We start from the raw sequence: 244,016 nt of genomic DNA on the forward strand, positions 1-244,016 counted from the left end.
ACCATAACAAACATACTAAAAACCACTGAACTCTACACTTTATACCCTTTACAAGGGTGAACTTTATGTTATATGAATTATATATCTCAATTCAAAATAATTCAAGTCACTTATGACTAGCGTCACCTGACTTTTCAAAACTTTTCAGTTTCTTCACCTGTGAAATGTGGACCTCGGAATAAAGATTATTCTAAATAAACAGTTCCAGCTAGTCTTTCTGGAGAATCCTTTAGGAAGGCTTATGATCAGGAACGGACAGGTCAGCCGTTCCTGGTCAGCCTTCCTCCACTCTGAGCCCATCTGGAATCATGGGTCCAGGCGTGTTGTAGATACAGTATTAGATGTTTTGTGGATAGGGAAATATTGCTTTGTGGATAAGGAAATCAACAAAGCCTTGTTGAGGACAGACTTTCTCAAGGTCACAGAATGAATCAGTGGCATTGCTGGGTCTACAGTCCTGTTTTCTTCTTTCTAGTAGTACATGTTCTTTTTTAGACTAGATTACACAGAAAAATCTTTCCTGACCCTACAGGTAGCCCCTCCTCCTAGTAAAAGAAGCTTCAGATTTCCTTCTGCTGATATTCTGAAATCAGGCCCATTTAGCAAGCATGCTAGGAGGTCACCTGCTGCGAATATCTGCTTATCTGTTCCTACCCAATAATTAGAACTGAAGTCTTTCAAAAGGCTTGGTTTCTTCATTCGGGCATATTGAAAAATGAGGTAAAAGTAGATTTCTTGTGGAACAGTGGCTTATATTCCCACCAGAACTAAGCCTGGTGGGTATATTATGGGAAAGCACATGGGCTGAGCTTTTGTGATTTTGAAAATAGATGAAGTTTTACTCCTATTCTCAAAGAGCTTGAGTTTGAGGAGAGTGCAGATGTGCAGAAGTAATACAGCCTAGAATAAAGAAACTCCCATCAGGATGGAAGGAAACCAATAGTTTGGGGATTCCAAATAGGAAAAGAGTCTAGTTGGGACATCAAAGTATCCATGGAGGGAATGGCATTGGGACTGGGTAGAAGGGACAGGCAGAGGGCACATAAAGAACAGAGGTGCAAAACCCAGAAAAAAAAGACAAACACTAGGGTTGAGCTTAGAGTCCTTGTAGAGAAATTGTGAAAAGCAAAGCAGAAACAGTATTGGGGCCACCTTCTGGAGATCTGTTAATGCCAGGATTAAGAAAAGTTGCTTACTTACTGAGGGGAGGAGGTGGTGTAAGAACGGTCTGATATACCCTGGTAGAGCCTTGGAGAGCAAAATTAGCATTATTTATCCAAACCCTTACAGAGCTATAAGCTCTTTGGGCCTGGGATCTCACTGCTAGGTATTTTTACTTAAAAATATAAGGATGTTCATTACAGCATTATTTACAATACTAGAAAATTATACAAACAACCTAAATATCTAACTGTAGAGCCATGGCTCTCAACAGAGATGATTTTGATCCCAGGGGACATTTAGAAATGTCTGGATTCATTTTTGGTTGTTACAACTTGAAGGAGAATTCTACTGGTGCCTAGTAGGTGGAGCCCAGGGGTGCCGCTAAATAAACATCCTACAATATATAAGACAGCCTCCACAACAAAGAATTACTGGCCCATATGTTGATAGTGCCAAGGTTGACAATATGTATGTATTTATATATACATAGACTTATAGATTTATATATAAATCTTTAAAATATATGTGAAATCTTATAAATAATATATATCTTAATATTTTCCTAGAGTGTATATGTGTGTGTATGTGTGTGTGTGTGTGTGTGTGTATTCCACATATTTAAAAATATCCAAAAAATATTGGCAATGATAGTATCTGGGATTACGTTTGATTTCAACTTTTTCCTTTGTGTCTTCTTGTATTTTCTAAGTTGTACTCAAGAATATATAAGAGTTTTGATTTTGTATTAGGGTTCTCTAGAGAATTGACTCATATGGTTATGGTCCCACAGTCTGCTGTTTGCAAACTGGAGAACCAGGAAAGCCATTGGTATAATTCAGTCTGAGTCCAAAGGCTGAGAACCAGGGGACCAACAGTGTAAGTCCTGGTCTGAATCTGAGGACCAAGGATGCCCATATCGAAGGGCAGGAGGAGGTGGATGTCCTAGTTCAGACAGAGGGCAAATTCATCCTTCATCCACCTTTTTGTTCTCTTCAGGCCCTCTGCGGATTCGATGATGCCAGCTGCACTGGTCTACCAATTCAAATGTCAATCTCTTCTAAAAACACCCTCATAGACACATCCAGAAGTAATGTTTTACCAGCTCTCTGGGTATCCTTTAGCCCCATCAAGTTGGCATATGAAATTAACCATCACAGACTTACAATTAAAACACTTTTTTACTGAGCATCAAGAATGTGGGGCAGCATCACAAGGCCTAGGGAATCAGCCCTGGCAGGTCCCGCCCTCATGGAAGTCACAGCAGAGATGTGAAGACAAACAAAAGACGAAGAAACAAAAAACAAACAAGATAATTTCTAACAGTAATAAATGCAATCGAAGAAATAAATAGGATGATGTGACGGGCAGGACCTGGGGAGGGCACATACTTGGGATAAGACAACGAGGCATGATTAGCGTGAGCTGACACCTTGAGGTCGAGAAGGAGGTGGTGTGCAGAGAGCTGGGAAAGAGCATTCCAGATAGAGGACTCACGTTATTTATGGTGAGGACGTTTGGAGAAATTCCGGTCGCTGCATGGCCCGCCAGACCAAGGGGCCACCTGTGTATACAGTGCGGAATGGACGCAATACCCCGAGAATTTATCACACGCTACAATAAAGGAAGTAATCTGCTTTCCATTAAAGTTCATTTGCAAAGTTCAAAGTGCCAGCAACAGTCTATTAGCCTGCATTCCACAGTGTTTACAACACAGAGACACCAGGTTCTCGCACCCACGTTCATGGAAATGAAAGCACATTTTCATCTCAGAAGGAGAATGTTCTCTTTCTCCCCAGGTGTCCTGGATGGAGGATACTTCAGTGAAGAGTCAGGTGTTTCAAGATTCAAAAAGAGCTGATAGCATCTAGACTGTTGTGTACATTTCTGACTGACAGTCCAAAAAGGTACGGATTGTAGCCAGAAAAACCACATTAAAGTGCCAAGAGAGGGGCACCTGGGTGGCTCAATTGGCTGAGCGTTGGCCCTCAGCTCAGATCATGATCTCACAGTTCGTGGGTTTGAGCCCCTCATCGGGCTCTGTGCTGACAGCTCAGCCTGGAGCCTGCTTCGGATTCTGTGTCTCCCTCTCTCTCTGTCCCTCCCCCACTCTCTCTCTCTCTGTCTCTCTTTCTCTCTCTCAAAACTAAGTAAGCATTAGAAAAATTAAAAATAAATAAAAATAAATAAAATTAAAGAATCGTTGAAGTCTAAGCCTGGGAAAGTGCAGCTTCTTAAATCGGGAGACCCGTAAGTGCCAGACTCACGATGTACACAGGGAAGCAGGCTGAATGGTGAGCATGTGCAGTGAGGCCATCCTGGGGAGGACCTGGGAACCAGGGCACAGAAGGGTGGGGTGAGGGGTCGGGGGATGGGAGCTGGGTGGGCAGTCCCTCTCAGCTCTAGCCATCCCTGCCAGGGAGGAAAGTGGGCACAGAGTTGCTGACTCTTCTGATTCTCCAAGAGAAGCTAAATAAATCTCCTAAACAGCAAATGCAGACTTCTGTGTCGAACGTTGCAGAAAAACACCCTACAGGGCAGAGAAAACACACCTACAGGAGCAGGTGTGCTGCCTGTGTGTAGGTGAAAACACACCTAGAGCAGGTGTCCCTGTGCTGTCTGTTGGCAGCCTCTGCTTCGGGGTTGTTTTTAGTTTTGCCCACCTCCTGCTCTGTTTAGAAATCCCTTCTCCGCTCGTAGGCCAAGGTGAAAAGGAAACTCTCACCTTCTCCCATCTGGGGCCTGGCAGCATCTGGAACACTGATCCTCATAATCCTTGTTCTCGGGAAATATTAATGATTTAATCTCCCGAGCTCCCTCCCTCCCTCACCTCTGCAGCCATACCAGCTGAAATACACGGGCCAGACCCACAGAAGCCCAGGTTGGAACAAAACGCTTCCTGACTCAGTTTTGCCACGGACCATCAAACCGCCCTGGGAAGGCCAGCTTCAGCCCTTCCACGCAAGCAGCCAGAGGGATTCCAGCCATGGGTGAGGTGACAGCAGAGGAGGTGGAGAAGTTCCTGGACTCGAATGTCAGCTTTGCCAAGCAGTACTACAACCTCCGCTACCGGGCCAAGGTCATCTCGGACATGCTGGGGGCCAAGGAGGCCGCGGTGGACTTCAGCAATTACCACTCGCTGAACAGCGTGGAGGAGAGTGAAATCATCTTTGACCTCCTGCGGGACTTCCAGGAGAATCTGCAGACCGAGAAATGCATCTTCAACGTCATGAAGAAGCTGTGCTTCCTTCTGCAGGCAGACCGCATGAGCCTGTTCATGTACAGGGTCCGAAACGGCATCGGGGAGCTGGCCACGCGGCTCTTCAATGTTCACAAGGATGCTGTCCTTGACGAATGCCTCGTGGTGCCCGACTCGGAGATCGTGTTCCCCCTGGATATGGGTGTGGTTGGTCACGTCGCACACTCTAAAAAGCTCACCAACGTCCTCAACACAGAAGAGGTACCCTCTTCCCACAAGAAGGAGGGCGGGGAGGCATTATTCCATGGAGTCCCGGTGGGTACAAGCGGGGCGGGGAGCTGCTGGCCATCCAGACTGGGCTGGTGATGGTTTGGCACTTCTCTTTATTTATCGGCTTATAACATTTTATTTTGGGGGGGAAAAAATCCAAACCTAACAGAAGAGTCTAAATACAGTACAAACAACTATCTACCTTTCATCCAAATGCATCAGTTGGTCATGCCTTGCCTCATTTGCTTTATCTCCATTTTTTTCGGACCCCTATGGGAGTCGACAGCTTGTACTGTATTTCCAGACATGCTGTGTATTTCCAGAACAGGGACGTTTCTCACATATGCACACCACGGTAACGAGATCCAGGAAATGTAAGCTTGATGCAATACCATCGTCTAATCAACAGTCCGTATTCAATTTTTGCCAGTTGCCTCAATTACACCCAAATAGCGCCAGCTCTTTAGTCCCCTCAAATCTGAAACAGTTTTTCAGACTGTGTTGGTTTCCATGACGCGGATGTTTTTGAAACATACAGGCCAAATACTTTGCAGAGATGTCCCTCCACTTGGGCCGATCTGTGTCTTCCTGATTAGAATCAGGTCGTGTGTTCCCATCAGGAGTAACATAGAGGGGACGTCGTGGTTATCTTTGCGCATTCCATCAGGGGACATTTGGTGGCAGCCTGCCTCGTTACTGGAAATGTTAACGGTACTGCTTGGTTAAGCCCTTGGCTCTCGTTTCATCTTTTTAAAAAATTTTAAGTTTATGCATTTATTTTGAGAGAGACAGAGACAGCACGAGTGGGGGAGGGGCAGAGAGAGAGAGAGAGAGAGAGAGAGAGGGAGAGAGAGAATCCCAAGCAGCCTCTGCGCTGTCAGGGCAGAGCCTGACCTGCGGCTCAAACTCATGAAACCGAGAGACCGTGACCTGAGCCGAAACCAAGAGTCGGATGCTTAACCCCCCTGAGCTGCCCAGGTGCCCCTTGGCTCTCACTTGTGAGTCCAGCCTTCTGTGAGATTCTACTGGCAGCTCTGATGTAGGCCTCTTTGATCACCGGGGACAGAGCACTTCACGCAGATCTCCCCATGGCCCTCTGCCCCAGGGCCAACTCCTACTTATCCTTTAGATCTCAGCCTAAAGGTCACTTCTTCATGGAGGCCCTCCCGTATCTCTCTGTTACAGGCTCCTTCCCCAAACCATTTTTCATAATAAGCCTGGGGGCCAGGGACCATGCCTGCCTTAATCTCCACTTTATCCCAGCAAATGTCTGGCACAAAGCAGATGCTCAGCAAATACTTGGCATAAAAGATTCACCATCAAGTAATTATGCTTAATTCCTTTAACACCTACCTTGCCCAAAACAATGTTTGCCCCGTGGGAGCAGGGCCCAAGTGGGTCTCACGTATTGCAGCACTGACCCGACCAGGAGCCTGTGTTCAATCATTTCTAAGATGCAGCCTGGACATTATGTGATTTTGCTCGCCTGACTTCTGGTCTTAGTTCAGATTAAGGGTCATAAGGTTAAAAGGGGACAGAGGGGGTCTCACAGATGATGTCATCTGACTGTCTCATTTAACGGATGAGGAGCCTAGAGCCATGAGAGCTTGAGAAGGGGCTTGTCCAAAGTCACCAAGGAGTTAGGGCAGAGCCAGGCCCTCCCATCCACAAATGCAGGAATTCAAACGGGTCATCTTGTTTTTAATGTTTATGTATTTATTTTGAGAGAAAGAGATAGATCAAGCGGGGGGGGGGGGGGGTGCAGAGAGAGAAGGAAAGAGTAAGAATCTCAAGCAGGCTCCACACTGTCAGCGCAGAGCCCGATGGAGGGCTTGACTTCACAAACTGTGAGATCATGACCTGAGCCCAAATCAAAAGTCAGATGTTCAACTAACTGAGCCACCCAGGCGCCCCAGGTCATCTTTTTTGACGTGGGTTCATTGACAAGATAAGAAGCACAGACTTTGGCCTCTGGGGCGATAGTTTTCTTGGAAATACACTGGGCTGGATCTCCCATGGGGTTCGTCTTTCCCTTGTTTCCCCTTGGACGTCCAAGGGTGGGGGTCGTGTTTCTGCCTCCAGGGGACTTTCAGCTGGACTGGGGACTGTTCTCCCTTCAACTCTCTCTAGACTTTCATTGTAGCCAACATAGATTGCCACGGTCTTCAGACGTAACTGATTATCCCTGTTTCACAGATGGTGGAACCAAAACCCAGAAAGGATGGGGCACCTGGGTGGCTGAGTCACTTAAGCATCTGACTCTTGCTCTCAGCTCAGGTCTTGATCTCAGGGTCATGAGTTGGGCTCTGGGTTGGGTGTGAAGCCTACTTAAAAACAAAAATCAAAACAAAGCAAAACATAACAACAACAACAATAACAAAAACACCCCAGAATGGTTAGTAAGTTGCTCAGAGCCACTCCGATAGAAAGTGGCAGAGCGGGTATTTGAATTCAGGCACTCTGGCCTTGTGCCCACACTCTTCACTGCTCAGCTATTCTCTTCTTCTTCCTTATCTACAAAATGAGGGCACTGGACTAGATGCTATTCACCACTGGTCATTTCAAATCGTATAGCAGAGAATAAAGAGGTTAAACTTTGAGGTCAGATCTGGATGTGAGTCATGACTCTGTGACTTTTTAAGAATCGTGCTTTGGCGTATTTTTGAGACTATCTGGGCTCACTTCCTAATTCATAAAATGGGACAGGAATACCGACTGCACAGTGTTGTCGTAGGATTAAAGGAGAGAATTATTTCTCATCTAGCAAGGTTCTTAGCACATTGTTATGGCTCCTACTGGCCGATCCTGCTCCTTATTGTTATTGTTATTATTTTGTTGTTGTTAAGGCTCTATTCTAAGGGAGGGATGCTGTACCAGGTCTGTGTGGGAGTTGGATAAGAAGGTCCTTCCGGAGCTTTCAGTTTAGATTCTGTTGGTGGGAAAAACAGAAGAGAGGCGCTAAGAGGTTCTGTAGATCCTGGTGTTAAGTGACTGAGGATTTAGGCAGATGCTCTGATGCTAACATATCCTTGTTGAAGAGTTGGCTGAGCCTCTGTGCTAAGGGATGGCCTGCTATTCCGCCCCCCCCCCCCCCCACTTTAAGCCCAAAGTTCACTATGCGAGTAATGCCTGCATTCCCCTGGGGCAAGCCTGGGGCAGTCTCCCTGGCTGGTGACTCAGCACCCTCAAAAAACTTGGGAAATGGCTACAATCAGTGGAGTTTTGAAATGTGAAACCATGAATGGAGAAGTTTCCCAGGGTTGTAATAAAATTCCCACGTCCTAGCAAATTCCTGCTCATACCCTGGGATATCCTCAGGAAGACTTGCCGTTAGGATTGCCAGATAAAATATAGGATTCCCAGTAAAATTTGAATTTAAAAATATTTTTTTTATTTTTTAAGTTGATTTTTTTATTTTGAATGAGAGAGAGAGAGATCATGTGAGCGTGCATGAGTGGGGATGGACAGAGAGAGAGGGAGAGAAAGAATCCCAAGCAAACTCTTGGCTGTCAGCACAGAGCCCGACTTGGGGCTCAAACTCACAAACCATGAGATCGTGACCTGAGCCAGAATCAAGAGTGGGATGCTTAGCCAACTGAGCCACCCAGGTGCCCCAAAATTTGAATTTTAGGTAAACAAAGAATAATATCTTAGTGTAAGTATGTACCATGCAATATTTAGGACATACTTATACTTTAAAAAGTATTTACTTGAAATTCAAATTTAACTAGGCATCTTGTATTTATTTGCTAAATCTGGCAACCTTACTAGCCCTTCAGTATTTGTGCGTGTTTTATTCTTTACCTTTTCTCCTTAGGAAAGCCCACAAGGCCTGCCTGTTCCTGTCTGGCTTATAAACCACTGGCCCCAGCACGTAGTCAGTGCCTGGGACAGAGTGGGTACTCATTACAGATTATTGCATGAATTAATAAATGATGACTCTTCCCAGTTGGCTATGATATTGTGATTTATAAAAAGAGATACTTACTTAGTCTTTGTCCTGGTTCCATACACAGAACTCTTAAGACTCTTATAATTCCTGAGTGATAGGAGCATCTGATACAGAGCTTCTAAATTCCTTGGAATTTCCTGACTGGTAGATGGTCTTTTGTTCTAACGAGATGACTCTTGGTGGGCTCCTGGATGGAGGCCAATCACCAGAAAGATCAAGCTATGATTAGCAACTTGGAACTTTCAGCTCCACCTCCCCATTCTCTGATGAGGGGAGAAGGTCTGGAAATGGAGCTAATCATCAGTCATGCAGATGTGACAAAGCCTCCATAAAAATCCCCCAAAGTACAGGGCTCAGAGAGTTTCTGGGTTGGTGAACACACGCATGTGCTGGGAGGGTGGTGCACCTCAACTCTAGGGGACAGAAGCGCCTGCTGTCAGGAAGGGTGCTTCATCTGACAGTATGTCTGTATCTTTTATTATATCCTTCATTATATCATAAACCTGTACATGTAAGTATTTCCCTGAGTTCTGTGAGCCATTCCAGCAAATTCCCAAACCCGAGGAGGGTGTCTTGGGACCCTGCTTTATAGCCAGTCAGAAGTATAAGTGACAAACTGGGACTTGTAATTGGCATCTGAAGCAGGGACAGTCCTGTGGGACTAAAGCCCTGTGGGGTCTGACACTGACTCCAGGAAGATTGAATTGAATTGTTGGACAGTCAGCTGGTGTCAGAGAACTGGTCAGATACACCTAGGTATCTGGTGTAAGAGTAGTGTAAGCATGGTACTAGTGTGAGAGGAAAGGAGAGTTTTTCCAAGACATGACAATTCCTATTTCTAAAGACTGCACCTGAGAGCACTGCCATTTCCAGAGACTCTCACAGCTGCCGTCCTTCCCTGCGTGTGAGACCCGGAACCCAGCATGCCACACCGGAAGGAAGCCTCGAGGAGGACCTGGTCCAACACTCCGATTTTACCAAAGGGCAAACTGAGGCTCAGAGTATCTTCAACTACTGATAATGTACTGATTGGCCCCTGAAGCCTCAGAGAACAAGTCCCTCCCTTCCATTCACCCATCCTGTGGGGACATCCTTCTCATTATGGTTTGAATTGTGGGTTCGTGTTTTACATATGCTCCCACTATACTGTGAGGACCTAATGAGGACAATCTCATCTTTCTTATTGGTCTTGGCATATCCAACACCTCTCCCAGAGCCTGTTCTCAGTAAATATGAGTAAATGAATGAATGCGCGAATCAGTCGATCGGTGTATCAATATATAGATCAATGAATGAATGGAGTGGCTGTGCCACTTACCAGCAAGGGAGTTTTCTGCAAAGCAGGGAAGGTTTGGGGGCACCTGGGTGGCTCAGCTGGTTAAGTGTCTGGCTCTTGATTTCAGCTCAGGTCATGGTCTCACTGTCATGAGATTGAGTCCTATGGCATTGAGCTCTGCATGGAGCCTGCTTAAGATTCTCTCTGGCGCACACGCACGTGCGCCGTGCTCAAAAACCAAAACAAAAACAAGGAAGGTGACAGATCTATGTGACAGGGCTGATGTGAGAGTTAATGAGATAATAGATGTTAAGTTGTCTGGCTCCTGGCTGAGGACATCATTATTGCTCAATAAACAGTAGATCTCACCATGGAATTGGCACTGTGAATGTTTGAAAAGAGGAACTGGGGTTTCCAAGAATGAGGGGTGTGCTCCCTGCTTGCAATGCATTTCACCCACCTGGTTCCTCTGAGGCTTCAGCTCTCAGCTTCACCTCCCTCGTTCACAGGGAGAAGCCTCCCTCGTTCACTGCTATAACCCGAGAGTCTAGAACAGGGCCTGGCATAAAGCACTCCATGAATGCTAACTGAATGAGTGAATGACTTTGGGCTTTCCCTAAGCTGGGCATCTGATTCCCGGGCTTTAGAGTAAACAGTTTGAGGGACATCTAGGTGGCTCAGTGGGTCAAGTGCCTGACTTTGGCTCAGGTCATGATCTCACCACTCGTGAGTTCGAGCCCTGCATCAGGCTCTGTGCTGACAGCTCAGAGACTGGAGCCTGCTTTGGATTCTGTGTCTCCCTGTTTCTCTACCCCTCCCCCGCTCGTGCTCTGTCTCTATATCTCTGTCTCTGTCTCTCTGTCAAAAATAAATAAACATTACACACATACACACACATACAGACACACACACACACACACACACACACACACACACACACAAAAGAACAGCTTGAGCTAAAAGTCTTCTAAGGCCCTCTCTGCTTCTGATAATCTGAGGTTCTGTGACACAGTTGTGTAGAACACTTCACATGCTGAATATATAAGGATGGCAATGATTGTGCGAACACCATCGGTTGGCAGCTGTATAATTCGGGAGAGAGTTCTGGGTCTCTCAATGGAAAAGAAAGTTCTGGTAGATTTAGTAAACATCTGTGTCAGATGCAGGTAAGACTCACGTATCGTTTTCCCTGATAGAAGTGAATATTGCAAGGCTGAACTGACTTCCTGAAATGAATCTGAGCATGCCCCACCAAGACCTGTGTTTAGAGATTTATCAGTGTCCTTAGAGAATGACATGGAAAACCCTTCATGGCTAATGCCTCTTTAGAGATTTTGCTTAATCCTCTGATGCTAATTCAAGTAGAGCCCTACAGCCTTCTCTTAATTCCTGTACCCTTTACCTGGTTTGAGACACCTTCATCGACAACAATGCCGTTGCCTGTTTGTCTAATCCCACTCCAACCGGGAGAAATCCACAGATGCACAGCATCACACTCTGAATTTCTCAGTCGTGGGAAAGTTTCTGCACACTCAATTCTAGAAAAGGGGTGGGAATCCGTTCTATGAAATACACTTCCTTCCTCAGAACAGCATGAACTGCATATCTGGGCTGGCTTGTGTCCCAAGCAACGCCTATGGTTGGAAAAACTCACAGTGCTACCAAGAAAGAGAAAGGTGGATTCTCTTGGATTTAAGATGACAGTTCAGGCTCTGTCTCCTCTTTCTGACCACATAGACCACACTGAACTGTGCTGGCCTCCCAAGCTGCTTTAGGGGTGGGGGCCTGGGGGTGTGTACTCCTTTGCACTCCCATAGCTTTGAGCCAAACCCTGTGTCATGTATTACTGTTATTGATTTGTCTGTGAGCCGGCCTGAGCCTTGGTCTCACTTGTGTCCCCAGCGCTCAGCATAAGGCCTGACACACCATGGGGCTTCCATTAAGACCTATGGAATGTGGATATCCATTGGACTCACTGTGTGGTGCTAGAACCGAATTGCTCAAAAAGCTAGAAGTACCAAATTCTTTTTGTTCAATGACCAGGACCCAGATCTAACCTTACCGAGGCTTCTCCTAAAGACAGCAAAGCTGAGGGCAAGGTTCCTTCTTGAGTCTCAGTTTCCCTTTGTGTAGAATGGGCCACTAGCGGTCCTCACCTCACAGGATTAAAGCGAGTTGAGGCAGATAAAGCATGTGATACCCGTTAGCAATTGTGGTTGTTAGACTCACTAAAGTCTTTTCCTCACTCAAGTTTCTATTTTGGGCTTACTTGCCATCACCTCAAGAGAGCCTTCTCTAACCCTCCCTCCCCAGGTGAAGTCAGTCCCCTCATCCTCGGGCCCTTGCAGGGCTTTGCTCACACCTCCCCCACAGCCCTTGGTAAGTTGTATCTCAGACTTTCTCCTACTCGATTTTGGAGGCCTCCAGGGCAGAAATCACCACTGATTGCTTTGCCCTTGCTGAAGGGGCATAGATGGAAATGTCTTCATTTTCTTGTCAACAAAATCATAGAGGCCCCCCCTCCTCCCACTCCCTACCACGGGCATATGGGGCTCTGGCCTGTTTTACTGTCTTTGTTCTTCCTCTGCCCACCCTTGCCTGTGTCTGCCTTCCTTCAGGATGAGCATTTCTGTGACTTCGTGGACATCCTCACAGAATACCAGACCAAGAACATCTTGGCTTCCCCCATAATGAATGGGAAGGACGTGGTGGCCGTACTCATGGCTGTGAATAAACTGAATGAGCCCCATTTCACCAAGAGAGATGAAGAGGTAAAAACGCTTTAGAAATTGCTGGGGTGGCCATGCGAGCGCATTCTTACAGCTTGTGAAGTCCCCTGAACCTTGCTATTTGGCCCAGACTTGGTTTTCTCATCTGTAAGACAAGGGGATTAGGCTGATGCCCTCTGAGGGAGACAGGACAGGGGTAATGGTTAGGATGTCGGGCCCTGGAGCCTGGGGTACAGGGGTAATTGTCCTGGCTCTGCTAATATTTAGCTGACTCAGTCAAGTTACTTAATTTCTTTACATCTCAGCTTTCTTATCTGTAAAATGGGCCTAATTTTATAGTATCCATCTCTCGGGGTACTTGTGATGAGCAGATAAGATAACATATACCTAAAATGACTTATCACAGGAACTGCAAACTCAATAAATAGTAGCAATTTTCCATTAATCCATCAACACTGACATTCTACATTCTATGAGCTTTACACTCTTACAATGCAACATTTCATGGGTCAGCATTCCATGATCCATCTACTCAAATGGCCTCTGATGCTTTTGAAATATTCAAATATTTGCTGATGGTAGAGGGGGCCAGAGGAGGGCTTTCTTCTCATCTAGTTCCCCTCACGCTGTTTGATTCCCAGATTCTTCTCAAGTACCTCAATTTTGCAAATATAATCATGAAGGTGTACCACCTGAGTTACCTGCACAACTGTGAGACTCGGCGTGGCCAGGTAAGGGGCGTGGCCAGGTAAGGGGTGTGGCTTAAGGGAATGGCCTGGACGCGTCCTTTTACTGAAGCATTGATGTGGTCAGACTAGAAAGGCAGTGGCAATAAAATTGCCTGGGAACCATCATAGTCTCTGCCCAGCATCCCTAGTGTTGATGAGGTGGCCGATGTTTGTAAAGCTGTATATGCACAATTTTCAAGTCAGGCAACTTAGATTTGAATCCTTGTTAAACCATTTACTAGCTCTAAGACCCTGAGTAAATCACTTACCCTGTCTGAGCTTTAGTCCCCCTCTTTGAAAAATGGGGGCAATATTGATTGGTTCCACCCTCAAAAGATTGTTGTCAATAGTAAATGAGAAAATGCATGTGGAACATTTGTGTTCAATCCATGTTTGTTATTATCATTCTTACTAACGATCTCCGAAATAAAAGAAATGGAAAGAGTTGGACCCATTATAAGCTGGTCAGTTACTTCATCTCTCGGAACCTCAGTTTCTCCATCTGTAAAAGGAGGATAATTGTCCTGTCTCTGTCTCTGGGTTATTGTGAGCTGCTGCTTTGTGACTCAAAAAGTTTGACAATGTTTTCCTGTTTTGTTAAGATACTGCTGTGGTCTGGGAGCAAAGTCTTTGAAGAGCTTACGGATATCGAGCGGCAGTTCCACAAAGCCCTGTACACAGTCCGAGCCTTCCTCAACTGCGACAGATATTCTGTGGGGCTCTTAGACATGACCAAGCAGAAGGTGAGAAGGCTTCAGAACAGACATTTCCAAGAACAGGATCAATATACAGTGGGGCCCAGACTTGTGTCTCACATTCAGTTCACAGGGGAGAGGCAGGGAAGATGTGGATGGTTGTGAACAGGCTTTCATAGGTCTTTTGTGTTTTTTTTTTTATTTTTTTTTGATGTTTATTTATATGAGAGAGAGAGAGAGAGAGAGAGCAAGTGGGGGAGGGGCCGAGAGAGACCAAGACAGAATCTGAAGCAGGATACAGGCTCTGAGCTGTCAGCACAGAGACCAACGTGGGGCTCGAACCCATGAGCCACGAGATTGTGACCTGAGCTGAAGTCGGAAGCTTAACTGACTGAGCCACCCAGGTGCCCCTCACAGGTCTTTTATAGTGAAGAGTGGAGTACCAACCTTTAAAGTGGAAAAGTCAATCTAGGGCACAGGTGAGTGAAAACAACCTGGTCTTCCCTGGTCAGTTGGAAAAGAAAGCATGTGTGAGAAGGCTTGATGAGGAGGTAAAGGTGAGTGATAAAGAAGCTCTATGTAGGGTAAAAGCCAGAAAGAAGAAAGTTGCCAACTTCAGGAGTTCTCAGAGAATTCACACAAAGGTGGGTATAAACCTTCCCCATGGTTTATCAAGTGTATGGCCCACCTGAGCAGTTGAAGTGAAGGAAGTTACTGGGATCTGGTCCCTGGGAATGCTCTGGGGGCAGATCTGCAGAGACTAAGGAGGCAGAGGCTAAGAAAGCAGAACACAATATGGCTCCTACAATATTTTTCAGCGAGGTTTTTCCCAAACCAACTCCCCCGTTTTTCTTTCTCTACCTGTCGCCGCTTCCTGCAGCTAATCACTTTCTGCCTTGGAATAGAGTTCCAGCGTTATCTAGATTTGTGATTTCTTATCCCAAAGAGCCAAGGCCCAGGTTTCCTGTCGGTTTCATTTTGTAGGGCCTTGTGCTGAGTGGTGCGCTGATCTCTGCAGACCCTTCAAATAGTTGGTTTGATGATGAAATACACTGCAGAATCTGCGGTTGGATAAGACCTTAAGTCTAGTCCAGGGGCTCCCAGGCTTGAATCAGAATCTTCTGAGGAACTGTTTAATAAACACTAGGCCACATTTCCTGATACTCTTGCTTTTTTTTACTTAATATTTTCTGAACATCTTTCCATGTCAGTACATGTGGAATCTTGTTAATAAGGCTTTATGTTGAAGTATAACATACACACAGAGACAAGCACTAATTACAGGCAGTAGATCAATGAACATCCCTATGTAACCACCACCAAAATAAAGACATAGAACATTACTAAACCCTCAGAATCCCCTTGCTTATCCCTTTCCATTAATTTCCATACCCTCCTCCCTGAGGGTGACCACTACGGGACCTTTAATGCCACGTTAGTTTTGCCTACTCTTGAAGTTCCCATAAACAGAATCATACACTGGTAGGCATGTGGTATGATCTCATTTGGTCTTAAACATGAACTCTAATGACTGATGAGATTAGAGACTTTTCTTGTTTTTTGACCATGTGTATATCTTTAATAGAAGTGCCTATTCAAGTCTCTTTCCCATTTTTAAGAATTCTATTGTCTCTTTTAATCTTAGGATCTGTAGGTGTTCTTTACACATTCTAGATATGGGTTCTCTGTGGAATATACTCATTGCAAATATCTTTCCCCACTCTGTACTTTCATTTTCTTAATAGTATGTTTCAACTAATGAAAATTCTGAATTACAATGTAGTTTCATTTATCAATTTTTTTTAATGGTTATGATTTTTGTTCTTAAGAAACTTTTGCTGGCCCCAAGTTAATAAAGATATTCAGCTATGTTAACTCTCAAATTTTATTGTTTTAACTTTCACACACAGCTCTATAATCTACCTGGAAATTTTTTAATGTGCAGTGTGAGGTAGGGTCAATATTAACTTTTTCCATGTGGATATCCAATGGACCCAGCGCCATTTACTGAAAAGACCACTCGTTTTTCACTGTCCTATTGAAAATACCATCTTTCCCTAACATACCTCTATCATCTATCAAGTGTCCATATATATTGGATGCTTGAGTTTGAGATTTTGTTCAAGAAGGACTTCCCCAACCTTAATATTATAAAGATAATCTGAGATAATCTGATGTGCTTTGATTAATATATTTTAATCATTCATTCATTTTGAAATTATGAATGTGTCGGTATGAGGTAGGGATAACTTTTATCTCTCACTCCTTCCCCAGTTATAATCTATCCTTTCTCCACTGTTTTAAAATGCAGCCATTCTGATATGCTATTTTATCATATACCAGATTTCCATATACTCATGGATTTAGTATTCTGATTTTTGCTTTTAAAATAGTTTTGTATGTGGGGCGCCTGGGTGGCTCAGTCGGTAAACATCTGACCTCAGCTCAGGTCATGATCTCGTGGTTCGTGAGTTTGAGTCTCGTGTTGGGCTCTGTGCTGACAGCTCAGAGCCTGGAGCCTGCTTCGGATTCTGTGTCTCCCTCTCTCTTTGCTCCTTCCCCACTTGTGCTCTGTCTCTGTCTCTCAAAAATAAATAAATGTTAATAAATTTAAAAAAATTTAAAATAGTTCTGTATGTGATTCTGATGCACGTCAGCTATCTACTGATTTTAGGGAACTTCTGATTCTAGTACAAACATCCATTTAACTTTCACATACTCCTGAACCAAATATTTTGCCAATTATTGCCAAGTCCAGCAACAAGCCCTTTGATACACCTTCAGGAAGTAGCAAATGAATGAATTCATACAAATGAATGGTTCTTTCTTAATAAGAATTTCTGAGTCGTTGATTTCAAAAGGTGCCCAGTTCACACCTTAAAGGATCTGAACCCAGATATAGGCTGCTGTGTGTGGCTGTGTTCTGTTTCTTCTGAGCTCCCTCTCAAAAGGGAAAATGACACCTAAGCAAGAATATTCTTTTTTTTTTTTAAAGTTTATTTATTTATTTGAGGGAGAGAGACTGAGAGCAGGCGAGGGGCAGAGAGAGAGAGAGAGAGAGAGAGAGAGAGAAAGAGAGAGAGAGAAAGGGAATCCCCAGTAGGCTCCATGTGACAGATTGGAGCCTGATGTGGGGCTCAAAACTAATGTGAGATCATAACCTGACCTGAAATCAAGAGTTGGATGCTTAACCCCAGGCACGAATATTCTAACTTAGTCATCCCCAAAAGATGGAACAATCTAGCAATTAGAAATGGGCTGGTCTGCCTACAATCATTCAAATGACCTGCCTCACCCCCCCTTCTACCTCATCCCCCCCCAGGTAACTAAGCTCTTATCTGAGCTATTGACATTATGAAGAAGTCAATAAAGCCACTGAATTGTACATTTTACCTGGGTGAATTATATGGCATGTGAATCATATGTCAATAAAGCTGTTGAAAAATAAAAGAAAGAAGAAAGAGAAGAGAGAGAGAGAGATAAAGAGGGAGAAAGGCAAGCATAAATATGCCCCACTTTCCGCCCACCCCCTCGTTGATAGCTGCTGCTTCTCTGGGACAATCTTCAAAGCCACTCAGTGTTTGACACAGACAGTGTCAGCTCAATGCACTTGACTTTCTTCTGGGCTCTTCTAACATTTGTGTTCTTTCTCCATTCCAATGGATTCATTTTGGTCTTGCCCTGTCTACCTTACTATAGTTACTTGAGTACTTGATTGACCCCTCCAAGAGACAGCAAGTTCCCCCAGGGCATGAACTCTGTCTTATTCATCTCTGTGTATCTGGCAGCAAACACGTTATGGGGCTCAGGTAGACTCCCTATTGTATTTTCACCCAGAATTGAATGTCTTCCTGGTGTGTAGTCTAGACAAAGAGCCCAACTGGGCAGAAGCTTGAGGACACGGAGTTTGAATTTCATGTGGACTCTCTTCTGCTTGTCCTCTGCATGATAAACCACCAAGTTCAAACAAGAAAGAGCCAAGAGCAGAAGGGCTTAGCATCCTACCCACGATGACCTAGTGCTAATGGATCACTGTCCCTAGATGGCAATAGATGAATGAACAGAGAGGGCAATGAAGCATGGAGGCCTCCTCTGCGAGGCCCTGGCTCAGCCCCAGCCCAAGCTGTGTGGCTCCCTGTGCCTCAGGAAAGCCAGTAGACAAGTGGCAGAGAAGAACTCGCGCGGTGTCCCAGTTAGTTTCTTCTTCTGAGGCTGTGTGCCCATGCAGTGCCTTAGCTGGTCATTTCTCTCTTCCTTGACTGTATCTTTGCCGGTTGTCTTATGGGTCCTTTCTTGACGGATCCCTGATATGGGTCTCTTTGTGTATTAATGGCACCATTATTTTTTGGGAAAAAAAATTTTTTTTCCTGATTCCAAAAGCAACACATTTTATGACAGAAAAATTGCTAAATACAGTCTCACTACAATCACCCAGAGAAAACCAGTTGTTAGTGTTTTGTTGTGAATCCTTTGAGGGCATTTTCTATGTTTAGTTAAACATTGGGGTTATATGATCTCTATTTTTTGTCCCCTCACATATTTCACTCATCAGTGCAGCAAGGACACTTTTTTAATCAACATAAATATATATATGTATATGTATATATATATGCGTGTATATATATGTATATGTATGTGTACACACACACACACACACACACACACACACACACATACATTTGTAGCATTATTGTTAATAGATGTTCCATGATTCATTTAATAAGTCCCCTCTTATTAGACACTTAGGTTGTTTCCTAACTTTTCATTACTATAAATGAGGCTGCAGAGGACATTGTTTTAGCTAAACCTTCAGTCACATGCTTAGCATGTCTTTAAGATCAATTTCATAGACCTGGAGACCCCAGTTTCCCTCTCATGTCCCACTCCCACAACATGGGGAGTATAAGGGTGTTCCAACTCAGCTCCTATTTTTTGCTTAATGATTAGACAACCCTAGTTCATCAATATCTTGAAGCACAGACATGACTGACATCCCCTAACGCTAATGAATTTTGCACCCCTTCCAAGCTTAGGTTTCAGTGAGCTCTTCCCACCTTCTGAACTTCAACGATAGATGACTCACAGAGGTGGGTCCTCTTTTCTCAATCTCCTTTCCTTGACCTATTTTCAAGACGTGTAATTATTGTCTTTCTCATCCCTAGGAATTTTTTGACGTGTGGCCAGTCCTGATGGGTGAGGCTCCACCCTATTCTGGTCCCAGGACTCCGGATGGAAGGGTAAGTCTCTCTCTGGACTGTTTAGTATGATCTAACATTTAATGAAATGCAAATTTAAGGCACTGTAGAACCTGCTGACATTTCTTTATCACTTAGATATCTATCTTCTCTGGGTTGGGTCGTTTCCCCTTGAAGTTATGATAATTGTTCATAATTGCCACCACATCTTGTAACTTGCAAGGTATTTTTAATATCTTGCTGGAGTTCCATAGTAACCTGGTGGGATTGGCTAAGGAAGAATTAATATTCTCATTCCACAGATAAGGAAAGAGCTCCAGAAAGATCGAGCAACTTGCTTAAATATTCACCTAGCAAAAGTTTAGACTTGAAGACAATTTGAGCTGGAAATAACCTTAATATCTAATTGAGATTATACAAATTGGTAGCTGGCAGGTCATTTCCATCCAATAGATAAACCTGTTTGGCTGCGTACATTTAAAATTTTTCTTCTTACTTAAAAAGTTTTGATAGTTTAACATCTAAAAAAAATCAAGATATTTCCCATAAATACATAGATTCTCAGCTTCTTTTAAAAAAGTGGAAGATTAGCCAAAACTGGACCCACAGTCCCACATGGGTAAATTTTATTTTTTGAGATTTTATTTTTAAGTAATCTATATACCCAACATGGGGCTTGAACTCACAACCCTGAGATCAAGAATTGCATGGTCTGCCACTGAGCCAGCCAGGTCCCCCTCACAGGGTAAGTCTGATGGGAGCTGAGGGGCAGCTGTCTCCTTGGAACATGGCCAGAGCTCTCTAGTTTGCCAAAGTCCTCGCCATTCCCCTGGTGTACCCCTGCTCCCCAGTCCGCACTCATTTATGTTTCTATCAGGCCTCTCCAGGCACTTGAGTTTGTGAGCTCTGCTTGCATATCATTGCTTTCTTTCTTTTTTTTTTTTTTTTGACTTTTTAAAAAAAATTTAACTTAAATCCAAGTTCGTTAACATATAGTGTAATGATGGTTTCAGGAGTAGAATTAAATAATTCCTCACTTACATATAGCACCCTGTGCTCATCCCAACAAGTGTCCTCCTTAATTCTCATCACCCATTTGGCCCATCCCTCCACCCAACACCCCCCAGCAACCCTGCTTGTTCTCGGTACTTAAGAGTCTCTTATGGTTTGTCTTCCTCTCTCTTTTTATCTTATTTTTGCTTCCCTTCCCCTATGTTCATTTGTTTTGTTTCTTAAATTCCACATGTGAGTAAAGTCATATGGTATTTGCCTTTCTCTGACTTATGTTGCTTAGCATAATACACTCTAGTTCCATCCACGTTGTTGCAAATGGCAAGATTTCATTCTTGTTGATCACCGAGTAATATTCCATTGTATGTAAATACACACACACACACACACACACACACACACACACACACATATATATATGTATATATATATATACCACATCTTCTTTATCCATTCACCTGTTGATGGACATTTGGGCTCTTTCCATAATTTGGCATAAACAGAGAGAAGCTGATATGATGTATGTGGGGAGGACGAGATGAGGCAGGGCAACCAGATTTGTCACTCACACAGCCTGCAGAACCTATAGAAGGACAGGATGACCTTAGCTGAGGCCACATGGGATAAGTAAGCAGCAGAGTCAGGCCCTGAATTGAGTTTTAGTCTCATGCTCGTCCCACAGGATCTTTTAGCCTGTCTGAAATGGTGTATCAGTTTCTGTTAGGAGGCCTGATCCCACCCAGCCAACACTAATCCTACCCCAAATTAAAATGTGCGTGTACGCACGCACCCACGTGTGTGTGTGTGTGTGTGTGTGTGCACGTGTGTGAATGATAGACTTTATTTAGTTTTCATTCAAACTCCAGGAATTTGAAATTAACACCCTTGCCTATGAGCTTCCCGAACACACCAGAAAAGAGTGCCCCCTGGACATCTACATCATCTGCCCTGCTTCATCCAAAATAACCTTTCAACCTGCTGTTGTTCTGTGTCAAACTCCTCTTCCACCCACACAATGGCATGATTTCATTTGGGAAGACTGAGTCTTCAAGCATTACATCATGTGCTGCTGTCAGAAAATAACTCGGGGACCGTTTTCTTTTTAAGCTCAGCTCTTCGTGTTGGCACGGTTGACATGTCACCCCTGAGCTTTATCTCCAAGTCACCTGAGCTGGATTTGTATCTTCTGGAAATTTAGAAGTGGAGGAACTGGAATAGTGATCACCCTAGCTTTCAGACACCACCAACTTCCGTCAATTCTTCAGTCACTTGATCAACTTCTTGATCAATTCAAGAAGTTTTGGTTTCACTGAAGTGACCAGCACACTTATGGCTAAGACTTTCCTTTCCCAAAACCCTCCTACATCTCAGGTAGCAGGGGCTCAGTCCTTGTAAGAGTACAAGGTATTAGGTTGTGATGGAAAAGGTCAGAAGGCAAAGAACTACGGTTTTGGTTGGTTGGTAACCTGTAGGGTGAACTCGGTCAAAAAATCCTGTGGGTCCTCGATTTTCCCATCTATGAGGTACTGTCACTAAACTCATCTCCATAGTCAGTTCCAGGTCTAGGACACAGCTAGTGAGGGGACACACATAGGCCTGAACTGGGGCACAGAAACAACATGATAAGACTGGCCCAAAGTAAATCTTCTAGAAAGATTGGGCTTGGAAAGAACAAGCCTGAGTTCAGACCCCTGTTCCACCAGATAGTTGCGTGGCCTTGGGCAACCTCTCTAAGCCTCACCTTCCTCATCTGTAATGCCTGGATAATCCAAATGGCCGGCAGGACCATGGTGGCTAAAGCAAATCAAACACTGACATACACTAGGCATCCAATCATCATGGCTACCTGTGTTGAATCTTATTATCTGCAGGGTACTTTACCTGGAGTATGTTATTTACTCTTCTCAACAAGTTTATAAAGGAAGTATCATTATCCCCATTTCATGGTTGAAGAGATTGAAGTCAGGAAGGGTCACTTCATTTGCCTGAATTCAAACTCAGGGTGCTTTTCTTCCTGGTAACTCATTACAGCCATGCTTTTTAGCATTCCCTCTCACCTCGTAACGCCCTCACACTTTCTCTGCCACATTCACCTGAGAAATACAACTGTTGTCTGGACTTTGACCAATTAGCCTCCCCAAGTCACGGGTCTAAAGATCGCCAACAGCAGCTACACCTCACTTCATCTCCTTTTAAAAGTAAAATGTTGTACATGTGTGTGTTTTCGTTATTAAAAACATATACAGGCTAGTTAGACTTCACGGAAAAAAACAAAAAAAAATAGCACTCATTTAAAAACTGGTATATTTCCACGGAGGATAATTTTGCTATGGCTGTATTTGTGGCTCTCTCAAAGACCCTTGTGTTAAAGCCTTCGCTGCTCAGGTGGTAGGTAACAAAAGAGCTCATTGACGGCTCAGTTTTGACTTTCCAACGGCTGGTGAATTCTTAACATGAATATGTTGCTTGAAGGCAACTCAGCTGAGCTCCAGTGCGTGAAAACAGCTCTATTTACCTAAAGCACACTGATCTTTTTGTTGCTTTCTGTGAAAGCAAATTGATTCTTCCGTGGGCTTTAGAAAAAAAGTCCATTTCTACCCTTTCTGAAGGAGCCTTGTGGAGATCCATGGATAGGACAGCCTGGGCGGCCCAGGGAGCCCACAGCTTGCCTCTGTGAGCAGGAAGCAGCCCACACCCGAGAACAGATGGCTTCAAACAAAGACCTGAGGAAGGTTGAGAAGGTCATAGAAGTTGACTTCCTTTTCCTCACAGGGGGACATTTAGCTACACCAAAGTCTCAGTAGATAAGGCGGCCATCTTTGCTTTCAGGAACTGCCTCCAGGGTACAACTTCACTTTAAAAAATATCCTTAGCACAATTTGTTTGCACTTATTGAAAAAGTAATACATGAGGGGCGCCTGGGCGGCTCAGTCGGTTCAGTCTCTGACTTGATTTCAGCTCAGGTCATGATCTCATGGTTCACGAGTTCAAGCCCCGCATCAGCTCTCCACTGACAGCATGAAGCCTGCTTGGGATTCTGTCTCTCTCCCTCTGTCTCTGCCCCCTCCCTGCTCTTACTCAATCTCTCAAAATACATAAGTAAACTTAAAAAAAAAAAAAAAAAGTAACACATGAGCTGATGAAAAGCTCACACATTACAAAAGGATATGCCACAGAAATCTAGCCTCCCCCGAGCTGGCCAGTGTGAGCAGTCTGTCCTTCCAGGAATGTCTACGGACACCCAGATACTCCTCGAATTCTACCACCAGCACCATCCTCAACAAATGGGATGATTCTGTTTTGTGCCTTCGTTTCTCAGCTTGGGATCTTCCCCTGTCAGCACAGATACAGCTACACTGTTCTGGAGACAGGCGACATATCTGCTGGAGGCAGGCACTCAATTTGGTTAGCCAGTCTCCTGATGATGACATTATGTTGTGTCCAGACTTTGGAAAGCAGTCTGGCTGAGGCCCCCGGATGGGGCAAACGATGTTTTGACCCCCATTTAGAAGTGTAACTGTAGGATTCATTCCCACACGTGGAATTGCTGGTTCAAAGAAGACGTGCACTGTAATCTACGAGGGATATGGCTACCCACCCAACAACAATCTTAGAAGCACAGTTGGGAAGAACTTTGGCGATCATCTAGTGTCAGTTTTAAAATGGTCTGAATGTCTTTAGACCCTCTCCACTTCCACAGTGGTTGCCGTGGCCAGGGAGTAATGGGGGAGAGGTACAGGAAAGGCCATGAGAGAGAACAAAGACAGATGCAGGATCTCCGGGTGCCCAGCTCTGCTTCCATCAGGGCAAATGGAAGAAGCACACACCGTCAGTTTTCCAGCTGGGGAAACTGAGCCCCCAAGAGAGCACACAGTAGACCCAAGACCAGAACGTGGCTCTTTTTGGGAGCCGCTGATCGGCATGAGCAGAGCCTCTCCCTCTGGAGCCTGAAGAAGATCAAGATCACCTGTCAACCAAATGGACATTCAGACACCCTTGACTGGATCAGGAATTTCTCTTTGTGGAGGTTCTGAGTCAGGAGACCAAGATAGGGCTTAGGTGTCTCCATTGAAATCTCTAGAGCAGGCACTGCAGGCAAGGAACACTTGTTGTTACTATTGTTGTTGTTTTAATTTCCAACCCATTTTGGATTGATACTTTTCAAAATGTGATAATGTATAACTAGAAAAAAATTTTTTTAAGACATATAAAATGTAAATCCCCTCCCCCTTTTCATTCGTGTCAACAGCCCTAACTTCACTCAGTCAAACTGCCATAAAAGTTTCTAAACACTCTCAATTTCTGTTTTTATCTCAGCATGGAAGGGTACCAAATAGTTTGCAGACAGTCCCAGTCCAGGGGCTATACTGTGAATAGCCCTGCCCTGGGTAAGAGTGATGCAGAGAGTAAAACACTGTTTTAGGTTAACATAAGGTTAAGTGGCATCACAGAAAGGGTCCTGAGCATAGGAGTCAAGGCTTAGCTTCTGGTCCTGGCTCACTGTCTACTATAAGTAAGTCCCTTCCTCTCTCTGGGTCTCAGTTTTCCCATTTGTAGAATGGTTTCTAACCTGCTCATCACAGGTGGGTGTTGAGAGGATCTAATAAGGTGATGGAATTTTCCCTGGAGAGCTAAGGGAAAGGAGCCATGTGCCAATATCCCATTACATGTTAGGAAGTCATGTGACTGAACACACCTACTTTAGAGAATGGGAGTTCTCATGGTGCAAGGAGGTGTGAGGGATGGAAGAGGTGGAAAGTGAGTTGGGGGGCACGAAGCAAGATTGGGAAGACAGGTCTGGAAGAGCTGACACAGCAAAGAGAGCAGCTGAGTGATGGGTGTGAAGGAGAAAAGGGGGCCGTGACTGTGGAGCTGAGCCCTGCAGGGATGGCTGAGTTGAGACAGGAGTCTCCTTCCCACCTCCTTCTCTCCCTGGACTCCAGAAAGCAGTCTTTCACTCTTTGTCCTTGTACTTAACCCCCAGCTCCCTTTGGAACCGCTTCCTATCCCTCTTTCCCAGATCCCAGCCCCTGCCTGGCCACCCTGAACTGGTTCCAAGGTTAAGCATGCTGAATCATGAGTCAGCTGAGGACAGTGAGCTCAGGGGCAGCTGGGCTACGCCCTTAGAGGGCCAGGCTGGTGTTTCTAGAAAACCACAGGGCATATGGTTGAAAACAAGCCTTGTCTCATGGACACACTCAAGCTGAAGTTTTGTCTCTGGCTGTCAAGTTATATATTTCTTTATCTCTTTTGCCTAGGAAATCAACTTTTACAAGGTCATTGACTACATCCTGCATGGCAAAGAAGACATCAAAGTAATCCCGTAAGTTTCTTCAAAACATATAGAATTGTAGGCACATTATCAATATCTATAGATACTCATTCCAAGACCAACACTAAAGCAAACCCAAGAAGGCCACGCACTTGGTTAGAGACAGGTAGAACAGTAAGGAGACGGTGTGGAAGAGTGGAAAGACCACACAGGTTGGGAAAAAAGGCTGGATTTTGAATCAGCTTCTGGTAGTTCCAGTCCCAGGCGTCAGTTCTCCATCTACAGAATGCGACCGTGGGATCTGATCAGAGATTTCCAGTGGTTTTCTGTGGAGGCACATCTGGGGCCCATACAGGAGGGTGAGGCAAAGGCAAGAAGCTGGTAAGGAAAGCAACTCAGTCCCCAAGGAAAGTTTATTCTCTATTGTCCTCTCTTGCCTGGCCTTGGAGGATAATGGATAATGAGAAGGAAAGAACTCCCAGAGGGCAATGCCTCCACCTCCCTGTAAGTGGTAAGGACTCAAAGGCCGTTTTAAGATTCTAACAGTCAAGAACCTTAAAAAGGTAAAAGCTTGTACTTTTTTGGTCAGTAGTTCACTACCAAAACTTAGCTGCCTTGTTATCCATTTGAGTCCTCTCTGTGTGCTAAGAGGCACGACCCACAGTTCTGTCTTGAAACCGGCTCACTTTCTCACTGAATGGCAGACATCTTCGGTCAAAATCAGACCCTGTGGGATTTACCGTAGATCACCTTAACCCTTAAACAAGTGGGTGCAAAAGGTCACAATGGAGTCCATCCTGGTCGCTAGGTTGAATTATAATAATCCTGTCACTCAGATAACCCAGTTCTTGGGTTTACCTTTGACTGGTTGGGGATGAGACACTGCTTCAAGGTCTTGAGTTTCTGGGTTTTCTCTGCTCATTCCTGTTTGCGTAAAAACTGATTGTTTCCTAAGCTTATCCCTTTCTTTTGCTGTTGTTGTCTCAACCTTATCAAATGCGTACTCTTTTTTTTTAAGTTTATTTATTTATTTTGAGAGAGGCAGAGATAGCATAAATGGCAGAGAGAGAAGGAGTCAGAGAACCCCAAGCAGGTTCCGCACTGTGAAAGAACTGTCAGCGTGGAGTCCCACACATGGCTTGAATTCATGAGACCATGAGATCATGACCCGAGCCGAAACCAAGAGTTGGATGCTTAACTGACTGAGCCACCCAGGTGCCCCTCAAATGCATACTCTTCAACCACTCTGTATTCTGACTCCTTTTCTAGAGGTATAAGTTTATTAAACTCATTATCTGTGTTATAAGTTACCACAGGTCATAGTCTTCCCCCCGTGTTGTACCAGTGTTCATCAAGCATCATATCCTTCTAGCTTTTGAAAACATTCACTTTGCTACCTTCCACCCAGTACCTAAGCTAAGTCACATATTTTAGGCTCTTTGTTATGGCAGCACCCTGTTTCTGATAACAATTTTTGTATCAAGATAGGCCAGGCTATGTTATGGTAACAAAACCTTAAGACCTTAGTTGTATAAACAGTAAAAATTTGTTTATCATCCCACTACATGTAAATTGAGGTTGGTGGGTGTGAGGTTGGTTGGTGGAGTATCATGCATGGATTGTAGTCGGGCAGGGACCACAGCTGATAGAGCAGCCACCATTTTGAACCTTGGGAGGTTGACTAACTTGCCAGAAGGAAGCTGGAACAGGACAAAACAGATACTAACTCTTAAACATCCCTTTGGAAGTGGCCCCCTTCACTTCTTTTCACATTTCATTGGCCAAAGCTAGCGTATGGCTGCACCTAACTTCAAGCAGACAGAGAATGCAACCCTCTTGTGTGCCCAGGAGTGAGAGCCAGAATACTTGCAAATATCCTGACTACCAAAGTATGTGCCATCTAAACTAAGAGAGGGGAAAACTGAATAGTAAGTGAATGGCTAATCAAACCAAAAGAAGACAAAGTAAGGTTTAGAAAGAACATAGAACAGGTGGAAAAAAAGTAAAAAGTTCACATTAAGATAATATTTAAATCAAAATATACCAATAATTACTTTAAATATGAGTCAGTTAAATGTCCCAGTTGAATGACAAAGATTGCCAACCTGGATAAGAGAGAAATCTATATTTCATTGGTTCCAAGATGTATAGTTTTCTACTTTTTGACATTTCTGAAACAGAATCAATGACACTGTATAATTGCTATCAGCCGGATGGCAGTCATGATGTAGTTGTTATTGACTGTCTATGCATGAACTTGGCCATGACCATTCATATTGCTGGGACTTCAGCTGAGTTATGTGCACTGTTGGTTTTACCCATATTGAATTTAATTGCCATATAAAGTAACTAAAAGAGAGTATATACTATAACACAGCACTGAAACAAAAAGTTGTTTTGAATGGCACAAAAAGATAAGAAAAGGTGTGGAATATAAAAATCTGTTTCTAAATTCTAAAAGAGGGGCGCCTGGGTGGCTCAGTCAGTTAAGCATCCAACTTTGTCTCAGGTCATGATCTCACAGTTCATGAGTTCGAGCCCCACATCGGGCTGTCTACTGTCAGCCCAGAGCCCACTTCAGATCCTCTGTCCCCCTCGCTCTCTGCCCCTCCCCCTACTCAACTAGAAGCTAGAAGGCCAAAGGCCCTGTGTAGTCCAGAGGTGGCACAGGAGGAGCAGGTTTGAGAGGGGGCTGGAGGGGCAGACAGAAGCTGTCTATCACAACAATGAAATGTGAAAAGAAGTGAAGGGGGCCACTTCCAAAGGGATGTTTAAGAGTTAGTATCTTGTCTTTTCTCTCTCTCTCTCTTTCTCTCAAAAATAAATAAACACTAAAAATAAATAAATTAATGAATTCTAAAAGAGGTCTGTTGATATTAATAAAGTAATAATTACAAGTTCAAACTGCATTATGTTTCAGATTAAGTGGCAGCATTTTACCTTTCTCAGTTTCCATGTAAGAAATGGTCTGTCAAGGAACGTTTGGCTTTCTAGATATGAAGAAATACTATATATCCTGTTTATAAGAGATCTACCTAAAAGATAAGAATACTGAGAGGTTGACAGTAAAAGAATGAAAAAAATATATACCATGCAAATGCTAATAGAAAAAGCTGATATAACTCTATTAATATCAGGTAAAATTAGACATTATGACAAAGAGCATAAGTAGAGATATAGGTAGTCACTTCTTAATGATAAAGGGGTTAATTCATCTGGTTATTACAGGAAGATATTATAATTCTTAATTTGTATACACTTAATAACACAGCCTCAAAAAAAAAAAAAAAGCAAAGCTGACAGAAATATAAGAATGTATAGACAAATCCATGTTTGCTAATTGATAGGAGGATCAGACTAAAACAGATATAGAATATTCAAATAACATAATTAAACTTAATCTAATGGATCTGTCTATCTATCTATCTATCTATCTATCTATCTATCTATAGATAGAGAGAGAGAGAGAGAGAGAACAAACATGGCACCCCATCCCCCAAATTATAGGATACTTATTCTTTTCAAGCATACATGTGACATTTACAATAACTGGTGATATAATGGGCCACAAAGTAAACTTCATGTATTTCAAAAGATTGAAATAATATATGGAATGTCCCCTGGTCACAATAAAGATATTCTAGAATCCAATAACAAAAAGCTAATTAGAATAATCTTCATATGCAACTAGGGAAGCTAGAAATACCCTTCTGAAAAGAAGGAATCACTTGCAAATAACTCATGGGTAAAAGAATAAATCAGTGGAAATTAGTATAACTTCTGAACTGAAAAACAACAAAGACGCTACACACCAAAACCTATGTGATGCAATGAAATCATGCTTAAAGGAAAATTTACAGCTTTAAGTATACATGTTAGAAAAGAACAAAAGCTGAAAAAGTAATGAATTATGTAGCCACCTGTATAGGTCAGCGTCCCAACAAATAGTAGGTGTCACGTTCAAATTAGGATAATTCCAAGGAGGGCTTATTTACAAAGGGGCAATTACAGGGGTGCGGGTGCAATGAAGAAAACCACAAGAGAATGTACTAGTAGTGATGTTTTTACAAGCACTCCTGGCCCCATAAAGAGTTTTCTAGAACTTGGACAAAGAAGGGGTCCTGTAGAACAGACCACCTTGAGAGAAGCATTGCCCTTTAGTCAAGGAACAGAGCAAGCCCAAAGCAACCTTGCCAGTGGGGGCCCAGGGAAATAAATAATCTGACCTCACTGTTCTATCTTCCTCTAGTCTTTGGTCAGGTCTCCCCACTGGGCCAAACTCAACTAGAAGCTAGAAGGCCAAAGGCCCTATGTAGTCCAGAGGTGGCACAGGAGGAGCAGGTTTGAGAGGGGGCTGGAGGGGCAGACAGAAGCCGTCTATCAAAACATCTCAAGAAATTAACAACAAACCCAAAGAATAAAGATAAGCCCAGAAATTAATAAAATATAAAAAGATAAATAATGAACAAATGCCAAAAGTTGGTTCCTTGAACAGATTCATGTGACTGACAAATTTCTGGCAAGACTGAACAAGAAAAATAGAGAGAACATCAAATGAGTTGTGTCAGAAATTAAACTGAGAATAACCACAGTAACACAAACATTAAAAAGACAAGAGGATAATTTGCCAAAAATACTTTAAATTTTGGGGCGCCTGGGTGGCGCAGTCGGTTAAGCGTCCGACTTCAGCCAGGTCACGATCTCGCGGTCTGTGAGTTCGAGCCCCGCGTCAGGCTCTGGGCTGATGGCTCGGAGCCTGGAGCCTGTTTCCGATTCTGTGTCTCCCTCTCTCTCTGCCCCTCCCCCGTTCATGCTCTGTCTCTCTCTGTCCCAAAAATAAAAATAAAAAACGTTGAAAAAAATTAATTAAAAAAATACTTTAAATTTAGATGAGACAGGCAAATCCCTGGAAAAGGAAAACCTACTAAATGCAAATCAAGAAGAAATAGAAAGCCATAATAGTCTTAGAGCAGTAAAATAAATCAAAACCTTCCCACAAAGACACTCCAGGCTCAGATGCCTTCAGGGGTGAGTTCTACAAAATATTTAAGGAAGAAATAATGCAATCCTCATGCAAATCATCCAGAAGAATAGAAAAAGAAGTGGGTGATATAAGCTTGACAACAAAACCCAGCAAGGGCTATGTAAAAAAGGAATATTCAGATTAAGCTCACTTGTGGACATAGATGCAAATATCCTAAACGAATTTTAGCAACCAAGGAATGAATAAGCCACAGGGATAAAAGGTACAGCATGGGGAATATAGTTAATGGTATTGCAATAGTGCTGTAGACAGATGATACACTTGTGGTAAGTGGGGTATAACGTATAAAGTTGTCAAACCACTCTGCTGTATGCCTGAAACTAATGGAATCTTGTGTGTTGGCTACACTTCGATAAAAAAATAATTACTTTTTAAAATTTTAAGCAAATAATAACTACAAGGGATTCTATATCATGACCCAATTGGGTTTAACCCAGGAAGGCAGGGTTGGTTTTTAACATTCGAAACATCCATCAATACAGGTGGCTACCTTAAGAGAAACATGATATAATTATCTCCATAGAGAACTTTCTTGGCTTTCTAAAGAGAATTAAAACAAATTTTTTTTAAGTTTTATTTATTTATTTTGAGAGAAAGGGAGAGAGAGCATGTGTGTGTGTGAGCAGGGGAGGGGCAGAGACAGAGGAAGAGAGAGAATCCCAAGCAGGCTCCACACTGTCAGCGCAGATCCCAACGCGGGGCTCTATCTCACGAACCATGATATCATGACCTGAGCTGAAACCAAGAGTTGGGCACTCAACCAACTGAGCCCCCCAGCCGCCCCCCACCCTCACCCTGCAAAGAGAATTTTTTTTTAATGTTTGAAAATACTAAGTATCAACAGAGACATGGAAGAAAGGAAAAGTCTAATAAACTGCTGTATCCTCTAGAGTATACTCTGTTGTACTAGAAACAACCACTTCTGAAAAGTTTGGCTTTATCTAGCAAACTTGAAGACATGCACATCTTATAACTCAGTATTTCTATCTCCTAGGTACACAACATACAGAACCGAGAGCAGATATACATCAGACTGTTCATACATCATTGTTCACATTAACCCTAAGCGGAGGGAAAGTGCCATCCGTCATTGAATGGATACTTGGTGCTATCGTTTTACAAGAAAAAAACTGTAGTCAGTAAAACAAATGGATTACAGCGACATGAAAAAGAGACCAAATGAAATAATAGACCCCGTAGGATTCCAGCCACATGAAACTGAAAAACAGGCAGAATTAAACTAGAGGTTACTAGAAAGCATACTTAGGTAGTAAAACTCTACAGAAAAGCAAGAGTGTAACTAATCATGTCAGAACAATGGTTACCTTTGGAGTCAGGGAGAGGGCTGCCATTGGCAGGGACAGGTCAGGGACTTCCAAGGTGCTGACAAGGTTGTTCTTGACCTGGGTGTGGTTTTATGGATGTTCACTTCAGAATGATTCATGAAGATTTTAATGTGTTTCTCCATGTTTGTATTTTTTTCTCACAACAAACAAGCATAATCTTACAATAAATAAAAGATAATAATACTGGGGCCCCTGGGTGGCTCGGTCGGTTGAGCATCCGACTTCCCCTCAGGTCGTGATCTCACGGTTCTTGAGTTTGACCCCACGTTGGGCTCTGTGCTGACAGCTTGGAGCCTGGAACCTGCTTCAGATCCTGTGTCTCCCTCTCTCTCTGCCCCACCCCTGCTTACACTCTGTCTCTCAAAAATGAATAAATGTTAAAAAAAGTTTTTAAAAAGATAATAATATCAAAAATAGTAATATTATTGTGAGGGATAAATCAATATGTAAAGCACCCAGCTTAGTGCTTGGTACATGGTAGGAGTTCACCATAGATGTGTTTCCTCTCTCTCTCTCTCTCTCTCTCTCTCTCTCTCTCTCTCTCTCTCTCTCTCGATGGTATTAAGCTACCTCTCTCTGTATAAGTATTAATGGAAACGATGGGCTTCTTTTTGCTCAGCAGTCAATAACAATATGCTGAATGAATCTTGTCCTTTTTCTTGGATCGTCAAACTCAGCATGCACTTATAAAATGTTGTATTCATCAGGCTTTTTTCCATGTCTAAATTTGAATAGTAAGATGCTTAGATAAGATTTGGGGGTCATTGAGGCGTAGTGAATGTAAGCAGGGACTGGGACCCCCCAAGAGAGTAGAGGGGGGACAAGACCCAGATTCAAGGGTTTAGTCCAACTGTCCCTATATCAAAAGTTACCAGTTGTCTTTGGCCTTTACAGGAACCCACCTCCTGATCATTGGGCTTTAGTAAGCGGTCTCCCCACTTATGTTGCCCAGAATGGCCTGGTAAGTAATGCACCTTTGAAGGGGGAGGGTCTTGAATCATTGGAAGTGTAAAAGGATTTCAGATCGAGAGAGTAGGAAACACGGCGGGAAGTGAGTCTCTAAAAGCCTGAGTCTCATTCCTCAGTTCGCTTGACCCTTGGTGCACATCACCCCATATTTGAGCCCGGTCACCCCTCTTTAGCCTTCCCCAGGCACACGCTACACAACGCTGCTCCTGTAGCGAGAAGTTTACTTGTTGAACATTTTCAATGTACCAGGCACTGCAATTGGCTCTGGGGATGGAAAGACAGATGCACCAGATACAGTTTCTGTTCTGAAGCTCGTAATCAACTGGGGAGATATTTTAAACAGATTCTTCTACTCCAGTGTGATAAGGGCACAATAGAGATATACCAGAAGCACAGGGTAGGGGGCGTCTAAACCAGCCTTTTCTTCCTAGAGTGTCGGTCTGAGTTGAGTTTTAAAATAAATAGGTCTTAGGCAGATAAGAGCAGGAAAGGGGATTCAGGTGGAGGCAGCGACGTGAGCAAACACGGGCCTGGAGGTTTGAACAGCAAGGTGTATGCAGTTGAGTGTGGCTGGAGTATTAGGTTTGAGATAGGAAGGCTTCAACAGATGAGCCTCGTGAGGGAAAGAAGCGCCAGACAGCAGTGGCCTTGGATGCCAGGTCACGGGATGGGACTTCAACCTATAGGCACTGAGTTTTTAAGCAAGAGATTGACACGGTCAATTTCCATTTTAAAAAGATAACTCTGAGAGCTCCATGGAAGAGAGATCTGAAGATATTAAGAGGCAGAGCAAAAAGCACATCCTTACAAGCAAGAGAAGACGGGCATCTCAAGAAAGGCACAGGCAGCGAGGAGTGCTCTCGTTAGCAGCAACAGCCAGTGAGGGCCTACGAGCCGCGCAGTAAATAAATTTGCTCATTCAATACGCACGCAGGTCTGACAGAGACAAGATGAAGAGAGGGAGACCAGGGCCCAGATCTAATATCAGGAGGGTAAAGTTGGCAGGACTTCGTGATCATGGGCAGAGAGGGAGAGAGAGAGAAGGGTCAGGGCTAATCTCAGGCTTCTGGACTGGATAAGCAGTGCTGACCAGAGGGTTGGATGCGAGGTGATAAGGTCAGTTTCAGACAAGATGACACGGAGACGTTTTTAGGCAGCAAATGTCCAGTGGGCAGCTGAAGAGATGACTCTGAAGCTGTGGAGAGGGAGGAGAGTTGGAGACAGGGGACTTGAAAGACATCAGGACCAGATGGTTCTGGAAACCATGTGTGTGGATGAAGTCACCAGGGAGAGTGAGAGGGACCTGGGGCGGGATGCTGTTGGGTGCCAGCATTTAAAGACTAAAGAGGAGCATGTGAAGGCTAGAAGGAGGGTTCGGAGGTATCTGGAGACCCAGACGGGAGTAGGTGTCATGGAAACCGAGGAAGTAAAGCGATTCAACAAGGAGAGAGACGGCCAAGCAGCAAAAGCGATCTAGTGAGATAAGAACTGAAAACCCTATCGAGTTTGGCAATTAGGTCACTGGCGGCCCTGATGAGAGCGGGTTTGGTGGTGAGGCAGAGGTGGAAGCTGGCATGGGGTCTGCGGAGGGGTGGATGGATGATAAGCAGGTAGAGAATCACAAAAGAAAAGAAGAGAAAAAAGCCTGGGTGGGTTGCTACTGGGACCGTGTTTGGGTGAAGAGAGATTTCACGTTCAAGGATGGGAGAGACTCAAGCAAGCTCATGGCTGAGGGAAGGAGCCCTCAGAGAGGTCAGGGGTCAGGGGAGAACAATGGCAACTGATGGAAATGGTCCAAAGAGAGGCCAGAGGGATGCGGCAATAGGTAAGCAGCTCTTGAACAGGAGCAGAGACAGACAGCTCACCCTCTGAGACCACATGATGGTCATGGCCAATGGGACAGGCAGGGTCACTTCAAATCCTTTGGGTGCCTTTTTGAGAACTTGGAAAACGCATGCCTTCTCAGTGGGTGCAAAGAGAAAGACTAGGGGCGTCTCTCTGCAAGTCAAGAACAAGCTGGAGTTTAACTCCCAGGCAGCCCTTCAGTGGTGGGCTTTTGTGCAGTGTGCACACCATGCAACTGTACACAGTTGCCCCAAGGGCAGGGCTCTGGAGGGGTGAGGTACGTCCCATCCATATGGTAGGGTTAACTAGTTCAATTTTCAGGAGACGAATGTGGCAATATAAAACCAGAGCTACAACACTTTTATTTCTCATTCTACTTTGGGGTTTATGACCCCAGAAAAAAACTCTTTCCTTAACAAAACAAACAATACCAAACCCAAATGTAACGGACTGAAAGATGCTTAGAGTAGCATTACTTATATTAATAGTAACAAAAACGGGATACCACCCAAACATTCAGCAAAAGGGGGACAAGCAAATGAGCTACTCTGCAGCTGTTAACAATGACAAATTGTAGCCTTAATTTCTTTCAAAGCTTAGAAATGACTGAGGAAGCAAATGGCAAGAACTAATGTTGGTCCAGGTAGCTTTTCTGTCCAATAACCTCAGTTAATCATTCAAAGCCATCTTGAACATGTGTACCTAATGAAAAGAATGTGAACGCCTTGGGCAAGGACATAGCATTTCTGAAAGCAGGGCTTCACTAGGTATTGCTATCGCGACTAATCACAGCTCTATTATTCCTCCTCGTGGCTTTTAGATTTGCAACATCATGAATGCGCCTGCGGAGGACTTTTTCGAATTCCAGGCAAGTCATTTTTTGTTTGATCTCTTAGTCATATGATGTTTTTCCCCCCAAGAGGAGTAGAATACATTAAAATCCGTCTATTTATTGGGAGGCAGTCTCGATAAAGTGAAAATGTGGATGGAAAAAAGTCATGTGCCCATGGAAGTGGGGAGAGAGCTAGTTTGGTAAATTCCAAGGTCCCGTTTGGTTTTAATGTTCACACCCTTTGCTTTCTGGCCTCAGGACCTTTGTTTATGGTGTTCCCCTACCCCCCAACTATCGTGTCCTGCCCAAATCCTCTCTGCCCTTCAATACAACCTCAAACGCTATGAAACTCCCATGGAGTTTTATTCTGTTTCTTCTGTTTCATTTCTGTCTCCTTGGGCTTTTCACGGAACGTTGTTTAACACTCCATTTGATTTTGCCCGTCTTTTCTACGAATGTTTATGAAGGGCACCCTCTGTGCCAGGAATTGACACAGTGCTACACTGGCTGCCATAGTGGACCAGGCAGACATGGTCATTATCTCAAGAGGGCTCATGATTATATGGGGAGAAAGGCCATGGAGTGCTGGTCACAGGACAGAGGGACAGAGGAAGGGATCTCTCTGGAGACCTGACTTAATCTGGAATTAATCAAGGAATAATAATTGAGAAATTATGTTTGGGCAGCAAAGAAAGGGGAGAAGACTGCAGGAGGGAGAGGGCTTGTTGGAAGGACCTACAGTAGACCAATGGATTTGAGTCAGAGGCAGATCAGAAAGTGCCAAGAGGGGGTGCCTGGGTGGCTCAGTCGGTTGAGTGTCCGACTTCGGCTCAGGTCACGATCTCGCGGTCCGTGAGTTCGAGCCCCGCGTCAGGCTCTGGGCTGATGGCTCAGAGCCTGGAGCCTGCTTCCGATTCTGTGTCTCCCTCTCTCTCTGCCCCTCCCCCGTTCATGCTCTGTCTCTCTCTGTCTCAAAAATAAATAAATGTTAAAAAAAAAAATTAAAAAAAAAAAAAAAAAAAAAAAAAAAGAAAGTGCCAAGAGGAGATTCTAGAGAAGTAGACTAAGGCCAGATGACACATGGCCTGGAAAACCATGCCGGGGAGTTCTCTCCTACTATATTTCCCTTCCTTATCTTTTATTACCCTTCCTTGATTTCAGATTAACTCTCCTCAGCAAAATATCAGCTTCCTTTGGCCAATGGTTGGGCCTTATCTTTCTTGATATTTCCAGCTCCTGTAAATATTTGTTGAGGTTAGCACACTCGATATAAGAAAAACAAATCATTAGCAATCAGGAACTAACTAAGAAGAAAATAAAAATGTCTCTTAGAAAAATTCATGAATTATTTTTTTACTCCTTGAAGAGCATGTTGAAAGAGCTTCGTGAGACTATCCTTCCAAAGCTAAAGTTGCACATCTTGGTTTAGGGTTTTGACTGTGACCATGGGACAAGCCCAAACTGTTGTCACGTGTTGCTAACCTGATGATATCCGTACAGAACTTGGTCTCTACTCAATTAATTGCACGTACCCACATGAAAAAATAAAATCTGATCTCAACTTTAGATTCTAGTCTTCTTCCTCCAACTCATTCTCTACAAAGTAGTTTGAGTAGTTTTGGAAACATGGGTTGCATCAAGTACCTTCTCTGCTTAAGAAATTTTAATGTTTTCTCATTTCACTTTCAATAATAAGCTGTCTCCTTATCATGGCCTTCAGAAGGAAGAACTTCCCCAAAGGTTAAGTAGAGAGCCGGGGGTGGGGGGGGGTGGGGGGGGGGGAGGCAGACCTAGAACTCATGTTTCCTGACCAATAGCCCCTTGCTCTTTGGGCCGTAATCTGCACCCCTCGGGAGTCATTTTTTCACCAGGTGCTGACTTCCAGCGTTACTGAAATCATCACCACTTTCGTTGTTGTCGTGGTCATTGTCCTCGTCATCATCTCACCACCTTAAGAATCTTGGAACTTTCTGGGGCCCCTGGGTGGCTCAGTCAGTTAAGCGTCCGACTTCGGCTCAGGCCATGATTTTGCGGATCATGAGTTCGAGCCCTGCGTGGGGCTCTGTGCTGACAGCTCAGAGCCTGGAACCTGCTTTGGGTTCTGTGTGTCTCTCTCTCTTTGCTCCTTGCCTCCTTGTGCTCTGTCTCTGTCTCTGTCTCTCTCTCTCAAAAATAAATAAACATTAAAATAAAAAAAGAATCTTGGAACTTTCAAACTAGAAGACTCTCCAAGTATAGGAAGCCTTCCTTGATTTCCTTCCCTTCTCTGGTTCCCCCAGTATCATAACAAACTCCCCACGTGTAGTGCAGTTGCCCCTTGACCTTCTAGATTACAAGCAACCTGAGGACAACCTTTGTGCCTTATTCGCCTTGTTTTATTTTCAGCTTCTAGGTCAGTTTCTTGCACGTTATAAAATGTCTGATATTTTATGAATTGGCAGAAAAAGAGTCTAGAAATTACCTCGTCCAGTCATCCTCTTGTTATAAATGATGAAAATGAGGCTCTGACAGATGGAAAATGACTCACAAAGGGCACCTTGAGATTAAGCAAGAAATTTCACCTCCGTTTTCTCGTATGTTCCGCGAGGCACATATTCTTGCTACCGTCCCCATCTACAGATGAGGAAACTGAGACCCACCGAGATAAAATGACATGCCAAGAGTAACAGAAAGTCACGTCAAGAGTCAAGAGTCAAGAGCTAAACAAACAAACAAAACCTTTAATTGTGGCGTTGTTAAGCACATTCCGGCACTTGGTGGCTTGAGAGAAAGAGAGAGAGAGAGAGAGAGAGAGACTGTATCTGCGAATAATCAGAAGCAGGTGAAACACTCTAGACAACTTTAATCTGTTGCCAAAATAGACAGGTGAAAAACAAAGCACCGAGAGGAGCCAAAGGTTTTGTTTACACAGCTACAATCTGATTCGATAAGCTTGTTGCCCACCTACCCGCAGAGTCCCTAGCTGTTTTGCAGTTTTCATTTTGTACGTATTACATGGAAAGCACAGGCACTTTTTAAATATACCTAAATAGCCTGTGCGGCAGAAAGTCTGAAAGTTGTGATGCCCAGAGTCACGTGAACTACATTGCCTGTTTAAACACATCTGAACCCCTTTGATTATCTTTAGTTTCCTCTCTTTTGCACATGTTGTTGATAATGAGCAGACCGAATTATTGTTCCCTTGTCCTTTTCTGACTGCTACTTCTTTTTCTTTAAGTTTATTTATTTATTTTGAGAGAGACAGAGACGGCGCTAGTGAGGGAGGGGCAGAGAGAGAGGGAGACAGAGAATCCCAAGCGGGCTCCACACCGTCAGCACAGAGCCCGATGCGGGGCTCGAACTCACGAAACCGTGAGACCGTGACCTGAGCTGAAACCAAGAGCCCGACGCTTAACCGACTGAACCACCGGGCGCCCCTCTGACCGCCATTTCTAGGCCCAGTTCTGTCCAGACTTCTGAATGAAAGGTCCTCCCGAGCAACAAATGTGTAACCCACTCTGGCTTCTCTTGCAGAAAGAGCCTCTGGATGAGTCCGGATGGATGATCAAGAATGTCCTTTCTATGCCAATTGTGAACAAGAAGGAAGAGATTGTTGGGGTGGCCACGTTTTACAATCGCAAAGATGGGAAACCCTTTGATGAGATGGATGAGACCCTCATGGAGGTATGGTTTGCAGGAGGCCTTTGCTGTGGGGTTTCCGAGGTGGCTTGTTGCAAGCGTGCTGGGGGACCCTCACCCCTTGTAGCCGCTCCCCCGACTCTGCCTCAACGTCTGCTTTCTTCGCCCTCACTTCCGCGTTGCCCGTGTCGTCAGAGAAATCCACACTCCCCTTAAAACCACTTTGAATTAACAAACTTCACCTTTCAGCGTTTTTAGGATCACAGTCAAAATGAGAATACCTCCTGCCCCCACACAGGCCCAACACGTTCCCCTTGTGCGAAGGTATTAGGTGCTTGATGTGTGTTGGTGCTTTATTAGAAAGCGCGTTCTTGTCCATCGTTTTCTCTTACCCTCACAACATCTCTTTGAGGAGGGCAGCGCCCAGCTTATCGAACCCACCTCACGGCCGAGGAAATGGAACCTTCAAGCCTTGGCCTCAACTGCAGAGGCAGGATCAGGCCTGGGTGTTCTGCCTCTGACTCTGCTTTTTCCTTCCTTGCAGTCTTTGGCTCAGTTCCTGGGCTGGTCCGTCTTAAATCCCGACACCTATGAGTCAATGAACAAACTTGAAAACAGGAAGGACATTTTCCAGGACATGGTAAAATACCACGTGAAGTGTGACAACGAAGAGATCCAGACAATCCTGGTGGGTAAAGCTCTTCTATTGTTTCTGCTCTAGCAGCCACCGCATCCTGGAGATGTGGCCAGAGCAATACTAAAGCTCCATGAAGCCAGAGACAGGTAGGCTTGCCTTCCACAGGGATGCCCCTGGCCCCTCACGTCGGATGGATGGATGGATCCATGCATATCAGAAAGTCACACAAAATGGCTGCCCTGCGTGGCTTGGGGACAGCTGTCCCTCACGCATCACCTCAGTCGTAGGGCCAGATCTTGGCTTCACAGCTCTAGAAATTCCATTTTTCACTGTGCTGAGGGCTGATTTGGTAGGAGAGATAGAGTCGCCCAACCACAGCCTCTACTCTGAGAGGAATCTCTATCTGACAGCCCAGTGGACGATGGTCAGTTTCTCAGAGACTCCCTCTAGGGGGTTGACTCATGTAGAAACCCAATCAGATCACAGAGGAGTCGGGTGAGCAAAGAAGTATGACAGAAGGAGTTGGAGGTTAGCAGGCACTCCTCACATAGTTTAACCACGTTGCAGTTTATGAGGCAATTTTACACTTATAATATTATTTGACGCTCACAATGGCCCACTAAGGTGGGCAGGGTAAGGGTTTCTATCCCCACTGTAGATATGAAGAAACTGAGGCCCCCAAGGGGGAAGTAACTTGTCCCCTAATCACCCAGGGGACATTAAATAGGTCTCACTCATTAAATAGGTCTCACTCAACCTTTGTCCGAATAATGAGCAAATTCTCTACCACTCTTATGAATGGACTGCCTTGTCAGGTAGTGAGCACCCTGTCAAGAGAGGCATCCAAGTAGAGGCTGGATGTGAATTTACCAGGGATGCTATAGAGGAGAGTCCTGCCTGGGGTAGGAAATTGGATGAGGCGCTTTCAAAGATACGTGGGAATTAGTGATTCATCATTACTGGGATTTTGTTCTCAAAAAGACCACGATCTTAGAAGTAAACTGAGTTAGCCAAATGGCATTGGATAGGATGCCCAGCTAAGCTCCCAAGACCTTGCTTATAGACCTCACCAGTTGAAACAAGACAGGCCAATGTTTTCAGAAGTGATTTCTTAAGCTGGGAACCTATCACAACATCTTTGATAATTTCATCTCAATAACTGATACATTCAAAGGAGAAAACATCTAGTGTGGATGAATTGACTCACAATTCGCTTGTCTCAGTTCATGACTTCAGCCAAGTGATGGGTATGTGGGCACTACGCAAGCATAGCTTCAGTGAACCAGTTAATCAGAAACAAGCAACTGGGTCCAGGTCCCCACCCCCGCCACCCCCACCCCCACCCCCACCCGGCCTCCTCTGGCACGTGCATGGCGCAACAGGCCCAGGGAAGGAAGAAATTTGCCTTGAGTCACGCAGCCAGAAGAAAAGCCAGAACCATGAACAAGACCTTCTGACTCCAAGTCAGTAATAATAACGACAAGAATATCAGCAACCACATCATTTAATTCTAGTGCTTACGATGTGCCTAGTAGCACTGCACCAAATGACTTACATGCATGATTTAGTTTAGTTGCATGCTTTGTGTATGAATTGGAGGAAAGGGAATGGAAATGGAAAGCGGAGGGATATGGAGACCCCAGATATAGCAACTGATTTTTTTTTCTCTCTCTATTTTGGGCCCCGGCAGAAAACCAGAGAGGTGTACGGGAAGGAGCCATGGGAATGTGAGGAAGAGGAACTCGCTGAGATCCTGGTGAGCAGGGCAGGGCAGCGCTGGCCCTCGCGTGTGACTCTTGCAGGGTGCGCCCTGAGCATGCGCGTGGTGGGGGGCTGTCTCTGCAAAGCAGGACCCTTGTCACTCTGCTCTGATCCTCCCGGCAGACGCAGGATGGGGACGGGGCTGGGTGGGGGAGAGACCCAGGAACGCTTCATGTGCTCCGACCACTTGCCTCTGTTCCTTACCCAGCAAGGAGAGCTGCCAGATGCGGAGAAATATGAAATTAATAAATTCCACTTCAGCGACTTGCCCCTGACAGAGCTGGAGCTAGTGAAATGTGGGATACAGATGTACTATGAGCTCAAAGTGGTAGATAAATTTCACATTCCTCAGGAGGTAAGGTCGAAATAAACCTCTCTGATTTCCTTTTTTCTTTTCTTGCTTGCTTTTTTTTTTTCTTTAACTCAATCTGTAAAGCCTCAAAAACAGTGCGCCCTCAGCTTGTAGGATTTAAAGCATTAGTCATGTTGCACAGATGAGTCATGTATCAGAAAAGAGACCTACAGTTCCTCTGAACTGTGGTGTTTTGGGGGCATTGCTTCTTGAGGTGGGTTGTAAGGCAGTGAATTCTGAGGCTGTGAATCAATGGCTACTTATAATCAAACAAAGGTGGGAAAGGCGGGTCAAACCAGTTCAAACAGAACTCTTCCCCTGCAGGATTCCTTTCAGTGTGCTGGGAATCTAGGTGGTTGGGGGAGGGACAGTGAAGGTGGGGCTGGGGTGTGTTCCCTGCAGAATTTCCCGGATTTGTTTGATTAAAACAGTGGTTCTCAAAGTGCTGCCCCAAACCGCATCGGCACCACCTGAGAATGTATCAGCGCCAATTCTCTCTCTCTCTCTTTTTTTTTAATGTTTATTTATTAATGAGAGAGAGAGAGAGCACAAGCAGGGGAGGAGCAGAGAGGGAGAGAGGGAGGGAGACACAGAATCCGAAGCAGGCTCCAGGCTGAGCTGTCAGCACAGAGCCCAACACGGGGCTTGAACTCACGAACCGTGAGATGGTGACCTGAGCAGAAGTTGGAAGCTTAACCGTACTGAGCCATCCAGGGGCCCCAGTAGCACAAATTCTTACACACATACGCACACACACACTATCTCCCAGTTCTAATGAACCAGAAATTGTGTGTTTTAACAAGCCTTCTGGGTGATTCTGATGGGCACTCAAGTTGGAGACCTACTGATTTAGAGACTCCTTTTGTTTTCCTCTCGGGTAAAGCTCCTGACAGCATCTCCCAGGACAGTAGCTCTCCCGGGGCACAGTGTGGGAAACATTGATGAAGGTTAACTAGTGGAGTAAGTGGAGTGACTTACATCTACCTGGTTTCATAACGACATCCATTTTCCTAGGATTTAGCAGCTTGCAAAGTGCTCTCATGGCAGGACTGCAGCTATTGCTGGCCCGCTCCTGTCCAGTGTGGGGGCTGGAGGACCTCCCTCAGGAGGCGGGAACCCAGAACTCACTGCTGGAGGACCTTCCTCAGGAGGCGGGGCCCCAGACCTCACTTCTTGGGCCCTCCCTCAGGAGGTGGGACCCCAGGCCTCACTGCTGGGGAGACTCCCTCAGGAGGCGGGGCTCCAGACCTCACTCTTGCGCGTGTGTTCGCAGGCGCTGGTGCGATTCATGTACTCGCTGAGTAAGGGCTACCGCAGGATCACCTACCACAACTGGCGGCACGGCTTCAACGTGGGGCAGACCATGTTCTCCTTGCTGGTGGTACGGAGGCGGTGGGATGGCAGCAGGATGGTGGCAGCTGGGGCTCCCGTCACACCAGACGACATCTGCACCTCCGCCCAGTGGCCGCAGCATTGCTCTTGATTTGTTGCTTTTTAAAACTGATGCAAAAAGAGTACATGCTTAGCATCTATGAATTCCGAGCACAGAGAATCGTGTAAAATAAAAAGCGAAGGAAAGCTGCAGGCTAACCCCAACCCCAGTCCAGTTATTTAGAGAGAACCATGGCACAACTCCTTCCGCGTTTTCTTCTAGAAGCATCGAGATGTATTTTTACACAGACACACACACTCACACGCACACACGATTTATTTTATTTACAGCCAATTGAATAATAATATCCTTTAAAATGCTTTTTTCATTTGAAAAAATATAAGCATATCAATCCCATTCTTCGTATGTTTAATGTGCTATTGCGGTAAAATATACATGACAGGAGACTTACCATTTAAACAACTTTTACGTGTACAGATCAGTCAGTGGTATTAACCACGTTCCCAGTGTTGTGCAAACATCACCACAATCCACCTCTAGAATTTTTCATCTTCCCAAACAGAAACTCTGTCCCCATGAAACCACCACTCCCTGTTCCCCACTCCCTGCCCCTGGTGACCTCTTTTCTCCTTTCTGTCTCTATGAATTTGACTACCCTAAGTACCTCAGGTAAGTAATCTCGTACAGTATTAGGCTTTTTGTGTCTGACTTCTTTCACCCAGCATAATGTTTTCGAGGCTTCTCCACGATAGAATTTTATGGCCGCATAGTATCCTATATTGTTCAGATATACCATAATTTCTGTGCCCAGCCCCCTGTTGTTAGACACAGGGGTGGTCTTTGATCATTCACGGTTACAGACACTGCCCCAGCGTCCTTGGATGGACGTGCCTATGTGTACCTGTGTCAGCCGTTTTGGCTCAGACGGTTCAGAGATATTTCATGTAAAAGTGTGTCCCATTCAGATTGTGATGCAAATCTCTGCCCTTGTCCAGCCCCACTCATCCGCATTTCTTCTCTCATGGCTGGAACGGTCAGGCCAGAGTAAGCACTGGGGCCTGGAGGCAGGGATTCTGGCCAGGCCACCACAGAAGGTGACAGTGATACCACAGAGACTTGATTTATTTCTTAAAGTCACAGAGTCAGCATCACGTCTCGTGAGCTCTTCCCCACCCTTTAGTCTAACACCCAGCATAAACAAGAAGTATGTGAGGGAGGATTCTCCTGGGCTGTGCTTAAACTATAGACCGGTTTGGATGGTTTACTTTGCCAGTCCGGGCATGTTCAAAAACTGTCTGGATCCTAAAACCTGACAGTTGTGATTTCTCAACAACCATCTAGTCCAATGCCCTCCTCCTACAGTGTGCAGATTGGGATACTGAGGACCAGGGGGAGATGGGACCATGTAAGGTCATTCAGGAGTAAGGTGACCAGCCATCTTCATTTGCCTGGGACTGTTCCAGTTAGAGCATGGAAAGTCCCACATCCCAGAAAAACCCCCAGTCCCAGCCAAACATCTGGTCGTGCTGTTGTGCCAGGGGGAGAGTCAAGGTTACGCCTGTGTTTCTAAGCACCAGGCCCTGGCCCTCACACCTGCTCTGCTCCCCACCCCTGCAAGAAAGGAGTAAGTGGCACCCTCTGATTACTCTTCCAGACGGGAAAGCTGAAGCGGTACTTCACGGACCTAGAGGCTTTGGCCATGGTCACCGCTGCCTTCTGCCATGACATTGACCACAGAGGCACCAACAACCTCTACCAGATGAAGTGAGTTGGCCCTTACTGCCCGCCCCCTCTACCTCCCACTCCTGGGATTCATTACCCAGATCTGAAAGGCTCTCAGACAGACTGACTCACTGGCTAAGGGGGAGTCCCACAGTTCACAGCTTCCTTCTTCCTCCTGCCGTTCTTCCTCCTGCGTAAACTCCTGTGATAGACAGAATAATGACCCCTAAATATGTCCATGCCCCAATGCCTGGATCCTGGGACTATGTTGCCTTGTATTCAAAAGGGACTTCACAGGAGTGATTAAAGATCTTAAAATATAGGGGTTATCCTGGATTATCCCAGTGGGCCCCATGTAGTTAGAAAAGTCCTTATAAGAGGGAGACAGAAGGTCAGAGATAGAGAGGATGCTTCTCCTCAGAGAGGAGAAGGATGGGCCACAGCCAAGCAATATAGGTGGCCTCTACAAGCTAGGAGGCAAGGGGAACAGATTGTCCCCTACAGACTCCAGAAGGAAAGTAGCTCTGTGGATGCATCTTACTCTGAACTCCAGAGCTGTAAGATAGTAGATCCTTATTGTTTGAAGCCAATAAATTTATAGTAATTTGTTATAGTGGTAATATATTAAACTCCCTCCCTCTCCTCCTTCCCCAGCTGCTGAACTCATTCAAGCCCAAATGTTACGAATATGAACTGATGCTGGTTCATTCATTCACTTTGTATTTTGTAATGCTCCTAGTGTGAGTGTGGTAGGCCCTAGGAGGTAGGCAAAGGAGGTACCATGGCAGCAAAACAGACCTAGCCCCTGTCCTCATTGAGCTTACACTCCAGACAGCCTCTGAAACGTGGTCCTTGAACCACGGCCTTGGCGGACCTTCACGACCACCGTGTAGGCTGGGTAGAGCAGGGACTAGTGTTATGCTCATATTATGGATGAGGAAACAGAGGATCGGCCCGGGGCCCACAGCCTATAAATCATAAATAGACGCTAGAACAGTCCAATCTGAGGCTAGAGATTGTGTGTACATTTTACCTTGCGGGAAGCTAAGTACTGAGCTCAGTGCTTGCACTTAGTAAGCACTCAACAAATATTTAATGAATAAAACATGCATAAACACATTGCTTGTGGGAATTCAATGGCTTCCCCTAAGACTCCGAGTATCACGTCTAGGACTTGGTGACCTTTAAAGTACGGCCCAGTGCCAATGTCATGGATGATTACAGGGAATCCATAAATCCCTGAAACTGCATGGGGTATTCTGTATGTTTGTGCTTTGGGGGCACACACTATTCAACAGACCGTAACTGAAAGAGGCTCGGAATCAGTTGTGGAGAAAACTAAAGCCTGAGACTTAGGAGACCTGATGCGGTCTCGCTGTGTGACCAGCTCTTTCTCATTTCTGGCCTTCAGCCTCTCTGCCTGCAGAATTAGGAGGGGATGGGACTGGATGATGTGCTCAACCTCCTTCTTGGCCCTTCCGTGCTGATTCTGTGTGTGTGTGTCTCTCTCTCTCTTTCTCTCCCATTCAGATCCCAGAATCCACTGGCCAAGCTCCATGGGTCCTCCATCTTGGAAAGACACCACTTGGAGTTTGGCAAAACGTTGCTGAGAGATGAGGTAGGATGGGTGGGGGCCCTCTGCGTTGGCTGCCGTGAGCCCCCATTTCACAAGAAGCCTCCGTGTGGCCAAGCAGCACTCTTCCCATTGGCCTGGGCTGCCTCTCCAAACAGCTGGGGTCATCATCAGTAGTTGCGTGGCTGGCCCGCCAGCATCACATCTCTTCTATGATTTTCTCTTTAGAGCCTGAATATCTTTCAAAACCTCAATCGCAGGCAGCACGAGCATGCAATCCACATGATGGACATTGCAATCATCGCCACAGACCTTGCCCTGTATTTCAAGTTGGTATTTCTTTCCTTTTTAAGAACAAGAATAACAATAACAATGAACGTGATAATAACAAACACCGTAGTTCTAACTCATTTAACATGTACTGTGTGCCGGGCGCAACACTTGTGCTATGGAACATTAACTCTGAGTACATCCCCGGGAGTTCGGTGTTATGACCCCCATTGTATCCACGGGACACTGAAATCTAGGGAAAGAGATTTGCTGAGTGAGATCAGGCAACAAATTGGTGACAGGGTCTGGGTTAGAACCTAGGTGTTGATTCTCAGGCCTTGGTTCGTTAAACCTTTTGTTGTTGTTGTTGTTGTTAATTACGTTGCTTTAATAAGCCTCTGTCTGAAACAGCCAGTGTTAGAAGCCGGGGTGTTGCCTTATTCTGAGATGAGCTCCTTCAACAAACCGGTCTATTTTGCAGGAAGAGGACAATGTTCCAAAAGATCGTGGATCAGTCTAAGACATATGAAACTGAACAGGAGTGGACACAGTACATGATGCTGGAGCAGACCCGGAAGGAAATTGTTATGTGAGTTAAGATGGGGCTTAAACCCTGGTTTTCTTTTCTTTCTTTCTTTTTTTTTAAATGTTCATTTTTGAGAGAGAGAGAGAGCAAAAGTGCACACATGTGCACATGGGATGGGGGGAGGAGCAGAGAGAGAGCGAGACAGAGGATCTGAAACAGCGCAGACCCCTAGGTGCGGCTGGAACTAACTAACCAACCATGAGGTCATGACCCGAGCTGAAGTTGGACCCTTAACCAACTGAGCCAACCAGGCACCCCAAACCCTGATTTTCTGAAGTCCAGGGTCCTAAAGTGGGATGCTGCACTGACAGGGCAAGGCCTGGGGTCAAGAGAGCCCTGGCACACTTCCATTTAGGAGACCTCCAACCCAGGAAAAAACTGAAGCTTTGCCAAGACAGAATTGCAGATATTATGGTGCGTGTTTAATTTTTGCACTAAAATACAAACCAATGTATTTTATTAACAATATTTTGTATTTTATAACAAAATATTATTGTTTTATTTCTCTGTATAGAAAAAGCATCACATTTGAAGTATTTCTATCATAAGAGTCAGAATTTTGGTAGTAAGGTGATATTAACTTTAAAGGTTTTGATAAAACACCAAGCATTATACCAATGATGATTTGAGTGATATCTATGTGTCAATAAAAATATGTAGGCTTAGGGTCACCTGGGTGGCTCAGTCAGTTGAGTGTCGACTTCAGCTCCGATCGCGATCTCACGGTTTGTGAGTTCGAGCCCCGCGTCGGGCTTTGTGCTGACAGCTCAGAGCCTGAAGCCTGCTTTGGGTTCTGTGTCTCCTCCTCTCTCTGCCCCTCCCATGCTCATGCTCTGTCTCTCTCTGTCTCTCAGTAATAAATAAACGTTAAAATCTTTTTTAATATGCTGACAATTTTTTTTTGCATTCCTTTATATATGGCAATGTCCTGCAATATAACTCTGCTATTCACACATCAGGTACATGATTTATGTCAGATTTATAGTGCCTGGTTGGCATGAAGTCTGGTAATGGGACTCACATTTAAGTTTTCTAATGAATGCCTTCTTTCAATTCCCTCCGTGTGCCTCTGTGAGTCACCTCAAATGATGTTGGGGTGAGAAGTGTAAATTTGAAGCCTCTTGTGATGATGTGGCCCAAGCCAAATGATCCCCTGGCTCCCGTGTGATGAGTCCTAGGTGTCGATGGTCAGGGAACACAAGGCTTGACCAGTTCGCAAGGAAGTATCAGGCTTTATCCCCAGATGCCCCTGTGGAGATGAGGCTTGATTAAATCACAAATGTTGCAAGACGCTAAAACAGAGAAGAGGGGGCTGCTGGGACAGGCTCAGGGAGGAGGGGCAAATCGCAAGTTGTCCTTCCCTCAGCCTTGCAGCTGTCCAACCAGGCAGATCCGTTGATCTTGGGGATCTGTGTGACCTGTTCCCAGTGACCAAGGGGGCACCCTCAGGCTATGGTTGCTCCCAGGAGCTGCCCGACTGGACATTTCAAAGTGGCGCCGCAGAAAAATTGAACAAATGGAAAGAACACCCTGTTCTCGGTTAGGGGCACTTAATATTAAATGTGGTCTATTCTCCCTAATTAATTATTCACTTAGGGCGATTCCAAGGAAAATACATCTACTTTATTTGGGGGATCATTAGGAAGCAATTTCAAAATTCTTATTGAAAAATAAGTATGTAAGAATGACCAAAAAATTCTGAAACAGAAGAGTAATGATAGGAACCAGAAGGACTAAAGGCAGTTCAGTCCTAGGCATTAGTAAGACAGGTCCACGGGGCAGATTCTGAAGACCATGCCTGTGTTAGAAGTGATCTTTTACCAGTGAAGAAAGGGACAAGTTCATAAATGACGTTGGGACCGTAAGGCAGTCTGATGGGTTTTTTCCTCCCTTTCTTGGTGAAATGGACACCCAGACTGAGTGTCCTACCGAGTTCACTCAATTCTGACACTGTCTGTATGGAGGTAGCGTTAGAGCCCACAGGTTAAGGGCCAGTCCCACAAAGACTGCCCCCATCTGACACCAACTGCAGGTCAAGGTTGCTACCTCTGCTCTGACCACCTGGCTATAAATCGGAGGTTCCCATGACCCCCTCCTTGGGTTCTATTAATTTGCTAGAGCAGCCCACAGGACTCGGAGAAACATTTGCTAATATCTGTCAGTTGATGATAAAGGATATTATAAAGGATACAGAAAAACAGCCAAAGAGATACACGGAGCGAGGTCCAGAAAGGTCACTAACCCAGGAGCTTCTGTCTCTATGGAACTGAGGTGCTCCACCAACCTGGAGGCTCAGAAAATTGCATTGTCCAAGTTTTATAGAGTCAGTCTATCGTTCCCTTACCCCCACCCTTTCACAGAGGTTGATGGGTGGGGCTGAAAGTTCCAGGCCTCCATTTGCTTGGATTTGCTAGTGTCCAGTCCCACCTGAGCCTGTCTAGGGACCCCACACTAAATCATGGTCATTAACCTAAACCCACAGTGGGCTCTCTATAAAGGACACTCCTGTCACTTGGGAAATTCCAAGAGTTTGGGAAGCTTTGTTCCAGGAACCAGAAACAAAGACCAATGCAATTTTGTATTATACCACAGGTGATCACAAGCCTGGATCGCTATCTCACTCCCATAGCAAAATAAGTTCCAGATGAATCAAGGATTGTAAAATAATGAGAAAACAAACCCAAAAAATGAGCGGGGGGGAAGCATGGTAGAATTAAAAGGAACAATTTCAGAGTGAGCTTTCCAAAGTGTGACGTGAAAGTCAGAAGTCATAAATAGATTGATAAATTCAACTACATAAAAATGAGGGGTTTCTGCACAACACACGCAAGAATGCACAGCCGATGTCAGAATGCAAGCGGTGAGCTGGGGAAATACATCTGACGAAACTGCTGACAGAAGAAGAGTTCATTTCCTTAGGAAACACAGTGTTCATACGATTCAAGAAAAAGACTAATCCATTAGAAAAGTGGGCACAAGGCTCGCTTTCCCGAGACATTTCCCAGCAAAGGAATTAACAGAGGGAAATAAACATGAAAAGGTGATGACCTTACTCCTAATCAGAGACATGCAAAATAAAACCACAGCGACCTATAATTTTTCACCCTTCCTACTGGCAAAGAATGAAAACGTCTGCTAGCACACCGTGCTGGACCCAGTGAGAGGCACCGGGCAGTCCGATTCCCTGGTGGGAGCGTAAACAGAGGCAGCCTCTGTGGAGGGCACTTCCTGTCAATGTGTAAATGCTCAGCCTCTGGCCCAGCAAGTCCACGTGCAGGGTTGCACCCTCCAGACAGTCTCCCACACGTGTGCCAGCCGTGTGTGCCTTTGTACACAGCTCCTCACTGCAGCACTATTTTTAATCATGGAGAAGACTGGAAACAAATAACCACTGATGGGGGAACGGGTTAACCACGTGACAGTACTTTTATACAAATGGGATGTCATACAGACGTTACCAAGAATGATAGGGAGGGTTTCCAAGACCCAATATTTAATTTTGTTTTAAAGGGGGTGGTGGGGTGCCTGGGTGGCTCAGTCGGTTAAGTGTCTGACTTCAGCTCAGGTCATGATCTCACGGTTTGTGAGTTCGAGCCCCAAGTCGGGCTCTCTGCTGTCAACGCAGAGCCTGCTTCAGATCCTCTGTCCCCCTCTCGCTGCCCGTCCCCCTTTCTCTCAAAAATAAATAAACATTAAAAATTATAATAATAATATTTTCAGAAGGGGGTGGTACCTGGGTGGCTCAGTCGGTTAACTCTTGATTTCAGCTCAGGGCATGATCCCAGGGTCATGGGATGGAGTTCCTTGTTGGGCTTCACGCTGGGTATGGATCCTGCTTAAGATTCTCTCTCTCTCTCTCTCTCTCTCTCTCTCTCTCTCTCTCTCTCTCTCTCCCTGTCTCCCCCTCAGCCCATCTCCCCAACTCATCCTCTCCCTCTCTCCCTTCAAAACAAAAAAAAAAGGCCAGAGACAGGACTTCACTGATTGCAAAAGCCAAGGTAGTTTTAATTGGAAGTCTTCAAACTGAGGTACATGAACCACTCCTACCCTCACTCCCAGCCCAAAGCCTTCCAAGAATTACAGGGGCTCTGATGGCCTCAAGGGAGTCAGCACTCTCTTTCTTAATATTATCTTCCTAAGAAAGCCCCGGAGGTGAAACACTGTCAGTTCTCTTACTCTTCTCCCTCTTTACAAAATAAAGTCATGCGTATTCGGGTTGGAAAAGCAAATCAGATTCTTTCTAACAAAAACAAGTCTGATCTGCTTGCTTTAGTGGACAGTAACTGACAGGCATTTCCAATTATGTTATGTGGCAAACATTTCCTTAAGTTCAATGAGTCAAATCTGCAGCTTCTAAGTTTTGAGGAGAACAGTTAAGACCTGTTATAGGATGGGGGGCACTTGGGTGGCTCAGTCAGTTAAGCATCCGACTTCAGCTCAGGATATGATCTCATGGTTTGTGGGTTCAAGCCCTGCATTGGGCTCCGTGCTGATCGCTCAGAGCCTGGAGCCTGCTTCAGATTCTGTGTGTGTCTCTCTCTCTGTCCTTCCCCATTTGTACTCTGTCTCTCTCTCAAAAATAAACATTAAAGGGGCACCTGAGTGGCTCAGTCGGTTAAGCGTCCGACTCCGGCTCAGGTCATAATCTCGCGGTTTGTCAGTTTGAGCCCCGCATCCGGCTCTGTGCTGGCAGCTCAGAGCCTGGAGCCTGCTCTGGGTTCTCTCTCTATGCCCTCCCTTGCTCATGCTCTGTCTCTCTGTCTGTCTCTCTCAAAAATAAATAAACATTAAAAATTAAAAAAAAAACATTTAAAAAGTTTAAAAAAACTTGTTATAGGATAAAAGCACTTTATAAAAAATATAACACTGGAAGATATATTTGTTTGTTTATTTTTTTTAAGTTTATTGATTTTTGAAGGGGAGAGAGACAGAACATGAGCGAGGGAAGAGCAGAGAGAGAGGGAGACACAGAATCCGAAGCAGGCTCTAGGCTTGGAGCCATCAGCACAGAGCCCGACGCAGGGCTTGAACTCACGAACCGCGAGATCATGACCTGAGCCAAAGTCAGACGTTTAACTGACTCAGCCACCCAGGTGCCCCTGGAAGATACATTTAAATTAATAATGTTTTAATTGACCTCACCCATTCTGAGTATCTTGGCTTAACCAGAATGCCTCAGAGAAAGTGCCAGCGGTGTGATTAATAGTCATAACGAGGAGCCTTTGTGAAATCTTAATGGCATGCTTCCCAGAAATTGACGAAGTGAATGATTCTAAGGTTTGCTTCAAACAAAACTGAAGGAGAACCGAATTGAATTGTCAGCTGATAGATCATTCAGAATAATGATCACAGTATACTTTTTTTCACAGTTGATCTGAAAGAATTGGGTGACATCACTGTAACAAAACTTCCAGTCCCACGGCTTCTGATTACTTGCGTCTATAAAAATTAAAAAAATTGGCATAAAACACATGCTAAGTCCTATCTTAGTCTGGCAATAAGAAACATTCATTAACTGATGTTCCAAAAATAGCCCCATCCCGTCTCATTAAGAGATGAATTCCCAAAAAAATTTACTTCGAGCATTTAATAATTATTTCTAAGGCCAGGTAATATGTTTTGTTGTATTGATTAGTTGTGTAATACAATAGATTTTAAAAAGGTTTTAATACTTGAAGGCCTATGGTCAAAGAAAATATCTCCAGTGATATCATTCCAATTAATGGGCACATTTGGTTGCAGATTAAGTATGAAATGGTGGTCCGTGAAAGACTTCGTGTATTTACATGCTTGAGAGTCTTTCATTGGTATGCATATATACACATATACATGCAGACACATATATACTTGCATATACACACGTACATATACACACATGCATAAAATATTAGGATAAAATCTGTGAGTGCAGTCAAGGGGAAATACAAGCTTATGGTGAAAAGGAAAGATGTAAAACCCCAGACTCTTAAAGAAAAGCTTGTTCGTGTATTTTTAAAAAAATTTTTTTAATGTTTTATTATTTATTTTTGAGAGAGAGGGGGGGCAGAGAGAGAGAGAGACACACAGGATCTGAAGCAGCTCCAGGCTCTGAGCGGTCAGCACAGAGCCTGACACAGGGCTCTAACTCATGAACTAAGAGATCACGATCTGAGCTAAAGTCAGATGCTTAACTGACTGAGCCACCCAGGTGTGCCATTGTTTGTGTATTTTTAAGTGGATCATGGGCTGATGGTTGATACGAAACTACGAGGCCCTTTAGATTCCTCTGTATTTAAAGAATGATGTAACAATTTCATTCTAAAATGCCAATATTTACAATGTGCTGCAAATTAGACCCTTTGCAAATATTTAAGCTCATGATGAAATAGTCATCAACTTAAAAACGCATAAGAAAGTAAGCAGTTTCCAAAATCCTTCAGGTAGGCACCGAGTAGAATGTTTGAAGACTTGTAAAGCAGGGTTTCTCAACCTTACGGTTAGTTATGAACACTATTGACGTCTGAAGACAACTCTGTGTCGCAAAGAGCTGTGCATTGTGGGATGTTTAACAGCATCCCTGATCTCTCTCTACTAGATGCCCATGGCAACCTCCTCTTTAGCTGCGATACACAAAAATATCTCCGAACATTGCCAAATAACCCCTAGGGACAAAAATAGTCCCTGACCAAAAGCCACAGCTCTGAAGCAGACTTGGGGTCCATACATGACATATAATTAGAGCTTCATACCTGGGTAGAGTGTGGCTGTTACACGAAGGGCTTCGGCACCAGGGTTCAAGTCTCAGCTCTCTCACTCATTGCTTAGTGTGACTTTGCAGAGGTAACTTCGCCTCTCTGTGGCTCAGTTTCCTCATCTGCTCAAAGAGCGTGAAGGACCCTACCTCATAACCCTCGCTTATGGATTATCATGGGGGCTGAGCTGGGGCATGGAGTGCTGTGCTGTTCTGCTCACAGCATGCAGTGGTGTTGGGAGCTTACTGTGGTTTGATAAGATGTATGTACTTGTCTTTGTACCCAGTTCCCCGACACAGAGCTCTAAAATCCTTGGAATTCTCCGAGTGGTAAGAGCGATAGGAGCGTCTTTTGTTCTAATGAGGTGACTCTGGGTGGGATCTGGAGGGCTTCAAGATGGGGGCTGATCACCAGAAAGACCAAGCCATGAATAGAAGCTTGGAACTTTCAGCCCCACCCCCAGTCTCTGGGGAGAACAGAGAGACTGGAGATTGAGTTAGTTACCGATGGCCAGTGCTTATAGGATAAAAACCTCCGCAGAAACCTCTGGACAAAAGAACGCAAAGAGCTACAGGGTTGCTGAACACATGGAGGTGCTGGGAGGGTGACAAGTCTGAAGAGGGTGTGGAAACTTTGCATGCGCCCCACCCCCACCCCATACCTTCTCCCAGGCCTCTTTTCCATTGGCTATACCGGAAGTGTATCCTTCATCATGAACTGGTAAATATAAGAGTTTCCCTGAATTTTGTGAGCTGTCCCAGCAAATTTTTGAATCTGAAGGCGGTGTTTGTGGGAGCCCCCGACTTTGTACCCTCGTTGGACAGAAGCGTGCGAGGTAACTTGGGGATGTGATACTTGTGACTGACTTCTGAAGTGAGGGCAGTCTTGTGGGGACTGAGCCCTTAACCGCCTGGAGTCTGACAGTTCACGTCAGGATTGAACTGTGGGACACGAAGTTGGTGTCAGAATTGTTTGTGGTGAGGAAAAAACTCAATGCTCCCCCCACCCCCAAGTGCCTTGATTACCTTGGAGGGCTCCTATGCTCCCGCCCCCTCTAGTCTGAGGTCCACACCTAACCCCTTGACACATCCTAAACCAACTGACTTCCTCCAGCTGCACAACTAGTTCTGAGGCCACCCTACTTGGGTAGGTTTACTTTGGGCCGAGGTGTTAAAGTGACTCCAGACTGAGGGCACGACCGCCCGTTCTTCATGAAAGTCTTTCCCTCTCCCCCGAATTTCCGGTTTCACTCCTCGCAGCCTGACCAAACCATGAGTTGGGAGGGCTTCGGGGTCCTCTCTAGTGCTGGGGTGTGAGAGCTGCCCGCCTGTTTTCATTCCCCTCGTGAGCTAAAGGGCCTCGTACGTGTTTAAATATGTGGGGGGAACGAATCAAAAGAAGAAGACTATTTCCTGACAGATAAAAAGTGTAAGGAGTTCAAATTTCAGAAACCATAAATAACACTTGCTTTTTCCACAGAGGGCCACATAATGACTTCGGTGGGTCCTAGGCACTGTTGCCTCCGTGGCTTTTTCCACCATTAAAATAAGTTTTTAAGGGGCGCCTGGGTAGCTCCGTTGGTTAAGTGTCCAACTTTAACTCAGGTCGTGATCTCATGGTCCAGGAGTTTGAGCCCCAGGTTGGGCTCTGTGCTGACAGCGCAGAGCCTGGAGCCTGCTTCAGATTCTGTCTCCCTTTCTCTGCCCCTCCCCCAAAAAATAAACGTTTAAAAAATTTTAAATAAGTTTTTAAAAAATGATATTTTAGGACTGTGTTGGTATAAAGACACATAATGCAGGTTGAATTCACTCTTACATATTCAGCATTATTGTATTTATTTTTTTTTTTCTTCTGGCTTTAAGAGAAATGAAAACTCTGGGCACCTGGGTGGCTCAGTCGGTTGGGGGGGTCCTACTTCGGCTCAGGTCATGATCCCCTGGTTCATGAGTTCGGGCCCCGTGTCAGGCTCTGTCCTGACAGCTCAGAGCCTGAAGCCTGTTTCAGATTCTGCGTCTCCCTCTCTCTGCCCCTCCCCCGCTCCTGTCTGTCTGTCGGTCTCTCTCTCTCTCTCTCAAAAAATAAGTAAACATTAAAAAAAAATTTTTTTAAGTAAAAGGAATTAAAATTCAAACATTTTCATGGGCCCCTAAAGTATCCTGGGCCCTAGGCACTCTGCCTTTACTTACCTATGGCCGCATTTGCATCACTATGCCAGAGCTGAGTAGTTGAAATAGAGCCCACGTGGTCTGCAAAACGGAAATCATTTACAAGCCGGCTCTCCGGCTAGTGTTTTACAGATGAGAGAGTGAGGACCTGGGAGACTGCGTGACTTACCTCGTGTCCCACGAGCGTTACTGGAGGGTCGAGGGCTGGAGCCTGCCACCTCCCCCTCTCCTGCACACCCACAGCTTTCCCAGGCTTCCTTAGGGGCTCCCCCGCAGGCCACGCCCTCCAGGCCAGGTGCAATTCCAGGAGTGTCTGAACACCTGGGCAGGGTGGGCTGGGATGCTTTCCAGGGCAGGGGCAGCCAGGGTCAGGGACAAGTGCCACTGGGCCGCACAGCAGAGCCGAAGGGACATTTTTGCCTGGAGGATGGACCCGGTGAGCAGGAGCTCGGCTTCTTTCCATCACCCCGCCCCACACACCTGCGCAACCCCAAACAAAACGGTTAATGTGATCAAGCTGATGCTAATGAAGATGAGGCCAATGTGTGCACTTGACAGAATCATCTTATGTGATGGCCACAGTCCCCCCAGGGTGAATATATGCCCTTGAACCGTGTGAAATCGCTGCCTTTTGATCGTGTTTGACCCACAAAGTCAGAATTTCATGGTCCCATCTAATACGATTTATCTCCCTTTACACGGGAACAGACAGACGCTCAAAGACATTAAGTCGAGAAGAGCTGAGATCGAGTTGCTCTGATTCCACAGCCCCACGTGGCTTTTTATAGACCGCTCTCCCGCCAACTCGACGCCCCCCTCCTCCTGAGGCCTGTCGCTTACCCAGAGGCTGAGGCCCACGTGTCTCCATACACAAAGCCTTCGTGACTTACTTGTGCTCTCTTCTCTGCGTGGTAGCCTCGCTGTCTTTTGCTCTCCCCCATCCTGACACCTCCCTCTTCCGGACTTTGCATGTCTCATCTATCCCCACCCCCTGTCCAGTTTACTTCTTAAATGCCTTATCTGGACACTTCCTTTTATTGCCACCTCTGTTTCTGGCCCTGGTCCTGTAGGCTTTCCTGGCTGGGCTCCCTGCCATGTCCCCGTCCCCTCCACACTAATGCCACAGCAATCCCTGTAAAATGCAAATCTGATTGCTTCACCCTTCTGTTCAAACTCTTTAGCGGCTTTTCCTGTTGCTGTAGGCATGAAGAGGGTCCCTCGCCAAGGCCCAGGATCTGCGGTCCCACCCTTGCTGTCTCTTGGGCCTCATCTTACCCTCTTTCCTGCTGCTTCTTTCCTCCCACCTTCTAGCTCTTTGAATGTGCCCGGCTTCCTTCCACCAGGGCCTTTGCACTGGCTGCTCTCTCCACCTGGAATGTGTTTCCGCACCTGCTTCTTTGCCAGATTCGCGGCTACGCTGCCTACAGACATCGGCTCTCCGGTCACTTCCTTGAGGAAGCCCTCCCTGCCTTTTCAGACCTATTCTCCTAGAATAGAATTCCTTTCTTTCAGAGCACCTGTTTGTTTACACGTTTACATTCGTTTGTGTGGCGAATGTGTGACTCCCCAACTTGTCTGTAAGGTCTCTGAGAGCAGGGACCCTGTGAACCAGCCCCCGCCTAGCCCCTGCATACCAGTACAGGGTGGATAGATGGAGGCTTCCTACCTTCTGGGGAGCAGGGAACTACCTCCTGCAGGACACCCTGCCCTGTGGCGATCTCGCATACTCTCCACCACATCGCTGCTCGCTGTTCCCTCTCTTAGAGAACTCCTATGCACCCCTCAGGGCCCCGCTCCACCATCTTGCATGCCCCCTGAGCTAGGCCAGTTGCACTCACCTTTGGATATTTTTTTTTTCCTCTTCCACCTTGTACTTCTTTCTGCCATCTCACTTAGCATATTGTGATGACAGTTTTTTACTATCTTTTCTCTGAGTGACTGTGAGCTCTCTGCCAGCCTCTCTGGATGCCCAAAACCTAGCGCGGCACCTTGGCCCCACAGCACCTAAGGAGGTGGTGCTGAAGTGAATACAATGCCTTGTCTTTAGGGCACGAGGCTTTGGATTTGCTTCTCTGGTGCTCAGGTGGCCTCAGTCACCCCCCCCCCGCCCCTGCTCCCCCATTCCCAGGCACACAGTCTCTGTCTGTAAAACACTTAGGTTATGTTTCCCCAACTGTGGGAATGATATTCACATGATCTCTCCAGCCAGGGACAATAAACATCCCGTGCTCTCGGGACACCTAACCTCTGACGGGTAACAAGGAGCCAGTGACTCTCGTATGCGTGGCCGAACGTGCATTTGCTTGGCTTATTTGATGATAACACGTCTACAACACTTGATATTAAGCATAGGGTGCATATTTTGAAGCTATTCCAAAGTATAAAGGGGTTTCAAAGGAATGTATGCATTTCTGAAAGCTTAATTACTTAACGAGTTCCACGACTTTTGGAGGGTTTGCTTAATGAGACGTAATTAAACCTGTTAATATTTCATGAACGGCTCTTTATTGAGGTATAGCCGACACGCGCTGTTGCATTGGTGTCCGATGTACAACATAGCGATTTGACAGGTCTATAGCCTCTGCCCTGCTCCCTGCAATTATAGTCCCTGCCATCTGTCACCATACAGCACTGTTACAATACCATTGACCGTACTCCCTATGCTGCCCTTCATCCCCAGAGCTTACTCCATAACTGGAAGCCTGTATCTCCCACTCCCCTACACCCATTTTTGCCCATTCCGTCAGCCCCCCTCCTCTGGCAAGCATCAGATTGTTCCTTGAGTAATTCTGAAGGCTTCCCAGACCAGCTTCTGTAAAATATGCCAGATATAGCTGGTTACTTGTAAAATCGTCCAAATAGCAAGGGCGCCAGCCTTCTCCCCTCTCCCGCACCCCTGCCCACCGAGTCTCACCAGATCAGGCTGACCCTGCCAAGGTGGCTTTCCCAGCCAGCAGGCACGGCTGCAGACCAGGCCCACCTGCCCGAATCACTGCGGCAGATCCCCCCTCCTTCCTTCCCAACCTTTCCTTTCTGTTCCACCCTCCAGGTATTGCCAACCTGCCTGCCTACAGCACGGCTCTGAAGAGGCCACGGCTGGGCCCTCAGCCTTCAATAGCTCTCCATTGCTTATCGGCTACCGCTTACACTTCCCAGCTTGGAATGTAATGTCCACCCCACATGGCCCTGGATGCCCATCCCGGACGTTCATGCCACTCCGCCCCCATTCTCCGGGACACTTTCGCAAATTCCCTCCGTCTTCCAATGCTTTGTCCGTGTCCCTCCTTGTCTGTCTTATATTGTGCCTACCTAGATTATAATATTTGTCTTAACCTTCTTCCTATTCTTGTGAAACTCTTTTAGGAGTTTATCTTTCTTCTTCTTTTTCTAAATGTTTATTTATTTTTGAGAGAGAGTCAGATGGGGAGACGCAGAATCCGAAGCAGTCTCCAGGCTCTGAGCCGTCAGCACAGAGCCCGACGCGGGGCTTGAACGCACAAACCGCGAGGTCATAACCTGAGCTGAAGTCGGACGCTTAACCGACTGAGTCACCCAGGAGTCCCAAAGAGTTTAATTTTCAATCCTTTCCTTCTCTAATCCTTCCCTCTACTTCTTAAGACAAGGCTTCCTTGAAATGACTGATGTGGCACTTGGCATGCCGGGCGTTTTTAATGGGGGTGATCATCACCCCACCGAGGGCAAAAAGTGGTTCTTGGTGGAAGAGCAAAAAAACCTCAGATATTACAGTGATCTGTGACCCTCCAAACAGATATACAGTGTGTCCATGGTATTAACATTTCCTGCTGGAGGGAATACAGAAAAAATGTCTGAAAAGGCTCTCTGATGTGAACGGTGGAGAATGACCAGAAAAAGGTTGAGAAACGTCGGTCTCTCCTAAACAGGAGAGACAGAACTCCGAAGAGGTGCTGAGATCTAAATGAAATGGATGTTTTCAAAGGCCAAGAACTGTCTGTGTCACATCATAAAAACCCCATATACGTTCATGATAATCGCCAGTATCTATCGTGCACATGCCAGGTCCAGGCACTCTGCCAAGATTTACACACATGTTCTCAGGTGAGATCTCATGATCTCATTTAACCTTGCCCCCGTTTCATGTACCATTATTATTACAGATAAGGAAACTGAGGCTTAGAGAGGTTGGTTTAATTGCCCCATGCCAAACTCTTGGTAATTGACAGAGGCAGGATTTTAACCTCCGTCTGACTTCAAAGCCTGCCCTCCAGATGCCTCGCAGAAGTGAGCCCCTCACTCCTGGTGAGCCCTGGGAGCACTCTCCCGCACAGAGGGAGGAGAGACTGTTAAAATTAACCAGCGCTTGCAGCCTTTTTTTTTTTTTTTAATTTTTTTTTTTTAAGGTTTATTCATTTTTCAGAGACAGGGAGGGACACAGCCTCAGGGTGAGCGGGAAGGGGTAGAGAGGGAGACACAGAATCCGAAGCAGGTTCCAGGCTCTCAGCTGTCGGCACAGAGCCCGACGCAGGGCTCGAACTCACAGACCGCGAGATCGTGACCTGAGCCGAAGTCGGACGCCCAGCCGACTGAGCCACCCAGGTGCCCCGCTCTTCCAGCCTTCAATAGCTCTGGGCTGATGGATGGTGTCCTTGTGTCCAGGGCCATGATGATGACCGCCTGCGATCTCTCAGCCATCACCAAGCCTTGGGAGGTACAGAGTAAGGTATGGAGCCCTCCTGACCTGAGAGGAGGGGAGTCCCGGCATCACGACAGCAGCCGGTGCAGCTTGGACTCCAGCTCCAGAGGCGGCCCTGCTTTGTCTCCTCCTCCTCTGCCAGGACATGGAAGCCACTTTAGTGCCCTCTCCAGTGATGACAACAAAGGGGGTGGCGAGGCAGGGGTGGGGTTGAAGCGTTTGCTGAGCTGGAAATGGCCCCCAGGAGGGGTGGGAGCAGGGGCAGGAGGATGGGGGCTGCGGCTTGACTTTTTGGGGGGGTTGTCTGTTGCAGGTAGCTCTGCTGGTTGCTGCCGAATTCTGGGAACAAGGTGACCTGGAGCGCACAGTGCTGCAGCAGAACCCCATCGTGAGTAGGGGATGGGGCGTCAGCCTGATGTGGGGTGTGTGTGATCTCACCCTGACACACAGACGGGCCCCCTGACACAGACATGTGTGATCTTACCATAGAGATGATCTTTTCCTAATACACTGGTCGTCCAGGCATGGTCCCCAGGCCACCATCAAACCTCATTGCTAGGGAACATGTCAGAGATGCCAATTCCCGGCCCCCATCCTAGACCTACCGCAGCAGGAACTCTGGATGTGGGCTCAGCAGATGTGTGCCCTCCTAACCGACAAGCCCTCCTGAAGTCTGAGAACCCTGCTCTAATGTACTGGCTCACTCAGCCAGGTAGAGATTGACAAGTGAACCCCAAAACAGAGTTCCTTTCATTTCTCACAGTCCAGGGGACCACCTCCCCAGGCCCTGTTCTAACAGTCCAGAGCGTACAAGGGGAGGACCTGGTCAAGCTGAGCACCCATCCACGTTGAGAGCAGGTGTGGCAGGGACAGCCGGTGGGCTCCCCACCTGAGATGGGCGCCCCCCCCCATGAGAGGTTAGCCAAGTGAGGGCGGGGCTAGGAAGTAGAGGCGGGGTAGGAGGGAGAGACATTCTGGGGACAGAGCCGTTGATGGAGATGGGGGCGGGGGAAGCCTGTGGCAGAGCAGAGGGCACGCTGGGGCACCCACGTGAGGCTTGGACAGGGACTGAGGGGGAGTACAGGCAGTGAGGGTTGTGCAAGCCTCAGGGCGGGCAGGCAGGGAGCGTCCCAACCTGAGTAGCAGGGGGCCACCGGTTTGGATCTCTCTTTTTTCTTTCCCAGGTTTTCACATGTGGAGAGACCAGTGAAAGAACCCTAGAGACCCCACCAGCCAGGTTCAACTGCTAGTGAGAGTCAGCCATTCTCGTTTTATCTATGCCCCCAGCTCGGGCATTTTCTTATCTTTTGGCTGAAGTATTTTAAAGTAAATTCCAGATGTTATCACTTCTCCCCTAAATACTTCAGTTTGCCTCTCTGAGAGATAAGAAACTCACACACAGTATGCAAGCACATACACACACACACACACACACACACACACACACACACAGACACTACCATTATTACGCTCACAAAATTAGTAATAATTCTTTAAGGTCATCCAATCCTCAACCTCTGTTTATTTTCCCTGATCAAGTGAAAATAGTAATTAGGTTGATTTGTTCAAATCAGGATCCAGTCAAGGGACCACATTCCCTCCGGTTGTTATGTCTCTCGAATCTCTTTCAATACATAGCAATTTTCTCCTCTTTTTTTTTTTTTTTAAATATATACGTGGCATGTATTTATTTGTTGAAGACCGTGGGTCTTCTGTTGTGTAGTTGCCCACATTCTGGATTTGGTTGATTGCACCCTCATGGTGTTATTTAATATGTTCCTTTATCCCCATATTTCTTGCAAACTGCTAGTCAGATCTGGAAACTTGATGAGTTCAGGTTTAGTTGGGTGTTTTGTTTTGTTTTGCTTTGTTTTGTTGTGAATAAGAATGCTTCATAGGTAGGGGCGCCTGGGTGGCTCAGTTGGTTAAGCAGCTGACTTCAGCTCAGGTCATGATCTCACAGTTTGTGAGTTCGAGCCCCGCATCAGGCTCTGTGCTGGGAGCTCAGAGCCTGGAGCCTGTTTCAGATTCTGTGTCTCCCTCTCTCTGTTCCTCCCCCACTCACACTCTGTCTCTTTCTCAAAAATAAAGATTAAAAAATTAAAAAAAAAAAAAGAGAATGCTTCTTAGGTAGAGTAGGTCCTGGCATCATGCCAAGAGGAGCCGGGTACAGTTAACTCTTTCTCCTCCATGACAGCCCATGATGGACAGAAACAAGGCGGATGAACTCCCCAAGCTTCAGGTCGGCTTCATTGACTTTGTCTGCACCTTTGTCTACAAGGTAGGTCCTTTGCTTTCTCAGGCTCAGCAAGGTGTCCTTGATAAACCCAGGATTCCCAACAACATCAGGAATAATAAACCCTGGCAGGTGGGTGACCAGCGCGTGATAGTTTACAAAGAGCTTCTCATCTGCAATGGCATTTGGTCCTCAGGACGGTCCAACGGGGGTCTTGAGTGGTAATGTACCCAGGCCAGAGTCAGGAAAGGGGGGAGGCCATGGGATGCACGCCCTCCTAACTTCCCTGGTTGGTGGAAATGTGACAGGTCAAAGTAGCCCAATTGTCAAAAGACAATCTGGAATTTCTTTGAGCCGATGCTCACGGGTAAAGTCCTCCTCCTGGAAACCCACTGCTCCCAACTCTGTGTTATTTGTGCCACCACCCACCGCCCATTAGTCATTTTTATTTCGGCCATGTTACACATGAGGAGGCAGAGGTCAGAGATGAGAAATGACAGGGCCAGCATCACTGGAGGCGGCCTCGAGCCGGGACTAGAGCCGGATGCCTGACCCTGGTTTAGGGCTCTTTCTGCTGCACTAGGGAGAAGGGCACATGCTCTCAGAGCAGACAGGGGCCACTCTGTCATAACATGGCTAATTGGGGTGCTCCGAGCAACAAGGTAGAGTCGCCGTGCTCCCCACTATCATCAGCAATATTATTAAACCGGGTAGGTGAGGCTGAGTGCCCTCCGTGTGCTATCCCAGCCCTGCGAGGATGGCTGAGGCAGAGCTCTGTAGGTCACCACCCCGCGGTCACACAGTTTGTGGCAGAACTGGATCCAAACCCGGCAGCTCTGAGCACAGCCGACTCTGGCCGGAACTCCACGGTGGACCCTGGATTTGCTGTTCTCACCTTGAGCAAATCTACTCCATCAACCTGCACTTTGATTTCCTCACCTGAAAATCCCAGAGGGATGCATCCCGTTTTCCCACCTCCCAGGAGTATCTGGGGATCAATGGAGATAAAGCACTCCATAAACTGCAATGTATTGTGCTCAAGGCATTATTTGTATTCTTGGAGCTAAGAGACTTTCAGAATCCCTTTCGCAAATCCCAATTTCATTCAGCAAATGTTTTCTGGTGTCTTTATCCCCCAGACACTGTCTTTTCACCCCAGTGAACAAGGCGCCGCTGTCCCTGCCCTCTCCAAGTTCACGTCCCCTGGGGGAGACGGGCAAAGGGAGTCATTACAATGAAATGAAATGTGGAAGAGAGGCTTCTGGAGCTTCTAACAGGGGACTCTACTTACCCAGAGGGTTCAAAATGGTGAAGAGGAGAGGGCAGCAGATCTGGAGGGGTCCGGAAGCCAGGTGAAGGACATGGGGACTGCCACAGGAGGGTTTTAAGCAGGAGAGGGATGGACGGGCTCTTGCACTGCAGCCCTCCCCCCACCAGTATCAGCATCCCACCGCCCCAGGCAGCTCATTCCCATGCTGGGCATTCTCAGCCGAGCCTCCCCCTCGGCTGGACCCTGGGCCATGCCCCGCCCCCAATGCCAGAGGCTCTCTCTTTTCCAGGAATTCTCCCGTTTCCATGAGGAGATCACTCCCATGCTGGATGGGATCACCAACAACCGCAAGGAGTGGAAGGCGCTCGCGGATGAGTACGATGCCAAGATGAAGGCGTTGGAGGAGGAGAAGCAGAAGCAGCAGGCAGGCACGCAAGGTTTGTGGACAGGGGAGACGAGGAGCCCTGTCCCCACCCACTAAACACTCACAGCCTGGTCGCAGGGCCCCATACGTGTGGGCCCGTCCAGGCGTCCCCACCTCCTCTGATCGCTCTCATTCTGCATTTTGGGGCGCTGAGGCTTGCTGACATGAAGTACCATGGCCAAATCATACAGTTAGTAAGCGGCAGAGCCTAGTTCCCAAGACTGAACCTTCTACCAAGGATTTCCGGCTGCCCCCCAACCAGTGTAGGACAGATTCCAATTCCAGGGCTGTGGACATAGAGCCCTACCCAGGGGCAAGGGAGAAAACCTTTGAAGGAATTTTAGGGGCCCTATTTCTGACTGTCTGATGTTTGAGTAGTGTCTATACCAGCACGAGCCCTTTCTTGCACACACGGTGATGGAGGGCTCACTACCATGCATAACATCCTCATTCCGTATCAGTGTTAGAAAGCTCTTCCTTGAACCACAATTCTCCTTGTGGAAGCCTCCACCTGGCGGCCGCAGCCCTGCCTTCCAGAATCAAGTGGGATGTTTGCTCCAGCCCTTCCCAACTGAGAGCACATTCTCCCTCCCTCCAGTCATTTCTTTTACTGATTGTGTGGGTCCAGTTCCCTCGTGGGACATGACACGTAGTCCTGGCCCCCCTCTGACTTCCCTCCTCTGCACACCTGCCCCTCTGCCCACCTTGGTAACGCGGACACTGTCACGGCTCCAGTTCTGCTCGGGGCATCGTGGGGTGATTCCAACCTGGTGGCTGCAAATGTGGGGCTACCATTTACGTTTTGCAAGCCGTGCTGTCTGCACGGCCCCAGTGTCCTATACGTGACAGTCATCATAGATTTGTACGGTTATTACAATTTTCCAGAAATGGCAGTAAAGTGTCCGGAGGACGAGGCATCTTTTTCTCATTTGCAAATTATCTTTTGGGCTAGCGGCAGCTCTGTGCAAACTCGAAGCCTGCAGATGTCTTTTGTTTGGCCTGCATTCTGTTCGCGTGAATTTGCTGTCCGCGTTTTAAAACTGGGATATTTCCGATTTTGAACATCCAAATCTCCAACATTTCTTTAAGAAAAAAAAAAAAAAATATATATATATATATATATCAGTATTTGGCCACACCAGTCTGCTTTTCTGCAGGACAACGATTAGCTGGAGCTGAGTGGCAAATGCCCCCTTTAGACAGGATAGGGGATCGCTCTGGTTTGCCACCGCCTCGACACCACCCACTGCTGTCTCCCAGACAGCGTGCCGAGTGTTGGTGGGTCATTTATCATCACCATAGTGGTTCCCTTTTTCTTAGTGTAGAGAAACGGCCTTGGTTCCTCGGATTCTCCTGACACTTGGCTCGCCTTCTGCATGTGTGGTTGGTTACCTGTTGGCCTCCGAAAGCCCCCGAGTTTGCAACTCTTGGTCTAAACCAGGGCGAAAGGGAAGCGCGCGCCTCCTCTCACCAGGTGTATTCTCTTTCTTGTCCGCAGCGGCGGCGGGAAATCAGCCCGGGGGCAACCCCAGTCCAGCAGGGGGCGCACCAGCATCCAAGTCCTGCTGCATCCAGTAGCCCGGCCCGGCATCAGCTGACCAGAATGGTCCCACCCTCGTGGAAAGAGATTCCCCCAAGCCGGCAGAAACCCAAAAACCTTCTTGAGAAGTAAAAGAGTCCTAGGACTTGAAAGCGGAACGAGAATTTAGCTTACATCCTATCTAGTGGTTTTTCTTTCCATCATTTTTTTTTTTTCAGTTTTGAGTACTTTTCTCTTGCGAGAAAACCAATCATCCATCCTTTTCCATTTCTTTCGCATTTTTTCCCTTAGCTGAAGTCATTTTTCTTTTCAGCTTGATGGTGTTTTGTTTTTAAGTTTATTCATTTAAGTAATCTCTACACCCCATGTGGGACTCGAACTCACAACCCCGAGATCAAGGGTCTTCTGCTCTTCAGACTGCGCCAGCCAGGGGCCCCTTACCTTACCTGAAGTATTTACCAGCACATTTCAGACGTATCATTTCGCTCCTCTGTTACACATCTTTAAAAACATCTGGGCGTTTTCTAATATAACCCCATCATTATCACATGCAGCGAATGAACACCTCATATCAAGGGGTGGTCGATGCTGTGATGAGCTGTGCAGACCCTTTCCTGAAGAGTAAAGGACGTGCGGTCCCCACAGCTGTCCCTCGAAGATTCCCACAGCTGCAGGGAGATCCTTGACCCAAGGTCACGGCCTTCCCCAGATGGCCTACGCCCATGACAGACCTATGCCAGGTGTTAAGGCCTGGCCGTGTTGGCCCAACCCAGGACAACTCCACAGGGCCATTCCAGTTCCAGGACTCTCGGTGGGGTCACCACGGCCGTCGCCGGGGCTCCGTCACAGCTCGGCTTCTCCCTCTACCCATCCCCACTCCCTTCCCTGCCCCAGGTGTTGGTCCCGTGGGCACCCCTTAATAAACATCCTGCAAAGACCACTGCGGAGGCTGCTTTCTGGGGAACCCAACTGACCACACCCATCCTTCATTGCCTCTGCCCTGCTGTCGCACAAACGTCTTTATTAGCTGATTTGTCCAAACAAGTTTCACACGTTTAAGTTTTTTTTTTTTTTAAGTTTATTTATTTTGAGAGAGAGAGAGAGAGTGCAAGCAGGGTAGGGGCTGAGAGAGAGAGGGAGAAAGAGAATCCCAAGCAGGCTCCACGCTGTCAGCACAGAGCCCGATGCGGGGCTCAAACTCATGAACCGTGCGATCGTGGCCCGAGCTGAAATCAAGAGTGGGACACTTAACTGACTAAGCCACCCAGGTGCCCCACAAGTTTCACACTTTTCAAGTTTAGATGTCACTAGACAGGTGGGTCCTGAATCCTCATCTTTTAACTCTCAAGCTAGATGTTCTGCTTTCCAGAAGTTGACCCTCTCAGAGCAGCGGTCTTTAAAGAGACATGTCCCTAGGCAGGCCACATGTAGTGGTTAAGTGGCAGGGCAAAGAGGAGAGGTGTCACCCTGGAAGTACACACGCTGCTGCCGGTCCTGGCTTTATTCCTTGGGCAGGTTCCCTCCGTTCTTCTCAGCCTCAGCCCTCCCCGTCTGCCAACTGAGGGTCACAGTCCTCGCCACGCCTCTCACAGGGCTCTGGTTAGCACCAAGGGAACCACATATAAGGACTGCACCTTATGTTGAATTAAGTGCCTCCTGTGATGTCCTGGGTACTGTTCACGGTCCAATTTCATCCTCCCAACGCTACAGGGTAGAGACAATCACTAGCCCCATTTATCACAGGATGAAGACACTCAGAGAGGTTAAGAAACCTGCCCAAAGACGACCAGCTGGTACGAGATGGAGGTAAGACCCAAAGCCAGACAGCTGTCACCACCCTCCTGGCTTGTAACCCATTTTCCCTGCACCATCCTGCTTCTGACCATCAGCTCCTTTAAAACATAAGGGACCTGAGTTCACCTAGGCAATTCATCTTGCCTCATACTCAGGGAAACCAGGGGCCAAAGAGGTGGCTTGTCGAAGTTTGCACAACACAGACGTGGCAGAGTTGCGTCTCAAACGTAGGTCTCGAGCCTCTAAATCTTCCGGGCTATTTCTGGCACCACTGAATGCATCCTTGAGGGCATTATTTCCGTGACTCTGTGGCTTGGGGGCCTCCCTAGCTGTGTGTGCAGTCATCAGGCCATGGATAGGATCCACTCACGTGTCCATTCAGGAACTCCTGACTAATAGGGTTGGGCACCCTGCCATGAATAGAGAAGCAGCCCTGCTTTCCTGGATTTTACCATCCAGCAAGGGGGCGGCGACAGCTTCTGAGCGATCACGCACACGGAAAACCTCTCTAAAGACTAACTCAAGTCACAGAAGCCTGCTGCTAAGGGGAAACATCCCCATTCATTTGAATGGGAAATAATTGCGATGTGTTCCTTTCCGACTGCAGAAATCCAAACCGTTTCCAGATGGAGAAAATAAATCACCTCAAAACGAGAGCGAGTTTATGCAGGAAACAAACAACTTGAAACCAGTTTGCACATAACATAGAATGGAATGGCTGATTGTACTTGGTCTTGGGTACGTGTGATTTTCTTCACCAACGTCTCAACCCTTTGGGGGCACATCAATATCCACGGGTATCTTGCACTTAAACTGCACTTAAAACATAAAGTTAAGGGGCGCCTGGGTGGCTCAGTCGGTTAAGCGTCCGACTTCGGCTCAGGTCATGATCTCGCGGCTCGTGGGTTCGAGCCCCGTGTCGGGCTCTGTGCTGACAGCTCGGAGCCTGGAGCCTGCTTCCATTCTGTGTCTCCCTCTCTCTGCCCCTCCCCTCACTCGTGCTGTCTCCCTCTCCCTCAAAAATAACTAAACATTAAAAAATTATTAAAAAAGAATAAATAAAGGTAAAGCAGTTTTTGGGCAAAATAAAAGCAACCCCGAGAAAGCATGAAACGGAGGACATCCAAGACAGAGGGTCTTAGAAGATGCCGTTTCTTCACCGCCCTTGCTGGAAGTGAGCAAAGGAAAACATTTCAAACTCACCCAAATGAAGCACACAATTCGAGTCTGTTCTTCATATCCTCTGACCAGAAACTTTGTTTTAAACCAGAAACCGTACTGTTGTCGTCTGTCGGTGAGGGTTTTTGCTTGAAAACGTAATGTCAAAGTATCTCCTTCAGCATGTGTCATTAGTGAGCTTGTGTGGAAATGTTGATGCAGCCAGACAAGGAGGTCCTTGTTCAGAAAGCGGGAGAGCATTCTAAAAGTCCTGGCAAAAAGCTGGTCCTGGAATGACTGTTGTGGGAGACTGAGTCTGAATGGTTCATAAGAGCCAATAGCTGAATGGTTCAATGAAATGTGCTGTGAAGGAAGGAAACGTGAACCCAGAGAGTTTTGGGGGGCTTGGGGGGCACACCTGACCCCGGTCCTCTCTGAGAAAGCGACCCTGGAACTAGAATCCTTTTCCCATTTAGTGGCCAGGGTGTCCCTCAACGAGCACGCAAATAAAGACACATCTCACTGGGGCTGTGGGTGGTGTTTTCTTTTTAATCTCCATAGTGTATTTGTTCAGTTTATTTATAAGCAGATCACTTCACTATTTACAGTACATGAGCATAGAGATTCTACAGTTTTTGTGATGTAAACAATAACTCCATAGTAGGAGTCTGAGAAAAGAAGCCAGTTCTGAAGTATTTACAGACGTTAAAATAGAACTTTATACTCACGAAAGAATAATACATAGAGCAATTTGGTTAAATTATCTATGAAACTATAGAATCTGACAATGTACAAATACAGGAAAACAGTTTCTCATTTAGAAGGTGAGACAGATAAATCACACCGGAAATAAAATAGGGACCATGACAACCACAATAATTAAAAGCAAAGAAGGTTTCTTCCTTGCCTCTTACAGATAAAGTATTTATATAAATAAGGACACAACCCAACGAAATGGAAAAAATATATAAAAATCCTCTACCAATTAAAAAAAATAGCAAAACTAAAAACTCGATTCTCAATCATTAGCAGTGTCCTTTAAAAAATTAAAATTTAGCTTTCTATTATAAATAACAAAGCAGATGTGTCCCTCTGTGTAGGTGAAATTCTTGCACCTTTCTCAAGAAATGCATCAATGTAATTCCACACATACACACACACACAGGCGTGCACACGTGCAGACAGACAGACACGCACACACACACACACACACACAAATACACACCTATACGCACACACACAGCCTTGCGCTCACGCACCCCAGGCTGTAGTTACCTTGTTGAGCTTCCTAATAAATAATGCCCCCTACAGTAGTACCCCTGGGGATGCCCAAACCTGACAAGTTTAGCCATTCCCTGGTTTAACCCTGTCACAGAGCCGGGGAAAGCCCTGGCTCCCTATTGCTCAGAATTCTCTAGGCTGCATGGTCACACCAAGAGAAAAGGATTTGAGTCCAAGATTTGGAAATGCTGGAAGGGACCATAGGGACCACCTCGCCCAGTCGATTAAGGCTAGCTACAGACACAGTCTTTTAGAAACCTGGGGTCGGGGAGAGGGATCTTGAGTTGATTTCAACATTAGCAGCTGCCTCTGGAGGAAGCCGACGCTCAAAGCCAATGCTAATACCGTGGAACGAGGGGGTGGGTGTGAATTTCCAGAGCAGACGGCACCAAGCCAGACTTCTGGATGGTCATGGCCTCCAGAAACCATCCGGAAATCCAAGCGGTCCACCTCCCTGTCCCACTGACCACCGTGACCACACTCCCCTGGAGATTTCCAACCTGTTTCCATTGGAATCAGAACACCCCTCAAGAAACAAAGTTGGGGAGAGTTTATGACTTTTTATTCCTAACACAAAAACACTCGACAAGAGTTTGAAATACAAAACACAAACACAAACAAACAAACAAACAAAAAAACCTGTTTGGCTATTCAGTGGACCGTATCCAAGGCCATGGCCAGCCCCCTCCCCCCCCCCGCCCCGCCCCCCCAGTCTCCTCACACGCAACCTCTTTGCTTGTCCCGAGGGTACAGGGCGGGCCACCCAGCAGAGGTTCGCTTAACAAGGTCAGCAGCTGGGATGCCAGTATTGCAGTTACAGCAAACCCCTCCCGGGCACCCGGACACAGGGTCCACTCCTGTCTCCTTTGCCCACAGGATAACTAGTGTGCTTCTCGGTCTGTGCCAGAGTCTGCTAAGCGGTTGCTTCTGCAGTCTTCTGACTGGCGTAACACTGGGCTCTAAACACATAGACAGTTCACTCAGGCCATTACACAGAATTCCCAAAGTTGGTGTTGCACAGCAAGGGGGCCGAAAGGATTTATTTGCCTTCCATCTGGGAAGCTGGTGGGTACAGTCTTTGGCCACTAGAGGGCGACCAGACGTCGATAAGGCAAAGTGCTGAGGTGGAAGCCGACCAATCCCTTCAAAAGTCACCCATAAAGCAAGGCTGGCAAAGGGGAAGAAGAGGCTCTTTGAGGCTCCCTTGCAGGCTCCTTTGACAAAACACGCAGCACAGAGCGGGTTCTAGCTACATAAACACGTCTTTCGTGGCGTTGCTCTGCCCGGGGACTGACCACCTACAAAACCGTATTTTCCGCACCCCCCCGGGTGGGGCAGTCGGACCGCCCTGCTGCTTCCAGTTGTGCAAGGCATTCTGACGAAACAGAATATCTGAAAATCCGTCCCCCGAGGTCTCAAAGCCTCAGCCACCACTGCTGTATCACTAGAGAAACAAAAAGCAGAAGCTGCCCTAAACACATGCAGTGTGATCGATGCCTCCTGTCGCCCCGTATGTTTTACAATCATTTGAAGGAAACGTGTGAAAAGTGCCTAAGTTAAGCTCTTTTGAAAAAACAAGTGTATTGCTAGTATTGTCTGAGAGCAAGAGAGAAACAGCCAAGTGGTCACAACATTCGGATTAAAAGCTGTTCCGCGGGGACGATGACAACGAGGCTGATGGGGAGATGTGACATCGCCACCCAGCCAAGTCGGGGTTGAACTTCTCACCATCCCCACGAGAAACTATGGCTTAGATCTGTCCTGGGGAGCTGGCCTCCTCATACAAGGTAACTCAGCCAGGACCATGTGGGTTCGAGTCTGCTGCTGGTTGGTTACCTGGCAGAGAACTCGCACCCTGAACACGAGCTGGGCGCGGCCAGAGAATGGGATCCGGTTCACGGGTGAGTGATGGGTTCCTGACGCTCCCGGCTGGTAACCTGAGCCTAGCGGGTTCGAAAGGGACTTGAGTGCTCATTCCATCCAATAGTCTCATCCGTTAGATGAGGGAACAGAGGCCCCGGATCACACAGCAAGTAAGAAACATCAGGTTTCTCACTGAGATGGCTTATAGTTGAATGACTTGCTCTGTAAACCCATTTGATGTCAGCTGGGCTGTTTCAACTTTTTATACATATATAAAAATAGGTACCAAGATCTAAACTCACCATTCCCCATCTCTAGGGCCTCCAACAAAAGGGCCAGCAAAGGGCTGCCCTTTCCTGCTGCTATTTAGGAAGGCATCTCTCCCCTCCCTCATACCAGCCCCACTCCCGACCCCATCCCAATCCCTAGGAGAGTACCTCGCTCAAGCCAAAGGAGACCCATCTTTGCCAGCGTAGAAACATGGAGCCACGCTGAAGGGTTGTGGTTTTCTCAAAGTGCTTTTATTGGTTCAATGCAAAGTCAGCCTCTGCCTACTTCCTGGACGTCCTGCAGCCGGCTCCCAGGGGTCTCCCCACACCCAGCGTCTGTTTTGGGCCACGGGCACTCCTGTGGGCTTCCCAGCTCCCGAGCTCTCCCTCCATTTACCCTGTACTTCCGGACTCAGCAAACAGCCCCGGAGCCCTGTCTGCCCCGCGGGCAAACACCCCGGGGACTTGACTTGGGGACCGGCTTAAACATATTGCACATAAGCACTAGCTGCTTTCCTTCCGCCCCGGTGGGAAGGGGTGAGGGGGTCCCTCTTCTTTGGCCAACAAAACCATGAGGTTCACTTTATTTGCTACCGCACACGCGATTTCTTCCCTTAGATCTGAGGGTAGCTGCTAGATCTCAATGCTAAGAAAAACACTGCCATTTTGACGTGAGTCAGATCAACCAATCCTCCAGGGCTGATTCCGCTTCACAGCCGGGACGGCCCATCTCTCAAGCTTCAGGCTCAGCTGTGATTTCAACTGAACCCAAGGCTTGGGATGAGGTTCTCACCCGTCCATGCAGAAGGACCGTGTGTCAACGCCCTCCCTGCCGCCCCCAGCCGTCACTTGCACGGTGGCCTCGGCACGCATGTTGCACATGCCTAGAAGACACTGCTCTCAACACATCAACAAGCAGAGGCTTGATGCAACAAGTGACCTCTTACTGCATCTTTTCCTACGTCAGGACTTGGGCGCTGAGTGTTTGCAGCTCAGAGCTCTCCTCCCTTCCTCCTCCTGCCCCCAGAGCCCCGGAAGCCCTGCCTCTCCCCTGAGCACAGTCACCACGCAGCACTGCAAGACCTCACGGCGGATGCAGCCCCCTAACTCGTGCTCTTGGACCCGTTTCCTGGCTTGGGAGCAAGGTGTGAGGGGCTACGGGGGGTGGGGGCCTTCTCTGCACTCCATCCACTCATATTCTTTACCTCTTTGATGCATTTTCCTTCGGTCACCAGAACCCCCAAGCGTGAGGATTCTGATTCAGCCTTGTACCGACTGAGGAAGGAGATGGAAGAATTCCACTTAGCGGTTGGATCGGACATTTTTGCAAACACCAGCACAGCACAGGGACGGACAGTACAACCTGCCCGGCGTGGGCAGCTGTCGACACGGTCTACAGTAAGCTTTTATGGCAATCACATGTAAACATCATCCAGAGCAAATACGAGGACAGAGCTACGATGAGATGGTTGCCAAAAGCAGCTGCTCCCTCTGGATTACTCCTTAATGTGGTGGGCAAGAGACCAAGGTTGCCTAGTTTTCCTGGAGGAACCCCGGAGTCTCCTTGGTTAATAATACACAGCACCGAATGAGTCGTCCAGATAGAGGTTATCTGCGGGGTTGGTCATTTTTAGAAGAACTTGCAGCCTTTTGTGGACGGGATGGCAAGCAGAAACCCTGCGGGATGCTCTCGGCAGACATCCTCTCCCGCCAGCGGCCAGCCCTGACTTTAGGCACATTACCTCCCAACGCCGTGCGCAGATCTCTGCTCAGGCTCTGCTCAAGGGCCAGTATCTAAGTAACCTCAAGGGTCCTGTGTTAACCTGACTGGGAAGGGCAGCCTCGGCTGACCCAGAAGAGAGGAGAGAGAGAGACTGGTCTTGTATGTAGGAGCGGCTTAGGCAACCTCTAGGCCAACTCTTCCTGGTGCAGAAGGGTGGGGGAGGGACTCTGTGACTTAGCAAGGTCACAAAGCAAGTTCTTGGTGGAGCCAGGCCTCAACCCAGCTCTCCAGACTCTGAATCTAGAGTTCCTTCCTATAGGCTTCCACAGGATAACACCTTAGTATACTCCTTGGTGCAAATCAGGACGCAGTGGGGGCAGCAGACAGATTTAAATTCTATTCTATTGCGTTCCATAACCATTTATTATGTGCCTACTGTATGCTAGGCAGTGAATAGCTATTAAAGGAATTTACAATGTTCAGGTCTGTGCTGTGGATAGTCCCTTTCTTGGTTCATCCTCACAAACCCCGCCTCCCTCAAACATTTCATGTCCGCTATTCCATTCGCTCCCCCCACTCAAGTGGGGGTCATGTGTCACGGTATTATTGCGAGTCCTGTGCCAACGAATGGCCTTAGGGGAATTTTCTCTCACAGATCAGGACACGATAGGGATGGGCTGACGTGAAACCCAGCCACCATTTGGTTCTGTATAATGGGAACCTTTCGAAGATCAGACCAGGTTAAACTCTGATCCATTAGTAAATGGCTGCCCAGAGCACTGTGTTGAGGATTCTAATAGTTAGTATGACCAAGCTCAAAGAACATGAGTGCTGTGGTCGATTAGTTATGTCTGCCACTGGCCAAGGAGGTGGGAGTAGTGGTATATGTGCCATATATGTATTTGCCATCCCAAGCTAGATACCACCTTCACAGAAGCTAAGACTCTCAGAGCCGGCAGGAACCTTGGAGATCAACTTGCCTACTTCCCCTCAGTCCATTTCAGAGAAAAGAATGTGGGGGCCCAGAGCGGTCAAGTGACTTGATCCCCAGGAGCTCAAATTCCCTATTCTTTCTAAAGCCTGTTTCCTCCGGTCTTCTCTGTGGGCTGGGAGTATTCTCACCTCCCAGGACAAGCTCACTTTCCCAGTATACCTACTAAAGTACTTGATAATCTTAAAAAAAAAAAAAAATCAACTACCAATTCTCAAAGTTCTAAAGCCTGGCAGTAGCAAAAGATTAAATTAGCTTGTTTAGTTTAATGAGTCAATTTCAAACACTGTTAAAGCAAGCAGGACTTTTTCTCTTTCCTTTTCTTTTCTTTTTAAGACAGAAACTTCCCAAGGGACCCTGATATATGAACGAGATTAAACTGGAGCCACTCTGTCTGAGGCAGAAGCAATGAGCTCACACCCAGCCTGGCCACGCTTTCCCAAGGCACCTGCACAACATCCAAGCTGGACATGGCTTGACATCACTCATGAACATCAAGTTTACGGTAAAGCCCAATCAGAATGTTGTCTGGATGGCAAAGGACCTTGGAGATGGTCTTATCCACGCTCGGTCCTCACATGCTCTCCTGCTACCCCTGCCCCATCCACCGAAGCGACTTTCCAGGTGAGGGAAAGGGAAAGACAAGCCGGTCGGAGTGGGATGGGTTGGTGGCTGGCCCCAGCAAGGACGGCTGATTTTGGATCACCCTGCCTGTGCCATCCCAGGCGTGTCACTGAAGCTCTCATGGCATGTCCACAGAGCCCTCTGGATCCAGATGCAGGTCCAAGTCTAAACCTGCCTAATCCTGGCAAGGCAGTTGGTGACTTAACCCTCAAAGTGAGCCCGGAGACTTGTAGTCTGTGGCCCAATGTCACTCAACTCACCTCTACCAGTCCCTGTAACTTTGTATCTTTACCCCACTACTGCAGGAGCATGGGACCAGGAATCAGGAGGCCTGGGCTGGCGCACCGCTCTGCCCTCCCACTGGCCGTGGGGCCTCAGGCCCGTCATCTCACCTCTTGGGGCACTGCCCGCCTCACCTGGAAAAACAAGAACAGTGCAGCTCACCCCTGCCTTCCTCACGAGGTCCGCCAGGATCCGAGTGCGCCAGGCCAGGCGCAAGCTCCGGGCACGAGCTGGCACCAGATGAGGGTTCTGACTCTAACTGGACCCACCCTTGCTCAGTGAGACACCGAGGGCAGAGCATGGCAGAGAAGTCCCAGAAACCTCTCCCCTCTGCTCCTCGTTGAGGCTGCAGGCCGCACTTCCCTGGGGATCAGCCTCCCGGCCACCCGGCGCCTCTCGAGCATTCTGGCAGAGGGAGCGGAGCAGCTCAGTGGCAAACACCTCGCGACAGTGCATAGTTAAAAAATCAAGGAAGCGATACGATAATCCCAGGCACAGTACATCTGAGCCATAAATACGTTATTTGAAGGATATACTTTTTTTTTCTTCAATTAAAAATGTGTTTATAATCCTGATTCTATTCACGAGTAACAATTTCATCATCACATACTACGGACAAGAAATGTTATGGTGGACACGGCTGCACGTCTACGAGGGAAGTCGGTCAGGAAGGAAGGGGGAGATGGGTGACTGACCCAGCACTTGGAGGCGCACCCGGGGCCACCCGCCGGAAGCGAGGACACTAAGTGGCAGTGGGACATCAACACCATGGAAACTCACAGACAGAAGCAGCTTTGTTCAATGTAAACATTGATTTTTTTTTTTTTTTAAAAGGACAGCAGTCTCAAGTGTCTCTCTCACGTGTGTTCTCTCACGCGCTCGCTCTCTCGCCTTCTCATATACTTAATTTCTTTGAAAACGTAAACATATTGGAAGGGCCTTGTCTGAGGTATTGAGGTATTCCTCGAAGGTTAAGGCTGTTATCAATGCAGGCTCTGCTGGGCCTCCTTCAGTAAGCTGTCAAAATCCATGGCTTCGTACTTGTTTTTCACGGATGCAGGAAGGGTCTCTTCTGAATTGGAATCTGGGCAGGGGGTGGAGGAGTCAAGGAGAGGGGAAGGCAGTGAGCCACTCAGAAAGGCCAGGCGATCAGAAAATCTGCCACTGGGGTCAGCTCCATGGGGTGCATGTGGCCCCAGGCCTCCAAGAACACCAGACAGCAAGAATCACCTTTGCCATTCTACCGTGACACCTCTGCCCTGTCGTCAGTGTCTCTCGGCCTCGGCTGCCCTGTTTCTAGAATGCGGTGGCCTGAACCAGAGCACCCTAGAGCTCCTTTCTAGCTCTGATATCCCATTAATCTATTTCCCTAAGAGCTTCCTGCTGGTTAGTAAACCGCTGCGGAGGTCACGGAAGGTGGCCACCAGAGCTAGGATGCCCTCATTGTAGAGACACGGAAGCAGGTCCCCATGGGTGGCCGTGCAGCCAGGTGGAGCACTGCCCGGCCTGGAATCCTCCTCGGTTTACTCACACTCAGCCCCGTACTACGGAGCCCGTGTCAGACTCTCCTCTACAGATAATTCTCTCCTAAATTGTACTTCTTTGTCCTTCTTCACCAACTCCTCTCCAAATGTGAGAGCACGGTGACAATATTATTTCGTTGTGGCCCATTAATGGACAAGGCTGCCTGCTGCCTGTTGGGGTCACCATGGAATGCCCCTCAAGGTGGCAGTGCAGCCACTGGCCCTGTGAGGTCAAAGAGACAGCAACCATCGTTCTACCAGCCGGCTGTGAACACAAGACTAGACCTTCCAAGTGGCCACAGGAGGCTTGAATCTGGTACCAGTCTTGGGAGAGGACAAGATGGACCAGAGACCAGAAGAAAAGCAAGATGGCGGCCTCCAGGCGAAGTGGCTGCAAAGTTACCCAACCGGCACATTAGAGCTTTGGTGTGGGAACTGGGTCCAGAGGGGCTTTGGGTCTGGGTTTCACTAAAGGAGGTCACTGCCCCTCGTGCCTTGGGTCTCACTGGAAGGTGGCGGAGCCTTGTGTACTTACCATAGTCAGTGTGTCTGGGCCAGCAAAAGTGCTGGAGCCCTCCGTAGCTCAGCTGGAAGGAGGGCTCGTTGCGTTTCCGCAGGGCAGCGCCATTCCTCAGAGACAGGGCAGCGTGCTCAGAACACCGGTAGGTGATGAAGCCATACTTCTCGCCTCTGTGGGGAGAGGTCAGGGGGAGCATGTTACTGGGCCAGCTTGATTCATACCCTCAGACCACCCATTACCAGAGGCAGAGCAGAAAGCCACACTGATTCAGTAACCATGGCCGCTTGCCCCCCGCCCACCCCAATACGGATGAGGGCAGTCGCTAGGCTGACCTCTACTGTGTGAGAACAGTAAGAGCAGGTGATTCCCAGAACGTCTGCCGGGCGCCTCACTCTTCAGATCACCCTGCCAGTGGCCACTGGCATTTTCTCCCCGCTCAGGGATGAGGAAAACAGGCTCTTCGGAGTTCAGAATTTGCCCCAAGGCAATGGCAGGCAGGGCATTTAAACTCAGGCCTCCCACCATGAAAGCTGATGTACTTCTCTTGGACCTGTGGCACCTAGGCCCCCACCCTTCCCTCCTGCCTCCTTCAAAGCCAGCCTCAGCTACCAGCACCTTGGCTGCTGCTGACTTAGCCTCCCCCTTCCCCAGTACAGCTGGCATTCTGTACACATCATCCTTTATGGTGAACACCTCTCTGCTTGCTCAGCAACTGAGCCACGTGTTCAGCCGCGCTCAGGACACCAGGGGATGTCACACGATGGTGGCCCTCCCTGGCCACAGTGATGCATTCAAGGATGAGCCTGTCGCCCAAACCAGAGCCTCAAAGAGTGCATCCCAGCTCTTGGCCCCAACTGTGAGGGAGACTCCTGCTGCCCCTGGTAGGAGGTACGTAAGCTTAGGCATGGAGGCGGCCATTTTGCCACCCGAGGGAAGCCTGCTTGAGAAGGGTGCTGAGGCGAAGGGGGGCCTGAGGTCGGTCCTTTCCCCAGCTCCTCAGCTCCACAAACAGCAAGAAAAAGAATCCTGACCGATCTGTCCCTCTGCTGCGTGCACTCCTCAGGGCAGAGACAATGTGGACTTCTGCTACGGCCCACGACAGGCTTACCGACACTAGGCGCCTAGTAAGTACTCAGCTGGCTCACATTTCCTGACACCTCTCTGAACCAGGCCAAAGTTGGACCCCTTCTGCCTCTTTCAACGTCCAAGCCGGCTTGCTTTATTTTTGCACGTTCTCTTTGTTTGACGTCCTGAAGACTGCACAGAACTTAAAACCATCCTATTTGTGTAACGACTTTCTCTTTTTAAGTTGTGGTAAAAACACAGAACACACAAAGTACCCTTTTTATGGTTTTTAAGTGTACAATTCAGTAGTGTTAAGTGTATTCACGCTGCTGTGAACGGATCTCCACTTTCTCCGCTTGCTGTTCCCAGGAATCTGACCACTGCCGACACCTCACAGAAGTGGAACCCATATAGCATTTGTCCCCTCGTGGCTGCTTATTCCACGTAGCCTAATGAGGTTATCCATGATTGTCAAGGTTCATCCGTGCTTGCAGCATGCGACAGACTGCCTTTTTTTTTCTTTTAATGTTTAAAATACTTATTTTTGAGACGGAGAGAGACAGAGCATGAGCGGGGGAGGGGCAGACAGAGACAGAGAGATTGGGAGACACAGAATCCAAAGGGGGCTCCAGGCTCCGGCTGTCAGCACAGAGCCCGACACGGGGCTCGAACTCACGGAGTGTGAGATCACGACCTGAGCTGAAGTTGGACGCTTAACTGATGGAGCCACTCGGGCGCCCAAGATTTCCTTCCTTTCTAAAGCTGAATAATATTCCTTTGTTTGCATGTACTACATGTTGTTTCCCCATTTATGAGCCAATGGGCATGGGGGTGGTTCCCCCTTCTTGGTTATTGTGAAAAATGCTCCTATAAACAGGGGCGTGCGAATATCTCTTTGAGATCTCTTGTTTTCAGTTCTCTTAAGTATATACCCACGGGTGGGATTGCTGGATTGGATGGTAATTCTATATTTAACTTTTTGAAGAACCTCCCTACCATTTTCCATTGTGGCTGCACCATTTTACCTTCCCACCAACAGTGCACCGGGTTCCGATTTCTCCACATCCTTGCCAACACTTGTTATTTTCTGGAGCCACCTTAATGGATGTGACGTGTGTAATGATCCCTACGTAGAAACAAGTTTCTCATTGAAGTTTTTAAAACGATTATTAAATTTGAATTTAAAAACCTTCAAAGCTCAGTTGGCAGATACGATGGGAGATACTTTAGAGTTATTTCAAAACTGACAAAGTTTTGACATCTAAGTCGTGCGTTTACGTGCAACCTATGCTTCCTGCATGCGGGTTCCCTGACAGATGAACACTGCTTCCCCAGGTGAGTGAGGAGAAACAGATTCCCAGCAGAATAAAGGGTCTGAACTGGCTGCTCTGGAGGAACAGAGGGGCATGAGTGGCACGGGTCCTTGCAGGGCAGTGTGGTTCCTGTGTAAGTGTCCCTTTAAGCCCTGGGGGCTGTTTGCTGCCCTATATCAGAGTGGAGACCTAAAGCAGCTATGAGAGCTGCAGATTTGACTCTGCTACTAACTAGCTACTCAGTTAATCTGTCTGAGCTGCCTGGGAAGGGAAAACAATAGAAAGAATGAGTGCATATGTCACAGGCAGGTTAGAACGTTTAAGAGAAGGCACAGGATTTGCCTGGCAGTTAGCAAACCATCAGTGGGAGTTTACTGCTTATTATTTGGCCACACAGTTGTTACTGGACCTTCTCTGGGACCTGGCTCTCCAGGTCCAGGCTGCGGATCTCATCAGATTTGTTCTGCGAATCTTCTCCGGCATCTTTTGTGTGGCCGGCCCTGGACGGGGACCTCTGCCCTTCCCTACTCCCCTCTCCTGCACTAGCTTGACCGGACTCACCTGTTGTTTCTCGTCAGCACCTGGCACTCCACAATCTCACCGAACACTTCGAAGCGCTTCTTCAGCTCTCGGGAGCTCATGTCACTGGAGAGATTGCGAACATATACCACACGGCCTTCACCCTGCTCAAGGAGGGAAACACACAGAAACCCAGTCATTTCCTGGCTTCCTGGGACCCGCTTGATGGGGGGCTTCTATGGAGTCCTAGGCCTCAGCCCACGATGTCCGGCTGAGTGGGTAACACTAACTGGGGCCGGAATCAGAGAAAGGACAATGACGACCCCTCTCCGGAAGACCTGCCTTGTTGGAGGAGGGGACTGCTAAGTGTCAGATGGGGAAGTGGCTTTAAAGGGAGCAAATGCTCACTTGAAGGAAATGAGCAGAGAATGGACAGAGGCAGGAGGGGGGAGTTTATCATCATTAATCTAACTGCTTACTCATAACTGCTTACTCATATTTGTGTTTGGAGTCTGGGATTTTTTCTGGGTAGTGGGGAGGGGATAGGAAGGCAAGCTGCTGGGGCATCTAGATGGCTCAGCCGGTTAAGCGTCCGACTTTGGCTCAGGTCGTGAACTCGAGGGTCTTGGGTTTGAGCCCCATGCTGGGCTCTGTGCTGACAGTGTGGAGTCTGAGCTCTCTCTCTCTCTCTCTCTCTCTCTCTCTCTCTCTCTGCCCCTCCCCCCCACTTGCACTCTGTCTCTCAAAAATAAAGAAACATTAAAAAAAAAAATAAGAAGAAAAAAAGAAAGGCAAACTGCCGAGGATGGGAATGGGCAGGCATGGGAAACCAGGTCGTTGTGGGGGTCACAGTGAGCTGGGAGGAAGGCAGTGGGACCAGGACACAGGTCTTGGGGTCACCGCTATCCTCAGTTTTGCCAGGGCAGTGCATAGACACTGTGACTAAGGGGTCACTTCAGGTGAGCCGGGTGCCATGCTGCGGGCCCCTAAAAGAGCCCAGCAGAGGGAGGGGTGGGGAGCAACCCAGGATGGAATGTGCCCTCCCCTCCAATCTGTGATTGGATCCAGTGAATGCCATCGCTGCTCTGACCCACTGGAGAAACTCCGGCTGCATCCTGGAAACCTGTGCTTTCGTGGGTGAAAGTGACAGGTTCTGGTTTGGACAGGCTTTCTCCGGGAACAGGTTAAAGCCATCTGGAACCACCCCACTCTCCTCTCCCAGCTGGCAGGGAGGAAAGCAAGGCCCAGGGGCCACAGCAGGCCTCTGCTGTCAACCATGGGAACTGGGTTCTGCTCAGTGTAGGCATCCCTTCCCCCAGCCTCCTTGCAGCTCCTTACACTGGTAAGTTCTTTCCTGCCTCTGCCCCATGGTTCTCCTGAAACTACGTGGTGGCTCCTTTCATCTGTCAGGGTCTAGCTCCTTGCAGATGTCCTTCCTAGACTGCCAAGTAAACACATCCTCCCCACTAGTCAAAACACGACTGTTTGTTTCAGAGAGTTTAGCCTCATGTGATTAATTCCACCGCGCCTCTCCCAATCTCTGATTACAGTGTTTATTCCTTGCTTACGAGTCTGTTGCCTTTCTCTCCCTTCTGCCCCAACCACGGGAATGAGGACCTTGTCTGTCTTGCTCATGCCAGGCACGGCCCCACTGCTGAATGGTCACACGTGGAATCCAAGGTGATGCTCCAGGCACAGCCTGTGGTTATAAGTACCAGCCTGCAGGCAGCTGGGTACCTCTGGGGTATACACACCTCATGTGTCCTCCCTGCTTCTGCCCGGAAGTGCCAGTTATGCAGGAAAGCAATCAAGTGCAAGCCTGTTTGTCTTTCTGAGCATCTGTCTTACCTTCTCTTCCCTTCTTTCTAGTGACATGGAGGGGCTGGCTCCGGCTCCCCACTGCAGATTCCTGATGAATTTTCTCTAGGTGCTTTGCAGTGGGTTCACCAGGCATAGCCTGGGCCCATAAACTAACTCTGGGGGAAGATCAGGGGGGTCAGTAAGAAGCAAGAAGCAGGCTTCTCCTGGTCCCTCAGACCAGATCAAGCTGGGGGACGCTTAGGAAGGACAAGGCCCAACTCCTTTGTGTATGGATGAGTAAACTGAGGCTCAGGGAAGCTGGGAGACCTGCCCAAGGTCACACAGAGGGTGGTACCAGGGCTGGTTTGTGGCCTGGCTGGCCCTGCTCTGCTCCCCGCCCCCCACCCCCAACCGCAGCCTGCCCTCTCGGCCCTGCTAAGCCTCTGACGTTCAGCCCTAAAATCACCACCCACTACATGCCTCACTGCTAGTCCCTCGGCCACACTTTGCACGATGCCACCTCTGATGCCCTTTGGTGACCCTGGTGCTTCTTTAAGTGAGAGAAACGTGACTATCTTCTGCAGGCCACAGCTGGCCTCAAAAAGCTTCGGGTCTATGAAGTCCCTGCACATCCTGATGCCCCTGCTCTTCCCCATTCACTCCGGGCTCTGGGGCCCCAGATCACTTACAATGGCCTTTTCCCGCCGCTTCCTGGCATGCCGGACACTTGGCGTTCCGTCTGAACATGGCCCTCTGCTCTCACATCTGTCAGTGAACAAGCAAACCAGAGGCACTCACTCTCAGGAGGGACCACGGCAGGGTGGGCGGGTGGAATTGCTCCCGGAAGCGAGGCACACTTCTTTAGAACTCGCTCGTGAGGGCAGAAGGAGCCCAGCACGCCCCGTCCCCGGCCCCGTCCCCAGCAGTGGCAGCCTGGGGCTGGGCATGGCTCTGAACAATGTGACCAGTGCCTCTGGCCAGCCTCTGGGACGAGATCACTGGGAACCACCGTGTCGCGAAATCCCAACCCGTCTGAACCTCGCCTTTTTATGCCATTAAGGGTGGAAAGGCCCTCTCACTTCATCACTGTCTGGGACCTGATGGGGGGAAAACAACCTTTGAGGTCTTACGCTTCCCCATTTTCCAGATGAAAACCCTGAGGCTCAGGTTCAATATGGGTTTGCCTAAGGCTGGAACGTGGGGAAGCCAGAGCCAGAAGGAGGTCTGCTGATCCTGGACCCACTGCTGTCTAGTGGCTGGAGCCCAGGCACAAGGCAACCCGGCCCTCACAGCCCCCACGTCCAGTCTGGCTACCAGGCTCAGCAGCCCGCATGCGCCGCCCGGGGCAGACCCCTGGGTGCCACACGCCTGCGTCTTCCCGCCTGTCTGCACAACGCCTCCTCCCCCAGAGAGCCAGGCTGCTGGACTGGAAGGAGCACAGCATGGGAGGCAGGGGGGAGTCCGGGCTCTGCACATACTGTCTGCGTCCTTGGGAAATACAGCACACAGGATAAGAACACAGACTCTCCGGTCAGACAGCCTGTGTTCATTCGCATCCCGGCTCTGCCACCTCCTGCTGGGTGACCTTGGGCTAGTTACTCACCTCCCCTTAGCCTGAGTTCTTCAACTGCAAACAGGGAGAACTGACTGTACTGCCATCTTGGCCATTTGTGAGGATCAAATCAGAAAATGCTCGGCTCAAGACCTGCTCAATAATTACTTGCTATGGTTTTCTATTGAACCTCTTTGAGCCTCAGCTTCCTCATCTATGAAATGGGGGTAAGAAGCAGATGCACCCTCCAAGAGCATCTGCGAAGCTAAACAGGGTAATAGAAGGGGGTATGACTTGCAAACTTTAAAGTGCAACAAATCGCAGTGTCATCATCCATTGGTAACACATTGGCAGTTCGCCCACCTGAACTGTTGAGAGTGACCGAAAGGTACTGTGGGGTTTGTGTTGTGACACCAGCTCAGAGCCGGGATCGGAAGCACAGGTTTAAGAAATGTGAGCCTGGCGGGGGTGGCGCCTGGGTGGCTCAGCTGGTGGAACGTCCGACTTCAGCTCAGGTCATGATCTCATGGTTTATGAGTTCGAGCCCCGCATTGGGCTCTATGCTGACAGCTCAGAGCCTGGAGCCTGCTTTGGATTCTGTCTCCTTCTCTCTCTGCCCCTCCCCACATGTACTCTGTTTCTCTGTCTCTCAAAAATAAACAGATGTTAAAAAAAAAACTTAAAAAAAAAAGTGAGCCCGGAGAAGGCTGATGACTCCTTTACCAGGCTTGCCAGGCACCAAGCTCTGCCAGCTGAGCAAAAACCGAGTCAACCAATTAATTTTCTCCAGTGAGCAGAAAAAGCCAGCCCTGAACTTGGCCCAAAAGCAAGAAGAGGAAAAGGCGAATCCATGGGAGTTTCTAGAGAGGCTCACAGCTCTTTGCAGGCAAGTTCACGAATACAGGCCCTGCCCTGACACCCCTGAGCCGGTCAGGAGGGAAAGGAGGCCAGGAAGCCCCAGCTCCAGCCTTGGAGGATGTGTTTCAAAAAGAAGAGAAACTTTCGTAGCTTCTGAGCTACTAAATGTTGCAGAGGAAACTGCCTAATGTGGACACCTAGTCACTTAAGTCCCCGTGACCCTTGGGAAAAGGAGAATGGAGCCAGAGAGAGGTCTGACCAATCATCCTGGCTTATTACAGAGAAGGGCTTTTAGAGAAATCTCTAGGGAAACTCATTTTGATTAACAGGTAGTTCAGGGCTTCTTAACATTAGTGTCAGGGGAGTCTACAACCCCCCTCAAACTGAATGCCCAGTTACAGGTCTACATACATTTTAAAGGGAAGAGAAGCGTTTGCTTTAATCAGATTTTCAGGCAGTTAAGAGCTACTGGTGTAGATATATAAATACAAAGCAGAGTTTTTCTACGAGAAGATATTTTTCTATTACCTGAATTCTAGTTCTCAGAGTATGGCACTCTGGTGACATCATCACCCGGGAACTAGTTAGAACTGCGGATTCTCTCCCCGCCCCCCCCCCCTCCTCCATGTACAGATTGAGACACCAGGCGGGTGGGGTCCATGCAGCTGCAAGGTAACAAGCACGCCAGGTGGCTGCTGCATGGCTCTAGACCCAAGTGCACCATCTAGTGGTCACTCGGGTGCATGGCAGGCAGAGGATTTGGGACATGCCCTGACCCGGCTTAGGCCTCCCCAGGTCAGGTCAGGTCCTGCTGTGATCAGGGAGAGAAGCAACCTGACTCCACCAAAATGCGCCAAACTTCCATTCTTTCTGCCCAGCTCCCCACTGACTTTTGGACCAGCTCCTTCTTTCAGACCAGTTCACTGAGCCAAGATGGTCTGAGCAAACAGGCTCATGATGCATCATCCCCATGCGAAGGTAGAGCGGCTCCCGGGGGATCAGCTGACTGGCTGGAAGTCCTGGCACAGCTCAGCAGGACCAAGAGATGGGAATAACCTTATTGCTGCTTTAAATCCGGGTCTTATTTTTAGAACGAAGATTAGAGTTCTGCTAATCTGCCTTTGACATGCAAAGGTCACATAGACATTAAATTGGGTCCAACGCAGGAAATGGATGAATAAGGGACAAGTTCATTTAGACATAAAGCCACAAGCAGCCAGGAAGTGGGTATTCTTCCTCTCCCAGGGCCAAGAGACTTGGGTCACTCTTGACTGCCACACAGCAGGCTTTGCCTGCCTCCAGGACTTGCCCCACAACTCTCCCAGGGAGACCACCTCCAGGGCCTCTGACCAGGACACAGGCCACACGGAGAGACTCAGCTCCAGTTTCAGGGCTCCTCCCTCCCTTGGCACCCTGGGGACCGGGGTTGTCAGCTGCCCGCTGTCCCTCTTGAGGCCACCCATCCATACCTGAAGGTCCTTCGGACGGCTGGTGACCGGGAGCGGCAGGAGGAAGAACAGGAACTAGAACGACTGCGGGAACAAAGCTGCCGGCCGGCCTTGCTGGGGGGGCTCTGGTAGGGGCAGTGGTCAGAGCAAGGGGGGCTGACCCCCGAGTCCTCTTCTTCATCGTCCTCCTCCTCCTCCTCCTCCTCCTCAAGGAGGAAGCTGCTCTCACCACTGCTGCTGCTGCTGTCCTCAAAGACAGTGTCGTATTCAGGACTCTTACAGGAGGCCAGGTCTTCGTCCTCCAGGGCGCTCTCCAAGAGCCCAAAGTGCTTGGTGAGGCTGGCGCGGATCTCGTGGTCTCGCAGTAGCACACTGTCCTTAGCGGGGGCGCTGGCATCACGGCTTCTGTCTTCCTCCCTGTTGGAGGCCTGCACCTCGGCCTGGAGGGCCCCTTGCTGAGGCCAGTCCTCAAGGTGGACCCCAGACGGCTCCCAGGACCTCAGCACCTTCCTCTGCAGGGCGCCTTCTGGCTTCAGCACCTGGCAGTAATCGTGGTCTCCGAAGGAACAGGAGAAGGGGCGCTTCTGACCAGTCTGGGAGGCTGGCTGGGCTGTGGCATGCCGCAGGTGGGACAGGAGCTCGCTCCGCTCTGGGTGCTTCTTTGGCAGCTTGTGGGCAGCCCCCGCGGCGGCCTCGAGCTGGAGGCCCTCCAAGCTGGGAAGGCTGGGAGCTCTGTCTTTGCCTGGGCTGTGTTTGATGTCTGGCTTGAAGGGGTCCTCCTCTGTGGGCTTGTACGGAGGTGTGGTGGGCGGGGTGAGTCCTAGCCAAGCAAGAGGAGAACCGTGTGAGGTGGAAACGGGTCACTCCTCCAAGGGATAGAGGGTCTGGTTTGGGATGGCAGATAAGCAGTGTATGTACCACCACATTCCCAACCCAATGAATGGCAGGCATCACTAATCGAACACTGCACTGGTGGCTGAGCCTGAACGTGGCCTGGGACTCAAGCAGCCCAAGGTTAGTTCTTGAGCTGGCATGTGATAAAATCCACTTGCCATCCCTCTGTAGCCCGGCAATGGTAGCCAAAGCCTCCCGGTCATTCGAGATATCTCCTCCTGCTTTTCATCCAATCATTCGACCAGCTCTCCCTACTGTTTTGATGTCTCCCCAGGGAGCTTAAAGGCAGGCACCGCAGGTCAAACCTCCCACCTGGATTGGACCCCCACGGTGCCATTAGTGCTCCTGCATCTAACCTTGGCCTCCATCCTCCCCAGTGCAGAGGGAACTTGCTAAATTCCCGAGATCTCTTCCCGTCTGGGGCTCCTGAAGCCTGCAGGATCAAGCTCAAACTCTCAGCCTGGCATCCCTCTCAGCCTTCTGTGATTGCTCCTTCCGGCCCCTCCTCCACTTCCGCGATGTGGTGATGCCAGGCGCACCTCTCCTCAGGAGCACCTAAGGCTTTCACCCTGGGTGCCTTTTGCTCCTGCAGATTCGGTTGCCAGGGATCTACTTCTCGCTGCCTCCTCTCTCCAGCCTCTGCCTATCCTGTGAGCCCAGCTCACAAGCCCCCTGCTCTGGATGCCTTGCAGATCTTTCCAGGCCACACTCCCGCCCTGCCCCATCTCGCCCCTTCCTCCATGCTCCGGCACTCTCGTACATACTCTGAACTAACGCGTCTGCAACAGCACCCGTCATGGTGGGAGCCTGTCTCCCACATAACGCTGTGGGCTCCTTCGGGGGAAGACGTGTGTCTCTCCCTTAGCTCATGTGCGGCTTGCTGCAGCTGACCGGCTGACTCTCCCCCTTATAGCACCCTCATTAGGTATCCCAAGACCCTGTGCAGCCCGAGCAGCGGTGGCAGGGAGGGCTCAGTGGGGCACCCCCCACAACTGCCCGAGGGGCTGTTCAGGGTGGGGGACTCGTTGCCGGAAGTCATACCAGCTCCCCCGAGGGCACCCTACCAGCTGAGCCCCTGGCTCACCTGCCGTGCCACAGAGCTCCACCGTCAAGGTCTGCTCAAAGCTCTTCTTGCCAAAAGGAGGGTCACTGGTGGGGGCGGGGAGGACAGAAAGGAAAGAGGCCAGTCAGCAGAAGGCTCCACTTCTCCCAGCATGCAAGGAGGGCAAGGGGACACCATGACAGATCCCGGCTCTACTGCCCACAGAGGTGGGTGCTGGGGAGTTTTCTGGGAGACCCCCATCCTGGCTTAGAGGAGTTCACAGCAGCCTATCGCTCTTGGAGGACACACAGAAGTTATCTGCTGGAGGGTGGAGACAGGACAAGCATCAGCACCCTCCTTATTTTACAGACCTGAGACCCCGAGTGAGGAGGAGACTTGCCCAATGCCACGGAGCATTATCACCTTTCCCCCGTGAAGAAAGTAATTCCTTCCCTGGTTCTGAAGAGGGCAGCTTAAGAAATGGCCTGAACCCTTAATTCCTTACGTTCCTGGGCCTGCAGAGACCTCCCTTCTAAGGGAGCCCAGCTACCAAGGGCTCCGCACGGCAATGAGGGCAGGGGAATGGGGGGCAGGGGCAGGCTCACAGGCTGATGAACCACCCAACCCCCACCACCATACACACACCCAACAGGACACAGACTCATGAAATAATAAACCACTGATTTCCAAAAATCTACCTTTGTGACAAGGCCAGCATGAGGCACCTGGGAGAGTCTGAAAAGAAGATGAAAAAGAAGAAAATAAGATTCCCCAACACGTCATCACTACCAGATGTTTCCCTCTGGAGGAGACCCCGAACTTCCACTGGTACCAGGCAGAGCTCCCTTCAAGCATGTGACCCAAAATCCTCTGTAATTTTTAGGGAAGGGCAGGAACAACTCAAAGTCACCGTCATTCGCAGGGTCTCAGCAACATTAACACCTGGCAGACTACTCAAGGTTTGGGAAAGAGCAGGTAGGTACAAGAGCGACCCCTTCTGGCCAAACAGTATAGTACAGCAGGGCGGGGAGCCCCAGGGAAGGCCAGGGGCTCAGGGCTGGTCCACAGATGGATGTAGGACTGGAGGGCTGAATGGACGGCTCAAACTCTGTGCCTCAGTTTCTGTGTGTGCAATGGAGATTATGACAGTACCTGCCACACAGGCCCCCTGTGAGGAGTCACTGGGGATAAGCTGTGTCAAGTTTGAGACCAGTGCCTGGCACAACAAATACACAATAGATACCTGTTATTACCAGCTCTACCATTGTTACCATTTAAAATTCAACGTCATTAGGGGCACCTGGGTGGCTCAGCCGGTTGAGCGTCCGGCTTCGGCTGAGGTCATGATCTCACGGTTTGTGGGTTCGAGCCCCGCGTTGGGCTCTGCACTGACAGCACAAAGCCTGGAGCCTGCTTCGGATTCTATGTCTCTCCCCGCCGCACCCCCCCCCCCGCCCCACTTCTCTCTCTGCTCCTCCCCTGCTTGTGCTCTCACTGTCTCTCTCTCTCTCTCTCTCTCAAAAATAAATAAATACACTTAAAAAAAAATAAAATAAAATTCAACGTCATTATGGAGCTAGATTTATAGACTCACTCCTTTCGTCACACCATCACCCAGGACGTCTTCTTTAGAGCACTTAGCACCATTTGTAATTATCTTCCTTTTTTATTTACTTTGTGATTGCCTGTCTGCCCCACTGAAACAAAAGCCCCATGAGGGCAGGCATCTCGCTCCGTGTTCATTAAGTGGTGCCTGGCCCATGCGTGATGAAAAACTCAGAGATGTGTGGGTGATTTCTGAAGATCCGCCCAACTAGCCCATTGCACAGAAAGGGAAGTCGACAGCCGGAGAGGGGAAGGGACTTGCCCAACACAGGGCTCCTGGCTCCCAGCGCAGTGGGGTATGCCACACCCCATCCCTGCCCCCTCTCTTACAGACCACCGACTCCGACTACCTCTGGAAGGGAGCCGTGGGCAGCTGGGGTCCTCATCCGTGTCCCCACACCCACTCTCACAGGGGCTCTCCAGAGCCGGCATCTGGGGTCCCCGTGGGAGCTGCTGGTCTTGACCACTGTCCTCATCCGTGGGGCTGCCCAGCGCCCCTTCCATGTTGTAGGCCTCGGGAGCCAGGTGCAGTGAGGACAGAGCTCCTTGGGGCTCTGCAGGGACCAGAGACTCATCGGAGAATGTCAGCCAGGGGCCCAGCTCCGGGTTCAGTCTCCTGGAACGCCGCACGGGGCACACGGAACTCTCCGGCTTCCTCCCCAGCTTGGTCCACGGCAGGCCTCTGCCCGGCCTTTTCCGGCCCCATTCCTCCTCCTCCTCTTCCTCCTCTTTTTCTTCCTCCTCCTCCTCGTCCTCGTCCTCTTCCTCGTCCTCTTCCTCCTGCTGCTGCTGCAGCCTGGCCGACCGGCCGGCGCGTCCTTTCACCTCCAGCCGCAGCGGGCGCAGGCTGGGTCTGGGCCCTGTGCTCCTGGGAGAAGCTGTGATCCTCACCTCCTCCACGGGGGATGGGTGGCCAGGGGACGCCTGGCTGTCTTTGGGGGGCCTGGGCCTTGGCCGGGGCGTGAGGGAGGCATAGACAGGTGTGGCCAGGCGGTAGGGCTTGCTGACGTCACAGAGGACATCTTGAGCCAGAAGTTCCCTCAGGATGGAGAACTCAGCCCAGGAGGCTTTGGAAGGGTGCTGGGACCGAGGCTGGGGCTTGACCTGCTTGGAGGGGCTGCTGCAGGGCTGGGGGGCTGGCTCTGGGGCCTGTGGGGGCAGCTTCCTCTGGGGGAGGCAGTAGGTGTGCATGTAGCGAATGAGCTGCACCACGGCGTGCATGTCTTCCCGGGAAACCTGGGTGCCGGGACGCGCCCTGCCCGGTGCCGGGGAGTCCTGGGGCAAGGCTGGAGCCGGCTGGGGGCTCGGGCAGTCCTCACCGGGTTCCTCATCCTCCTTGGCTGGGAGCTGGGGGCTCAGAGCGGCTGGCGGCTGCAAGCCCCTGTCTGGGGAGCGGGCTTTAGTCTGGGGGCAGGACGGCACCGAAGTGAGGTGCCTATGCAGTTCCGTACAACTCCGGCTCTGAGACTGCACCGTGGGGACCTTCTTGTCTTGGGTGCCATCCATCTAGAGACAGAGAGAGGCCAGAGTGAAGAGGGAGGCCCGCACTGCCCCCCTCCACTCTGCCCCCCTCCTGCAGCCACTGGCCAGGCCCAGCGCGGCACCTGGCAATGCTCAGGTGATAAGGAACAAAGGAGCGACCAGCCTCCTAAGAGGCCTCCCATCCATAGATTTCGCCCTCGTGGGTTCACTGACAAAGCCCTCCTCTGACCACCCGCTCCCCTGAGCTATACCCTTCGGTAATGGCACCTGGGCCTGGGAACCGGGATTCACTGTAAATGAGGGTGCCAGAGATCTCTCTGGGATAATGGGAATGTTCTAAAACTGAGCTGTGGTCATGGATGGGGCGCCTGGATGGCTCAGTCGGTTAAGTGTCCAACTCTTGGTTTCAGCTCAGGTCATGATCTCATGGTTTATGAGTTCGAGCCCCACATCGGACTCTGTGCTGACAGCGTGGAGCCTGCTTGACGTTCTCTCTCTCCCTCTCTCAAAAAAATCAATCAATCCACCAACTTTGAACTGTGGTCATGGCTGCGCAACTCTGCAGATTTACTGAAAATAATCAAATTATACTTTAAAAATAGGTGCCTTTTATGATATTTAAGTGACACCTCCATAAAGCCGTTAAAAAAAAAAATCCTGATTCTGCCCGAGGGCATGGGATTGTGTTCAAGAGCCCCCTGCAGGAGGGTCCAGGGACCAGAGGGGAAGGACGGAGTGTAGGCTTTGAGCAACAGGAATGCTAGGAGATCACCTATGAAATCGCTCTTTGAAAGTCTTGGAAGATGGAATCCAAGGAGGAAAAGGGATCTGCTTCACTCCTTGGTGTTTGCGACAGAGCTTTCGACTCTCAAAGGGCTTCCCCCAGAAGAAAGGCAAACACCTTCTTGTGGTCTCCACAACCTGCAAGGATCTCATGTTTCTGTGTATCACCCGTTAGAATCAGCCCGCTGAAAGCAGGCCACACCTTCCCAGTCCCCGCTCTAACCCAATGTATAACACAGTGCCTGAAACATTGAGGTGTATGAGAAAGTCCAGGGCTTTTTCCAGAACCCCAAACTGGAAAGTGCCCAGCACACCAGCTACAAGGGCTCTGTGAGGCACAAGGAGGAAAACCCCAAGTCGACTGAACTTGACACCCCCTGATATAGAGCTGAAGGTTATACCCCTCAAAGCCCACCTGGGGGCCTCGGGAGATTTGGGGGCAGAAATACCTTAACACAAGGCCGCTGACTCTTGGACCTGAGGCCTGCCTGGCGCCAGGTGGTCCCTTCCTTCTGGGTATCGGAGCTTGAGGACGGGTGGGACGTGGCGAGGAGGAGTTTCTGCAGCTGCAGGAAAAGCAGAGAGAGGAGCGGAGCTGGGGGTGAGCTCTGCGGGGGGACACGGAGAAGCATATCTTGGGGAGAAGCCTGAGCCCAGAGCTAGCTTCTTGGGACTGAGCACGCCCTGAGCCTGGGTCATCACAGGACCACGGGAAGAGGGTATTTAATGACCGAGAATATGTTCCCAATGTACTAAGCACAGAAAGCAGACTAACAACAAAGACCCACACAAGTATCCCAACGAGACGTAAATCCTTCTCAGAGTTACTAACTCAAGAGGAAGGTCTGTGACTTTGAGAAATCCAAACAGATCTTGGGTAATAATGTCCTCCCATTCTACTGTTAAAATATGACGTGTATACTTCATTGGGACGCTCCACATACACCTGTAGCACTCACACGCATGCACGCACACAATCTGGAAAGTCAGGCGCCACAGTGATTCTTTGGTTCGGGATTCCAGCCGATTTCCCTTTTTGTTCTTTTTGCTTCCCCATACTGCTTTGGTAAAAATTAATTTCTTAAATTAAAAAATTATACTTGTGAATGGTGAAAAAAATATATATACCACAAATTCTATGGGGTAGACAACTGGAAACAGGAAGACCTCCTGCCCGAGGTTCTCCTTCTTCCTTCTCAGAGGCAACTGATATTAACCAACTTCTTGTGACCCCATCACGAGGCGGAATTTAATCACACAAGAATATATGTACGTCCCAACTCCCAACACACCTGCTTATTTTTTTCACAAGTGGAAGCATGCTGGACTTAAGCTGGTCTGGCTTCTCTAATTTTTCTGTAAAAATTGCTGAGACTCTTACACTTCTGCACCCAGAGGGCAGGTGCACAGCGTATCCCAGCAGGAGAGCAGGGAGCTCAGCACACCTGCAAGTTCCACCAGGGATCCTATCGCAGCGAGACTGAGAACAAGTCGGGAAGCATGATGGGTTTTCACTATGGCACTGTTTCCTTGAGGGATATGGCCGCCCGCAGCCCCTACCCCGGCCAGGTCACCCCAGCAAGGAGTGCCAAAGTCTCAGGCACCAGAGAAAAGGCCATTCCACACTCCACCAGGAGCTGGAGGGTTCCCACCACTCTACCTAGACCCCAAACCACGCAGGTCTGTGATTATCTGACATGGACAGGAAAAGATTCTTGGGCTGGTGGGAAGGGGCCTGGTTCTGGCCCAGCTCAGCCCCGCTCACTATGAGACCTCAGTGAGTGAGTCCTTTCCCTCCCTAGGCCTTGGTTTCTCCATTGGCATAATGGGGGAAAACTACACTAAATGACTGGTTATTAACCTTTTTTGACTCAGGAGCCCCTCTAAGAATACAACCGAAGCTGCTGACCTCAGAAAACTGCAGGGACATGTAGAGGTTCATGGGTCCCGGTCAGTCCATTGGTGGACTCTTTGGGATCCATGGCTCCAGGTTAACAACTGGGCATCTAGATAACTTCTCAGGGCCTTTCTGAACTCTGTCGGTATGCTGGAGTCTAGACGGTGAGTCTGTTTCCTGTGTGCCTAGCACAGTGCCTGAAACAGAGGTGCTCAGTAAACCTGTGTGGAATGAAGGCAGTCTGAGGTGTGGGAGGGGAAACTACCTGTGGCCAGCAGGGGCCGCTCTCTGCCTCCCTGGGGTTTGATCCCTCTCCAGAGCCCTCTGCACTGAGACTTCCTCTCGTTAGTACTAACGGGTCAAGCCAGAACTATTACTTAGATAGTATTTATTGAGCAACTTCTAAGTACCAGGCAGTGTTCTAAGTGCTTTACATGCATTATCTGCAGTACTCCTCCTATCAGCCTTTGAGATAAGCACTATTATTTGACCCCACCTATGGACCAGGAAGCTGAGTCAGAGAGATTAGGTGTCTAAAGGACAGGAAAGCATTAACTAACCGGTGGGGCTGGGATTCAAACCCAGTCTGATTTCAGTCTGACAGGAAGCAGGACCCCTATCAGCAGAAGCCACAACGTGGGACTGAACATAGTCTTATGCCCAGCATACAGCAGGTGCTTACTAAATGTTTCACACTGCTTTGGGGGAACTTGAAGACAGTGGGAAAGGAGGAAAGGGGTCCTGGACCAGGGGTCTGAATACCAACTTGCTGTGTGACCATGGGAGAATCCCCTCCCTGCTCTGGGCCTCAGTTTCCCCATAGTTGTACTTGACGGTCACTACGGGCCTTTCTACTCAAACTCTCGACGACCTAAGACCCTCCCCAGCTCAACAGGCTCTGATTTTCCAGCTGAGTCTTGTCAGGCCCAGGAACCTCAGCGCCAAGGTGAGGAGCCCAAGATAGGTGAGCATAGCTGGGCTTCACACACCCCATGAAATCTCAGCCTGAGTTAGGGACAACTGCTTTCAGTAACTTGTGAGGTCTGGACTCCTTCGAGAAGGTGATAAAAGCTGAGACCTTCTCCCCGGAAAACTGCAATTTCATGCGCACATTCCCACATTCCACGTATACTCACACAGACGGCATTTAACTTTTGCTGGCGGGGGGAGAGGGGGACGTCAACCGGTCCAAACTGTATGGAGGGCCATCTGGAAATATCTGTCTAAACTGAAAAATCAGGTATCTGTAGACCCAGAGATTCCACTTCTAGAAATTCATCCACTTGGACGTGGCAAAGGCCTGTACCGGGGCACTGACCGAAGCAGTATTAACAGTAAGAGCTGGAACTATGTCAGTTTCCACCAACTTGGGGACGAGTAAGCGGTGGCACATCCTCACAAAAGAACATCAGGTAGCTAACAAAAAGTATGGAGCAGAGCCACCTGTGCTCATCTGAGTTTTCAAGACACCCAGTTCACCGAGAAAAGGTGCAGAGCAGCATATAACGTAGGCTCCCTTTTGTAGTAAAAAAAAAAAAAAAAAAAAAAAAAAAAAAAAAGGTGGAAGAGGAAAGTCACCAAACGGATAGGTAACCATGGTTACCTCCAGGAAAGGAGAAACGCAGTTGTGAGATGGGTAAGGAGGTTTTGCTTTTAACTCTCCACATCTCCTGCTTGAATTTTTACTGTGTATGCAGGTATAACCTTAAGGAAAACGTTTTCACACGTAATTTCAAGAGCTGACTAATCACGAAGGCCAATCCATAAAATGCCAAAGGACCTACGGGGTGCAAGTGGAGCCTCCATGGTTAGGCCAGCCGTACAGGTGGGAAAGGTGAGGCCCTGTCTAGGCTGCCCGCTGTGCACCCCTGTTGTCCGTGATGCACGGACACCCCTGCCGGATCAGGAGATGGTTCCCCTGCACCCACCACCCCTGCAACCACACGCCATATCCCAGGCCACTGCCATCACTTCAGTTAGAAGCAGGTTCTCACCAGTGAGAGCTCGTCCACCTCAGGCGCTGGGGCCTGGGGCCTCTCCAGGGAGGGGCTGGGACTGGGGGGTGCAGATGAGGGGGCAGGCGAAGCCGAAGTACAGGATGGTGCGTCTCCACCGTCCAGGGCCGGGAAGGCGGCCAGACCCACGTCATCTTCGGGATGTCGTCCAGGGTCTTGGTGAGCGCTGCCAGGAGAGCTTCATTCTCGCTGTCGATTATCTGAAGTGAGGAGCACGGGTGGAGCAGAGAGGGACACAGTTAGCCAATGCCTTGGGCTCCGCACACGCAGCACCGTCACCCCCCTGCCAATCTCCTCCCATCCTTCCCCAGTCATCAGATGGCTCAGCGTTGCTGGGATAGCAGATGCCGAAGAAATATGTTATCAACTCCAGGAATCACAGAAGTTTGCGAGCAGGCAGCAGGTGATGCTGGAAGGAGCCTTGCCCTGGGAGCCCCGCTCCTAACTCTGCTGCTCATCAGTGTGCAACCTTGGGCACAGGGCTGTCCACCTGAGACACCTGGCCCCTTTACCAAGGACAGCAGCTCTACACCACAGCCTCCCGTATCCAACTCCTGGGATGCAGCCCCCAGCCCCTGAAGCTGATCTCTCTGCCTCTGAGAACAGCATCCACCACAGCGTCCCAGCCCCTCTGACTCTGGGGTCCAGGCAGGCAGTGTATACGCTGGAACCTTCAGGGTTGGCCATGACAATGACAACCACAGCAATAAGAAAACCACTACGATTGCCCAGAGGGTTTCCAGGCCTTGCTCACCGCTCAAGAGCGGTCAGGAGCTTGGGCTCTGGAGGTGGGGTTGAATCCCAGATCCCACACTTACCAGCTGTGGGTGCTTAGGCAAGAGCGAGGAACAGAAAGGCTTCGTGAACATTGCCTCAGGTAAACCTTATAATAACCTCTACCAGGGGAGTGCTACTCTAATCTCCATTTTGCAATTGGGGAAACTGAGGATCGTGGAGGTTGAACAAGGTGTCCAGGGTCACATAGCAGATCGGGACAGAGGCAGGACTTCCACCATGACATACATGAGCCAAGACTCTTGTTTTTCTGATGTCTAAGATCTGTAATGACACGGGTCAGCATGGATGCTCCCAGACCACCTGCAGACACCAGCCCAGCGGCCCCCATGCCCAGAGGCCCTGGCGTGTGGCCATCACACTGCTTCTAGGTGAGCGAGGCACCTCGCTCGTTTAGTAAACCCTGGTTGCTGGGCCTGTTCTGGCAGGAGGCACATTCTGTCACATGATGCCCCCGCCAGCACTCATTCCCATCCCAGGTCAGGCTGTTTATCCTTTCTTCAGGAAGTGCATCTGAAATATGCATCTCGTGACGGCCCTTTGGCTGCACTAAATCTGTTCCAGCCCTTGCAACTGGAGCAGCAGCTGAGTAACTCGAAGGGGGGACATGGGGAAAGAGAGAACAAGCGCATTTGTAATTTTTGGAACAGAGCTAAAATAAAAGAAAGGTCAAAAGGAGGTTTTCGTTGGGCCTGACCCAGGCCCTGGGGAGTGTGTGTGGGGGTGGGGGAAATGACACACAAGGGCAGATCCAGGCCCGTGGACTCTGGCTCGAGAATGTGATGGGGCTCACGACTGCTCCCCACGCCCCCCACCCGCTGCCACCACCCTCAGGCCAGAGCCCCCCCGTATTCCCAGAGTGATCTGTCTAGCCCAGCAGGGAGTTCAGACCTTGCAACTGGGGACCCAATGACCACTCTTGGGGCTGACCACCTGGGGCTCTGCCACCATAGGGTGATTGTGGCCAAACAGCTTCTCTCTTCTAAGCCTTGCTGTTTTTCCTGCAAAATGGGAAGACATGATTCCTGCCCCCACCCCCACCCTAACTGTCTGCTTAGGAAGGCCGTGCTGGGAAGCAGTGCTAGAAATGCTCCCTAGGGCGCTCCCAAGCCTAGCTCAGCGCCTGGGGCAGGTGGCTCCCAGGCAGATCTACGGAGGAGGAGAAGAATGACTGCACCAAACAATGACTTCTGGCCACAGGGCGAGACTCAGATCTTCGTCTCAAAGGAGAGATTCTAAGAAGGAAGTTATTCAGAAATGATGTCATCGGCACTGGATGGAGCGAGAGTTCCCTTTCTCACAGGGACAACGGCCAAATGTCCAGAGATACTATGAACTATCACAAATATCAGAGCTGGATCCCTCAGGGCTCCTGTAGTGATGACCAGAAATGTTAAACATGTGGCCCACATGCCCCGCCTCCCCCCATATCACTAACTAATTGTGGCCTTCGTTCCTTCCACACCAAAATCTTTCTTAACACGGCCCTCTAGGCAATGACTACCATTCCCCATTTCCTCCTGAGGAAACCTATTTGCCATTCATTTTGAGGGGGCAGGCGGGGAATGAAAGTCCAGGAAACAGACTTGTCAAGGTCACACAGCAAGTCAGAGCAGGGGCGGGGTGGGGGGGGGGGGTGGTCAAGGACTCACTATGTGCCAGGCACCGCGCAAAAATGAATACAACATGGCAAAGACCTCAAGAAGCACCCAACAGGCTGGACGAAATCAAAATGAGTGACAAAAGGCCTCCTCCCTCTCCTCAGCCCTTCCTGGGCCGCTCCAGCTCGGGGAAAGGCCGTTCTGCCCGCAGCATCCGTCAGTGCTAAGGGTAATACATCACCGGGGGCCGTGCCACCCTCTCCTCTTCCCGGGCCCATTGGCCAGGCTCTCCCCACTCCGCTTGGAAGTAGAGTGCAAATTAATGGAGAGTTAATCAGCGGAGGAAAGGATATTAATAGACTCAGCCCCACCCCAGCCTTCCTGAGCAGCTCTCAAGCTAGAGGAAAAGGAGTCTTCAAGAAATCTGAGGGGAAAGTGCTTCACTTTGAAGGCCCAGGAGGGCCTGGAAGGAATGACACAGAACAGGATTTCTGTCACAAGGGCCACAGGACACTCAAAAATCCCCCCCCCCCCCCCCCCCCCCCCCCGTCCAGGGGGCTCGACTAGGGTGCAGAAAACCCAGGGTATCAGTTTTTCCGCCTTTTTGTCCAGCAGTAGGCCCATATATTTCACCAGACCCTAAAAGGACCTGGTGACCCTCTCCCCAGCAGATGAAGAATTACTGATGGAATCCACATCCCTTCTTTATTCCTTGCATGGGGAAACCAAGGCCCAGCCTCAGGGCCCAAGATCACGCAGCAAACTGATAAAACAACCAAATGCTTGCTTCCTCCAAAATTAATTAGTGATGGTTATGGCCCTGGCCCTAGGACTCTGGGAACACAGAAAAATGGAAGACACCATCTCTGCCCCCCCCCACCCCACCCCCTGCCGTTAACACTGTTACAGTGGCTTGTCCTCCACACTCCTAGTCTATTTCCATGGAAATGGCGCCATTTGACTGGAGGGAACACAACTCTGACACAGGAGCAGGGCTCTAGGATTCCCACTGGTCAAATGAGAAAACTGAGCTTGTGGCCGATGGAGAACCCACGATGCCAGCTTGAGGTTTTTGGAATGGGCCACGCCCGGCCCTTGGCAGGAAAGAAAGTATCACAATCGGTTCCTTCATTCAACACACGTGATCGAGTCCTTACAATGCACGAGGGCCCCAGAGACTAATCAGATGCTGTTTGTCCTCAAGGAGCTCAGAGTCTAAAGGACACATGGAGACATAAGCATACATGTGCCCGCACAGGCACACACAAGATGGGAGCCCAGGAGAGGAAGTAACTCACCGAGGGGGCGACATGAGAGCTGGCATTGAAGGAATTACTCATCTGATCGGCATTTATTAAGCCCTGAGAAAGTGCCAGGCTCTGTGCAGCGTGCTAGAAATGCACGGTGCCATCATGGCCCCCACGGTCATGGGATTTATGACGTGTGTGTGGCAGGGGGGTCAGGTGCTGATCACAGAATCACACCCATAGGGACGCATCGGTGGGCAGTGGGTGGAACTGGCCTGGGACTGGGAGAGCGGGCGGGGTGTGCAGACCATGACAGGGAGAGGGGCTGGGTGGGCAGAATTTGGCCAGAGCCCTATCTGTCTGTGAGGGTTTTCTGGCTTCCGTGCTGGGCTAGGAGCCCTGGGGCCACATCAGGCTCACTTGCATCCAAGACCATTTCATGCACACAGAGAGGCTTTTCCTGACCAGCCAGTCTTCAGATCCTTTTCTCACACCTGGCTCATTCCTTTCATGCCCATGTCACAATGACCACAGTTTCTGTGTTAACTGATCTGGGGTCAGTTTTCTCTCTACACTGTACACAGCACAGTGCCTGATGCACAGAAGGAGTTTCCATTTCTAGAAAGAAAGCTACAACACATCGGAAGTCTATGAGATGGTGCTCGTGACATGCCAGCATGGCATTTGACACCCAGCACATTATTGTTGTTATTATTATTATATTGCCAGACAGGCATGGGGAGCTAGAGCCTCTCCCCCAAGTCTTTATAGGGGAGCATATTTCAAGGAAAGAATAATAAATCTGGATGTCCCCATCACTCCAACGTGGTCAATTTTATTAATTATGTATGTACGTATGTATTTTGAGAGAAAGAGAGAGAGAGAGAGAGAGAGAGAGAGCACGAACAGGGGAGGCATGGAGAAAGAGGAAGACAGAGAATCCCAAGCAGGTTCCACACTGTCAGTGCAGAGCCCGATGCGGGGCTCAAACTCTTGAACCGCGAGATCATGCCCTGAGCCAAAACCAAGAGTCGATAATTAACCGACTGAGCCACCCAGGCGCCCCAACAACACAGTCAATCTTATTTCACATATTACCCTCCAGGCCACACACCCACACACGCAAATGCATGCAGAACTCGTTTTATTTTGATGCAAATCCCAGACATCATTATTATTCCATATGAGAGGACTTCTTAAAGGAAATGTCACCCATCATGTGGCCCCGAGACTGGACACAGAGCACACAAGGAGAGAGGCATTGAAATGCACAGCAATTCTCAGCACTGCCTCTTTTTTTTTTTTTTTTAACTTTTTAAATTTATTTTTGAGAGACAGAGAGAGAGAGATAGAGCATGAATAGGGAAGGGACACAGAGAGAGACAGACAGACACACAGAACTTGAAGCAGGCTCTAGGCTCTGAGCTGTCAGCACAGAGCCCAAGGCGGGGCTTGAACCATGAACTGTGAGATCATGACCGGAGCTGAAGTCGGATGGATGCTCAATAGACTGAGCCACCCAGGCGCCCTGCCTCTTTTTTTTAAAGAAGTCTCTAGGCTCCAATTGGAAAATGAAGATAACTGTACCTGGTCTAAGAGTTGTTAGGAGAATTAAATGAGTTAACACACAACAGGGGCAGTCCTGCCTCAGAGCAGTTGTTCAATACATGTGAGTCACCTCCATTATGGCATCTCCGTGGTTATCAAGCCCTGGCTCAGGAGGCAGGCAGACTGGGTTTACATGTAGCTTAGCTTCTGACTAGGTAAATCGCCCTAGGCATGTGACTTAACTTCCCCAAGCCTCAGTTTCCTCATCTATAAAATGGGTTCAGAATCACACCTGCCTCACAGGGTAGGGATGAGAATTCAGTGAGATACTACAGGAAAGGGAGGTCTTGAAACCACCCAGGCCCACAGAGCGGCTCATTTCTGACTGGGTGGCACAGCAAGAGCGGCTCTTCCCAGCCCTCACCGTCCAGAGGCGATAACAGGCTCGGCAAGGGGATGAGAACTGCCCAAGATCAAGGGCAGATCCAGGACGAGAGGCAGGGTCCCAAGAGCTTTGGTGGGAGATGAGACTTCTTTGCACGAGCAAGTGCAAAAGAAGGTGGTGCAGGGCAGAGCCAGGCCTTCAGGAGTAGAGGGAGTCACCGCGACGCTCGGAGAACGTACCTGGAAAAGCTCTGAGTCGTCGGGGCTGTACTGGCTGGGTTCAGTCTCGGAGCTCTCCGGGCACCACTGCAGCTCTCCGAAGCAGGTGGCTGAGTCAAAGTCGCTGGCGTCCAGCTGGGAGAGGTCAAGCTCGGGAAAGTCAGCGCAGAGTTGCTCCTCCCCGGACCCCCCACCCTGAGGAGACAGGAAGGAAGGAAGCGAGTCAGAGCTGGATCCAAGCACAGACCCTCTTGCTCATGGTGCTGCCAGCCTGGGCCTCGGGCAGCCCTTGGCCAAGGCCTGATTTTGCCATGAGACCAAGAAATGTGAAGGTAGGCCCCGACACTCCTGCAGCTGTTGAAAGTACCAGGAACCAAGCCAGGCCCTGGCAATACAAATCCTGCCCGCTGCTCTCTCCCCTCCTCCTTTGCACTCCTACACATCCCTCAACGCCTCTTTCCCATAGCACCTCCTTCCTCTTACCAAAACCGTTGTGTGCAAAACTTCATTAGAAGCTGCAAACAGAGACTCATTTGCATTACTGTCCCCAGCTGAAAGGGGTTTCTGGGATGCGATATTAATAATGAAACAAAAAACAGCAGTAATAATGGCTGGCATTATTGAGTGATTACAATATTCTGGAGAAATACTCAGCCACAGTCTCAGGGATTTTACAGGTGGATGTGTGTCATGTCTAAGATGTGGAAGACTGCTCATCCGTGCACAACAGGGAAACAAAACTACCATCACCTGTAGCATGGAACTGTTGAAAAGAACGAGGCAGACCTACGCGCTCTCCAAGACACGTTAAATAGAAATGAAAACTAAATCATAGAAACTAAAAATCTAAAACTAAAACTAAATCATGAAAACTAAATCATAGAGTATAGCGGGTCGAATATTAGCCCATAAAGAGAAAAATCGAACGACGCAATTCTTTCCGTACAATAGTGCATATGCAAATATACCGGAAAAGGTCTCCAAGGCTAAAAGCCACCTGACAGTGGTGGGTGGGGTAGAACGGAGGCAGGGAGGACTGTGGCGACAGCACTGACTGAACCAGCGTTTCTCAACGTGTGGTCCCAGGACCGGCAGTGTCGACACCACCTGGGACCATGTTAGAAATAATGCAGATTCTCAGGCCTAACCCCAGACTCACTGAATCAGAAGGTGAGGGCTTTCTCACCTGGCTCCCACATTTAACAACTACCAGTTATAGGACAGAGAGACGGCCCAAGCTGGGAGGTGGACAGAAAGAGCACAGCACAGGCCTTGGGGTCCGGCAGACCCGAGTCATAATCCCCACTCACCAGCTGTGAAACCTGGGGCAAGTTCTCTTTTTCCCTCTGAAACTCAACTGCCTTACCTATAGAATGGGACACCTCCTGCCTCATACAGTTAAGGTGAAGTAAGGTGATATTATGGCCTGGCTCAGGAGGGGCTCAATAAATGGTAGCTAACAGTAATAATAGCAAGTAAGAATAATAATATGGGGCGCCTGGGTGGCTCAGTCGGTTAAGCGTTCGACTTCGGCTCAGGTCATGATCTCGCGGTTCGTGAGTTCACGCCCCGCATCGGGCTCTGTGCTGACAGCTCAGAGCCTGGAGCCTGCTTCAGATTCTGTGTCTCCCTCTCTCTGGCCCTTCCCCTCTCGAGCTCTGTCTCTCTCTCTCTCTCTCAAAAATAAATAAACACTAAAAAAATAATAAATAGAAAGGAAGGAAGGAAGGAAGGGAGGGAGGGAGGAAGGAACAGGGGCGCTGAGTGGCTTAGTCAGTTAAGTGTCTGACTTCGGCTCAGGTCATGATCTCGTGGCTCGTGGGTTCGAACCCCGCATCGGGCTCTGTGCTGACAGCTCGGAGCCTGCAACCTGCTTCGGATTCTGTGTCTCCCTCTCTCTCTGCCCCTCCCCACTCTCGCTCTTTCTCTCAAAAATGAATAAACATTTAAAAAATCTTTTTAATTTAAAAAAAAGAAAAAGAAATAATAATAATAATAATAATGACAACAGTGTCTCATGGTGGGCAGAGAGGGTGGAGCTGCCTTAGAGAACAAAAAAACGCCTATGTGACACTTAAAAGAAATAGGTTTTGCACAGGCCTTTTCCTTAATTGTTCCCACTTACTAAGCCTCATAAATTATGAACAAATGTATATTATTAGCTCAACTTGACACAGGAAAAAGGCTTTTATCCGAATTTGGGTCAAATGTCTTAATTGGCGTTTTGCAAGAAGCCTGTATCCACAGGCAGCACCAGGGCCAGGTTCTCTCAAGTGGCTGGTCCCCTGCTCAGACTAGGGACCATGGTGCCCTGCGAGCCTCTGTCTCCAGGGACATTCCCCCCCCCCCCCCCCCCCCCCCGCCCGGATCATTCCAGGCCCCGCCCAACACCCTACTACTTCTGGTCATCACGCTCAGCTGCCCTGGCCGCAGGGAACACTCAGGCGGACTCTCAGCCTCCTCTGGCAGCTTCCTTCTCCTCTGTGTCCCGTCAGACTGTGCGGATGCAGCAGCCTTGCCTGTTCTAGATAGATGATCCGTTTGTTTCCAGTCCCTGGCTACCGCGAACACGGTTCTGCAATATGTGTGCACAAGCCTTTGCGCGGACGTACATTTTTAGTTCCCCTGGGCAAACATTTCGGAGTGGAATTGCTGGGTCATAAATGGATGTGACTTGATAAAACGACAAAATTGTTCTCCCAAATTGCCGTGCCACAGTACATGCTTATCAGCTGTGCTGAAAGCGCCGACTGTTCCACACCCTCCCCGGCACTGGGTGTTGTCACAGTCATTTTAATTTTAGCCACGCTAGTGAGTGCGTTCCCACATTTATTAAATGCTACTATGAGCCAGGCGCCGGGACGTGGAGGCCTCAGTTGATTCCTTCACAAGTTGACATCTTCGCGGGGAAGAAAACACATGCATATTTGATTATAGGTTGGGTTAGTGCCACGAAGGAAACAGGCCAGGTGCGCTGACGGAGGATAAGGGAGGGAGGTGAAGTCTCTGTTAGTGGGGGGGTCAGGAAAGGCTTCCTGGGAGAGCCGACATCCGAGTTGAGACTTGGAGAAGTCAGGCGGTGGAAGACGTGGGGAAGAACGTTCCAGGCGGAGGGGCAGCAAGGCAAAGACCCAAGTGCGGGCCAGGCCTAGAGCACCAGGCACCGACCAAAGGTTGGTGAGGCGGCAGCTTGGGGAGTGACGGGGGGGATGGGGGAAGATGCCTTCAGAGAAGCAGGTGGAGGCCGGATCAGGTGGGGATTGGAAGGGATTTGGGTTTTACTCCAAGCGTGATGGGGGTGGGGCCAGCAGGGAAGCAGGCGGATGTGGCATCCAGGACAGGGGCAGGTGGCGGGGCTGGGAGGTACCACTCAGGCAGGCAGGGCGGGCACACCGAGGGCCTGTGGAATGGGAGGGAGGGCCAAAGCAGAGACACGTGAGTGCTGAACGTGCTGAACGGCTAGTGTCTCACTGCCCCTGGGGTCTCATTGGCCAGCAAAGCCCTCAGTGATGAGCTCCCTTGGGGAGTTCTCTCTATGTCCCGAATCCCTCTCATCCCTGTAACTCAGAGAAGCCACATCTGTAGGACTTGCTTCTTGAGGCCTAGAAACCCAGACTGGCGAGGAACCAGCCGCCCTGAGAGGCTGTCCAGGACAGTCACCGTGGACAATCTGGGAGTCAGAGGCCCCTTCAAGAACCAGACGAAAGCTATGGACAGCTTTTAGGTTACCCATTAAATATGTCTGAGCAACGCGTGTGCGTGCAAGAAATTCATACTTCTAGGCCTTCACGAACGCAGCGTAAGGACTCCTGGCCGGCTGGCCTCCCTCCTTCACTTTGCAGATATGGAAACTGAGGCCCAAAGAGGATAGTAGATTTCCTCAGGGTCATCCAGGGAGTGTCCTTCCCATCAAAACCATGCCACCTCCTTTACAAAACACCCATAAAATGGCAGCGACTGCTGCACTTATCGATTAGCTACAGCAGCTCGGCATACCCTAAGTATACCCAGGACATAAAAATAAAGAAACCTCAGCTTCGCGGCCTTGGCAATTAGGGCGGAGGCCACTCTCTAGCTAAAAACCATTAAGCTCTGCGTTAATAGTGATTTCTCTGGCCCTCTCCGTATTTGGAGAGGCTTGGAAGGGGTGCCTTGGGTGACCCAGTTCTCTTGGAAAGGTCTGACTTGAGGCCTCCTTGTTCCTTACCAGCCATCTTCTGCGGGCCCCACTAGCAGAGCTGGGAGGTCACAGCACAGGACTGACTACAGCCACTGCTATTACTGAGCGCTTACCAAACGCCGAGGGCTGCACTAAGTACCTTATGCACATCCTCTCATCAGATTCCTAAAATAACCCTCCAGGGCAGATGTCATTGTCCCGTTACTAATCAGGAAACTCAGAGAGGGAGTCACTCTCATAGTTGCCCAGGGCTGCTGTAACCAAGCGCCACAGGCTGGGTGGCTTCATTTTTTTTTTTTTTAAGTTTATTTATTCCTTTTTGAGAGAGCCAGAGCAAGCAGGGGAGGGGCAGAGACAGGGGGGTGGGGGAGAAAGAGAGAATCCCAAGCAGGCTCAGTGCCGTCAGCACAGAGTCCAATCTCACAAACCATGACCCAAGCAGAAACCAAGAGTGGGACGCTTAACTGACTGAGCCACCCAGGTGTCCTTGGCTGGGTGGCTTAACCAACAGAAATGTTTTCTCTTTCAGCTCTGGAGGCTGGAAGGCTGAGCTCAAGGTGTTGGCAGGGGCGGCCCCTTCTGAGGCCACTCTTGTTGGCTTGTGAATGACCTTCTCCCCGTATGTCTTCCAACCGCTCCCTCCCTCTGTGGGTGCCTGTCTCTGTGTCCACATTTCCCCTTTTGATAAGGACACCAGCCATGTTGGATTAGGGTCCATGCTAATGACCTCACTTGAACTAGATGACCTCTGTAAAGACCCTATCTCCAAATCAGGTCACATTCTTGAGGCACTAGAGGGTTAGGATTCAAACATCATCTTTTGGAAGACACAACTCAACCCACAGTACCCAGGGTCCCAGAAAGGTGAGGCTGAGATTCCAAGCCAAGTCTCTTTGTTCCCTGCAAAGCCTGTGTTTTTTTTACTTCTGAAAGTGAGAAGGAACATTCAAGACCATTTATTCCCATTTACAGATAGGAAGGTGGAGCTTCAGACAAGATCTGAGAAAGATCCAAGTCATGTGGCAGGTTCACGGCTGCACAGGAACAGGGGTGGGGCCACACACAGGACATCTCGCGCATATGGCCCCCTCTGGTCTCCACTATTGGTCCGTTCACACCCCTGCCGCGGGGCGGGATGCCCCTCTGGTCGCTGAGCCCTCTGTACCCATTCCCTCAGCAGCATCACACCCCTGATCTGAAAAGGCCGTGGCTGCCCTAAGCCAGGGAGATAAATGGCCCTAGCAGTGGATTAATGGTGTTTTGTACAGATTCACATAAGTGGCTTCATTGGAAGCCTGTGTATCTTGTTGGAAATCGATTCCCTGCTTAAGAAAGAATGCATCTTCAGGAAAAATTGGTGACTCCACTTTCCTGACTACAATCAGCAAATCGTCAAGCTTCGTCCCTGGCCCAGAGCACATTCTCCGAGTTACTGAGCAGAAGGAAGCAGGAAGGGGGAAAGAGGGAGGCAGCAGTGACAGAGCTCGGGTTCTGGGTCTGTCCACATTCACTATGTATCCTTTACCATGTGTGCACTTCGCTATGTCACCTCCCCTCTCAGTTCCCACTGCCCCTCCTATTAAACAGAACATCAAACAGACAGACTTTATGACCCCTCTTGCTCAATCAAGCATTTGATGCAATTCTGTACTAATCTAGTCTCTGAAATCCACATAGGCTTTCAGGAACTATCTAGGTTAAAACTCGGCATTTAACTAATAAATAAACGAATTAATGAATTTACCGAAGGGGACACAAAGGCGGAGCGAGAAATACTGTCTTGAAATGGAAAGAGGCTTAGACAAAGGTCGGGGGCCCTGGCTTTGCTATTAATGCTAATCCTTTGAGGTCAGGACATAACTTTGGCCACTTCAGTTTCTCTTGAAGAAATGGGGATAATAAAAAGCATCCTACCTCACAGGGTTCTTACAAAGATAAAGTAACATAGGTTGGGAGCCTAGCATGCATCAGACACCCCATGAATGGTAGTCAGAGATACAGCACCTACAGTTGACTTTCAAGTGACATTCACAGCTACGCTCTCACTGACACCTTCCCAAATGCAGCAGTGGTCAGTGGTCAGCATCTCCACTTAACTGATGGAAAAATAGGGGCTCTCAGAGGATCAATGCTTGAACTTGTCTTCTTACCCATCCCCTCAGTCCTTAAACCTACTGGTTAAACCGAATGGCTCTTCCAACCCTGGGTTCCTTCCACCTCCACGAGCTCCTGGATCCCAGTGTTCTCATCACTCATGGTTTCTGCCGGAGGAACACCCTTGCTCTGACAGCCAGACTACACTGGCTGTCTCCAGGCCTGTCTGGGATGGTGGGGAGCAGAGCCTCTACCCAGGCCTGACAGACCTGTTGACCACCATCTTGGATGCTCTAAGTACAAGATAGTACTTAGGCCGGCACCCTACTACCAGCTCAGAGCCTCCTCCACTGATGATAAGTTGTCTTTGATGGTCTGAGGCAAGTTTTCTCTTTTATTTTATTTTTTTTTTAATTTTTTTTTTAACATTTATTTATTTTTGAGACAGAGAGAGACAGAGCATGAACGGGGAAGGGGCAGAGAGAGAGGGAGACACAGAATCGGAAGCAGGCTCCAGGCTCTGAGCCATCAGCCCAGAGCCCGACGCGGGGCTCGAACTCACGGACCGCGAGATCGTGACCTGAGCCGAAGTCGGACGCTCAACCGACTGAGCCACCCAGGAGCCCCAAGGTTTCTCTTTTAAATTGCAATCGGGAATGCCCAGCCCAGCCATGAGAGCTGCTATGGTGGCAGGTACCTGGCAGTGAGGTCACCTTTCCTGCCTTCCTAACCATGGTGGACACCACTAACTGAACACAACTATATTTCCTGCTGAGCCCCACGCCTACTCAGAATGGAGCCTTAGTAGCCACTACTCATGAATCAGAACTGGCCTGGTCTAGATCTAGAACTCTGGGCCCACCCTCGCCTTCCACGAAGGAAGTAAGGTTGGTATTCATAAAGTTCCTGCAAAGCCATTTCATCGCACACGTTTTCTTCCCCTCCCACCTCTGATTTGGCTGGCCTCCCACCCACCCCCCCTTCTTAATGGTGGCGGCCTACTGATTTTTCTTGGGGAAGCCGCCCCTCCCTGCCACCCAGACAGTCCAGGTAAGCACGGTCTAGCTAATTAAAATGCTTCGTCCAGTGACCACCACAACTGCTTCAATGGGTTCAGAGGTGGATCAGAGTGAACACCCAAGAATTTGCCGGCTCATTTAGACAGAGGGGCTTAGCTGATTAAATTTAATTCTGGAGCGACTGGCAGCCATCTTTGCCACCACCTGGGAAGAGAGCCTGCCTGAAAAGGAAGCCGGTGTAAGGAATGCAGACCAAGAAGCAGAAGAGAGACAGAGAGTCCTGATAAAATAATTTGAACACTTGGATCCAGCTGTGCCTGAAGCCAGTCTATTCTCTGTACTCTGCAGTTATATGAGTGAGTAAGTTCCTTTTCAGATTACATGCCAGCTGGAGTTTCTGTCACCTATCAATGAAAAAGTTATGACTAATTCATCTCTCTTACATTAAAAAAAAAAAAAAAATCTAATCTTCCCACTGTCTTCCAAATTAGTACAAAACTCCTAAGGAGACTTCTAGGAGAACAGTAAGACGAGTAATTGATCTTAGTCCACACAGAAATCCTTACAGCATCCTCTGAAATAAGACACGGGAGCCACAGACACAAAGCTAAGCTCCACTAAGAGTAAGTTGAAAATGGAAGGGTTCTGGGCCCAGCCTAAAAGGACAAACACCCTGAGAGTAGATAAACCAGGCCATTGAAAGGCTCTCTGACAAAAACACTCAAGGCCTTTTCCACGTGGAAGCATCTGGCCCCAGGCCTGCCAAGCACAACTCAGGGATGTTCAGCCCTTTTCACTGGCACCCAAGTTCTGGCCATACAGCTGCCCGCTTAAGGTTTAATGTAAAGGCGACCCAATGGAAGGTCATCAGGTCTGGTGAGAGTGAGTTCTCCAGCCCAGAGAGCAAAATGGGTTCTAGAATTCCAAACTGGGCTATATGCCAAGCCACACCCAGCTAACCAGGAAGGGTGACCAGATACCAGTGACTGGATGGAGCTCTTCTCACCAGCCAGCCAGGTTCATTAACACTGTCAATCTCCTCCCGTAACATCAGTGTTCACTGATGCCCACGGTGCCCCAGAGCCGCGGGGAGGACCCCCTAGGGCATCCACACTTCAACTCCCGCTGGCTGGGTTGCCTGTGTACCTGCGGTCAGCTCTGCTTCTTCTCAAACCTGTTTGTTACTAGAAATTCTTGATCCAACTGAATGAATCCCCAATCTGGAAACAGGAGCCCTGGTACAGTGGGTGTGGCCTATACAGGAGATGAGCTGGGAGAGCCCTAAGTGGGTTCAGCTGGTACCCAAACAGCTCTATAGCAAAAGACTGGAAATAATGTACATGTCATGTGGCTTCATTATTACGTTTTATGATTTTGTGCTCTTACTGACTGACTTTTTCCTAAGAATTCCCCTCTCCAGACCCCACCCCACCCCGCTACTATTCCCACTCTCATCAGATAAGATGCCTATTGTACATGGATTGCAGCCTGCCCAGCACTGGAAATAAATACCTACGATGGACTACAAACAGCACAGAAACCAGGGGCTTGGGTGCTGGAAGATTCTGTAGAGAGACTTCTTTTGCAGATAAGGAAACTGAAGCAGTAAGTCTCCTGGGGTGGGTGTTATCTTACTCAGTCATCTCCTTCCCCCTCCCCGTTGCCTTCAAGCGGCCCCTTATCAAACAGAGATCTGCAAAGTCTCTTGGAGCTATGCCCAGGTGAAGCTACCTGGGGCGGAGTGGCTCCTGAATGCCCTGGCAGGTGGCTGTGCAGAGCCCAGATGCCCCTCCCTTGGCAGCAAGGCTGTAGAAGGTGCCATCAGCTGTGTCCCAGCCCCATCGCACCCCTACTGGCACATCAGGCCTGCCTTTCAGAAGGCCCAGGCTGCCCCAGGCCAGGAGAGTGGTGGACGTTGCGTGATTTATTTTAAAACAGTAAAAGGTTGGACTATATTCTGCCACTTGAGCGAGTGAGGGAGCGAGTGAAGGTGTTTTGGGGACAGTGCGATCTGCACATTGCGTCTGCCTGCAATTGCAGTCAATTTCACGCACTTGAGTTCAAGGGCTCTTGAATTCAAAGGAGAGTGGCAGGAAAAGTGCTTGGCAAACTGCAAAGCATGTGCAGGTATCTGTTGATTTGTTGAGGCAGAGCTGGCCCCGGCTCGTCACTTACCAGTTGCAGGGCGTCACCCAGCCTCTTGGCATCTCCTGAGACCAGACTCCCCTGTGGAACTGTTGTGTGGCTTTGAGTTTCCAGCCTGGGGCCTCTCTGTGCTGGCACTCCCTTCGCCCGGACCGCCTCCTCTCTCTTGCATCTTCGAATGGTTGGTTGCTTCTTACGATCCCCGCAGCAGATTAAATGTCCCTCCCAGATGGGCCTTCCTGAGCACTGTATCCTACAGACAGCCCCGTCTCCCTCTTACGGTAACACCACTCTGCGGCAATGCCCTCAATTAGCACTCTATTCCTTGATATTTCCATTCCCCCCACCACCCCCGGTATTTTTAAAACTTGTGGTAAAATATACATAACATAAAATTTGCCATTTTGGCCACATTGAAGCAGACAGTTCAGAGGCATGAAGAAGATTCACCCTGTTGTGCAGCCACCGGCCACCAGCCCCTCCAGAGCCCGACCCCGTTTTTCCCGTATCCACCTACACGTTGGCGCCTCCCCCAACTGTCTCCCTGGTGCCGAGCGCAATACTCGGCACATAGTAGGTGCTCAATAAACAAAACGAGCTAAAGGTGGACGTGCCTTGTAAACTGTGCATGACAGTATGAAGAAAGCAGCATGAACATGTTTTTCCATACAGCCCCGAGACGAGGCCAAAATGCCTGGGAGCCTCAGTTACCAGATAATGATTTCGAGTTTTATCCAACACAGTGGGGGCAAACCCGCCAAGAACTCCTTTTCTTGCCTGGTTCCAGGCCCCTTTGCGAGGTCAAGAATGAAGATATCCGATCACACAAGCCACCTGACACGAGCACTCACCATTTCAACACATCAGCTGTACCCAGAGCAACATTTTATCAGTCGCTGAAGGGCAAGCACAAAAATAGACTGTGGAGAGCAAATGCCACCCTCGGCGGCGGTTGAAAGGCTCTGGCATACGGTGACCCGAGGCCTGGGGACCCGGGAGGTAGGTCCTCTGTCACAGTAGCACACAGAAATTGGAAGGTGGAATCAGAGCCAGGGTTAGGATGAGGTGAGGGAGGCACCCAGCCCCCACCCCCCGCTTTGGGCACCAAAAAACTCAGTAATCAAAACAGACTGTCTCTAGTGCAACACTCTGAAAAAAATCAAAATTAATGCAAAAACCCCATGATGAGCAAAATATCAAAATTCTAAATAAAGAGAGGCCAGTGGTACTGGTTTTTCCTTTTGCTTCAGGCATCTATATGGCTCTGTATGGCACTCTTACTGTTCCTGCCTTTATTTAAAGATTTGGTATTTTGTTCTGCATGGATATTTAGGCGTCCAGTTTTATTATTTTTAAACACTGCCTGAAAATATGATTAGCAGGGGTGCCATGGGTGGCTCAGTTGGTTAAGCGTCCAACTCTTAACCTCAGCTCAGGTCTTGACCTTGATCTCAGGGTCACGACTTCAGGTCCCACACTGGGCTCCATGCTGAACCTGAAGCCTACTTTAAAAGAAAAAAAGAGAGAAAGAAAGACAAGGGGGAAAAAAAACCGCAAAACCCTATGAATTGTCTTGATTACTGACTTTTTTGGCATCTCCTTTAATTTTGTACCTGAACCATGTGTCTCCTTTGCCTCCCCTAATGCCAGCCTGGATGAGATGCTGAGTTACTCTATGTGCAGATGGCTCAAATGAGATCAGTCACGTCCAAGATCACGTCACTCCGGGCCTCTGTTTGCACATCTCTACAAAGGGACCCGTAACCCTCTGGTTGCTGTGGAATTATCCCAGACCAGCCCAGTGTGCTATTTTAGACGGAAAAATGCTTGGGAAAACTCTGAGGTGCTGTCTGCATTATGAGGAACTGTTATTAAATTTTTACCAAAGGTAGTGAGTGGTCCGACTGAGTGGGAGGCAGCACTCAGTTCAGCAAAACACTTGCCCTATTTAGAATGAAGGAGGGAAGTTTGCTAAATGAATAGATTTTGCTTAAGAAGAGACAGAAATAAGGGGCGCCTGAGTGGCTCAGTCAGTTAAGCGTCCGACTTCGGCTCAGGTCATGATCTCAAAGTTTGTGGGTTCAAGCCCCACATCCGGCTCTCTGCTGACAGCTTAAAGCCTGGAGCCTGCTTCAGATTCTGTGTCTCCCTCTCTCTCTGCCCCTCCCCTGCTCTCTCTCACTCTCTCTCTCTCTCTCTCAAAAGTAAATAAACATTAAAAAAAAAAAAGAGAGAGAAAGAGATGAGAGCAGGTTCATGGTTCTCCCTGCGACCAAGCCATCCCCTCCCATCTTGATCCCATTCCTGAATGGGAAGAAAGGCAGAGGGTTGCAGCTCGCCCTGGCAAATGTGCCCACCCGATGTGGCTGAAAGGGGTGGCCGCTGACATTCTCATCAAGTCGTGGCAATCCTAAACTGGCTGCCGCTTTCCTTCCTCGGCACATTTTGTGAGGTTTCCTCAAAATCTGAATTTCCTCAGGAGATTGGGGGGGGGGGGGGGCGCGGTGGCTAGCAGGTGCCAGCTGGGAGATGGATGAAAAAGCACCTGGCTTTGGTCATATGACAAAGAAAGTTCTGGAAGTGGATAGCAGTGACGTTTGTGTGACATCGTGAATGTGCCGAATGCCACCGAATTGTACACTTAAAAAATGTTTAATTTTAGGTTATGTATATTTTACCACAATAAAATAAAAACAAACATAAAAAAGTCCCAGAGACCTAAAAAAAAAAAAAAAAAGTAGCCAGCACACTCCGTCTGGAGGTATTCTCTGGGGTCCTACAGTGTCCGTGTTCTTTGGTTCTATTTATGTGTCTCTTCCCCCAGCTGCCAGGAGAGACAGGGAGCTGGGCCAGGGCTCGGCTGAGAAGCCCTTTTGCCTGTTAGCACCGTTATAAATAACCCAGAAGGAGGCAGCAAAGGGGTCCTGGCAGGGGAGTGAAGGTCAGGCAGCCCCTTTGTGGCATTTGAGGAAATGTCACGCTCCACAGGCCAGCAAGGTGCCAGCTCACATCTCCAGCCTGGCGCTGCCCAGCGCTGACTGCGACCTTGCCCTCATGCCAGGGACCCGACGGGGCAGCGCTCCCCCCAGGAAGGGCAGCGCCCAGGGGGCTGCTGGCGGTTCTGAGCAGAGACAGGGCTGCTGGGTGGGTGGAGGGGTGCTGGGTAACTGAGGATCACCCCCCCGCCCCCGGCCTAGCGGGGAGAAGCCGAAGTCAGGTCCCCAGGAACCCAGGCCAGGGCTCGGCCACCGGCACACCATCCCCAGCCCCTCGGCCGACACACACACCGACCCACTGAGGGAGAGACGACTCAGCAACGCTCAACCCACAACTGCCCCTGCTGGGGCTGCTGTGCAGCCTGGGAGCCGGGAGGGGCCTCACAGCCCATCTGGTCCTGTGGTTCCCACGCTGGGCTCCCTGGGGAACCCCCTGCATCATCTCTCCCACAGCCCACCAGGGCCCTGGGCTCTGCAGTGGGAGAGATTATGAGCGGGTTCATTCACTGGTTTCTCCATTTTTATTAACGAAAAACCACGCAGTGGCAACCCATCATACTCCTGTGGAACCTAAGTGAATTCAACATTATGAGCTGGGCCAACACAATTACACGGAAAGCCAAACTTGTGTTTCTTTCTTACATATCAGAAATAGGGTGACATTATATTTTGCACATGAATCCTCGATTTCCCCATACCTTAATCTTCACACACGCTGTTTCATGGGTAATCGAAGGGCTTGAGGAGGGTCGTTTGAATCCTCAGACTAAAAAGCCACTCCCCGGGGAGGCGGTATCCCCCGCTCAGAGCGCCTGAGTGGCACATGAGTCCGGGTACCCCCCACCCTGCAGATGGAAAGGTAACGCTCAGGGAGGTGACATGACTTTGCTAAGCAGGATGTGAATCCAGACCTAGCTCCCAAGTACTTGGCTGCCGCACCCTCACCCCCCTCCTTAGGTGACTACTGCCGTCAATAGCACTACGGGCGGTTGGGGGGCTCATTCCCTCGCTCTGTGCAAGTTTATCTACTAGACTTTAAAATAATGGGGAGGGGAAAATGTTCTCAGAGCCCTGCTAGCACCTTTGAGATTCTTTATGTGTTCAGGAGGCCCAGGTCACAAGCTGCTGGTGTAGACCAACAGACGAGGGAGCCAAGGCTCCCTCCGGGAGGGCACGGGCACTGCCACCATCACCAGGGAGCAGGAGGCAGAGCTGAGACTAGGGTTAGTCACTCACTCTCCTACTTGAAAGCCTTCCCTGACTCCTCCCTGCCCCTGACAAACCCCCAATGTCCTCACGTGGCTATGAGGCCCAGTGTGGCCCGGAATGCCTTCTCCCCCCCCCTCTCGGCTTGGGCTCTCCACCTGGGACACCTCCCTGGGTCCCTGGCCACTCTGCCAGCATTCAGTCTCAGTGAGAGAGGCCCTTCCCAACACGGAACTCACCTGGTCACAGTGAACCATACATACCCCCACCTGCTATCCGCATCACAAAGCCAGGGACTGTCTGTCCCCCCTCCAGAATGCACACCGCACAAGGGCAAGTGGCTGGGCTTTCCTAGAACCGTGGCTGGCACAGAGTCGGTACTCACCAAACCTCTGTGGGATAGGTGGGGTAGCCGGGGATGCGGGTACAGCCCCCACTTCCCAGGACGGTTCTGGCATCTCTGCTTCACATTACTGTGATCCCTGCAAAGTCTCCCTCACGCTCACCTCCCCTCCCCCACCAGCCTTTCCTGGGGTTGGGGAGGGGGTGATTTCCTTCCATATCCGTTTATTCCCTTAAGGAAACTCCTGCCTTTCCTTTTCCAGTGGGTCAGATGATGAGAAACCCAGACCCACGGGCTCCCAGATAAAGCTGGTGGGAAACAGATTCTCTCTGGCCCCAGCAGGCCCTCCCTGGTCATGGGGTCAGTGAGGGCCAGAGGAGAAGGGAGGCCAAGAAGGCCGGCTTAGCAGACCCCCTCTCACTCACGCCTGAGGCCTGGGCTCCTTCCAGCCACGGGTGGACCTGCCTTCCGTAGAAGTGTGTTCCCTGCGAACATCACGTGGATCCGTGTCCAACAAATCCCCCTTCTCATGTGCCCCACGAGGTGGTACTGCCCCAGGCTTCTGGGGCAGGGCAGGGCGTCATTAGTAAGCACTAACAGTGGAGTAACGGACGCCTACACTGTGAAAGGGAAACCATCCGACAGTGCTTGGTTATCACCGAAGCCTGATGGGAACGAGGCAGGAAGTGGGGAGTTCTCAGATACAGAACGGTGAGATTTCTCGGGGAGCGGGGTTCCCACCGTGCCTGCATATAAGTGCCATCTGAACCTGCGAGGTTTCCCTCGCCCCATTAGAATCGGAGGTCTTCGGGCTCATAGGAATCCTTTATGCTGTGACCTAGACGTTCTCCCATTTGATCCTCATAAGACAAAGGTTACGCCATTTTCCCGTCGAGGAAGTTAAAGTTCAGAGAGGGGAAATAACTTGCCTAGAGTCATACAGAGAATTAAAGAGAGGAGCGGGACTAGAAACCCCAAGACCGCGGACTCCTGGTCAAAGCAATAATGGAGAACGCTGACCAGGAGTCCCAACCCTGACTTCTCCGCGCTATTGGCACGGACTCTTGAATGAGTCCCTCCATTTCTCGGAGCCTCAGTTTCCCCATATGCCAACACTGGCCAGCACTGGAGACCACGGTCAGTCAAGTGGGGCTCTGGGACGTGCAGGGTCGGCCCAAGACATCCTGGGCATGGCGGGAAAGCCTCAGATGCCCCGTCAGCAACTAACAAGGGGGAAAGACGGCGCATACAGAGCGGTGAGCACGGAGGCAGAGCTCGTGGCGGTGCGTGTCTGCACCGGCGTCACGGGAGGGCGTGGGGAAGATCTGCAAGCTCCTGGCTGCACCCTTCCAAGTGTGGTCCGCGGGCCAGTAGCATCGGCTTCATCTGGAGCTTATTAAATTCTGCAGACTCTCGTGCTGAATCCCCAGACCTCCTGATTCAGAATCTGCACTTAAACAAGATCCCCAGATGATTCATAAGCACATTAAAGCTTGGGAAGCAAAAATGTTTAAATGAGGAGTCGGGTTGGAGCATGTGATCTCGGGTTCAACACCTAAATCCTTCGAGCCCCAGCATCCCCATCTGTGGCGTACAGATAATGACGTGCTCACAGGACGTCCTCACAGGACGGCTGCGAGGGTTACGTAACGTCACGCATGCCAGCAGCCTTGCCCGGTGCCCGGCAGGTAACAGCTGCCCAAACTGCTAGCTTCTTCCCTTCCTGGAAGGCCTCCCTTTCCATTCCAAGTCCTGCCTGCACATCTGGGAAGCGAAGAAAAGACCCCCATGGGGCAGCAACAGATGGGGACAGGGTGGGAGCAGAGGGAGAGGAGGAGAGAAGAGGAAATAAGAAGCAAACTAAAAACAAGCAGCAGAGACCGTCCGAATCCCCAGGAGGCAGGCGACATGTGAAACCCAGAGATGCAGCCAGCAGCCGTTTCAGCTCACGTCCTGCACCGGGGCTATCAAGGACTGCCAGAAGCCACCAGGCCGGGAGGGAGAGAGGAGAGGAGCAAGAGCCACACACCGTGTCCCCTCGGGCCAACACGTGACAATGCCTTTCCAGGCTGGCTCTGAACCGGTTCTGTGGCCAGGGCAGACATGACACCACCCCAAGGGTCACTGGAGCAACCAGACAGAAGCCAGGGGCTCCGGCTGAGCCCTGAGAAGGGTCAGACTTGACTGGAGGACACGGTTCCAGGGACTGTGCTTGACAGTGGGGGGCTGAGCTATGTGATCTTAGCCGAGTGATTTAACCCCTCTGGGCCTCAGTCAAACAGAGGATAATAATAGCCCTACCGACCACCTTAGGGTTCTTAAGAGGACGGAAGGAGAAGGGCTTTGCGTAGCGTCTGGTGCAGAGTTAAGTGCTCAAAAGACAACGGCCATTAGTGAGACTACACCGAAAGGTCCAGAAGGAACTGCTGGTGCTTCCTCACCACCCCCACCCCCATCACTGAGTTAACCCTTCACTGACCCTGGTGCGCACCGCCATCAACTCACACAGGCTCCTGCTTCCCCTCCAGTCCCCCTCCGAGCTTCTGGACACGAGCCGCCACAGCCATCCCGTCAAGATGCAGATCTGACCCCACCGGGCCCTGTTTAATGCCCAGCCTGCTCCTGCTTGCTCCCAGATGGCGACCAAAATCCTTCCTGAGGCCTGGAAGGTCCCGTGTGATCTGGGTCCCGCCTACCTGCCCCGTATCGTGTCACCGTATTAACCCACCCCTACCTCCACTTTTGGCCCCATTGGCCTCCTTTTCACCTCTGGCGCTTGCCAGGGTCTCTCCCTGCACAGGGTCTATGCACGGGCTGTTCTCTCTGCCTGGAACATCATCCCCACGCTTAGCCCTGCTCTGCCTGCGTATCTCTCCCCGCTAGCCTACTTCCCAGGGGAAGCTCTCCTTGAGCCCCACGGAGCACGTGAGGAGCCCCACCGCACCCTCTCGCAGCCTTCTAGAGGTCCTGAGCCTTCCAGGGCTCATCACAGTTACTAACTAAACACTTTTTTGAATGGGCATTTTATTAACACTCACTGCTATATCCCCGGCCCCAGGCACATAGTAAGTGCTTAATAAACACCGGGGTCGCGAATGAATAACCCCATTCTCGAGCAACCACCTCACCCACCCCCTCATGCCCCAGGCCTTCGCTTTCCACACACATGGAACAAGCCCCAGTGCTGCCTGATCCTCAACCTACATCCATGACCCGCTGGCCCGGCGCCAGAGATCCAAACGTTTCTAGATCTGATTTTCTTGAAAGCAGCTTTGGGACGTGGCCAGGGGAGGCGTGCACCGCCAGCCTCGGCAGTAAACGCTGATGAAGCTGTCTGGACCAGCTGAGCTGAGATCAGGAAATGCCAAGATTTAAAAGCATCCGGAACCCATTTATTTATTGTTGTTCTTGCACTTCCAGGCTATTTTAAGCTTCAGATCGATCTGCTGGCCCTCCTCTCTCCAAACGCCGCTTCAGAAACACCCAACATGCACCTGGCCCTACCTGGCAAGGCTCGGCTGCCCCTGCCCCATATGATACACCACGGCAACAGCCACAAAAACGGGTGGCTGTTCTTGTTTACCAGGTGCCTCTGGGACCGGTAAGTGCTTTCACCGAAAGTCCCCAACACTCCCAAAAAGGAAGGATTACTAGCTCCATTTGAAAGACAGAGAAATTGAAACTCAGAGAGGTGAAGAAACCTGCCTGGGGTCACACAGCTATAAAGTGCTAGAACTGGGATTCAACCCCAGATCTGCTGAATCCAAAAGTCAGGCTCAGCTCCTAGCCACTTGGCTATACTGCCCACCTCATGCCCCCACCAAAGCTCGTCGTACACACTGGGAGTTTTCTCATCCAGCCACCTGCAAGGACCGTACCACCAGTCGAAGCCCCCTGCCCCCACGGGCACTGCCACGAAGGTAGCCACGGTGGGTTGCTAAGTGAAAGGGGGAAGTTGACATTCTATGATCCTGTCTGTGCTTTTAATAAAAGATGCAGCATGGATGGAAAGTAGACACACAGGTCACATATTCAGAGATCCTCACTAGGAGGACAGAAGAAAATATTTAAGAGTTTGGAAACAGGAACAAGGAGTTGGTTGGGGATGGGGGAGGTCACAGAATATTTACTTTCTATTTAGGTCCTTCCTTACTCTTCGAGGATTTTATTTCTATTCGGTCACATACACGCCTCAACCCCTCCTCCAAAGTCCAATTCATATGCCACCCTGGCTGTGGAGCCTGCCCTGACTGTCCCCACTTGTCCCTCCTCTCAATCTCCACCATCTGCTGCCTCTATCTCTCAGGCACATAGGCCACTGAGCCTGTGTCCTCCAGTGCATACAGATATGAGAGCTCCCAGGCAGGCAGGAGCCCCAGGGCCTGGGTCAGGGTCTCCCCACACTGAGGCCAAGCCTCGGCTAAGGTAGGGGCATGGAGAGCCTCGATGAATGAGTAACTGTTTCATTTTCTATCTATCTTGGTCCATGGCCTCCTGAAGCCAAGGAAGTTGGAAACTCTAAAATGGAGCTTGGAGGCAGGCAGGGAAGGAGGAAAGCAGAGAATCGGGAGGGTAAATTCAGCTCCTGGAATCCTGCCCAGTGCTCATCCCTGGGAAATGACTCAAGCACTGCTTATGCCAGCAGACGGTCCATTTGGGCCCTGAGGTCACCAAATCTCGTCATGGTCCTGCTTATTAAATATAGAGGAGCATGAAATAAAGCCACCACGACTGGTGTCGGGGCTCTGAGGAAGGGACAGAGAGACAAAGACGGGAGGCAAGGAGTCTGTCCCCTGTCAACCAGTCCTGACTGCTCACCCAGGAAGCTCTGGGCTGTAAATGAGACTGGACCCAGATCGGACTTGGCTCCTGGCCTTGGTGGGAGCTCAGGGACGGTCCCATCTCACCTTACAGGCAGCGAGGGGGTCCCTGCCTTCCTCAGTACCCAGCCCCTGCTTGAGGACCTCTGCAAAGGTCACACTTGATAGACATGTCATTGGTACTGTCCAACCACCAAGTAAAGAGAGGTAGATACACTGGCCACCCCATTTTACAGATGAGGAAACTAAGTCCTAGGGATGGTAAGTAATATGTTGGAGATCATGCAGCAAAGTTAGTGATATTGGAACTGGACCAAGGCTGCAGCACGGGGAAGAGCCAGAACTAGAACTCCACTGGCTGGAGCTCTGTGACTACAGGAAGCCACCCATTGGCCCAAGGCCTCAGTTTTCTCATTTGTTTAGTGAGCTGCCTGCTCACAGGGCAGCATGAGAATCTACTGAGCTGGGGCCATGCTTCTCTGTCTCTGATCACATACCTACGGGGGCCACAGTGGTCGGCAGAGAAATACAAACACACAAGCCCTCTCCCCACTCCCCAATATCTGGCACAATGGAAAATTAAATCATTTCACTTGGTAAGAAAAACTTTCTTCTATTATAAAAAACAAGGGTACGCTGGGACTGTAACGCAAAAGCCATATTAATCTTTCCAGATAAAATATGAATGGTTTTTGTGCCGCAGATTCTGTTTAAATCAGTCATAGGTCCAACTGACGGGGCCACTTTGGAAGTAGCAATGGAAACTGTTAACAACACTGACTTTGGAATCAGAAAGATCTGCATTAATTTGAGCTCACTCACTCAACCAGCTGTGTGACCCTGGCCTAGATACTCACCCTCCCTGAGACTTAGCTTCTTTATCTATAAAACGAAAACGATAAGATCATGCTTTTAAAGCAGAAATCAATCTCTTTTGAGTGACTGGGTCCCACTGGTGAAGCTTACAAGCTTCTCAGAATGTTTACAAAATGTTTACAAATAAAATTAAGTAAAATGTTTCAAAGCGCATAAAATAAAACAGCATTATAAAGGAAACCAATGATATCAAAATACACTTACAAAATATTAGGAAGAATAAATTTGTGTTACAGTAACATCACATGCTTCCTCACTGCAATGTTAAAAAATAAGATCTCGGCGCAAGTATAATAATTACCCATAATTTCAAAGGAGCGATGAACATAAATATTCCCAGATAACTGAAATAACTGTAATGTGATATGAAAACAGCTGTGATTCCATTGGTGACAAAGTCACAGCCACCACTAATATTTTCACGGTTTGTCATCTATGTTCATAATGAATGGAAATTCTAAATTTCACTCAGAGGTTAGCAAAACATTCACTTAGAGCTTAGAGATCATTTTTGTTCTCTATCCAAGTTCACAGAGCCCCTAAATTCTAACCCCTGGGGCTGGAGAACGTGAAGGTTAAGAAGCTCAGTCATAAAACATTTCACACAGTGCCTGGCTGGTACAAGCCGTCCCAGGTTCTGTCCCCACACAGAACAGGGCCCACCTGCGTGCCGTGGGGAGTCCTCGGGGAGTGGCTGGAACAGCCCTGAGCCCATGAGGGGCCCCGGGCGGGATGTGGGTCACGCAGGGCTGTTGAGTGAGTAAGGGAGGTCCTTAAAGCTAAATCCACAAGCTTAGGGCTGGAAGAGGGTTAAGCCCCAGTTACACACGCACTGGGGCTGTCTCAGCTCAAAACATGCCATGTCCTTCCTTCCCTGCATTAGCTGTGTCCTCGGCTACTCCGGCAAAGGAGCCCTTTCAAATCTTGTAGCCTTGACAGCTCCACTGGGTTGGTTTATTGGCACCTCAACCTTATGTTCAAATGGAGCTCTAGTTCCACTCGAGCCAGTTTCTCCTTCGAGTCCTCCTCCTGCCAGTGAGAGGCAAAACCCTCACCCAGCGGCTCAGAAGCGACGCTCGGAACACCTCTCTTTCCCTCCCTCTCAGTCCATCAGCTGGTCCTGTCCACTCTCTCTCCATCTCCGCTCTCACCCTACTAGCCCATGCTGCCATCGTCCCTTGCCTGGATCCCTACAAGGCTGCCTAGCACGTCTCCCGGTTCCATACTTGCCCATCCCACTCCACGTTGGTCTCTCCCACCGTAGCCAAAAATCATCTTTAAAAAATGTACATCGGATCATGCTGCCCCACTCCCTCCCTACTCAAAACTCTCCAAAGACTCTCCTCTTGTACTTAGGATGAAGTCCAAACATCCATGGCTGATAAGGTCCTCACCTACCTTGCCAGCATCCTCTCTGGCCACCTTCTGACTCAATCGCCATGCCCCCCACATCTTGGCATTCTTTTATATATTAGAACTCAAAAGTTCGTCACTGCCCCAGGGCCTTTGCACAAGCCATTTTTGCATGGCTGGCTCCTTCTTGACACTTTGACCAAATGTCACCTCTTCAAAGAGGCCTTCGCTGACCATTCACTCTAAAGTGGCTACCCTTCCCCACTTCAGCACCCTGTCCGTTACGTGGCTCTGTCTTATCTTCCTCATGATCCACCTCACTGTCTGAAAAGATCTTGTCCGTTCTGGCCGTGTGTTTGTTATCTGTCCACCCTCACTAGAATGGAAGCTCCTGACTGCTGGAAACTAGTCCGGCTTGTTTCCCACTAGATCTTGGTGCATAGTAGGCACTCTTTAGATTTTACTGAGTGAGCTTCTTTTGCATAGAAAATGGGCTGAGCTCATACACTTTCTGCCATTTAATCCTCACAGCTGCTATTATTTCTATTTTACAGGAGGAAGCTGAGGAGGCCCAGTGAGGTTCCCTAGCTGGCTGAGGGCCACGGACTCCAAAGCCAGGTTCTTAATCATTGTATTCTACTGCTCCAAAAAAAATTACTCCCTCCCTCTCCCCCATCCCCTCCAAATATCTCCAAACAGAAGACAAGAGAACGAGGATTCTGCAGAAAAATGCAGAGGGGTGGGGCTGAAGGGATGCTATCCCAGGCCTCACGATGCCGATGGCGATGGCGTAACCTCGTCCTGCTCAGAAGCCATGCCGGGCCTGGGGCCGCTCCGCCCAGGGGAGCTGGCTGGCAGGGACGTGGCTCCCACACGCACATATGCCTGGAACACCCTGGAAACTCCCCACAGCTCCTTTCTCCTCAACTCCCTTTTCCGGGCCTCTAAGCTCTCGGTCAGGTTTCCAGGGCTGTGAAGTGTCCTCTGCTTGGAAATTCCCCAGTCAACAGTGGGAGAGTGGGACACGTGCCTGAGAGGCTGGAAATCTGGAATTAGAACCACACAGAACCCCACGTAGGAAAAGGCCTTGACGGCCATTTAGTCCCATCCCCTCCTATGCTTTAACCAAACACTAGCTACAGGTACTTCGTGGGGGAGGTTCCCTTTTTATCCCCATTTTACAGATGAGAAAAGTTGAGGCCCAGAGAGGTCTGCTGACTTCCCCTGGAGGCACCCAGCTAAGTTAAGTCCTCCAGCTGGGATGGGAACCCAGAAACCTGACCCCCGAAGCCACAACATCTCACCTCTACACTAGAATAAGAACAAAGCCCTTTTTGTTTCAGAGCCTCTCCACGGGAGGCACAGGGGCCAGAGTTACAGAACAACAGAATGAAAAGAATCCTTGGACAGAACTGGCCCTGAACCTCCTATTTTCCGCGGGAGGAAACTGAGGCTCAGAGAGGGAAAGTCTGACCCTCAGCCGGCACGGCGTCCAGCTGCCTCTGGTGAACCCCTCATGGCCCTGGACACAAGGCAGGGTGCACCGGTGGCACGCGTCCAGGGGCACCGACCCCACAAAGGACCCGCTTCAGGACGGCAGCCCCCAGAGCCTGCATTCCAATCTGGTTACAGCAGGAAGGGCAGGTGCTTGCAGACAATGCTCAGTCCGCAGCGGGCGGGAGGCAGCTGCTGGGCAGCGGCTGGCCTTAAACAGAACTCCCTGTTTCCATTTTAGCCCTGTTGCCATGGGGTGGGCCCGGCTGGGACGACAGCCTCCTTATATAGGGCAACGCAGGAATCCTGGCCCGGCTTCTCCAAACGCTAAGGCAATGGCCCCAGAGGAGACAAAACAAGCAACTGCCCTTTAGAGGCAAACACATCTCTTTGCCGTGTTGCTGCTTAGAGAATTGTGCCCGTGTGTACGCATGCACACGCACGTGCCATTCAAGTGCTCTGGCCTGGATCTGAGACAGAGAGCCGCCACGATATGCTCCTGAGCAAAATGACTCTTTTCCCTTCGTTGAAGCACCAATATAGGCACACCACCACCATGAAGCCAGTCTGCATGGAAGTCCTTTTCCAAGAAACTTCATACTTCCTGGTCCTGCTCTGACAGAGGCTGAATTTTAACCCCTTCCTTCATAGCTCGAACCATCAGATGCTGGCAAGCATTTTCTGTAAAAGGCCAGATAGTAAATATTTCAGACTTTGGAGCCATAAAGTCAACTGCTCAGCTCGGCGGTTGGAATGTAAAAACAGCCACAGATGACGCATAAACTAATAGACGAGGCTGGGTGCCAATAAAACTTTATTGACAAGAACAGAGCTGATTGGTTTGGCCTTCGGGGCCTTAGTTGGCTCACCCCGGATCCATCACCTCCACCACTGCCCCCTCAAAGGGGCCATTTGCTCTGATGCGCGGCAGTCCCTCCCCTTGGGGTGCGGTGTCTCCAGAGCTGCGTGCCTCTGCCCTCCACAGCCATCACCTCTGGGCAGTAGGGTGTTGGCCTCGCCATCTTCCTAAAGTGGGCCTGCTGTCCTCACCAAGTTCCACTCCTCTCCGCTTAGGTACCGTGTCTCATCTGCAGCGAACTGGTCAACCGGGGGTCTCCAAGCTGAAGGCTAGCTCTAAAACCAGAAGGAGTTTGGGAACAACGGTGCCTGGCCTCTGTCATGATGGTTTTGGCTACCACTGGCTCTGAGTGAGAGATTCCAGAAGGCAGAGGCTGCTAGACGAGATACGTCTGAGGTCAGGAGGAAACCAGGGTGTGACCTGACCTCCCCACAAACATGTGAGGCATGGGTTTCAAATTAGGCAGTGCAAGGGCATTCTCTTACACAGGGGTTCGCTCACACTGCTTTTAACAGCACACTGGGATTTTGGGAAGACAGAGGATGCTCTGATGAACCAAGTTCCTTCTGCATTTCCCCTGGAAGTTGTGATATGCCCAATTCTCCCTTCTGACAGGAAAACATCTTCTATGAGTCAGGGGCTCCTCCTGCCCACGAAGAGCTTCCTCACTGCCTCCGCCCAGTTCTCTGGAAGGCAAAGGGGAAAGGGCAGGCAGTAGCCGCAATCCCCACAGGCTGTTTGCAGGGCACCCACCAGACCAGCAACCAACAACCGTGACGGGCCCACCCACCACCAAACCCAGTGACCCGACTCTGCGATGGCCCTGACTGGATAAAGTAGCTGCGGATGTCTGGTCCCAAGGCTGTGGTCAATGTCATCGCACACCTCTGAAGGTGTTCCAGGAGAAGACGCACAGACTTCTTCCGTGGGGCCCCAAGGGCAGATGCAAGACACCAACGGGTGGAAGTCCCATTTTTTTTCCCCACACAAAGAAGAATGTTCTAATGAAGGTGGTGATTTTCCTCCAGGCTGTGATTCGCACAGAGGCTGGCAGGGTGCACTGCAAAGGGGACTCGCGCACCCAGGAGCGCCCGCGGCTTTGGTGAATCAATAGGACTATGTGCCCAGCCTGTGTCCTCTGCTGCTGATGGCCCTCATCAGCATGTCCTTCAGGCTTCGCAACAATCCTCAAGGTAGAAATTCATACCATCCCACTCTGCAGATGGGAACACTCAGGCTCAGAAAGGCTGTAACAGAGAAGCAAGAGCAACGCAGCCAGCCAGGAGCAGAGCCCGGCTCCCAGGGGCCAGGCTCTCCATACAGTCGCATTCCTGAAATGACACTTGGAATCCGAGTCCCATCCCAAAAGTGGAGTGAATGCCTTTCGGGAGGGTGTCTTGGCCTTTCTTTGACCCCTCCCACCTCTGGGGAGCTGCTGTGAGGAGTGGGGGACCCCACATCTTAAAGAAGAGGCCCCAAGGAGGAAGGCTTCTCCCCGTCTCTTCCCTGAAGGATCTGGCTCGCAAAAGGACTCTCCACGCGGGGCCTATCTGCTCATTGCCATTTTACAGCCTCCTGCCCTGCCCCTCCCCACCCCCTGTGCCAAGCACCCTGAATGGTCCCACCTCCGCACCTTTGTACACAGCGTTCCCCCACTCCACCCTGCTCCCAGCCTTCCCGGCTAGGCGACTTTGTTCTCTGCACCACGTCTTCAGGATGCTGCTTTTCCAAGTCTCGCCTGAGAATGCCCTCTGCCCTACTTACACTCCTACAGCCCTAGCATCACGTCCCCATGGGGAGCCTTCGAACCCAAGGCCAGGGGATACAGGGTGTGCCCGAGGGTCCCCTGGGGGCCCGCAAGTGCTCCTTCAACCCATGTTTGTTGAACGAAACTCTTATCGATATATCCTTTTATATCTAAACAGAAAAACCACAAGCACCTAGACCTAGGCGCAGGGTACAGTAATCTGTGGAAGGCTGTGAAAAGGGGGAGGGGGCTGCCGGCTGCCAGTCCGATCAGAGCAGCTCAGCTCGTCTCCACTCACTGAACCAGTGGGTAAGATCCTGCCCACAGAGGGGAGAAGAGGAGCCTTCCAGCAAAGGACTGCCTTCCAGCTCTGATATTGTCGAATCACCCCCCACCCCTCACCCCCTTCTGCAGCAACTGACTTCTGCTAGGTAAGACAAACCTCTCCAGGCATTGAAATCACAGAGTCACCAAAGGAGGCTCTGAGCTTGGCTGGCTCACCAGCCCCAACCCGGAGCAGGCACGCTCAGGAGCTCCTTGCACACCTCCAGAGATGAGGAGCTCGAGCACAAGCAGAGACTCGTCTCTAGAAACTCTTAAGCAGGAGCCCTGGGCATCTTGCAGGGTCTTTTGGCTGCCCGACAGGCGGAGGCTCTCTCAGAGGAGAGCCTAGGAAATATCTAAGAGAATCAAAGAATATCCTTAAGAAGAGACACGGTATTTCCAAGGTTTCGTTCACTTAGCCGCTGCTGCAGAATCTCCTGGGGAAGCCTGTAAAAATGCAACTTCTTGGGCCCCACCCCAAAGGCCCTGAATCCATCTTTGGATTCTCCATCCTGGAGACCCAGGAATGTACATTTTAAACAAGCCCCCAAGCGATGATGCAACCACTAAGTCCACTGTCCAGAATACTGCCCCAGACCAGGAATCTATACATTTCACTCATTTCCCCATAGGTTGCCGGGTCCCATTTCACAGGTGGGCTTACTGAAGCCCATTCCCAATGGCAAAGTACCCAGAGTAAATGACAGGAAAGCAAACCATCAAGGAGCATTGTCATTTATCCCTTTGCTTATTTCATCAGGTCCCAAAACAAGGGCACTTGTATACTCTCAGATGCCTCACCCTAGTATCAGAATCTCTTCTGATTGTGCTCCTTTTATTAGACTTGTTTAAGCCTCAAAGGCCCCCAGGAAGTGCAGGCTGCAGCCTAGCTCACTCTGGATTTGGCTGGTTTGGGGCTGCGGCAGCAAGGACCAGGGAAGCAGCATCTGTCTGCGGCGGGAGAGCCGGTGAGAGCAGAGGCACACTCCAGAGGGGTTAGCGAGCCCCAGGTCTGGGGGCTTAGGGTAGAGGGTGCTAGCTTCCTTCTATCTGCTCAGAGCTGTCCAGGGCATCATCATAAATGAGGCTGCAGGAAGTCCTTGGTCCTGAGAAGAGCAGCCCCCCTCCCTACCATTTCAGGCCCCTTTAACCTCTGCACCCACACTCCCACCCCCATCCCCATGACCCACACTGCATATTTAATATGCTACCAGGTACCTCTCTTACACGATCCTCTTTAGTGCCTGCAATAATCCCACACAGCAGGTATGATTATCATCTCCACTTACAGATGAGAAAACCAAGGCTCAGAGAGGTTAGCTAACTTGCCCAAGGTCACCCAGCTGGGAAACAGTAGAGCCAGGAGGTAAATCCAGGCAGTTTGACTGGGGATTAAGGGCTCACCCTTAGGTTTACACTGCTTTCCCTTCCTTACTGCCTATGAGGTCTTGGAAAAGTGTCATCGACGCCTGAAAGGTTGACACACAGACCAGAGCAGACCAGTTTCACCTCCATGGGTGTTAATGAGGGAGTGGATTAGTGGGACATTTCCTGAGCAAGAAAGGAATTAGAGGTACTGCTTCAGGTAATCCCTTTCAGGTGCAGCACACTTTACAGTTTACCGTGAGAAGCACCATAATGAAGGGATTCAGTGCAGGCCACAGCCCCAGGCTGCCCTGCTGTGTGGACATGTGACTTAATGTCTGAGCCTAAGTGCTGTCCTCTTTAAAATGAGGATAACAGTAACTACCTCATGGCTTGTTTTGAGGACTGAATGCGGCTAAAGTAAAGCACTTAGAACAGTGCTTGGAACATAAAGTGGCACTTAATGCTTGCTGTTATAATCGTATGATGAAATGACTTCCCATTTATCACCTCAACTGATCCTCCTAACAGTCCTGCTTGGTTCACAGGACTGGACCATTTGTCCCATTTGCAGATGAGAAAAGGCAAAGGCAGGGAAAACGGCTGACACACAGTCAAAGGCTAGGTCTCTGAATTAACTCTCAAGTCACTTCCCAGGCAGGCCCCCATTTGCATCTGTTTCTCCTTTGAGCCCCGATGTTGCTCTCATTGGTTCTGTTGCTTCATGTCTGAAATGAGAGAGCTAAAAAAAAATCCCCCGGGAATGGCTCCCATGACAAACTTCACCACTTCAGTGCCTTTGCCCGTGGCAGACACTGCTAATCAATCACAGGCCTCCCTCCTGCTGAGCCGGAGCACAGCTTCGGACTCTCCAACACCGCACTCTTGGCAGTCATTACCAATCGATCACAGATGGGGGATAATCAAACCCAACCCTTCCATCGCATGGAATCTTCTATCCAAACTTGGGTCCTTTCCAAACCCAGTTATGATTGGGAGACAGGGGTGCCCACAGCTATCACATCACTACACATGTCAACCTCCCCGCAGATCCCTCTCAGAGACTGTAGTGTCCCGGTGGGTAGAATGTGGTCACAGCAGCATCCATCTTTCCCCACATCCAAGAAACTGCTCAACACAGATGTCCTGCTGAGAGTCGATCCCAGAGCCTCACCTTTGACTGGCAGTCATGTCAGCTAGTGGGGAAGCATTCCACATCAGCAGGTCTCCCCTGTGTGGCAAAGGATGCCGGTGAAAGGTGTGGTAGATAATTAGTTATTATCACATTTTAAAATCCCAATGTGGAGGACGATTGGTTTTTAATGTAAAGAGGAACTGTTCAATGAGCACAAGGAGTTTTTTATCCCTCTGCCATCTCTCTGGAGAACAATACCCTTCCCATTTGAGGCCTCATAGGTCAGTGATGCTGAACCCACATACACACTCTTGTTCCAGAAGTGGGCCCATGACCTAGTGCTGGGCAAAAAGAGGCCCTCGTTTCCCAGCCATCATAACTGGCTCAGAGCTGACCCTGTGCCCCCAATCCAGACAACATGAGTCAGCCCCACAATGTTGGCTGATGTTATTGGAAAAGAAATGCTCTTCTCCTATTGTGGTTACTATGCTGATCCATGAGAAGCCTGGTGGCCATTTTCCCCATTGACTGGGAAGAACCTGTATGAAACTGGTATCCCACAAAGTCGACTTGAGAGATAGAGCACCTAGAGCCAACTGAACCTGAACCCCACATTTTCATTTACATGACAAAATAAATTCCTTTATTAGGGGGTGACTTTGAGTCAGGTCTCCATTGCTTATAATCAAACAATCCTGAGTACCCTGGATATGCAGAGGGCAGAAAGCCTGGGTTCTCTAACATGCAGGTTGGGTAGGATAAAAAAAAAGCTTGACAGGCACCTGTGTGGCTCAGTTGGTTGAGCATCCAACTTCGGCTCAGTTCATGATCTCGCGGTTAGTGAGTTCGAGCCCCACGTCGGGCTCGCTGCTGTCCGCACAGAGCCTGCTTGGGATCCTCTGTCTTCCTCTCTGCCCCTCCCCCACTCTCTCTCTCTCTCTCTCAAAAATAAACATTAAAAAAAAAAAGTTTGAGAACCACTGAGCTTAACGCTATGGTTTTCCCTAGTGATTTTTTTCTCTACTCTAAGCACCTAATAAAACTGACAAGGCTTGAGCCAAGGGGGCTAATGCTGTGCTTCTGAGGTCTGGGAAAAGACTCGGCTTTTACTGGCAGGAGAATACTTTTATTCATTGGTTTGCTCATTCATCCCTTCATTCATGTTGCTGACATTCACTGCTGTTTGACGGTCTCCATTCCAACCCTCTGAATCCTCCTTCACCTTTTCTACTACGGAAGACATTCCTCCCTGAATGTCCAGGACCTCCAGGTCCAGTTTCTGTAGTCTACAGCAGGCATGCAGCCGGGATTGGGCACAAGGCCACCCTGTGACAGGGTGTCTGGGAAGGCGTCTGCACGGATACCTGCCTCTGGGTCTTGGCCCCTGCCCCTGGGCCATCTTTCCATTAAGAATGGGTGTGGTGGGGGGGGGGGGGGTGCCCTGGGTGGCTCAGTCGGTTGAGCATCCGACTTCAGCTCAGGTCATGATCTCGTGGTTGGTGAGTTCAAGCCCTGCAGGGGCTCGCTGCCGTCCGCACAGGGCCCGTTTCAGAGCCTCTGTCCCCCTCTCTCTCTCTGCCCCTCCCCTGCTAATGCTCTATCTCACTCTCTCAAAAATAAATATTTTTTTAAACATGGGTGTCAGGGGCACCTGGGTGGCTCAGTCAGTTAAGCGTGTGATTTTTTATCTTGGCTCAGGTCATGATCTATGGTTCGTGCGATCAAGTCCCTCATTGGAGCTGACAGCACGGAGCCTGCTTGGGATTTTCTCTCTCCCTCTCTCTCTGCCCCTCTCCTGTTTGCCCTTGCTCTCTCCCCCCCAAATAAATAAATAAACATTAAAAAAAAAAAAAAAAAAAAAGAATGGGTGTCATGCTCAGCCTTCGGTTTGCCTTCACTGAGCCAAGGTTGGCCCAGACCCGTGGGCAGATAATCTCGTAGCTGTGGGCAAAGGGTTAGGGAATGATCCTGTTCTCTGGCCTCTTTTAGTGCCAACCTGGGTTGGGGTGGCACCAGGTCCCAAGAGTCACAACACTAACCTCCACAGACATGCCTGGACCGTTCGTAAAGAAACCAAAAAGTCTTTTTGCCCTGTGTATGGAGAAGGTAGACTGGGATGTCAGGAGAGGCAGAGTAAAAGGCCAGACCAAACGCCCGGCAACCTCTCTACAAGTACTCAGCACTAAAAGATAAGGGGGGAAATGAATTTTTCTTAAAGAGTCATTTGAACTGCCACGTTCCTTTGTCAGATTGTAAACTTTTTTTAAAAAGGAAGGGGCCCCCACTTACTGTGTGCTTGCTGAGTATCGGGCACTGCCATTTGAGACAACAGAAATGATGATCTCCGTCCCCTTCACAGATGAAGAAACCAAGGTGCAGAGAGGCCCAAGATCACTGGCCAACCAGGGATAAAAGCCAAGATTTGAACCTGGGCCTGTCCGGCTGCAATGCCCATGACACTAGCCTCTGCCTTTTTCCTGTCCTACCAGTAGAAGTAAAAGGGCCCTTAGATGAGAATGAGGAGATCTGGTCCGACCCTTGGTTGTACAGACACGAGACGGAGGCCTCAGAGGAAGAGGCTTGTGTGGGACCCAGGCTTCCTGCTGCCCTGGGTGGGGTTTCTCTCCAGACCTCCCGAGCCTGGATATCAGTATGGAGAACTCCCTGTTGCCCTGAGAGTATATAAACACTTTCCTTTTCCCCGAACAGTTATTTCAGTGCTAACTTGCACCATGCATCTGGGGATATAGCAGTGATAGAAAGGCAGGGTCCCCGCCATCTAGTTAGACGGGGAGCTCCCAGACCTGTGCCCAGGAGATTTGGAACACAAAGACAGTTGGCTGGAGTGAGGGTTCGGGGAGACCAGGAAGGATGAGAAGGAAGTACTCAGGGCTCTAATGGACTTCTAACCACTGTGTTAAGGGTGGCCTTTGTCCTGAGATCATGGGGCTCCACTGAGGGGGATTTCTGCAGGACAGTGACAAGTCGGATTTGCATTCTGGCTGCCACGTGAAGATAGGGACAAAATGGCAGCAGGAGGTCCAATGAGTGGCTGCCCCACAGGCCAATGTGACATAGTGGCCTCTGGGCAGAAGGAAGTAAAATGAAGAGGAGAAAATGTTGGACATATTGTGATCTCTGTTCTGGTGAACAGACTGGGCGATAGCCGGGCTGTGGGGAGTAAGGAAGGAGGAAAAGTTAAGGAGGGCTCCCTGGTTCAGGGCTGGAGGCAGGGAGTGAAACGTGAAAGGAGCTTCACTTGGGACATGCTGAGTTTGGGGTACTTGAGAACAGGGGAGCAGTGCAGCCAGCGTCAGGCAGGCAAGTCGGGGGGTCTCTCGCACCTTCCTCGTCCAGGCTAGGCCGGCACCTGAGTGCGCGTATACACAGGTGCATGCGGGTGGTGGGTAGGAATACGGCTATTACCATACTCCCGTTTGTGGAAAGCTACAGAACGGATCCACAGGCTCTCTTATCAGGCCCTTCTAGCATCCTGGTGAGTTCTCCCCATTTCACAGATGAGGAGCCTACAAGCCCCCAAAATTGGATGAGTTCTCCGAAGTCATGACTCCAGCCCACGCTTTGCCTCCCAGGCCCCACGCAGTCATTGTCAAGGTCACTGGCCCTCTTTACCCTGACATGCCACCCTCTGTATGAAAAGCCCTGCACAGCCTTAACTGAGTTTCCAACAGGGCAAAAGGGGAGCAGATGTGCTGATCGGTCAGGACAAGTCCCCTAATCCTGCTTGCTCGTGGCTGTGCATCTCAGTGGAAATTAACTAATTGGTCTCCGAGGTGCTGAGTGTTGCAGGAGGGGAAAAGATGTGTCCTGAGGATGAGAAAGGCCTGGGCAGGCCAAGGTGCTCGCTCACGCTCGCTCTCTCTCCCTCCCACTCTCTTTCTCTCGTTCCAGTGTGACACTGACGCCGGCACCCAGGAGTTCGAGTACCCATTCTGGGACCTTTGCCCTCAGCACCCTGACTTTCTGTCAACCCCGCAAAGCTCAGAACCACTGGCCAGGACAGCCCTCCCAGCCGCCTTCACACAAGCCCTTTCTTCCCTTTTGCTCTGCCACACTCTCTACCTCTATCCCAGCCGGCACTTGGCAGCCCCCCAGAGGCCTGCTGGGAGTCAGGAGGGAATGCTGAGCATCTGGCCAGAGCCCAGGCCAGCCTTGTGGGTTCACATTAGGGCACCTGCTAATGTGCAGGACCCTGGGGCCAGCTGCCCTGTGACTGGCTGGCAAAGCCAAGCATCAGGCCACCCCAGCACCCAGAACCGCGTGACCCCAAATCCCAGCTATAAATAGATGAGAACCTGTCAGCCCCCCTGCCCCTGCCCAGCCTCCCCTCCCTCTTGGCCAAGAATGAAAGGGCGCCTTGAAATGATGCCGAGGCCCGGATACCCAGCTCGGCTGCTCTGGACCTCAACCTGCTGCTGACCTCAGGGAAAATACTCCATCCTCTGGAAATCCAGGGATCTGTCAAGTCCAAGCCCCACTCAGCCCACATCCTGCTTCTATCCCCGGTAACTACCCTGGTGTACTTACTGTTTCCAGCCCCCAGATTTCTGAGTCATTTGGATCACACTTTAATATGCTGCCACCAACAAGGCATTCATTAGGAACCCACTGCTTGAGGAGAGGGGTGCGTGTGTGCATGTGTGTGTGTCAGAGATGCTGGTCTTTGCAGAAATGGTTTTTTCAGAGCTTCTTAAGAGCTTGCAGGATCTCAGACGAATGCTCGCTCCTTTCCTCACACAAAGGGAAGGGGCTTTACCCGAGGCCACAGAGTGAAAGGGTGGCGATCAGTGACCAGACACCCAGCCCAGTGCTCACTCACCACAGCCCTAAGCTATCGCAAGCCCTACTCCCAACCCACCGCCACCCGGAGTCCCTGCTTACGCCATACCAATGGCCCAGAATGCCCTTGCTGCTTCTCTCTTCTTCTCTTACTCTCCCCGCTCCTGGACTTAGCCCACCACCACCTCCACCAAGAAGCCATCCCAGCCTAATTTAATTTAGCTCCCAGCTGTCCCAAGCCCTACTCCCTGCCAGCACAGCCACTCCCCGTCATGCATTTACTGAGTCGCTTGCTTGCACGGACCACGAATGGCATTAATAATTTCCCTTTATTTAGGGGTAGCAAATAGAGTTTCTCTTATAGGCCAAATCCTAACAGTTAATAGTCATCATGTGTTTGAGGATTTTAAGCCATATCCGAAGTCAGCAGGATGAATACGGTGCTTGATGGGTGATGTCTGTCTCGGCCAGTGCCCATGGCAACATTCACGCCAGGTTGTATTAGCCCTGCTTCAGGGTTTACTCTTCCCTCTGTTGCCCCCAAAGACTAGATTCCTAAAGGCAGAAACTCAACTATATAGACCCGTCAGTTCGAGCTGTGGGAAGAGGGGTTCCTTCCTCCCAGCCCGCCACCCAAACATCAGCAGACATGGGTGCCAAGCAGACAATGCAGAGAAAACGATAATCATCTCTTGCTCAAATTTGGGGTTGCCCCACACAAAGGACTCCGCAGCCGTGGCCTCGACTGATCTCGACGACAAGCCCGAGAGAGACACAGGTATTCTCTCTCCTGTCACGTGAGTCAACTGAGGCACACAGAGGCTGAGTGACTATCCCGGCGGCCCGCGACAGGAGTTGGCAGGCTCGGACCTGAACTCGCCTCACGGAATGGCATCCACGCAGAACTGGCAGGGATCATCCAGTACGGTCCCCCAGAGGACAAAGACCAGCCAGCCTGCCAGGTGACCGTCCCACCTGCCCTCTCCTATCTCCCATGACAGGAAACACCCTATCATCCAAGGCAGGCCAGCTCATTCCATCTGGGGGCAGTTCTGGACATACGGGAAGGTCCTCCAGAGCCTGAGTGGGAACCTCCCCTTGCGACCTCCGCTCGCCAGCGCCATCCTCTCCAACGTCAAGTATTTGCAGGCAAATCTCACGCCCTCCCTGGAATCTGGTTTCCTCTGGGTTGCACGCTGCTACAGCCTCTACCATTTGGAAGAATACATGGCTTAAAGGCATCTGGCTTTTTGTTCCTCCTTCCCTGAGAGCATATTTGTTTGCCTGTTGTGGTGACAGAACCATCTCCTCCTTAGTTCTACACCTCCGACTTCTATTAAGGCATCTGAGTGTTCTGGGGCGCCTGGGTGGCTCAGTCGGTTAAGCGTCCGACTTCAGCTCAGGTCGTGATCCCATGGTCCGTGAGTTCCAGCCCCACATCGGGCTCTGTGCCGACAGCTCGGAGCCTGGAGCCTGCTTCAGATTCTGTGTCTCCCTCTCTCTCTGCCTCTCCCCCGCTCATGCTCTGTCTCTCTCTCTCCCTTCCTCAAAAAATAAACATTAAAAGAAAAATTTAAAAAGATATCTGAATGTTCAGAATTATCCATCAGTTTTTGAGATTCATCATGCTTCATCCTTCACTCTCCCCTCCCCACAAAACCCTCCTGCCAATGTCCTGTAAAACTAGGATAAATCAGAATTGCAAGCTGTCAGAGCAAGAAGGGGCTTAGAAACTCGTAGTTTAAGCTTCTCATGGTGCAGAGTAGGGAGAAGGGTCCTCTTCAGCTTTAGTGGCAAGATGATAGAGAGCCAGACCGGAACCCAGATCCCGTACTCCCAGCGCTGGACTCTGCCCACCGAACATTAGGTAATGTTTGACTTGAAATCCTGCACCCAATTCAAGGTCAGGCGAGCCAACCTGGGTCATACTGAGGACTGTTGACAGGTCAGGATGAGAATCTGAACCCTGCAGGCCTGGGGCCAGGCCTTGGGCCACACTTGGCTCCGGCTGCCGTCCACTCAGGGTTCATCACCGTATCAGAAGCCATGCTTGGGGCTTCGCCCTCCTGGGTGTTGTGGGCTGACAATGGCTCTGCTCCCCCACTCCTGCCCACCCCCAAACTCTGCAGCAGACGCGGCCTTTCAACCTGGAGGCCCAGGCACTCATTGCCGGTCCCTCCCCCTCCACCCCACCCAGGACACAAGGCCCTTCACCCACATCTCCTCTCAGCCTGGGGACAGGGAAACAGTCACTCCCTTGCTGCCAGCCAGAGGGTGTTAGTAAATGCCAACGGAAACAGGAGAACTCCAACGTGGAGGGACTCTGTCAACACTCTATCAAACATCACAGAGCAACAAAGCACCAGGGCACAGCAACACGGGGGCGGGGGTGGGGGTGGGGGGGAGACAGTGCCTGCCCTGACCTCACCACCTGGCATACTCCACTCGTGTCGCCCTCCCCTGCAGGTCTGTGCCCTCACCCCACCAGCCTCCAATCAGGGCCCGTCCAGGCTCTTTCCAATGTTCTTTCTTGCCAGAGGTCTCAAAAGTCGATGCTGGCACAAGCCTTTCCTGACGGCCCCGTCTCCCATTATTTCCTCTTCTGCACCCCTCAGCAGCCGCTCGCTTGCCCCCATTCTGTCTCCTGATTTGCTTCCTCATTTCTGTGCCTCTAGAGAGCTCATGAATGCAGCAGCCTGTCCGTCTTTCCATCACTGTACCCTCCGTTTCTGGTATACAGCAGATGGTCGATAAAAACCTGAAGGCAGGAGTGTCGTGTGGTGCCCGAGGCGGTCCTGCCACACTCTGGGGGGGGAGGGCTACCAACATTTGACCTTGAGGGCAGAAGAGGCAGCCCCTCCCCCAGACGCAGGAGTGCCTGTTTCTGAGCGCTTATGAGGCACCAGAATTTGCTTTTGTCTAAAAGATGGGGAGACTCGAGGTCAGAGAGGCTTACTGATCCGCCCATGGTGGGTGGCCAAGGTGCAGCGGAGGTGGGACTCAAAACTCAGGACTCTCCCGCAGCTGCGCTCCGATTCAGAGCCTGGCTGTGATCAGATCATAATGGGGCTTCGGTGTCGTGAGGAGGAGCCTGAAACTATCTAGTAGTCAACAGAAATCTAGGGAAGACCCTTCTGAGGAGGGGCTGAGGAGGGCCCTTCAATCTGTGACATTCAAAAACCAGGTCTTGTTGGGACCTAGTCTAGGGCACCTGCTCCCTAAGACTGGTCTGCCAGAAAACTCACTGTCAAACACAAGACATCAGACACAGGTCATCTCTCCCCTGTGTGATGGTTCTAGAACCTTCTGGATAATTGCCTCCCATGGACTCCTAGAAAATGGTGGAGGGGAGGTTCTGAGATCACACAGTCCCACTTCCTTTTTTTCAAATAAGGAAACTGAGGCCATAAGCGCCAGATTTTGTCTGAGATTAGCCAGCCACAGCCAGACAGTTACAGATCCAGGATGTCTGGTCTCCTGTGTTGGCGGGAGAGCCTGGGCGGAAGGGGGTGGGAAGAGCTGGGACTTGCAGGGGAGGGGTAAGCTTCACTCTGTGAGGTCCCACAAAGCTAAGCCTGTAGCTCATTTATCCTAAGGAAGCCCCGGGACAGCCAGAGCCGCCCAAAGATGGTTCCAGGCGGCCTTGGAGGTAGTGAGGGCTCTGAGACTGGGCGTGTGCAAACACAGCCTGCGTGGTGGGGTGGCAGGGGGATGCAAGCACCAGATGGTGGGTGGTCTCCAGGAGATAGATAGCCTTGAAAATCCCCTTGACCCAGAGAGCCCGCAGCCCTGCTCAGAGCCTCCTTCCGCTGCCGTCGGGGTTCTCTCTGGCCACTGGAGGTCCAGGTGGAGTCGAGAAGCCTCACAAACCTCCTCACCTCCTGCCCAGTTGTAGGCTGGGGGTAAGAGAGAGACGAAATCTTCTTGCCAGGGACACAGGCCCCCTCACTGCCCTCGGTCCGGGGGAAGCCTCCCGCATGCCCTCCCCAAGAACACAAGGTATGTGCCGAGAACCAGCTGATGCTGGTCCGTACGCGTGAGCAGCCGGCCACTCTGCGTGTGTTGTCAGAAGAGAGCTTTCAATCCCTACTTCCAAGTGTTGCCTGCTTGGGAAGCTAGAGCTTGGGAGGGGGTGGGGCTGTACAGCCTCATGGGGAGAGAGGACCAAAGAAGGCAAAAAGTTGGGATGGAGGGGCGGGGGGTGGGGGGGGGGGCGCCACAGGCAGTTTCCTGAGGAGACCCAGGCTGTAAAAGGAGTGAAGAGGCCTCCGTGATCCATAAGGGACGAGGCAGCCACTTAACTCTTCCCTCCCAGCGTGGGAGGGTAGCGTGGGATGGCAGTGGAATTTCCCAACACATTCCTGGGCACAGAGCCCAGTGTGCCCCCTCCCACTCCTGGCTGTTAGCACAACTCAGGCCAGGCCTTACCACTGAGCATGGCCTGGCAATGGCCCAGGGGATGGGGGGCTTTGGGAGGTAAGTGGAAAGAGATGTGGGGTGGTGGGGGGGGCAAGCTCTGGAGACAGAGGGAGCAGCCTTGGATCCTGGCTGTGCCAACCTGGGCAGCCTTGGCACACATTTGGGGACTTCTCTCAGAAGACGAGTTTCCACATCTGTAAAGTGGGCAGAGTGTGTATGTGTGCGTGTGTGTTTGAGATGACTGGGAACATTTCTCCAAAGCCCTGGCACACAGCATAATGCTCGATAAACAGTAGCTGAGACCCAGCACACACAGCGACAATGACAGAAATGGACGCAGACGGAGTCCTAGCCCTGACCCTGCTGCTTAATTAAGCCCAGTCACACCACCTTTCTGAGCCGCAGGCCCCACACCCGCAAATGAGATTAACAGCCTCCCTCTTGCAAACAAAAAAGCGCAAGGCACAGGAAACGGTTGTTCCTGTGGTGGAAGGGCCGGGGCAGGGGGTGGGGTTAGGAGTCGGGGCCAGGAGCCAGTCAGGAGTACGAGGGTGCGTGCCCTCGAGTACACGCAGAGCACCTCACCCCATCTGCTGCTAGAGGGAAAGGGTTACCGGGCTATTTCTATCCTCGTCTGAGAACCACACAGTCTTGTTCAAACTTGTCCGAAGGCTTAGGGCTCGCAAGTGGCTGAGCATAGATACAAACGCAGGTCCAAAGGCTGAGGCCACAGTCCCTCTGGGTGGACCATTCCCCGGGCCACCTGGTGAACTCACCGCACCCTAGGAGGAAGCATCCACCTCGTGCATGATCTCCAGGCCCCCTGGTCTCGGGATGCCAACCGTGGGCAGTACCACTGCTACGGGGCATTTGCGAGCTCCAAGTTGGTACAATGATTTGGGTGCCTGAGATGCTAACTGTCCCGACTGCACGGGCAGTCCTACATGCGGTGAAAAGCTGTCCAGACTAAAAGGATTTTGGCACCCCTTTCAGGACACACTGAACATAGGCCAATTTTACAGTGCAGACGGGGCAACTAAGGCCCACAGAGAGGCAGGAATTTGGTCGCACAGTAAGGTCGCACAGTAAGGTATCAATGGGAAGGAAGCTATAGTCAACTCCTCTTGCTCCCAGCCTAGTGCCCCTTCATGACCTTTATCCCTATGCTCTGTTGTCTTTCCTATGACACCTGTCAGAGAAGTGTAGGAGTGGAAAAGAAAGCTCGTAACCAAGACGGAGGTAACGCGATGCGGTCATGCCTGGGCAGGGAAGAAAAGGAACGATGGAGAGCACGTGGTACAGTCAGCATGCTCTCAGTGCTCACCACTAGGGGGCAATGTTGGCCTCAGACAGCTTGGTTGTGTTGGAAGCCAGTTAAGGGGAGGTCAGGGAGGAGAAGGGAGGATTCTATCCATTAACTGATCTCTATCTCACTTGATTTACTTTCCTTACGGACCATCCAGCACCTAGCACCACAACTCCCTTCCGTGCCAACTGTGGAGAGAGGCACAGGGCAGGGGGAAAGGGGAAAGGGGAGAAGAGAGTCAAAAGACAGACGCGGAACCGAAAGCCAGAGACCCAGAGCCCTGAGTACTTCCTGGCTCCCATCCTAGGACACAGAGAGAAGTAGGTATCATTAGCTGAAGCCTTCAATACAAGACATGCCCAGCTGCAGACTCAGCATCCCTTTCTAGATCGCTCAGAAAATGTTGGTCTCGAGTGCCAGCTCCAATGGATTGGGAAGTCTGCCCGAAGCCCTGTTTTGGCAAAGGAATCTGTCCAGGTTCAGAGGACAGAGTATGGTGATTGATTAGTTCTGTCTGCCATGGGCGCTGTAAGGGGAGTTTCCGCTTGTGTGACATCTCAGACATGATTTTCTCCCTTCCAGGAAGCCTGTACATGCCTCACTATACTGTACCCTCCAAGCAACCCAGGCAGTGGGCAGCGCAAGAATGATGACCTCCTTCGAAGAGAAGGAACTGAAGGCCAAGGAAACCGTCTAAGGTTACAGAGAGTTGGCGGATGACAGGTTTGCTGCTATGTCCCTGCCCCTGCCCCTACCCCCACAGTTATGGCTATTGCAATAAAACCCCGAGGAGGGGTGAGAGTTCACCCACGTGAGGCTGTCCAGAGGCCTCCATGGCAGGGAGCTGCCCCTACACACCCTTACACACCCCTCACACACCCATCACTGTGCATGAACACGCCCACCAAATGAGGAAAGGGAGGCCAGTCCAGGTGAAGTTGTGTAACCAGCCCCATTGCTGGTGCCTACCCCACCGCGGCCAGCACAAGCCACAACTCGCCCTGCTCTCTGGCTGGGGGACATGTTGTTCAGTTGGGCCGTGGTCCCAAGTCTCACATGAGCTGAGGTGGAGGGACCACCACAAAAGGCCATGCTGGGCAGTGAGGAGCACTGGATGTACAGTCCAGAGTTTTGGACTGAGGTTTCAGCTCTGCCAATCACCCACTTTGGGGCCTCGGCCAAGTCTCCACTTCCCACGCTGGGCCTCAGTTTCCTTTCTGTTCAATGTGGATTCATGGCCTCCAAACGCCAGTCTGTGGGCTAGCTATGTCAGAGCTACCCACGCACGAGGACTCCAGAACCCATAGACCAATCCCAGTCCCGGACCAAGCGAAAACCTGGGATGGGGCCTGGTATCATCCATCCTGTGAACCAGTTCCCCAGAGGACTCTGGGGGTTCTATGGATAGAACCCAACCCCTGGGCACAAGGCCCTCAGCTCTCAAACCTGCCACCTCATCCCTTGAGCGGGTCCTGGAGGACTGTGGCCATTTTCTGAGCAAGCCAACGGGGCCTAGCTGCAAAGGACAGTATGGGGCTCAGTGCAGGGCAGAGGCAGAGGGGAGATCGGGCGAGGCTCAGACCCTGCCCAGCAGGCAGGTCACACCTGGGGCAGCCACTCAGTCATGCGTATCCCTGAACACCTGACTCCCTGAAAGGCCTGGGTTATATGCGATGCAGCCTGCATGCCCAATGAACCAATGTGAAAGCTGGGAGTCTGAGAGATCGTCCCAAGCCCCACTTTAATACTCAGCTGTGATCCCTGTGGTCAAGTAGTTCGTCATGGGACCAGACCCCGGCAGGACGACAGCAGCAGTGAATCTTTATTGAGCCCTTACTCCGTGCCACACCCACTGCTGAGTGCCTTACCTGTATCACCCCAGTTACACTTTGTAAGGATATAAAGCTATGTTATATTTTTAGCCCCATTTTGTGGGTGGGGAAATTGGGGCTCATTGCACACAGTTAGTTAGCGGCAACCCTCCTGTGCCCTCTCAACAGAGCGGGGCAGGGGGCTTCGCCAGGCTCCCTGCCTCACGGCTGCTACGAGGTACCAAGCCCTCGACTTCCTAATGGGGCTCAGATGTCGTTATCATCCTGGCCTCTCCACGAAGGGCATCAGGGCAGAGCTGAACTCAGGACAAAGGCCTCATTTGCTCTCCTAACTGGTGCTAAAATGGCCAAAACAGGGGCGCCTGGGTGGCTCAGTCGGTTGAGCGTCCGACTTCAGCTCAGGTCACGATCTCGCGGTCCGTGAGTTCGAGCCCCATGTCGGGCTCTGGGCTGATGGCTCAGAGCCTGGAGCCTGCCTCCGATTCTGTGTCTCCCTCTCTCTCTCTGCCCCTACCCCGTTCATGCTCTGTCTCTCTCTGTCTCAAAAATAAATAAATGTTAAAAAAAAAAAAAATTTAATTATAAAATGGCCAAAACAGGCAGGGCTCCGGCTGGGACCCTGAGGCACACCAGCAGATACCTCCTTTCTGAGGGACTGGCCATGCAGGCTGCCGTGGGGCCCCACGCAGGGCGGGGTGGGATCCTGGGGACAGAGCACGGACATCCTGGAGAAATACCAGGAATGTGCAGGAGGGCCTGGCACCCTGGGCCCTGACCACAGTCACCCAGTCCCAGAGAGTCACCATCGAGCCCAGGCAATCAGGTCTCCTGCAGAAGTTCACACTCACCTCCTCCCTGAAAGGCCGATCCCCGCTGCTCTACCTGCTTCCACCTTCGGTCTCCAGCGAGGCTAAAAGCCACCCTGCCTGGGCCACCTCAGGGGCCCTCCTGGCTTTTGAGTGCCCCCCCCCCTGCCCACCACATCTGCTAGCTTCGTAGCACTCTCTCAGTGTGCAGCCACGTACTGATTTGGATCCTTGATTAATGTCTGTCTTCCCCCAACCTCATCCCTTTCCACAAAGACGGGATGCTATTGTGTTCACTTGCCCACTGCTGGCAAATGCTGGGTACCCAATAAATGCTTGCTTAAGCAAGTAGAAAATCCAGTGGGGAGGCAACATGCAAAGTTGGGAGTAAGTGGTCCCAACAGCAACGCCCGGTGGAAGCCCAAATGGGCAGAGATCACTCAGGGTTGGGGAGAGAAAGTCAATCAGGGAGGTTTCCTGGAAGAGGAGTTAGGCTTTGAAGAGTGAGCAGGAGTTCAACAGTCATTCAAGAGAGTGGAACCTCACAGGGCTGGGGTGGGGGGTGGGGGCTTCCTTTCAAAGGGAGGGGACCAGGAGGGGTCAGGCTGGAGGAGAGCAGCCTGGCAGGGACAGTAGAAGCTGTCTCGCCCTATCCTGGCCCATGAGCCAGACAAGGAGCCACAGCCGGCTTCCCTCTGTGGGGGCGGGAGGCATCGGCTGAGAAAAACCAACTGCCAGGTTCAGTCATGAGCCACACTCCCCAAAACACCAGCCAGAGACACTGACAGGATGTTAGGGGGGCACTGGGGGCATCAGGCTTGGGGGGCATGGCTGTGCTTCCTCTGGGCTGTTTTGATTAATCAAAGGCAGGTAGGTCTCACCTGACTGCTGAAGCCCTCACCTTAGCAACCTCTGTCCCCCAACCCTGTCAAAGCCCGTGTGGCCGCCCCAAACACCAAGAAGTCACAGACTGAAAGCACCAGCCCAGCCGGCACTGGTAACCAAAAACAGCAAGCACCACAGCCCGGGAGAAAACACCATCCTCCAACAGCACCACAGCCGGCGCACAACGCCTTTCGCAGGGTCACAAGCACTGTGCCACCAATTCCCACCCTCCACCCCCGCCCCGTGCACCACCTCCACCGCTCAGTTCTAGAAAACACAACAAAGGTCACGGCAACACCATGCAGCCCCCACAGCCACGTCCGTGTTACCAAACGTCGCGACGTCATTAGCACAAACCCCAACAGCCAGCATGACACAGACCCGCCACACCCTAACCTACCATCCACGGGGTCCAACAATGTCTCTGCCAAACTCCCTCCTAGAACATCATCACCATCAGCCCAGCACGCTCACAGCAAAGGCCTTCACCACCAAAGCTGCTCTGACCCAACACCAAACGTTGCTCCTGGGTCTGCTTATCTAAAGGTCACGTGGTAGGTCAGAGCAGACCCTCGAAGGGCTCTCCACCCCCAATACAGCGTGGGGCTGTGGTACGCCCAACCTGCTTCTGGACTCCGCTGGTTCCTCTCACTGTATGATGTGCACCCTGACCACACTCCGCAGCCACAGATCAGAAGCCACGTGGGAGTCCGGCTGCCCGCCCAACTCTCCTCTTGGCCCTTCTGGGACCTACCGTCTCCCCTCCTCCCCACCCCGACCCCAATTCTCAGTCACATTCTCCAGATCAGTCACCCTGGCTGAACTCACAGGGAGTTGCTAGTAGACCAGAAGGGTGAGAGTTTTTCAAAGCTCCCAAGGGCTCTGACACTGAATGCCAACCCCCTGAGAATCCCTACAGTACAGCTGACACCAGCACTTGGGGGAAAGAAATGCCCCTGCAACCCTCTATGCCTTTGGGGCTCTATCTAGCCCTCACTGACCTTGGTGTGGCGAGGGGAGAGGCAACGTGAGGTCTGGCAGCGACAGCACCGGTCACCGGGAAAGAGACCTTAGGGGTGACCTCTAAGGTCCTGCTGCACAGACGTTCCCCAGGACCTGTTGCAAGGCCAAATCTCCTGCAAAAAAGCTGGCAGGACAATGCCTATGGCCCTGGGGTTTTAGGGCCACACTATTAGAATGGATTCATTTGCAGGGCACCTGGGGTGGCTCAGTTGGTTAAGTGTCCAACTTCCACTCAGGTCATGATCTCACAGCCCGTGAGTTCGGGCCCCACGTGGGGCCCTGTGCTGACAGCTCAGAGCCTGGAGCCTGCTTCGCATTCTGTGTCTCCCTCTCTCTCTGCCCCTCTGTGAGTCGCTCTCTCTCTCTCTCTCTCTCAAAAAAACAAATAAACATTTTTAAAAACGTAAAAAAAGAAAAAAGAATGGATTCATTTGCCAGGGCTGCCAGAACAAAAGACTGGGAGGTTTAAACAGCAGAAATGTATTTTCTCACAGTTCTGGGAGCTAGAAGTCCAAGACCAAAGACCAAAGTGCCAGCAGGGTTGGTTCTGGTGAGGATTCTCAGCTCATAGACAGTTGTCTTCTTGCCGTGTCTTCACGTGGCCTCTCCTCCGGGGTCTCACTTAACCTTACTTAACCTTACCTCATTAAGGGTCCTGTCCCCAGGTACAGTCACACTGGGGTTTAGGGCATCAATACAATAATGGGCAGGGTTTTGGGGCGGGGGGGTCGGGACGGAATTAAGTCCACAAGAGGGAGAAAGGCTCAGTATAGCACCCTCAGGTTAGGAATCTGGCAGGCCTGGGTTGGAAACCTTCACCTCTCTGAGTCTGTTTGCTGTCTGCAAATCTGGGATGATGCACCCAAATCACAAGATCGTTTGAGGATTAAAATGAAATGTAAAGCAGATGAAAGCCGGAGCCAGCTTGGAGAGGTATTCAGTGGCATCACAGTGGTGGCGTGAAATTGGCCACAGTAGGGAAATTTACATCACACAACCTGGCAAATCCTAAAATTCCGGGCTCCTCAGACGACCCCGCAGCCGGTTGTTACCCATTTACCAGCAAAACCCATGAGAAGTAAGGTAGGGTAAGGCTTTTTTTTTTTTTTTTTTTAACGTTTATTTATTTTTGAGACAGAGAGAGACAGAATATGAACGGGGGAGGGTCAGAGAAAGAGAGGGAGACACAGAATCCGAAACAGGCTCCAGGCCCTGAGCTGTCAGCACAGAGCCTGACGCAGGGCTTGAACTCACGGACCACGAGATCATGACCTGAGCCGAAGTCGGACGCTTAACCCACTGAGCCACCCAGGCGCCCCATGGGTAAGGCTTTTTAATTGGTGCCGCCAGGGGCGCCTGGTGGCTCAGTTGGTTGAACGTCTGACTTCGGCTCAGGTCGTGATCTCAGGGTTCGTGGGTTCGGGCCCCGTGTCGGGCTCTGTGCTGACAGCTCAGGGCCTGGAGCCTGCTTCGGATTCTGTGTCTCCCTCTCTCTCTGTCCCTTCCCCACTCGTGTTCTCCCTCTCTTGCTCTCTCTCCCTCGCTCTCTCAAAAATAAATAAACGTTAAAAATAATAATAATAATAATTGGTGCTACCAGATAGGCAAATAGAACAAGGAAAAAGAAATACAGTTTGCTATATCTTTCTACATAAAATTGGCAGAGGAAAAGAAAACACTTCTACTAAAATTTCTGTAGCACACAGTACAACATGATATGTGGTACCCATTACTCCATGCCTTCCCCACCCCCAAAATCTGACCTCACAGGTCTGAGACCACACTCAGCTAGATCCCGCCTCCGTGCCTTTGCCCACAACCCTGCCCCCTGAATAGCTCTTTAGACCTGGTCAATCAGGGCCCTCGCTCTGGGTTTTGCATCTTAGAGGGCATTGCTTTGGCCCTCCCCCAGACCCCAAATGCCTAAATGGCGCTGAGCCTGTTCCCAGACCCTGTGCAGACCTCCCCCTGCCGCCCCCACTCAGGTCCATCATCCACAGGACAACAGCACAGCACACACAGGGTACACGTACTCTACTCCTAGGCTCAAGGGGTGACTGAGCAGCTGTCGGCTGCAGGGAAAAAGGCAGAAGGAGCTTGGACACTCAGCTGGGGGCACCTGCGTGTGTGTGCATGAGACCCCACACTATGCAGGCTGGGAATTTCCATTTGTACTCTTGTCTTAGCCTCAATAAACCAGCCATTCCATTTCTTCGAGGTTCTAGAACATGCGATTTGGCAGTGGTGATGATTTTCCAAAGCCCAAGGTCCTCAACTCTTCCAGAGTGGCCCCCACCAACTTAAGCCATAGCCGGCCTTACCCTATAATAATTTTGGGTCATGTTTAATCACGTAAGTCCTTATGACTGCTCTGGTATTGCTCAAGGTATCTCATACCATTCCAATAAACCCTTGTATTTCCATAATATTTCCTGATTTTTAGCTTAACGCAACCCTTGGAGGAAAAAGAAGGTGCTACTATTCCCAGTTAACAGATGGAGAAACTGAGACTCAGAGATGGTAAGTTACTTGCTAAGGGCACAGAGCTACTGACTGCCTATGTCTCCTCCTAACTGAATGATCAACTTTTTTTTGAGGGCAGAGATAAGGTCATATTTCTCTGTACTTTGAGGGGTACTACTGGACAACAGAAATATGGCTCCTGGAAGGTAAAAAAATTCGGTGCGTTTTCACTTGAGTCATAAGAAAATTGAACAGAATCTGACGGCCAGAGTAGGCACCTCCAGGACCTCAGCATTTCTGCCTGTTAGGAATCCAGACTCTGCAAGAGAAAGGGGGTCCTGCAACCCAGAGGGAAGGAGGGGGGGTGCATCTGAGGGGCAGTGCTGAGCTAACACATGGCTGAGGGGGCTCCAGAGATCATGGAGTTCATCCCTACAGCAAGCGACGTCCCCCAAAGATGCCTACATCCTGATCCCCCAAATCCATGAATGTGTCACCTTACAAGGCAAAAGCGTTTTTACAGATAGGATTAAGCTAAGATCTTGAGATGGGAGATTATCCTGGATTATCCGGTGGGCCCAATGTAATCACAGGGTCTTTATAAGAGGGAGGCAGGAGGGTCAGAGCCACAGAAGTAGGAGCGATGATATAAGTAGAGGTTAGAGCAATGCGACCACAAGCCAAGGAGTGTGGGCAGCCTTTAGCAGCTCGAAAAGGCAAGGACATGGATTCTGTCCTAGAGCCTCCAGGAAGGAATATGGGCCAGCCAACAGCTAGATTTTAGCCCAGTGAGACCTGTTCTGGACTTCTGACCTCCAGAACTAAAAGACAATAAATTTGTATTGCTTTAAGCCATTATGTTAGTGTGAAATGGTTATAGCGGCAATAGAAAAGCTAATACAGCCCCCAATCAATGTGTAAGTAAAGAAACTAAAGCCCAAAGAAGAAGGAAGTGGCCAGGGGTCCCTCCACTGTGGGCAAAGACCCAAGGAGGGGAAAAGCAAATTCCTCCACCCTCGATGCGCTTCCTGTCCCAGGGAGAACCCACCTCTCCTGCTCTTTATCATTTAGCCACCTTGATTACCATTTGTAAGGGGGAAATGCAAGATGTTACATAGAAGAATATGGACAAATGCTAGAAAGTTCCAGGGAGAAGTTCAGCTCAACAAAAGGAACAGCTAAGCTGTCAGATGTCCAAACGCAATGGGATACCCCGCAGTGGGAATGAAATGTTCTGTCTCAGGAGGTGCACCGATAAGTGGGTACAGCATTTTCTGGGGATGCTGAGAGAAGCTTCCTTACTTCGGGAGGAATGTGAAACCAAAGGATCTCCATAAATTGATGATTTGAGAGGGTTCTAGATTTCTAGACTTTTTACATTGAAAACAAGGCTCTAGATTCCCTCTGAAGTTGTAAAACCTGACTCTCCCCTTCAATAAAGTCTTAGACCCCACACCATCTCTCCACACATCCTCAGTTTTCTGGTGTCCCATGAGCTCAGAGAGAAAAGCAGGAAGAAGGAAAAGCAGGGCTTCCCTTGGGAGCCCTGAATAAACTATCATTTCTAAACAATTATTTTATTATCAGGGAATCTTTCCAGCTGGCCTCACCCAGACACATCTCCTGAAGCAGGGGAAAAGGCTGGAGGTACAGGATTGCATCTGCGGGCTTTTGAAGCTCTCTGCACAAACACCCCCTCAGGTCCCAGCCCCGCTTCCATGAACTTTACACCCCAGCCCACACCCTTCCCTGCCAGCCAAGCCAGCGTGGGAAATGGGCAGAGGCGTCCAACTGTACAGAAAGAAGCCTGTTGTTTCCTAGCGTGGGGCAGACTTCCTCCCCTGGCCCAGGAGGATATCCTCGCCGGGGCCCAGGGAGTTGCTAGGACAGCCCTCTGCCCGCTCAATGCAGGGACCGGTCCTCATCTCCACACCAGTCATGCCAGGCCTGCACCGTCAGCCAAATGGACTTGGAAAGAAACACAGTGGTTTTGTTTCCTCCTTACGCTCCAGCCACCTCCCTGCTGATGGTGGGTAGGTTCACACTCATGTTCTCAAAGTGCAAGCAGAAAACCTGCTTCTCTCTCAGAGCCACTCAGAGAACATCCACCTTCCCAAAGAGAGAGGCCAGCCACCTGATTTGGGGGGAGGGAGCAAGGGGAGGAACAGATAATTCCATCATCTTATACTTGCCTTCAGTGGGATCCAGTGAAATGATGGGTGCTCTGTAATCAGGACTATAGGGTGTAAACTCGGGTTCTGGGGTGACATACTGTTTCTTTAGGTCAGCTGCAGGCAGAAACCAAGAACGTAACCCACTAACCTCTCTAGGGTCCAGGAACAGAGCAGATATTTGGCCTGGCCTTGGTTGAGAGACGGTAAGAAGGCTAAGATCACACACAGGCTTCGAAATCAGACTGCCTGGTTCAAATTCCTCTGATACATGGGCTGGCTATGTACTGTCATCAAGCAAGTGACTCAGTTACTTGTGAGCCTCAGTTTCCCCCCTTTGAAATATGGTACTACTAATATTGATCTTGCTATGCAGAATGGACTAGGAAGGATAGTAGTCCTTTGCTATGCAAAGTATGCAAAGTGCTAATTAAGTTGCCTGGCCTATTGGGGCGCCTGGGTGGCTCAGTTAATTAAGTATCTGACTTCAGCTCAGGACATCGTCTCACGGTTTGTGGGATCGAGCCCTGCATAGGGCTCTGTGCTGACAGCGTAGAGCCTAGAGCCTGCTTCAGATTCTGTGTCTCCCTCTCTCTCTGCCCCTCCTCTGCTCACACCTTGTCTCTGTCTCTCAAAAATAAATAAATGTTAAAAAAGAAAAAGCTACAAAAAATAAAAATAAAAATAAATTGCCTGGCCTATTAAGACAGAGCTTAATGAAAAATAAATTGCCTGGCCTATTAAGACAGAGCTTAATGAGTGGTACCTTTAAGCATATAGATCAGTGGATCATTACATCTCTGCCAGGTCTATTATTCTGTAGTTAACCTGGTAAAGACACCTCAGTCCATCCTTCTTGATTACCCTGTAACCATATGGATTTAGATTTTCCAGCTGGTCTCCTTCTTTCAGCCAAGCCCTTTCAAGCCAAAACCAAAATATGGTAGTAATAATAATAATAATTGTAATAAATACTTTATTAAACTAAAAAAACCCCTGAACCTGCAATTTGGATAAGCGGCCACTAGGTGGCAGAACTCTGAATGGCAAGGTCTATTATAAAGTCCAAACTTTGCCTAAAGATTCAGAGGTAAAGTTCTGCTCATGTAGCACAGGCTAGTAATCATGAAATTTCTTCATGCATTCATTAAAAAATATCTTTATTAAAATAAGAGCCTTAAATAAATTCAGCAATTTATTGGCAGGTCCTGCCAGGTGCTTAATCTCATTTAATCCTAAAAAACAATCCTGCAGAAGCTGACATATTACGGCCACTTTTGGAAATCAGGAACTAAAGGCTCAGAGAGTCTCAGTGACCTGCCCAAGGCCACACAGCCTATTATGTCTTAAAGGAAGGATTTCAGGTAAGAATGAGCACCTCTCCCCTTTCTGCCCTGAGGGTTCGCCCTCAACTCTGGGTGGCTCCAGTCCCACATGGCCCCGGGCAGGCAGCTCTGGTCTTCATTTTACCATTTACGAGACAAGATGCCAGTGGACTATCTCAGTGCCTTCCAGAAGGGAAGTGACACAGGCCAGGCTGATTTGACGCCTCCAGTGTGTCTTCCCTAGTCCAAAGGAGGTCTTCTGTTATTTAATAAATAGAGGTGAAGAAGAGGGCTCTTCCCTCCTTTTGGCCCATAGGATTAGTTTGCCTTAAAAAGAAATTTCTGAATTACCTTGGGGCATGCCCTTAATACTTCGCTACCTCTTTTCATTTTTGTTTGTTTTTGAGAGAGAGAGAGAGGCGGAAGGGGCAAAGGGAGAGGGAGAATTTTAAGCAGGCTCCAAGCAGAGCCCAACTCGGGCCTTGATCCCAAGACCAAGAGACCATCACGAGATCATGACCTGAGCTGAAATCAAGGGTCAGATGCTCAACCGACTGAGCCACCCAGACACCCCTTCCCTACCTCCTGAATCAAGATTTGACTTGGTTTCCTTCTATCAGATCCCTAGAGGGAAACTCCCTTGCCTGCATTTTGGTTATCAATGACTGTGATTCCAGTGTTAGGCACTTTCCACCTGCTTCTTCTCATGTCTCTCTCCCCCAGCACCCCATCAAGTTGCCATTCTGGTGGGAGGGGAGATAATAAAGCAGTATACACAGAAGTGAGTCAGACATCATCCTGAAGCAGTGAAGAAAATAAGCAGGGTGATGCAGCTGAATCAAGGGTGCGTAGGGATGGCCCGGGAAGGTCTCTCTGCGGGGGCGTTAGAGCCAAGGAAATTGAAATCAAATTGCCTGGCCTATTAAGAAAGAGCTTAATGAGTGGTACCTTGAAGTATATAGATCAGTGGATCATTAAGTCTGCCAGGTCTGCTATTGTGTAGTTAACCTGCTGAAGATACCTTAGCCCATGCTTCTTGGTTACCCTGTAACCATATGGATTTTGATTTTCCAGCTGGTCTCCTTCTTTCAGCCAACCCCTTTCAAGCCAAAACCAAAATATGATGATAAAAAATAATAATAATTTTTTTTAACGTGTATTTATTTTTGAGACAGAGAGAGACAGAGCATGAACAGGGGAGGAGCAGAGAGGGAGACACAGAATCCGAAACAGGCTCCAGGCTCTGAGCTGTCAGCACAGAGCCCGACGCGGGGCTCGAACTCACGGGCCGAGAGATCATGACCCGAGCCGAAGTCGGACGCTTAACCGACCAAGCCACCCAGGCGCCCCAATAATAATAATTTTTTAATAAGAAAAAAAAACCTGAACCAAGCGGACCTCATCGGGCTGAGCAGCTCCACCTTCTCATGCTATTTCTACAGCGGCGGCCTGAGGTGCCTCGGCCGCCAAGCGGACAGCCTGCGCCCTCCATGCCCAGACAGTGTAGACCTAACTGGCCCATCGTTGGACAGGCCGCCCAAGCAGCTCCTCCAGCCACCATATCTCACAGATCAGCAGGGGGGTTCTTCCCAGTCACAGAGCTAGGAGCAACCCAGACGACCGCAACCCCGTGTTTTGGTTGGAGCCCATTGTGCCCCATCAGGCTGGAAGGGGCCCAAGCTCAGGTCCTGGAGAAAAGCCTCTAAACAGCTCCAACCTCCCTGGTCCCTCCTTCTCTGCACCATTCTTGGGAAGCACCCCACCCAGAAGGGGAGGAGGGGGCATGAGTGCTTACATTCTAGCCTCTGTCCCGAGGGGAGCCCATCCTCAGGGCTCAGGGCTCAGCCTGGGTCAAATCTGTCAGTCATTAGTGCACTGGGGCCTAGAGCGTCATGTTCCCATGCCGGCCGCCTTAGTTTCACCTTATCTTTGTGCCTCTCTACTATTTCTTACCCAGTATCTGTCTTTCAATCTGTTCATTTTCTCCTTAGAGTTATCCTTAGGTATACATACTAGCTGTATTTTCTCAAATGTGCACTTAAGTACTTAGCTATTAAAATGAAGTAACTTCAGAGTGCCTGGGTGGCTCAGTCGGTTAAGCATCCGATTTCGGCTCAGGTCATGATCCCACGGTTCGTGGGTTCAAGCCCCACGTCGGGCTCTCTGCTGTCAGCGGGAAGCCTGCTTTGGATCCTCTGTCCCACTCTCTCTGCCCCTCCCCACCCCCCTCTCTCTCAAAAATAAACATGAAAAAAATTGTTTTTTTAAATGAAATAACTTGATTCATGCCCCCCCCCCCCCCCCAATTCACCAAGCAGACCACACTTGGGAGACTCCTGAGTTCACTCATTCACAGGCACTGACCTTATCCCAGCCTCCCGCTCTTGCTGGCCTGGGTTCCTCCCCTGGAAAATTCTGAACAGTAGCATCTGAGGTCTTTCCAACCCAACGCCTGGTCTCCCTGGGTCTGGCACCTTCACCGGCCAAGGATCACGTCATCCTTGTACTGGGGCCAGTCTTGATCCCACCACGAAGTCACAGGTTCCCTACGTTTAGCCAGCATCCACCAGCCCACCACAGCCTCCATGTTTGACCCAGTCTCCCCTACCCCCATCCCTCAGGGTCCTCCCCCCTCGCTCATCTCCCCCCAACCCTGCTTCTCTATGTGCACAAGCCTCACAGCCCTGCCTCTGGCCGAGCCCCCCAGCACTCCACTCACGGTCCCCACTCTCCTGGTCCCAGTGCCACCTGCTACCCCAGCCCCCTCCTCCTGCCTACCAATAAGTGGAAGTATGGGGGTGCTTCTCTGCACTTCAGGGTCCCTGTCTGTACAATGAGGGTGGAAAGACGCAAATAAATTCTTATTTCAGGCCCGTATGTGGCATTCAGTGTCCATGGAACCACATGCAAACCTTTTCGTGTTTTGACTTTCTTATGTAAAGAATGAAGGGGGCTCTGGCCAAAAACTGGTCAAAGCCCCAGGAGTAGATGGTCTCTGAAAGCCTTCCAGCTCTCACTCACCTCCTCGGAATCCTCGCATTTGGGACCCAGGGCGCAACTGGCCTCAGTGAGAGACTTAAAGCCCCCTCATCTCTCCCTGAACCCCAACCTTCATGACCAACATCTCCTGCAACAAGAAAAGAAAGAGAATCACATCGAGGGTTCGATGCCTTCTACTCAACTTAAGAGCCAAAGGGAGTTATTTTTAATAGGAGAAAGAAGGTAAACTTCAAGAGTCACCCCAGGACCCCGGGGCCACAGCGAGCTCTCAACCCCATGGTGGCTCCCCCGGGAACCCAGAATAGGAATGGCAGGACCAGGGCCAAGGGCCAGAGGGAGGGAGGCTGCAAGGCCAGGGAAAGGGAGAGGGAGGACCAGAGGGAGGATCGGGAGGGACACAGGACGCTTGGGGGAGAGTCCACAGGGAGCCAGAGGACAAAAGAAACAGATTCGGCTCAGCACCCACGCAGCCGCTAAAACGTCCAAGCCCTGCCTGGGAGGATGTTGGATAAGACGTCCTCTAAAATCTCTTCCATTCCTTGGGTCGCCTGGGCGGCCCAGCCGGTTAAGCATCCAACTTCAGCTCAGGTCATGATCTCATAGTTCGTGAGTTCAATCCCCACAACGGGCTCGCTGCCGTCATCCCAGAGCCTGCTTCACATTCTCTGTCTCCCTCTCTCCATGCCCTGTGCATGCACTCTCTCTCTCTCTCTCTCAAAAATAAATAAACATTTAAAAAAAAAAAAAATCTCTTCCATTCCTGAGAGCCTTGGATTCTTCCTCAGGACAAAAGCGAAGACTGGGGCCTGGGAAGGCAGGGGAGACGGCTAGAGAGAGGCCTCCGTGGGTGAGTCCGGCCAGGATCAGAAGGGAGGCATGCACAGGCCACCACTGGGGTCTCCTGACCTAAGTCATCCCACTGCCCCCTGCTTGTCACTGCCCCTGCTTTTTGCACCCGCCCCCTCACATAAGTCCTCACAGGAACTTCACAGGAGGACGAGGGTCTAGCCAGACAACAGGGTGGGGGGCAGGCTGAGCTAAGGAGGGAACCGCAGGGTAGAGGAGGCGGAAATCCAAGTTGTGAGAGCAAAAACAAGCACTCATCGGGGCAGGCGCTGTGCTCTGTTCTCGAAGCACAGAGTATCTCTGGCCCTCACAGTGCCCTGATGAGGGTGGTGGATGAGGAGACAGGACAGTGGGGACGCGCAGCCCGTCAAGTTCATGAGCCACGGAAGCAGGATTGGGCCCCAGGCAGTCCCACCCAGGCCCACAAGACCAGAACGGTGCCGTGGAGTGTGAGGAGGGGCCGGACGCACAGCCAGCTTCAGTCCCTGAACTAATTCACGCAGACGCCCCGTGCTGCTTTAATAACTAGAGCAGCAGGAAGCATGCTCAACTCCAGAAGCTTTCCTGCTTCTCCCTACCCGCCCCCCAGTTCAGGGCATGAGCCTTTCCTTTCACCTTTACTTCAAGGATGGTCAGGCTCTCCTGGAATGCTCAGTGTGCACTGTGGGACCAGGTCAAATGGAATCCTGTTAGACCTCAGGGCAAATTCCAGAAATGACTCCACTCCTCCTCATCTCAAGGGGCAGTCGGGCAGAGCAGGCCTCAGTCCCTCTCTTATTTGTGTGGCAGGTACATGAGATCATTAGCAGGGCACTATCTATCCCATCTGCATAGTATCGGGGCTCCACTTACATTTCACAACACAGTGTACAAGCAGTGTGGGTCCCAAGCGTGTCCCAGATTCCACACAGCTGCTGCCACTGCCGTGAGGGACAATGGCAACAAAGCCGGTGACGATGACCACAGGCTGCTGCAGACACATTGGGTCCACTTATCATTTCATTCTTGCGCCTTTTTGAAAACAGGGTAGGAGGCTCAGAAAAGCCAAGCAATTTGCCTAAGGTCACACAGCATGTTAATCGGCAGAATCTTCAGACCCAGCTACCACTGGTTACCATTCAATGCCAAAGTCCTACCCTTGCTGCTAGGGCACTGCTGTTGGGGTGCCCCAAGCTCAAGCTCCACCTCCAGCAATTCTTCTCAGGGACTGCAGCCCAGAACCTTCTGCCATCTATACAGTGGTCTTTCCCTCACGGGGCTCATTAGCCTCCACCCGCCGACAGTTTACTCTTTGCTGGTCAGTGTGGTCTGCTTGCTCACAGCTCTGGGCATGGAGCTGAGCACAGGGCCTGGCGTGCCATATGCTGAAGGAATTGACCAGTGGACATCCCTACTGGGTCCTTGACCACCGCAGTGTCTCCTGCATGACGCATATGCATCAGTTCAGCAAGGACCGCACCCCTTCTTTGTCCCCACCACAGCTCCTTGCAGGTCGGAGGAGTGTCATCCCCCTGGGCTAAGGAGTCTCAAATGGACGACGTGGTAGGAAAAGCCCTGGGTTCAAGTCCCAGCTCTGCCACTAACATACTGTCTGACTGAGATGGCTCAGTGTCTCTGAGCCTCAGTATGCAGGGCAGGGGTGGGTGGCCCTGGGTTTGGGGGAGGCTCTCGGAGGCCAGGCCCTTCACCAATTCGCAAGGAGCAGCCTAGCCGCCGTCCCACACTGCTGCTGGAAGCATGCCTGGTGGAGGATGTGGGTTATTCCTAACCAAATGCACTTCCTCCAGTTTGTGAGGACAAGGGGAGGTACAGGAGTTCCATCCTTACGCTGGACTTCCTTTTCCATGCTGCTCACGTTCAACTCTGCTCAGCAGCCGCCTAAGGCCGGTGACTTTCACTGTCCTGGCCACCAAGCCCTCCTCCCTCCTCACCTGCTTCCCCAGTGGCGGCTGTGGCATACTCCAGGCACCAGGACCCGCACTCCAGCAGGGAGAGACAGTTGTTTCTCCCTTTTACAAAGAAAGAAAAAGGCAAACGGGACTCAGTGAGTCTCCTGAGGTTGTGAGTAAAACCGAACCGGCTAAGACAGAAGAAACCACAAAACAGAATCTCAAGCCACATTACCTCCATGAGAAACATTACCTGCCGGCACCAAAACAGTCAGTTAAAAAACTTAAGGCCATGGAAAACGCCTTCTATAAACCTTAATAAAGATTAATAAGTCCTTAATAAAAATATATTAGCCAATATAACGCCATGAAAAAGTCACGGACAATAAGATCTGATTTTTTTTTTTAAAGGAAAAACGTACAGGGGAAGAAAGAAAAAAAGGCATGTTCATGGTGGTCGCTTCTAGAGAGTGAAATTAGGTGTGGTTTCTATTTCCTTTTGAGGCGTGTGTCCATTTCTTCAATTTTCAATCTTCAAATTTTCTTCAATAAAGATGTAATTCGTTCATAATAAAAAATCTTACACAAACTTTTGTGTTACACTTAAAAAACAAAACAGGAGAGGCGTCTGGGTGGCTCAGTCAGTTAAGCATCCGACTTTGGCTCAGGTCATGGTCTCACAGTTTGTGGGTTCGAGCCCCACATCGGGCTCTGTGCTTACAGTGCGGAGCCTACTTCGGATTCAGTCTCTCCGCTCCTCCCCAACTTGTGCACACTCTCTCTCAAGATAAATACACTTTTAAAAAATTTTTAAAAACTTAGAACAAAAATAAAAAACAAAGCAGTTACCCCCTACATGAACCAAAGGAATTGTGAATGTGTAAAATTAATGGCCCGTTCTTTAATTAATTACATCTGCTTTAAAGTAAAAATTGGAGGGGCACCTGGGTGGCTCAGTCGGTTAAGCGGCCGACTTTGGCTCAGGTCATGATCTCACGGTCCGTGGGTTCAAGCCCCGCGTCGGGCTCTGTGCTGACAGCTCAGAGCTTGGAGCCTGTTTCAGATTCTGTGTCTCCCTCTCTCTGACCCTCCCCCATTCATGCTCTGTCTCTCTCTGTCTCAAAAATAAATAAGAGTTAAAAAAAAAAATTTTTTTTTAAATAAAAAAATAAAGTAAAAATTGGAAGTAAAATGCAAAAACTGTATAGTTCTTAAATATCTGTTGAATTTTTTTAAAAGCAGGATATAAGTTCACAGTAGAAACACAAAATGCCATTGAACCTGGAAAGAAAAGGTGCAAGAACATACATGGGCAGAATAGGCCTGAGGTCAGCTTTGAATCCCATGGCAGTAAGCTCCCAGATAGGACCCCTGCTCCCAAAAGGCAGCACCGGGCCTGGCACGTGACCACACAGGAGATCTCACATGGATCAGATCCCTCAAGCAGGTCCCGCTACTTGTGTTTTGAGGTGTATTTCACAACGGTAACTGACATGCAGCTTCAGTGACAAGTAGAATCATAACGGTGATGATGTACGCAATGCACAGGTCTGTTTCCTTCTCATCCCCGCAGACTCTAAGCTCTAAGACAACGGGGACAGACTGTCCTGTTGAGTCTGTGCTCCTAGTACCCAATGCAGAACAGGGACTATGGCTCCATAATGAACAAATGAATATATGACTGAATAGGTGAATGAACGAATGGATGAATGAACGGATGAGTAAGTGAATTCTGACCTAGAATAAGGGGCGAATTATCTGGCCAGACAGAGTCCACCCTGCAGAGATACAGGAGTTGGCCGAGTGACCTTCAGCCTTACCACGAGCTCTACCCTCACAGGGCCAACAGTGGCTGCCGATGACCACAGACAGTACACGCATGGGATGGAGGGATGAGGGTCCTGGTATAAGGGGGCAAGAAGAAGAGGTCCCTACCACCCAGGCTATTGCTACGAAGAGATTAATCCAGGACAGAAAATACCCCAAGCTGCCCACCTGGCCTTTTTTTAGAACATAAACCCCCGGGGCACCAGGACTCCCTCCCAGAGCAGTGGTGTCCCTGGGAGTCCAGGGCCTCCACATTATTCCCTGTCACTTCAGCTCTGTTACCAGTGGCTCCAGCCAGCCCAGCCCCCAGAAAAGCCTTGCTGGTTTCTCTGCATCGTGACCCTGCCCTGGGCCCAGATATTCCAATTCTAAGAACCTCCCTCTTATGAAGCAACCCAATTAGCTCCCTGACCTCAGTTCTCTGCAACTCCCTGCGCAGCCGGGCGTTAAATCGCAGATCCAGGAGTGGAAATTGACTTTGCCGATGGTGGCTGTGGGCGCTGACACCATTAGGTGGCGAGCCGGCGAGGGAGCCCTCATCTGTTAGGAGGGCACTGCCAGAGCTGCTCTGAATCCAGGAAGGCCTCCATTCTGCCACTTCCGAAGGCCTTGTGGACCCTACTCATTCCAAACTAGTGCGGAAGCTCCAGCGACAGCCTAAAATGCATTTACTCACTCACCTCCCCCAGCCGGACACAGCGATCCCCTCAGGCGAGGCCAGCTCTGATTTAAAATGAGCTCATCATCTGCTCTGAAAAGATGCTCATATATGCCAGACCTCTTGATATAGACGACCCCTGCCCCCCGCCCCCCGGATCCTGTCCACACAGTCAGACGAGTGTTCTGTGAGCGACAAACCCTGCCACACAAGACCTTTGCCCTTGCTGCCCCTAACTGCCTACAACACCTTTTTTCCAGAAACCTGCTTTCTTTATGATTTCTCTGTCATCCCACAGGGGCTTCCAGACCACCCTTTCTCATGGAGCTCACGGACCCCCCATCACATGTCCTTGTCTTATGGATTCTCTTCTCAGGGCTTATCCTCAGCTGAAGTCACCTTGTTTTCTGCCGCCCTGTGCCCAGCTCCCTGTGGGCAGGACTGGGCTCGTAGCTGTGTCCCCAGGCCCAAGCACACAAGAAATGAACTTAAACATAGGTTGGATGAGAGGGAAACATCCCACGGCCAAACAATGAATGAAGCAATAAGACCCAGGCTGAGGGGTCAGGAAGCCAGGTCCAGTCTTGGTGGGATATCAAACAAGCCACTGGACCACAAGGCTACAGCCGCTCAGTCCTTGTGGGGGGGAACGAGGGTGGCAGACTGAGTCAAGTTCCCTAAGGTTATGGAAAAGGAGCATCTCACAGGAAGTAAGTCATGTGCAGAGTCTATAGGGGCAGGGAAAACCCCCAGGTCCCCTCGGAGTTGTGTGTCCTAGAGCTTCTAGATAGAGGCCAGGCAGAATCTAGTGACAGTGACCAGACTGTGCAGCTGTTACTATGACCAAGAACAACAATGAGCATAAGCAAGAATCTAGGACATAAACTCCCCCAGGCCAGGACCCTGCTTCTTTTCTGCTACACCCCCAACATCTGGGCTAGCACTGGCACATACAGGCACTTGAGTAAGTTGTGTTTTTTTTCATAACTTGTTTTTTACAAATGCCTCCTACGTGGTAAGTACTTGGTATTCAAAGTCCACCGATTCTCCAAATCACAAAGCTTTGTGGCTAGGACTCCCATGATGACCTCAGAGATGTGAAGTAAGAGGTCCTACCAACAAGGCAGGGCAGAACAAGGCCTTGACCCCAGGGTGTCAGGCGCCAGAGCCCGGCTCCCTGCTTACCCGGCCGCCACGCCTCCTGCAAAGCCAAACAACGATAATGACACCATTTACCAAGTCCCATCATGTGCCAGACGGGCAGGGCGCTACCACTGTGGTCGCAGTAATCCCTTCCAGCAGCCCTCTGCCCTCCACAGAGAAGGTAACTACGGCCCAAAAGGGTAACATCACCTGGTGCAGAGGCTGCAGCTAACAGCTGGCAGAAGTGGGGTCCGATCTAGAGATTTCTCAGTTCTGAAGTACAGCCTCCTGGGGTTCAGCCACACTGCACTCCCATGGAAGGGAGAGGCTGTCACGGAAGCTGGGATAATTTACTATAAAAATCAGAATGCTCTCGAAGAAACGACACGTTGCCCATGGCTCCTGCTACAGCGAGACAACTCAGGACCCCACTCCTAGTCAGGCCTGCCTCTGACTTAGGACTCTGGCAGGTTCATTCTCTCTGGGCCTCAGTTTCCCCACATGTTTAACCAGGTGACGAGCCTCTGGAGCTCTAGGAATCCCAACTCTATCGCTCCCTTGAACCTTAGTAAATATTAATGCAGTATTATGTTTTTACAGCTTTCCACAGTTTATAAAACACTTTTACATTGATGATCTCACCCATCCAATAACCCACCTGTGGAACGAACATCCTGACTTACAGAGTGGGAAACAGTGACTCAGTTTAGGTGACTCAGCCAAGGTCACACAGCGGGTAGGTAACAGGACTAGGATCTGGATCCCGGCCCTACCTAGTCCAGTAGGCTTTTTCCTCCAACTGGGCTGCCTGCTGGAGGAAGGTTGGGGCCCCAGAAGACGCCAGGGTATTGGAAGGGAAAGTAAGGAAAAACAAGCATACCCCCGAAAAAATCAGTAAGAAAAGAATTAACAACACAATAGGCAGTTCTTTGGAGACGAAACACAAGCAACCCTTAACCAGGAAGGAAAGTCTGCAAATTAAAACTCCAAAGAAACACCAGAGTAACAGAGATCAAAAAAATTTAATACCACGCCGTGTTGGTGAAGGTGTTGAGGAAGCAAGCGGTTCTCGTGCATTTCTGTGGAAATGTAAAACTGATCAAATGTCATCAAAGGGACTGTGGCAGTCGCCATCAACACTGTAAACGCATACACCCTTTCACTGGACAACTGCTCTGGGAGGTATTTTTCCTACACCTCTGCCACACACGTACAAAATGACACAAGATGTCCACTGCCTGGTTTATCTCTGGAAGAACATGTTGGAAGTTGGTGGTGGGGGGGGCGCCTGGGTGGCTCAGTAGTTGAGCGTCCAACTTCGGCTCCGACTTGTGAGTTCGAGCCCCGCGTCGGGCTCTGTGCTGACAGCTCAGAGCCCGGAGCCTGCTTCAGATTCTGTGTCTCCCTCTCTCTCTGCCCCTCCCCGGCTCGTGCTCTGTCTCTCTCTCGCTTGCTCTCTCGCTCTCAAAAATAAACATGAAAAAAACCTTTTTTTTAATAATAAAATAAAAAATTTTAACAATATAAAAATATAAAAAAGAAACATACACTTAGATAGATACGACATACATTGTGTGGACTAAGAGCCAAACTTCAGGAGTGGTCAAAGCCTGAAGTACAATGGCCCACGGTCATGTGAAATACTTGGAGGTGGTCAGATATTGTCCAAACGTGGTACTGCCTGAGTGAAAACACTAGCAGCTGCTGTGGGGGCCTTGTATCTGTTTATGACCCTACAATTTGCAATTAGCTTTGAAACCCACGATATGTGCGTTTTCACAGCAGAGCAGGGACTATTCCCATTTATGAAAGGCTGAAAGAGGTCACATGGTGAGTGACAGGTTACACCAGGACTGGAGCTGAGGTTCTCTCCCTGTCAAGGTCACGGGCAGAAATCAGCTCACAAATGCCAGCGGGGAGGCAGGGAAAGTGTGCCCAAGCAGGGCAACTTTTGGCTGGAGGTGGGACCTACAGTGTTATTTTAAAGAAAAAAAAAAAAAAGCACTGCTTTTGACTGGTTATTTCTGGGTGCTGGATTATTTTCTGTTTTTTGTTTGGCCCATTTGTATTCTCTCAAATTTCAATAAATTAATATCTGCCACTTATTCATAACAAGCAAATATATTTATATAAAAAAACAAAATGGATAATCTGCTACTTCGTTGAAAGGCACTGAAACATCCCAAACTGTTAAAGAATGGTTGTTTCTTTTTTTTTTTTTTTAATGTTTATTTATTTTGAAAGACAGAGGGTGAGAGCAAGGGAGGAGCAGAGAGAGAGAATCCCAAGCAGGTTCTGTGCTGTCAGCACGGAGCCCTATGTGGGGCCCGAATCAGAAAGTGTGAGATCGTGACCTGAGCCGAAATCAAGAGTCGGACGCTCAACCGACTGAGCCACTCAGATGCCCCAAGAATGGTTGGTTCTTAAGGGTAAGAGACTATATAGGATGGGTGGGTGTGGGGGGGGGGGGGGTAACCTCACTTTTTTTTGACTTATTAGTTCCAAACATTGGAAATTTTTAAACTACTATTTAAAAACTATTTAAACTATTTAATAGTTTAAATATTTAAAATATTTAAAAAATATTTAAACTACTATTTAAAAACACTTTCTAGTAAAAAAAAAAAAAATTAATTCATGTTCATTTTAAATACCTAAGTATATATATTGCATATGTGGAACCAACAACTAAAATCTAAAATGAAAGAAAGAATTCAAGGCAGTAAGTCATCTCTCGAAAACATTCTGGGGTTAATGGCAAATTATAGAGCAATTAAACAAACATCTGAGTTATAGTAATGTAAAACTGTTGTTTTAAAAATCTCATCATTTTTAGCTTCCTCTATTACCCGAAAGAACTGCTTTGAAATTAACTCGCTCCGTGAGGCTCAGAACAGACTTCCCCTGGATGCAGGCAGATCCCATCTCCCAGGCTGAAGCGGGGCCAGGCTGCCTGCGCGGGCACCCACCACGTACACATGGACCTGCTTGTCAGGCGTAGTCGCCTAATCCATGCGGCTGCAAAATCCAGCAGCTGGCAAGGGCTGGAGGGGGTTGGGTAGCTCCGGTGTTGAATTGCCTATTGGCCACATGGTATGGTAAGTGTGGTCACTCTTTTTCCACTTGATGTGAGCTTTCCTTAAATAATTGCAGACCTCGTGGTTGCACCCGGCAGGAGCTCTGCGTGAAAGGCACCAGGGCCCCGAGGATGGCCATCTGAGCCTCAGAGAGCACCCACGGCCGAGTCTGCAGACTCCCACAGTATCTCAGAGCTCACTGACACCTTCCCTCCCCTACTGAAGTATTTCTTCGCTGAAACAGCGAGGGCTGAAAGACAGTCTTAAAGATTACAAAATGATTCAAGATGGATAACACAGCACTGTAGAAAAAAAAGGAAGAAATCAATTTTAGGTATAATCCGCAGAGGATTTTGAATAATTTGCTCCTTTAAAAAAAAAAAAAAAAAACCTGGCCCGAAGTTCCTAAATTGCGCCCAATCTTTCCACCCCCATGAGTGACTTATCCCAATGTTCCGTGATTCACTGGGGAGGTTGGAAATCGGGGATTCTCTTGCCTAGAGTTCCTCCTCTGCCTTCTCCTCCTTCCAAACCCACTCACTGCAGGCACATGATCCCACGACAAATTTCTTCCAACTTGGAGTTCAAAGAGAAGTCAGCACCTGTCACCGGGAAAGGGGACACAACCTGGAAAGTAAGAACCTGCGACGGGCTTTGCTCACTGGATGGAGGGAAATGATGTCGCCCAACTGAGATGTGAGAGTTATCTGGCTCCCTCCAGCTCCAGTAACTTACCTCCCTTTCCCTCCAGCACCTGGCGGTTCCGCCCCAAGCAGACAGCCCCCACAGTGGAATAATAATGAGTCACCAATGGCAGAGATGAGAGAGTTGGGGAAAGCCAGAGCCCAGAGAGAAGGCCAGACTTGTCCAAGATCACACAGCAAAGAGGGACAAGGGACAGGCAGGACCGGAACCCAGATCTTCTTCCCAGGCTCCCAAGGATAATGCTGCCACCACCATGGGACTCGGTCCTCAGCGCAGCTACAAACTTCTCTAAACAACTCTCTTCCCTAACTCTAACTCAGAGGGATCAATGGAAATTACACTTTTCAGGGGGAGTTGCAATTCTTGCAAAATCACACAATGGAAGGATGTCGCAACCTCAAGAAGACTGGGGATCACTGCTCCAAGGAGAATTCGAAATGATCCTGGGAACTCAGTCTAAGACAAGGCAGTGACAGGAATGACTGAGAGGCCCTTTCCAAGGCTACCCCATCTTGACCAGGTGGGTCTTGTGCCCCTCTCCAGGTCCACTTTGCACTTGGGGGCAAGGGGTGGGGGGGGGAGCGTAAGTCTCACATTCCTACCAAGTTCCCGCAACAGTGACCTTATTGGGCAAGACATTTCAACACGCCTGGCCTCAGGTTCTTCATCTGTAAAATGGAAATGAAAATCCTCCTGAGGACGTGAATTATGGATGTGGAATGCGCTGAGAATCTCACAGAAATGTGCTAAAAGGGTAACAGTGGTGGCAAGAGGAATAACAATAGTTAGACCACGGCAACACCTATCATTATCATCACTGCATTTACTCTGTAAAGCTACCAACCTTTCCCCTGTCCAGCAAGGACCTGGTGGGGGGACGGGGCCTGCTGCTTTATTGGGCAAAGGCCTTCAGTCTGGAGTGCAGGTGAGAAGCTGTGCCCCAGCCTTGTGTCTCCATGTCTAGGGCCTGCACAGACCACAGGGTGATGACACTCACCCACCCTGCCTGTGAGGCCCGGGAAAAACCTAGTCACCCTCCCTAAGACCTCCCCACTCCCCTGAGCAGCCTCCAGCTAGCTTTCCAGGCTGGAAATCTCAGCGCTCCTCTTTGTATCTCTTCCAGATACTCAGATCATCCTCTACGTCCTTCACCCTCACGGGAATCCTGGGAGCAGCGCAAACCCTCCATCCTGGGGCGGGAGCTCCCGTCTCCCCTGAGTCACTCACGGCTCGTTCACCAGCCACAGGACGAACAGGGCCTTGTGACAGGCTGGTCTCTCCCTGCGATGCCCTTCCCCACCATGTCAGCCAGCTCCAGCTCACCTCTCCACACGCCGTCTGCTACACAGACTGTCTGGACACTCCCTCTGCACCGGCCACTTTCCATGGCCATCTGCAGATGGGTTCTTCCTGGGCCAAGGAGCAGGGCTTGTGCAAATCTGCAATCCTCGCTTCCCACACCCAGGGAGTGACTGCTGCGTGGACAGAAAAAGGAAGAGGCACCAAATGCTAACCTACAGTCTGTAATTCATGGGGTCTTCCAAGTCTCCTCCATCAATGTGTCATCAAAGCAAGCGGTCACTGATTGTAACTATTGCTAATAACAACACCCAGGCACAGCACTCTCTTCAAACATTATTATCTTCTCGTTTCAACCGCCCACTGAAATACTGATTATTATCCCATTTCAGGTAAGGAAACTGAGACCCAGGCAGACTAACTAACACGCTCTAAGTCACTCAGCTGCTAAAGATCCTAGACTCAGACTCTGGCCGAAAGCTCTAGTCTTAACTAACCTCTATCCAAGCCTGCCTTGTGCTGGCCCTCGAAATCCAGACCTCAGGCTAACGACTACCACTGGAGCCAGCTGACAGCTCTCCTTCCCTCGCTGTTCCACAATTGGATCACTGAAAACTTACCGCAAGGTCACCTGACCAAAGGAGACCTTTCTCCTCATTCTGGAGTGGAATTTAAATCTCTCTCCTCCCCCTCACGCTTTTCACTTCATCCTTGAGCCCATCCTGCTCTCCCCAGGACTTGATCCACTAATCTGGGCCAACTGTGGCTCGAGGGAGAGGAATCTTGGGCAAAATATCACCACTGTCCTCTAGGCCCACCTGCTACAGTGTCCAGCTTACAGACCACCCCACCCCCACCCCCAGAGGTGGGAGACCGCCACCTTCCTGCTGGTGGCTGGGCTGCAAAGTACAAAGCAGGCGGCCACATCCTCGGCCACTAGGACAAAGAGCAAGTGCTGGAGAAGTTGAAGGCCCAGGGTGCTGCTGAGCACGACACGGGGCCGTACCCATGCAACAAGGAAGGGCTGTTGCCCAACCCTGGGGAGAAGGTGGCGTGAGGTCCCCGGGACACTGGGGTATGATTCCTGGGGGACAGGTCCCTGGTCACACCTGCCTGCTGGGCCCCAGATGGGGGGCTGGTCAGTAAAGAAGCCATATCCTCCCGGTCCACCACTCACCCTCTGAGCCTCGAGTCCCTCACCTGAAGAATGGGGCTTTATCTCCGGGGGCTGCCAGGAGAATTAAGCGAGCTCACCCCAGTGGCCAGTACAGATTAAGGGCTCAAAGCAAATTCATTCATTCATTCATTCATTCAAGAAACATTCAGGGGCGCCTGGGTGGCTCGGTCAGTTAAGCATCTGACTTCGACTCAGATCACGATCTCACAGTTGAGTTCGAGCCCCGTGTCGGGCTCTGTGCTGACAGCTCAGAGCCTGGAGCCTGCTTCGGATTCTGTGTCTCCCTGTTTCTTTGCTCCTCCCCTGCTCACACTCTGTCTCTGTCTCTCAAAACTGAATAAATGTTAAAGAAGAAAAGGAAGGAAGGAAGGAAGGAAGGAAGGAAGGAAGGAAGGAAGGAAGATTCAGTGAAGGCCAATCATGTGCTGGGCCCTGGGCTAGGTGCTAGGGATACAGTGGAAACCACTCAGGCAATATACAGGCCTTGTGGAGCCTTTCATTCCCACAGGGGCAACAGGCAACCAACGAGGTACAAATTCAGAAACATGAGCGTATTTGGGAATGGTATGTGCCTTAAAGAAAAGAGAATATGGTGCTGGGATAGAAAGGGGTCAGAGCAGGAAGGTCAGGGAAAGCCTTCATGAGGACATGTCTCAGCAGATCTGGAGGAGGAAAGGGAACAGCAAACCATGATGCCTGGGAAGAGCATTTCTGAAAGAGGGAACAGCACGTGCAAAGGCCTCACTACACTAACTTGAAGACTATTTTCGTGATCACTTGAGCCACACCCCGTCCACTCCATAGAAGCGGCACATACAGCTGGGAGGACAGTGAGCTGGGCATCCAGAGAACAGGGTTCTAATCCCCTTGCTTCCCCTAAACCACCATATGGCTTGGGACCATGACCAACAAACACCCTTTGATCTGTAAGGGTCCCGATAAATCCAACGATCCCTGATCTGAGGATCTGTAAATGGCTTGCATTCCCTCAAGCTCCTTCCTTTTCCCCTCTTCCAATCCACCCACCTCTTGAAGTAATCCTGATTTCCCCCAACCCTCCCGAGTGGCCCCGTAAGTGAGGAGGCGACTGAGGATCAAGGAAGACAGATATAGAGACGAAGGCAATAGCTGACAACTGATCTGCTGCACTCTCTCGGTTCCATTTCCCCATCTGTAAAATGGGAATAGTATCCCCCCGCCCCTGCCTACAACACAGAATTGATGTGAAGATCGAGTGGAAATGCCACATAAGGAAGCTACCCTGCTTTATACAGAAGGGGCTTCTATCTGCTTCTGGGTCTTTTGTATCCTAAGTGCTACCCTGTGTTCTGGACTAAGGCAGAAAGGACAGAGAGGGGAGGGAATGACAGAGTTAATGCCAGATACTCTACGAACAGTATCTGATTGTTCAAGACGAAAGCAGGGTGCCATGAGAGGGAGCCTTCTAAAAACACAGAAGCTTAAGGGCCGGCTCTCAAAGATTCTCATTCACTGAGTATGGGATAGCCCCAGACGTGTAATTATTATTGTTTTAATTACACAGTTGATTCCGATATGCACTCATGGTTGAGAACCACTGATTAGTTCTACCAACCCTGGAAGGTAGGACATATTAGTATTCCCATCTGGGAGCTGGGTAACTAGAGCACAGAGCAGCTGTCTAACTCCTTGGATCACACAGCTAAGATCTGAACCAGACAGTTTGCTCTCATTAATCATGAGGCTACACATTTTTTTTTTTTTTTTTTTAGGTTTTATTTTTAAGTAATCTCTATGCCCAACGTGGGTGAACTCACAACCCCGAGATCAAGAGTCGCATGCTCCAGAGACTGAGCCAGCCAGGTGCCCCAGGGCTACACAATTTCTTGAGGCCAGTCATACAGACTCCTACCGCATCTATACATACATACTCCTGTGCAGCCCTAAAAATACAAAAACCAACACCTCACATTCACAGTTAAACTGTTAAAGTTAACTGCATTAACTTTCAGAGAAACTTCTATGGCAGGACCGACTCCTTACTCACTTGGCATTATTGGGGAATAACGTGTGTTCACATAAGGCAAGTTTGTAGGTAACTTTGGAACTTTTCCTGCTTTTGATCGACTTCCTGTTTTAGGTGGTTAATGCCAAATTGTACTTCACTCTTCCTTGCTTCCTCGAACAGAGAACACTGGACAGAATATACCTCTCCTTGGGAAAATTTCTGTCTCTATGGCCCATTAACCTTGTAACTTCTGTAAGGTGTATTCCGGAACGAGAGGCCTCCTTGCCCCCTTACCAAACAGAAACATGTCCACGTGTTTCTACCTCTGATAGAACCGCGTCCCCACCCCCAACCTGTCCCATGCCTGCACACACACACACTAACTGAACTGGCTTACTGCTACTGAAGTCATGAGGTGTGAACAGGACTTCCAGGCTTGTAAGAATGGTGTGTAAACTAAGAGTGAGTTGGTCCTGAGCAGGAAGGGCGGGGCGGGGGGGGTGTGATACTATGCAGAACAGAGTCTTGAGTGGATTCTGTGCAAGGCAAGATTGACACCACGTGGAGTTAATTGTCTCAGGCTACAGAGTGTGGTCACTGGACCCTGAGGGCTCCCTCTCTCCTTTTCCTGCCTGAATTTCCCCCCTTTCTTCCTCCAGAGTGGAGGCCAGTCTGCCCCATTCCTCCGGAATAAGCACACGGGCAATGGCCAGAAGGCCCAAAGGAAGGTGCTGGTTTTGATTTCTTTGGAAGGTGTGGAAATATTAGACCAGACACCTCCCTGCAACCACAGAGACTCCTGAAGCCCTGAGCCCCTCCACAGTGGGGCCAGAGCAATGCCCTGTAACAGACTGGATTCCAGCAGTGGTTTAATGTTCTACAAAGACATGTCCACTACAGATGTGTTCTGATAGCGGGGTTCTGGAGGCTCCAAAAAATGTTTGTCCTTGATTCCTTTGTGTGCAAGTCCTATCTTGGAGACAAGGGCAGCAGGCCCCTTGTGAAGACAGGTACAACTCCCCCAGTCCCCTCGCCCACACACCCCAACATAGTTCCAAGCAGAGAAGGGGCCTCTGGGGCCAAGCAAATGGGTTGGTGAATTTCCTGAAAGCTCAAATAGCATTTGTTCAGACAGTCAGTCAACAAACATCTATTGAGGGCCTACATTGTACCTGCATCTGGTAAGGCACTGGGGGATCTGATGGTGAACCAGCTTGATGAGGTCCCTTTCCTTAGGGATCTCCGGTCCTGAGTGGGTAGAGGAGAGAACAGTGAAGAATAAACACATAAACAAAGGTTATCACAAGCTGGGACCAGAGTTTTGCATTTAACAAGGCTCTAGGGAAAGCCAGGGGTGGGGACAAACCTTGCACACAGTGGGCCCTGAATAAATGGATGTCTACTCTTCATACAAATCCTCCCCCAAAGCAACTCCCCTTCCGCACCCCTGTCTCAGCACCCCTGTCTCACTGAGGCCCCTGCACTCTGGGCCTTCTCTCTCACATCCCACTCACTTCCACTTAGCACCCGCCCCCCCCTTTGCTGAAGCCAAGTGCAGATGCCTCCTTCCTGTAGCCCATCACCCACACTGGAGTCCTTTCTCTGTGCTCAGCCAGATTACCCACACTGCGGTGGTTAAGACCAAGTGCTCTGAAGCCAGGCAGACCCAGGTTCAAGTCCCAGCCTCTCCACTATCTGCCTGAAGGATGCGGGGCAAGCCACTGAACTTGCAACCTCTGCTTTCTGGTCTGTCATAGCACCAGACTCACCAGATGGTTGAGGATTAAACAAGATAATGCACCCGAAAGTCCCAGCCTAGAACCTGGCATGAATCAAGTGGTCATTAAGCGTTAGCTGTTTCTACGATTACTGTTATTAATAACAATATTAATGAAAACCTTTGCTGGAGCACCTGGCTGGCTCAGCCAGTAGAGCATGCGACTCTTGATCTCAGGGTCATGTGTTCAAGCCCCACTCTGGGCATGGAGCCTACTAAAAAGAAAAACAACAACAACAGAAAACCTTTGCTGACTCCTCCCTGCATGCCAAGTGCAAAGTCCTGGATGGTCAAAGCTCTCCCCTTTAGCCAGCTTCCCCGTTTTATTTTGGGGTGACTGGAGGGCAGGGATAAGCTCAGCAGGGTGGTAGAGTACACAGTGGGGCAGGGCACATGAGAGGTCTGTAATAGACGGGGGGATCACAGAGCAGAAAGGGCCCACTTGCAAGAGGGAGAATTAGATGCGGTGGAACTCACGCTGGGCCTTGAAGGATGCAGCCAGAGGTGGGGAGAGGAGACAGACGCCTCATGCTAGGAGTCCTAGCGGCTGCCTGGCACAGGAAGGAATGGCACCAACACCACAAACTCTGTGGAGTCAGCCTCAGCCTACTCAACTGTAAAATGGGGAGACCGATGGGCACTCCTTCATGGGGTTCCTCAGAGATTAATGTGACTGTGAATAATTTACATGACTAACTTGGCATAGGACCTGACCGAGGAACCTGAGGCCAGACTGCGAACCCCGGACACCAGGTCCATGTTAAGATTATTATATTGTTCTGTTTCTGCAGCACCAGATCCAGCATGGCATAGTCTCATACTAGTTGAGGAACAAATTGATAGAAGGGTAGGCAGGCATTTGAGGCCTTGAATGCCATCACCAGGAGCTCACTTCTGCAGGCTGTGCAGGGTGGACCCGCAGATGTTTTGAACAGTGGCTGCTGTAGCCTCCGGGATCACGAGCAGTGCGGAGGCCGGGTCATCCATGGTGTCAAGGAGCCAAGACAGGGCCCTCCTCCCCAGCGTCCTGGGTACCACGCTTCCCGCGAGGAGGCTGAGACCAGAAATAAAGGCTCCAACAGCCACGTTGCCAAGGCTGTTTGCCATGGCAACCTCAGGGAGCCACTCGTGGGCCGGCTGCCGCAACTGCTCAGGGCTTGGTTTCTAACGTCTCCTCGCTCTCCCTCTGCTAAATGGCTGTGTTCTGCCAGGCAAGCAAGGGAGAAAACACGGCTGCAGGGCTGCTGGGGAACATCCCTCTCAGCCAAGCAGGGCTCGCCCGGCTGAGTTCCCAGACAGTGGGTCCCAGACAGCCGAGCGTCTGCTATCCAGAGCCAGCCCTGCCCATGTAGACAGGAGCTAGGGGTCCTGTCCTGCCTCTGCTAGGTGACCCGAAGCCAGTCCCTGGTCAGCTCCCAGCCTGTTTCCTCACTTCGAGGTAAGGGCACTGAGTAAGATGGTCTGTAAGGCACTCCAGCTCCCCGAAAGCTGTTTTCCACTGGTGTGTTTATACATCCTTGTCATTGTCATCATCCTAGTGGCAACTGTTTGCTGAGTGCTTACTCTATGTCAGGCAATGCTGCGAGCGTCATCCATTCTCTGCTGTAGCTATCGAAAGAAAACACCACGATTCTCCCCAATAGTGTACGTGAGGCCTTGAATGCCATATCCAGGAGCTTGCTTCTACAACTGGGGCCAGAAAGGTTAAGACACTTGCTCAAGTGTCTAGTCACACAGCTAGTAAGTGGTAGGCCCCTGATTTTAAACCCTTGGCAGCGAAACTCCAAAGCCGAGAGCTCTTAACCACTACCTGGTTCTTCTCTCTTCAAGTAGCATCTAACTGGATTCAGTTTTCTAAAAGTCAATATTGCGGTCCTTGCTAAGGTTGGGTGGGATTCCTCTTCAGCTCCCTCGGAAGCAGAGGGGGAAGGAAAACATAATACTCTGGAAGAGAAACCTCAGGGCCTCAATGGGATCAAGGCCCCAGAGCTCAGTGGGACGGCAAAAGGCGGGGTCTACACTGGATTTGTCTGTTTTATTACTAACAATGGCTCCTACTCACTGAATATTCCTAAGCATTTTACAGGCATCATGTCAACTAGTCCTAAAACCCTCCAAACTATGTGCTACTATCCGTCCCACTTCCCAGGTGAAACACCTGAGGCACAAAGAAGCCTGTGCCAAGGTCACAGGGCTCCCAGAATCAGAGCCCAACCCTAGGGCTCAAGGTCTCTCAGCCACTTAAACAAGTAATCGGGGCAAATGTTTGTTTTCTTACCTAAAAAAGGGAGCTGTAATGACAGGTCTTTGGGGATAATTAATCAATGACTTTACCCTCCCATTTGTAAAAGTCTCTCTGGTCTCCTACCTTACTCCTGGGCAGCAAATCTGTCTCTGCCCTAAAGAGTAGTCAGGGTGGGGGGGAAAATTTAAAAAGAAAGAAAGGGCAGGGTGGGGAGCCCAGGAGTCTAGCTGCCATCAGGGGCCTATAGACCCTGTGCCCAGCCCAGCTGTATGCTTCAGATCAGACCCTCCCTCAGCCCTGTGAACCCAGGCTTCTGACCCCCCATCGCCACCCCCTGACTCACTCACTGGGTAATCGTTATGAAAGCACCTAATGAAGAAACCCAGGGTTAACTGCTAGGGGCATGGGGGGGGGGGGCCTTTGGGGTTTAGGAGCTGTAAGAGTAGGAAACAAATGCAGCCTGTCCAGGGGTGGCAGTGGAATGCACCCCAGGATCCCACAGCCACCACAAAGCCCAGCCACCTGGGCAACAGTGTCTCTCTGAGGACTATCCACCTGTCTGTCCCCCAGAGCCAAGACACCCCCTCCCCAAGTCCTGATACTGGAAAAGAATAGGTCTGAGAGTCAGGGACCTGGACCTCTTCCAGCTAAGTGGCTTCTTCTGTGCCTCGCTCCGTATTCCTCTTCTGGAAAAGGCAGGGAAAGAGTGGATGCTCTCCAATGACCCTCCCAAGCATGGCAGGACAGGACGGGGCTCAGGGGTCAATGTTCAAATCCCAGGCTAGACCCTCACGAGCTGCAAGCCCCTAAGTGACTAACCCAATCCCTGTGCACTTACAAAATGGGGACAACAGAGCCCATGTCACCGTTACTGGGAGAAACCATGTGATAGTACTCAAAAGTCTCTTTTCACAAATACACACTGAAACAGTCACGGACGACAGGATGTGGTGTGTGCATGGATGAACAAGAATGGCCATGGGTCCAAAATGGCAGAATGAGGCTGATGGGAACATGGGGATTCACCATACCATTCCGTGGCCGGCCCCTTCTGTATGTGTTGGACATTTTCCAGAGTAAAATGTTTAAAACACAAACTTCTCTTCAGAGAACCTGACACCTAATCACATAAAACATTCTTCTGCTCAAAAAAAAAAAAAAATAAATAAAATCATCTACGTAACAGGTAACCGGAAAGCTAGCTCAGGATAAAAATACTATTTCTTGCCCTCCCAGATCTGTCAACCTAGCGGTAGGGACAAAAACACGCAGAGGGACAGTAGGGACACCAGAGGGACAGTAGGTAGCACCGTCCATGTGAGTGGTAGACTTAAGAGGCTTCCCCTGGAGGACAGGTGTGGGGGTGGGAGGAGCCTGAAGTGCAGGTGGGCTAGGAATACATTTAAACGGTGGGGTGGAGTGATTTCCTAAATGAGTAAACTTAATGTGACCTACATTAGGAAAAAAAACATACCCACGATTTGGTGCTTATTATACGGCACGCATCGCGTTAGGTGCTTTCAATCCGTTTGCATTTGATTTTCATTGACTTCTTGCCACAACTTTATAAGGCAAGTACTATTTATTGTTATCTTTATACGGGAGGGAACAGGAGTGCAGGGAGGTTATGGGACCCACCAGGGGTCTCACAGCCAGCAACCGGCCAAGGCCAACCCACGTAGGATGAGTGAGTGCAGTGGACACACCAGGGATGAGCAGCTGTGCCTGGAGAGCGGGGAGAAGGTGGCACCAAAACAATGGCATCGGAGCTGGATCTGGAAGGATGAGTATGGAAATGGGAGAAACAGTGGCAGAGGAGATAGACTACACTTCCAGGAAGAAGATTCATGACATACCCTGGGGGAGGAGGGAGGGGACACCCATACCGAAAGGGAAAGTAGACAAAGCAGGATAATGTCAGGGGCCTGGCTCTCCAAGTTCAAGTCCTTGGAGGCCCTTGAATATTTAAACTTGGGGCTTTAGTGTAAAAGTCCTGGAAGCCACGTGGGGGGGGGGGGGGGGGGGGGGAATGTGTGAGCGAGGGAATGGCATCAGACGTGCATTCTAGCAACTGCAGGAATCCCATAGTCATGAAAAGACAAGACCCAGAACGGAAGAGGGGGAGAGGAACAGAAAGGGCAATCCAATCCAATCCAATCGATTCTACATCAACCGAGAGTCCACAGGACCCATGCGAGGCACTGGAGTACCTTGGAGAAGAAATAGCAAATGGGCCTGCTCATTCTCTTCCAAATGACTTTATCTGGGTCTCCTTCACCCTCACATAAGAATTATGTTTCCCTCTTTTGCATAAAAAAAGGACTGCATGAAGGGGAGTTTGCTTACACTTAATCCTGCCCTTCCAAAGTGCTTCAAAAAGAATTCGAAGTGTTCTGAGCTGCAGGCTGCAACTCATTTTATATACATTATATTATTTGACTCTCACCCCTGGGAGTTAGGGACTACGATCCCCACTTCAGAGATTGAGAAACTGAGGCCTAGAGAAGCAGAGGGCCTGATGAGTTGTCTTCCCTCTCTCTCTCTCTCTCTCTCTCTCTCTCTGCAACGTGCCTTCATTCGCTCGAGGTGCTAGAAACACACTGCACAGAAGTCGTCCCTGCCTCTCCCTGCCTCGGGAGCTTGGAGTCACATGGTCTGGGAACCTCGCCTCTGATCCTGGCTCTTCTACTCACTCCAAGATAGCGTAGGTAGATTATCTTCAGCAAGCCAGCCAGTTCTCTGCAACTAAAATCCTCATCTGTAAAATGGTAATATAATGGCACCTACCCTTTGTAGACTCTCCCTGAGGACAAAACACAACAATGCAAAAACAATGCTTGGCAGAGTGCACGGCATCTAAAGGATGCTCTGACAGATGTCGTTGAGGATGATGAAGGAGGAGTTAGCTGTTAGCACTGCAGTGCTCATGTTATGACCTCACTTCTAAGCCCAAGTCCCCATTTGCAAGGCTGCTTCTGACTCAAGCCAGTATTCCTTCTATTATTCCAGAGAGAGAGAGAGAGAGAGAGAGGGAAAAGGGTGACTCATACCCTGGCAATGGTGAAGCTTCTGGCTGGCCTGCAGCAGCTGGGGAGAGGAGAGTCCCAAGGTGAAGGGGAAATATGAGCCCCCCAGGGCCCAGTTGCTGGGCCATTGCCTTTCCTGGCTTTCACAGGCATCCTGATCATTAGTACCAGCCACGGAGCCCCAGTGAAAGTGGAGCCCTGCCCTCAGGTAAACAAAGCCAGCACACATGTCCCCTTCTGGGCTCAGGTGAAGAAGTTACTCTCCCTGTTCCCACACAGGTGAGGGGTGGGCAAAGGCACCCAGCCAAGGCTGCACTCCAACCTTCCCCTCTAGATGCCTGCAATGTTGACTTGGAAAAGAAGTTAGCCCTGGCATGGGGGGCCATGGAAGCTGGGGGGCTATGGAAGCTGCAACACTGCATACCCAACAGGTGAACACTAGGAGTTCAAGCCACTTTCCCAAATCTCCATGTGACGGGGCCCCTTCTCAGTACTCAGGTCCAATTTTAGAACACTGAGGGGATAGGACACCAATTGAGAAATGGGCCAAATCATAAACATGACATTTTACAGAACAGAACCAAAAATCATCATATGGGGGGGCAGGGGGGAAGCATTACAAGTGATCAAAGAAATGCACGTTAAAACAAAAGGTTAAAAGAATTTATTGATGAACAGACTGGCAAAAATGTAAACCAATTAAAATACCAAGTTTTCTGGCTACAGGGAACCAGGCATTCCCACACAATGCTGGTAAGTGTGTAAATTACCACAATCCTTCTAGAAGGCAATCCAGAAATGTGTTTCCCAAACGCCTGCATAGTTCCTTTGACAGAGTAATTTCACTTCTAGGAATTTAAATGAAGGAAAGAAGACATATGCAAAGATATTCATTTCAGCATGGCTTACAAGAACAACAAAAATTGTAAACAACTTAAATGACTAACAATAAAGGACTCATTAAATACATTTTGGTTCAACCCTCAATGAAATACTATATAACCATTCAGATAGTATGATATTAAGTAGAATATTTATTGATGTGGAAAGACAATCACAGCATATTGTTTGGAGGAGAAAAAAAAAGCATATTACAACAGCATGATTCCAAGTTACAATTAGTATATAATGAGTGACTCCATTTTTGTGCAAAAGACATAATCGATAGGAGTGACTCCATTTTTGTGCAAAAGATATAATCGATAGGAATCAGTTGGAAAGAAAGGTCTGGAAATATATATAAAAATTAACAGGGGTTACCTTTGGGTAAGATTACCTATTTTCAATTTCCTCTTCATGCTTGCCAGTATTTTCTAACAATTCTATAATTGAATATTTTTAAGTGGTAAGAGATTAGACCACATGATTTGTAAAGCTCTGACATTTTGGGCATCTATCTATGATTGATGTCCCAAGTGACTTCAAACAACCCATATTTAGTGTGAGCTTACTGTGTGGCCTTTAGAGCCTAAGTCATGGCCTATAGCTGTAGCTTTCTGCATTCCTTTCTACCCATACTGACTGCCCAGCTGTCTCAGGGACCGCCTAGGAGCTTCCCCTGTAATTCACGTGCCTAGCCAAGAGCCAAGCAAAGGAATTCAGCACGGTGGCAGGTGCCACGGGGCCACAAAGAGATGAAAGGCACAACTCTAGTTCCAGAATCTTACTGGGCCACAGGACTCACACACAAAATGCTTGGTTGTATCACATAGACTAAGAAAACCAAAAGAGACACAAAGCAGAGCAAGCCAGGAAAGGAAGGCCTGCTCGAGAGGGCCATGCAGGAACAGTGGGTGAGGGCACTGGAGGCAAGGGGCACAGGCTGGGCAAAGGTGAAGCCAACCCAAAGTCCTCTGGGATACGTGCCCCAAACCTTTCCAAGAGACTTTCACAATCCTCGGTCTGCAGAATTTCTGAACTTTGGCCCGAATGGGTAAAAGTTAAGTCTCCTAAACACAAGTCCTCCCTCTCTCTAACTCTGGATTAGCCACCAAAGACAAGTCTTTTGGATAAAGACAATAAATTAGCTTTTTATTCGCTTTCCCCACCCCTTGGGGGGGGGGGGGGGTCGGGAATGGAGGGAGGGACAGGGAGGGTCTGGAAGAGGAGAGGGAGTTGCAGGAACAACCAGACATCTCACATGCAAGCAGAGCTCACCCCCACCACCTCGACCTCCTCTTCTCTTGCCTGCAACACCAGCCCCATTTGACAGATGGAGGAAAGGAGGCTCAGAGAGTTCAAATGGCTCGCTCTGGGGTCACCCAGCCAGAGAGTGGGGAAGGCGACTCCACTCAGGCCTTCTGACTCCAAGTCCAGTGCTATTTCGAGGTAACACACAGGACCTGGAGTCAGGAGCCCTGGGTGGCTCTGTCACCCGCTGGCTGCGTGGTCCTGTACAAGCCGCTCACCCCTCGCAGCCTCTAACCCCAACTGTAAAATGAGGAGGCACGCGATGGCCCGCCCAGGTCCTCTTCCGGCTGGGCTCTATGAACCTTCTAGGGGTGGCTGCAAAGCTCCCCTATCAATTACATTTCCCAAGTTGGGCCGGCAAAGATCACCAGAGGAGCCTCTGCCTGTCACGTGGTTAAATAAAAAAAGCAAACGTCCCAGATTAACTTTCACTGCACTGCTTCTGCTGACACCCGATTACCCAATTTTCTAGTTTCCTTGGGTGAAATATCCCTGCAGGGTAGGCCCACTGCAAGACTAAAGGGCAAATAATGAATCACTGGTGAGCCAAAGAACACTAAAGATGGAGTTAAAACCAGGGTCCAGAACGGACGGTTTTTGCTCTGGGTCACCGAACGAGTCTCCTGCTATTTCAGGCTTCCTTCACCCGAGTCTCAGTCGCGAGGTTTGGAGGCACCCCCAGACAAGTGCAAGAGATGAGGACAGAACTTTCCCGGGGGCAGCTCTGTCCCGCCCGCACCCAGTCCTCCTAGGCCCAGGCTGTCGGCTGGGGCTGGGGAGGGGGGCGGCAGTAACGGGGCGGCGGTGGTGCTGGGGCTGGGATCTGCCTTCCGAGTAGACGTGGGCGCGGGGCGGGCGACGGCGCCCGGTGACCGCCGCGGGAGCTCCACTGCAGTTTCGTCAGAGGTAAAGGTACGCGCCCGGCGCGCGCGGCGTGTGCACACAAACACACACACCCGCGCGCGCAGACCGCTCATCACACACACTACCCACCCCACCCCCGGCCCTAAGACTGCGCGATCACACGCCACCACCCCCTCGGCCCCAGCCCCGAAACCACCCCAGCACGCCCGCCACCGACCACGAGGCCCCGCGGCTCCCTGACGCATGGATGTCTGCAGCGGGCGAGGGTCGGCCTTCTCCCGCGCGCGGCGGGCTTCCTCTCCGCGACACCCCGCCACGCCGCGCCGTCCCAGCCGCCAGCCGGGAGTCGCCGCCCGGAGCTGAACGTCTCGGCTGCTGCGCGTCCCCTCCAAGTCGAGTCTCACGGCTAGGAGTCAGCTTGCAAGCCTCTCCCCGCCCACCCGGTCCCATGACAGCTGCTGCCGCCCAAAGACAGGCAGATTATAACAAGAAGCAAAGTTTCCCTCTCTCTCCTCCCACCGCCCGCCCCCCCTCCGCCTTCCCCCTCCCTTCCAGTGTTATGCAAAACGAGCCGGCACCGGCGCTCCGACTCCAGGTACCAAACCAGCCCTCGCGAGCCGCGCCCGGTTCCGCCCGGCGGCCCCCTCTCCGCGCCCAGCCGTGCGCCCGCATCCGGGGTCTCATTCTCGCCTCCGCCGCATCCCCAGCCTCCCCGCTACCCGCAGCCGGGCGCCGGGAGAAAAAGCCATAACTATGGGGCCAAACTTTATGCTTGCAACAGGCATGGGGTGGGGAAAACCAAGGAAGGGGTGGGGGGCGCGTACGCCTAGTGCAGGCATTTTCGGTGGCGGCTCGTCCCAGCAGCAGCACCCCCCCCCCCGCTCCCCGTCTCCAAGTCACCAGCTCTCTCGCCTCCCCCCGCCCCGGCACACCAGAGCACCCTCTCCTGTCACGCGCGTGTCGCCGGTGGGGCTCCCAGGCGCAGCCAGAGCCCGGGACGCCGCCTCGCCTTCCCTTCCCCCAGCATCGCCGGGCGCGCACCGGGGCCGCGCGCCGCAGGGGGGACCCAGGCGCCCCCAGACAGCCTTTCCACCCCCATCCTGCCGTGCTTTTCCCCCCGGGGGATCGGCCGGTAGCGAAACCAGGAAGGTGCTATCTCCGGCCGCATGTCCACGTGCCCCGCAGACCCCCTAAGCCCTTAGCCGGCAACCGGCAGGAAACTCTGCGCTGCAGGCGCCGATGGGGAGCCGCGGGGGGCCAGCAGCAGCACTCCGGGCACCCGAGACCGGAGGACCAGGGCACTCGGGGGACCCGGGCAGGCGCCTGAGCCGGGGCCACAAGTCCACGTGAAAGTACGGCAGCAAGTGCCGGCAGTCTGAGGGCGCGCCTCCAGCACCCAGGGCCAGCCTGAGGGTCCCCCACACCTTGGCGCGGCTCCACCTCCCCAAGGAAACGCGGTAACCCCCACTTCTGCCGGCGCGGGGGGGCAGACTCCAAGCACCCGAGGCCAGACCCTCCCCAGCGGCCGTAGCTCCCCCCACGCTCCGGCTTGCGCGGGGGGAGCCCCCAGCTCCCTACCTCCGAAACAGAGATCCTCTCGGGGTGCAAGGAAAGGGGGGCTCCGCAGCCGGGAACCCCCGATGCACCCACCGTCGCCTCCCGGCCTCCGCGGCTGCGACGGCAGCCCCCGCAGCTCAGCACCCCTGGCCCCCGGCCCGCGGCCCCTGCTGGCCGTACCTGCGTGTCGGCGAGATAGTTGAGGAAGAAGGAGGAGAGCTCTTCGTCCAGCAGCGCGCCGCAGTCGTTCCCCGCCATCTTCCAGCCGCGGCTGCAGCGTGCGGCGGAGTCAGCGCCGAGCCGGCCGGGGGGAGGGAGCGAGCGAGCAAGCGAGGGAGGCGGGAGGAGGGAGCGAGGCCGGCGGGAGGCGGAGGGCGGAGCTCAGGGCCCGGCTGCCGCAGGGCCGCTGGCTGCGGGGGCGGGGCCGCGCGGTGCCCGCGCGAGCCGGGGGTCGCGCCCCCACTTTCCTGCGCCACGTCTGGCGCCGGGGTCCTCGCTCGCAGCCCCCGGCCCGGAGGAAAGCGCCCGCAGCCCGGTGACGATGCCCCAGCCAGCGGCCCGGTGCCTGCGCAGCAATGCGGGCAGCCCCCCGCTCCTGCCAGAGCGAATCACGTTGCGTTAGCGCTGGGCGGGTCCTTTGAGACAACCTGCTTCTGCACAGCTGGGGAAACTGAGGCCCGAGAAGGCAGAGGACTTGGTCTGAAGTCACTGTGCATTTCAATAGCAGGAAGACACAGTACATAAGCTCAGGTCCGACTGCCCCAGAGGTTTGAGGTTTTCTGCCTGAGCTGCAACACCAGAGAGGGAGGAAAACCATAGGTCAAAGGTGGAGAAATCAGGGAAGGCTCCTCAAAGGAGGTGGCCTTTTTTTTTTTTTCTTTTCCTTGAAAAATGCATTGACTCATATTCTGTTAAGTTTGACCATCTCCCTCCGGTCTGTCTTCACTCCCCTACCCCTGAATAAACTTCCATGACTTCTCTTACCATGCATGGCTCACATGCCCGCTTCCCCAGGCCCCCTGGCCTCCCAGTTCCTTTGATGAACCCTCTCAATACCCGCACCCACACACAGTGCCTTCCACTGACCAGCAGCCATCTACCTAGTAACCACATCTTCAGCGGCTGGGTCCCCACTGCCCTTCACACTGTCAACCCCTTCTTTCTCCCGCCACCCCCACCGCCATGGGCCCCCTTAGCTCTACAGGCCTTTCCTTTAGGGGCATCTGGGTGACTCAGTTGGTTAAGCATCCAATTCTTAATTCAGCTCAGGTCATGATCCCACAGTTCTTGAGTTCCAGCCCCACATGGAGCTCTGCCCTGACAGCATGGAGCCTGCTCGGGATTCTCCCTCCCCCCCCCCCCACACACCGTGCCTTTCTCTCTCTCTCTCTCTCTCTCTCTCAAAATAAATAAATAAACTTAAAAAAATAAAAATAAAACACTGGCCATAGCTGCCATTTTACATTTGTTTCAGTGAAGATTTGGTCTTCACGTCTCTCCTTACTAGACCCTAAGACCCATGAAGGCAGGGACTAAATCTGCTTTCCCATTTGCTATATCTCCAGGGCCTGGCACACAGTAGGTGCTTAATAAATAATGTGTTAACTATAGAACCCAGAGGATTTTGATACCCCCCACACCCCCACCACCCGTTGAATAGATAAGGAAACTGCCCGGAGCCGATGGTGCCAGAACCAGAACTCAGGCCTCCTGTCTGTAACCTTGGACTCTCATCATCATGCCCTGCTGTTTGCCAGGCAGCACATGAGGGCACCACCTGGATAAAGGCCTAAGGAGGGAAGATTTAGGCCTGTTTCATTGGGCACGCCTGCCTCCTGCTCTCCTCCCCCACTGGCACTCAGGAGGGCTGCCCCACCCTGCCCACCCTGCCCACCCTGCGTGGGCTCCCTCCCAGCCAGAGGAGGAAACAGGGAGAGTTCTCAGTACACCTGCTCAGACTTGAACACCAGAGCAAGAGCTTCCTTCTTCTCCAGTCTGAGGTTCCCAGAACCGCAGGGCGTGATTTCACTCTTTGGGCTTTAGGCCAGCGCGCTTTTAAGGAATAAAGAATCCCAACAGAGAGCCTCCATCTAGCCTTGGAGCACTAGTCTGGGATTCAGGAGTCCTGGGTCCTGGTCCAGTCCTGCTACATCTTGTCTCAGTATTGGGCAACTCAGGAGATCAAGAGCATGGGCAACCCCCCCCCCCGCCCACCACCACCGCAGTCAGACTGTCTGGTTCTGAACCCCTGCCAATCATCTAGTGTCAGGCCTTGGTTTCCTCATCTACACCAGTGGAAATCATAGAATTACTTACTTCATAGGGATGTTATGATGAGTGAAGAGGTAAAATATGTAAAGTGCTTGGCACGGTGCCTGACCTCATGGGGAAAAACACTAAACTCTGGTCCTCTGTTTCCTCATCTGTAAAAATGGGGAGAAAATACACGTCCCTTGAAGGAATGGGCCGGTGTTACTTTCCTTTCTTCCAGCACTCACAGGCTGCTGGCTGCCTTGGACTCCTGTAGATCCGGATTTGAATCCTGTGCTCGCTAGCTGTGTGCCCTTGGTCATTTACTCAACCTCTCTGAGCCACAGTTTCCTCCCCATAGGGTTCTTGTGAGGGTTGTACAAATCAGTGCACGTAAAAGAAATTGCTGGGCCCTGCACCTGGCAGATAGCTGGGCTCGTCCTCCCTCATCGTCATCACCGTCACCAAGGTCAGCGTCATTGGCACCAAGGACTTTGCTGCTGCTGCCCACAGACCCCAGTCAGAACCCTGCAGGACAAGTTTCCAGAGATGTCCCTACCAGATCCAGCATGGCCTGTGACTGGCGTTGAGCCCCTTGCAGCTGAGAGGCCAGACTTGGGGAGTCCCCAAGGCCAGCCATCTCCAGGCTTTGGCCTTACACAACCACAGTACCAGACAGGGCCTCCCAGGGAAGGCCTCAACAGTGCTCGAAACTCTGGTGTCCTTAAACTCTGGTGTCGACAGAAGAGCCACAAACTGAGCAGCTTCAAGGACTTTCTCACCAATCACTATGTCCTCAGAACAGGCTTCTGGCTGGCAAACAACTCAGGTGATAAGACTCCCCACCTGAGATATGTAGCTTTCTTTTCAAAAGCACATTTCAAAATGCCTCCATCACAAGCCACCTACAGAGCTCAGCCTCCTCACCCTCTCTGGTCCATGGAAAAACTCAAAGATCTACGTTGAGAACAGAAGCCCTCAAGAAACCTAAGGTGCTAGGTGATCTTGTGCAATTTGCTTGCCCTCCGTCAGGCTGTTTCCCTGCCTTTAAAACAAAAGAGCTGTGCTCACTTGGGCAGCACGTATACTAAAATTGGAACGACACAGAGAAGATTAGCATGGCCCCTGCACAAAGATAAAACAAAGGAGCTAAACTAAACGACCCTTTCCTGAACCCTGCAGCTCCAATATGATAGCCGTTTATAGGTTACTGGCTAAAACTTCGCTTTTCCATACCACACATGGGCCAGGTACCTGAATGTGTATCATCTCAGGTTGTTTTCAACAACCCTGAGTAGTCGGCATTATGATATCCACGTAATGACTGAGGAAACTAAAGCTTAAGAGGGGTTAAAGTGATTAGCCCAAGACAAAGCAGTTAGAGACGCAGCTGAGATTCGAACCCAGGTCTGTGTCTGGTCCAAGCCACAGACCCTTGAAAGGAATTGAGAAAAACCTCACACCAGCTAACCACTCCCAAGAAGCTGGAACGGTGGCACATTTCTTGTTTTATGACTTCCAAGTGAAGGGCAATAATAATGCCAAACTTGGACTTCATGTGGCTCGCTCCTATCTGCTCTGCCTTTTTATTGGCCTCGCCTCTCCTGAGATTAGTGAAAGTTTGCTTTGCACATAAACCCAGCAAAGCCCAGACTCCTCCAGGTTCCACAGAAATGGCGACAGCAATATGAACCTTTTTCACTTGATTATAGTCACCACTGACAAATGCTCAAAATTAAAAACAACAGCATTTTCTCCCTTCTGATCCTAGGAGCATACTTTATTCAGACGCTTATAACTGTGGCTCTCAAACTCTGGAGGGCACGACGGCCACCTGGGCTCTGCTACCAGGATTACAATCGGGTAGCTCTGCAGTGGGCCCAGGAATCTGCATTTAAGAGGCTCCCCTAGATGACGCTTCCTACGAGAAACTACCCATCGTTCAGCCAATATTTAATGAGCACCTACTACGTGCCAGCCGCTGCGCTAGGTGCCATGGATAAATCAGAGAACACGGTGGCTGACGACCGGGCTGTATTCTATTCACGGATCAGGGCATGGTGAACTTTCTTTGAGGGAGGGAGAGTGCTAGGACCTGGGTCTTTAGAGTCACTTGGGTTTCCTGCCGGCCACCCACAACTCGGATTCTGTGACCCATGCCAGGGAGTCAGAAACACACCTATTTCCCAGTTTCTGTCCAGGAGGCAGAAATTCGAGCCAAGAGGAACTAAAAAACACCTGCTTTGTGTTGTCAATTCTGACAGCCACCTCCACCTTTCGCTGAACACAGAACCTGAGAGCTGCAGAGGTGCAGGGGAGAAGGCGTTACCTACCCCTTCACCGTACAGGTAAGGAGAATGTGGCCAAAGCCACGCAGCCCTCCAGGGGCAGAGCCAGGACCGCAAGCCAGGCGTGTGCAGGGCTGCGTGTGCAGGGCTTGAGCCTTTGGAAAGATGCACTAGATGGTGTCATTCTAGGGTCTCAGAGTTGGGGGGTGGGGATCTTGGGCGCTTGAAAATCCATCATAAGCAAGGCATTTCTAGTGTTAGTCAATGCCCTTTTCTTCCTGGAGGGTTAGCCTATGAAATCAGTACCTTTTGGGAATACACTTAGCAGATTTCTCTTTCATATGCTAATGATTAAAGGGCTTCCAGATCAGCAGGTGAGGGGCATTAAGTCACTTTTGCAGAGAGCTGTTTTTCATTCACCCTCCTCGGTTTCATAAATAACTGTGCACTAAGCATGGGAAGGATGGATCGGGGTAGGGGAAAAGAAAGGTGCTTCTTCCTTATCTGTCCACAGAGCAAAGAGATCGTCTGCCCATTTGATAGATACTGAAACAAAGGCTCATAGATGTGAGGGTTATTTTGTTCTGTTTTGCTCTTCCAGAGATGTGAATTCTACCAGGTTGTTACATGTATACCAGAACAGCAACATTTAAAGAGACAGTCACCTGACATTAAAGGGCACCATCTAAATTTAGTATCCCTATCAAATAAGACAAGCCGATGGCAAGACTTGAAGACCTCTTCTTGACGCTCTGTCACTTTCTGGCTTTGGGACCTTGGGAAAATGACTCCTTGGTGAGGATCATCCTATCTACCCTACCTGACCTAGAATTTTCTGTGGGTCAAGTTTACTTACGAAGTCATTATCCTAAGTCATCCACAACGTTCCCTCTGGGAATTTATCCTAGGGGTCTGATTCAAAAGATGGGGAAACTACAGCATGATGTTTACATACACTTTGATTCAACAAATATTTTCAGAACCTGCCGGTGTCAGATACTGTGCTACAGGCCCCCAAATGGGAACCATGATATAGTCTTTGCTCTTGTATAACTCACAGCTTTGATCTCCACCACATGCATGCGAGAGAGACTAGTCAAAATGCAGTTCACTAGAGTCATAGGTTCTGCAACAAGTTGGGAGGCTGGAGGCTGGAGGGGCTGGGAGAAGTGCCCAGGGGAGAGGTAGGATGCTAAGCCAAGACAATGAAGGTAGCAAGAAGGATATGAAGGAGTGGATGAGTGGAAGCCATAGTTTAGACTGGGAATCAGTAGGCTTTGGTCATAGGTAGGAAATGGGGGCGGGGCGGAGGATTACAGGACATCCAGTTTCTGGATTCAGTAGGTGATGAGTCTTAGAGGAAACACAACTAGAGGGAAGTCTCCCAAGGGGGGTTGGATATCTGTGGGGCATCTCCAAGCGGAGACACGTAAGGGGAGCACATTGATGCCAGGGAAAAAATCGGAAACAACCCCAACATGTGGTAAGACAGAGCAGTTCGATTCCACACCTCCTCACAGAGAGCAGACAGAAGCTTACATGTGCACAGAGAACTGTGTCCAAGGCTGTTCACTGCAGCATTAGTAATTATGGTAAAAAGAGAAGGGTTCTACAAAAAATGAACTGTGGTGAGATCTCATAATGGAATATTAGACGATAGTGAAAATCAATAACATCTTCATGAATCCGCATGGATTAATCCCAAAAACAATAGGCGAGACAAGCAAACAGTCTAAGGATACACGTTGGTATGCCACTTACGTAATATTTTAAAATATGTAAACTAATACTCCATAATGTTGGGCAATGCATGTGTATGAAGGAAAAGCGTAAACATGGGACAGCAAAGACACAGATCACTTTCAGGAATGTGACAGGAGAGGGGGCCTGAGGGCCAGCTTCGTGGGTGTGCATCCTGCACGGTCACCCTGGGCCGCACACTTAGAAACGCCCCATGCTTCTTGGAACGCTCTGCTGTCACTGTCTTGAAATTCATAATGATTTTTGAACACCAGTCTCTGCATTTTCACTTTGCACTGAGCCTTGAAAGTTATGTCGCTTGTCCTGGGAGATTAGAGTCCATTGTACAGAAGACAGCTCCAGCTGTACCTGTAATGGTTTATTTTCTTGAAAAAGGTCTCAAAAATATTTGTGAAGTATCAGTATTTGTGAACCTGTGTCGCGTATCGTTCCTGTGCTTTCCTGTATGTTTGGAATATTTTAGAAGAACAATGAAGATGTACTTATGTAAATATGGTTTATTTACATGATGAAATACTCTGCAGAAGGCAGGAGAAAGCGATGTGGAAAATGGGGAAGATGTACAATATTAAGTGAAACAAAGTTAAAAAAATCCTTATGAAATGATTATAGCTGTGTGCATAAACGCGCGTGCAAAGTATGTATGTTAGAGCAACGTAAGACGTCTGCACACACGAAACAGGATTAGGATGGCAGAAATACATTATTTTAATATGTTCACTTGTGTCATTACAATTTTGTTTTTTTTTTGTTTTTTTAGGGTTTATTTATTTATTTATTTATTTTCTTATAATTTTTTTTTTAATTTTTTTTTTCAACGTTTTTTATTTATTTTTGGGACAGAGAGAGACAGAGCATGAACGGGGGAGGGGCAGAGAGAGAGGGAGACACAGAATCGGAAGCAGGCTCCAGGCTCTGAGCCATCAGCCCAGAGCCCGACGCGGGGCTCGAACTCACGGACCGCGAGATCGTGACCTGAGCCAAAGTCGGCCGCTTAACTGACTGAGCCACCCAGGCGCCCCATAGGGTTTATTTATTATTGACAGAGAGAGAGAGAGAGACAGAGACAGAGACAGAGCATAAGCGGGGGAGGGGCAGAGAGCGAGGGAGACACAGAATCCAAAGCAGGCTCCAGGCTCTGAGCTGTCAGCACAGAGCCTGATGCAGGGCTCGAACTCATGACCATGAGAGAGGGGAGACACAGAATCTGAAACAGGTTCCAGGCTCTAAGCTGTCAGCACAGAGCCCAACGCGGGCTCGAACTCACGGACAGCGAGATCATCGACGAGCGAAGTCAGACGCTCAACCGACTGAGCCACCCAGGCGCCCCTACAATTTTGTTTTTTACAATAAGTAAAATAAAATGGAACTTGCTATCTGCTTTCTATGCTAAAACCCAGCTCCTCTGGGAAACTAGGTTGCTGAGTGCTGAATGTGTGATTTAAGTAACAGATGCGCATTGTGACAGGGACATCTTGGAGACAAGATCTCTACGTAAAGGAGAGCTGTGACAGCGGGAACTTTTGGCACCCTCCTGAAAATGAGCTCTGAACTGGGAGGCAGGTCGGAGTCTCACTCTGGCACTAAACTCACATTTGGACAAACCTCTTCCCCATTCTAAGACTCAAATTCCCAGTCTGCACAACAGGCATAGACTGGATTGGCCACCCCAAACGTTCGTGGGATAGGGGTCTCCCTGGGGGCCTCTGCCCTGACCGTGAGATGCTCTGATTCCCTCTCCCATCTGCAGGAGAAATCATCTGGGCCGTGTGTAGTTTGGCAGAAGAGGCAGCTGGAGTCAGGATACTGAGAAGAGAATCCAGGTCAGTAGGCCACCCCAGGAGCATTTTATATGGGGTGGAATCTCCTTGGCTCCTGGAGCAGCCAGAACGAGAGTCCCAGGGAAAGGGCATGGCCTCATAGGCATGGCAAGGTACAGAGAGTATAGCGTGGCATCGCAGGCACAGCATCGTGGGCGCAGCAAAGCATCATGGGCACAGCATCATGGGCGCAGCAAAGCATCATGGGCACAGCATCAGGGGAGCAGCAGAGCATCATGGACACATCCCTGCTATCTTCAGTTTCCCTGAGAATACTGACAGACGCCTCGGTGGGGGGTGGGGAGCAGGCTAAAAGGGAATAGTCCACTTTCTGCCAGAGTTCTTATTTTTTCATCATAAATTATTTTAGATTACACAAACGATCCATAATTATTTCATCCTTGTATAAAAAAAAAACGGGAACAATAGAGAGAAAGGACATTCCTGTGACCACGGCCACCCGATACCCCTCCCTCCCCAGAGGTGCCCACTGTTAGTGTTTCGTGAGTGACCTTCCAGACTTTTTTTCTTTGATTTATACACTCACTATGTTCACAGAGAAACTCAAAGTTTTGCTTGGGAGATTTCGTTTTTAATGACAATGGAACCTTACTGTCATTACTGTTTTGTAATTTCCTTCTTGAAGAGTCTTAGAGGTGCTTCCATATCAGCACATATAGACCTACCTTCTTCCTTTATATCACTGCATGCTATTCCCCAGGGTGAGTGGGCCACAGACTTAGTTTGTAACTGTGGCCCCAAATGACTCTAGACTTGTGTTATGCGGTCTTGGTTGTATCACTGAGGAATATACGAGGCTAAAAATAGAAAGTAATGACAATGGATGAGTTCTTTTATTCCTTCAGCCAACCAAAAGCCCATGGAATGCTTGCTTTAAGTATACCTTCATCCTCTAAAACACAATCAAGCCAGTTCTGTACAGATGAGTCTAGCAAACAATATTAATCACGTTGCCACATTGTTTGAAATTCATTCATCATTCCTTCATGAGCCACCTACTTTGTGCCAGCTTTATGGGACTGTATTAGTTATGACCGCTTTGATTTCAATGAACAGAAAACCCCACTCAAACTGGCTTCAACAGATAATGTATTGGCTTCCATAATTAACACATTAAAAGGAGGAATGTTGCCAGGAAGTTGTGAATGATCACTTCTCAGCTCTGCTTTCCTCGGTACTGGCTTCATCCTGAGGTCGGTTTTCCCCAGTGAGGGCAAGGTATGTAGGATCCAGGCCTACACCCAATCCTCTTTAGCAAACCCACCAGAAAGAACCGCCCCAGGCTTCCAGCAAAGGCCCAGGATGCACTCTGATGCTACCACTTTGGCTTAAATGCCTATAGCTAAGCCAGTCTCTGCTCTCATTGGCCGCTACTGGGTTACACGCTTACTTCGGAATCCCCGGAGTCAAGCAGTTTCTAAACAAAGGTTTCTTAACAAGGGACGGTTGATTTACATAGGAAAAAATTATGGCTCTCTTTTCACTGACTTCTACCTGAAATTTAGCATTTCCTTCTGTTACAAATGTAGCAAACGCATCACAGTAGCATTAAAAATACCTACAACTTTGTCACCAATAGAAATCACGGGTGTTTCGTATTACATCACAGTTGTCGGTATCTCAAAGTATCGTTTATGTTCCTCACTATTTGAAATATGGTAGGTAGCGGACCAACTAGATCTTATTATTTAATGTGCTAATAAAGAAGTGTATGGGGGCGCCGGGGTGGCTTAGTCGGTTAAGGTTCCAACTTCGGCTCAGATCATGATCTCACGGTTTGTGAGTTCGAGCACGGCGTCAGGCTCTGTGCTGATGCCTCGGAGCCTGGAGCCTGCTTCGGATTCTGTGTCTCATTCTCTCTCTGCTCCTCCCCCACTTGTGCTCTGTCTCTCTGTCAAAAATAAATAAATGTAATTAAAAAAAAGAAGTGTATGTATAAGACTATAGCACAATTTCGTGTTTCTAATTATTTGAGAACGATATCAATATAATTGACTTCTTTTAAATCATATGCAGTCTATAGTATGCATTTAAAAACATCCATCTGCAGAAGGGTCCATGGACTTCTATAGACTGCCAGAGGGGTCCATGGCACACACAAAAAGGTCTAGATATATTGTGGGAGAGTAGTGTCTCCCCAAAGGACAACCAAGTGCCTTGTCGGAGGGGAGGGAAGAGAATGCTGAGTAGAAACGACACATGCCCACTCCAAAAAGATATATAAAGACACATATAAAGATGTGTCAGATGTGAGCCTGCTCTCTAAGCCATTTAGACTAGAAGAGAGCCCTGGACATGCTATGGTGCAGCCTATTTTATTTTATTTTATTTTTAAATATTTATTTTGAAAGAGAGAAAGAGAGAGAGCATGTGCAGGTGAAGGGCAGAGAGAGAGGGGGAGAGAGAGAATCCCAGGCAGGCTCCATGCTCTCAGCACAGAGCCCAATGTGGGGCTCAATCTCACAAGCTGTGAGATCGTGAGCTGAGCCAAAACCAAGAGTCAGACGCTCAGCTGACCGAGCCACCCAGGTGCCCCCTGCCTCTTCATTTTATAGGTAAGAAACAACTAATACCCAAGAGGGGCAGTGACTTAACCAAGGTCACCCGGCAAGTGTCAGTTTCAGGACCCGGGAAGGCTCCCTGACTCTACACCTGGTTATTTTACTCTGGCCTCTCCAGGGGCAGTGGAGAAGTTGAGACGGAAACCCCAGACTCCTGACGCTAAACAACAGCACACAGGAGAGAAGGAAAGTCAAAGCACTAAATGCCTGTATTAGGAAAGAAGACCTCAAATCAATAATCTAACTCTCCACTTTAAGACACTGGAAAAAGATCAATGAAGCCTTAAAGCAAGCAGAAGAAAGGAAATAATAAGGTTTAGAGTCAAAATTAACAAAATCAAAGAACAATAGAAAAACTCAACGACCAATAGTTGGTTCTTGAAAAGATCAACAAAATTGACATACCTTTAGCTAAATTGACCTAGAAAAAAAAGAGAGATGATTAAAATTATTAAAATAAGAAATGAGGGGCGCCTGGGTGGCTCAGTAGGTTGAGCATCCAACTTCGGCTCAGGTCATGATCTCGCGGTTTGTGAGTTCGAGTCCCACATTGGGCTCTGTGCTGACAGCTCAGAGCCTGGAGCCTGCTTCGGATTCTGTATCTCCCTCTCTCTCTGCCCCTCCCCTGCTCACACTCTGTGTGTGTGTGTGTGTGTCTCTCTCTCTCTCAAAAATAAATAAACATTAAAAGAATAAATAAAATAAGAAACGAAAGGGGACATTACTTCCTTACAAACATAAAAAGGATTATAAGTGACTACTATACATAACTGTGTGCCAATAAATTAGAGAACTCAGGTAAAATGATCAAATTCCTGGAAAGACACAAACTCTTAAAACTAATTTCATAAGAAATAGGGAGGCCTGGGTGACTCAGTCGGTTGAGCATCTGACTCTTGATTTTGGCTCAGGTCATGGCCTCTGTGTTCGTGAGTTCGAGCCCCACATCGGGGTCCCCACTGACAGTGCAGAGCCTGCTTGGGATTCTCTGTCTCCCTCTCTCTCTGCCCCTCCCCTGAATGGTCTCTCTCTCTCTCTCTCTTTCAAAATAAATAAATAAACATTTTTAAAAGACACAACACTAGTTTAATAAGAAATAGAATGTCTGAATAGACCTGAAACAAGAGATGGATTTAGTAATTAAAAAAAAAAAAAAAACAAAAAACAAAAAACAACTACGCACAAGGAAAAGCCCAGGTCCAGATGGTTTCACTGGTGAATTCTACCAAACATTTAGAGAAGAATCCGTACAATTCTTCACAAACCCTTCCAAAAATCAGAAGAGGAAGGAACACTTCTCGCCTCATTCTATGAGGGCAGCATTACTCGAACACTAGGACCAGACCAAGGCATCATGAGAAAAGAAAACTACAGACCAATATCTCTTATGAATATAGATGTGAAAGCAATACACACGAGGACTTAACCACAGAATTAAATACCATAATGGGAAGAGATTTATACAGATGTCTCTGGTTCCCAGAAGATTCCCATCCTCAAAAGCAATAAAAGATAATGGTGATACACGAAATTAAATTTAAGCATAGACGTATAGTGGGACCATTTTGGAAAGATAGGCAAAGACAATTCATAAGAATATTTTGTTCTGCAAAGCAGGACTAATAATACTTTTCGGCCCCACCTCTCCAACATTTTTTGGAATCATTTTAAGGCTCGCTTAAGGATCATAGGGATGTTGAGAGTATTTTAAAGCCCTCTAGTGTAAAATAATTACTGTTGGGACTCTTCACAGTTTCTAGAACATGACCTTGCTCGTGAGCTCCATTTTATCCCTTGTAGTGAGTTATCTCCTGACTCAGGGCCTTTGCTTTTGCTGTTCCCTTAACCTGGAGTGCTGTGCCCTCACCTCCCTTTATGCTCTGCTCCCATTCTTCACGCCTTGGCCCAGATATCACCTTCTCGGAGAAGCCCTCCCTGGCTATCTGATCTAAATTGAACCTCTGAAATTAGCTGGCTTGTCTACGTGAAGCCCAAGCAAGACAGGAGAGCAGGAACAGTGTCTGGTTACCCACAGTATCCCCCCAGAGCCTGGGACAGCTCCTGCCACGTGGAAGAATGCTATTAAATGAAAAGTGATCCACATCTCTGAAATTGGTAGCTGGGCCTGTTGTCCAGATGAGGAAGCTGAGGCTCGGGGAGGAGAAATGACTTACCCCAGTTTCTGTGACAGGTAGGGTACGCGTAAAATTTATTGCCCAAATTGGGAGGTTTGGGCCCTGGACAAAAGCTAACCTGGACAGAATATGGGACAACAGGTGTAAACTAACTCGAACAGCAAACAAAGACACACGGTCACACTTCAGAAGGGGCGCTAAACTCTGGCAAGTGTAAGCCACGTTCTTGCTGTCGCATCCCAAGTTCTATAAAAAGTCAAGGTCAGCAAATTACTTTCCCCGAGTGCCCTGTCCCACAGGGAACACTATCCTGCCTAGCTCAGGATCAGCTGATCCTCATAAGTCTCCGCTAACTTTGCTGTTGCCCAGAAGTCCCAAAGAGGTTCTCCATAGCGGGAACCCAGATTTCCTCCGTCAAAGTAAGTGCGGCAACAGAACAAATTAAATGAATACAATTGAATAAATTAGCTGAATAAAATTAAACCTACATCTCCTTTGTGAAGGGGGGGGAGGGGCTTGAGCAGCAGGCCTAAGGAGAAGCTCGCGAGATAACTCTGCTCTGCCGATGCCGACTTGTCTCAGCATAGAGCACGGCAACGTGCCTGCCCTTTGACCAGGTCTCCCCGTTCCTGGAAATTCCACTTAAACGTGAATGAAACTAAGAGAAAGAGCTAGTGAGACAAAAAGATTTGTTGAGGTAGAATGGAGACGGGGAAGCTGAGTTGGAGGTCGGAGTCGCGCAGGCCTATGTTTGGAGTTCTGTTCCATAGCTACCAAGATGGCAGCCAACAATCCCGGCATCCTCATGCCTGGCACTCCTCCAAGCAGCGGGTAGGGTCTACTCTCCTCCCCTTGATTCTAGACCAACAACCCTGGGAGTTGCTTTGACCAAAAGAATGCAGCAGAGAAGGTGTCGTGCCAGTTCCCAGCCTAGGTCTTAAGGCGCCTTGGGGTCTCTGCTTTCGGTCTCTAGGAAGCCACACGCCCAGAAAGAAGTCCAGCCAACCCGCCAGACACATCGTGTGGACACAGAGGCCCTGGAGGATGAGCGACCACAAAGAGAGAAACCAGCCAGCCCCCAGCCATTTCAGCCTCCCCTGCGGAGACACCAGGCTTCTCAATAACCACCCCCCCCCACCCCCACCCCGGGATCCTCCAGCTACAGGGAAGCTGCCTCAGTCAGTATCTGTGTGGAGCAGAGATGAGCCAACTCACCAACTGATCGTGTTGCATAATCATGAGCAAATAAGCTGGTGTCATTGCCTTAGCCGCTGCATTTGGGGGCAGTTTGCCACACGGCAATAGATCGCTGAGACACTATTCGTATGAATTTTGGCCCATCATTAAAATTACACGAGCCTCAGTTTCCTTATCTGTAAAGTGGGATCATTTTAAGTTAAAAAAAAATTTTTTTTAACGTCTATTAGTTTTTGAGAGAGACAGTGTGAGTGGGGGAGGGGCAGAGAGAGAGAGAGAGAGAGAGAGAGAGAGACAGAATTGAAGCAGGCTCCAGGCCCTGAGTTGTCAGCACAGAGCCTGACGCAGGGCTTGAACCCACAAACTGCGAGATCATGACCTGAGCGGAAGTTCGACGCTTTAACCGACTGAGCCACCCAAGAGCCCCTAAAGTGGGGTAATTTTAGTACTTAACCTTATAGGGTTGTGGTGACATCCAAACGTTTAGTGATTTTGTGGAATATAATAAGCTATGATAATCTGATATAATTTCCTGCAGGGTTGAGATTCTGTAGGTTAGTGCATGAATTCTGTTGGATAGAATCATATGGAACCTGGGGCGCCTGGGTGGCTTGTTGGTTGAGCGTCCAACTTCGGCTCAGGTCATGATCTCACAGTCTGTGGGTTCGAGCCCCGCATTGGGCTCTGTGCTGACGGCTCGGAGCTTGGAGCCTGCTTCTGATTCTGTGTCTCCCTCTCTCTCTGGCCCTCCCCTGCTCATGTCCTGTCTCTCTCTGTCGCAAAAATAAATAAAAACATTAAAAAAAATTTTTTTAAAAAAAGAATCATATGGAACCATTAGAAATCACAAGCATAAAGCTCATGAACAACTTTATTTATTAAACAATTGGAAGCAAAAATTAAATAATAAAATGTTTTCAAAAAAGAGTGACCCAAAGACAGCCATTCTCATTCTAATGAGGTAAAAATTTTCTGAATAAAAGTTGGAAGGCAATGTAGAGAAATGAAAACCATTAATGTTTTGAGTCATGGGTTTTATATAAAAATGTACCTTTAGGATTTTCTTTTCATTGTTGTCAGCTTCTTAACAATAAATCACTTTAATGCAACTTCCAAATGGGGATAAAAGTTTGAAGAAAACATGGAGAAATGAAACCGTGTACTTGAATTCTGATTTCAGTGAAAATGTTCTCTACTAAAACTTCCTTTAATTCAATCTTCATAAAACATAATTTCAGTGCAATTATTAAATGGAAAAGCTGGCCATCGAGTGATTCATCCAGTGCTGTTATAAGCTCAGCAGGGAGCGAAGCGCTTGTATTCCTTCATTTATTTAACAAATAGTAAAATCCAGAGCTCAAGGGGAGGGCTTTCCATGCACTTGGAGTTTGATGCCTCTCTGAAGCTCTCTAACGTCAGCGTCAGTGCCGTTATCATCATTCCCATTGCGCAGATGAGGAAACTGAGACTCAGAAGTTGAGTTCCTTGCCGGAGTCATTTGGTCTGGAAGTGGCAAAGCTGAGGTTTGAATACAGGTCTCTTGAGTCTCTCTTCTCACCTTCCCTCACTCCTTTGCCCACAGCAGCACAGACTGCTTTGAATGTTTGTAGACTAAATAAACGGAGACTGGCCAAGCAAAGGAGGGAGAACCGAGGGGCAACACTTTCACAAAACAACAGCTTGGAGTCGGGAGGCCGGGACTTGGATTCTGACTCGCCCTGTGGCCATTCCTCTGGACCTTTTTGGTCTCACAGGCTGAATGAGGGATTTGGATAGATATTTAGGAAACTTAGGAAAATAACCCAGACCATAATCCCTTGGACCTTAATTTAAACGGATTATAGCTAGTGTGTTAGTCCTAAAATTGTACTGAAAATATGCCAGTGGCACTCAGTTACTATTCCAAGCAGCATCTAGACTTAAAGTGCCAAGATTTGAGTTCAAAGACTGGTTCTGCTTTTGAGTGACTTTGGGCCAGTTTTCTAGCTCTCTGACTTTCAGTTTCGAAGATGGTTGCAATCCTAATCTCCCTGGATGATCATGCGACACTCTCCAAGGGAACCCACGTGAAAGAACCAAATGTTTAATAAGTACACATATCTTAAGTGAGAGACACCTTAATGAGACATCAACCTAAAATTATATAATATATACAATTAGCATAAATCTGTTTTGATGTTTCCTAATCACTCAGCAATTCTTTGACAGTAGATACATATTTTTGATATAGATTGCCACGAGGGAAGGAAATGAATGTGTTGCCCTGACTCCGTAAGATCCATGAGACAGGGACCATGCCTGTCTGGTTCATAACCACCCCTCGAGCCAGCACAGCGTGTGGTCCACAATAGACGCTCAACAACTGTGTGATGGGTGAGTGACAACAAGCCTGTATCTCCGTGAAGAAAGAGTTCAGAGCCAAGACGGAAGTTCTCCCAAGTTCCCTACCTCATCTATTTCATGTGTATAGCATACAAAGCACCTGGAAAGATGCACAGTGTCGTGAGTCATCAGGGCAACACAAATGGGAACAAATGCAGTGCGACCACTATACATTCCTGCGGTGATGAAAATTTTAAAAACCGACCATACCAAGTGCTTGCAACATTGTGGAGCAACTGGAACTCTCGTACGATATTTTTACAAACATTTTTTAATGTTTAGTTATTTTTGAGAGAGACAGGGTGTGAGCGGGGAAGGAAGGGGGGCACAGAGAGCTCATGAACTCATGAACCGTGAGATCATGACTTGAGCCGAAGTCGGACGCTTCACCGACTGAGCCACCCAGGTGCCCCTCTCCTACAATATTGATAGGAGGGCAAGATGATACAAATGCAAGATACTACGGGGCGCCTGGGTGGCTCAGTCGGTTGAGCGTCTGACTTGGGCTCAGGTCGTGATCTCACGGCTCTGTGAGTTCGAGCCCTGCATCGGGCTCTGTGCTGATGGCTCGGAGCCTGGAGCCTGCTTCGGATTCTGTGTCTCCCTCTCTCTCTGCCCCTAACCCACTCGCATTCTGTCTCTGTCTCTCTCAAAAATAAATAAACATTAGGGGCGCCTGGGTGGCGCAGTCGGTTAAGCGTCCGACTTCAGCCAGGTCACGATCTCGCGGTCTGTGAGTTCGAGCCCCGCGTCAGGCTCTGGGCTGATGGCTCAGATGGCTCAGAGCCTGGAGCCTGTTTCCGATTCTGTGTCTCCCTCTCTCTGCCCCTCCCCCGTTCATGCTCTGTCTGTCTCTCTCTGTCCCCCCCCAAAAAAATAAATAAGAAACGTTGAAAAAAAAAATAAAAAAAATAAAAAAAAAATAAACATTAAACAAAATTTTTTTAAATAAAAAAACAAATGCGAGATACTACTTTGGAAAATAGTTGGGCAGTTTTTTAAAAAGTTAAACATATACCTCCCATATGAGCCAGAAATCACATTCTAGGTATTTATACAAGAGAATGTTTTTAAAAATACGTCCACATAAGGATGCACATGTGAATTATCATAGAAGCTTTGTTAACAATAACCAAAAGCTGGAAACAACCCAATGGTGGGTTGAATAAACAAATTGAATGAATAAGCAAGTGATGAATAAATAAACAAATCGTGGTAACGTTCATTCAATGGACTAGTATTCAGCAATAAAAAGGAAAAAACGACTGATGCAGGCAACAGCATAGATGAATCTTAAGTGCATTATTCTAAGTGACATATGCCAGATTCAAATGACTGGAGAGTGTATACAGTTGATGCTTGAACAATGCAGGGGTAAGGGGCACCAATTCTTTGTGTAGTTGAAAATCCACATATCACTTTTGACTCCCCTGAAATTTAACCACTAATAATCTTCCGTTGATCACAAGCCCTACTGATAACACGAATAGTCAATTAACGCATTTTTTGTATGTTACAGGTATTGTCTACTATTCTTTTGTTTACAATTTTTTTCAATGTTTTTATTTATTTTTGAAGGAGAGAGAGAGAGAGAGCATGAGCCGGGAGGAGCAGAGAGAGAGGGAGACACAGAACTTGAAGCAGGCTCCAGGCTCTGAGCTGTCAGCCCAGAGCCCAATGCAGGGCTCGAACCCACAAACTGTGAGATCGTGACCCGAGCCGAAGCCGGACACTCAACCGACTGAGCCACCCCAGGCGCCCCTACCATATTATTACATTAAAGTAAGCTAGAGAAAAGAAAGTGTTATTAAGACAAGCAAACTTTTTGGCATGATAGAAATTTTCTAGACTGCATTGTGGTGGTTACATAACTGTCTATGTTTGCCAAACTGATTGAATGTTATACTTAAGTTGGTGCACTTTATTTTATATAAATTACACTTCAATATAGCTGATTTTTAAACTACATATCTCTTTCGTTGTTTGTTAACATGGATTGCTTTTTGAGGTGGTGAGTGTCCTGACCCGGGAGGATTCCAAAGATAGGCCAAATGGATATCTGTCAGGCATGTAGTAGACGGGATTCCTGAGTTGGGTGCAAGCCCAGATAGATGGCCTTGGAGTACTTAGGGTTATAAAATTTAGGCTTAAGGTCAGTATTGCCTAACGCGTAGTAGAAAGAACAATGGTCCAGGAGTCAAGACGCATTCATTCATTCGCTCATTCATTCATCATTTACTGAACACCTCCCATGTGCCCTACACGGCTCAACCGTGCTGAGCCTGAGCTGGTTCGAGTCAGGATTCCATGCAATCACAGCTAGAAGAGCCCTAACAAATGTAAGCCCATAACTAAGTATTAAATTGGCTGATACTGACTGCAAATGCGGAAGGAGATCAACGAGGGCTTCAAGAAGTCAGGGAGACCACCCACCCTTCTTCGTCTCCATTGCCTCAGCCTTGGTCCAGGCTGACCCCGCCTCCCACCCAGACAATCACAGCAGCCTCCTGACCTGTCTCCCTGAGCCCACTCTAACTTTCGTGGACCCATTCCGTGGGCCCAGTCTGGCCACAGCAGTCGGAGGGTTTCAGCGGCCTCCTGAGATCCAGATCTGACCCCACTACTCTCCTGACAACATTCTCCCATGCTGTTTCATGGACCCAGATTAATGTCCAAACCCCTCAACATGGTTCATAGGACCCCCAGTGACACAGCTGTAGGTGGAAGGAAGATCAGCCAGGGAGGAGTTAGGGTATCCCTGTGGGCTGGGCCGGGGAGCAGGATGGCAAGGAGAGATGATCAGGAAGCAAACCCAGCTGGCTGTGGCCTGGCTGTACTGCTGGCCTGTGCCACCCAGGCCTCCCTTTCCCAGATCATGCGGCGATGAGACAGGTGATCTGGAAGGGTCCTTTCACGTCCAGGGGTGTAAGTCTAGGCACGTTGCCTGGCTGCCCCTCTGTCTCTGTCTCTCCGTGTGTCCCTCTCACTCAACAGACACCTTTGTAGAAAATTATTATGTGTGGCTATGAGTCACAGATTAAAACTGGCTCAATCTGCAGGAGGCTTCCCAGCCCATCCTGCTGACATGATTCTCTGCCCAGAAGAGCTCGAGGGTCATGTTACTGACCGGAAGTGCAGAAGAAAAGCTGGTGAGTGTACTTAGAAATGGGAGAAAGAATGCACTTATAGCCACCCACACTCTCCAGACAATGCTCATTCCCTGGAATCCAGTAAAAGGAAGTGAGTGGGAGACAGAGTGGTCCAGTCTATCAGATCTTTCCGATGCCGTGCGTCCGGAGCGCTCAGTACACTACTGGGGAGGTGTTTCCTTCCAGTCAAATGGAAAGGTCGTTAAACTGGCCATGAATCAATGGGCCCCTCAGTCTTGGCTTGACCTGGACGATGTTACTTCATTCCTTTGCCAACTAATCCAGCACAGTAAGAACAGCTCACCTCATCAAACATTTCAGATTATTTCCAGCTTCATAAGCGATACGTGTTCGTTAAAGAAAATATAAAGCACGAATAATTAAATATATATTTCTTGTTTTGAAGTTTACTTATTTTGAGAAAGAGACAAGGAAACAGAGAGAGCATGAGTGGGGGAGGGGCACAGAGAGAGGGAGAGAGAGAATCCCAGGTAGGCTCTGCACGGTCAGCATAGAGCCCAATGTGGGGCTGACCTCACGAACCCCAAGATCATTACCTGAGCTGAGATCAAGAGTCAGATGCTTGGGGCGCCTGGGTGGCGCAGTCGGTTAAGCGTCCGACTTCAGCCAGGTCACGATCTCGCGGTCCGTGAGTTCGAGCCCCGTGTCAGGCTTTGGGCTGATGGCTCGGAGCCTGGAGCCTGTTTCCGATTCTGTGTCTCCCTCTCTCTCTGCCCCTCCCCCGTTCATGCTATGTCTCTCTCTGTCCCAAAAAAAAAAAAAAAAAAAAAAAAAACCATTGAAAAAAAAAATAGAGTCAGATGCTTAACTGACTGAGCCACCCAGGCGTATGTATCTATATCTATCTATATCTATATCTATATCTATATCTATATCATCTATATTTCTATGCCTATGTCTATGTCTATGCCTATGTCTATGTTTATGTAGATATATCCTTTAATCTCACATTTCAACAGAACAAATGCTTTTCTGTTTTGACCAAAATGGTATTGCAATTGCACATTTCCTCCTGCACCCAATTATTTTCTTTAACAACATGTTGTGAACAGTTTTCCATGTCATTAAATTTTCTTCTACATGTGATTGGATACCCATGGGTATTCTCCGATTGAGGCTAGTCTCTGTATTTCATTTCACCCTTCAAAAACACATCCAATCCCCCAAAGCACTGGCAGGCACTATAGATTTCCTGAAGATTCTGTGGGCCATGGAGGGGAAAGTTATATCGTCCACCAGGCTCAAATGTCCCACCTGATAGCTCTGTCCTCCCTGTAGTCTGGCTTTCCAGCTGCCCCTACATAGGTACAGGGGATTTTGATTTAGTCAAATCAAATTCTGGGGAGTATTGGTGAGTGGCTGGGTGGTGATGGAAGGAGGGACAAGCCTGGCTTTGATCAGTCCCTCAAATCAGGGCTGAGCCTCACTTCATTCTAAGTCCTCTGTCTACTGTGTATCCAACCTTCTTCCTTCAGACGTGTCAGGGGTCAGTGGTAGACTGACAAAACACAGGAATATTTCCTGTGGTGTGATGTGTGGGAGGATCAAAGGGGAAGTGTCTCTTACCCCGATGACCCCAGCCCCAGTGAACCTGGCCCAGCTCATGTGGGACCATGATCCTCCCTTTCTCTCCCTAGCTTCATGGGTACTGGAGCGAGGCAGTCTGACCAATTGGCACGAACTTTGGCCTAGTGTTATCACTTTTCCTGAGAAACTCAAAAGTGGCCAAGCAAATCAAAGGTCTTTTATGACCAGGAGGACAAAAGTCCACTCCAGCCATTAGCCATTGATTATTCCTCACCACGCCTTGGGCAAGATCCTTGCCCCTGTCTCACAAAGAGTACAACTGAGAGTTACTCTACCAGGTCCCTGCATGATGCCGAGATGTCTTATCAGACTTGGAGGCAGGCTTGGGGCTTGTTCAGAGAGAGAAGGCTTCTTGTTTGTTTGTTTTTTAATGTTTTATTTTTGAGAGAGCGCAAACAGGGGGAGGAGTAGAGAGGGGTGGGGCAGAGGATCTGAAACCAGCTCTATGATGACAGCAGGAAGCCCCATGTGGGTCTTGAACTCATGAAGCATGAGATCATGACCTAAGCCCAAGTCCGACACTCAACTGACTGAGCCACCCAGGTGCCCCAGAGAGAGAAGGCTTCTAAAATCACACCCAGGGGCGCCTGGGTGGCGCAGTCAGTTAAGCGTCCGACTTCAGCCAGGTCACGATCTCGCGGTCCGTGAGTTCGAGCCCCGCGTCAGGCTCTGGGCTGATGGCTCGGAGCCTGGAGCCTGTTTCCGATTCTGTGTCTCCCTCTCTCTCTGCCCCTCCCCCGTTCATGCTCTGTCTCTCTCTGTCCCAAAAATAAATAAAAAACGTTGAAAAAAAAATTTAAAAAAAAAATAAATAAATAAATAAAATCACACCCACTAAAGTTGGGGGTGCTGGGGTAGGGGAAGGGAGCCCCGTGTCCTGTCCTGCAGAGGACAGATTCATATCTAAAACCAGGATTCTTCACAACGACAAAACGGTAATTATGTGAGGTAAAGGATGTGCTAACTAACCTTCCTGTGGAAAATATTCTGTAATCTATACGTTATCAAATCATGACATTGTACACCTTAAGCTTACACAATGTTATATGTCAACTGTATTTCAAGAAAGCTGGAAATAAATACATAAGTAAACAAACAAGTAAATAAATGGTAAATCAAGCCAGGATTTTTTTCGTTCCTGGTAGGAGTGGCAGTAACGATCTGTATCAGGAACTTTAGAAAAGTCTTAACCCTTTGGTCCAGCAATTCCATTTCCAGGAATCGCTCCTAGGGAATAAATCCTCAATATGGACAAGACTCCACACAGACAGGTGTTCATCGTAGTATTATTCATGACAGCTGAAAAATGAAATCAACCATGCCTATGCTTAGCAATGGATGAATGGCTAACATTTAATTGCATTTCACTGTTGGCGAAGCATTTTCCCTGCATTGTCTCACTGAATCCTTGCAGGAACCCTGGAAGGTAAATACTGGTATTATCCCCATTTTGCAGGTAAGGAAACTGGGGCACAGAGAGATTAAAGAAGATGCCCAAGATAAAATCATTAATAACACAGCAGAGCCAGGATTTCCAGCAACAACAACAAAAATGCTTCTGTTGAAATGGTTTTTATTAAAAAGGATCAAAATTCATATATGGAATGATCACAATTATATAAAGCAATGATAATAATAATAATGATGACTCAGAGATTTATTTATTTATTTTGAAGTTTATTTATTTATTTTGAGAGGGAGAGAGCAAACAGGGGAGGGGCAGAGAGAAAGAGAATCCCAAGCAGGCTCCACACTGTCAGTAGGGAGCCTGATGTAGGGCTGGAACTCACGAACTGTGAGATTGTGATTTGAGCTAAAAGCAAGAGTCAGACACTTGGCCGACTGAGCCACCCAGGTGCTCCTCAGAGATTTATTTTTAAAGACCTCAAAAAAATATTATAGTATTTCTATACTATAATATCTATAGTATCCTCTTTAGGTACTCACTCAGTGTGTGAATATTTTGTGACTTTTGGTGGGGAAGAGTCCACCTTTCCCTATTTTACACAATTACATATTTTTGTAATTCAGGGGAGACATGAACTTTTGTTTGTTCTTAAATAGGAATTTAGAATTAATACTGCAAAAGGATGGTTCTCAAATGGAAGTATTTTAAGCAACAGAGGAATTATCCAGGGTAAAAGGACCTTGCCAGAGTAGCCACTAGAGAACCCGGGAAGTTTCTGACTGGCCCTCTTTGGTCTGACCTAGCATTACCTCAAGAGTATGCAAAGGACAGCAGAGCAGAGAAGCCAAGTAGGGGTGAGGCTCAGAAAACACATCCCGGGAGAAAACTTCCAAATGTTGGTCCCAGACCATGGGGGAGAGCCCAGGAAGGTTTTTCAATGACACGCCTGGGCACAAGGAAGCTGGAGGCATCTAGGCTTACCTCTGTCTTCTGCACAGCAGGCAGACAGCAAGCTCTCCCCGCTGTGGCCACACCAAGGGGGCCAGGGAAGATGGCCCCAGGGCAGGCCCATTTCTCTCCATCAGTTTTCTCCCAACACATGCACACCCACTTTTTAAGAATGGATAATTCTTGCTCAACCTAATGTAAAAGAGGAATAAAAATTTATTTTGAAAACTTTGTCTATAACATACCATCAAGGTGGAAATACTGCGTTTGTTGGACAAATACCTTTCGAAACAGCCCCCACGCCGCTCCTAGAGAGGAATCCAGAAGCCCCTGCCCTCTGCCAAGCACCGGTTCCACCAGGGAGTCGTGAGGGCTAAGGAGGCTTCCGATGGGGACAGAATGAACGCCTTGGCAGGCAGGGCAGGCCATCTGAGGGCAGCTGGAGAGACAGGGCCCAGGGTTTGGGCCAAGGAGGCTACAGTGCACAGGGCCGAAGGGAACGGTCAGGGGCTGCTCAGAGGTCAAGGTCAGACCAGCACATGCTTTACCAGCCGCCTAAAGCCAGTGCCTTTATGTTTAAGAACTTGGTTAATTACAGACTTTTTCCAAAATAAAATAATAGATATCATTATAGAAAATGCAGAAAAAAAGAGAAGTAAAAAAAAATGACCATTTTTCTGATACATTTCTTTTATTTTCAAATGCATTTTATTATTAAATATACTTTCCCTTTGAAAGTAAGCGAGGAGTGTTCTGTGTTTCCTTTAAACTTTCCTGTGTTGTTTCAATGTTTGAGGAACACCTACTTTATTGATGTTAAGTAATGTCTACTGTTACTTTGGTAAACACAAAATAGGGCAGAAACAGTATATTTTTTTTACCTGAATATCTTTCATCTAATGTTTGGGAAACTTTGTTTTTTAGGATGCAAAGCAAATACTCAAGAAAAAAGTATATGTCTTTGAAAATGATATAACTCAAAAGGTCCAGAGTGAAAATCAGCTCCCTTCCTTCCCTCTCCCGCCTCCTAGCCACCCAGTTCCCCTCTTTGGGGAAAACGGGTTTTTACTGTTTTTTCTTCATGTTGGCAGAGAGTATCTTTGCATTTGCAATTGTATGTGTTTACATTTTTTAGTGATGTGTGTGTGTGTGTGTGTGTGTGTGTGTGTTTACAGTAATCGAAGTACTGTGTTCTACACCTTGCCTTTTACACAGTACAGTTTGAGGATCTTTCTACAGCACATGTAAAGAGTCGGTTGGCTGTGACCTCGCCCCTATTGACCTAAAGGGTCCTTCTTGGTGTCTAACCAGAAACCCTGACAACTCTCAGCCCCTCTACTCAGGCCTGCAGCCCCAAGCAGATGAGAGAGACAGGGAGTGGGGTGGTTCAGAGCTCCCTTGACTCCCTCCCTCCCTGCCTTCCTTCCCTCCTTCCCTCTCCTGCTTCCCTCCCCTCTCTCCCTCCCTCCCTTCCTTCCTTCCTTCTTTCCTTCCTCCCCCTCCACTGCCCCCCCTTCTTTCTTTCCTTTTCTTCCTGCTTTCTAAAATGAAAACAGCTCATCGTGGCTTTTATCTACTCTGATTATTAATGTAAAACATGCTTAATTGTAAAATGATCAGAAAGTACCAAAAAAGAAAAAAAAAAGTCAATCCTACCACTATCCAGAAATAATCACCGTGAACATTTTAGTGTCTCTCTTTCCAGTTATTTTTTTAGGAATGTATGTATTTTTTTCACCATTTTCACCATTTTCGAGTGTACAATTCAGTGACACTACATTCACAGTGTTGTTCAACCACGACCACTACCTAGTTCCAGAACATTTTCATTGCTCCAAAAGGACACCCTGTACCCATCAAGGGGTCATCCCTTTTCCCCTCTCCCAGCCCCGAGGAACCCTTCATCTGCTTTCTGTCTCTACGGATTTGCCTACTCTAGATATTTCCTATGAAACGGAATCATGTAATATGTGGTCTTTTGTGTGTCGCTTCTTTCACTGAGCATAATGTCCTCAAGGTCCATCCGTGTTGTGACCTTGATCAGCAACTTCATTCCCTTTTATAGCCAAATAATATTCCATTGAAGGGTATATCATACTTTGTTTATCTATTCATCAGTGGAGGGACCTTTGGGTTATTTCTTCCTTTTGGCTGCTGTGAACACACACACATAAGATTTTGTTTGAACACTTGTTTTCAATTCTTTGGGGTGTATCCTTTTTTTTTTTTTAAGTAGGCTTCACATCCAGTGCTGAGCCCAACACGGGGCTTGAGCTCACGACCCTGAGATCAAAACCTGAGCTGAGATCAAGAGTCGGACACTTAACTGAATGGGCCACCCAGGCGCCCCAGTTTGGGGTATATACTTAAAAGCAGACTTGCTGGGTCGAATGGTCAGTCTATGTTTAACTTAGAAAATACCAGACTATTTTCTGCAGTAGCTGCATCATTTTACATTCCTACCAGCAATGTAGGAAAATTCCAATTTCTCCACATCTTTCCCAACACTTGTTATTTTCCACTTGTTTGTTTGTGTTACAGCCATCCTCATGGATATGAAGTGGCATCTCGTTGCCATTTTGATTTACATTTCCTTAATGACTAATGACATTGAGTGTCTCTTCATGTATTTGTTGGTCATTTGCATGTATTCTTTGGAGAAATATCCAAGTCCTGCGCCCAGGTAAAAAGTTGGGCTGTTGGGGGGCGCCTGGGTGGCTTAATCGGTTGAGCATCTGACTTCGGCTCAGGTCATGATCTCACGGCCCGTGAGTTCGAGCCCCGCGTCGGGCTCTGTGCTGACAGCTCAGAGCCTGGAGCCTGTTTCGGATTCTGTGTCTCCCTCTCTCTGACCCTCCCCCGTTCATGCTCTGTCTCTCCCTGTCTGGAAAATAAATAAAACGTTTAAAAAAAAAAAATTAAAAAAAAAAAAAAGTTGGGCTGTTGGGTCTTTTCGTGGTTTACTTATACAACTTCTTTATATATTCTGAATACAGACCCTCAACAGATATATGATTTGCAACTGTTTTCTTCCATTCTGTGGGTTTCCTTTCACTTTCTTGGTTGTATCCCTTGATGCATAAAGGATTTTTATTTTTATGAATTCCAGTTTATCTGGTTTTTTTTTTCTTTCCTCACTTGTGCTCCAGGTCATAAAGACTCGCTCCTATGTTTTCTTCTTATACTTTTAGATCCTCATATCCCGGACTTTTATACATTTGAGTTTATTTTTCATAGGGTATGAGCTAAAGGTCCGACTTTATTCTTTGCATGTCAGATACCCAGTTGTCCCAGCACCCTTTGTTAACGAGATTATTCTTTTCCTCTTGAATGGGTTTAGCATCCTTGTTGAAAACCAGTTGTCAAAGATGTGTAGAATTATTTCTGGACTCTCGATTCTATTCCACTGACCTATATGTAAGACTGTTCTCATGCAATACCACGCTATTTTGATTACTGTAGCTGCAGAGCACGCTTTGAACTCAGGAAGTGTGAGTGTTCACACTTAGTTTCCTTTTTCAAGATTGTTTTGGCTCTTTGGGATTTCTTGCAATTCCCGATGAATTGCAAAATTGGCTTAAAATTTACCGCCTTAACCATTTTTTAACTATGATAACCATTTTTAAGTGTACATTTCGGTGGCATTAAAAACTCCAGAACTCTTTTCACCTTGTTAAACCGAAGCTCTAGGCCTATTAGACGGTAACTCCCCATTGTCCCCTTCCCACAGCCCCTGGCGACGGCCATGCTACTCTCTATCTGTATGACTGGACTACACTGAGTGACTTATGTAAGTGGAATCACACAGTATTTTTCTTTTAGTGACTGGCTTATTTCATTTAGTGTAATGTCCTCAAGGTTTATCCATGTTGTACCGCACGTCAGAATTTTCTTCCTTTTTGAGGTCAGATAATGTTCCATTGGAGAGACGCACACCACATTTGCTTCTCCACTTACCTGCCAACGGACACGTGTTGTTTCCGTGTTTTGTCTGCCATCAACTCGGATATACAACTGTCTCTTCAGGAACTTGTCGACAATTCTTTGGGGGTATATACGTAGAAGTGAGATTGCTAGATCCCCTGATAATTCTATTTTTAATTCTTTAGGGATCTGCCACACTGTCTTCCACAGGGGCTATACCATTTTATATTCCCACCAACGGTGCACAGGGGTCTAATTTCTCTGCCTACAACTTTTTTTTTTTTTTAAACGTTTTATTTATTTTTGAGACAGAGAGAGACAGAGCATGAACGGGGGAGGGGCAGAGAGAGAGGGAGACACAGAATTGGAAGCAGGCTCCAGGCTCTGAGCCATCAGCCCAGAGCCTGACGCGGGGCTCAAACTCACGGACTGCGAGATCGTGACCTGAGCTGAAGTCGGATGCTTAACCGACTGAGCCACCCAGGCGCCCCAACCTACAACTTTTTTTTAACTTCACATATGGCCATCTTTCCGTGTCTGTGGTATCGAGGACCGCCTAATCATTTTACCACATTTTACAGCTATACTACAATTTGTTGCAATGATCTCTCAATGTCGTCTCTCATAGTTATTTCGAATTTTTAACTATCATAAATAAGAATGCCGTGAGCTTCATTATAATGTACATCTTTGTGCACTTATCCAATTATTTCCTTTGGATAAGTTCCCAGAAGTGGACTTCTTAGGTCGGAGGAGAGGCATACTTCTAAAGCTTTGATGACTGTTGCCAAATTGTCCTCCAAAAGTATCAGACCAACACCCACTCTGAACAGCAGTGGAAAGGGTTTCTGCCTCAAACATGGTCCACATGATTTTCCGCCAGCGTAACTTCCAGAGGGAGAGTGTAAGGGCCCCTGGCATGCTCCTTCACTGGGCAGAAACCTTGAAGAAAATAGGAACAGTCTCATTCGTTCAACAGAGAGATCCTCCTCTTAGATGCGGAAGGGGCCCGCTGAAGCAGCCCGCCGAACTGTCATTATAAAGATACTTTGTTTGGGTTTCATTGATGCTGGCTTGTCTGTTGTCTGTTTCTTCCTCTAGGCTAGAAGCTACATGCAGCCAGGGACAGTGTCTGTCTTGTTCACGTGAATGCCAATGTCTTGTAAAGCACCCGGGACAGGGAAGATCTCAGAAAATGTTAGTTCTCAGTAGGATGGGGGACAAGACAATTGACCACAAGCTGGAACTCTGTGAGAGTAGGGATGGCTTCTGTCACCACCTCTGTGTCGCCAATGCTCGCACACTCTCTGGCACATAGTGACTGGTCTGTATTTGTTGACTGAATAAATGAAAGTGCCCGGCTCTAGAGTGTCTTTGGCAGTTAGCAGATCTGAAGACTCCTAGTTCGGTGCTCTTTCTTCTGCCTGCTGTACTCTCTTACTTAAATTATTCAAATGTCTGCACTGAGTTACCGTCTTTATGGTCCCTTGGTCTCTGTGCCCAAGGTCTCTGTGCCCATAACAGCCACACTGCTGCAGCCAAATAGACAAGCATGGGACATCACCTGTCGGCAGCTCTGAAGTTCCATCCGACACTCTCAAACAATTTTCCAGTGGTGAGGACCAGGAAGGGAATTTCCCCGTGCGTGCCCAGCTCTGGTCCATCTGTGTCCCCTTCGCTTGGATGCTGTTCTGTAGGCTGGAGTCAGCATGAGAGCTATTTTTGACTAAGTGGCTACCTAATCTTACATAACCCTCAGCGATTCAGGCCAAGGTCATTCCGCTTAGTGCATGAAAGGCACTTCAGAGACAACGACCCCCCTTCCCCAGAGCCCCTCTGGGAGACCCAAAGCTTGGAGAGTAGTGCCATGATGGTGACTCCAGGCCCCTAATACAATGCCCAGCGAGGACCTCCTGAACACAGCTCAACCTCTGTAACATTTCCTGGGAGAATTCCCCGAATACCGCGTTCCGATATCCCTGGCACTTGGATGGGATTACAAAGCCAGGAAGCAGGGTACTGGGAAGCCCTCACCACCACCCCATACACACACCCAGTCCCGCCCTTAATGTGCAGTTGCAGAAGCTGAAGATACTTAAGAGGACCCACGGATAGATAGGCGAGATCTTTGTCCCTCCTGGTGGGGAAGTGATAAGCCCACATTTTAATTTCAGCTTTGTTTTATTGGAAAAGAGATAGAATGGCATTCAGGATCCTCTGGAATTGAATCCCAAATGCTTTTCTTATCTCATCGGCAAGCCCATAGCCAAAAGCCCGACACGTGATAGATACGCACTCAGTGCTTAGTGAATGGAGTTCACTGCCTGCCCCCTCAGACTTCCTGCCACACCCAGCTGCCTGCCAGTTGCTGGTGAACCCTGTACCTTTGCATATGCCCCAAGACCTCAAGTGCCTCAAACCACCTCTCAAGATCCCCATAAACAGGAGGTGCTGTTCTTAGGTCTATATTTTCCTGGCACGCTGCTTACACTTCTGTGCTGAGCTTCCTAAGGCATAACTGATATGCACTCTTTTGTTTCTGCTGGAGCTCCTGGAGGACAGGCCGGGCCCTTCCTCGGCACTGCATTTCCAGCACATGTTGTGGCCTGGCACTTACTGGACCCCTATTGATGCCGATGAGTTGGATGGATGGGTGACTGGAGACACAAATGAGGTCGGCAGTTCACAGAATCATTTGTGTTTCAAATCCAGCGCGGGCTAGCTGAAGGGGAGAGGCAGGGAGAGGCAGGGAAGGTTGAGTTGATGAGTCAACATGCTGAACACTCAGGGAGTCCGTTTAACTCTTCTCTCTTAAAATTATTTTAATCTCACAAAGAATTGGTGTTCATTGTAGAAAACACAGCCCGGCTGCAAGAAAAGCACTTTTTTAATTAAAAAAAAATTTTTTTAATGTTTACTTATTTTTGAGAGAGAGAGAGAAAATCAGAGCGCGAGCAGGGGACAGGCAGAGAGAGAGGGAGACACAGAATCCGAAGCGGGCTCCAGGCTCTGAGCTGTCAGCACAGAGCCCGAAGCGGGGCTCGAACCCACGAGCCGTGAGATCATGACCTGAGGCAAAGTCGGACGCGTAACCAACGGACCCACCTAGGTGCTGTGAGAAAATCACTTTTAACACTTCAGAATACCTTGTTGGACTTCTTTCTCCTGTTGACCAACCCCCTGCCCCATCATTTTTACAGAAATGGAACATCACTCGGCTTCCTGTTTTGTTATCTATTTCCTTTAATGCTAAGTAGAGGATAACTGAGATTATCGGCCGGTTCCCTTCTTCCCTGTTTAATTCTGGAACTCCCATGTTAGGTTAAGGACACCCCTCCCTTGGTCTTAGTTGACTGGTTCAGTGGCAGGTCTTGACCCCAACTGGGTCAACCACAGTGCCAACCTGCCCTGCCCACAACTGACTGGTTCTGGTTTGGGTCCTTGACCACAGGTGGCCAATATATTCCTTGCTTAAAAGTTTTTGGATTTGGGTGCAGTCTTTCCTGTGCCTAAACCTTGTTTCCTCACTATCTGGTCTGCAGTGAGAAAGGGAGTCTGGACACGGGGAGAGGCAAAGATAGCAGATAGAGAGGAAATCTTGGAGCTGTCTGAATCCCACATTCCAGTCGTCTTTAAGGTCTGGCCACACCATGGCCCTTCCTGAACCTTGGTTGTCCAAGTCTCCTTTAGATTCCATAAGCCAATAAGTCCTCCCTTTGCTTTTTCCATTTTGAAATGGATCTCTGTCTCTTGCCACCCATCGGCCCTTAACACACACACACGTCATGGACATAATTCCTCGTAAGTAACGTCCACATACAACATCATTTGTAATGGTGGCAGACAGCTGTCGGAATTGTTACTTTTAACCAATCTCCTGTTGTTGGCCATCTAGATTATTCCCATGTTTTTCACCGTGATGAGCAACACTGTAGTGGACATCCTCATGATTTCGTCTCTGTTCCATGCACTATTTCATTACAAAGCACTCCTAGAGGTGAGATCGCTACAGCAAAGGGAATTCGAATTCTTAAGGCTTTGTGACCCAGCTTTTTACTGCCTTCATGCTCGGTGACCATTGCCTCTTCCAGCGTCACCATCTACACCGCTGTTGGACGCCTTCATGGTTTTCATGGTTTCAGATTGCGTTGGCCCCAGTGAGTTTGACCTTCAGCGGTTTTGGCAAGGGGACGGGTCCAGGTTTGGGCTCCAATCCGCTTATAAACTGTGTCCAAGATTTCTATTGAAAACAGTAGATGTGGGGTCAGTCATGGTCACGAGCACTTTCAGAGGATTTTGTAAACACAAAGACAACACGGGGGACACTGGGCCTCATTGGGCCTAGGGGTATAAATGAAGGATGCCCAGCTTCATGGTCACTGGCTGAGTCTTGAGGTTTATCCCAGAAGGCAAGGGAAGAACATAGCTGTGAGAACGTGTCTGACATCTCCTGCCAGGGAGCAGGTCACGCGGTCTTTGATCTGGGAGGTTGGGGGACAAATCAGCCAACCGCCCCCATGCTGAGCACTGAGCCTAGTTCCCAGGTACAGGGGACAAGGCACAGTCCCCACCACCCTGGAGCTCACAGTCCGGTGGCAACATCAGGACACTGAATGAGACCTACCATGAAGGGCAGTGCGGGTCACATCCGGCCGTACTGGATGCCTTGGGTGAACAGGTCGGGGGTTCATCCTGTTCAGACAATGGAGAAGCCTTCCTGACAAAAATGGATGAAGCTGAGACTTGAAGGCTATGCAGTGCTAAGCCCAATGAAGGGTGAACGAGAGTGACCAAGTTCCCAGGCAGAGGAAACAGATGGCACCAAGGCCTGGAACAGGAAAGAACGGAGAGCATTCAGCAGAAGGGAAGAAAGTCCCTTGTGTCTGGAACATGGGAGAATCCGGTGAAAAGAGTGAAAGTTGAGGCTGCAGGAATGAGAGGCCTCTTGCTGGCTAGCCCTAGTGGCCCATGCCAAGAGCTCCATCCCGAGGGCAACGGGAAGCTTTGGAAGTTCCGGGAAGGGAAGGGTGTGACCCCTGTTCTTCAGGGAGGCAGGGAGAGACTGAATCAAAAGGGTAACAAGGCCCATGTTTCTGCACCTGTGGCAGGGTGCCCGGGGCTCTCTGTCCCAGGGGCCCAGGGCTCTCTGAAAGTTCCTCTCTCCATGACACTTGGGTCTTAGACCTCTGAACTCAGTCCCCCTGGAGGTCAGCCCAGGTTCCTATCCCAGGGCTTGCCCTTATAACAGATAAATATGGCGCATTCATGTAACAAAACACACATGAATATAACTCTACTTTTTACATAAAGAAACATCCCCCCCACCCAACCCCACCTCGCCTCCCATACAGATAAGACTTTGAGGGGAATAAAAGGCACAGAATTGGGAACATAGTGATATTGTAACAGTGTTGCACGGTGACAGATGGTAGCTGTGCTTGTGGTGAGCGTGGGGAGCGTAGCATAACATATAGAGAAGTTAAATTACTACGTTGTACATCGGAAACTAATGTAACGTTACGTGTCAACTCTACTCAAATAAAAAAAAAATGAAAGGATTTTTGTCAGGAAGCGGAATGAGAGAAGGAAACTGAACGTGCTTTGTACAAGGGCCTTCTCCAAAGCAGCAGAAGTCTTTTCTTTTTCCAAATGAAATCTCAACCGCACATCCGTTTATCCATCTGTTCCTGTGATGTCGCCTTTGGGAAGCATCTCAAATCTCACATGTCCAGAACCAAGCCCCGGAGCCTGCCGTTCTCTTCACACCTGCTCCTTCCCCACCTTCTCCACCTTTAGTCTGATGCCTCCTGCCACCCAGGTGCTCATGCTAGAAGCTGGAGGGTCAGCCTTGCTGCCCCCGCACACGTGCTCCCAGGTCACCACTCCCCCACTATCACTGGGCCCGTGGCCTCTTCTCCAGGGTGGGTGTCCGCCCAGATCTCAGGCCTCCAGTGCCCCTGCCGCCCCTCCAGACCAACCATCACTCACCTGGATCCTGCTGCGATAGCCCTACCTCATCTCCCGCAGACCATACCTGCCCCTTTCCAAGTTCAATGCTCACATACTGGCCAGGGTGGAACATACTTGCAGGGTCACGTGCAAATCCTAAGTGTTAGGCTTGATGAACCGAACCCACCTGTGTAACCAGCACCTGGCTCAAAAAGCAGGGCATCACTGGCGTCCTAGAAGCCCCTGGATGCCCCCTCCCTATCACCCGCATTGCTCCTCTGGGATAACCACTCTACTGACTTCTAGCACCCTGGATTAGCTTTGCCTGCTTTGGAAGTTGATATACATGGGTTAATACCATAGGTACCATTTTATATCTGCCTTAATTCACCCGTCACTGCTTTTGTCAGACGCATCCATATCATTACCTATCATTCTAATGTGTTCATTTTCATTGCTGTATAGTATTCCGTTGTCTGGCTATATCAATATTTATTCAGCCAAGTACTGAGAGGCATTTCAGTGGTTTACAATTTGCAGCTATTCCAAAGAATGTGCCTGTCAATATTTTTGTCTTTGGCGTCTTTTTGTCTCAGCATGCATTTCTGTGGGTACCTACCTAGCAGTAGAATTACTTCGTCACAGAGTATGCATAGGTCTACAGGGCGATATTCTCAAAGCACGGTCATATGTAGCCTTTCCTTGCTTCGACCTTCCATGGCTTCTTAATGCCTTTAGAGTTATATCCAAACTTTTCATCTCAACCCATGTAGGCCTTGCATGTTCTGGCATCCCCTGACCTCTCCCCCTCTACCTCAAACCCTGCACAAACCTTCCATTCCATTCTTGGAGCCCGCCAAAGAGCCAACCCACTTGATATGGTGCAGTTTCCTACTGGCCAGCTCTTACTCGCTCTTTATGTCTCGGGGCAAGTAGAATTTTCTCAGGAAGTCCTCTCCTGATCCTTCAGTTAAAAAGAGCAATTACCATATTGTCTCTCCCTGCAAAACTCATAATTTCAGGGACCCATAATTTGAAGTCGTCTAGTTCATGACCACCTCACCCAGTAGACTGTCAGCAAGAGACTGACACTGTCATGTTCACTGCTGGATTCCCCAGTGCCTACCACTTGGCAGGAACAGAGTACATGCTCAATTCAATATCGATGTGGTATAGAGAGGGGATAAGAGGAGAAGCAGGACCTTGAAGTCGCAGAGAAACCAGGGAGCAAATCTTGGCTCCATTACTCACTATCCTTGTGCCTTTAGGCAAGTTACCTAAGTTCTCAGGGCCTCAGTTTCCTCCTCTGCGAGACAGGGATAATCCCGCGGGCCTCTCAGACAGCTTCAAAGGACAGGGTAACAATACACGTACACACATTGCCTAATGCATTGTCAGGTACATGGCGATTGCTCATTAAGCAGTGGCTTTCCACGGATCAGCTCACTGAGTCTCAGCATAACCCCAGAGGCAGGCACTGTTCTAAATCCTTAGGATATTAAACTCAGGCCTAGGGAGATTGAATATTTTGCCCAATAATTCTGGCTCCAGATCCTAGGCCCTCTGCCACAGCAGTATCAGGGTAGCGTGTGAAAAATCAGTGACAAGAGAGGAAGGAGCAGGGGCGCGAGCCCCCAGCAGCGCAAGCCGGCTCGGTCCCACCCCTGACGTCCATTCATCCCCTCGAAATCCGAAGGTCAGGAGTGCAGTACAAAAACCACTGGGTTATGGAAACATCTGTGGTTATTAATAACTATGAAGGAAAAAAAAATAGAAAGATCTGATTACAGGAAAAATGTTAACTTCTGTAGAACAAAAGACATCACAAATGAGGTCAAAATGTGGGAGAAAATATTTAAACTTCGTAAAGCAAAGGCTTACCATCCCCGGCGTGAACATGTTTCTGCAGATGAACTGGAAAAATACAAACGACCCAGTGGGAAAATGGGCAAAGACTGTAAATACTGTACAGAAGAAGAAATTAAAATGGGCAGCATACATATGTATAAGCAGGGAAGTGAAAATTAGATAATGAACCCCCACATATCTCCTCATATTGGCAAACATGAAAAATATTGATAACATTCACGCTTCTGAAGGCATCAGAGAACCAACACTGCTACACCCGGCTGTAAAAAATTACAGTCTTTTAGGAAAAACTCTCAAAAATGGTATCACACACACACACAAAAAAATGCGTGGGATGCCTGGCTGGCCCCGTGGGTGGGGCATGCAACTCTTGATCTCAAGGTCATGAGTTCAAGCCCAACGTTGGGCGTGGAGCCTACTTAAAAAAAAAAAAAAAAAGTGGGACCATCTTCAGAAATGAAAACAATAACACAGAGTAAAATAGACACAAGAATATGCATCACAACATTTTTGTAACAACAAGAATTTAGAAACGCCCTGATTGTATCAATACAGTTGCATAGTATGTGGCTCTTAAAACAAATGAGGTAGATTTCTGTGTGCCAACTTAAAATTCTCTCTAAAATGTATGAAGCAGGTGATGGTAAAGAATAATGTCTAATTTCATGGAAAGCAGAAGAAACATATCCAAATCACCCCGAACACAGGGTTAAGCAAAGAAAAAGTAGGAAAATCAAATTTCTAATTACAGTGTGTCAAAGGAGCGGGACCGGAGGGCGTTAGCTTTGCTTCAGATACGTCTTTAAGTTTGCATTGTTGCAATGAACATGCATTTTATTAAAAATTAATTAATAAGCCCTGCTCATTAATAATGACTCAATACATGTTGCCTGCCTGCCTACTTTCATAAAACCTTTTCTGCATTAACACTTACCTTGCTTCAGTTCCTACAAATAAGCTGCTGGTTGGAGAAAGGTGTTAATTGCCTTTGGAGCAGCTTCCTCTGATTAACCTCTTGACTAGCTCTGCTCCTCAGCCTTTCCCAGGAAGAAATCTGATGTGATTCTAAAATGAAATATATGTTCTGAATACGCAATACATGCACATGATAAAAAAAAAAATCAAAACGAACGAGTGTATTAGTGAAAGGTGACCCTCATTCTGTCTCCAGTATCCTGATTACCCAGCTTTACACCAGTTTCCTGTGTATCCTTCCAGAGATATTCTAGGCATATACTAGCATATGCACGTATAAATTCTATTTGTTAAAGCAAATGCTCCATATCGTGTCTATATACACAAACAAGTATGTTCATAAGGAAGATGCCTTTCGATTTCTTCTAGTCGGAACCTGATTAGTTCCAAGGGTGCATTTCTCTCCTTCTTGAAAAACCAAATTTTCCCAACTGAGGCAGTCCATCCATCCACCCCACTTACATTGTCTAACAAGTATTTTGTCTGCACTCACTCTGTGCCAGGTGCTAGGCTAGAAGCTGGAGAGAAAGCAGAGGAAAGGCAAGGTCCTTGCTCTCACCCAGCTGACCCTCTGGTGGGGAAGAAACAAATTAGGTAGAAGAAAACAAATAATTAAAGAAAACTAACAAAGTTCAGATAATGGAACGTGCCTTGAAGACACTCATTCTCAGGAGAGGGGACGAGGGAGGAGAGGTGGAAAGAAGCGGGGACATGGGGAGAGAGCCTATGTTAGATGGAGTGGCCAACGAAGCTGTCCCTCAGGAGGTGACATTTAAGCTAAGAACTGAATGACAAGTAGGAGCAAATGTTACTGGTTTCCTTGCTCTGATGATGTTCCAACGAGAGATTCCACAGGCAGAGTTTTAACCTGATCCAAGTGGTGAAAAGGGCGGGCTCTGAAGTCCTGGAGACATACGTTTGAATCCCAGCTCTGCTGAGCGAACCTTGGGCAAATCGTTTAAGCTCTATGCTGCCTCAGTTTGTTCCCCCTGTAATAGGTAGGAGGAATTTTATGAGGTTGTATAAAAATAGTGCCAGCCTCTTTCCCCTTGCCCCTCTTCCCTGCTCGTGCTCTGTCTCTCTCTCTTTCAGGAGAAGAAGGAGGAGGAGGAGGAGGAGGAGGAGGAGGAGGAGGAGAAGAAGAAGAAGAAGAAAAGAAAGAAAGAGGAACATACACTCTATACAGGAAAATACTGATAAAAATTTTCCTCAAAATTAGAAAGGAAATTAAGAGGTACAAACTTCTAGTTATAAAATAAATAACCCACAAGGGTGAAAAGTACAGCATAGGGAATATAGTCAGTAATACTGTAATATTGTTGTATGTTGACGGGTGGTGAATATCGAATTGTCAAATTGTCAAATCACTCTGTTGCACACCTAAAACTAATATAGCACTGTATCTCAACTCTCCTTCAATCACAATTTTTTATTTTATTTTTTCAATGTCTATTTATTTATTTTGAGAGAGAGAGAGAGAGAGAGAGAATCCCAAGCAGGCCCTGCACTGCCAGTGCAGAGCCTGACACAGGGCTCGATCTCACATAACTCGAGAGCGTGACCCAAGCCTAAATCAAGAGTCGTCGCTCAAACAACAGAGCCACACAGTTGCCCCCACCCCATATTTTTGTTGGCGTTTTTTTCGTTAGAGAGAGGTTTGCTCTGTGAAAGACACTGTTAAGAGAATGAACAGCCATTCTGGGGGCAATATTTGCAAATCATGTATCCGACAACAGCCCTATATTCAGGATGGACAGAGAACTTCCAAAACTCAGCAGCAAGAAAACAACCCGATTAAGAAATGGACCAAAGACTTGACCAGATACTTCGCCAAAGAGAATGCATGGTGGCAGACAAGCACATGAAAAGATATGCAACAACATTAGCTATTAGAGAAATATGAAATAAAAGCACGCTGAGACACGCTCATTAGGATGGTTCCCAAAACCGTGGCAATCCCAAGTGCTACCAAGATGGGAGAAAGCAGTCCTCACACACTGCTGGCCAGAGTGCAGTGTGGTGCGGGCCCTCTGGAACACAGTGTGGCATCTTCTTACAGAGTTAAGCCTACACTTCATATCTGACTTCACCCCATTCCTAGGTGGTTTCCCTAGAGGAATGAAAGCTGACGGTCGTACGAAACCTGTACGCAAATGTGCATAGCAGCTCTGTTCACGATCGCCAAAAACCAGGAGCTACCAAACGTCCTTCAAGGGGTGAAGAGATAAACAAACTGTGGCAGGTCCATTCAATTAGAAAGCTGCATAGGGGCGCCTGGGTGGCTCGGTCGATTAAGCATCTGGCTTCGGCTCAGGTCACGATCTCAAGGTCCGTGAGTTCGAGCCCCGTGTCAGGCTCTGGGCTGACAGCTCAGAGCCTGGAGCCTGCTTCCGATTCTGTGTCTCCCTCTCTCTCTGCCCCTCCCCCACCCTCTCTCTCTCTCTCTCTCTCTGTCAAAAATAAACAAATACTAAAAAAAAAAAAAAAAGAGGAGGCACCTTCCACCCCCTAAATATTTGAAGGCATCCTTAGTAACCTTGGTTTGTTGCTCTGCACACAAAGATAACACATTTCTGTTGGAAAGTAGGGAAGGGAGGGAGGAAGAATTCAATCATTAAAGAAATGTGTGTAGACGTGAAAGTCCTCAGGAATCCCACCTTCCAGAATTAAACACGGAGAGAAGCTTCCACCAGAACCATTTCAGAGCAATTTTGTACAGTTGTTTCCTCACAAGGTTCAGAACCCATATGGTGGGATTTACTCTGATTGATTGTTCAAGGAAACGAGGAGGGCCCTGGGGAAAATGACCTTGAAAGGTTAACATCCGGGATGCCAGCCCAGCCTCCCACCACGTCAAAGCATTTCACAGCCTTAGACCAAACCTTAGAGTGGCCTGGTTCGTCAAAGGTCATCCAGGCCCTTCCTGTCCCTCTCTGACACCCAGCCCGCCCGGCAAGGCTTTGGGTCCCCCGGAAGCCGCTTCCCACTCGGCTGGTTCCATTAGCAACCCCTGTTTGGACCACCTTAGTCGACACTCAGCAAATCATTCACGCGTCTGTTCCCTGCTTCCTCACTCGTATGTGCCAGGCACTGCGCTAAGTCGCAGAAATACCTTGGTGAGCGAGATCCACAGAGTTCCTGCCCTCCCGGCCCTTCCATTCGATCTAGAGATAGCGATGAACCGCAAAATGATTCTACCGCGCATTTAATTCACAGCATCTGTGCTGAAGCCTGGACAACAGAAGCCCCTGGGGTGGTGGGAACAAAGCTGGCCAGGCCAGCTTCCCCGAGGAAAGGGATGAAGCTGAGATCCGCAACGTGAGCAGGAGCCGGCGGGGTTCAGAGGAGAGGGAAGCCCATTCCAGGCAGAGGGAACGGCATCCGCGAGGGCCTGGGGGGCTCACACGCATGGTGGGGACTGGCGGGTCCTGGGGTCACAGCGGTGCACAGGACACGATGAGAGCTCTCTGAGGAAATGTCTTGGGGACTTTCACCACGTTGTGGCTCCTTTCCCCTCTCCCTTCGAGCCCTGTATATCCTCCCTTCGAGCCCTGTATATCCTCCCTTCGAGTCCGAACACTCCCTGGAAGGCTCAGGGTATCGGATCTGAAGTCAGACTGATGCAAACGCACCAGACCTGGGCTCCTATGAGCTCCCTATGGGTGCGAAAATGGGCAACAGCCTAATCTCTCTGGGCCATTTTTCCCGCCTATCGGATGGATATGAAACGATAACGCATTCGCTTTAATGAGATCATCCTCACGGTGCATGGGACTTCAGCAGCACTTGGTTCCTGGTAGCTTGGGTTGTTAGTATTATTAGAGGCACCAGGGTGCCTGGTCCCGGAAGCGCAGCCTCTCTAGAGTTAAATACGGAGCTCACACGGAGCCAGGGAGGCTCTTCCCAGCCTCTGGATTCTTGTCCACAAAAATCCGGGCAATGACACCGTTGGAATGACATTCCTTGAATGCATCCTTCAACACATCAAGTATGTTTTGGGAGTAGACTTGCATTTGTCCCACAGGCTGGAGGGTAGAGGACAGCTAAGACCCATGAAGGTTCCTTAGATGACAGATTGGTGCTGCTGGTTGACATCAGCCCACTCCCACCCCTGCCTCCCAGCCCAGAGCTGTACTCCCGTCCAAAGGATTCCGACTATGCTGTCAGTAATGAGAACCCCACGAAGTCCTCTCCGGGCTGAGGAGTCACGGGTTTTGCCTTCCCAGAAAAGCACCTTTGCTTCAGTGGGAGTGTGCCTTTGGACTGATAAAGACTCACCCTGTCCAGTTATGGGTAGGAATATTGCAAGGGGGTGAAGCTATTTTTTGCCACATGTTCTATCTCTCCGGCAGGCACAGTGACATTGCTTGGGATCAAATAGCCCCAGCCATAGAAGGTCACGGAGCTGAAGGCTAGAAGGCCTGGCTCTCAAGGGGCCAAGCTGGGGGGGCCCGGGGGATTACTTGCATCACCAGATGGGGGGCTCAGGACCTTCAGCTGCCCTCCCTTCCACCCTCTGGCCCAGCCCCAACCCGCTGTCCACAGGATCCCCATTGAACCTATTCCCTGGGCCCAGAGTCTGGTGGCAGCTGTTTATTTTTAGCCCATGATTCCCCAAGAATGCGGGTGGGCCCCTCGGAACAAGGGAAGGGAGGAGGGAGGAGGAAGAGGAACCTCGGGGCCTGGAAGGCCAGGGAGGACACAGCCCGGCACAGGTCCTGAGCTCAGCCCTGTGACAGCCTCCTGTAAGGACAAGGCCAAGTCCCTCTCCCTTCTTGGGCCAGGCCATCTCAGGACCATCCTGGCCCCATGTCCCCGTGTTCCCCTTTTCTTCTGTTCTGAAGACCCTAGGGACCCATGGCCTTTCTGCTTTTCTGGCCACTCCTGCACTCTGCGAACTCAACCACAGCAAGTGCAGAACAGGACCCCTCAACACCACCGCTTCTTCCTGCCTCTGAAGAGATGTCCCAGGCCCATCCCCTGGGCCTGCCTGGCACCAGAGTAGGTGCTTACTAAACACGCACGGACCGAGGATGGATTTCACTGCTCTTCCCCATGGGCAAAAACCCTGAAAAATATAAGAACTAGTAAGAGGAAGTCATCGTGGTTTAGAAACTTACAAAACCCTTAGGTCATTGTCCCTGGTTGCTAGTTCCTGTCTCTTTTCTGAGAAGTTGCCTGGAGCCCCTCGGCCTCAACTTTGCCTCTGTGATCCAGGGGGAAATGCACGTACCCATTCTTTGTCGATTCTACCTTCGCGCTTCCCTTGACCCTTCGTTCCTGGATGCCCAGGCGCTGCCCCACAGAGAGTCTGGCAAGAGGGAAACCATCTGGCTGAGCTGGCTCCACCTCCTACTAGGCTGTGACCCAGGGCAAGATGCCCTGTCTGCCCCTGCAAGAGAGTGTATGGCTCTCAGTGGGGTCATTGGGATGACGAGCCAGCCTTCGAGCAAAACGGCTGCCACATAGTAGGTGCTTAATACTTGGTAGTTGTTCTATTATCACGAAAGAAGTGGGGCCGAAAACCACGCCTTCTTTTCTCACATCTTCTCTCATGCCATACCTGATCAGTCTTATATTTATAGGATGCTTTAATATTTTATAAAGCACTTTCACATCCATTAGCTCATCTGATTCCCCACACAGTCCCCTTGGAAAGGGCCAAGTCATGATTACATGATCATTATTCCCATTATACAGATGAAGATCCTCAAGTCCCAGAAAAGCACAATGGGTCTTGCTCACCATTGTGCTGCCGCCCATGGAGCAGGGGCTCAAGACAAAACAAAGCAAAACCCTTTTAAAGGAATGGCCTATACAGTGCAATCCTCTACTGGAGGCCACTTAACCCTTTCCTCACCAGCAGAGTGGGGATTGATGTTGTACGATACACGCAGGACATCCAAATTCTAGAATTCATTTTGCACAGTAAGGCTTGTTCTTGCGAACGGGCAGAAAGGGAGGGAGGTACGTGTACCAAGTTCTCTCCCCCTCCTCCGAGAGGGGAGCCCAGCTGGTCGTTGCAGGAGAAAAACTAGGAAGTGCCTCTGCCGGGGAGAGAGTTAAAGCTCATTCCTAGAAGATCCCCAGACCAGAGCCTCAATGTCCACACATCCTGGGACCTTGGTTTCTCCTGGTTTCTGCAGCTGGAAGCTGAATTTTAGAGAGGAGACGGGCCCATGTGGGGGTAGCCGTGGGAAACAAATCCCAAAGGGAGTGGAAAGTCTTCTAGTGTAGAAGTTGAAATTTCCTCTGATACTGACGCCGCGGGGAAAGCATTCTGCCGCATTTGGAAGAGATGGGGTGGGATGGATGAAAATGAAAGGGGGACACCAAAACACCTACCACCCCTTTTTAGGTCAAAAGTCATTTCGTTAATTTAGGGACATAAAAAAATATGTCATGTATAAACTGATTTCACCGCAAGCAATCACAATCAGCATATTACATGTCAAGGAATAATCCCTATTGTCAGGCAGTAATTCTAAATCTGTGATTTACTTTTAATTCATTGAATTTTTAAAAAACGGAGGTGTCGCTGCTAAATTTCCGGAATCTCTTCAGCTTGCCTGTTGAGGAGACGCAGAGAACTCGCACCGGACTCCAATAAAGCCTCTAATGTGTGGGAGCTCAGGGTTTCTAAAGAGACACTGCACATCTTTTAAGAAATTTGCCAAGACTGTGTAGGAGGAAAAACTCCAACTCACCGATGACAACATTTGACCTCGGAAACTTATCTCATCACTGTAAGTGTATGTTTTATTTTCTAGCGAATGTAAATCATGAGGGTTTTTTTCCCCTCAGAGTAATTTACAGTGCTTTTAGGTGCTTGGAATTGGGCTCCCTAGATCACAGAAAGGGAAAACTGGAGAAATGATTATTAAAGCTGACATTCATTGGAGCGCCCGGGTGGCTCAGTCGGTTAAGCCTCCGACTCTTGGTTTCAGCTCAGGTCATGATTTCATAGCTCGTGAGTTTGAGCCCCGAGTTGGGGAATTCTCTCCCTCTGCCCCTCGCCACTCACTCTCTCTGTCTCTTTTTCTCTCAAAATAGTAATAATAATAATACACTTTAGGGGAAAAAAAAAAGCTGACATTTATTGAGCACCTACTATGTGGTAGCTAGTCACTTCTCTAATGGCTTCACACTCATTTATTCATTTAATCCCAATAACAGCCCCATAACATAGGCACTATTATTATCCCCATTTTACAGATGGGAAAACCTAAGTTTAAGGAAGCATAATGACTCGCCTAAGATCCCCTGGCCACTAAAGTGGCAGAATCAGGATTTGAACGCAGGTTGAGAGCAAAACAGTGGGTGGTTTGGTATGAAAATTAGGCTCCGGTCAGCCTGCCCTTAGTTACGTTCCCTCCTCTAAGTAAAACAGAGCAAACTCCCCTTCTCGAGCCCCATCATCCCATCACGCCACACAGCACCCTCTTCTTCCCAGATCCCACCACAACAGGGACACTTTTGTGACTTGGGTTGATAAAAGCTCACCGACGCTCCTAAAATACAGCTTTAGATTTTGAGCTCAGAGCACTTGTACACTCCTCAGATTTTCAGTTTACTTTATTTTGTTAAGTCTGTTTATGTTGTTCCTATTTTTTCTAATCTCTACACCCACTGTGGGGCTCGAACTCACAACCCGAAACCAAGAGTCGCGTGCTCTTCCAGCTGAAGCAGCCAGGCGCTCCTGAAATTTCATTTTAAAAGAATTCTTTCTTTAATCCCTTTTATAGATGACGGGGTCCCTGGGACAAGAAAAGGCCAGGTCCTAATCCCCTCCCAGCCCTGTATTTCTCAGGATGCTTCAACTGGTCTGCGTGGGACCTTGTCAGGGAGCAGATCATGTTTCCGGCCCTTCCCATTTGCCGTGACACTTACTAATGCAGTGCTAGACCCTGAAAGTCGCTGGGAACTCAGGCGAGAGAGAGAGAGAGAGAGAGAGAGAGAGAGAGCAAGGCTCTGTCCTCCTTGGGCTTACCCCCCAGGGGGTGATGACAGTAAACTGGGAAACAGAGAGAAGAATTAAATCATGGGGACTGTACCAGTGCTCAGAAGGAAATCCCATCTTGCAGCCTGGCAATGCCAGTGCCCAGTACAGCTCCCGGCCACCGGGGCTTGGGGGGTGGGCAGGGACACACTCACCTCCCTGAAACTGAAAGTTTAGAAGAGGAAGGCCCCAAGCCAGGGGGCACAGAGTGCTCAGTCTTGCAACAAAGGCAATTCCCCAGCCACAGAGGAACCGCTTCCCCTGCTGACCCACGCACAGGTCACCCTGCCCTCGGTGCCTGGGAACTGTACTGAGTTGACACCAGCAAGAGCTTTACGTTCAAAACCTCCGTGTGGCTTGATTTTTGACATGACTTCGGGAGAGCAAAGTCTACCTGGTAGTGTTTGGACAACTTATCTTAAATATTTTATCTCCAGGGAGATTTGGTTTTCAGGGGCAAAACGTCTTCAAGGAGCCAAAGAAGTCCCCGGAATAAAAATGACACTAGTCTCCACCTCCCAGGCCTCTAATCCCACCTGCACCTGCCCGACCACCACCTGACAGGAGGAACGGGGCCAGGGACGGCGGCCTCTTTCTGTGAGCCTGACTCAGGGACTGTCCCACGAGCCGTCCGTCACTGGCTGCACCTCAGAGTCCCGAAGCTGGTTTCCCGTCCACAATACCAACCAGCCCTCATGATGGCCGGGAAGAGGCCAGAGATCGTCACCCCCGTTTTGAGAAGCAGGGCCGGGCGTTTACTGTGCAGCTGCTTGACTCCAAACCCAGTGCTCCCGTTGCTGTCACAGAGTCTCCCAACCTCCCATCCTTCAAGTCCTCCACCTGACTTTCGCCGGGTCCCTATGCCACCCGGCACCGTTCATTAGAAGTATTCTTTTAAAGGTGGCCCATCTTGTTTCCTTAGCTTAGAGGCCTTTGCTTCAAAACGAAACTTGATTTCACTGCCCTACTTGGAAATCTGGTGTCACTTACCATAAATGGAAGGCAGCCGTAAAAATAAAGGCAAGGAAATGTTATCACATCCCAGTTAGACACTGTTGCCCGCTCATGGCTCTGAGCCTGAGGCCTGATCTGTCTTTGTAAAAAGGGAGGGTAGCGAGTGTCAGAGGTGTTAAAGACCTCCCAGTGGAGGCTTGCTCCTTGAGGGACTGAGGCAGGATTGAGAACTTGAACTTCCTCCCTGTGACAGCGCCATGCCCCTCCTCTCCCATAGGCAGCAGCCCCCCAGTAGGGTGTATCTGGCTCTTGGGAAGACCTGGGCGCAGACCAGAGGCCTCACCCTTGCTGACCCCCAGGCTTGTTCCCCCGAGCACCACCCCTACAGTCACCCCCGGCTGTCTCAGAGGCTATCCTTTGCGGGTCCTCTGGTCTCTGCCTCCTCACGTGAGGTCGCAGGCTCCATCACTGCCCGCTCACACCCCAGCACGAGACCCCTCTTCTAACCCACCCGCTGCCTTAGCCAGGCACCCCCCAGAGCTCCGCCATATTGCCACAGCCCCTCCTAAGTGCTCCCTCTGCTTCCGATTCGGCCCCCCTCAATCTATCCTCCACACCCAGGTGCCTTCTAAAGCCACGTCACTGCCGAAAACCTCTCCATGTCCCCCACAGCCCTCGGGATCCTGTCCCTCCTCCCTCGAGGTCCCACGAGGTCCTGCCTGCCCACACATCTCCCAGCCTCATTCCTCACCGCTTCCAGCTCCAGCCGTAGGAGCTCGCCATCTTGGGCTTCTTCATTTCCTTACCAGGCCCCCCCCTTGACTTTGCGATTTCATAACCGGTGTTCCCTCTGCTTACCCACACATTCGACCTGTCTCCGTGCAAATGTCACTCTCTCTGGGCGGCCTCCCCTAGTCTCCCTTGAGGCAGTCCCCCCACCCTGACCCCGGGCCTCGGTGGCCCTGTGTTTCTCCCGTCCCTCACGCTCCGTAGGAACTGCCTACGTCTGCCTGCCGCTGTGGTGCAATGCCTGGCACAGGATCAGAACTGTGCACGGAGTCACGGAACCACTCGTGGATCGAATGGAGGGTTCCTGATCCCCTGCACATATCAATCTCCGCTTCCACTTTCCCCCCGTTCTCCCCTCTGTCTTCATCTGACTAAATCCTGCCTCTCCCAGCCTTGATATTCTAGGTCAGTTCCTGCCTCTTCCATGAAGTCATCCCTGATCACTCTAGCCCAGACAGAATTCTCTTCCGTTGAACCCCCACAACATCTGTGTAGTTGTTGCACGAATGAATGGACGGATGAATGAGACATCTTATAAATGGAACGGCGCGAGAAAACAACGTCACTTAAAATTCAAGCTCGCTGCCATGACTTCTGTTTTCTAAGAGGGAGAGTATAATTCCTATCGGTGGAAAAAGAAATCCTGAAACTATTTACTTCTTTGGAGAGGCTGGTGGAGAGGGGAGACAACAGGCTGAAATCACACGGCATTTTTGGTTTCGGGTGGTGGTGCTGTATTTTCTCTGCAAGAAAGGTGAAGGCCTGAGAAGAAGGCCTCTTTCGGAAAGGTACTTGGTTTGGGGGAATAAATCACGGCTACACATGGTATGAGATCCAAAAGCGGATGGTTTCTCCTTAGCACACCACATTAATGAGTCTTTGAGTGTGCAAGGAGGTAGGGATCCGTGAGTGTGGAGAATCCTTGGCTCCACATGATACAGTAAGGAAAACTGCATGCCTGGGGGAGCCCCCGGGGGTAGAAAAGTAGACGCTGAGAGCAAAGGAGCCAAGCCCTCGAATGGAGTTCCAAGGTCCATAAAGGCGGTGTCCAGAGAGGAGGTCTTAGGGCCGGGTGGCCTGAGGGCCTCCGGGCCCAGAGCTGGCCAGGATCGACATTACTATTATCGGCCTTACTGGCTACACCAAGGTTTCAGTAGAGTTGGCTGCACTCAAAGCCCTGGAGGGAGAGATTTGGGGTCAAACGAGGAAAGATAGCTTGAATTGCCTGGAATCCAAACAGCCTCAGAAAGAACAGGAACCCGGGGCCTGGGGACATGGGGGTGACGGAGGCCCCTGGGAATTTGTGGAAACCTTGAGAGGGCATCACACTCTTCACAGAGGAGGGGTAGGACTCCAGCTAATTTTATTTCATTTCAGAGGACATATGACCTCAGCTAACATTAGAATGATGAGGAACCTTGCTTTATAGTATCTTTTTTGTTTGCTAACACTCTGCATTCCTGACTAGACTGTAGACACTGGGTCTCACATTTTCTGTTTCACACCCCACTTCCCCGCCAATAACAGTGAGCTGAGCACTGAATCCATTTTGGGGGCAGCTCATGACATCATCACTGAGGGACGATGGTGACTGAGTAATTCATATCTACCCCCCTCCCACCACACCCCCCACTTGGAAACAGCCCCGGGGAGGGCGCAAGCCATATCTGGGCCCTGGGCCTTAGCCTGGCCCCCACTACCAATGTGTTTGGAACAACCTTGGGGAAAAGCCCTTGACTAACTAAGTCAGCTTTTAACTAACACACCCTTCAATCAACAACTCAAAGAACCGAGAAGCAATCTTTATGGCTGTCATTCTAGCTGGACTGCAGAAAGTATAAATAAGGCCGTTTCTAAAGAATTCCCAAATTGCTGAGATATGAAGGTTGTAATGGGCAGCGACTGGCATCGGTGGGGCAGGCGGGCAAAGCAAGGTTGCCAGCAGACTCTGTGACTGTGTTTCTGCGGCTATAGGTCTGGAACCAGCTCCAAGTCAAATATATGTACAAAGAGGAGGCTCGAACCCCACCTCACTGGGCAGGGCTGGCCGTCTCTCTGCCTCCACTGGAGAGATAAGGAAGCAAAGACGGAGAGGTTAATATAGTCATGTGAACATCAGTGGGTTAGTCAAGAATTAACCCCATTAGGCCAATAGCGAATCCCTGACTTCTTCAGCTCTCCAAGTTACTGAATTTCTGCCAAACTGAGGTTTTCACCACCTTCCGGAGGGCTTGCGATCAGACCAGGTAGTCATCAGCTCGGTATTCTGGATTCTTGACAGTGTTCAGTTTAAATTTTTGGTTTTAATTACTGCGTGAACCAGAACGCTCATGGCAAGTACGGATTTTGCTCGAGCCCAAATTTCTGTCGCAGCCCTGGGAAGCTGGTGTACCGGAAATATTAACAGCCAGTAAGTAAGCCCAGCCTGCGGCCCAGTGGCTACATTTCAGCATTGCTTTGTTGTTGTCACTTGTCACATCTCCTGAAATTCCCAGGAGGTAGCGTTAAAACAACAACAACAACAACAACAACAACAACAACAACAACAAGAAAAACAACAACCCAAAACAAAAAAGCAACCAAAAAAGAGATCTTTGACTTTCTATAAAATACGGTTCCTTGAAAAATAAGCCAACCTGTGTTGGTGATAGAACGGAAGAATAAGAGAAGTGTAAGTTCATGTTGGTCCCTACGCCAGAAAAGAGAAGTTCTGGATAAATTGCAGAGTGGAAAGTTGGACCCAGTGGGGGCTCAGATCCTAAAAGTGACCAAATTCACCTTCTCTACGTGGTAACTTTGTGGGGTTTTTTCTTTGTTTATTTTGAGAGAGCACAAGCGGAGGAGGGGCAGAGAGAAGGAGAGACAGAATCAGAGAAGGAGAGACAGAATCCCAAGCAGGTTTCACACCATCAGCAGAGGCTGAGGTGGGTGAGATCATGACCTGAGCTGAGATCAAGAGTCAGACACTTAACCAGCTGAGCCACCCAGGCGCCCCTCTACATGGTAGCTTTAAAAAACAATTTACAAAACCATTTCAAGAAATCACCAGCCACAACAATGACAACACTAACAAAACAACTCTTTGGTAAGCAAGAGGAGACACTGCAGAGAATTGGAAAAAGCATTTGACCTGTAGATGGAAACCCTGATGGAAATGGGGAGTCATGCAAATACCTGAGCAAAGACCGCCACACATACAAATGCAGGGCTTGCAAAAGTCTCCAGCTGTTAGTCTGCAGGAGACTGGATGCCCCCTGGGAAGTCTGGCCTCCCCCCATCAACTTGCTCATCCTTCAATTTCACCCCCACTCCCTTCCCAGCGCAATTGAGATGTCATGGTGGCATGCCATCTAGTGGTCAAAATGATTACTGCAAGTAATTGCGGTGAGCTTTCTGGTTTGGGGTGGTTTTTTTTTTTTTCAATTTTTCTTTTTTTTTTTTTTTTTGCTTAAGTTTATTGATTTATTTTGAGAGCGCACGAGAGAGGGAGGGGCAGAGAGTGAGGGAGAGAGACAACCAGTGCAGAGCCCGAAGTGGGGGATCCATCCCATGGAACCGTGAGATCATGCATGACCTGAGCCGAAATCAAGTCTGACGCTTAACCGACTGAGCCACCCAGGCGCCCTTGAGCTTTCTGTTTTGATTTCATTACGTCTTCATTCATTTACTTATTCATTTAATGCATTGTTACCGTGTGCCGGATGGTGAGAATATAATAGGGAACAGTATGGATACAGTGTTTCCTTCAGGAACCTGCGCATAGTCTAGTGAGAGGACACATAAAATCCGAGGGTAAGATCATGACCTCCTATAGGGAGCTAACAGAGCACTGTCAAGGGGGGGCACCTGAGCTAGATTTGGTGGTCAGAGAAGACCTCCCAGAGGAAATGCAACCAAATTTGGGACCTGTAGGATGAGTAGAGACTTGGTAAGCAGAGAGGAAGGGAAGCGATAGCCTTCCAGATAGAAGGGGCAGCGAGCCTGAAAGCCGGATGTCAAGAGAGTGCAACCAGCTCGCGCTGGGCTTTAAGCTTTGTTTGAATTTTGAATCGCACCGCTAAGAGCAGGGAGGGCCGTTTCTTTTCAGGGGGAAAAATTAAGAAACCCCCTCGAATTTTAATTTCCCCCAGGCCCTGGCTTACACCTTTCCCTCTTAAAGTCCATAGCCTGGCACCAACCTCCTGTGCCGCACACGCCCTGTGCTTTAATTTTTTGTTTTCCTCCCAGGCACGAGTTGTTCATCCCGCATGCCCTCGGTCTCTTGTTTCCTTCCGTCAGCAGAGAAGTTTGTCTTGCCCCGTAATCATTCCTAAGCTAGGGCAGAGCTTTAGCCCTGGCAAGAATAGGCCTGGAAATGCCAAATTGCTTTCTAGGGCCAAAGCCCTGGAGGGGAAGACAGTGGCTACTCTCAGGGTGAGGTCCTGGGTACCTTTGGCATCGGTATCCCCTGGCGCGTTTGTTAAAGAGGTAGATCCCCAGATCCCATGTCAGGCCTGCGCTCTCCTCATTCAGAGCAGGGTGGCCCTGGAATGGGCACCAGGGTCCCAGGGGACCCCGTTGCTCACTCAGGTTAGAAGTACAGGTGCAGTGGGGGCGCCTGGGTGGCTCAGTGGGTGAAGCGTCCGACTTCGGCCCAGGTCACGATCTCACAGTTCGTGACTTCGAGCCCCACATTGGGTGTAGAGATTACAAAAATAGACTTTAAATAAGTAGACTTTATTTATAGGTAAATAGACTTTAAGAAAGGAGTATAAATGATCATAAAGCCTGCCTGTTAGGGTTGGTGAGAGAAGTAGTCACGATTACGCAGGCAAGGTACTTGGCACAGAGTCTGGCATACGGGGAATGCTCAGTAAAGTTTAAAGAACAAAAACAGTCACGTCCTGGACCCCATTTGACTCATAAATGGGCATAGGGGCTAACGGCAACAGGCCTGGATAATCAAGGGCTGGGGTCTAGCATTGAACACACCCAGAGATCGGGGCGCCTGGGTGGCTCAGTCGGTTAAGCAAACGACCTCGGCTCAGGTCATGATCTCATGATTCGAGCCCCACATCAGGCTCTGGGCTAATAGCTGGGACCCCGGAGCCCAATTCAGATTCTGTGTCTCTCCCCCGCCCCCCCCCTCCCCCGCCCCTGCCCTGCTCACACTCTGTCTCTCTCAAAAAATAAATAAATTGTTGACATTTAAAAAATCAATCCAGGGGCGCCTGGGTGGCTCAGTCAGTTAAGCGGCCGACTTCGGCTCAGGTCATGATCTTGCGGTCCTTGGTTCGAGCCCCGCGTCGGGCTCTGTGCTGACAGCTCAGAGCCTGGAGCCTGTTTCAGATTCTGTGTCTCCCTCTCTCTGACCCTCCCCCGTTCATGCTCTGTCTCTCTCTGTCTCAAAAATAAGTAAACGTTAAAAAAAAATTAAAAAAAAAAAGTCAATCCAAAAGAGTACACAGTGAAGAGTACACGTTAAAACACACACACATACACACACACACACACACACACACACACACACACACACCCAGAGGAGGGGGCTGGTGCTGAGGGAAAGATCTCAGCCCAAAGGGGTGGAAATGAAATGTCCATCAAATGTTTGGAGAATGTGATGGGGATCTTGGCTCCGCCAACTTCGGGTAGCAGTCATGATTCTTGCCATTCCAAACTGGCGTCAACACAAAAAAGGATTTGTTTTTAACTTTGTTTATTTGAGAGAGAGACAGCACCAGGGAAGGGCAGGGAGGAAGAGAGAGGATCCCAAGTAGGCTCCCGCGCTGCCTGCACGGAACCTGACGCAAGACTTGGACTCACAAACCGGGAGATCGTGACCTGAGCCGAAACCAAGAGGAGGTCGCCCAACCCACTGAGCCACCCAGGTGCCCCGCCCCCACCAGAAAGGGAATTTTTGATTCACGGAACTGAAAAGGGTGGAAGGTAGATGGATCCAGTTTACATAATGTCATCAACCAGTCTCCAGTTCCCGGCTTGACTTCCGTCTGTCTTGGCTTTGTTCTCAGACAGGCTTGCTCTTGTTGTGGAGAAAAGGCAACCAGCCGCTGCAAGCATAGCTGTGCATGGGGCAACCCCAGCAGAGAGGCGGCATCTCTTCTGTGGCAGCTCCCGCCCTGGCAAAAATCCTGAGGCTTGGCTTGGATCACACGCCCATCAGTGAACCAATCAGTGTGGCCAGGAAAATGGAACGTTCCGATTGGCCAGACCTGTGTCATGTGTGCAGTCTGGTATCCAAACTTCCTGGGCTGAACATAAGGAGTCCCTTGGATAAAATAGGGGCCTTGTTTCTGGAAGAAGGGACGGGACCCAGTACGAGAGATGTCCTCAGTTTGTCCGTGTGAGACATCCCTGTGGCCCAGTTGTCCCTGGGGCCAAGTTCCTGGGCACCTGACCATCCATGTAGGTGTGCCACAGCCGTCACAGGCTTGGTCCCTGGGCAAGGGGATTCTGGCGGCTCTGGGCGGCAGGTGGGAGGAGTCTCTCCCCTCCGGGTGGTTACACAACAGATGGTGCTCGCTGAAAGGGCATCTCTAGGAGGCAGCAGGCACAGCTGGTCTGCCCAAGCCCCCCAGCTGTATTTTCCTAGTGTCCTTCAAGAGAGGTTGGAAACGACAAAGATTGGGGGATGTTTTCGGAGGAGGGGAGGGGAGAGATGCTAAAATGCCCCCAGCTGTCTCCGGAAGGCCAGGACCCCTCAACCAGGTTGCCCAAAGACCGTGGGAAGCTGCAGCCTCGGGCTGGAGTGGCATCGGGGATGATGTCCCTGCTCAGCCATCCTTACCTGTCCCCTCCTTTCTTCTCAGACCACCCTCCACCCCCACCCCAGCACCCTCTGAACTATGCGTTCCTCCTTTGAATGTATTCCTCCGCCCCAGATACACATTTCTTGGGCGCTTGTATTCATTCATTCAATAGCGAGATTAGCATCTACAATGGTCCCCACCCTGTGCCAGGAGCCACAGTGAATCCCCAGGCAGGCATCGCCCACAAGCTCACAGAATGTGCAGATCTAGAAAGTGTGCCTTCTTTGTTTTTAATTGCACAAGTTAGGCACGAACTGGTTCTCTTTGGAAGGTAGTCCAACAATATATTTACTACCGTGGCCACTTGATTTTCCCCAGCCAGGTCCTCCCTCAAAGCTACCTCCATTATTCATTTGATGTACAGCTGGCGAAATATTTTCTGCATATGTGCATCCCAATATGTTCACGTGCAGACACGTACAGCTTTTGCTTTGTTGACATTTAAAAAGTAAATCCAAAAGAGGACGCAATGAAGACGCCCTCTGACTCCGTCCCCCAGCTTCTCGGTGCCTTCCCAGAACAGCCTCTGGGGTTCACCAACTTCCAGTGCTTTCTTCCAGATAAGCTGGGACAGAAGTCAACAAACCTTGTCTATAAAGGGCCAGATCACAAATACTTTAGGCTCTGTGGGCTTGTGGTCTCTGTCACAACTCGTCAACCCTGCTATTGTACTGAGAATGCAGCCATAGACCACACATAAATGAATGAGCGTGGCTGTGTGCCAATAAAACTTTATTTAAGGACGTGGCATTGTGAACTTTACATCATTTTCACATGCAATGAAATATTATTTTCTTTGGATTGCTTTTCAACTAATTTAAAAATCTAGACACCAATCTCAGCTTGCTGGCTACACCAAGACAGGCAGCTGGCTGGATTTGGCCCTTGGGCCGTAGTTTGCCAACCCTGGCCTACACACGTAAAGAACGAATATGGCTTCCCCTTTTTCTTGCATGAGGAGAGCATACTATATACATTGTTCTATACCTTACTTTTCTCATTTTGCAATATGTCTTAGAGATATTTCATACGGAATGTCTTCATTTTTGCCTTTGTCATAATATTATATTTTATTCCATGATCATACATTCTTTTTTTTAAAAAAAAAGCTTATTTATCCGGACGCCTGGGTGACTTGGTCAGTTGAGCGTCAGACTTCAGCTCAGGTCACGATCTCGCGGTCCGTGAGTTCGAGCCCCGCGTCGGGCTCTGGGCTGAGAGCTCAGAGCCTGGAGTCTGCTTCGGATTCCGTGTCTCCCTCTCTCTCTGCCCCTCCCCCACTCACACTTTGTCTGTCTCTCTCTCTCGTGTCAAAAATAAATAAAACCTTTTTTAAAAATCTTATTTATTTATTTTTGAGACAGAGAGAGAGAGAGCACGAGCAGGGGAGGGACAGAGAGAGGGAGAGAGAGAATCCAAAGGAGGCTCCGACAGAGCCCAATGCAGGGCTCTTCCTCACGAACCGTGAGATCATGACCTGAGCTGAAACCACGAGTCGGATACTTAACCAACTGAGCCACCCAGATGCCCCAGCCCGTGAACATACATTTATCACAATTTCCTTAGCCAATCACTTATCTGTGTGTATGTGTTGTGAGCTTTCTTGGGATATAATGCACATGTCATACAATTTATCCATTCTAGGTGTCCCATTAAAGGGCTTTTCGTATATCCACAGAGCTGTGACACAGCAGCATAATTTTAGAGCATTGTCGTTGCCTCAAAATAAACCCCTCACACTTAGCTATCATCCCCATCCCTCATCACTCCCCTGGGCCGTGGGCAACTACTCACCTATTTTCTGTCTCCCTTGCCTATTTTGGATATGTATATAGAATCATAAGATATTTCGTCTTTGTGGCCGGCTTTTTTCACTTAGTGTGAGGTTTTCAGGGTTAATCCAGGCCACAGTGTGGGTCAGCCCTTCACTCCTTTTTACTGCAGAGTGATGTTCTCCTGTACGGCGATACCACATTTTATGTATCCATTCAGCAGCTCGGGGGACATTTGGATTGTTTCCACTTTGGGGCTAGCAGGAATGCTGCTGTGAACATTCATACACAAGTTGTTGTGTGAACATATGGTTCCTTTCCTCTTGTTTATGTATCTAGGAGTGGAAGCACTGGGTCACGTGGTAACTCTACGTTTAACCATTTGAGGAACTGTCCGTATGTTTTCCAAAGTGGCCGCACCATTTCATTTTCCCAGCAGCGATGCATGAGGGTTCTATTTTCTCCACAGCCTCGCCAACCTTTGCCATTATCTGGTGGGGTTTTTGTTTGTTTGTTTGTTTGTTTTCATTATAGCCATCCCGGTGGGTAGAAGTGGGGCATGTGTGTTTTTAACCAAATGTACTGTTCTGAGGTTTTAAGGATTCATTTCTAGGGGCGCCTGGGTGTCTCAGTCAGTTGAGTGACTGACTTCAGCTCAGGTCATGATCTCAGGGTTTGTGGGTTCGAGCCCCACATCACGCTCTGTGCTGATGGCTCAGAGCCTGGAGCCTGCTTTGGATTCTGTGTCTCCCTCTTTTTCCGCTCCTCCCCCACTCGTACTCTGTCTCTCTCAGAAATAAACATTAAAAAATTTTAAAACCAAGAAAAATAAATGAACAAACAAATCAACAAACAAAAATGTGGAATCTGAGATTCCCCTCAAAACCCTGCCCCAAGCTCCTATTCTCCTAACTGGATACCACGGCTTTCCCCAGAAGGCAGCATAGAGAGCAGGGGTTAGAGCCCTGGCTTTCAAACCAGACTGTTCTGGATTCCAATCCCAGCTCAGCCCTCTGAGGCCTACTTACTTTACCCTTTGACCCTCAGGGTCTTTTTCTCTGACAGTTAATCTTCCCTACCTCACAGGGTGATGGTCCCATTTAGTCTGACGTACCCACCTCACAGGCTTATATCAGATTGAAAGGAGCCAAACACATTGCCTGGCATGTAGTGAGCGCCCAGTAAGTAAACTGTGCCTATTATTTCTTCCCCTCCAGTTAGTTCTCCCCATCTTGGGTGACTCGGTGGTGGGTGGGTGGGTGGTAAAGATTCATTTATCACGGGCAGGGGATTCCTGGTTCAGAATCCACGCACTTGGTTGGGTCACGTGTCGCCTCCATGTTGTCTTTCCACGTGGCTTGGCTTGACTTGCCCCCTGCTGAGTCCCGCTTCAATAAACTGTCGAGGGACAGGCCACACACCCTCGTTGATCACCACTGCGTAAGGTAGAAGGAGCTGAGAACAAGAGTTCCATTGAGCTCAAAGTTTTCCCAGCCTTGGCTGCCACGAGAATGACTTGGGGGAACATTTCAAAAAATGCCAAGGGCTGGACCCCATGCCCTCCCTGACCCTGATCACATTGGTTGGGAGTGGGGTCAGCAGCTTAAAAACTCCCCAGGGGATTCTAACTGAAGTCAGACGTGAGATCCACTGGTTTATGTGAGTGGTGTTCAAACTTCACTGTGTGTCCATATCTCCCGGAGGGTCAGGCCCCGCCCAGCCCATAGGCCTGGGAACTTGTGTTTCTAACAAGTTTCCATGTGACGTCGATGCTGCCCATCTGGAGGATACACTCTGATACCAGCTGATCTAGATGAACCCGAGTGGGCTTTTCCCACCTGAGTGGGGAGGGCCTTTCCTTCCCGGCATCCTTTCCCCTCTAGTAATAGCTCCTGACTTGTCTTTCGTCAACCACCCTACCCCTCTTCACAGCTTAGGCCACAGGTGTGAGTGGTCCTTACCTTGCTTGTCAATCTTAGGAGCAGGAACATGACCAAATCTAGCCAATCCACAGAATCTATACCCTGGCTCCGTGAGTGGTTCAGTGATGGGCATGTCACCTAATAGAGCCCAGTGACAGTCAGCCCTATGACTTTTGCCAGAATGCTTGGGAAGAGGCTCTAGGCTGGGAAGGTGTAAGCCTGGGGCTGCTACACCGTGCCTTTGCAGGGGCAGGGCCTGTCTGATGGCGAAGCAGGCAACAGACAGCAGAAGAGACCAATAGAGACCAGGTCCCGTGACGCCTTCTTACACCCTAGATCTAGCCACACCTGACTCCCGACCTAAATGTTTCAGCTAGATAAGCCAACCAATTCTTTTTCGCTTGAGTTAATGGAGGTGGGTGTTTGCCGTGTGGAACTCAAAGGGTCTGAAACACAGCACACCTCAAGAGCCTTTCTGCCCAGAGTAGGATTCCAGCTTCTCTCCCGGCTGCTGCTTCCATCTGGCAATGCCCTTCCAAAAGGCCCCAGAACTGAACAGCAGAATGGGTCATTTAGTCCCATCCTCTCCTTGTTCATGTGGGGTGACCTGGGGACCAAGAAGGGCGAGGACTGGTCCTGAGTCATGCATACAACAAAGCCAATGGGATGTCAGCCCTTGACTCTGTTAATAAATTCACCCATAGCAGTGGGATGATAACAGTCGCCAGTGCTGAGCCCCCGCTCAAGGACACCCATGCAGGGACGGGGCTCACTCCTTCAGCACGAAAAAGGGCTTCATTGCCCTTTGCTCAGTGTCTCAGTTGCAATCCAACAAGCATACGCGTGTGCATCATTGTTATGATAAAGATCATAAATAGAGTGTATGGACATAGGGAACGATTTTTCAGGCGACAAAGATGTACTAGAAGGGGAAAATGAAGCCCTCCGGGTATCTCACCACCCTGCACGAATAGTGACAACATTCGGGAAGCATATTCTTTTGCATTTTTTGCTTTTTCTGTGAGGATTCATATCAAGCAAGGTGGGGATCTGTCCTGGGGAATGTAAAGTATCCTCTGAGGAAGGAATCGGGCGAGTCCTGGAAGTAAGAGAGGGAAAAAGATACTCCACCCTTGGGGGGTGTATCACACAGGGTGATTGGTACAAGCTCCAGAATATAGAGAACAGGGGTTTGGGGGGGAAGGCCAATGGAAGCTTCCACAACTGATGAAAGACTAGAAGAGCAGGCTTGGGTCAGCAGGAATTAAGGAAATTCTGAGGGCCAAGAAGCAGGAAGCAGGAAAAGCAACCATTGCCTTTAACTAGATGCTGTCAATGACCCTACCACTGCCACTGCCCTTGCCAGAGCCAAAGTCCAGAGAAAGAACACTTTAGAAAGCATGTTCCCCTGCTGATTTACCCAGGTGAATGACCTCTTTGACTTTAATTGGAGGAGGCCAGCATAGGAGGATGGAACCAAAAATTACCCCACCCCTGCCCAAGACGGTCAGGGGGAGGCAACTTCCTTAATGAAACCGGGGAGGGAAACGGTTTCCCAGTTTCCAGATTCAGCTATAAACCCAGAGCTACCCTCTAGTGAGCCTAGAGAGGGCAAGAGCTTGGGGCTTCTTCTTTTTCTTTCTTTTTTTTTTTTTTTTTCTTTACTGTTTATTCATTTTTGAGAGACAGACACAGAGCATGAGGGGGAGAGGGCTAGAGAGAGGGAGACACAGAATCTGACGCAGGCTCCAGGCTCCAAGCTGTCAGCACAGAGCCCGATGTGTGGGCTCGAACCCACGAACCGTGAGATCATGACCTGAGCCGAAGTCAGACGCCTAACCGACTGAGCCACCCAGGCGCCCCTGGGGCTGCTGCTGCTTCTAGGGACAGTTTGTAGCGGAGCCTGGAAACCGGTTCCAACCCAGCCACCCCCTAGCACACTGTCGGTATACCTGGGGAAATAAATCAATTGTGTTTGAGTATCCACGTATCGATAAAGAGCTCTAACACCCACGTCCGGGCCTACCTGTCATGGAGCGGCCACAGCTGTGTGAGAGCTGTCTTTTTCCTTCCCCGAATCCTCCCGAGAAACACCTGAAGGACCAGCCGAATGGAATATGCCTTGATCAAGAAAGTGGTTTCTTTAGGGAGTAGGCACTGCCTCAGGGGCTGGGCCCGTGGTGTTTCCAGGCTCTTGCAGATGGTAGTAGAGACCTCCCACCTCACCAGGAGGGCCAGATTTTTGATTCCAGGAGTCTTGAAAAGGAGTTGAGGGTGGAGGCGGTTCTCCTCAGCGGGGAGACAGTTTGGAGGACTTGGGGCCACTGGGGGGGGGGGATATAACATAGTAGCAGCAGCTGATGTCCATTTAAATGCAAAGCCTAATGTGCTGTCCCCAAAGTGTGTGCCATCTCCGGCTGCATTAATAGAAGCAGGTCTGTGGAAGGAGGGAGGAGATGTCCTTGCCCCTACTCTGGCCCGCCCACTGTCCCATTCCAGGCGACTTAACAGGGATGTGGACACAATTGGTGGCATCCCCAGACCTTCTCATCAGCTGCACTGGGTTTCTCCTCACCATCACCATCCCTGCCCCCCCGCCCCCCACTGCCCCCACCTCCCGGAGCAGTTGATCATGGTCACAGCTCCTTTCTTCCAAGCATTGTCAACTTTGCAGGACTCTCCCAACTGTCCCCTGGAGAAAGCATGCCTGGAGGTTGAGTCCTGTTGCAGGTCAAGAATCCTACCTTATCAGCAGCTGCAAAAACATTTAGCCGGATCCCGAGGGCAAAGCTTAGCCTGCCTGGCAACTCCCGGGACCTCCCCACCTGGCCTCCGGAGATCCTGCACGACCCCCCCACCCCAGGGGGCTCAGAGACAGAGGGGTGGGGCTGGGGGTGGGGGGCGCTGTCTCAAAGTCCTCAAGGCCCTGTGCCACGTGTCTCCAGCCAAGTTTCCCAATGTGATCTCCCGTTGTTCCCCTTTACACACATACGACTCAGCCAAAGGCGAGCACAGTTCAGCTTTTCCAAAACACATGCTATATTAGTTGTTTTTTGATTACAAGGGGCAGAGTGCCCAATGAGACTAGGTTGACCAAGAAAGGAAAGTGAGATGTGCCGCCGTGTCTGGCGCCAGGCCCGATTGGGTCCCGCAGCCGAGGGTCTCTGGGTCTCGGTCTCTTGGCTTCGTGTTAGCTTCGCCCTCAGACCGGCTTTCCCCGGGAAGTTGCAAAAACGGTCGCTGAAAGCCTGTAGCGCAACAAGCCTGGTGGAAATAAAATTTGTCTCCTCCCAGGAGTTTGAGCCCAAGGCCCAGGAACTGACTTTCACGGAGCAGACTGGGGTTATCGTCCATCCTAAACCACGTCCTGTGGCAAGAGGCACCGAAGGCAGTGATTGGATCGGCCTAAGTCTCATGCCCCAGGATGCAGGGGAAGAGGCCTCGTAGGGGTTGGGCTTGGCACGAGGGTCATTGTCGCTTATGACACATGGCTTGAGAGTGGGAGGGGGTGGGTCCCTAAGGAACAACGTGCATTCTGCAGTTAGAAGCAGGGGAAACAGGGGATGGGCAGGGAACACCGCATGCCCGCCGCCCCACGTGCCGATCAGTCCTCCCAGCAACCCAGCCCACTGGTATGAGTCCAACAGACAGTGAGGGAACTAAAGCCAGGTAGAGCAGCTCTGGATATTGGAGGGAAAGTCCTGTGTTTCTTTGGAACGTCTTAGTGGCTATGGGAGAGGACTGGAGAAATGGTTGAGGAAGCCACGTGAAGGATTTTGAACTTTGAAAATGGACCGTCCCGCAAGGATCGTGCCTAATGAAAAGAGAGACGCTTCTGGAGCATTCTAGAGTATTCTGGGCCAGGAGAGGAACTGCGTTGGCAGACACGACCCAACACCCTTTGTCCCCTTCCTTCTTTCCTTCTTGAAGAGCCCTGCGCTGCTCACGTGTCCACTCAGCCCAGCCTCAGGGTGAATCGTGAGTGGTCCACACCCATCGTGAGGCTCCGACCCGTCTTGCCAACCACTGGACTAGGAATACACACGTGATGCAATTCTGACCAGTGACGCGAGGCTCTTTGGGGAACCATGTTTTCACCGATGAGAGGACACACGCCGGAAGAAACAGACCGCCTCCCCTTCGCTGGACGTCATCATGTCTCGAAGTCCAGCAGTTACCTCGTGACCAAGAAGAAAGCCAGCGTGAAGGACAGTTGACACCCAAAGAGGACGGAGACGAAAAATGCAAGGAACCTGAGCTCTTGATTGTGACAACCGAGCCTCCGAGTTAACCAACACTGGAGGCCTCCTACTTTGGGGCATCTTAGAAGGTAATATAATACATGTCCCTTTTTGTTTCCGTCAGCCGCATTGGAGCCCTCCCTTCCGGTAGCCGCAGCACACGAAGCGACTCAGACAGGCTTGGCTTGTTGAGAGTCTCTGAAGACAGAGGACATTTTCCACACCAGCTGTTGAGGCTGTAGGCAAGCCGAGGGACTATTCTGGGAAGTGCAGAATCCTGGAAAGTGGATGAGCTTCATTCAGAGACTCACACTCCCAGATCCCTTACTTACTCGCTGTGTGCCCTTGAACACTCGCACACACCTCTCTCGGCCTCAGCGTTTTCCTCTGTCAAATGGGAAGAACAACGCGTTCTTCACTGAGGCGTGGTGAGGAGTGAGATCCCGAATAGCGTGCCGACAGACGATTATGCTGGCTATTTATGGAAGGATCACTTTTATCTGTGCATCGCTGGACTGGGATCTCGGTGATGTCCACACAAGGACTTTACGAGGTGCTGACACTTGAGCAGAATGTCTTCAGAAGCTTTTTGAAAACTCTAGATTCCTGGACTCCATCCACAGACACCACGATTCAGGAGATCTGAGACAGGGGTCTATGTAGTAGTCAGGACTCTCGCGTCCAAGTAGCAGAAACCCCAAATCAAACTGGCCAAAGCCAAAAAAAAAAAAAAAAGGCAATTTATCGGCTCGTGTATCTGAACAGTCCAGGGGGATAAACCTCAGACATGGCTGGGTCCAGGTGCTCTTGACATGTCGCGAGGAATGTCCGTTTGCCTCTCTCTCTCTCTGATCCCTTGTCGTGGTCGGCCTCTGTGTCGGCTTCATTCTTAGCTAGCAGTTCCAAGCTGACAGCTACAGCCTAGGGCCTCCGAGAAAAGAGAACATCTCTTCCCCTAAAGCTCTGCCAAAATCCTGGGGCTGCCACTGCAGTGAGCTTTGACCCTGGGCTGACCATGCCTGTGATTGGCCGGGCCTGGGGAACATGTTCACTCCTAGAGACCCGGGGGCAGGTCTCCACCCGAACCACACTGGGTCGTATGTGGGGAGGGGCATAGCTTTGTAACCTAACATAGGGGCTCTCCTGGAGGGGGGCGGGGAGAGAAAATGGGGGCTGAGTGGGCAAACACACTACAAGGCTCAGAATCTGTATTTCTGACCAAGTCACCCATTGATTCGGATTCACAGGCAGGTTTGGGAATGACTGCTGGTTTTAGGACTTATTACAGCCATGGAATCCCTTTCTTCCTAGGAACTCTCTTAAACAGGAGCCAGTAAACAAGACTGATGCAAAAATGGTCCTGTCCTAGTGGAAGGAGGGGCGCAGAAGCCTCCAGCTATCCCCCGAGCAGCCCTAAAGGCACCCCAGGGGTTCCCCTGAGCTCCCCAATTTCATTGCTCTCTGAGGTCCCTTTGGCTCTGATTCTCCAGCCCTGCATTTGGTGCAACGGTGGCGGGGGGAGGGTCGGGGGAGAGTCTCAAAGAGCTCCCCTAACGCGGTGCCCCCCCTCCAGCCCCCGCACCTGCGTTAGAAGCCAGTGCCAGAGGAGCAAATCAGGACAGGAGAGGCCAGGGGCTGGCTTAGGAGGTGCGTCAGACGCGCCACATCGGATGCTTCTGGCTTTGAAAGCCCATCCTGGCCCGAGGCCAAATGGCCTCATGGGCTCTGCAGAGCCCTGTGCCATGGGCTGCGTGGGCGTCATGACCCGCCTGTCTGCCGGGGACAGAGAGGCTGGAGACAGTGCTGCATCCGTGGTAGCAGAGGGAGACGCTACAGGGACACGCTGGCTGGGGAGATGTGGTGGAGGATGAAGCCAATTTCACACCTTATTAGTCTGTTTGGGGCCAATTAAGGCCATCCGGAAACTGGGCTGAGGCCCTTTCCCTCCCCCCTCCCTTTGCCAAGAAGAAAGGCCTCTATGGCCTGAAACTCTTCTTGTGGAAGGAGCACTATTTTTTTTTTTTTCCTACTCAAAACCCCACAGTATCCAAACCGGGAGTCGAGATGCCTTTTCTTTTGCAAGAGACTGCAAAGCGCAGAGGTGAACGCATCCAGCGTGTGTCTGGCGGGGGAGGGGTTGAGCCATGTTGTTTATTCATTTATTCATCCACCGTCCATTCAACAGATGTGTCCTGGGAGCCTACTGTGTGCCAGGAAACTGAACCTTGGTGCTTAGTTTAATAAAACATAATGTCCTCAGGGAACCCTCATTCCTTCCCCAGCTTTTCCACTGAACATCAACCATGTCGGACACCCTGCCGGGCTCGGGGGTGCAGTGCAAATAGACACAGCCCCCGCCCTCGTGGAGCTAACTCCATGGAGAGACCCTCGAGTAAAAAGGCAATTTCAAAGAGGGAGAAGGACCCCAAGTAGAGATATACATAGGAAAAGGACCTGAACTAAGCA

The 244,016-nt window shown here is 49.5% G+C and overlaps 2 protein-coding genes, 1 long non-coding RNA gene and 1 other non-coding gene across 4 annotated transcripts; 3 read left to right on the top strand and 1 right to left on the bottom strand.

Moving 5' to 3' along the window:
- The first annotated feature begins 4,147 nt into the window (after positions 1-4,147).
- On the top strand, positions 4,148-66,785 carry PDE6A (phosphodiesterase 6A). The gene is made up of 22 exons (XM_042949437.1): positions 4,148-4,621; positions 12,477-12,629; positions 13,229-13,318; positions 13,918-14,058; positions 19,173-19,247; positions 25,475-25,539; positions 32,773-32,839; positions 35,513-35,560; positions 39,038-39,187; positions 39,687-39,830; positions 41,470-41,535; positions 41,749-41,895; positions 43,166-43,273; positions 44,940-45,049; positions 46,538-46,625; positions 46,809-46,909; positions 47,332-47,439; positions 60,968-61,031; positions 61,318-61,392; positions 63,202-63,285; positions 64,800-64,947; positions 66,433-66,785. The coding sequence occupies exons 1-22, from the start codon at positions 4,148-4,150 to the stop codon at positions 66,510-66,512; spliced, it is 2,586 nt and encodes an 861-aa protein (XP_042805371.1). The 3' UTR covers positions 66,513-66,785.
- Positions 66,786-75,885: 9,100 nt separating this feature from the next.
- PPARGC1B (PPARG coactivator 1 beta) lies at positions 75,886-181,111 on the bottom strand. Its single transcript, XM_042949451.1, is given in 13 exon segments — positions 75,886-77,543; positions 78,518-78,672; positions 81,442-81,563; positions 83,889-83,964; positions 87,079-87,877; positions 89,036-89,100; positions 89,692-89,728; positions 90,949-92,104; positions 93,313-93,429; positions 96,755-96,918; positions 96,921-96,975; positions 102,591-102,764; positions 181,003-181,111. Coding segments are annotated over 13 exon segments (3,099 nt in total). The 5' UTR covers positions 181,081-181,111; the 3' UTR covers positions 75,886-77,442.
- On the top strand, positions 138,679-148,107 carry LOC122226391. The gene is made up of 3 exons (XR_006205607.1): positions 138,679-139,324; positions 141,633-141,773; positions 148,040-148,107. It is a non-coding gene; the product is annotated as an uncharacterized LOC122226391 (long non-coding RNA).
- A 3,024-nt stretch (positions 181,112-184,135) lies between the features above and the next one.
- Positions 184,136-184,243, top strand: LOC122202581. Its single transcript, XR_006194745.1, has one exon. It is a non-coding gene; the product is annotated as a U6 spliceosomal RNA (small nuclear RNA).
- The last annotated feature ends 59,773 nt before the right edge of the window (positions 184,244-244,016 follow it).

This window comes from Panthera leo, chromosome A1 (assembly GCF_018350215.1).
Source record: "Panthera leo isolate Ple1 chromosome A1, P.leo_Ple1_pat1.1, whole genome shotgun sequence".
Taxonomy (NCBI): Eukaryota; Metazoa; Chordata; class Mammalia; order Carnivora; family Felidae; genus Panthera; species Panthera leo.

Coding starts and splice junctions, on each gene's coding strand:
- PDE6A (XM_042949437.1), top strand. CDS start 4,148: ATGGGTGAGGTGACAGCAGAGGAGGTGGAGAAGTTCCTGGACTCGAAT. Junction 46,910..47,331: donor GACCTTGCCCTGTATTTCAA/GTTGGTATTTCT, acceptor TCTATTTTGCAG/GAAGAGGACAATGTTCCAAA. Junction 61,393..63,201: donor TGCTGCAGCAGAACCCCATC/GTGAGTAGGGGA, acceptor CCTCCATGACAG/CCCATGATGGACAGAAACAA.